Here is a 288,358-nt window from a genome sequence, read left to right as displayed (position 1 = left end):
GATCAATTCATTGGTTAGAATTATGTGGCTTTGGTGGGAAGAATAGAAAATGTTGTATGTTAGTTATTAGCAATTTTTCAGTCAGATTATGAAAAATAATTCCTGGTCTTCTACAATATCTTAATTTTAAAATCAATGTATTACTAAACCAGCCAATGTAGTGTACATGAAAGGGATTATTTTTAAGTATCAAGAATGTCTAAGTCTGTATGTTTAAACACTGAGCTAGACATACACCCTGCCATTGGAAGTGCAGTGCGACAGAACTTCCAGCTGCTGCTCTGTCTGGACTCCCATCCGTCCCAAATCCTGGGTACGGGGTCATTTACATTAAGGGTGCAGGTGCCCACATCATTTACAGCGCTCCCTGGGTGACTGTCCTGTGTGGCAGAGGGACCATTCCAGTCAAAGAACACACTCTTCCCCCCACCTTTTAGCCAGGAGAGCGAGAGCTGGACACTTGGCAGATCCAGATCCCCCTCACCCATCCCCAAGTTACACTAACCTTCTAAAGTTAGTGGCGTGTCGCAGTTCCTGCAATATACATATAGCTTCCTTAAACTAACAACCAGTCAGTCCACCTACCATTCTTACTTACACAAACATATACATGGATACATATTACAGGAAACTCTTTTTTATCCGGCACCGACGGGACCGGCGTGGTGCCGGTTTATCAAAAAGTCCGGATTACAGAGATATAGTAAAAGGTACGAGAGCTCCGTACACAGCAACAAATCCAGGCTTCCCTGTTGCTTAGCAACAGGTGCAGGAACCCCGGTTACACAGCCACAGATCCAGGAACGACCACTAATATGAAGTAAAACTTGCCTGAACCTACTCCTGAATTTTGCCGGTTAACAGGGATTTCCGGTTATTTAGGTGCCGGTAAATCGAGAGTTTTCTGTAACCAGAGGTCACACTTTTGCTAGGGAAGGGAGGAGGGAGAAGTAGGAAAGCCAGTTACCAGAGGTCCCTCCTACACACTTCTTGGTGCTCAGATACATCGGAGCAGATCTCTGGTTCAACCTATTGGTCAGACAATGGAGAATAACTGGTCCCACCTGATCAATAGAGGGCAACAGTCCATGTGGTTTATAAAGTGCATCAGCGAAGAGAGGTATATAAATGTGTTTAACTGCAGACAAAACAAACCTAGCACTAACCTGGTGTGGAGCTCCAGCTGGTATTGAAGACCACATCACCGAGGTACTGCACAATGGCCCAGCCCTGGACACCATGTTCCTGATAAAGCCTCTTACGCAGAGCCCTGTCCAGGTACCAGCTTTGGTCATGAATGGGATCGTGGTCTGGAGGGTTTTCTTGGTCTTGCTCTTCTGCCACCTGAAATGTTGGACACAGTCTTGTTTGTATCTAGGTTGCCATCTTGGATTATTTACTACACTTTTATTTGTTGAATCAGCTGGCGCAAAGAATCCTCCTAACAGTTCCAATTGCCAGATTGAGATCTAGTGAAGGGTAATCTGGTCACTGACTCGATATTTTATTTATTCTGTTTAATCCAAGATGTCTGCCTTATCACTAATGTGGCTGATTCTTAACTGCCCTCTGAAGTGGCCTAGCAAGCTACTCAGTGGGGCAACCAGAGCTAGGCTGCTGGCCTTACCAGCAACACCCACATCCCCAAGATTGATTTTAAGTGCACACAAGAGAGTAATCAAGGGATTACAGGGAAAACCGAAGCAATGGCCAAAATACCAGAAAATCTAATGTATGTTCTTCCTAAAACATGCGCGCCAGAGGAAATTTCACCAGAACAATCCAAACACAAGCCAGTTACAGAGCACCTCGTAACTCAGCTCTGAATGCGAGCACTGAACTACTGGGCTTGAATTAAATCAACCTTCAACTGAAGCCGCAGAGTAGGGCAAGACCATAAGGGATTTATAGATAAGGACTAAAATTCTGAAGGCAGTGTGCTGAGGGATGGGGAATCAGTAAAGACAGAGCAAATAGGTGACTGGGGCTTAGTGCAGATAGGATGTAGGCAGTGAAACTTTGGATGAAATGGAGTTGGTGCAAGGTGGATGTCGGATTGCTGGCAAGGAGAGAAGTTAAACATGGAAAGGTGAGTAATACTGCGGAGTGAAAGTCAGTGGAAATATTGTGATGGGGAGGAATGGAAGCCCTGAATCTATATTGTGATGGGGTGGTATCACAGAGGAGAGGTGGTGGAGAATAATTGAAGGGTCAACCATGTCAAAAATTGCAGAGAGAACAAGGAGGACGAGAAGAGGTGAAGTGCCATGGTTGCAGTCACACAGAAGACCACAGTCAGGGCAGTCATGGCTATGTGCGCAGGATGGAAGCCAGACAGATGTAAGGAATACAAAAAGGGGAATGATGGAGCAGCCAGTCATGAAGTTGGGTGACAATGACACGGTCAAGAGCCTTAGAGATAGGAGATAGCACAGGGGACCAGAGTGGGCTTTTTAAGTCGTAGGTGACAGAAGCAGTTTTGAAGGGCAGTGGCAATATCAATGTCAGAGGAGAAGCGAGGGTAGTTGAGTGATTAGAGGGGGACGTAAGAGGAGATGTGTTTGACAAGTGTTGGAAGAGTGAGCGGGGGTGGGGGGGGGGGGTGGAGAAAAGAGGTAAGAGGGGCAAAAAAAGCAGAGAGTGCTATGGGAAGGAATTGAACAGATTGAAGACAAAGAAGTCTATGAGCTTCTCAGATTTTGCATGAGGCGAGGATGGAGGGGGCAAGAGCAAGAGGTCGAAGGGCAGGACTGAGGTGAAGGAGGAGGAGTTTTGGGTTGTCTTTGAGTAGGAGGAGAAGGATATGGTAGCCGAGAGGGAGAGGTGATGCAATTTGAGGTTGTCAAGCAAACTCTGGTGGTGGATGATCAAATGCCAAATTCGCTCAAGGTTGTGGCTCTCATTCTGGAGGTCACCAAGATTGGAGTGGCACCCCTTGGGGGGGAGGAAAGAGAGAGGGGGGGGTGAAGGGAGATCACCAAGATTGGAGTGGCACCCCTTGGGGGAGGGGGGGGGGGGGGGTGAAAGGAGGTCACCAAGACTGGAGTGGCACCACTTGGGGGGGGGGGGGGGGGGGGGGGGATGAAAGGAAAGAGAAGAAACAGCTGGAATAGGAAAAAGGTACATTGTGGGAAAGAGGTTGTTGAAGACAGAAAGAAGGCTGCTGTTTAGTACGTTGAGACAGGAAACAATGGAAAGCCATACAGAAACCAGAGGAGTTGGGGGTTGGAAAGGGTTCTGGTGAAGGGGTTTCTTTTTGCTTGGGATGGGGGATGAGGGCCGAAGGATTGCTGGCAGGCAGTAAGACGTAAATGGTGAAGGGTTAGAAAGGGATGATCGGAGATGACCACCTGAAACAGTATTGCCTCTCCCATCTCAGCTGCCACAACTTTTTACTTCAGATCATCTTGGAGAACAAGGACAGCCCAAAATTCCTCCTCTCCATCAGCGATCGAGATCTCAGAATAATTACACCTATGTATTCTGCCAACTCCCAACCTTCGCCCCCAGATTACCTTCTTCAGCAGATCTCTGATCTTCTCTGCATCTTTGGCGGAGTAAATGTGCCACAAGGCACCAGGCCTTTCATTGGATTCTGTGAAGCGTTTTATTGTTAACTCGTCCGTATCACCATCCTCCATGGTCTTCAGCATTTCTACCAAAATAAAATAAAAACAAAAATGACCGGTTAATCAAAGTGCTCCCTACTGGCAGGGACGGATTAAATCTTGTTGGAACAACGATTGTAGCCAACAGTAATGCAAAGCATTCATTTGAATTTTATTTAAACTACTTTCCCCTCCCAGCGGTGCGACTACACCCAAGGTACAGCTCGCACCAGCCCTCGAATATCTCACCCAAGTGGCCTAACAGGAGCGCAGATGATCAGCATCACCCGCAAGGGTGTTGCAAATGAGCTTGATCCTGCCTTCACCAAACATCTACACGCCTGCACTTCCCAAACGCACTCCTTGAATGTTGATCTGGAACAGAAGCCCTGGCTATTGTTTTCTCCACCCCCCCCCCCCCCCCCCCCGCCCCAGCCAGGAGCAGTCGAGGCTAACCAGTGTCCTTTACTAGTGCCTCAGCCGAGATCATTATCGCAGCACAAACCAGGATCAAACCTAGGACATTACTGGTCTGTGGCCTAGTATCAGACCATGTAGCATTCACCCACTGGTTCTGCCGGAATTGTTATAAAATTTTTTTTTTTTTTTTTTTTTTAAAAAAAAGCAAAATATCACAAAGCTGCCTAGAAAGACGAATCATTGGCCTGCTTACTAAACTGGTACACTTTCTGTAGAAACTGCTGTGGAATCTGGAGTTTGGATTCTGTTTAATGTCAGCTTAATGTTAGGCCTGGTTATTTTGGTGTAATGTTGTAGGATACAGAGGTTTACATAGGATATACGGCACAGAAACAGGCCATTCGGCCCAACCAGTCCATGCCAGTGTTTATGCTCCACTCGAGCCTCCTCATCTAACTCTATCCACATAACCCTCTATTCTCTTCTCCCTCATATGCTTATCCAGCCTCCACTTAAATGCATCGATACTATTCGCTTCAACCACTCCCTGTGGTAGCGAGTTCCACATTCTCACCACTCTCTGGGTAAAGAAGTTTCTCCTGAATTCTCCATTTGATTTCTTTTGTTTCTAAATGAGCTAGCTTCCTGCCACAGAATCAACGCTTTATGCTGAGCTATTTACGCCTTGAGAGCAGAATCGAGACGACCACTTTGGTGCAGTACTGAGGGACTGCTGCATTGTCAGAGCTGCTGACTTTCAGACGAGGCTTGGGCCAGTCTGACCCCTCAAGTCAACATAAAAGAAAAATTCTCATGGCACTATTAGAAGAACAGCACGGGAGTTCTTCTAGTGTCCTGGCCAAGTTATCCCTCGACCACCATCCATTGCTGTTTGTGGGATCTTGCTGTGCACAGATTGGCTGCTGTGTTTCCATACCTTACAACAGTGAATACACTTCAAAAGTACCTCATTGGCTGTGAAGCGCTTCGGGACGCCCCGCTGTTGTGAATGCGGTATTTAAACCCAAGTTCTTTCGTTATGTGGGGAAAACCTGGATCCTGAACAATCCCTACAGTAGCCAAAACCCGTGGTTTATCATATACTAGAATAAAGCATTTTTATTATTTTATGAAAGAAAGAAGCAAGAAAGAAAATAAATAAATAGAGAGAAAAGGACAGAGAGAAAAGGCAAGAAAAAAAAACTTGCATTTATGTAGAGCCTTTCATGGCCTCAGGGCATTCAATGAAGTACTTTTGAAGAGTCACTGTTCTAATGTAGGAAAATGCGGCAGCCAATTTGTGCACAGCAAGATCCCACAATCAGCAATCTGATAATGACCAGATTATATGCTTTTTTAGTGATGTTGATTGAGGGATAAATATTGGCCAGGACACCAGGGAGAACGCCCCTGCTCTTCTTCAAAATAGTGCCATGGGATCTTTCACATCCGCATGAGAGGGAAGGCGGGGCCTCGGTTTAACGTCTCATCCGAAAGACGGCACCTCCAACAGTGCAGCACTCTCTCAGTGCTGCACTGGAGTGTCAGCCTAGATTTTGTGCTCAAGTCCCTGGAGCGGGAATTGAACCCACAATCTTCTGACTTGGAGGCGAGGGTGCTACCAACTGAGCCACAGCCGACACCAAAAGAGCACGCGCAATCCCATGAAAGTAACATAGCAAAAGAACTTCAAGGCAAAGAATTGCTGTTTACCAATTCATTTAAAAAGATAACTTGTTTAGAGACTCACCCTCTTCATGGTTGGGCTGACCAGTGGGGATCCCTACGTACACCATAACGTTAGCAGCATCCGACACATCCAAGTGAAGGTTTGTCGTTCCAACCTTTCTATCCTCGGCTGATAATAATCCTAATGAACAGGGGAAACAGTTAACCATTTACAGCAAGAGTCTCCACTTCTACAAGTCCTTCCAAATATGATGCATATAGAAATTAGGAGCAGGAGTAGGCCACTCGGCCCTTTGAGCCTGCTCCGCCATTCAATAAGATCATGGCTGAACTGATTACTCCACATTCCCGCCTACCACCGATAACCTTTCACCCCCTTGCTCATCAAGAATCTACCTACCTCTGCCTTAAAAATATTCAAAGACTCTGCTTCCACCGCCCTCTGAGGAAGTGTGTTCCAAAGACTCACGACCCTCTGAGAAAAAATCTCATCTGTCTTAAATGGGCAGCCCCTTATTTTTAAACAGCGACCCCAGCTCTAGATTCTCCCACAAGAGGAAACATCCTCTCCACATCCACCCTGTCCAGACCCCTCAGGATCTTATATGTTTCAATCAAGTCACCTCTTACTCTTCTAAACTTCAGCGGATACAAGCCTAGCCTGTCCAACCTTTCCTCATAAGACAACCCGCCCATTCCAGGTATTAGTCTAGTAAACCTTCTCTGAACTGCTTCCAACGCATTTACATCCTTCCTTAAACAAGGAGACCAATACTGTACACAGTACTCCAGATGTGGTCTCACCAATGACCTGTATAACTGAAGCATAACCTCCCTACTTTTGTATTCAATTCCCCTCACAATAAACAATAACATTCTATTAGCTTTCCTAATTACTTGCTGTACCTGCATAGTAACCTTTTGCGATTGATGCACTAGGACACCCAGATCCCTCTGAAATCTCACCATTTAGATCTTTGAATATTTTTAAGGCAGAGGTCGATAGGTTCTTGGTAAGCAAGGGGGTGAAAAGTTATCGGGGGTTAGCAGGAATGTGGAGTAATCGGATCAGCCATTGTCTTATGGAATGGCGGAGCAGGCTCGAAGGGGCCGAGTGGCCTAATCCTGCTCCTAATTCGTATGTTCGTATGTATAATATGCTTCTTTTTTTATTCTTCCTGAAAAAATGGACTTCACATTTTCCCACATTATACTCCATTTGCCAGATCTTTGCCCACTCACTTAACCTATCTATATCCCTTTGTAGCCTCCTTATGTCCTCTTCACAATTTACTTTCCTACCTATCTTTGCATCATCAGCAAATTTAGCAACCTTGCCTTTGGTCCCTTCATCCAAGCCATTTATATAAATTGTAAAAAGTTGAGGCCCCAGCACTGATTCCCTGTGGCACACCACTCGTTACATCTTGCTAATCAGAAAATAACCCATTCATGCCTACTCTCGGTTTCCCGTTAGCTAGCCAATCTGCTATCCATGCCAATGGATAGAGGCTAGTGTCGGGAGCAGTGAGACCGGTGACCCAGTATTTAAACTCACTTTCATGGGCTTTCTTTACAGAGGTTTTCCAATCTCAGACTGGCGGGTGGCGTTCCAGTGCCACGTCACGATTCAAAACTTGATGCGGGCAGGAGGGAGCAGCTGATTGGGTGAGTACGGCCAGGGAGTATTTATACTATATAGTTTGACCGTTAAGGTTCATAGTTTATAAAGTTTAGAAGGTCTTAATTTTTTGTGGTTATAGTTTCTAGTGCTAGTAACCAAGGGCCCTTGAGTATATCATTTAATTGTAGTGTAATTGGTGGTATTGATTTGATTTAAGTTGATTTATATTAATTGAAGGGTAAGTCATGGCAGGACAGCTTGGTGCCATGGTATGCTCCTCCTGCACTATGTGGGAAATCAGGGACACTTCCTGTGTCTCTGACGACCATGTGTGCGGGAAGTGTATCCAGCTGCAACAACTGGCAGACCGCATTGCAGCGCTGGAGCTGCAAATGGATACATACTGGAGCATTCGCGATGCTGAGGAAGTCGTGGATAGCACGTTTAGGGAGTTGGTCACACCGCAGGTAAAGGCTGCACAGGCAGGAAGGGAATGGGTGACCGCCAGGCAGAGTAGTAGGCGCAGGCAGGTAGCGCAGAGGTCCCCTGTGGCCATCCCCCTCTCAAACAGATATACCACTCTGGATATTGTTGGGGGGGGGGGGGGGGGGGATGGCTTATTGGGGGAAAGACAGCAGCAGCCAACTTCCTGGCACCGTGGGTGCTTCTGCTGCACAGGACAGGAGGAAAAAGAGTGGGAGAGCTATAGTAATAGGGGATTCTATTGTAAGGGGAATAGATAGGCGTTTCTGCGGCCGCAAACAAGACTCCAGGATGGTATGTTGCCTCCCTGGTGCAAGGGTCAAGGGTGTCTTGGAGCGGCTGCCGAGCATTCTGGAGGGGCAGGGTGAGCAGCCAGTTCTCGTGGTGCATATAGGTACCAACGATATAGGTAAAAACCGGGACGAGCTCCTAAAAGCTGAATATAGGGAGTTAGGTAAATTAAAAAATAGGACCACAAAGGTAGTAATCTCAGAATTGCTTCCAGTGCCACATGCTAGTCAGAGTAGAAATAGAAAGGATATTTCAGACGAATACGTGGCTAGAGGAATGGTGCAAGGGGGAGGGATTCAAATTCCTGGGACATTGGAACCGGTTCTGGGGGAGGTGGAACCAGTACAAACTGGATGGTTTGCACCTGGGCAGGACCAGGACCAATGTCCTGGGGGGGGGGGGGGGGAGTGTTTGCTAGTGCTGTTGGGGAGGGTTTAACTAAAACGGCAGGGGGTTGGGAACCTGTGCAGGGAGACAGAGGAATGGGAAACAAGGATAGAAGCAGAAAGGCAAAAGTGGCAGGCAGAGAAGTCAAGGGTTTAAATCAAACATGGCCACAGTAAATAATAGTTCCAAAAGGTCTAAGAGTGTTAAAAAAACAAGCCTGAAGGCTTTGTGTCTTAATGCGAAGAGCATTTGTAATGAGGTGGATGAATTAGCTGCGCAAATATATATATATATATATATATATATATATATATAATTGGCATTACGGAAACATGGCTCCAGGGTGACCAAGGCTGGGAACTCAACATCCAGGGGTATTCAATATTCAGGAAAGACATGCAAAAAGGAAAAGGAGGTGGTGTAGCATTGCTGGTTAAAGAGGAGATTAACACAATAGTAAGGAAGGATATTAGCTCTGATGATGTGGAATCTGTATGAGTAGAGCTGAGAAATACCAAGGGGCAGAAAACATTAGTGGGAGTTGTATACAGACCCCCAAACAGTAATGCAGAGGTTGGGGATGGCTTTAAACGGGAAATTAGAGACGCGTGCAATAAGGGCACAGCAGTTATCATGGGTGACTTTAATCTACATATAGATTGGGCTAACCAAATTAGTAACAATACTGTGGACGAGGAATTCCTGGAGTGTATACGGGATGGTTTCCTGGACCAATATGTCGAGGAACCAACTAGAGATCAGGCCATCTTAGACTGGGTATTATGGAATGAGAAAGGATTAATTAGCAATCTTGTTGTGCGAGGCCCCTTGGGGCGGAGCGATCATAATATGATCGAATTCTTCATTAAGATGGAGAGTGAAGTATTTGACTCAGAGACTAGGGTCCTGAATTTAAATAAAGGAAACTACGATGGTATGAGGCGCGAGTTGGGTAGGATTGATTGGGGAATGTTACTTAAAGGGTTGACGCAATGGCAAACATTTAAAGATTGCATGGATGAACTACAGAATTTGTTCATCCCTGTTTGGCATAAAAACAAAAAAGGTGACTCAACCGTGGCTAGCATAAGATCCAAGGAGAGGACATATAAATTGGCCAGAAAAAGCAGCAAACCTGAGGATTGGGAGCAGTTTAGGATTTAGCAAAGGAGGACAAAGGGATTAATTAAGAGGGGGAAAATAGAATGAGAGTAAGCTTGTAGGGAACATAAAAACTAATTGTAAAAGCTTCTATAGGTATGTGAAGAGAAAAAGATTGGTGAAGTCAAGCGTAGGTCCCTTGAAGTCAGAATTAGGGGAATTTATAATGGGGAACAAAGAAATGGCCGACCAATTAAATACATACATTGGTTCTGTCTTCACAAAGGAGGACACAAATAACCTCCCAGAGATGTCGGGGCGCATTAGGTCTTATGAGAGGGAGGAACTGAATGAAATCAGTATTTGTAGGGAAATGGTGCTAGGAAAATTGATGGGATTGAAGGCCGATAAATCCCCAGGGCCTGATAATCTACATCCTAGGGTATTTAAGGAATTGGCCCTAGAAATAGTAGATGCATTGCTGGTCATCTTCCAAAATTCGAGAGATTCTGGAACAGTTCCCATGGATTGGAGGGTAGCTAACGTTTCCCCACTATTCAAAAAAGGTGGTAGAGAGAAAACGGGGAATTATAGACCGGTAAGCCTGAAGTCGGTAGTGGGGAAATTGCTAGAGTCCATTATAAAAGATGTAATAGCAGAGCACTTGGAAAACAGTGACAGGATCGGACAAAGTCAACATGGATTTATAAAAGGTAAACCGTGCTCGACTAATCTACTGGAATTTTTTTTGAGGATGTAACTGGTAGAATAGATAAGGGAGAACCAGTGGATGTGGTGTATTTGGACTTTCAGAAGGCTTTCGATAAGGCCCCGCATAAGAGATTAGCATGTAAAGTTAAAGTACACAGGATTGGGGGCAAGGTACTGAGTTGGATAGAGAACTGGCTGGCAGACAGGAAGCAAAGAGTTGGAATAAACGGGTCTTTTTCCGAGTGGCAGGCAGTGACTAGTGGGGTACCGCAGGGATCGGTGCTAGGACCCCAGCTATTCACAATATATATTAATGATCTAGACGAGGGAACTAGATATAATATCTCCAAGTTTGCAGATGACACAGAGCTGGGTGGGCGCGTGTGCTGTGAGGAGGATGCCGAGAAACTCCAGTATGATTTGGACAGGTTGGGTGATTGGGCAGATGTATGGCAGATACAGTATAATGTGGATAAATGCGAGGTTATCCACTTTGGTGGCAAAAACAGGAAGGCAGATTATCTGAACGGCAATAGATTGGGAGAAGGGGAAGTGCAACAAGACCTGGGTGTCCTTGTGCACCAGTCGCTGAAGGTAAGCATGCTGGTGCAGCAGGCGGTTAAGAAGGCAAATGGTATGTTGGCCTTCATAGTGAGAGGATTCGAGTGCAGGAGCAAGGATGTCTTGCTGCAGTTGTACAGGGCCTTGGTGAGACCACACCTTGAGTATTGTGTGCAGTTTTGGTCGCCTTATCTGAGGAAGGATGTTCTTGCCATGGAGGGAGTGCAGCGAAGATTCACCAGACTGATACCTGGGATGGCAAGAATGACGTATGGAGAGAGATTGGGTCGATTGGGCTTGTATTCACTGGAGTTTAGAAGAATGAGGGGATCTCATTGAAACTTATAAAATTCTAACAGGACTAGATGCAGGAAGGATGTTCCCGATGGCAGGGGAGTCCAGAACCAGGGGTCACAGCCTAAAGATAAGGTGTAAGCCATTTAGGACAGAGATGAAGGGGGAATTTCTTCACCCAGAGAGTGGTGAACCTGTGGAATTCTATACCACAGAAGGCAGTTGAGGCCAATTCATTAAATATATTCAAGAAGGAGTTAGCTATATTTCTTAAGGCTAAAGGGATCAAGGGATATGGGGAGAAGGCAGGGACAGGGTACTGAGTTTGGATGATCAGCCAGGATCTCATTGAATGGCGGAGCAGGCTCGAGGGGCCGAATGGCCTACTCCTGCTCCTATCTTCTATGTTGCTACGTTTCAATATGTTACCCCCTACACCATGAGCTTTTATTTTCCGCAATAACCTTTGATGTGGCACCTTCTTTGAATGCCTTCTGGAAATCTAAGTACAGTACATCCACCGGTTCCCCTTTATCCACAGCACATGTTAATCCCTCAAAGAACTCCAATAAATGGTTAAGCATGATTTCCCTTGCACAAAACCATGTAGACTCTGCCTGATTACTTTGAACTTTTCTAAGTGCCCTGCTATAACATCTTTATTAATAGCTTCTAACATCTTCCCTATGACAGATGTTAAGCTAACTGGCCTGTAGTTTCCTGCTTTCTGTTTCTGAATGGAAATCACAGATCACTTACCATAAGCATTATACATTTTTGGACCTAAATCAGGTCTAACAAAAAAGTCTGGCAGTCTGGAGGCTAGGTTCAGCTTGCCATCTCGCTTGGTATATTCAGGCAGGGGTAGATTATTCATCAGATCATCAAATCTATAGGAAAAATGCACAGTACAGTAGAAGACCATTTGTTAATTTGGAAGTATATCGCTGTTCCTTCATCGTCGCTGGATCAAATTCCTGGAACTCCCTACCCGACAGCACTGTGGGAGTTCCTTCACCACACAGATTGCAGCGAGTTCAAGAAGGCCACCCAACACCACCTTCTCAAGGGCAATGAGGGATGCCCATATCCACAGAATGAATTATAAAAATCTCTAAATAAATTCTCGGTATTATACAATATATCAAACTTAAATGTTAATGTGCCTGCAGTGCAGCATAACCAGTTCTTTGACAACCGCATCTTTAGCCGAGTAGATCACGTACCTAGAAAGCATCATGTCTCTGAAATCCTCTCCTGGAGGCCAGTCCTTTAACTTCAAAGCCATCGGCTCCCTCTCTTTTGTTGCAAGGCGTCCTTAAAATGGGGGGGGGGGGGGGGGGGGGTGGAAGTTACAGTTAAACCTCACAATAATGATCTCTCAACTGTGGAAAATAGTTCGTTTCTCCTTGTGTTATGACCCAACAATCTTCATTGATATTTAACTTTAATGAAGTATCTGAACATTTATAAGAACGTTAAGAACATAAGAACTAAGAGCAGAGTCGGCCATACAGCCCCTCGAGCCTGCTCTGCCGTTCAATAAGACCACCAATAAGATCATGGCTGATCATCAACCTCAACTCCACTTTCCCGCCCGATCTCCATATCCCTTGATTCCCTAGAGTCCAAAAATCTATCTCAGCCTTGAATATACTCAATGACTCAGCATTCACAGCCCCCTGGGGCAGAGAATTCCAAAGATTCACAACCCTCTGAGTGAAGAAATTCCTCCTCATCTCAGTTTGCTGTATGACTGCACTTCTTTCCAATGGGGAGCAAGGGAGCATACAATAGATGCTGTAAATATTAAGCAGCAACAATTTATCTAACACCTTCAATGCAAAGAAACATCCCAAGGCACCTCGCAAATAGGTGCAAGGAAAACTGGAATAAATGCCATGATCCTATTGAATGGCGGAGCAGGCCCGAGGGGCCGTATGGCCTACTCCTGCTCCTACTTATGTTCTTATGCCAGGAAGGATGAGAGTCCAGTTCTGGTGGCGGGTTGCACCAGACACATTAAACCAATCTTTCTCTTTCAGATAGTGATGACCTGTTGTTCACTTCTAGCATTTTCTGTTTCCTTCTTGCCAATTTACTTGCATCACACAATTCACAGTATCTGCACACAGAAAATGCTTGCTGGAAACAAAGATAATAATTTTAATCACCAGGGATTCACAATGTGATCAACTCCCTCACGCTTGTCATAAACGTCATCACCACCTGCTTCTGGTCAAGTACCTTCCACTAATTACTCCAATTATACAACTAACTGTCTGAAGCAAATACTTCTGGATTCTTCTGTGAAGTGCAGATTAGGAGTGATCTTCATGGCTCAAATACAGCAAGGACTACGTGTGGTGACATATGCCAGGTCCAGTTTGAGGGGACAGGTGTTTGGTGGACAAGGTTACCCTACCTGAACAAATGTACTATATTTCTGGATTAAACAGCAGAAGAGGACTAATCTTCGTGCTGGTTTGCTTTGGCTCCAGATGGTTGTATATGGCAGGAGAGGGCATAAAGTGACGTGGCATATCAGAACAGCACAACGCTGCAAGCTTTTCTCATACTCCCAACTATAAGAACATATAAATAGGAGGAGTAGGCCATTCGGCCCCTAGAGCCTGCTCCGCCATTCAATAAGATCATGGCTGATCATCTACCTCAACTCCACTTTCCTGCACTATCCCCATACCCCTCGATTCCCTTAATATCCAAAAATCTAGCGATCTCTGTCTTAAATATACTCTACGACTGAGCCTCCACAGCCCTCTGGGGTAGAGAATTCCAAAGATTTACCACCCTCTGAGTGAAGAAATTTCTCATCTCAGTCCTAAATGGCTGACCTCTTATTCTGAGACTGTGATCCCTGGTTCTGGGAAGGCAGATTATTATCTGAACGGCAATAGATTGGGAAAAGGGGAAGTGCAAGAGACCTGGGTGTCCTTGTGCACCAGTCGCTGAAGGTAAGCATGCAGGTGCAGCAGGCGGTTAAAAAGGCAAATGGTATGTCGGCCTTCATAGCGAGAGGATTCAAGTACAGGAGTAAGGATGTCTTGCTGCAGTTGTACAGGGCCTTGGTGAGACCACACCTTGAATAGTGTGCGCAGTTTTGGTCGCCTTAAGTGAGGAAGGATGTTCTTGCCATGGAGGGAGTGCAGCGAAGATTCACCAGACTGATACTTGGGATGGCAGGAATGACGTATGAAGAGAGATTGGGTCGACTGGGCTTGTATTCGCTGGAGTTTAGAAGAATGAGAGGGGATCTCATTGAAACTTATAAAATTCTAACAGGACTAGACAGACTAGATGCAGGAAGGATGTTCCCGATGGCAGGGGAGTCCAGAACCAGGGGTCACAGTCTAAGGATAAGGGGTAAGCCATTTAGGACTGAGATGAGGAGGAATTTCTTCACCTAGAGAATGGTGAACCTGTGGAATTCTCTACCACAGAAGGCAGTTGAGGCCAATTCATTAAATATATTCAAGAAAAGGAGTTAGATATATTTCTTACGGCTAAAGGGATCAAGGGATATGGGGAGAAAGCAGGGATGGGGTACTGAATTTGGATGATCAGCCATGATCTCATTAAATGGCGGAACAGGCTTGAGGGGCCGAATGGCCTATTCCTGCTCCTATCTTCTATGTAGACTCCTCAGCCAGGGGAACCATCCTCCCTGCACCTACCCTGTCAAGCCCAGTAAGAATTTTGTATGTTTCAATGAGCTCACCTCTCATTCTTCTAAACTCTAGAGAATATAGGTCTAGTCTACTTAATCTGTCCTCATAGGACAATCCCCCCATCCCAGGAATCAGTCTGGTGAACCTTCGTTGCACTCCCTCTATGGCAAGTATATCCTTCCTTAGGTAAGGAGACCAAAACTGTACACAATACTCCAGGTGTGGTCTCATCAGGGTCCTATATAATTGCAGTAAGACGTCTTTACTCAAATCCTCTTGCAATAAAGCCCAACATACCATTTGCTTTCCTAATTACTTGCTGTACCTGCATGTTAACTTTCAGTGTCACATACAGTATTAGTATGTTGTAGCAAGGTACCTTAATTATCCGCACCACAGCGCAATAATACTGAATTAAATTGGACTACCCATAGCAACAAGACAGACACAGTAATTACTGGAGAATATACATGCACAATCAAAATAGAATTAATTTTCACAAGATTATCTACTCACTGCACAACCCTTGGGACTGATCACATGCCGCTAAACATATATTCTGGGTAAATCTCTTTCAATAATCTTTAATTTCTCAAGGCTAAAGGGACCAAGGGGTATGGGGAGAAAGCAGGGACCAGGTACTGAATTTGGATGATCAGCCATGATTGCATTGCATGGCGGAGCAGGCTCGAGGGGCCGAATGGCCTACTCCTGCTCCTATCTTCTATGTTTCTATGCAATTCTCTTCCTTCATCTATCTGGCCTGCTTGGCATCTCCCCATGACAGAGCAGAAGGTTTGTTCTCCTCTGTGGAATTGAGCACCAGTGTGCCAATGCTCAGCGAAGCTGCTCTGCCACATGAACCATTTTTCTGACCAAGCTGGCAAAGATCCCTCTACCTGACTAAGCTTTACATCACTTTGAACGGTGGTGTCAACTGTGGCATCACTATTGCCTCGGAGTCAGAAGGTCGTAGGTTCAAGTCCAAAATCCAGAGACTTCAGCTCATAAGCCAACAGTCCAGTGCAGTACTGAGGGAGTGCTGCATTGCCGTCTTTCGGATGAGACCTTAAACTGAGGCCCCACCTGTCCTCTCAGTTGGAGGCAAAAGATCCCATGGCACTATTTCGAAGAAGAGCTGAAGAATTCTTCCCGATATCCTGACCGATATTTATCCCTCAATCAAAATCACTAAAAAAAAAAAAATGATCTGGTCATTTTATTGCTGTTTGTGGGACCTTGCTGTGCACAAAGTGGCTGCCGCATTTCCCTACATTACAACAGTGACTACACTTCAAAAGTACATCATTGGCTGTAAAGCGCTTTGGGATGTCCCGAGGCCGTGAAAGGCGCTATATAAAACGGACGTGCTTTGTCAACACCACTTACGTGAAAGGTCTTCAAATCCATCCCAAAAGTCTCGGATTTTTGCACCAGCGATAATCGTGTTGGTTCTGCAGTCAACCAGGTCGGCATCCTGCTCTCCAAACTCTTTCCCAAATGCTTCTGGCTTCCAGAGTTCTTCACGTAGCTTTGTGTGGACACCAGATACAATTACCGGCTAAAGAAAGAAAACAAAAAAATCAAACTGTTGCTAAAAAGGAATCCAAGTGTGCCATGAAGAATGGAGCAGTCAACAGAGGAAGTAATACAAGATAAGTTCACTGTTACAACAACAACTTGCATTTATATAGCATCTTTAACATAGCAAAATGTCCCAAGGCGCTTCACAGGAGCGATTATCAGACACATTTTGACACCGAGCTACATATGAGGACAGCTGATCAAAACTTTGGCCAAAGAGGTCTTCAAAGGAGAGTGGGGTGGCACGTGATTAGGTGCGAATAATCCAACTGATCAAAACATTAGACAAGCAATATTAAACACACACCCAGTCAGGAAGCAGGATGGATGGTAGAACTACCTTTTAGAAAGTATTCGGATAGATCAAACATAGGGTTAATGAGTTTCCGGTGATGCAACAGTAAGGTAGAATTGCTCAACTAAAAACCAATTGATCTCATTGTGTGGGCTATTGGTCAGAGGAAGTAGGATGGATTAAGATCTGCAGGCAATCCTCAGGAGTGTGAACGATAATGAAGTGAATTTGCACATGATTGAGTAACGTGACAATACAAGAAACAGGTGATGAGCCTCTGCACCCGGCTGAAAGGAGACAGGATATAAACTGGGAGAAAGAGAGCGCTTGTGGTAGAGAGTAGAACGACGCCAGGAAGAGGCATAGGTTACGACTCTACCCAGAGGGGCAGTTAATACCGATTTGCTTATTGCTCTGTACTAAAATGATTGTATTTACTTTACTTATTCCACATCAATAAAGTCAACACACAATCAATATGGCGTCTCCCTCGGATGCTTGCACACCCCTCTTGCATTGTTAAAACTTTCTCCGCAAGGTGTTCCAGTCTCCACACTTACATGCCCTTGCTTCCAGCACTCTCTGAAAATATTCCAATTGTTCTTGTTGCTCGGATCTTGCAAGCACAGCAAACGCCCACCGCAGTACCAGGTATGAGGGGTATCAGAGCCAAAGATCACCACCCTCCCAGGCGCAGCCTTTGCGAGCTCTCTGGTATCACACGCTTTGCTCGGTGTCTTCGATCCATCACTGGGGGGTTTGCTTTGCACCAGGGAGGCAAAGATGTCATCGAGGAGGTTCGAGGTGCTCTTTGATCCTGTATCAGACTAATACAGAAACGTGGAAATGTTAAAATGCAACGCTCTTCGAGTTATTTTACAGGAGAGGAGAGTCAGTTCGAACAAGCCCCTCTCCGACAGCCGCGTAGGTGCTCTGCCGCAACATAAAGTTGCCCATAATTTAATACAGACCAGAACAATAGAGGCTTTAAGGATGGCTAGTGTGGGAACAGCATCACATTGGCACAGCAGACGCTCATTAATGGGTTGGATTAGAGTTTTTAAAACATATTTGTTCTCAGGATTTGGGTGTCGGCAGCAATGCCACGTTTATTGCTCATGTCTAGCTGCCTGGAGAATGTGGTGGTGGGCCGCCATCTTGAAGCAACTGCACTTCAACTCCGTTGCTTGCTAGACTACTTCGGAGGGCATCAAGAGTCAACCACGTAATGTGGGTTTGGAGTCACGTGTAGGCAGAGGTGGCTGGTTGCCTTCCTGAAAGATTATTAGTGAACCAGTTAGGTGCTTGTGACAATCCAGCAGCTTTCACAGGTTATTTTTCCGGCACTAATCCACAAATTCCCAAATTGATTGAACGCAATTTCACAATCTGCTATGGTGGAGTGTGAAGTGACTGCCTCTGGGTTTTAGTCCAGGACTAGTCCATAACCACTGCACTATCATACCCAAGGGAAAAGCGAATTTTACTCCACATTTGGTCAGTGTTATATTTAACTTGAAACTTTATGCCGAGGCGGTTTCCCCTGGCTGGAGTGTCTAGAACATGGGATCACAGTCTCAGGATAAGGGGTCGGCCATTTAGGACTGAGATGAGGAGAAATTTTTTCCACTCAGAGGGTTGTGAATCTTTGGAATTCTCTACCCCAGAGGGCTGTGGATGCTCAGTCGTTGAGTATATTCAAGGCTGAGACCGATAGAAAGTGGAGTTGAGGTCGAGGATTAGCCATAATCTTACTGAATGGCGAAGCAGGCTCGAGGGGCCGTATGACCTACTCCAGCTCCTGCTCAGATTTCTTATGTTCGATGCCATCACCAAGTATATTGTCAGGCGGTACCGAGGGAGCGCTGCACTAATCGAAGGCGCCTACTTTCCGATGGGACGCTAAACCGAGGCCTTGCCTCGTCTGTCCTCTCAGGTGAATGTAAAAGATCCCATGACACTATTTCAAAGAGCAGGGGAGTTCCCCACCCCGGGGTCCTGACCAACATTTATCCATCAACCAACATCACTAAAACACGTGATCTGGTCATGATCACATGGTGGGAGCTTGCTGTTCGCAGGTCGGCTGCTGCGTTCCCGACAGTGCAATAGTGACGACTCTTCAAAAAAAGTACTTCAGTGGCTGTAAAGCGCTTTGGGATGTCTCGAGGTCAGGAAAGGCGCTAAATACAGGAAACTTTTTTTTTATCCGGCACCGACAGGATGCCGGTTTATCAAAAAGTCCGGATTACAGAGGTATAGTAAAAAGGTACAAGCAACAAATCCAGGCTTCCCTGTTGCTTAGCAACAGGTGCAGGAACCCCGGCCACAAGATCCAGGCGTCCCTGTTGCTTAGCAACAGGTGCAGGAACCCAGGCCACAAGATCCAGGCGTCCCTGTTGCTTAGCAACAGGTGCAAGAACCCCGGTTACACAGCCACAGATCCAGGAACGGCCACTAATATGAAGTAAAACTTACCTGAACCTACTCCTGAATTTTGCCGGTTAACAGAGGTTTCTGGTTATTTAGGTGCCGGTAAATCGAGAGTTTCCTGTAAATGCAAGTCGTCCTTCACCAACACCCCACCCCCCCCCCCACCCCAGCCCTACTCCTTTCCAGATTCCTCGTTGCCCCTCTGACCACTCTTACCAGGTTTCTGAATTTTCTTTGAACTTTCATCCCAGTGATCTACACTATTTGACCATCAACTAGAAAAAAGACAAAGTTCATAGAACTGCGCTTAAGTGGAGTTTTAGTCCAACGGCTCACAGCAACAGATATACACAAAGTGATCATTTAGTGCAATTTGTTACATACTTAAAAAGAACAAGACACAAAAAAAAAAGACCATGGCCGACCTAACTGATGCCAGGTTGAACGAGGAACAAAGCGAGGCTCACCTTCCCCGAGCTGGAGGACAAGAGGTTTCTCAGTGAGCTGGTGGTGCTGCAGCTGCTGGGTGTGAGAGTCAACAGACTGTTGAAAGTTTGCAGGGACGCTGAAGGCTTCGACAGAGTGCTCAAGGAGTCAAACAAGCCGATGGGCTTCATCTCTTTAGTCAAGGAAGGCAGCTGTAGGCTTCCTGTAGGAAAAATTCAGGGGAAAACAGTTAAGATAACCAAGGAAAGAGAGAGAGAGTCAGGGTTATGGTAATGTGGCAGAATTTTGAATCCATTCCTTCCGTGAATGGAGGTTTTAAACTTTAGACCCAGAAAATTTGCACCAATTAAACACAAACTCTGGAATGAAATGGGAAAATACACAATCGGAAAACAAAACAAACAGGTTGATGTTTCAGTGTGCAGGGTTCGGACAAAGTTTCTACCCAAAATATTAACCTGATTATTCTCTTTTTAGATTTACTTACAGATATGGTAAAATGGAGATTTACTGGAGAGCACTGAAGATATATCCACAGGTGATGATTCTCCTCTCCAGCATCTCTCTCATTTATCTGCTCCTCAAGGTGGATGGTTCAAGAGCTGGGGAGCAGAACGCCTGGCCTACTTGTTGGCAGCATGGAGTACTTCCACATCAAGTATAGTACACTCAGGATCAGCTCCGATGGACGGGTCACATCGTCCGCATGCCCGATACGAGACTCCCAAAACAAGCGCTTTACTCGGAGCTCAGACACGGCAAGTGAGCCCCAGGTGGGCAGAGGAAACGCTTCAAGGACACCCTCAAAGCCTCCTTGAAAAAATGCAACATCCCCACCGACACCTGGGAGTCCCTGGCCCAAGAGCGCACAAAGTGGAGGAGAAGCATCCGGGAAGGCACCGAACACCTCGAGTCTCTTCGCCGGGAGCAAGCAGAAGCCAAGCGCAAGCAGCACACATCAACCCAAGCACCCCACCCACCCGCCCCTTCAACCACCGTCAGCCCCACCTGTGACAGAGACTGTAGGCCCCACATTGGACTCAGTCTCCCGAGAACTAATTTTTAGTGTGGAAGCAAGTCATCCTCGGTTCCGAGGGACTGCCTGAGAAGACACTCAGGATTCACAGCTTCCTCTATTCTGCCCCAATCCTCTGCCTCTATTCCAATCCAAGTAGAGCACTCCCAATTGCACCAGTCTGCATTTTGCACTTCCCAAACCAGCCAGTCTTACCGGGTCTCCGTCAAACCAAGACTTGAGGCTGGTTTTGTGCTGCACTCACTAGGAAATGGATCAAGACTGGTCCAATTAATTTCACATCAGACCTGTACAGCCAGCAACTTTCAATCGGTCTGATTAATTTCACTAGGATTTTGAATCCACAGTGCAGTAACCCAAAGCAGCACCCACCCAGTCTCCACTAAAGCTTCAACAGCATACAACAAATACCTTTTCAAAAAAAAAATCAGAAGCTTCGTAAAGGTACAAGGCCCACATTGGAGGACACCATCAAGGTAAATCATGAGGCAGAGTTTAGGTGCTGCCAAATTTTGTTTTAAAAGTCTGTAGAAGGAAGAAAAACTGATGGGGAGGTAAGCAGTTTCACATTTTAGGGGGTCCTGGGAAAGAATGCGAGTAGAAGAACGGAAGTAGGGATTCCTTATAGACAGTGACCCAGTGCTGAACATAGTCCCGGATTTTGTGGTCAGCGGCGAAGGGATGGCACTGACTGCTGACTCGAAGAAAGCTGCCCACAAAGATCTGTGGCGATTTCCTCTATTCCAATGTCAGTTTCAATCTGGCGCCAGCTATGGGGATCTGTGGCGTCCAGGAACAGTGAAGTCAACAAGCAGGCTGAGCAGCCAATCAGATGGACAGCAAACCAGGAAGTAAAAAGCACTGATTATCATTCACTTTTTAATCACTTTACAGAAAATGAAATAAAGATTGGGACATACATATGGGGGTAATGTAGAAGCTGAAATATTATAACTAAACTTTAAAAAAAATAAAAATTATTTTAAAAATCTATGAAATTTTTACCATGGAATGGAAGGAATGACACTCGAAACTTATAAAATCTGTTTTCCAGGGCCAGAGAGGTTGTTCAGCTGTAATTATGACTTAGTATGCCATTAAAAAATTCAGTTAAACCTCATTCAACAAAGTTTAATTTTTTAATGGTTTTACAGCGAGAATAGTGCATATAAAGTAGAAGTTCACATCAATTTACTGATTCTGTGTTGACTGAATCAGCGAAGACCGCAACAACGCACCCTCTGGAGCACGGTATCAGTGGCAGCAACTTCCGGGTATCTGCGTTTAACTGCACATGTGCGGACGCCAGAAGTTGCTGTCAGTTTTACACAGTAACGAAAGCGAGCACTGACAGTTTCGCCATCATTACAACCGCAAATTCCGGGCCATAACGATCAGAAGTCTTCTCAACAGTTCCTGCAGCAATATCTCGCTCCTACCACAAGAGAGTCCCGGTGAGCAATGAAAATTCCCAGTAGCCAAAGTATGATACAGTATCTGATTTTTCACCTCTCCAAAGTTGTAATGTCAATGTTTTTCTCGCGGTCCATGAAACACCCAACAGCAATTCGAAGGCAGCAATCTAATCAAGCTATTTACACGACACAGTCATTAAAAAAAAAGCCAAGAGCAAAGCTCAGGCACTTTTATAATAGTTTTTCTGAAACGCGTGATTACCATCTTATAAATCATTCCAGGGCTTTTAGTAGGAGGCATCGCACATTTTATGGGGCATTTCATTTAGTTTTCGTACAGTCAGCACTGGCTCTTACTGCCAGCATTGGCTAGATTATTGAGGCAGGACGATGTTCACATTGAATTAATGTAAGTGCTGTGTCATTACTGTGAGCTTATCAAAAGTAAATTTGCAATGATTACGGAGAACATTTTATAGCTACTGTATACATTTTTTTTTTAAAGTTCTTTCCCACCTCGGCCTTTCGATCTCAAACCTTAGGCCATGGATCACATAACTCAAAATGTAGGAATAGAATTCCGTCAGTTATTTAAAAAAACATTTTTTTAATTAAAAAAAGGCCATTTACCGCTCAGGGAATTAAGCAACAACACAAGAACATAAGAAATAGGAGCAGGAGTAGGCCATTCGAGCCTGCTCCGCCATTCAGTGAGATCATGGCTGATCTTCTGCCTCAACTCCATTCACCAGCCTTATCGCCATATCCCTTGATGCCATTACTAATCAGAAATCTATCGACTTCTGTTTTGAATATACCTAATGACTGAGCCTCCATAGCCCTCGGAGGTAGAGAATTCCAAAGATTCACCACCCTGTGTGTGAAGAAATTTCTTCTCATCTCAGTCCTGAATGGCCTACCCTTTATCCTGAGGCCCCTGGGTCTAGACTCCCCAGCCAAGGGAAACATTCTCCCAGCATCCACCCTATCAAGCCCTGTAATAATTTTGTATGTTTCAATGAGATCCCCTCTCATTCTTCTGAATTCAAGAGAATACAGGCCTAGTTTACTCAATCTCTTCTCATACGACAGTCCCGCCATCCCAGGAATCAATCTCGTAAACCTTCGTGGCACTCCCTCTATGGCAAGTATATCCTTCCTTAGGTAAGGAGACCAAAATTGTACACAGTACTCCAGGTGTGGTCTCACCTGGAGTAACTGGAGTAAGACTTCTTTACTCCTGTACTCAAATCCTCTTGCAATGAAGGCCAGCATACCATTTGCCTTCTTAATGGCTTGCTGCACCTGCACATTCACTTTCAGTGACTCATGTACAAGGACACCCAGGTCCCTTTGAGCATCTGCATTCCCCAATCTTTCACCATTTAGGAAATACTCTGCCTTTCTGTTTTTTCTACCAAAGTGGATAACTTCACATTGATCCACATTATAATCCATCTGCCATGTTCTCGCCCACTCACTGAGCCTGTCGAGATCCCCTTGAAGCCTCTTCACATCCTCTTCGCAACTGACACTGCCACCTAGCTTTGTGTCATCAGCAAATTTGGAAATGTTACATTTAGTCCCCTCATCCAAATCATTGATATAGATTGTGAATAGCTGGGGCCCAAGCACTGATCCTTGCGGTACCCCACTAGTCACAGCCTGCCAACCTGAAAAAGACCCGTTTATTCCTACTCTTTGTTTTCTGTGTTAACCAATTCTCAATCCATGCTAGTATATTACCCCCAATTCCATGTGCCCTCATTTTGTTCACCAACCTCTTGTGTGGGATTTTATTGAAGGCCTTCTGAAAATCCAAATACACCACCTTCCCCTTTGTCTACTCCACTGGTTACATCCTCAAAGAACTCCAATAGGTTTGTCAAATAGGGCTTCCCTTTCACAAATCCATGTTGACTCTTGCCCAATCTTACTACAGGAAACTCTTTGGTATCCGGCACCGACGGGACCAGGATGGTGCCGGTTGATTAAAAATTTCGGATGACGGAGAGGGTTATCTACCGGGCTATTTTTAACAAACAAAAATTAAAAAATCAAAAAATGTGCAGTATACAGTAATTGGGTCCTCACCTACAGAATGTTGTGTTAAATGGATGGTGGAAGATGCTTGATTAAGTTGACAGCGCCAAGAAGCCGAGTAGTGGCAGTTTGGAGAACTACCCCCACTGACTAACTCGGCCACCGCGGGAGACTCGGACTCAGCAACATTTCCGGTTATTGAGGTGTTGTTTTCGGAGTATGAATTTTGCCGGATAGAGAATTCCAGATATTTAGGTGCCGTTTAAACGAAAGTTTCCTGTATTAGTTTCCAAGTGCCCAGTTATTACACCCTTTATAATAGATTCCAGCATTTTCCCAACTACTGATGTGAGGCTAACAGGTCTGTAGTTCCCCGTTTTCTCTCTCCCTCCTTTCTTAAATAGCGGGATTACATTTGCTATCCTCCAATCTGCAGGAACCGTTCCAGAATCTATAGAATTTTGGAAGATGACAACCAATGCGTCCACTATCCCAATGGCCACCTCTTTCAAAACCCTAGGATGTAGGTCATCTGGTCCTTGAGATTTATCGACTTTTAGTCCTATTAATTTTGCTAGTACTTTTTTTTTACTAATAATTTCTTTAAGCTCCTCATTCTCGCCACACCCTTGGTTTTCTCGTATTTCTGGGAGGTTTTTTGTGTCTTCCTCCATGAAGACAGAAACAAAGTATTTATTTAATTTCTCTGCCATTTCCTCATTCCCCATTATAAATTCTCCCGTCTCTGACTGTAAAGGACCTACATTTACCTTCGCCAGTCTTTTCCTTTTCACATATCCATAGAAGCTTTTACAATCCGTTTTTATATTTTTCGCTAGTTTGTGCTCATATTCCATTTTCCCTTTTTTTTTTTTAAATCAATTTCTTGGTCCCCCTTTGCTGATTTCTAAAAAGATCCCAATCCTCATGCTGACTGCTTTTTCTGGCAACTTTATAAGCTTCCTCCTTTGACTTAATACTAGCTTTAATTAATTTTGTTAGCCATGATTGGATCACTTTTCCTTTTGGGTTTTTATGCCCTAGAGGAATATATGTTTGTTGCAAATTATGCATTATTTCCTTGAATGTTAGCCATTGTATGTCCACCTTCATACCTTTTAGTGTAGTCTCCCAATCTACCATGGCCAACATGTCCTTCATACCCTTGTAGTTTCCTCTGTTTAGATTGAAGACCTTGGTTTCAGATTGGACTACATCACTCTCAAACTTAATGTAAAATTCAATCATATTATCACTTGTCCCTAAAGGCCCCTTTACCACAAGATTATTGATTAGTCCTTTCTCATTACACAGTACCAGATCCAGAATACTGGGGGTTTCAGTGGGGATTCATAGCACCAGTCTCAACAACAACAAATTGTATATTTATATAGCACCTTTAATGTAGTAAAACGTCCCAAGGCATTTCACAGGAGTGTTATCAAACAAATTTGTGACACCAAGCCACGTAAGGTGAAATTAGGGCAGGAGAGAGGTAGGTTTTAAGGAGAAAAGAGAGGTAGAGAGCCAGAGAGGTTTAGGCAGGGAACTCCAGAGCTTGGGGCCTCGGTAGCTGAAGGCACAGCCACCAATGGTGGAGCGATTAAAACCAGGGATGCTCAAGAGGGCAGAATTTGAGGAGCGCAGGTATCTCTGGGGGGGTGGGGATGGGGGGGGAAAAGAGGGAGAGAGGGGCACGCTGGAGGAGATTGCAGAGATAGGGAGGGGGCGAGGCCATGGAGGGATTTAAAAATCGAGGCGTTGCTTAACTGGGAGCCAATGTAGGTCAGAGAGCACAGGGGTGATGGGTCAACGGGGCTTGGTGCGAGTTACGACACGGACAGCAGAGTTTTGGATGGCATCAAATTTAGGTAGGGTAGAACGTGGGAGGCCAGCCAGGAGTGCGTTGGAATAGTCAAGTCTCCTGCATAAAACACATTACCCTGCGAGCACCCAGAGAAAAGCCTAGGAAAATTAGCAGTGGCACAGACTATAGTTCATAATCTATAATGTTATAGGTTTCAGTTTATTCATGATTAAGCACATCTTAGAAGGATCAGTGCAGGTAAACAGGGTTACCTTTACAGTCTTCCTTGCCTTTGGGATCGGTCAAGCCCACCATCCAGTTGAAGGGAAAGTCCTCCTTCTTCCTCAGGGTTGCAGCAGCAGAGGCGAGAGTTGCGTTACTGCTGGTGCTCATCACACTTGACGTGGAGTTGCCTTCAGAGGCTGGTGGTTTGTTACAGGTCGATGCCTCACTGGAAACCGCACCGTTATTTAGTTTCTGGAATACAAATAAATGACATTCGCAAATTAAATATAATGCATTCACAGCTTAATACATCTGGAATACTCTTTCAAAACACTGGATGTGGGAAAGGGGAGAACCACAAGGACTTCAGCACTATACAGGAGAGGAGAGTAAGTTAAACTAACACTGAAAACTGCAACATCTAAGTCTCATTAGCTTTTCATCAAATTTAACTTGAGCATCTCACTCTAAATTAGCACTCTATCTTTAATAATAGATAGCAAGCAAGCTAGAGAAGGCGAACGAGAAATAAAGCCAGCAAGCAAGAGAGATAGGTGAGAGGGTTGTCCTATGAGGAGAGATTGAGTAGACTGGGCCTATACTCTCTGGAGTTTAGAAGAATGAGAGGTGATCTCATTAAAACATACAAGATTCTGAGGGTGACTGACAGGATAGATACGGAGAGGTTGTTTCCCCTTGCTGGAGAATCTAGAACTTGGGGGCATAGTCTCAGGATAAGGGGTCGGCCATTTAAGACCGAGAGAAGGAGGAATTTCTTCACACAGAGGGTTATGAATCTTTGGAATTCTCTGCCCCAAAGGGCTGTGGATGTGGAATCATTGAGTGTATTCAAGGCTGAGACGTTAGAGGAATCAAGGGATATGGGGATTGGTCGGGAAAGTGGAGTTGAGGTCGAAGATCAGCCATGATCTTATTGTAAGAAGTCACACAACACCAGGTTATAGTCCAACAGCTTTATTTGAAATCACAAGCTTTCGGAGCGCTGCTCCTTCTTCAGGTGAAGTGGAGAAATGCATAAAGACACAGCTTATATAGCCAGAGAATCATGTCAGGTGTTTACAGGTAACCTTTCCAACTGCCATTTATCACACCTCGGCAGAGGCAATCACAACAGTCAAAGGTGTGAATGGTGTCCAAACAGGTCAGTCAGGGAAACATTACATCAAAGAACAATGAGGTGGGGTCACAAGGGGTCAAATATTGCAGATGCTGGGGTCTGTATGAAAAACAAAGAAAGACAAAAAACATTTTTTTTTGGCTGGAAATCACAGCAGGTCCGGCCGCATCTGTGTAGAGAGAACAAGCCAATGTCGACTCGAGTCTGGATGACCCTGCATCAGGTGGGGTTACATGTAGCGTGACATGAACCCAAGATCTCGGTTGAGGCCGTCCTCATGGGTGCGGAACTTGGCTATCAGTTTCTGCTCGACGATTTTGCGTTGTCGTGTGTCTCGAAGGCCACCTTGGAGAATGCTTACCCGAAGATCGGAGGCTGAATGTCCTTGACTGCTGAAGTGTTCCCCGACTGGGAGGGAACACTCCTGCCTGGTGATTGTTGCGCGGTGTCCGTTCATCCGTTGTCGCAGTGTCTGCATGGTCTCGCCGCTGTACCATGCTCCGGGGCATCCTTTCCTGCAACGTATGAGGTAGACAACGTTGGCCGAGTCACATGAGTATGTACCATGTACCTGGTGGGTGGTGTCCTCACGTGTGATGATGGTATCTGTGTTGATGATCTGGCATGTCTTGCAGAGGTTGCTGTGGCAGGGTTGTGTGGTGTCGTGGTCGCTGTTCTCCTGAAGGCTGGGTAATTTGCTGCGAACGATGGTCTGTTTGAGGTTAGGCGGCTGTTTGAAAGCGAGTAGTGGAGGCGTGGGGATGGCCTTAGCGAGGTGTTCGTCGTCATCGATGACATGTTGAAGGCTGCGAAGAACATGGCGTAGTTTCTCCGCTCCGGGGAAGTACTGGACGACGAAGGGTACTCTGTTGGTTGTGTCCCGTGTTTGTCTTCTGAGGAGGTCTATGCGATTTTTCGCTGTGGCCCGTCAGAACTGTCGATCGACGAGTCGAGCGTCATATCCCGTTCTTACAAGGGCGTCTTTCAGTGTCTATAGGTGTCCATCGCGTTCCTCCTCGTCTGAGCAGATCCTGTGTATTCGCAGGGCTTGTCCATAGGGGATGGCTTCTTTAACGTGGTTAGGGTGGAAGCTGGAGAAGTGAAGGAGAAGTGAAGCATCGTGAGGTTGTCCGTGGGCTTGCGGTAGAGTGAAGTGCTGAGGTGTCCGTCTTTGATGGAGTTTCGTGTGTCCAGAAATGAGACTGATTCTGAGGAGTAGTCCATGGTGAGTTTGATGGTGGGATGGAACTTGTTGATGTTATCGTGTAGTCTTTTCAGTGATTCTTCGCCGTGGGTCCATAGGAAGAAAATGTCGTCGATGTATCTGGTGTATAGCGTTGGTTGGAGATCCTGTGCAGCGAAGAAGTCTTGCTCGAACTTGTGCATGAAGATGTTTGCGTATTGGGGTGCGAATTTGGTCCCCATGGCTGTTCCGTGTGTTTGGGTAAAGAACTGGTTGTCGAAGGTGAAGACATTGTGGTCAAGGATGAAGCGGATGAGTTGTAGGATGGCGTCTGGAGATTGGCTGTTGTTGGTGTTGAGTACTGAGGCTGTCGCAGCGATGCCGTCATCGTGGGGGATACTGGTGTAGAGTGCCGAGACGTCCATCGTGGCGAGCAGTGTTCCTGGTTCAACTGGTCCGTGGGTGCTGAGCTTCTGTAAGAAGTCTGTAGTGTCGCGACAGAAGCTGGGGGTTCCCTGTACGATGGGTTTCAGGATGCCCTCGACATATCCAGAGAGGTTCTCACACAGGGTTCCGTTGCCTGATGCGATAGGACGTCCAGGTGTGTTGGCTTTGTGTATCTTTGGGAGGCAGTAGAAGTCTCCCACGCGGGGAGTACGTGGGATGAGAGCATGTAGGATGCTTTGAAGGTCTGGATCGAAGGTTTTGATCAGTCTGTTGAGTTGGCGGGTGTGTTCTTTGGTCGGATCTGCAGGTAACTGTCTGTAGTGTTCCTGGTTGTCCAGTTGTCGGTATACTTCTTTGCAATAGTCCGTTCTGTTCTGTATGACGATGGCACCTCCTTTGTCTGCTGGTTTGATGACGATGTTGCGGTTGGTCTTGAGAGCGTGGATGGCGTTGCGTTGTGCTCGGGTGACATTCTGGACTGTCTTGTGAGTGCGGCTGATGAATCTGGCGTTGATGCATCTCCTGACAGCTTGAGCATACATGTCAAGCTTAGGGCAGCGACCCTCCGGAGGGGTCCAATTTGACTCTTTCTTCTTCGGTTGCTGCACTGCGGATCCCTCGGTCTGCTGTTCCGGATCATTGATTGTCTCATTGGGTTCGCTGCTGACATCTTGGGATTTGTGGAAGAATTCCCGGAGCCTCATTCTCCTGATGAATTCCTCTGTGTCTGCCGCGAGACCGATGGGGTCCATTTTGGTGGTGGGGCAGAAATTGAGCCCTCGGCTGAGAACTTCAATTTCGTCTGGTTGAAGGGTGTGGTCGGACAGGTTGACGATGGATTTCCCTGTGGTTTCAACCGTGGTACCGGGGGAGGCTTGGTTGCTGCTGCTGGTGATGCCAAGTTTCTCAAGCTTCCTGTTCTTGGTGTGCATGTAGGTAGCGTAGTTCCGTTGCCTTGTTTGTTTGGCGGTGTCTCGTAGCTGGTCTGCTGCATCCTGAGCACAGGCTGAGAACATGGACTCCATCTCGGTTTCGAGGTTGCGGCGTCTGCTGTAGAGCTGGCGTACGAGATGGTTGAGGAGTGTGCGAGAGGTACGACGGCAGAGTCTCTCAGCGTAGTCTGTGTTGTAGGTCGACTTGAGTGGGTTAGTGATCTGTAGTCCTTTCGGGATCTTGTCTGCTTTCTTGCATCTCTGTAGAAACTTGATGTCTGTGTCGATATGCGCGATCTTCTTGGAGATCCTCTCCACTTTGAGCCGGCAGTTTGTGGTGTCGATAGTAGCCATCCCACCATCAAACTCACCATGGACTACTCCTCAGAATCAGTCTCATTCCTGGACACACGAATCTCCATCAAAGACGGACACCTCAGCACTTCACTCTACCGCAAGCCCACGGACAACCTCACGATGCTTCACTTCTCCTTCACTTCTCCAGCTTCCACCCTAACCACGTTAAAGAAGCCATCCCCTATGGACAAGCCCTGCGAATACACAGGATCTGCTCAGACGAGGAGGAACGCGATGGACACCTATAGACACTGAAAGACGCCCTTGTAAGAACGGGATATGACGCTCGACTCGTCGATCGACAGTTCCGACGGGCCACAGCGAAAAATCGCATAGACCTCCTCAGAAGACAAACACGGGACACAACCAACAGAGTACCCTTCGTCGTCCAGTACTTCCCCGGAGCGGAGAAACTACGCCATGTTCTTCGCAGCCTTCAACATGTCATCGATGACGACGAACACCTCGCTAAGGCCATCCCCACGCCTCCACTACTCGCTTTCAAACAGCCGCCTAACCTCAAACAGACCATCGTTCGCAGCAAATTACCCAGCCTTCAGGAGAACAGCGACCACGACACCACACAACCCTGCCACAGCAACCTCTGCAAGACATGCCAGATCATCAACACAGATACCATCATCACACGTGAGGACACCACCCACCAGGTACATGGTACATACTCATGTGACTCGGCCAACGTTGTCTACCTCATACGTTGCAGGAAAGGATGCCCCGGAGCATGGTACAGCGGCGAGACCATGCAGACACTGCGACAACGGATGAACAGACACCGCGCAACAATCACCAGGCAGGAGTGTTCCCTCCCAGTCGGGGAACACTTCAGCAGTCAAGGACATTCAGCCTCCGATCTTCGGGTAAGCATTTTCCAAGGTGGCCTTCGAGACACACAACGCAAAATCGTCGAGCAGAAACTGATAGCCAAGTTCCGCACCCATGAGGACGGCCTCAACCGAGATCTTGGGTTCATGTCACGCTACATGTAACCCCACCTGATGCAGGGTCATCCAGACTCGAGTCGGCATTGGCTTGTTCTCTCTACACAGATGCGGCCGGACCTGCTGTGATTTCCAGCCAAAAAAAAATGTTTTTTGTCTTTTTTTGTTTTTCATACAGACCCCAGCATCTGCAATATTTGACCCCTTGTGACCCCACCTCATTGTTCTTTGATGTAATGTTTCCCTGACTGACCTGTTTGGACACCATTCACACCTTTGACTGCTGTGATTATCTCTCTGCCGAGGTGTGATAAATGGCAGTTGGAAAGGTTACCTGTAAACATCTGACATGATTCTCTGACTATATAAGCTGTGTCTTTATGCATTTCTCCACTTCACCTGAAGGAGCAGCGCTCCGAAAGCTTGTGATTTCAAATAAAGCTGTTGGACTATAACCTGGTGTTGTGTGACTTCTTACATTTGTCCACCCCAGTCCAACTCCGGCATCTCCACACCATGATCTTATTGAATGGTGGAGCAGGTTCGAGGGGCCGTAAAGGGGCCCCGCTGTTCCTAATTCGTACAGCAAACAAGAAATAAAGCTGGCAAGTGAGAGCAAGAGGGATAGATAAAAAATTGAACAGTATGTGCTACCCCTCATCTACCAGCGTAACCAGCACAACAATACATTTAAAACCATGAAGGCACTGCACTGTCCCACGTGGCTACAGGAGAAATTATGGCAATTGTATTTGGCTGAGGAATAAAGATAGACCAAGATCTGATGACTGCACTGTCATGCTGCAGATGTTGCAACTTCACCCCTCCCCTCCTCCAAGTGAGAGTCATCCTGCGGGGATGAGAGTGGGGAAGATGAGATTGCAGTGACTCTAAAGACAGCAACAGTGGCACTGCATGAATCTCAGTCATCGCATTTCTGATCAGCAAGATTGACAAGACCTTTATTTAACAAATCAATGACATTATAAAAAAGTAACCACCCTATGGTATGAAGCTCCTAGATAAAAGTTCCTTTTGGTACTTCTCTCAAGTGTCAGCCATGGTTCAAGGTAAGCACATTCGCTTCGGAGTCAGAAGGTCGCGGGTTCAAGTCCCACTCCAGAGACTGGAGCACAAAAATCTAGGCTGACACTCCAGTGCAGTGCTGAGAGTGCCTTCGGTGCACTGTTGTAGGTGCCGTCTGTTGGAAAGAGAGTTGTGTACTTTTGAACGGTAGTCACTGTTGTAATGTTGGAAACGTGGCAGCTAATATGTGCACAGCAAGCTCCCAAAGACAGCCATGTGATAATGACCAGATAATCTGGTTTTGGTGATGTTGATTGAGGGATAAATATTGGCCAGGACGCTGGGGAGAACGCCCCGGCTCTTCTTCAAAATAGTGCCATGGGATCTTTTACGTCCACCTGAGGGACAGACGTTTAACGTCTCATCCGAAAGACAACACCTCTGGCAGTGCAGCACTCCCTCAGCACTGCACTGGAGTGTCAGCCTGGATTTTTGTGCTCAAGTCTCTGGAGTGGGACTTGAACCCACAACCGTCTAATTCAGAGGCGAGGGTGCTACCCACTGAGCCACGGCTGAAGGTCCAACAACCTGAGGATGGATCAACATAAGTATGGAAAAAAAATTGTAGCCATCTTCAAAAAAAAAAAGTCCACGCATTGTACTTGCATAATACTTGCATGTATTCGTCGGATGAAACTTCAAATAATTTAGCATGTTCTGTACCTGAGCTGCCTCACTGGCCACGGGAGGCTTAAACAAAGACTTGTTCTTCCTCGCTGTACAAGGACAGTTGGCTTTTATACCCCATTTTCCTCTTGCAGAGTGTACAATGTTTCCAATCTGATATAGGGCTGAAACGAAAGAAAAAAAGCACAAGAATTAAGCAGAAGGTAATGTGAATGGATCCGCACAGCGGCGTCACTAGAACAACCCTAGTGCAACATCTTTGTATTAAGTGGGCACAAGAGTAGATTCAATTGTTGCTAAGTTGTTTCGGGTGCATATACAACGGTAGCCGAATGCCCACAAGCAGGAGCCAAGCAACATAAATAGGCTGGAACCTAGATAGCAGCTGGGAGTGGTGGCTGCGGTATTACTGCACACTTCAATCATGGACAAGTGAATTAAAGCTGTATTCATAGAACCATAGAAATTTACGGCACAGGAGGAGGCCATTCACTTGACAGGAGGAAGTGAGGTTTGGGATTAGGTGACAAATGAGTTGCTGCAAAATAATCGGAAATCCACTGCCAGTTTGCACAATGGTTAGGGAATCTAAAATTCCTCCATGTAGCTGGAGCTGGATATACTGACGTAAAAACACACACACACGCAGTTAACAATGGGCCGTATTTTCCGACCCTTTTAGGTGCGTACGAGGTGTGTACGCGCCCGTAGGAGTCGCGCAAGTGCCGGGTTTAGGCAGGCGAAGCGCATGCGCTAAAACCCGGAACTTGCGATCTGTCAACAGATCCTCCGCATCACCGGGATATGGACCTCTGCGGGTGGAGAGTTGCGCTATTTGCCCAGCTTCCGCCTGCTGAAAGGCCGTGGAATTCTTACGCCTGGCAAAAGCAGGCGACAGGCCCGCTTTTACCAGCATAAGAGTTTAAAAAAAATAGAAAAATAAAATGTTATCTCTCACTTCTACATTAACAGCCCTGTCCAATAAGGTAAGTTTATTTTTAGCCCTGTTAAAACATATAATTTTTTTGGTTTTGTTTAAAATATTTAAATGCCATTTTAATTAATTTAATTATATAATTAAAAAATAATTACTTCCTGTGTTCGTGTATTTTTTAAGTCATCCCATTCATACTTATGACAGTTCCGTACATACGGAACTGTCAAAAGAATGGGGATTCCCTTCTTTCATTGGTTGGGCTAGCCCACGTGATCCCAAGGGCGTTTGCGAACCACATGCGCCCCTGGGATACGTGGGCCTCTCCGCATTTCTACCAGGAGAGGCCCAAGAGCGCGAGTGTCCGTGGATCCCGGACCACCAGGTAAATGTGTAGAAAATTTGATGATCGGAGGCATCCGCCCGCGGGAACCCTCCGATCGCAACTTCAGGCCCATTGTTATTGGGAACACTTAATATTTCCATTATAGCTCTTTCCCATTAATTCCAATTATATTTCAGTGCAGGGCTTCAACCAGGTACAACACAAAGGCTGAACGACGCACTGCAGGCACGATAACATGAGCCGACTTTTTGTGAAGTTACCGCTGCTACTTCAGAATCTACTTCTGGGAACAAATGAGTCACTCGGTGCTCGGAGTGGCGGGGTATGGTGAAGGAAACGCAAATCTTGGATGATTGACTTTTCAGAGGCTGGCGGGGGGGGGGGGGGGGGGGGGAATCATTAGAATTCATCAACAAAACATCAGAGCGTGCGACGGTCAAACCCTCATGATCTACCGAGCAATGTCAACTGCAATCAAAGAAAGGGAAATTTTCAACGAGGGCACCCGTTCCCAAGTCACATTAACCTTGCAAGAGCATCGTGACCGAGTGACTTTTCTACAAAAACAAAATCAATCAATCTTCATAATTATGTAAACCTGTTGATCAAACACATGCTTACCTGAACCAGGAATAATCTGTGTAGGCATCAGCTTCTCTGGTTCATGAACATGGCCGTTAGCACATTTCAACCAAGAAAATATCTCCTCTTTGCTATCTGTGCGTCAAGGAGGTAGGGGGAAGATGGAAAAGATTAAGAAGCACTACAGTCAACTACAGAAAATCAAAATACGTCATTAGCAACGTTCCCCCTAATTTTAAATTTGGGTGCACGGTCCCTTTAACGGACAAAGTTTAGCGCATGCACATAATTTCACATTGGAAAAGCTGGTCCCGGGCTGCGCGGGACCGACAGACAGCTACGCATTGGTTGCTCGTTCTAGTTCTCCAGTGGCATAAACGCACACATATATATATATATATCCATCCATACACAACCACCCACCGCCCCCGGTTAATTATTCACTAAATGCACACAATGACTTGCGTGAAAGATTGGCAGAAGGGAATCAGTAGCAGTCCCAAAATGCAAAACTGCTAGGCAGTGATGTCAGAGCAGTGACACTCATACAGCCCATTACAACAGCGACCTCACTTCATTGGCGGTAAAGCGCTTTGGGACACCAGAGGTCGTGAAAGACGCTATATAAATAAATGCAAGTCTTTCATGGACCATTTGGGACCCACACCTTCCGACCTGATCAGATCTGCTGCCCCAAGCATCTCTTGGGACCTCTGCCCAGCTCAGCTGCGGGTGGAGCTGGGATATGGCACTCGACTCTCTGCTTTTCTCAAGTTCCAACTAAACCAGAGGAATGTTATTAGGAGTCGGGGCAATCCCAGCAGCCAGAGGACAAATAAACTTATCGTATGGGGAAAATGGTGGGCACGGACACAGACACACATTCCAGCACTGTGGCACAGCGGGTTGGAACAGTCCAGACAGCAACACTCAAACAAGCCCTCACTGCTCGAGACCGTGGCCATAGACATGATGAAGAATACTGCACAGGTACATAAACTAGTAGAAGGTTTGATCTATTTGAAGACTACGACCCAGTTCAGCTCCCCCAGCTTACCTTGCTGTGCATTGGTTTTTTTCATCTTGTAGCAGTCCAGGCACACCCCGAAGCCACACTTGGGACACACCCAGTGGATGTTGAAGAGCGTTGTCTCGCAGGCATCGCACATTTCTCGAATACCTCGGACCGCTCGCTTCCAGGCAATCTTTTCTAAAAGGAGGGGACAGACAAATTAAAACTACAAGATCCTTTTCCCTCCTAGTTATTACTCTTTCAACAACTTGCATTTATCTAGCACCTTTAATGCTGTAAAACATCCCAAGGCACTTCACAGGAGCGATTATCAAACAAAATTTGACACCAAGCCGCGTAAGATGATATTAGGGCAGATGGTCAAACAGGTAGGTTTTAAGGAGCGCCTTAAAAAGGTAGAGGGGTTTAGGGAGGGAATTCCAGAGCTTAGGGCCTCGGCAGCTGAAGGCACGGCTGCCAATGGTGGAGCAATTAAAATCGTGGATGCACAAGAGGCCAGAATTGGAAGAGCGCAGAGATCTCGGGGGATTGTGGGGCTGAAGGAGGTTACAGAGATAGGGAGCGGCGAGGTCATGGATGGATTTGAAGAATTTTGAAAATCGAGGCGTTGCTTAACCAGGTCAGCGAGCACAGGGCTGTTGGGTGAAAGGGACTTGCAGCGAGTTAGGACATGGGCAGCAGAGTTTTGGATGACCTTAAGTTTATGGAGGGCATAGAGAAGATTTATGAGGATGTTGCCAGGACTGGAGAATTTTAGCTATGTGAAAAGATTGGATAGGCTGGGATTGTTTCCTTTGGAACAGTGGAGGCTGAGGGGAGACTTAATTGTATAAAATTATGAGGGCCCTAGATAAGAGTGGATAGGAGGGACCCATTTCCCTTAGCAGAGGTCAATAACCAGGGGGCATAGATTTAATGTCATGGGTAGAAGGATCAGAAGGGAGCGGAGGAAAACGTTTTTCACCCAGAGGGTGGTGGGGGTCTGGAACTCACTGCCTGAAAGGGTGGTAGAGGCAGAAACCCTAAGCACATTTAAACAGGCACCTCAAAGCACTGGAGAGGTACCACCAATGCTGCCTCCGCAAGATCCTGCAAACCCATTGGAAGGATAGGCACACCAATGTCAGTGTTCTCGCTCAGGCCAACATCCCCAGCATCGAAGCTTTGACTACACTCGATCAGCTCCGTTGGACGGGTCACATCGTCCGCACGCCCGACACGAGACTCCCAAAACAAACGCTCTACTCGGAGCTCCAACACGGCAAGAGAGCCCCAGGTGGGCAGAGGAAACGCTTCAAGGACACCCTCAAAGCCTCCTTGAAAAAGTGCAATATCCCCACTGACGCCTGGGAATGCCTGGCCCAAGACCGCACAAAGTGGAGGAGAAGCATCCAGGAAGGCGTCGAACACCTCGAGTCTCTTCGCCAGGAGCAAGCGGAAGCCAAGCACCCCACCCACCCGCCCCTTCAACCACCGTCTGCCCCACCTGTGACAGAGACTGCAGGTCCCGCATTGGACTCATCAGTCACCTGAGAACCCATTTTTAATGTGGAAGCAAGTCATCCTCGGTTCTGAGGGACTGCCTAAGAAGAGAATAGAAGATTTAAAAAGTACTTGGATATGGATACGGATACGGACCAAGAGCTGGAAAGTGGGATAGGCTGGAGACACGATGGGCCGAATGGCCGCCTTCTGTGCCCTAAATTTCTATGATTCTAAGATGGGAGGCCGGCCAGGGGTGCGGTGCAATAGTCAAGTCTAGAGGAAACAAAGGCATGGATGAGGGTTTCAGCAGCAGATGAGCTGAGGCAGGAGCGGAGTCAGGTGTTGTTAGAGGTGGAAGTAGGCGGTCTTAGTGATGGCACAGATATGTGGTCGGAAGCTCATCTCGGGGTCAAATATGACACCAAGGTTGGTTCAGGCTCAGACTGTTGCCAGGGAGAGGTTTGGAGTCGGTGTTCGTGGCGGGGACCAAAGACAATGGCTTTGGTCTTCCCAATATTTAATTGGAGGAAGTTTCTGCTCATCTAGTACTGGATGTCGGACAAGCAGTCTAACAATTTAAAGACAGTGGACAGCGATTGAAAGGAGCTCTTCTAGAACATGCCACTTTTTAAAAGCCAAACCAAAGACCGCACACCTCACAAAGGTGGCGACCCGGAAAGTGACCTTCTCGCAGTTAATTAGGTTTAACTGCAGTTCAACAGAAATCACTCAATCATTTAAGAACAGGGACAAATGGAGGCAGCAATTTAATTTTGATCCAATTCCATTTTGTTACAGTTAGTGAAACAAGATGTTGGAATCGGCCTACCTCCTTTCAAATCTAAAACACCCAAGCCGATTCCAATAATACAAAATTACTGTTTTTCTCCAAGTTTTGAATTCTCACTCGGCAATACCCTTTTGGCCTTTATTGTGCACACTCCTTTCCACACAGGACATCACTGAGGTTCAGGAATCCCAATAGATAAAGTCTTGTTTGTTTGTTTTGAAAGTGAAGAAGCAGCGTTTATGGTCACTTTACACAAGTTTCCAGAACATTTTAAAAAGGATGATTGTGGGACTCGGGGCTTAACGTCACAAGTGACTCACAAAACTGAACCTTTCTTCATCCGAATCAGATCTGGAGAGAAAAACGTGATCCAGGACTTTAAAAAAATGCTTCATTATTGAAAGACACAAATAAATTTTAGATTTGGAGTGCAGACCTAAATGAAAGGAGTACAGAATTAACAAGCCTCAGGCAACAATACGGATCAGCCATGATCTAATTGAATGGCAGCACAGGTTTGAGGGGCTGACTGGCTTCCTCCTGTTCCCATGTTCTTCCACATTTCCTAGTCAATGATTTGGATATAGGCCTAGTGGTGTAAAAATTTGCAGATGTAACCAAAATAGTACGTATATTTAATTATTTAGGACACCAAAGGAAACTGAAAAAAGACTAGAAAGATGGGAGAAATTAGCTAAAAAGTGGCAGATGGAATTCAGTGTCAAGTAAGAGAGTGAGCGGATGTATTTCTAGTTTTAAAAAGTGTAGAATACAAGAACCAAGTAATGATATATAGGATATGGGTACAGGGTGGGTAAATGTGATTAGTCTACATAAAACCTTAATACAGGAAACTTTGCGCTATCTGGAGGTGAACCGGTGAACCATCCGGCAAGCTGGAGCCACCGGCAAAAATCAGGAGCCGTTTTTTATTATTTTTGTTGTTTTCTTTGCTTTATTTGAACAGTCAAGCTCTGCAAGGTCTGTAGCTATAGCAACAGCTTTAGCTAGAGGCTTGCAGCCACACCCGAGTGTTTAGAAGCTGTTGCTAAGCAACAGTGTTTGCTGTCACTTTCAACATTAACTCTGGAGTATCCGGCAGTTTTGAGGGAACGGCAGCAGCTCGATCCCGTGGGTGCCGGATAGCACAAAGTTTCCTGTAAGACCCCTCAGCACTGGGCTCCATTTTACAGGCAAGATGTTGAAGTTTTAGAGAGGGTACAACCAACGCTCCCACGGCCACACAGCGGTCTGGAGGTCCCACGCCTGGCTTTTACATGGAAGAAACTGCACATGTGCGAAAATTTGAATGGGCGGCGCAGCCAGTTAAAGGGACCGGGCACGAAAAAAAAAGTTAGAGGGAACATTGGGTACAACACAAGCTTCAATTCACTGCTTAAAACCGGTTATATCTCCAACTTCATCGACCTGAAACGTTAACTCTGTTTCTCTCTCCACAGATGCTGCCTGACCTGCTGAGTATTTCCAGCACTTTCGGTTTTTATTACACTAAGGCGCTGCCTGGTATGAGAACATTTAAAAAAAGAGAGCAAGAGAAAATTCTTCACTCACTCAGTGAGTTGCAAGGCTGCAGAATGCACTTGCACGCTTAGTGCTCGAGGCAGAAACTATGCAACATTCAAGATTAGATTTGACAGGTGGATGAAGAGAAAGGGGGATTTAAGAGAAATGCAGGGTGGGTACATGACTGATACGGCTATGCTGTTGGGGGCGGAACCATTCACACAGGATGGTTCCGCCAAGTAGCCGTTTCAGTCTTGTAACCTCCATGCATTTCTATTAAATGAGATTTTCATTCCCCATAATAAAAATCCACGTGCCCTCTTAAAGCAAGATTGCCAATATGGTGCCAAATTATCAATAGTTTTCTGTTGCGAATATAGAAAGGTTGGAGTTAAAAAGACAGTAAACAATGTTAGAAATACTTACTGCAGGGTTCCACTAACTTCAGTGCTTCCTTTTCAGACAAAACCAATTGGCAAAAGTGGTCTCCAATATTAGCCAGAATATACTTGGAAGTGTCCAGATCCAAACCCTCAACGTTAGCATCGGAAGGCATCCACAAGTGCAAGGCTTCTGGGTCGCACTGGTTTGGAGAAAGGAATCCTTCCGCTCGCAGTACTCCGTGTTTGTTAAAATGCAACCTAGAATGACAAGTTATTGAGATTTACAGAGTTGCCAAGTTGCAACAATAAGAAATACAGTTTACAATGCGAGCCTTCAACCAGACCTTTTGTCGGAAGAATACAATCTTTGCAAATGTTCAAGCAAATCATAGAATCATACAGCACCGAAGGAGGCCATTCGGCCCACCGTGCCGATGCCGGATCTCTGAAAGGGCTCTCCAATTAGTCCCACACCCTGCTCTTTCCCCATAGCCCGGCAACTTTTTCCTTTAAGTATACATCCAATTCCAGTTTGAAAGTTACTGCTGAATCTGCTGCCACCACCTTTGCAGGCAGCATGTTCCAGATTACAACTCACTTGAGTAAAAACATTTCTCATTTATCCTCAATTTATTTTAAAATCAAATTTTAAACATAGAAACACCAAAACTGAATATTGAAAAAAAATGATGTTGAATTAGGAGACCATCATTTATACTTCTAAAACTGAGTCCATAGATGGCTTTAGAAGCCAAAAGTGATGATTGAAGATATTTAGATTTTAAAGCCTTGGTTTGTGGGCTGGTGGGGGGGGGGGGGGAAGGGAAGGAGGCAGGGAGAGGTCATGCTTCTAAACAGGAACAGTACCCACTCACCACAGGTTACCTTCTACTGGAAGCAGCCCACCCACCAACAGGAGTCCGGCCAATTTAAATGGGTCCAAGACTACCATTGGAGCCTCTCTTAAAAGCCGTGACTTGGTTCTAACAGGACCTTACCCAAGTGGTCATTCTTCATGTGGACAGGCTATTTGCAAGGCCGGGGGGGGGGGGGGGGGGGGGGGGGGGGGCTGCGGAGGACAATATCCACTCAGCTGTGATGCCTCCCACCATCAAGGTCTGTACATACAGGGATCGGTGGACAGTGACCAGGAGCCAATTATGGTACCCACGACCTCCCCAGCTAGGATCAGATGATGCAAGAGACCAGGGAGTGAACCTGGGACCTTCCTGCCCTGAATTCCCTCCCTAAACATCTCCGCCTCTCTTTCCTCCTTTAAGATGCACCTTAAAACCTACCTCTGACCACCTGCCCTAATATCTCCTTATGTGGCTTGGAGTCAAAGTTTGTTTGATAACGCTCCTGTGAAGCACCTTGGGACGTTTTATTACATTGAAGACCCTAGATAAATGCTAGTTATTCTTCTTGTTGTAGGCAACTTGTTTTCCCTCATCAGGCGGCTAAACAAGACATCCATAGTTATTATGGTGGGAATGATTCTATCTGTGCGAGACCAGCAGGAGATGACACTCAAGACAGGGTAGTTGCTTTGGTTGACAGGGCTGCTGGCAAATGCCTGAATGGGGAAGGAGTCGGGGCACTGCTTTATAAGCAGTTAAAGGCGCTAGATAAATGCAAGTTGTTTTTGTTGTATGGCTCAATGCCAAGTTGTCGGACGTGCTGATGTACAGCTAGCCTTGCAGTGAGAAAACCACTTGGTCTGGGTTAGAAAGGGAAGATAGATTATGAAAGTAAACTAGCAAAAAATATAAAAACAGACAGCAAGAGTTTCTAGTTATATAAAAAGAAAAAGGGTGGCTAAAGTGAATGTTGGTCCCTTAGAGGACGAGACCGGGAAATGAGTGGTGGGGAACATGGAGATGGCAAAAACGCTGAACAAATATTTTGTATCAGTCTTTACAGTAGAGGACACTAAAAATATCCCAACACTGGACAAACAGGGGGCTATTGGGGGGGGGGGGGGGGGGGGGGGGGGCGGGGGAAGAGGAGCTAAACACGATTAAAATCACTAAGGAGATGGTACTCGGTAAGATAATGGGACTAAAGGCGGATAAATCCCCCGGACCTGATGGTTTACATCCTAGGGTCTTGAGAGAAGTAGCGGTAGGGATTGTGGATGCATTAGTGGTAATTTTCCAAAACTCCCTGGATTCAGGAAAGGTCCCAGCAGATTGGAAAACTGCTAATGTAACACCCTTATTTAAAAAGGGAAGTAGACAAAAGGCTGGAAACTATAGACCAGTTAGCCTGACATCTGTGGTTGGTAAAATGTTGGAGTCCATTATTAAGGAAGCAGTAACAGGACATTTGGATAAGCATAATTTAATCGGACAGAGTCAGCATGGTTTTATGAAGGGGAAGTCATGTTTGACAAATTTGCTCGAATTCTTTGAGGACGTAACAAACAGAGTGGATAAAGGGGAACCAGTGGATGTGGTGTATTTGGACTTCCAAAAGGCATTTGACAAGGTGCCACATAAAAGATTACTGCACAAGATAAAAAATCACGGGATTGGGGGTAATATACTGGCATGGGTGGAAGGCTGGCTATCTAACAGAAAACAGAGTTGGGATAAATGGTTCATTCTCGGGTTGGCAATCAGTGACTAGTGGTGTTCCGCAGGGGTCAGTGCGGTCAGATCGGACAAAGTCAACATGGATTTACAAAAGGTAAATCATGCTTGACTAATCTACTGGAATTTTTTGAGGATGTAACTGGTAAAATAGATAAGGGAGAACCAGTGGATGTGGTGTATTTGGACTTTCAGAAGGCTTTCGATAAGGTCCCACATAAGAGATTAGCGTGCAAAATTAAGGCACATGGGATTGGGGGCAAGGTATTGAATTGGATAGAGAACTGGCTGGCGGACAGAAAGCAAAGAGTTGGAATAAACGGGTCGTTTTCCGAGTGGCAGGCGGTGACTAGTGGGGTACCGCAAGGATCGGTCCTAGGACCCCAGCTGTTCACAATATATATTAATGATCTGGACGAGGGAATTGGATGTAATATCTCCAAATTTGCAGACGACACAAAGCTGGGTGGGGAGGGTATGCTGTGAGGAGGATGTCGTGAAACTCCAGTACGATTTGCACAGGTTGGGTGATTGGGCAGAAACATGGCAAATGCACTATAATGTGGATAAATGTGAGTTGGATATATTTCTTAAGGCTAAAGGGATCAAGGGATATGGGGAGAAGGCAGGGACAGGGTACTGAATTTGGATGACAGCCATGATCTCATTGAATGGCGGAGCAGGCTCGAAGGGCCGAATGGCCTACTCCTGCTCCTATCTTCTATGTTTCTATGACCCCAACTCTTTACAATCTATATTAACGATTTGGAGGAAGGGACCGAGTGCAACATATCCAAGTTTGCCGACAATACAAAGATGGGAGGGAAAGCAGTGAGTGAGGAGGACATAAAAAACCTGCAAAAGGACATAGACAGGCTAAGTGAGTGGGCAGAAATTTGGCAGATGGAATATAATGTTGGAAAGTGTGAGGTTATGCACTTTGGCAGAAAAAAATCAAAGAGCAAGTTATTATCTAAAGGGAGAGAAACTGCAAAGTGCTACAGTACAAAGGGATCTGGGGGTCCTGGTGCATGAAACACAGAAGGTTAGTATGCAGGTACAGCAGGTGATCAGGAAGGCCAATGGAATCTTGGCTTTTATTGCAAGGGAGATGGAGTATAAAAGCAGGGAAGTCTTGCTTCAGTTATACAGGGTACTGGTGAGGCCACACCTGGAATACTGCGTACAGTTTTGGTTTCCATATTTAAAAAAGATATACTTGCTCTCGAGGCAGTTCAGAGAAGGTTCACTCGGTTGATTCTGGAAATGAGGGGGTTGACTTATGAGGAAAGGTTGAGTAGGTTGGGCCTCTACTCATTGGAGTTCAGAAGAATGAGAGGCGATCTTATCAAAACATATAAGATTGTGAGGGGGCTCGGGTGGATGCGGGGAGGATGTTTCCACTGATGGGTGAGAGTAGAACTAGGGGGCATAATCTTAGAATAAGGGGCTGCCCTTTCAAAACTGAGATGAGGAGAAATTTCTTCACTCAGAGGGTAGTAAATCTATGGAATTTGCTACCCCAGAGAGCTGTGGAAGCTGCAACAGTTAAATAAATTTAAAACGGAGAGACAGTTACCTAGCTGATAAGGGAATTAGGGGTTACGGGGACGCGGGCAGGGAAGTGGACTGAGTCTAGGTTCGGATCAGCCATGATCCTACTGAATGGCGGAGAAGGCCCGAGGGGCCGTATGGCCTACTCCTGCTCCTACTACTTATGTTCTTAATGGGTTAATACAAGGAAGCAATAAATGCAGAGAGATTATACGTCTTTAGGTTCATTAGAAAAGCCAATACTCACTTTCTGAAGTGGAAGAACCTGCAGAAGACAGTGGAGTCGCCCTCATCTCTGTACCGGTGGTGGCTGGCCAGGCGACACTCTCTGCACTTGTGCAGGTGGGGAGCAACGCTAATGCAGGAGCCGTCTTGCAGAAAGGACTCGCCGCTCTGTTGCAGAGCCCGGACTTTATGAGCATCATTCAGCACCGACTGGGAGACCACTGGCTATAAAACACAGCAACATCCATGAGCACAGCAGTCCTGTTAACATCCAGTAAACATACAAGAACTTGCAGGATTTCACTGCCACTGTGAACCGGAAGTGGTTTTATGCACCCAAGCAGCCTTCCAGCCAAATAGCGAATGTTAATGCTCCTTCTGGCCCCGTGGAAATTGTCCCGGCTGATCCCCGACACTACGTTGCCGAAGCCCCGGGTCACCTCCACCCACGCCACCGCTGCCCCATCCCTGTCAAAATCAGAAAAGGCCAGCTCGTCCTCCCCGGAGAAGCCGCTGGGGTCCCCTGCCCGTCACCCCATCAGCAAGCTGCCCGTCAGAGCCCCAAATGTGCAGGCAACTCGCCGTGAATATTAAAATGAGGCCCAACCATTCACATGAACGCAAGAATTAGGAGCAGGACTAGGCCTTACTGTCCCTCGAGCCTGCTCCGCCATGGCGTGAGCTTCGAACCTCAACTCCTGCCTGATCCCCATATCTCTCGATTCCCTAGAGGCCAAAAATCTATCTTTTAAAAAATTTTTATTCGTTCATGGGATGTAGGCATCGTGATTTATTGCCCATCCCTAACTGCCCTCGAGAAGGTGGTGGTGAGCCACCTTATACAACGGAGTGGCTTGCTGGGCCATTTCAGAGGGCAGTTAACCACATTGCTGTGGGTCTGGAGTCACACATAGGCCAGACCAGGGTAAGGTCAGCAGATTTCCTTCCCTGAAGGACATTAGTGAACCAGATGGGTTATCATCACGAATCCGGTAGTTTCATGGTCACCATTACTGATACTAGCTTTTTATTCCAGATTTTAAAAAAAAATTTAATTAACTGAATTTAAATTCCCCATCATGGTGGGATTTGAACTCATGGTCCCCACATCATTAGTCCAGGCCTCCGGCTTACTTGTCCAGTAACATAACCACTATGCTATCGTACCCGATCTATCTCAGCCTTGAATATACTCAACGATTCAGCATCCACCGCCCTCTGGGTAGAGAATTCAAAACATTCACCACCCTCCGAGTGAAGAAATTCCTCCTCATCTCAGTCCGAAATGGCCGGTCCCTTATCCTGAGACCCCTGGTTCTAGACACTCAGCATCTACCCTGTCAATCCCCCCTCAGAATCTTATATATTTCAATCGGATACGAACTATGTTTCAATGAGATAGAAACAGTTCAGTCTGGCATCTCGAGTAAACTGCCCACTGCCTACCTGATTCCCAGGAGTGCTGCCTGAAAGGATTTAAAAGTCAAACCAGAGCAAGGGCTACATGATAAAAGTCAGGGAAGATCAGCCAACAAGGACACCAGGCTCACCCGATGGCTCAGTGAAGTATCGGACTGAGCCGCACGAACCCGGAACCTCCCAGCTCTCAACTCCGCCAGCGTTATGCGAGCCGACTGCAGCTGGGTGGCGGGAGGATGCTACCCTTAGCCTCGGGAGCACTCGATTACTGATGGGAAGGAAAAGAAACACCAGGGCTCCTCACAGCCAGCGATTTTGGTTTTAAACTGTGCCTCTAATAAGGACAATCAGGTTTGGCTGCAATACTGCCGACAAAGTGATAGCTTGTCATGGTCTAGACCAGGGGTTTCAAACTTGTGTGTGTGGGGAACCACTTCCAAACAGACATCATCAGGGATCCCCTGCAAATCAGCTGCCCAAATGAAACCAATTGCCATCATTGTAGAAAAAGTATTTTTATTTTTTGCTCCTCCATTAATATACAGCAGCGTGCTGGCTAACAAATATATAAAAACACAGAAAGCCGATCTTCTGGCCCAGTTAGGGTCCAGAGATCCCAGTTGGAGCTGTACGCCTGAGGAAAGGGTACCCGAGTGAGGTACCAGAATTCTGGAGTAAAAAGGCCAAAAGCTTGATTCAAATGCACAGGGCAGCTAACACACGGAAGTGAAAGACAGCTTAATGTTGGCATTGGGTCCTTAATCAGGATTGAAAACTTGGAAAACGTTCACCTATTTTTCCCCACTTATGCTGTGCATTTCAGATATCCAGCATTCACAAACTTATCTAAAACTTATTTTACCAAATAAAAATCGCTCACCTCTGTCTCTTCTCCCTTTGAAAGGAGTATTTCTCAGCGGGTGCTCTCCTTCCCCTTTACGTCTCGGACCAAGAGCCCAGGTCTTGTGCAATGACGGGTTCCTCAAACCTTTTGGAGTCGGGGAGTCGAGTCCCAGCTCTGAACTCACTCCCGACGAGCAGCTCAACTCACTCGTCGTACTTTCTGTGTCACTTTCATTTCTGTCGATGCGTAGTTGAGAACCCGCCTGTAAAGCCTTGCAGTTATTTGCCTCCACGTGCTCGGAGAGGTTTAAAGACGTAGCAGCACGCTGACCACATGCGCCGGCGGAAAGGCCGCTGGATAGGTTAAACGTTTGTGATAAATGGGACTGAATAGCATGCGGCGCACCCGCCTTAATGTCTGTAGTGAGAAGCGAGGCCTCGCAGTCAGCAGGATTGGTCGTCAGAATGCTTGCAACGTTCTCTTGATTAAGAGATTTCCTTTTCTCACATCTTTCCGGCAGTCCGCTTCTTGAAGTCTGAAACAGTGCTGCCGCTTGCGGAGACGTCACAGGACCGGCGGTACAGTTACTGGAAAATCCTGGCCACGACGCCCACTTGTTAAAACCACCAGTGTCTGAATAGCTTCCCTCTGAAGGAGGTTTATGCTGCCCGTCCAAAAATAACTGCGACGTATTCGATTCTGGGAAGATGGAGTTAGCATTGCCGTTGCTTACTGGAGTACGCTGCCTTTCACTCAGCACTTCTCCCATTCTCTGCTGCTCAACAGTCCTAAAAAGCAAAACCGACTGTGAAATATCCTCCCAACGTGTTCGGCTGATGAAACTCGACAGACTGTGCCCTATAGCACGATTGCGTTCATGGGGCTTCAATGATTATTTACACAATTTCAGTTCCCTCGTAAGAGAGAAAGAGAGAAAAAAAGAGGGAGGGGGAAAAAAAAGGGAATTAAAGAGAGAAAGAGAGTGTTTAAAGATCGTGATATACTAGTGGCGCTAGCTGGAGATCGATCCCCGTTTGGAGTGATGGTGAGCGGGCCCATCCGTTTTGTGCCATCTTTGCACAGCTCCTTCGAGAGAGAAAACTGCTTACATGCAAGTCCGCTCACTTACATCTGAATGGCAGGTAAAAATCAATATTAAAGACATTAAAACAAATTGAAACATGAAGTTCCATCAAGTTTCCAGGTGATTTTATACAAAGAGTCCCTTTAGAACTGATTATACTGCCGCTGTGAAGGCATCAGACCATCTTTCACTATCCCCTCTAACTGTCCCCTCTCTGACCCCTAACGATCAGTCCTTAGCAAAGGCCTGAGCTTCATCCCCTTACGCCCCCACCTCAATGAATTGAGAGCTCGGCACGACGCTGAGCTCTTTTTCCGTCGTCTCCGTGCCCACTTCTTTGGCCAGGAGCCTCCCCCTCCCCCCACAGCTGACCCTTTCTCCCGTTTTCAGAATTCTCGTTCTACCTGGACCCCTCCCTCTGGCCTCTTGCCCTCTCTAGATCTTTTCATTGCGAACTGCCGGCGTGACATCGGCCATCTCAATTTCTCTGCTCCCCTCATTCACTCCAACCTACCTCCCTCTGAACTTGCAGCACTCCATTCTCTCAGATCCAACCCCAACATTGTCATTAAACCTGCTGACAAGGGTGGTGTTGTTGTTGTTTGGCAAACCGACCTCTACCTAGCGGAAGCTGAACGCCAACTCTCCAACACCTCCTCCTACCTCTGCCTGGACCCTGATTCTACTACCGAACATCAAGCCACCGTTTCCAAGACTGTCACTGACCTCATCTCCTCTGGAGATCTTCCCTCCACGGCCGCCAACCTCATAGCTCCCCAACCCCGCACAGCCCGCTTCTACCTCCTTCCCAAGATCCACAAACAGGACTGCCCTGGTAGACCCATCATTTCAGCCTGTTCTTGCCCCACAGAACTGATTTCTTCCTGTCCCGACTATTTTTTCTCCTTGTCCATTCTCTTCCTACCTACATCCGCGACTCTTCCGACACCCTCCGCCACTTTAACAGTTTCCAGGCCCCAACCATCTCCCTTTCACCATGGACATCCAATCCCTCTATACCTACATCCCCCAGCAGGACGGACTGAGGGCGCTCCACTTCTTCCTTGAAAAGAGGCCCAACTAGTCCCCATCCACCACCACCCTCCTCCACCTGGCTGAACTTGTTCTCACATTGAACAACTTCTCCTTTGGCTCTATTCACTTTCTGCAAATTAAAGGTGTTGCTATGGGAACTTGCATGGTCCTAGCTATGCTTGCCTTTTCGTGGGATATGTGGAACATTTTTTGTTCCAGTCCTACTCAGGTCCCCTCCCTCACCTCTTTTTCTGGTACATTGATGACTGTATTGGTGCCGTTTCCTGCTCTCGCCCTGAACTAGAAAATTTCATTCACTTTGCTTCCAATTTCCACCCTTCCCTCATCTTCACATGGTCCATCTTCAACTTTTCCCTTCCCTTCCTCAACTGCTCTGTCTCCATTTATGGGGATAGGCTATTGACAAACATTCACTACAAGCCCACTGACTCCAACAACTACCTGGACTACACTTCCTCCCACCCCGCTTCCTGCAAGGACTCTATTCCATTCTCCCCTTTTCTCTGTCGCCACCTTCCATACTAATGCTTCCGATATGTCTTCCTTTTTCCTCAACCGAGGATTCCCCTCTGCCATGGTTGACACGGCCCTCGACCGTGTCCATTCGATTTCCTGCACTTCTGTTCACCCCTTCCCCTCCCTCCCAGAACCACAATAGGGTTCCCCTTGTCCTCACCTTTCAGCCCACCAGCCTCCACATTCAACGGATCATCCTCTGCCATTTCCGCCACCTCCAACATGATCCCACCACCAAACACATCTCCCCTCCCCCTTCAGCATTTCGAAGGGACCGCTCCTCCGCGACACCGTGGTCCACTCCTCTATCACCCCCAACACCCTTCCCCCGGCACCTTCCCATGCAAGCGCAGGAAATACAACACCTGCCCTTTCACCTCATCCCTTCCCACTGTCCAGGGCCCCAAACATTCCTTCCAGGTGAAACAGCGATTTACTTGTACTTCTTGCAATCTAGTATACTGTATTCACTGCTCACGATGCGGTCTCCTCTACATTGGGGAGACCAAACGCAGATTGGGTGACCGCTTTGCGGAACATCTCTGTTCAGTCCGTAAGCGCGACCCCGAGCTTCTGGTCGCCTGTCATTTTAATTCTCCCCTCCACTCCCACTCTGATCTCTCCATCCTTGGCCTCTTACACTGTTCCAACGAAGCTCAGCGTAAACTCGAGGAACAGCACCTCATCTTTCGATTAAGCACTTTACAGCCTTCTGGACTCAACAGAGTTCAACAATTTCAGACTACAGGAAACTCTCTTTACCGGCACCTAAATAACCGGAAATCTCTCTTAACTGGCAAAATTCAGGAGTAGGTTCAGGTAAGTTTTACTTTATAATAGTGGCCGTGTAACCGGGGTTCCTGGATCTGTGGCCGTGTACGGGGCTCTCGTACCGTAGTAAGTATACCGCTCTGTAATCCGGACTTTATCAACCAGCACCACGCTGGTCCAGTCGGTGCCGGAAAAAAGAGAGTTTCCTGTATAACCTCTGCCCCCATTTTTCACATGGCAGCTGTTGATGATTTTGCCATTCCCATTTACACCTCATCTAGACTCATTTTTTGTTTCTTTACTTGTCCCATTACCATCTCCTTTTGCTTTGTACAATCAGACCTTTTGTCAATTAATCACTCCTGCCTTCCACCCATCACAGACCTTCCCTTTTGTTCTTAAATCTCTCGCATCTCTAACGAGGGGTCATCGACCTGAAACGTTAACTGTTTCTCTCTCCACAGACGCTGCCTGACCTGCTGAGTATTTCCAGCATTTTCTGTTTTTATTTCAGGCTAACTTTTAGAGACTCGAGTTGAGAAGGGTCACTCCCAAGTTAACCACCACATCTTGCATCACTGCGAAACCGCAAACATTTATGCCTCACCGGACAGCGCAGTGTGTTACTGGGAGAATAGGTTTAAACAGACCACTTACCCTTGGGGCACCACTGCAGTGATGGCTGGAGGGGAATTCGCAGGCGGAGGGGTTGTCTGTCTTGAGTCTTTACTCCCAGGAGTTGTGGCAGCGCTGCCCAGCAACACGTTACCCAGAGCGGAGTGAACAAACTGAGCTGCGCGGATCGTTTTACAAGCCTATAGCAGGAACAAGGCAATGGGTCAGCGTTAACCTGGCGACGGCTGCAGGTAACAAGGCACAACCTCACCAATTTGGATGTTACACTGAGAAAACAGGACCTTCAACATCACGAGCAAGTCTGCCTATTTACAGAGCACCCAACGGAAATGGGGAAAATAAAACCTCATGCATCATTCTTAGAAATGATACATAAACCTTGAAAAATATGCCAGCTGCTTTGACCCCATTAGCTACATCCTGGCCGTTTTAGATTTGATTACGTTATTTCCTCCAAACCCCCAATCTCCAAAAAAAACACACCTGCTGACATCCCAGAAACAGTGTTGCTGAACAAAATGTGACTGGTTACAAATCTGGGTTTTGTATTTTTCAATTTGCCTATTTGAGAGATCGGTAATGCACACTGTCCTTAAACTAGGTCAATATTTACTCATCACCATACATATTTCAAATTAGCTAACAGACCCCCACTATACAAATTAAACTTAAAAAAAACCCACAATTAATATACAAGAACGACAGACAGAAAAAGCCCAGCTGACCCACTGAGCCTGTGCCATACGGTCAGGGTGCAATCTGAACATCGTAACCCCCCCACCCCCCCCAACGATAATTTTAGTTCCATCTATCATCCCAGCTTGAAAATGACTGCAAATGAAATTAGCCCATCAAATTTCCCTCTCTGTTAATTAATTAAAAAATGGGCCAAATCCTCCATTAAAATAGTGGTGGTGGGTGGGGGGTGGGGGGAGATTCTGGCACGAGCATGTTTGACAACATCAACCTCACTAACTTTCAGATTCCAGTCTCTGGGTTAAGGATGTAGATGGAGCAATAGCGATCCTTACATCGGTCCTCAGGGAGGAGCCTACAGAAGTTCAAGATGCACAGCAAAGTGCTATTTTAAAGCGCATCTTCCTTTTTCTGCCTGGGAACCATGGCCAGACTACGGGTTGGTAGCAACAGACAGCCCCAGCACACCCAGTGTTGAAAACAGCAACTGTGGCCAAGGAGCAGTTCTTCCAACAAAGAAAAAAGAGATGCCTAAATAAGCACATGCATTTCACAACCATTTTATCGCCAGTTAGGTAAATGAGTTACACAGAACGTACCCCACGGAAACAGGCCATTCGGCCAACAGGTCCATGCTGGTGGTTATGGCTTATGCTCCACACGAGCCTCCGCTCAACTCCTTTTCATCTAACCCATCAACATATCCTTCTATTCCCTTCTCCCTCATGTGGTTATCTAGCTTCCCTTAAATGGAGCTATGCTATTCACCTCAACTCTCCTTGTGGTAGCGAGTTCCACACACTAACCACTCTCTGGGTAAAAAAGTTTCTCCTGAATTCGCCGTTAGATTTATTGGTGACCATCTTATATTGATAGCCCCTAGTTTTGGTCTCCCCCACAAGTGGAAACATCTCCACCTCTACCCATCAAATCCCTGAGCCTTCTCTTTTCTAGAGAAAAAAAAGAGTCCCAGCCTGTTCAGCCTTTCACGATGCATCCTGCCAGTTCTATCATCCTTAGAAATCGTTTTCTGCACCTGCTCCAGAGCCTCTATCTCCTTTTTAATGATATGGAGACCAGAACTGTGCACAGCATAATACTCCTATTGCCCAATTAACTCGTCACACAATTCAGCTCTTCCCTTGTCCATGATCAGGCGCAACGCAAAATGTCAATATGCAAACTAAAGACCACTAAACAGAACAGGAAGTGAAAGAAGCCTTACTTCAAAAGAAGAGCAAGTAGTTGTTTCTTTATTTGACTGCTTCATGGAAAGTTCACATTTCTGAAGGCCCGAGAAAACAGGCTCTGCACCCTGTGACGGAGCAGCGTCTCGATGGGGTGTCCAAAGGTTCGTCCCGGGCTGGAATTTGTCCTCCACCACCAAGGTTCTTCCATTATCAGTCGCCCGAGTCGAGAAAACGAGGTTAAAACTGTTCCAAGTGGCATCAAACCCAAACAAAGGCTTTGGTTTTTGAGCATCTGTGATCTTCATGTCGTCAGGAACTTCCTTTGCAAGAAGTCCGTTTGCATGACAAGTTCTGGATTCTAGGAACTGCTGCATTTTCTCATTGTGTTGTCCGGTTAGTTTTCCTGGGTCGGAGAGGGGCGATTGCTCACTACTGCGTTGGGCCTCACTTCCCTCAGTCGCTTCAGGAACGGGCTCTTTCCTGCCGCTCTCGGCCAATGTAACACACTTTGTTCTTTTTACTCCACCGTCGTCTTGGCCGTCAGCAGACTTTCTTTTTGTACAGTGTGCTTTCGTGGATTTATCTGCATTTTAACATATCTGAAGTTAGTGCCTTTCACGTATAACGCAATAGTGTAATGTTTTTCACCGACAATGTCCCGCCAATTAAGGTCACTTCGTTCTTTGTTTCCTGCCAATTTCCCAGCCCAGTTTACATAATGGCAACTGCCATTATAGATGTGGATATGAGAATTTATAATGGAATACAAGAGCAGCAGCAGAATGGATGACCTTAAAATGAAGAATGAATGAGGTATGCACACCCTGCTCCAATTATTCCCCACCTTCTAATACAGCTTCCCCTGAAAACTACACTTGGTTTTGACTCCCCAGGTCCAATTTTAACTGCCGCTCACCAGGCCTTTACACAGCAATAGCAACCTAAAAATATGGTCACTTATCGACTTGTTTATACTGGTACTCACTGACGTAAGAAAACTACTAGACACTTGGTCTAAGCGTTAAACAAAGCTTTAATCAACTGTTATACAACATGGAGGTCTAGTTGTGTCCTTCACTAGTTCCTGTTAAGAATGTCCTGCGCAAGCTGGGCCCGTGCCCGAGTATTTATACTCTCCCTGGACAGCGCCACCCGTAGGCCGCTCAGTATTATTTCATAAGTCTTTCTTTCATGAATGACTGATTCATGTCACTCACCATGGGTAGGGTCCCGAGAAATGTGTTCCTCACACCCCCATTCAGTCAAGAGGCCAATTTTAAACAACAATTTGGATTTAAAATAGAGCCTTTAACATAGTAAAATGTCCCAAGGCGTTTCATAGGAGCATTATCAAAAAACAATTGCCTTGCAAATCGGGGTCCTATTACATACACAGAACCCCGCATCAAATTTTGAGGTACAAATGGGTGGAGCATGCAAGACAGATGTTCCGCCCATTTGTACTGGCGCAGCCTAACCAGCAGTTCTTAAAGGGCCGCTCAAAAACAGCCCAATAGATATTTTAAACAATTTTTGTATGGGGGGGTGGTGGGGCTCAGAAAAGCGAGGAGTAGGAATGCTCAACTTGGCGCCATAAAAATACTTCAGGCTCCTGCCGGCCCTCCTTCCCTCCGCCTGTCAACCAGCTCCACATAGGAGCCAGTCAATTCCCCACACTCTTCAACCAGGGAGTGGCCTTAGAGCACATGACAGCATGCAAATAAGGCCAAGGCCTCAAAATGGCTTGGGTCTCAGGGCAGTTATAATGGGCGGGCGACAGGTGCATTACACCCATCCATCGTATGTGGTGTCAGCCAGTGGCTCGCCTGAGTCAGAAGGTTGTGGGTTCAATCCCACTCGAGACTTGAGCACAAAAATCTAGGCTGACTCTCCAGTGCAGTACTGAGGGAATGCTGCACTGTCGGAGGTGCAGTCTTTCGGATGAGATGTTAAACCAAAGCCCCGTCTGCTCTCTCAGGTGGACGCAAAGGTTCCCATGGCACTATTTCAAAGAAGAGCAGGGGAGTTATCCCCGTTGTCCTGGCCAATATTTATTGGGAAAATATATTACAGGGTAAGACTGTAGAAAAGCAGTGGCAAACATTTAAGGAGATATTTCATAACTCTCAGCAAAGATAGAGTCTTTCTTTTTCACTGGAATTTAAGAGAAGGATGAATCATCCATGGCTAAGGAAGTAAAAGATGGTATCAAATTGAAAACAAAAGCATACAATGTTGTGAAGAATAGTGGAAGGCCAGAAATTTTTAAAAAGCAGCAAAGGATGACTAAAAAAGAGAAGATAGCTTATGAGAGTAAGCTAGCAAGAAATATAAAAACAGCAAGAGCTTCTACAGGTATATAAAAAGAAAGAGTAGCTAAAGTAAACATTGGTCCTCTAGGGGATGAGTCTGGGGAATTAATAATGTGACACAAGGAAATGGTGGAGACCTTGAACAAATATTTTGCATCGGTCTTCATGGTAGAAGACACTAAAAGCATCCCAATAATGGATAATCAAGGGGCTATTGGGGTGGGGGGGGGGGGGGGACTTAAAACAATCACTATCACTAGAGAGAAAGCACTAGGCAAACTAATGGGACTAAAGGTGGACAAGTCCCCTGGACCCGATGGCCTGCATCCTAGAGTCTTAAAAAAGGTGGCTGCAGAGATAGTGGATGCATTGGTTGTAATCTACCAAAATTCCCTGGATTCTGGAGGTGTCCCAGCGGACTGGAAAACCGCAAATGTAACGCCCCTATTTAAGAAAGGAGGGAGACAGAAAGCAGGCAACTATAGACCAGTTAGCCTAACATCGATCATTGGGAAAATGCTGGAGTCTATCATTAAGGAAGTGATAGCAGGACATTTAGAAAATCATAATACAGGAAACTCTTTTTTATCCGGCACCAACGGGGTGCCGATTTATCAAAAAGTCCGGATTACAGGGAGTTATAGTTAAAAGGTACGAGAGCTCTGTACACAGCAACAAATCCAGGCTTCCCTGCTGCTTAGCAACAGCTGCAGGAACCCCGGCCACAGACCAAGCGTCCCTGTTGCTTAGCAACAAGTGCAGAAACCCCCGATTACACAGCCACTAATATGAAGAAAAACTTAACTGAACCTACTCCTGAATTTTGCCGGTTAACCGAGATTTCCGGTTGTTTGGGTGCCGGTAAATCGAGAGTTTCTTGTATAGTCAAGCAGAGTCAGCATGGTTTTATGAAAGGGAATTCATGTTTGACAAATTTGCTAGAGTTCTTTGAGGATGTAACGAGCAGGGTGGATAAAGGGGAACCAGTAGATGTCATGTATTTGGATTTCCAGAAGGCATTCGATAAGGTGCCACATAAAAGGCTACTACACAAGATAAGAGCTCACGGGGTTGGGGGTAATATATTAGCATGGAGAGAGGATTGGCTAACTAACAGAAAACAGAGTCGGGATAAATGGGCCATTTTCAGGTTGGCAAACTGTAACTAGTGGGGTGCTGTAGGGATCAGTGCTGGGACCTCAACTATTTACAATCTATATTAATGACTTGGATGAAGGGACGCAGTGTAATGTAGCCAAATTTGCTGATGATACAAAGATAGGTAGGAAAGCAAATTGTGTGGAGGATGCAAAGAATCTCCAAAGGGATATTGATAGGCTAAGTGAATGGGCAAAAATCTGGCAGATGGAGTTTAATGTGGGAAAATGCGAGGTTATCCACTTTGGTAGGAAAAATAAAAAAGCAAATTATTAAATGGGGAGAGATTACAAAATGCTGAGGTGCAGAGGGATCTGGGGGTCCTTGTACATGAATCACAAAAAGTTAGCATGCAGTTACAGCAAGTAATTAGGAAGGCAAATGGAGTGTTGGCCTTTATTGCAAAGGGAATGGAGTATAAAAGTAGGGAAGTCCTGTTACAACTGTACAGGGTGTTGGTGAGATCACACCTGGAGTACTGCGTACAGTTTTGGTCTCCTTATTTAAAGGAAGGATATACTTACATTGGAAGCAGTTCAGAGAAGGTTCATGAGGTTGATTCCGGAGATGAAGGGGTTACCTTATGAAGAAAAGGTTGGGCCTATACTCATTGGAGTTTAGAAGAACAAGAGGGGATCTTATTGAAACATAAGATTCTGAAGGGGCTTGACAGGATAGATGCAGAGAGGATGTTTCCCCTCGTGGGGGAATCTAGAACTAGGGGGCATAACTTCAGAATAAGGGGGCATCCTTTTAAATCGGAAATGAGGAGGAATTTCTTCTCTCAGAGGGTCGTGAATCTTTGGAATTCTCTTCCCCAGAGAGCTGTGGAGGCTGGGTCATTGAATATATTTAAGATGTGGAGATGCCGGTGTTGGACTGGGGTGGACAAATGTAAGAAGTCACACAGCACCAGGTTATAGTCCAACAGCTTTATTTGAAATCACAAGCTTTCGGAGCGCTGCTCCTTCGTCAGCTGAAGTGGAGAGATGCATATAGACACAGCATAGTCAGAGAATACTGCCAGATGATTACAGGTAATCTTTCTAACTGCCCTTTATCACACCTCGGCAGAGAGATAATCACAGCAATCAAAGGTGTGAATGGTGACCAAACAGGTCAGTCAGGAAAACATTACATCAAAGAACAATGAGGTGGGTTCACAAGAGATCAAATGTTGCAGATGCTGGGGTCTGTATGAAAAACAAAAAAAAACAATTTTTTTTTTGCTGGAAATCACAGCAGGTCCGGCCGCATCTGTGTAGAGAGAACAAGCCAACGACGACTCGAGTCTGGATGGCTCTATGTCAGGTGGGGTTACATGTAGCGTGACATGAACCCAAGATCCCGGTTGAGGCCGTCCTCATGAGTGCGGAACTTGGCCATCAGTTTCTGCGCGACGATTTTGCGTTGTCATGTGTCTCGAAGGCCGCCTTGGAGAATGCTTACCCGAAGATCGGAGGCTGAATGTCACCACCCACCAGGTACATGGTACATACTCATGTGACTCGGCCAACGTTGTCTACCTCATACGTTGCAAGAAAGGATGCCCCAGAGCATGGTACATCGGCGAGACCATGCAGACACTGCGACAACGGATGAACGGACACCGCACAACAATCGCCAGACAGGGGTGTTCCCTCCAAGTCGGGGAACACTTCAGCAGTCAAGGACATTCAGCCTCCGATCTTCGGGTAAGCATTCTCCAAGGCAGCCTTCGAGACACATGACGATTTTGCGTTGTCGAGCAGAAACTGATAGCCAAGTTCCGCACTCATGAGGACGGCCTCAACCGGGATCTTGGGTTCATGTCACGCTACATGTAACCCCACCTGATGTAGAGCCATCCAGACTCGAGTCGTCGTTGGCTTGTTCTCTCTACACAGATGCGGCTGGACCTGCTGTGATTTCCAGCAAAAAAAAAATTGTGTGTTTGTTTTTCATACAGACCCCAGCATCTGCAACATTTGACCCCTTGTGACCCCACCTCATTGTTCTTTGATGTAATGTTTTCCTGACTGACCTGTTTGGACACCATTCACACCTTTGATTGCTGTGATTATATCTCTGCCGAGGTGTGATAAAGGGCAGTTAGAAAGATTACCTGTAATCATCTGGCAGTATTCTCCGACTATATATGCTGTGCCTATATGCAACTCTCCACTTCACCTGACGAAGGAGCAGCGCTCCGAAAGCTTGTGATTTCAAATAAAGCTGTTGGACTATAACCGAATATATTTAAGGTGGAGATAGACAGATTTTTGAATGATAAGGGAGTCGAGGGTTATGGGGAGCGGGCAGGGAAATGGAGTTGAGGCCAAGATCAGATCAGCCATGATCTTATTGAATGGCGGAGCAGACTCGAGGGGCCAAATGACCTACCCCTGCTCCTACGTCTTATGTTCTATATTCTTATCCCTCAATCAACATCACTAAAAGCAGATTATCTGGTCATTATCACATTGATGTTTGTGGCAGCTTGCTGTGTGCAAATTGGCTGCCACATTTCCTACATTACAACAGTGACTACACTTTAAAAGTACTTCACTGGCTGTAAAGCGCGTTAGGACATCCGGAGGACGTGAAAGGCGCTTTATGAATGCAAGTCTTTCTTTTGTCTTTAAAGTGAAAACCCAGCCTTTGTGCAAAGCCACACGAGATTGGTAAGTTTTGAGACCATCCAACACACTTTAAAGGTAGCAAAAGTATTTTTTTTTATATAAAAAAGGCAGTCATTTCACACACAGACCAATTACAGGATGTTTTCTGCTGTGGAGGGAAGCTGGCGATTAGCTGGAGCCAGAAATTTACAGGTGACCGCTGATTGCTAGCTTCTCAACAGTGATTAACCTTGGACCTGCTCAGACCACTTTCTCCAGAGAGAATCTCTTAGCACTGACCTACAAGAGACAGGCCAGGTTAGCAGCTAATCACCACAACTGCGCCCGTACCCCAAATAATCCATGAATACCACCACACGAGATCAGTTAGTAACATAAAAAAGTGTGATCCTCACCAACTTCAATTTCGTCGTTGGTCAGTGCCTCAATATCTTCGTCATGAAGGAAAGCCATGTGAATGAGAGCAGGGTCAACGATTTGCTTCTCTGGAAACTGCAACAGTCAACAACAAAAAACAATGCTACTTAAATACTCCAGAGAAAGCTCTCAAAGCAGACTATCCACTGGAAGAGCAATAAATACTGTCAAAGGATTTTATATTTAGGATCTGGCTCAGATTTGGAGGTCAGGAGCTTGGAATCAACACTTCAAATAAAAATAAAAAGGTACGGTTGTACAAATTCAGACACAAAAGATAGTACTGGTTCACAAAGGAATACAGTTACAGAGGTTAGCTTAAACACAAAAAGCGTGCAACCATTGAGTTTAGCTCATGAATACAATTCATGCAACTCTTTCCAGGGGTAGTCCTTTGGCTCAATTTTAATCGCACACCATTAAAAACCTATAATTACAAGAATCTAAACAAAATCATCCCATTATTAGATTTCTCTGACAGCACCTCCCAAAGCCACAACTTCTACCGCCTAGAAGGACAAGGGCAGTAGGCAGGTGGGAACACCACCACCTCCCAAGTTCCCCTACAATTCACACACCATCCTGACTTGGAAATATATCGCCGTTCCTTCATCGTCACGAGTCAAAATCCTGGAACCACCTCCCTAACGGCACTGAGGGAAGTACCTTCACCACATGGACTGCAGCGGAGCAATGCGGCTCACCACCACCACCTTCTCAAAGGGCAATTAGGGATGGGCAATAAATGCTGGCCTCGCCAGCGATGCCCACATCCCAGGAACGAATTTAAAGAAAGATACAATTGCCACTCCAGGTGAACATCCAATGTGTTACCAAGTGTTAAAGAGTGCAACACAGTTTAATGGACACTAAAGCTCATCATTAATCAAGGAGTTAAAAGCCCAAATCAGCTTGTTTTTATTTCAAATCCCATCATCTTCAGTGGAAGGACAAAACTGATGCACTAGAAGAGTACACCGTTAGTTAGTGCCAAAAAACTTTCTTTACCTGCTCACTTTTGACCTGCACTAATCGCGTTGCGGAATTGTGATGAGTCACTGTGGCTGGGCACCAATGGGTGGAAGATTTCAAGTCATACACCTTAACCTTATAGCCAGCCAGGTTGCTCGTACCTGATAAACAGAGGAACATAGGTTGAAAGTAAGCATTGTAAATCCTTCAGTTTATGGATGCCAATGATTCATTGAGGTCCAGAGTACCGCTTTGTACAGCCACTGATGAGATCAAATTTGCATTCTGAAAACAAGTGGCTCTTTCCATTTGAAATCAAGATTATTTTAACACCATCGTTATCTGAATGGGTTAACAACGACGAGAATAAATGGCGATTACAAAGACTAGGCTACACGCAGGTCAACTGATGCCTGCCTTGTCTAGCTTTTACTGTGCTCGGGTCAAATGCAGAAAAGATGTGGGTCGGTACTCTTAGCCTTTGAGTCATGAAAAGCACAGATTAATAAATTATAAAAACAAAAAACCCAGAAAATGCTGGTGTTACAAGTTCGGGTCTACTGTCGACACCTTCTCCGGCTCAGTGGCATTAGTCACTTCCATAAGCGGTCTACGGGAGTTCATTCACACTGACCTATATCCACTTGTACAACAACATAACCCATGGATGTAACAATAGCATCCCCTTCTGATCTGAACGGGATAATCACCTCTTTCACATGAGTTTCTTCAATCTCTGCAAAGGCAGACCAAGTAAACACGTGGGAGATACAAGGTTGGATGCGAATCATTAAGCTGCTTTATTTCACAGCACGTGAGCACACAAAGCAACAGTTATGCTGAAATAAATTTCAATCAATGCAACTTGACTTCACATAATAATACAAAATAATGAACACACTAAGTACAGCTACATTACCTTACTTGACTTACAGAATAACTCCACTACATTCAGCCCAGAGAGTAACCTTTCCCTGCAGTGTCGGCCGTGGTTCAGTGGGTAGCACCCTCGCCTCTGAGTCAGAAGGTTGTGGGTAAAAGTCCCGCTCAAGAGACAGGAGCACAAAAATCTAGGCTGACACTCCAGTACAGTGCTGAGGGAGTGCTGCACTGTCGGAGGTGCCGTCTTTCGGATGAGACGTTAAACCGAGGCCCCGTCTGCTCTCTCAGGCGGACGTAAAAGATCCCACGGCACTATTTCGAAAAGGAGCAGGGTGTCCTGGCCAATATTTATCCCGCAATCAACATCACTAAAACAGATTATCTGGTCATTATCACATTGCTCTGTGTGGGAGCTTGCTGTGTGTAAATTGGCTGCCGCGTTTCCTACATTACAACAGTGACTGCACTTCTAAAGTACTTCACTGGCTGTAAAGTGCTTTGGGACGTCCGGTAGTCGTGAAAGGTACAAATGCAAAGTCTTTTTCTTTTCAGTCCCGACATTTCCTTGTCAACCTAACTCCAGTATCCGGTTGTAGTCAAACTGACTATCGACCCACCCAAGAATAGGTTCCACCAGCCTAAGTTGTCATCGAGCCTTGCTGACATGAATCTTCTTAGGCAGTCCCTCGGAACCGAGGATGACTTGCTTCCACATTAAAAATGAGTTCGCAGGTGACTGATGAGTCCAATGCGGGACCTACAGTCTCTGTCACAGGTGGGGCAGACGGTGCTTGAAGGGGGCGGGTGGGGTGCTTGGGTTGATGTGCGCTCCTTGCGCTGCCCTTCCGCTTGCTCCCAGCGAAGAGACTCGAGGTGTTCGGCGCCTTCCCAGCTGCTTCTCCTCCACTTTGTGTGGTCTTGGGCCAGGGATTCCCAGGTGTCGATGGGGATGTTACACTTTTTCCAAGGAGGCTTTGAGGGTGTCCTTGAAGGGTTTCCTCTGCCCACCTGGGGCTCTCTTGCCGTGCCGGAGCTCTGAGTAGAGCACTTGTTTTGGGAGTCTCGTATCGGGCATGCGGACAATGTGACCTGTCCATCAGAGCTGATTAAGCGTCGTCAAAGCTTCGATGCTGGTGATGTTGGCCTGAGCAAGAACACTGATGTTGGTGCGCCTATCCTGCCAATGGATTTGCAGGATCTTGCGGAGGCAGCGTTGGTGGTCTATGAATAGAGCTGTCACAGCAGCAGGGTGTGAACGATCAGTAGAATGCTAAACTAACTTTTATTGACTCCAGCACACTGTTAAAGATGCCCATCCTAATCCTGATCTAATCTTCCAACTGCACTGCCCTGTGAAGTTAATTCCTTGAGCATTAAGTTTAGGTCAACATAAGAACATAAGAAATAGGAGCAGGAGTAGGCCAATCGGCCCCTCGAGCCTGCTCCATCATTCAATAAGATCATGGCTGATCTGATCCTAACCTCAAATCTTCTATCACTCTCCATCCCACCCGAACCCATGTGATCTCCCAGGAGAGGCGAAAAACCAGATAAAAAACCCAATGACCAATTTGGGAGAAAAAATCTGGGAAATTCCTCTCCGACCCATCTAGGCGATCGAAATTCGTCCAGGAGATCACTCTGTCCCTATATTTTCTACAGTACTTACCATCTGTAAAGGCGATCTCCACCCCAGCCAGGAACAGGAATAAAACCATCACCTGAAATCTAACAGAATTAGAACACAAGAAGTAGGAGCAGAACCAAGCTACACGGCCCCTGGGCCCACTCCACTACCCACAGGGCTATGACCATTCCGAACCTAGACTCATGTCCAATTGCCCGCTCCCCGTAACCCTTAATTCCCTTTACTTCTAGGAAACTATCTATTTCTGTTTTAAATTTATTTAATGATGTAGCTTCCACAGCTTTCTGGGGCAGCAAATTCCACAAACCTACCACCCTCTGAGTGAAGAAGTTTCTCCTATCTCAGTTTTGAAAGAGCAGCCCCTTATTCTAAGATTATGCCCCCTAGTTCTAGTTTCACCCATCATTGGGAACATCCTCACCGCATCCACCCGACCAATCCCCTTCACAATCTTATATGTTTCAACAAGATCGCCTCTCATTCTTCTGAACTCCAATGAGTAGAGTCCCAATCTACTCAACCTCTCCTCATATGACCACCCCCTCACCCCCGGGATTAACCGAGTGAACCTTCTTTGTACTGACGCGAGAGCAAGTATGTCTTTTCTTAAATATGGACACCAAAACTGTATGCAGTATTCCAGGTGCGGTCTCACCAATACCTTGTATAACTGCAGCAATACCTCCCTGTTTTTATATTCTACCCCCCTAGCAATAAAAGCCAACATTCCATTGGCCTTCTTAATCACTTGCTGCACCTGCATACTAACTTTTTGAGTTTCGTGCACCAGGACACCCAGATCCCTTTGTACTACAGTACTTTCCAGTTTCTTGCCATTAAGATAACTTGCTCTATGATTTTTCCTGCCAAAGTGCATAACCTCATACTTTCCAGTATTGTATTCCATCTGCCAAATCTCTGCCCACTTACTTAGTCTGTCTATGTCACTTTGCAGGTTTTTTATGTCCTCCTCACTCACTACTTTCCCTCCCATCTTTGTATCATCTGCAAACTTTGATATGTTACTCGGTCCCCTCCTCCAAATCGTTAATATAGATTGTAAAGAGTTGGGGACCCGGCACTGACCCCTGCGGAACACCACTAGTTACTGATTGCCAGTCTGAGAATGAACCATTTATCCCAACTCTCTGCTTTCTGTTAGAGAGCCAATCCTCCACCCACGCCAGAATATTACCCCCAAACCCGTGATTTTTTATCTTGAGCAATAATCTTTTGTGTGGCACCTTGTCAAATGCCTTTTGGAAGTCTAAATACACTACATCCACTGGTTCCCCTTTATCCACCCTATATGTTACTTCCTCAAAGAACTCCAGCAAATTTGTCAAACATGACTTCCCCTTCATGAAACCATGCTGAGTTTGTCCTATTAAATTACGTTTATCCAAATGTCCCATTACTGTCTCCTTAATAATGGACTCGAACATTTTACCAACCACAGATGTTAGGCTAACAGGTCTATAGTTTCCAGCCTTCTGCCTACTACCCTTTTTAAATAAGGGTGTTACGGTGGCATAGTGGTTAGCACTGTTGCCTCACAGCGCCAGGGACCCGGGTTCAAATCCGGCCTCGGGTGACTGTCTGTGTGGAGTTTGCACATTCTCCCCGTGTTTGCGTGGGTTTCCTCCGGGTGCTCCAGTTTCCTCCCACAGTCCAAAGATGTGCGGGTTAGGTTGATTGGCTACGATAAATTGACCCTTAGCGTTAGGGGGATTAAATACGTGGGGTTACGGGGATAGAGTGGGATATGTGTTGGTGTAGGGGTTACGGGGATCGGGTGGGATATGTGTCGGTGCAGGCTCGATGGGCCGAAATGGCCTCTATCTGCACTGTGGGGTTTCTGTGATTAGCAATTTTCCAATCTGCCGGGACCTTTGCCGAGTCCAGGGAGTTTTGGAAAATGATTACCAATGCATCCACAATCCCTAACGCCACTTCCCTCAAGACCCTAGGATGTAAGTCATCAGGTCCAGGGGATTTATCCGCCTTGAGTCCCATTATTTTACCAAGTACCACTTCCTTAGTGATTTTAATCGTATTTAGCTCCTCCCCCCCTAGAGCCCCCTGTTTGTCCAGTGTTGGGATATTCTTCGTGTCCTCTACCGTAAAGACTGTTTTGAAGAAGGGTTCGACCCGAAACGTCAACTCAAATTTCTCTCCACGGATGTTGCCTGACCTGCTGAGTTTTTCCAGCATTTTCTGTTGTTATTTCGGATTTCCAACATCTGCAGTATTTTGCTATCCACAACTGATGATGGTTTGAATGATGACTACCAACCAAAACACCAACTTAATCGTTCTCTTCCCGATGCCGAGTGACCGGCTGTGCATTTTCTGTTTCTTATTTCAGATTTCCAACCTTCAACATTTTCTCTCAGTATCGGTTTCCAATTAGGATTCCTGATGGCTCACTTACACCCCCAATTTGCCGAGAGCAATAAGGGTCACTTCCATTTCAAAGAAAATCTTAATTACAATGAACCCAAGGAAAACAGACGACAATACAAACATGTTTACAAAATCACCAACAAGTAAACCTTTCATAATTTGTGGGGAAAAAAATGAATCCCACAATCATTACATCTTATACACTTAATGGCACAGTTTTAAAGTGTGTGCAGGGACAGAGGGACCTGGGAGTTAATGTGCATAGGTCCCTGAAGGTGGCGGAAGGTGGTTAACAAAGCATATGGGATCTTGAGCTTCATAAATAGGGGTATTGAGTACAAAAGTAGAGAAAGTTATGCTGAATCTTTATAAAGCGCTGGTTAGGCCACAGCTGGAGTATTGCGTCCAGTTCTGGTCACCACACTTTAGGAAAGATGTGAAGGCCCTTGAGAGGGTGCAGAGCAGATTTACCAGAATGGTTCCAGGGAGGAGGGATCATAGCTACAAGGACAGGTTGGAAAAGCTGGATTTGTTTTCATTAGAGCAAAGGAGGTTGAGGGGTGATTTGATAGAGGTGTACAAAATTATGACAGGTTTGGATAGGCTAGACGGGGAAAGGCTGTTCCTATAGTTGATGGTACAAGGACTAGGGGACACAGATTTAAGGTTTCGGGCAAGAGATACAGGGGAACGTGAGGAAAAACTTGTGGTGAGGACCTGGAACTCACTGCCGACGGAAGTGGTGGAAGCGGAGACACTCAATGTTTTCAAGGGGAGACTGGATAGGCACTTGAAGGAAACAAACTTGCAAGGCTACGGGGATAGAGCGGGGGAATGGGACTGACTCGATTGCTCTGCAGAGAGTCGGCACAGACTCGACGGGCCGAATGGCCTCCTTCTGTGCCATTATGACTCTATGACATCTCTAGTTAACAACAGTGGGAGACTTACCATAGAGGAACAGTTCTTGGGTTGATTTCTTAATGAACCAGGTCTTAATCTTGGCACATATCTCTTTGTTATCCCGGAGACGTTTTTCCCAGCAATCCATATTCATCTATTCAGCAATATTGACAATGTGATTTTTATTTTTAAATTTAAAAAATATATATAAAAACAAACATTGCACATTTCAATTCTGATTTACAAACTTCAATATACTGCAAAGGGATTTTTATTGGGGAGGTGGAGGAAGAACACAGAAATTGGCACTCAGTCACTGAATAGCCTTAGCAGGTTTTCAAAATCACAGCTGTAATCCTCCATTTGTGTAAAGGATGTTGCTGTGGGACTAATTTCAGAAAGGAATGGTGGATATTACAATTGGGCATTATCATTTACGTAGAGAGCTAAATTAATATGTTCTAGTCTTAAAAATAGAAATCACAGCACATAATGAGCAGTGCTTGCTTAGCAGAGAGTAGCAAAATGTTCCTTTTTATATAAAAAAGTGTCGACATGCTGACTCACGCTGCCACCCTTCTGTACCTCATTCGCCATCTGTGAATGACAGTGAGCATCAGTAGGTCATTCAGTTTTTGGGTGGTGTCACAGCCGAGCCTGATCCTACGCGGACATGATGTCCGCACACAAGCTGGACGGGATTGAGTGTGGCAAAGCCAGCTCAATATTCAGCTGTGCCACACAGGGCAATAGAGGCCAATTCATTAAATATATTCAAGAAGGAGTTGGATATATTTCTTAAGGCTAAAGGGATATGGGGAGAAAGCAGGGACAGGGTACTGAATTTGGATGATCAGCCATGATCGCATTAAATGGCGGAGCAGGCTCGAGGGGCCGAATGGCCTACTCCTGCTCCTATCTTCTATGTTTCTATGTAACCTATCAACGATACAACCCATGACTGCAGCATTACCTACCGCCAACTTTCTGGTCTGCAGGACTCCAATGCACACTGGGTGTTGCATTTAGAAACTGAGGCACTGTACGGACTCATTCAACATGTTTTTAAAAAAATATAAAATACACTTTCATGACACCACCATAAAACCGGGCATATTTCAGAGCGCAGCGTGGGGGATTAGGAGAGAACATCACAGCCTACTATATATGGGTTGGGGTGGGGGGGGGGGGGGGGGGGGAAGGGAAGAAAAGTCACAGCCCAGCTCTATGCAAGGGAAAGGTGTCACAGCGATATCACTGGAGCCACCGTACAATTGGTAGATCAATTTAGTTCCCATTTTTAAAGAAAAGGTTTATGTGGGATAAAGTCTCAAATTGAGGCAATGGCTGTAACCCACAGATCATCATCACAGCCTCTAAACACAGGGAGGACGAGAAGCAGAACGAACAAAAACACTGCATGCTCTTCATCAGCTCAGCGTGATTAATTCAAATACGCAAAATAGTTGCACCAGTTAAGTGTGAAAAATCTCTCAGCCGCTTAGGGGTGAAATGATGGCCGGGGGTGACAGGAAGAAGCAATGAAAAATGTCATGCTGGGGCAGTCAAATGCATTAGCACGAATTCCTCTCTGATATTTTACATACATCTGTTAACCCATTTACCTCTAAATTGCCAAGTTCAGTTTTTATATAAAACACAAGGGTCCTTTATGAAATGGGCAGTGTTAAGAACATCATTGACAGGAGCAGGAGTCGGCCATTCGAGCCTGCTCCGCCATTCAATAAGATCATGGCTGATCTTCGACCTCAACTCCACTTTCCTGCACTATCCCCATATCCCTTAATATCCAAAAATCTAGCGATCTCGGTCTTGAATATGCTCAACGGCTGAGCCTCCACAGCCCTCTGGGGTAGAGAATTTCAAAGATTCACCACCCTCTGAGTGAAATTTTTTTTCCTCATCTCAGTCCTAAATGGCCGACCCCTTATTCTGAGACTGTGACCCCTGGTTCTAGACTCTCCAGCCAGGGGAAACATCCTCCCTGCATCTACCCTGTCAGGCCATGTAAGAATGTTGTATGTTTTGAAGAGATCACCTCTCATTCTTCTAAACTCTAGCGAATATAGGCTTAGTCTGCTCAATCTATCTTCATAGGGCAACCCTCTCATCTATCTCTCTCGCTTGCTGGCTTTATTTCTCGTTCGCTCATCTATTCTGCTGGTTACCTCAAAAAACTCCAACCGATTTGTCAAACATGATTTCCCTTTCATAAGTCCGTGTTGACTCTGCCCAATCATATTATTACTTTCCAAGTGCCCTGTTACCACGTCCTTAATAATAGATTCTAGCATTTTCTACTGATGTCAGGCCAGCTGGTCTGTAATTCCCCGTTTTTTTCTCTCCCTCCTTTCTTAAATAGTGGGGTTACATTTGCGCGTTGACCCTATCCTTTCTGGCTCGGACCCATAGCACAACACTGGTCCCACCAATCTCAAATCGGGGATCCTATTCGGTGTTGGCTAGTTTTGGCAAATTTAGCCAAACAAAATCAAGACTCTCTCCCCTCTTCACCACCACCACCACCCCGCTCCCCCTCACTGAAAGGGACAAAACCACTAATATTTGTAAAGGCCTATCCAAACAAACAAAAGTCGACAAACTAAATCAAAATGGTGCAATCGGGGAGGGGGGGGGGGGGGGGGGGGGGGGGTAGAATGAAAATTGCATGAGGCGCACAGCAGTCATGGGTTTAGTCACGAGGATGGCACGGGTGGTGTTGGTGCAATCAATGCAATCCTCTGAAGTTGGGCCTGTGACACATTACTGGGCAGAGCAGGAGCCTTAATCTTCAACGGTTTCATTTAATAGCACCTTCAACTTTGGGGGGGGGGGGGGGGAAAGGGGTCAGAAACTTATGGGCTCGAGCCCCAGACCCAAGGACTCTTCCCATGCAGGAGCCACAAAGTGCTACATTACCATGGATGCCATCCTTTGGGTAAGACATTAAAATTAAGTTCTGCTTTGTGTTCGCTAAATGGCGAGAAGACAGTAGAGTTAGTTATCAAATGAGACAAAGAACCTCCTTCATCCAACCTATCCAAGTGGAATCAGTTACCTTTAATGGTTGAAGAGGGATTTCTTTCTGCAGAAACATTCGGTACTTGTCCGCAAGAAATTCCACAGGAGTCACCGATCCAAAACCAACTTTGTCCATCAGGCATTTAAATGTCTGAAACACAATCACCACAACAAAAGGTTATTTTCAGATGGGTAGGCACAAGGTGTAAATGTATTTAAACTACATACAGGAACAGCCTCTGCACTAATTTGGGTGTGAGGCAGAGGAGAGCGTCATTTCTCACTTGGGAAGTGAAGCTAGGACATCGTCACTTGGCAGCTGTAACCATCTCATGGTTCCGTTGAAATCAATATCATAAAAGTCGGAATTTAAATTGTTGGTCAAAAAAGGATACTTGTGGCACAGTGGCTGAAACTTCACACATCTGGGACCTGCTACAGATCCAAACCAGATCTCAGAACGAAAAACTCGCGAGTCAGCTGAAAGAATCCCAAGTGAAATAAGCAAAACTGGCGGTCAATTCACAGGGCAAAATTAACCAAATTTTTAGGTACAAATGGCTCAGGTTCTCACCCACAGAGGCCCACATCCTAACACCCCCCCCCAATTCATCCTTGCATCACTCCGCTAGCCTGAAAGAACCGACTTTGTCCTCACCTTCAAATTACGCCACAGCATTGTCTATCCCTACAGCCACAATCTCCTCCAGCCCTTCTGCACCCTTAGAAAACATAGAAGATAGGAGCAGGAGTAGGCCATTCGGCCCCTCGAGCCTGCTCCGCCATTCAATGAGATCATGGCTGATCATCCAAACTCAGTACCCTGTCCCTGCTTTCTCCCATATCCCTTGATCCCTTTAGCCTTAAGAAATATATCTAACTCCTTCTTGAATATATTTAATGAACTGGCCTCGACTGCCTTCTGTGGTAGAGAATTCCACAGGTTCACCACTCTCTGGGTGAAGAAATTCCTCCTCATCTCCATCCTAAATGGCTTACCCCTTATCTTTAGACTGTGACCCCTGGTTCTGGACTCCCCCGCCATCGGGAACATCCTTCCTGCATCTAGTCTGTCTAGTCCTGTTAGAATTTTATAAGTTTCAATGAGATCCCCTCTCAATCTTCTAAACTCCAGCGAGTAGAAGCCTAATCGACCCAATCTCTCCTCATATGTCATTCCTGCCATCCCAGGTATCAGTCTGGTGAATCTTCGCTGCACTCCCTCCATGGCAAGAACATCCTTCCTCAGATAAGGCGACCAAAACTGCACACAATACTCAAAATGTGGTCTCACCTTCATTCCTCACTCCCTCCGGCAGCTATTCCTTCAGTCACGAGAAATCAAAAACTTTCTAAAAAAAGACCCCTCTCTGGCCATGCCTCTGCCTGCCACCAAAACTGAACTGCAATGATGATACAGATACATTAAAAAACCAAACCAAACCAAAGATCCTCCATACCAGTACAGGCCACTGCACACCATCTGTAGTTTCTCTTGGCGATTTCCTTTCAGCCAGAACTAATTGGTGTTCGATCAGGAAGACCCTCAGCTCCTCGTCATGAAGCTTCATCCACCGACACCAACTTTCATCAAATTCTAAAAAGACCTGAAGCAAGGGAAGAGAGGGATAAATTAATATAATCAATTAAACCATCTTTATCTAAAGAATCGGAGTGATTTGAACGCAACGCTCACAAGGTGCTGCGGGTTTGTAGATCATAACCCTTACCACTTATCTGAAAGTTGTTCTCACGTCACAAAAGGGAGATGGGAGGAAGAATACACTAAAATATTGACCCGAATTTTGCGGTCAGCGGCAAAGTGACTGTGCTCGCCACTGACCTTGACGAAAGCTGCCCACAAAGATCTAGCGATCTCGGTGGCGTGAATTTCACCTCGCCCGACGTCGGTTTGAATCTGGCGCCAAATCAAGTGAATCTGAACTTCCAGCAACAGTGAAGTCATCAAGCTGGCTAAGCAGCCAATCACACTGAAGAACTTTCGGACAGCAAACCAGGAAGTAAAATGCAGATTATAATTTACTTTTTATAAATTTTACAGAGAGCAAAATAAAGATTGGGCATACACGTAGGATTAGGGTAGAAGCTGAAACATCAAACAAACTTTTTAAAAAAATTAAAAACCATGTAATTCTTATCATATTAATGGCAAATTTGACATGCCACAAATATAAAATTAGTTTTTCAGGGCGAGAACGGTTGTTCAGCAGTCAGTATGCCATTAAAAACCCAGTCACACCTCTTAACAAGGCTTAACCTTTTCAGGAACAACAGAAAATGCTGGAAAAACTCAGCAGGCCAGGCAGCATCCGTAGAGAAAGAAACAGAGTTAACGTTTCAGGTCGAAGACCTTTCATCAGTGCTGACGAAAGGTCATCGACCTGAAACGTTAACTGTTTCTCTCTCCACGGATGCTGCCCTGGCCTGCTGAGTTTTCCACCGTTTTCTGTTGTTATTTCAGATTTCCAGCATCCGCAGTATTTTGCTATTGTATGAACCTTTTCAGGGTTTTTTTTTTTTAATAAAAACAGCGATATTCCAGTGTAACATGGTAAGTTTGTGTCAGGAACTACATTTCAGTGTGATTTGAATTGATTGTGGGGGAGTTCCACAGCGTGTGAAGATGCTTAGAATCACGGACAGCAACTTCCGGATTTCCGCGTTTATCTGTGCATGCACCGATTCCAGAAGTTGTTGTTGCTTTCAGGAGGAGTAATGACGGCGAATGCTGACAGTTTTGCCATCATTACCGCCACAAGGTCTGGGCCAATATGTCTTACGATAGGCGTCACAAAAAATAAAAGCATCAGTATTTTGGTAGACTGACATTTGGGTAGCTTTATTACTGTAAATATTAGCAGCACTTTGCATAAGCTAAGAACTAGTACTGTACATTCAAAAGGTCTACTCAATTTCCTAGACCTACTGGCACCAAGAGTTAGCTGGGAGCAAAATAACAGGTTTAGTGAAGAGTGTTTGATCATCGATAGAATGTTTGCTTATATGTCCGACAGGAAGCAGCAATTTAAAAAATCATTTATACTACGTAACATTAGCCCAAGTTATACACAGAACAGCTAACTCCACCCACTGATCGGTTTTCCCCACAATTTATTTTCCTCCTCGCCTAATAAGAGATTAGTATTTACGAATCACTGATCATGTCTCCAAAGTCTCGACCCGCTTTGCAATCAACTCATACATAACTGCAACCTGAGGGCTTATTAGGATGAATACCGTGCAGCCCTGCCCAGAGGTTCTCTCGCCCTTTATCTTAGTTGGCCTGTTGCAAAGAATTTTTGGAATTTACACCAGTCAGAAAGCTGACTTCAAATTTGTAACCAGTTTTGTGCCTTTGCAACAGAAGCACGCTCCAAAAAAAAAGTTGCAATGATCATGTGTGTGTGTTTTACTTCTTGGCGTGGGGGAGGAAAAATGCGCTGATTGCAATTATGAACTTTCTTGTTGGCAATTGAAGCCCATGAATTTTAGCTATACACTATTAACATAATCCAGAATGGCAACAAAAAAAACAAAAATCGCTGAAGCATCTTTGAATTTAAATTGCTACATCTCTACAACTTGCAATCATCTTTCAAACACAGTTTAGCGAAATAATTCCGCAATCTGGCACTCCCGCCATCAATGAAAACTAAAAAAAACACATCAGATTTTAGAAAAATGTAAAACCACAATGTTTATGAGGCTGCTCATTCACACCCACGTGCTTAATTCAGACAAAGCCTCATATCTCCTCGAGCTGGGTGTTGACGACAGTAAGGGGGAGGGGTATAGGGGCCTCTGACAAGGAGAGGGTTCGGAGTGCTTGACATGTTAGTTTAGGGGCTCTACAAGTTTAAATGCCACAAGTTTGCTGCTGTCGCAAAACCAAAAGGTGATTCTCTCAACGGAAGTGTAAATCAGTTGCCAAGGTCCGAAACCTACTCCAACACACAGCTCTGGTCCATTCCAGCATCAGGTTGGGCCCCAACAACAGGTTCAGTCTGCAATGACGCTATAATTGCAGAGTTGGTGCAAAGCAAAATCATTTCACACCAACACTCCAGTATAAATGCGCACTTGGATTTCAGCACAGACTAAAAACAGCTTATGCACACTACTTCCCTCACCTTTGCCAACTGATATCAGAAATAAGTGACTGAAATAAGTCACTGGAGTTCAAAGTTTCAAAGAATGATATTTGTAAAGATTTTATAAGAAACACACACACAACCACACACACACACAACTGTGGAATTCTCCTGTAACCAACTGGGAATTATTACTCACTAAATACATAGATATAATAACAATTATTCATCCTTTAGCAAGGATATGAACATGGAACAATCTGCCTGATGGCTGCACAACATTCATCAGTGAAGAGAGAATTTCAGAGATAAAAACCTTTGAGGAATTCAACACATATAAAAGAAAAAAAAAACACTGACCTAATAGAGGTCTTTAAAATGATGAAAGGTTTTGATAGAGTAGACACGGAGAAAGTGTTTCCACTTGTGGGGAAGAGCAAAACTATAGACCATCAATATAAGATGGTCACCAAGAAAGCCAATAGGGAATTCAGAAGAATGTGGAACTCGCCACCACAGGGAGTGGTTGAAGCGAATGGATTAGATGCATTTAAGGGGAAGCTGGATAAGCATATAAGGGAGAAGGGAATAGTGGGTTATGCTGATAGAGTTAGATGAGGAAAGATGGGAGGAGGCTCAAGTGAAGCATAAACGCCGGCATGGATTGGTTGGGCCGAATGGCCCGTTTCTACGCTGGATATTCCATGTAATCTATGTAAAACTGGAGGAAGAAACTTTGAGGCCTTCAAGGAGGAGATAGTAATACAGGAAACTCTTTTTTTATCCGGCACCGACAGGACCGGCGTGGTGCCGGTTGATCAAAAAGTCCGGATTAGAGAGGTATACTTACCAAGGTACGAGAGCCCCGTACACGGCCACAGGTGCAGGAGCCCCGGTTACGTGGCCACAGGTGCAGGAACCCCGGTTACACGGCCACAGATCCAGGAGTCCCTGTTGCACGGCCACAGGTGCAGGAACCCCGGTTACACGGCCACTTATAGTAAAATTACCTGAACCTACTCCTGAATTTTGCCGGTTAAGAGAGATTTCCGGATATTTAGGTGCCGGTAAAAAGTGTTTCCTGTACTAGAAAAGGAAAGGCATCCAAAGCTAGAACTCATGCCTAAAGAAATTGAGATTACAATGAAACAGAAAAGGGAGGGTTATGATAATGTCAGGTTAATAATACAGTAGAGAATCAAACTTAATACAGAAAGTGCAGTGGAGAACTGAAAAACAAACTGACAGGGTCAAAGAGAATGCATGAGAAAGGTTTAGCAGGTAACAGAAAAGGGAACCCTAAAGTGTTTTATAAACAGATATAGAGTGAAAAGATAATCAAAGGAAAGGTGTGGCCAATTAAGAATGGAAAAGGAAATCTTCACGTGGAAGTAGTTGGGCCTGGCTGAGGTAATAAATGAGGACTTTTTTTTATTCATTCACGGGATATGGGCATCACTGGCAAGACCAGTATTTATTGCCCATCCCTAATCTCCCTCGAGAAGGTGGTGGCGAGCCTAGGGTTCCGGAAATTTTCCACGGGAAGTTTAGCTTGGGAATTTTGCCCAAAAAAGCACATGCTAGCATAATATTGTTTTTTTTGTATTTCTTTCTTTTTTTCCCTCCCACAGGTCCTCTCTTAAAATTACTAACAGAGATGGAATCTTAATTATTAAGGAATTTCTTAATCAATATATGTTTATCTTCTTACTTGGCTTGTTTTAATAATTACAAGTTTTGTGTGTGACTGTGAACAAATGTGTCCTGATTGGTTGGATGAGTGGATGAGCGATTAGCTCCCTCTATTTGTAATATTTGCATATCGAATTGTGATTGGCCTGCAGGCATCTGTAAGACTGCTATAGTTTTTTTAAGATCCAGGTTAGGGGTCCTGAGGGAAGTCATTTTGTTTTCTGCTGATGTTGTGATGATGCAGTAAGTAAATCAGACTTTATACCAAATAAACCAGTTACTTGTTGAACTCTGTTGTCCTTCAATTTAAAATATACAAAATAATACACTATTGGTGATGTAGCGTCGTGTGTGTACAGGTCATGCTTCAATCACATGGAGCATCAGCAAAAATGTACTCACCCTGTTGCAATCGTGCCGATCGACCGCAGTTCGACACAGAGATGAATGCCCTTTATTTCTCTGCATAGAACAATGCCACGTTTACCGTTGGATGTGTGGAAGCATTTTACCCCAGGCATTAAAGATGGAAAGACTGTGTACATGTGCAAACACTGTAGAAAGCCATATGTAAAGAATGCCACAAAGATGCAGCAGCATTTATCCAAATGCAACAACTTCACTCAAAGCTCACAGCAGTCAGCCCAGAGTTCCTCTGCTTCCATTCAAGAAGATGATGGTTCTCATTCAGCATCAGGCTCCTTATCAGCAGCAACTCCTGGCCCACTTGGAAAGTTCTTTGATACAATGGATAACCATAGCCAGAAGAATGCAGACGAGTGCCTTGCTCGAGCTGTATATGCAACAGGCTCACCCCTCATGCTCACAGCCAATGTGTACTGGAAGAGATTTTTCAATGTTATTCGCCCTGCATACTGACCTCCCACCAGACATGCTTTGTCTACTTATTTGCTGGAGGCTGAGTATAACAGAGTCCAAGGAAAGCTCAAAGAAACAATAGCGATCGCAGACTGTGTTGCAGTTATCTCAGATGGGTGGTCAAATGTACGAGGGGAGGGCATCATAAACTACATCGTCTCCACTCCTCTCCCAGTGTTCTTCAAGAGCACAGACACGAAGGACAACAGACACATACATTGCTGATGAGCTGAAAGCAGTCATCAACGATCTTGGATCACAAAAGGTCTTTGCAGTAGTTACTGGCAATGCTGCGAATATGAAGGCTGCTTGGGCTCAAGTGGAGGAGGCCTACCCTCATATTATGTCTATTGGGTGCGCAGCTCATGGGCTTAACCTGCTCCTCAAGGACATCATGGGTTTGAGAACCATAGAAGCACTGTACAAGAGAGCCAAGCAAGTTGTTAAGTACATCAGGGGAAAACAGGTAGTTGCAGCAACCTACAACTCCAAGCAAATGACAAAGAACAAGAACACCACACTGAAGCTGCCCAACAACACTAGATGGGGCGGCGTCATAATGTACAACAGCCTTCTGGAGGGTAAGGAGTCGCTGCAAGAAATGGCAATATCCCAGTCTGGGGATATGGAAACCACCATCAAGAAAATACTGCTGGATGATGTGTTTTGGGAGAGTGGTTAGCAGCCTTAAACTACTCTCACCAGTAGCATCTGCAATTGCTCAGATTGAAGGAGATGACGCTGTCTTGTCAGATGTTCTCAGGCTTTTTACTGATTTAAAAGAACAAATCAGCATTGCCCTACCCACATCCCTGCTGCTCAAAGCAGAGGAGAAGGCAATTGTTCAATTCATACAGACGCGTCAAGAATTTTGTGTCAAGCCGATTCATGCTGCAGCATACATGCTGGACCCAAAGCATGTTGGGAGACCAATACTTTCTGGAGAACAGATCAACAGCGCTTACAGTGTGATTTCTACCCTCTCACACCATCTCAATCTGGACTCTGGGAAGTCTGGCAAAGTTCTCTACCAAGCAAGGTCTTTGGAATGGGGATGAGATATGGGAATCATGCAAGCATATCAGTGCACATACCTGGTGGAAGGGACTTTGTGCATCTGAGGCCCTGTCACCTATTGCATCGGTGATACTCCAAATCCCACCTTCATCAGCGGCCTCTGAACGAAACTGGTCACTTTTTGGGAAAACGCATACAAAGGTGCGCAACAGGCTGACTAACAAGAGAGAGTGGAGAAACTGGTGGCTATCCGGGCGAACCTACAACTTATTGAGCCAGATACAGAAGTGTCCACCACACAGCTAGACACTGACACAGAGGAGGAAATGGACACGTCAAATCATGTCTGACTAACTTGATTGAGTTCTTCGATGAAATGACAAAGAAGCTTGATGAAGGCAGTGCACTGATGTGTATATGGACTTTCAAAAAGGTCCCGATAAAGCGCCACATATTTGACTTGTTAGCAAAAATGAAGCACTCGGGATTAAAGGGACAGTGGCAGCGTGGATACAAAGTTGGCTGCGAGATAGAAGGCAGTGTTTTAGTGAACGGCTGTTTTTCAGACTGGAGAGAATTACACAGTAGTGTTCCCCAGGAGTCGGTATTAGGGCCACTGCTCTTTGATATATTAATGACCTGGACTTGGGTGCAGGGGACATAATTTCAAAGTTTGCAGCGGACACAAAACTTGGAAATGTAGTAGAGTGAGGAGGATAGTAGCAGATTTCAGGAGGACGTAAGACAGATTGGTGAAATGGGCAGACACATGGCAGATGAAATTGAATGCAGAGAAGTGTGAAGTGACAACATTTTGAAGGAAAAATGACCAGATGCAATATAAACTAAATGGTACAAAGTTAAAGGGGGTGCAGGAACAGAGAGACCTGGGTATTCACATACACAACTCTTTGAAGGTGGCAGGACAAGTTAATAAAGCCGTTAAAAAAAACATACTGGATCCCTGGCATATAAATAGAGGCGTAGAGTACAAAAGTAGCAGGTTCCATCAATGAGTTCCTAACCTCAGCTACCCTGAGGGGAGTCAAGCAGCTCCTGGGAACGTGAAGAAGAAAAACAAGATCATTTTGGAAGACTATATCAGGCCTGTCAGCAGCACTGGCGTTAGTCTGGGGGAAAGTTGCCCTTAACCACAAGGGTCCAGGAACCAGAAATTGGGCAATTAAACTATAGGCAACATACAAAAGGGAGTATTAGTCTTGTGCCTCACACTGGGATTCTGATATTTTTATAGCCTTTTTTTTTTAAACCAATGACTCACTCAATGGGAAGACTACAACTTCATCATCTCTCCAGAATTCCCTCAAGTGCCTGTACTTCACTCACCACCTCTAAAAAAAATCTCCTTCAATTCCATCTCTTCAGCCAAGCTTTTTTTTTTTTTAAATTCGTTCACGGGATGGGGGCGTCGCTGGTGAGCTGCCTTCTTGAACCGCTGCAGTAGCGGTTTGGTATAACCGAGTGTCTTGTTATGCCATTACAGAGGGCAGTTAAGAGTCAACCACATTGCTGTGGGTCTGGAGTCACATATAGGCCAAACCGGATAAGGACAGCAGATTTCCTTTCCTAAAAAGGACATTAGTAAACCAGATAGGTTTTTACAACCATCTGGTAGTTTCATAAGAACATAAGAAGTAGGAGCAGGAGTAGGCCATGCAGCCCCTCGGGCCTGCTCCGCCATTCAATAGGATTATGGCTGATCTGAACCTAGACTCACGTCCACTTCCCTGCCCGCTCCCCGTAACCCCTAATTCCTTTATCAGCTAGGAAACTGTCTATCTCCGTTTAAAATTTATTTAGTGTTGCAGCTTCCACAGCTCTGAGGTAGCAAATTCTATAGATTTACTACCCTCTGAGTGAAGAAGTTTCTCCTCATCTCAGTTTTGAAAGGGCAGCCCCTTATTCTAAGACTATGCCCCCTAGTTCTAGTCTCACCCATCAGTGGAAACATCCTCCCCGCATCCACCCGATCAAGCCCACTCACAATCTTATATGTTTCGATAAGATCGCCTCTCATTCTTCTGAATTCCAATGAGTAGAGGCCCAACCTACTCAACCTTTCCTCATAAGTCAACCCCCTCATCTCCGGAATCAACCAAGTGAACCTTCTCGAAACTGCCTCAAGAGCAAGTATATCTTTTCTTAAATATGGAAACCATCTCTGTCCTAAATGGTTTACCCCTTATCCTTAGACTGTGACCCCTGGTTCTGGACTCCCCGACCATCAGGAACATCCTTCCTGCATCTAGCCTGTCCAGTCCTGTCAGAATGTTAAGTTTCAATGAGATCCCCTCTCATTCTTCTAAACTCAAACGAGTATAAGCCCAATCGACCCAATCTCTCTTCATACATCATTCCTGCCATCCCAGGTATCAGCCTGGTGAATCTTCGCTGCACTCCCTCCGTGGCAAGAACATCCTTCCTCAGATAAGGCGACCAAAACTGCACACAATACTCAAGATGTGGTCTCACCAAGGCCCTGTACAACTGCAGCAAGACATCCTTGTTCCTGTACTCAAACCCTCTCGCTACGAAGGCCAACATACCATTTGCCTTCTTAACCACCTGCTGCACCTGCATGCTTACTTTCAGCGACTGGTGCACAAGGACACCCAGGTCTCGTTGCACTTCCCCTTCTCTCAATCTATTGCCGTTCAGATAATATTCTGCCTTCCTGTTTTTGCCACCAAAGTGGATAACCTCACATTTATCCACATTATACTGCATCTGCCATGCATCTTCCCAATCACCCAACCTGTCCAAATCATACTGGAGTTTCTCGGCATCCTCCTCACAGCACACACGCCCACCCAGCTTTGTGTTGTCTGCAAACTTGGAGATATTACATCTAGTTCCCGCGTCTAGGTCATTAATATATATGTGAATAGCTGGGGTCCAAGGACCGATCCCTGCGGTACCCCACTAGTCACTGCCTGCCACTTGGAAAAAGACCCGTTTATTCCAACTCTTTGCTTTCTGTCTGCCAACCAGTTCTCTATCCAAGTCAATACCTTGCCCCCAATCCCATGTGCCTTAACTTTACATGCTAATCTCTTATGCGGGACCTTATCGAAAGCCTTTTGAAAGTCCAAATACACCACATCCACTGGTTCTGCCTTATCTATTTTACCAGTTACATCCTCAAAAAATTCCAGTAGATTAGTCAAGCACGATTTACCCTTTGTAAATCCATGGTGACTGTCTGATCCTGTCACTGTTTTCCAACTGCTCTGCTATTACATCTTTTATAATGGACTCTAGCATTTTCCCCGCTGCCAATGTCAGGCTTACCAGTCTATAATTCCCCGTTTTCTCTCTACCACCTTTTATGAACAGTGGGGTAACATTAGCTACCCTCCAATCCATGGGTACTGTTCCAGAGTCTATCGAATGTTGGAAGATGATCAGCAATGCATCTACTATTTCTAGGGCCACTTCCTTAAGTACCCTAGGATGTAGATTATCAGGCCCTGGGGATTTATCGGCCTTCAATCCCTTCAATTTCCCTAACACCATTTCCCTACAAATACCGATTTCCTTCAGTTCCTCCCTTTCATCAGACCCTATGTTCCCCGACATCGCTGGGAGGTTATTTATATCCTCCTTTGTGAAGACAGAACCAAAATATGTATTTAAAATTGGTCTGCCATTTCTTTGTTTCCCATTATAAATTCCCCTGATTCTGACTGCAAGGGACCTACGCTTGACTTCACCAATCTTTTTCTCTTGCACGCTAACTCGTGTTTCCTGTAAGAAGACAACTAAATCTCTCTGAACACCAACATTTAATAGTTTCTCACCATTTGAAAAAGTATTTCCACAACTCTCAATGCCCTCAGAGAAACTATAGGAATGGACAATAAATGTGGCCTTGTCAGTGTTGTCCACATCCCAAGAGGTTCATTGTACGCCCCTGGATGAGCTCAGTTAAATCAGCACTGACTGGGGATTCAACCCTGAAACCTTCTTGGCTTGTGAAGCTCAACACCATAACAGGCAGCCACTTTACCCAATAAGCCACTGGTACTGGCTGCTACTAGTTTACAAATCAAGATTTTGTTGCTAAAATAGATGCCAAACGCTGTAAAGCCAAACTGAACTCTCTGGGCGCTCTGTATTTCACTGTCCAGAGTTTCAAGGTTGAACAGCTGTGAAAGCAGGTTTTGCAACAATCTTATTTGTTGACAGGAGACCAAAATTAAACTTGACAAACATCTGTATGTTTAGTGAACCCACCAAGAGACAGATGTTACGATGTTGTAGTTTGAATTCCCCCCCCCCCCCACCACCACAACTACACTGAGAAGCGATAACTTTGCTCAAGCAGAAAGCTGCACAGTTCCCGAAAACACTAGCTTTTTACCTCCAGGTAACACTAAGCAAATCTGAAGCTTTGCGTGGCCGGCCCTTTGGCCTCTTCTGCAAATCCTAGGTCAGCTCATCCCGATCTTCAGCTTCTCTTTCATGGTCATCATTACTGATACTAGCTTGTTATTCCAGATTTATTTAGTTAACTGAATTTAAATTCCCCCGCTGCCATGGTGGGATTTGAACTCATGTCTCCAGATCATTAGTCCAGGCCTCTGGATTACTCGGCCAGTAACACAACCACTATGCTACCCTACCCCTGGTCATCATCTCTCCTATATAGATCCCATAAAAGCTTGGCATCATTACTTTCTTTGCTGTGAAGCAACTTCTACATTAAAAAAGGTGCTACATACGTCCATGCACATTTTTGTATTCCTGGTTACCTATTAATCCCTAAATATTTCTATCGTACAACTATTAAATATTTCCCAAAACATTTCCTGCCTTTTTTTCCTCAGTTCTGTAGAAGGGTTTCGACCCGAAACGTTGACTGTTTCTCTCTCCACGGATGTTGCCTGGCCTGCTGAGTTTTTTCAGCGTTTTCTGTTGTTGTTAAATATTTCCATCTTGCCTTGCTGTGAATCATACCAGATTAGTTGATCGCAGTAATTCTAGGGGCTAATTTTAAATTAGGAATGAAAGAGTGGGAAAGTGATCTGAGATATTATCACGTTTTATGATATCTGCACTCCTCAGTTAAGTTACTTCCTCCTGGGTTTTCGTTTACAGCAGAGCAGGGTCGCTTTTATATTGGCGTTGGTTTAGTTTCAGTTCCTAGTTTGCGGCTCCTTTATCCCTGAAATCAATGAAAGACAGTAGGTGCAGCTCCTCAATGGGGTGAGCGTTGGTCCCCCCGCTGCCCAATGCACGCTAACCGAATTGCTGTCGGCTTTGCTTTCCTCTTCCAACTACATTTCGATAAAACACTAGCGAATACCCCAACAGGCTAGAAGATGCAAATTTATAACGGGAAGCGATCGAAAGCAAAGCAGCACAGCACCGACACCAGTGGAAAAAGGGGGGTGGGCGGGGAAAGGAAGTTATTCTTCATTTTATTAACAGAAAAAAAAAAATTTTTTGCTTATGAACAACTTTATAATAATCAAACACCTTTTTAAAAAAAGTTACAGCCTGTTGATTCAAATCTATGGTTCATATCACCAAATTAAACTGAGGGCATATTAACTAAATTCACTAATATTCACCCACACGCACTCCCAATATTTTTTCAAACGTCGATCAAATCGATTATTGAACATTAACCATCTTAAAATGTATTTTCCCGAACTGCATTTTTTTTTTATTTAAAAAGATGGGGCTTTTTTTTTGCAATGTCAAAATGCCTTTCACCCACCTCCCAACAATAACTTTTTTTTAAAAATACCAAATTCATAACTGCGCTTGCACTCACCAACAAATCGGGGCTTGCCAAATCTTTGTGGGAAACGGCTCTGATGATGCCCGCCCTCCAGTCCCATTCGGACATTCGCCCCAGCTCGAGCGCCTGGGTGAAGCCGGACAGGACGCAGAGAAAGCGCTTGCCCACCAGGTCTAAGGGTGCACCTGCTTCCTGCTGCTGCTGCAGGGCTCGCTGCTCCAGGGCTCGCTGCTCCCGCTGTTGCTGCGACTCGAACAGGGACATGTTTCAACATTCGATCTTTCGAACACCCAGCTCCGGGCCACGTTCCACTCGCCCGCGATACATTCGCAACTCGTGCCCCCCACAGACAAAACTGCAACATTCCCTTCCCCGTCGCTGATTGGACGCCCCGCCGCCCAGAAGCGGAGGCGAACGCCAAGATTGGCTGCGCCCCATGTCAATCATACTCCTTCCCTCCCCCCTCTCCTCGCGTGGGAGCCGGCTTTTCATAGCCGTCCGCGCGGCAGCAACTAGCTCGACCTGCGACGCGCGTTTAAAAAGCTCCAGCCCCCGCAGTGCAAACGGCTGCTTTCGACAGCGGCGTTGCACGCACCGTTAGCCAATCGGTAAAAGCGACCTTTAGGCCGTTAAAGTTTTTCCAAGTTATTCCTGTCAGCGCGTGCAGGCGGCATGCGACAATGTTTTGGTGGGGAGTGAGCAGGGTCATCTACGTGCCGTTCTCTGCGTAGACATCGAGGGGGTTGGGGGTGGGAGGAGATGAGAGGCAGCGCTCCCTTTTGCCGCCCTCTGCAGTCCAGAGTGCAGAATGCAACCATTAGAGGCGTTGCACCAACTAAAAAAACTTCCCATTCCAACCGTGGCAAAATTTACTCCTTATCTTAGGACACTGACTCATGCTTACAATAGCAAAATACTGCAGATGCTGGAAATCTGAAATAACAACAGAAAGTGCTGGAAACACTCGGCAGGTCAGGCGGCATCTGTTGTGTCAGTACCTTTCTACCTAGACACAATTTAGGACTCAGAGATTCAAACATGAAGTGCTTTATTGGAAGGAAAGGAAGTTCTGGCAAGTTCCGAACAAAGAGAGCTAAACTTAACCGAGAGAATACCCAACCATTTATCTCCTGTGACAGCGCCACCACAGGTGGGAGGAGAACACACAATACATAACATTTCCTCCCCTCTTAAATGGAAGTTCCACATTATTCCTCAATAGCTAAGTTACTTTCAATACACTCAACTAACCTAGGGTAGAGGTACGATAGCAAAATACTGCAGATGTTGGAAATCCGAAATAACAACAGAAAATGCTGGAAAAACTCAGCAGGTCAGGCAACATCCGTGGAGAGAAATTTGAGTTGACGTTTCGGGTTTGACCCTTCTTCAAAACTGGAGAGAAAAGGAACTAGATCGAAGGCAGGGCTGCGATCGGACAAAAGAATAAAAGAACCAAAAGAAGTAAAAGAGATTAGAAGCTAGACGAGATGGTAATAGGCTGGGATTAGGTGTAAAGTGTACTGGCAGGGCAGAAGATAGCTGCCAGGTGTGAGAGAGAAACAAAAGGAAAGGGGGGGGGAGGAAAGGAGTGGAAAAATGTAAGTAAAAATGAAATAGGGGCCGAGATTATGATCTGAAATTGTTGAACTCGATATTGAGACCGGAAGGCTGCAGAGTGCCTAATCGGAAGATGAGGTGCTGTTCCTCGAGTTTACGTTGAGCTTCCGTGGAACAGTACAAGAGGCCAAGGACGGTGAGGTCCGAGTGGGAATGGAGCGGTGAATTGAAATGACAGGCGACCGGAAGCTCGGGGTCACCCTTACGGACTGAACGGTCGCCTGTCATTTCAATTCACCGCTCCATTCCCACTCGGACCTCACCGTCCTTGGCCTCTTGTACTGTTCCACGGAAGCTCAACGTAAACTCGAGGAACAGCACCTCATCTTCCGATTAGGCACTCTGCAGCCTTCCGGTCTCAATATCGAGTTCAACAATTTCAGATCATAATCTCGGCCCCTATTTCATTTTTACTTACATTTTTCCACTCCTTTCCTCCCCCCCCCTTTCTTTTTGTTTCTCTCTCACACCTGGCAGCTATCTTCTGCCCTGCCAGTACACTTTACACCTAATCCCAGCCTATTACCATCTCGTCTAGCTTCTAATCTCTTTTACTTCTTTTGGTTCTTTTATTCTTTTGTCCGATCGCAGCCCTGCCTTCGATCTAGTTCCTTTTCTCTCCAGTTTTGAAGAAGGGTCAAACCCGAAACGTCAACTCAAATTTCTCTCCACGGATGTTGCCTGACCTGCTGAGTTTTTCCAGCATTTTCTGTTGTTATCTAGGGTAGAGGTAGACTGCCTCAAACTCTGACTTTACCCTGGGGTTTATTCTGCCACAGTCTTGTGGGTAAGTCACTAAGCCTACAGGTCCAAGCGTCTTGGAGGCCGCCGCTCTCTGACAGGATACCGGTGGTCATCGCTGGCTTCCACAGCAGTAGGAATTGACACAGGCCTGGATGGAGAAGGTGCCTGTGTCAGTTGAAAGTCAGGAGTTTGCACAGGTGGAACAGTCTCTTTGACTTCCTGTGTTGGAGAAGAGCACTGTGGCAAAGGATGCTGGTTTGCGGTATCTTCCGGAAACAGTTCAGGCCAACCAGCCGTTGGAGCCTCTGTGGCTGTCTCTGCTCCTAGCAACAGTTGATCTGTGTGTCTTCTCCAGACGACGTCCTCAGCAGTCTCAACCGTGTAAGACACAGGGCCCGTCTGCGCGATCACCGTAGCAGGAACCCATTTCGGTCCAGTGTTGTAGTTTCAAGCTAGGACGTGCTCTCCCAGATGAAACCGTCTCTCCTTGGCTCTTTTCTCTCTCTTTTCAACTTGAGCTTGTTGTTGACGATGGACAACCTGCTCTGCCCTTGGAGGTTTGAGTAAGTCAAAACTTGTCCGCAACTGCCTCTTCATCATAAGCGAAGCGGGGGAAGTTTTGATTGTGGCATGCGGCTCGTTCCTGTAGGACAACAGGAAGCTGTTCAGACGTTGGTGGACTGAGCCCTGACCTTGCGATGCCTTCAAGGCGTGCTTCAAAGTTTGCACGAACCTTTCTGCCTGGCTGTTAGTAGAGGGATGATAGAGCGCAGACCTGATGTGTTGGACACCATTCACATGCAGGAAGGTTGCAAACTCCTGTGATACAAATTGTGAACCATTGTCACTTACGAGTTGTTCCGGTGAGCCATAACGGCTGAACATCTCACCAAGTTTCTCAATTGTTTTCTCTGCCGTGGTAGACCTCATCACAGCGACCTCCGGCCACTTGCTACGAGCGTCCACAACCACCATAAACATCTTCCCTTCGAAAGGACCGGCGAAGTCCACATGTACTCGCTGCCACACTTCTGCAAGCCAATCCCAGGGGTGTAGGGTTGCCAGCTGTGGAACATTCCGGACCCTTTGACATGGGGAACATGTTTTGGCTTTCTCCTCAATATTCCCATCGAGACCTGGCCACCAGAAGTAGCTTCTTGCCATTTCCTTCATCCGAACCATCCCACTGTGGCCTGTATGAAGTTGTTGCAGTATAGGTTCCCTCAGAGGTGGCGGAATGATGACACGGCGTCCCCAAAGAAGACAACCTGCCTGGACAGAGAGCTCATTTCTTTTTGAAACGTAAGGTTTCAAACTAGGAGAATCTCCTATCGCTCTCCCTCGAATGATATCGTCCATTACCTCAGACAGGACTGGATCGTTGCGGGTGTACCTTCGCACCTGAACTGCAGTGACAGGTGCTCCCTCCACTTGTTTAAAGTAGAAGATGTCTATCTGATGAGGCTCTGGGGGAGTAACAGGCAAGGGTAGCCTCGAGAGACCGTCTGCGTTGCCGTGCAAGTCTGATTTGCGATATTTGATGTCGTATGTGTGTCCTGACAACAGTAAAGCCCACCTTTGCATCCTGCTTGCAGCGAGAGACGGAATTCCGGTGTGGGGCCCGAAGATTGAAGTCAATGGACGGTGGTCTGTCAGGAGTGTGAACCTTCTCCCAAACAGGTACTGATGAAATTTTCGAATTCCAAAAACGATTCCCAAGGCCTCGCGCGCGATCTGCGCATAGTTCCTCTCGGCCTTGTTCAAGGTGCGTGATGCGAAGGCGATAGGTTTCTCTTCACCCGAAGGCATGATGTGGGATATGACTGCTCCCACATCATATGGTGATGCATCACATGCTAGCTGCACGGGTAGCTTTGGGTCAAAGTGTGTCAGGACCTCCAAATTCAGCAATGCTTTCTTTGCTTGGGCGAAAGCTTCGTTGCACAGTTCAGTCCATTTCCATGTTTTGCCTTGACATAGCAACTGATGTAACGGCTTCAGCAATGTTGCTAAGTCTGGAATAAACTTCCCATAGTAGTTAAGTAGCCCCAGAAATGAACATAACTGGCTCACATTCTGGGGTGCTGGGGCCTCCACGATCGCCTTGACCTTTGGCGGCGCCTTATGCAGGCCAGTAGCGTCAATCACATGCCCCAGGTACTCAACTGAAGACTGAAAGAATTCACATTTGTCTTTACGAACTCTGAGTCCGTATTCTTTCAGTCGTTGTAGTGTCGCATCCAAGTTCAGAAGATGATCCTCATTTGTCCCAGTGACAAGGATGTCGTCCAGGTAGCACTGGACTCCTGGCAGTCCACTCAAAATCTGATCCATTGCCCTTTGGAATAGAGCAGGGGCCGACGTAATTCCAAACGGAAGGCGGCAGTACCTGTATAGCCCCTTGTGTGTCACAATTGTCAGCAGTTCCTTTGATTTGTCATCGACATGCATTTGTAGATAAGCCTGGCATAAGTCTATTTTGCTGAAATTTTGCCCTCCGGCCAGGCCTGTAAAAAGATCATCAATGAGGGGAAGAGGGTACTGTTCCACAGACAGCACCGGGTTAATAGTCACTTTAAAATCCCCGCAGATTCGAACAGATCCATCCTTTTTCAGGACAGGAACAATGGGTGTGGCCCATTTGCTCACACTCACAGGCTCCAGGACTCCATTCTCGACTAAGGCCTCCAAGTTAGCCTCAACTTTTGGCCTAATTGCATAGGGTACAGGTCGGGCTTTGTGAAACTTCGGCTTGCTGTCAGGTTTAATGTCCAGTCTCACGCTGATCTTTTTCATGCTCCCAAGTTCCCCATTGAAGAGTTCTGCATGTTTGTTTAACACTGCAGTCAGACCTGACTCCCCTTTTGACATCATGCGGACTGCAGGCCAGTCCAGCGTGATTTTCTCTAGCCACGCACGTCCCAGTAGCGATGGGTAATTTCCCTTTACCACATATAGTGGCAGTTTTGCAGTCTGTCCGTTCAATTTAACTGTCACCTCAATGACGCCTCTCATGGCCACAGGTTCGCCAGTATACGTCTTTAGCACAATGTTTGTTGGCTGAAGGGTAAGATGCTTTAGCATTTTGTTGTAGACAGTGTCTGAAACAAGGGACACAGCCGCGCCTATGTCCACCTCCATCCGCACTGATTGTCCCTCCACCAGTGGTGACACCCAGTAGCCATTTGAACCACCTGCAATCGGCAGTATATGCACCTCTTCCTCCTCAGAGGTGTCGCTCCCCTCTGTTTTGCTTGTTCCATCATACTGCACTGAATGAACACTCTTTTTCCTCTCTTGTCCAAATACAGACCTTTTGCTTCCATGCTTCCCAGCTCTGTCTGTTCTTTTTTTACCTCTACAGGCGCGTTCAATGTGACCCTTTTTGCCACAATTTCGGCATTCCAGCTCCGTACACCAGCAGTCATTAGCGTGATGGCCCGTTTTCCCACAACGGTAACATGTGCCGTTCCGCGCACCTTTAGGCTCAGACGACACCTTGTGAACTCTCCCTGTTGAACTCAACTGGTGAGCCTCCTTTTCCGCCATCTCCATGGAGACACTAACTTCAATGGCCTTTTCAAGAGTAAGGTTGTCCTCAGTAAGAAGGCGCTTCAGTGTGGCTGCATTTTGCAGACCACACACAAGTCTGTCTCTAATGGTGTCATTCAGCACCTCCTTGAACTGGCAGTGTTCCGACAACCTTTTTAAAGCAGCAATAAACATCGTCACTGATTCCCCCTCCTCTTGATTCCGTTTGTGAAATCTAAATCTCTCAGCAATAACCAGAGGTTTTGGTGAAAAATGTGCTCCAAGAATTTCCACTAGTTGCTTATATGTTTTAGTTCCTGGCTTATCTGGCCGCACGAGGCTGCAAAGTAAATTGAAAGTCTTCGGCCCGATTACACTCAAAAAGGTAGGCACGACCTTTTCATTTGCCACTGCATTCGCCAATACAAAATAGTCAAAACGTTCTGTATATGCGCTCCATTGCTCCACATTTTCATCAAAATCACCGATGTTTCCTAATATAGTAGCCATCTCACGTTTCAAATTAAATTTTCTGTTTACTCACTGCACCCGTAACGTACGCAGATTCATCCGCTCCTCGTTGCCACTTGTTGTGTCGGTACCTTTCTACCTAGACACAATTTAGGACTTAGAACTCAGAGATTCAAACATGAAGTGCTTTATTAGAAGGAAAGGAAGTTCTGGCAAGTTCCGAACAAAGAGAGCTAAACTTAACCGAGAGAATACCCAACCATTTATCTCCTGTGACAGCGCCACCACAGGTGGGAGGAGAACACACAATACATAACAGCATCGAGGAGATTTCCACCCTTCCCTCAACTTCACATGGTCCATCTCCGACTCTTCCCTTCTCTTCCTCGACTTCTCTGTCTCTATTTCTGGGGATAAGCTATCGACCAACATCCACTTTAAGCCCACTGACTCCCACAGCTACCTGAACTACACTTCCTCCCACCCCACTTCCTGTAAGGACTCTATTCCATTCTCCCAGTTTCTCCGTCTCCGCTGCATTTGTTCTGACGATGCCACCTTCCATACTAGTGCTTCCGGTATGTCTTCCTTTTTCCTCAACCGAGGATTCCCCTCTAGCATGGTTGACATGGCCCTCGACTGTGTCCGTTCCATTTCTTGCATGTCTGCTCTCACCCCTTCCCCCCCCTCCCAGAGCCACAATATGGTTCCCCTTGTCCTCACCTTTCACCCCACCAGTCTCCACATTCAACGGATCATCCTGTGCCATTTCCGCCACCTCCGGCGTGATCCCACCACCAAACACATCTTCCCCTACCCCCCCCCCCACCTTTCAGCATTCTGAAGGGACCGCTCCCTCCGTGACACCCTGGTCCACTCCTCAATCACCCCCAACACCCCATCCCCTTCGCCCGGCACCTTCCCGTGCAAGCGCAGGAGATGCAACACCTGCCCTTTTACCTCCTCCCTTCCCACTGTCCAGGGCCCCAAACACCCCTTCCAGGTGAAACAGTGATTTACTTGTGCCTCTTACAATTTAGTATACTGTATTCGCTGCTCATGATGCGGTCTCCTCTACATTGGGGAGACCAAACACAGATTGGGTGACTGCTTTGCGGAACACCTCCATTCAGTCCGCAAGCGTGACCCTGAGCTTCCGGTCGCCTGTCACTTTAATTCACCGCTCCACTCCCCTCTGATCTCTCCGTCCTTGGCCTCTTACATTGTTCCAACGAAGCTCAACGTAAGCTCGAGGAACAGCACCTCATCTTTCTATTGGGCGCTTTACAGCCTTCTGGACTCAACATCAAGTTCAACAATTTCAGACTATAAATTGGGCCCTGTATTTCTTTCATTTTTTATTCTTTTGTTTCCTCACATGGTAGCTGTTAATGTTGCTGCCATCATCATCCACACATCATCTAGAGCCATCTTTTGTTTCTTACCTTGCCCTATTACCTCTCCTTTTGCCTTGCACCATCATCCCTTTTGTCATTCAATCTCTCCTGTCTTCCATCCTATCACAGACATTCCCTTTGTTCTTTCCTCCCTTCCTCCCTGCCCCTGCTTAAAAATCTCTCTTCCCTAACCTTTTCCAGTTCTGACGAAGGGTTCAACCCAAAATGTTGACTCTGTTTCTCTCTTTCGATGCTGCCTGACCTGCTGAGTGTTCCCAGCACTTTCTGTTGACTCATGGTTACAGTTCCACAACTCCTTTTCCAAAACTCCCCACTCAAGAGGGTTGTGAATCTTTGGCATTCTCAACCCCAGGGGGCTGTGAATGCTCAGTCGTTGAGTATATTCAAGGCTGAGATCGAAAGATTTTTGGACTCCAGAGGAATTAAGGGATATGGGGATAGGGCAGGAAAGTGGAGTTGAGGTCGAAGATCAGCCATGAACTTATTGAATGGCTGAGCAAGCTCGAGGGGCCATATAAGAACATAAGAAATAGGAGCAGGAGTAGGCCATTCGGCCCTTCGAGCCTGCTCCACCATTCAATGAGATCATGGCTGATTTTCTGCCTCAACTCCATTCACCGGCCCTATTGCCATATCCCTTGATGCCCTTACTAGTCAGAATTCTATCGACTTCTGTTTTGAATATACCCAATGACTGAGCCTCCACAGCCCTCTGGGATAGAGAATTCCAAAGATTCACCACCCTCTGAGTGAAAAAATGTCTTCTCATCTCAGTCCTGAATGGCCTACCCTTTATCCTGAGGCTGTGACCCCTGGGTTTAGACTCCCCAGCCAAGGGAAACATTCTCCCAGCATCCACCCTATCAAGCCCTGTAATAATTTTGTATGCTTCAATGAGATCCCCTTTCATTCTTCTGAATTCAAGAGAATACAGGCCTAGTTTACTCAATCTCTTCCCATACGACAGTCCCGCCATCCCAGGAATCAATCTCATGAACCTTCGTTGCACTCCCTCTAAATCCTTCCTTAGGTAAGGAGACCAAAATTGTACACAGTACTCCGGGTGTGGTCTCACCAAGGCCCTATATAATTGGAGTGAGAGTTCTTTACTCCTGTACTCAAATCCTCTTGTAACGAAGGCCAGCATACCATTTGCCTTCCTAATGGCTTGCTGCACCTGCACATTCACTTTCAGTGACTCATGTACAAGGACACCCAGGTCCCTTTCAACATCTGCATTCCCCATGGCCTACTCCTGCTCCTAATTCTTATGTTCTTTTTGAAATCACGAAGGGTTTAGATAGAGTAAATAAAGAGAAACTGTTTCCAGTGGCTGAAGGGTCGATAACCAGAGGGCACAGATTTAAGGTGATTGGCAAAAGAACCAGAGGTGACATGAGGGAAAACATTTTATGCAATGGGTGGTTAGGATTTGGAATGCACTGTCTGATGGGGTGATGGATACAGAGTCAATAGTAGCTTTCAAAAGGGAATTGGATAAATACTTGAAGGGGGAAAAAATTGCAGGGATATGGGGAAAGAGCGGGGGAGTGGGACTAACTGGATTGCTCTTCGAAAGACTCAATGGGCCAAATGATTCTATGATTTATTTACCGTGTCAAAGCCATTCTGCAAGAGCTGTCATCATTAGAGATATGTTAGGAGGTGGTTATGTGATCAGAAAATGTCAGAACAATTGCAAACACATTTAAACATATGGAGCTATGTTTATTTTTAAGGTTGAGCTACATAAAATGTTTAAAGCAAGACTTCTTAATAGGTTTTCTGTCTTGTATGAGACTTAACACTGAATATTGTCAAGCAACTCCATTACGATGTGGGGGTATCACAGCTCAGATCAATTCTGTCCTCACAGAACATCCATTTACTACAGGTCACTGAATAATGTTTTTTAGTCTATCTTAGGGTCAAAAGAAGGTCAATTATGCCCCTACTGCTGCCAATTTTGAAGTGCTCAAAGAAAAAAAGACTTGCATTTATATAGCGCCTTTCACGACCTCAGGATGTCCCAAAGCGCTTTACAGCCAATGAGTACTTTTGAAGTGTAGTCACTGTTGTAATGTAGGAAACACGGCAGCCAATTTGCGCACAGCAAGCTCCCACAAACAGCAATGAGATAATGACCTGATGATCTGTTTTAGTGATGTTGAGGTGAAGAGGTCAATACTAAAGTCGTCAAAGAAACTGAACAATTTCATCTAAAACTCCACATTGATGTGATAATTTTGTAAAATATGTTAAGTAATTTTTGTTATCCTTCTGATTAAGTTGAATTACTAAAATGATTAAATATTCTAACCTATAGTTGGTCCAAGGAGTGCAGCATATTGTTATACTAATGCACAAAAACCTAGGCTGAGACTTCGGTGCAGTGCTGAGGGAGTGCTGCACTGTCGGAGGTGCCATCTTTCGGATGAGACGTTAAACCGAGGTCCCGTCTGCTCTCTCGGGTGGATGTAAAAGATCCCATGACACCAATGTTCCCTTTAAGTTGTGTGGCCGCGCAGCGCTCCAGGGGTCCCACGTAGCCCTCCAGGGGTCCCACATAGCCCTCCAGGGGTCCCGCGCATCACTCCAGGGGTCCTGCGCAGTACTCCAGGGGTCCCGCGCAGCGCTCCAGGGGTCCCACGTAGCCCTCCAGGGGTCCCGCGCAGCGCTCCAGGGGTCCCACGTAGTCCTCCAGGGGTCCCGCGCATCGCTCCAGGGGCCTCGCGCCGCATTCCAGGGGTCCTGCGCAGTACTCCAGGGGTCCCGGGCTGCACTCCAGGGGTCCTGCGCAGCGCTCTAGGGGTCCCGCATAGCGCTTCAGGGGTCCCGGGCTGCACTCCAGGGGTCCTGCGCAGCGCTCTAGGGGTCCCGCGTAGCGCTCCAGGGGTCCTGCGCCGCACTCCAGGGGTCTTGCGCAGTGCTCCAGGGGTCTCGTGCAGCGCTCCAGGGGCCTCGCGCAGCCCTCCAGGGATCCCATGTAGCCCTCCAGGGGTCCTGCACATCGCTCCAGGGGTCTCGCGCAGCGCTCCAGGGATCCCGCGCAGCCCTCCAGGGATCCCACGCAGCCCTCCAGGGGTACCTCGCAGCACTCCAGGGGTCCTGCGCAGTGCCTCGGGGGTCCCGCGCTGCGCTCCAGGGGTCCTGCGCAGCGCTCCAGGGGTCCCGCGTAGCCCTCCAGGGGTCTTGCGCAGCGCTCCAGGGGTCTCACGCAGCACTCCAGGGGTCTCGTGCAGCGCTCCAGGGGCCTCGCGCAGCCCTCCAGGGATCCCGCGCAGCGCTCCAGGGGTCCCGCGCAGCGCTCCAGGGGTCCCGCGCAGTGCTCCAGGGGTCCCGCGCAGCCGGTGAGCCGGCTTTTAAATTGAAAAAAACACGCATGCAGGGACTGTTGAATGGGTCGTGCAGCCTGTTAAAGGGGCCGCGCTGCCTAAAAAAATGACAAAGAAGAGCAGGGGGATTATCCCTGGTGTCCTGGCCAATATTTATCCCTCACCCAACATCAATTGTACAATTTTATTTTTTAATGTATTTGCTCTCGGGAAGTGGGCAATACATCCTCATTGGGTGAAAGGCTACCTTCTTGTTTCATAACAAGGTCACTTCAGAGGGCATTAATAGTAAACCACATAGTGCGGAACTGGAGTCACATGTAGACCATGAGTGTGAGAGGCAGAAGGCAATTTGACTTTGTGGGACATCACAAATGAGCATGATCCTGTCCTTACCGAACATCAGCGTACACATGCTTTCAGCAACGATTGGTCAATCGTGATTTGGGCAGGAGTTTTAGATAATCCTCTATTCCTTAGCTCAAGCACTCTGAAGCCAGTTATAGCATGCGACTGTTATCCTGACTGAGATCAGCCAGCAGCACCGGATTAAACCTGGGATCTTCCTGATCTATGTGGTCCAGAGTCACATATACCCACCGAACTGTTGAGGAGAGAAGTATTATTTTGCTGTATTTAAGCTTTTGGAGGATATGAAGATCAAGAGAGGAAAGTTAAAAGAAGCAATGGCCATATTCAATCAAATATAGAGATGAGAGAGAGAAGTAGAGGTGAGAGAAGGATAACCAATCAGATAAAAGATTGTTTCTCACATCCTGTTTACGAATGCAAGGGAGGTGGTGTTCGAAGATCCTTCCAAGTATGGGAGCAATAATCAAGGGATTTATAGAAGGTTAAGATTTCTTTATCGAAAAATAAATGCTTTGCGTGAGTGAAGGAACTTGGAGGCAGCTATTGCAATGCAGGTCATCTGATGTCAAAAGAGGTAGTGAGGCCAAGAAAGTCAATAGATGAAGGACTAAGGTTGCAACCATCAAAAGTAGGAGGTAGTAGCTGTGGTTCAACTTGAGGGACATGAAGAAACTGTGTCATTTTCATTGGCCCATTGAAAGATATGGAGGACATCAAGATTTTGCACTGCCAGAGGAGTGAAGGCTGCATGCACTGAGGACGTGTGATCTGAGCGTAAAGTCTGTGACAAGACCAGAGTTTTAGAACATAAGAACAATAGGAGCAGGAGTAGGCCATTCGGCCCCTCGAGCCTGTTCTGCCATTCAATAAGATCATAGCTGATCATCTACCTCAACTCCACTTTCCTGCACTATCCCCATTTCCCTTGATTCCATTAATATCCAAAAATCTATCGATCTCTGTCTTGAATATACTCAACGACTGAGCCTCCACAGCCCTCTGGGGTAGAGAATTCCAAAGATTCACCATCCACTGAGGGAAGAAATTTCTCCTCATCTCAGTCCTAAATGGCCGACCCCTTATTCTTATAAGACTGTGATCCTTGGTTCTAGACTCCCCAGCTAGGGGAAACATCCTCCCTGCATCTACCCTGTCAAGCCCTGTAAGAGTTTTGTATGTTTCAATGAGATCACCTCTCATGCTTCTAAACTCTAGAGAATATAGGTCTAGTCTACTCAAACTCTCCTCATAGGACAACCCCCCCATCCCAGGAATCAGTCTGGTGAATCTGACATTCACCAGACATTGCATAGAAAAAAAAATCAGGCTTTATTTCACACAAATATTTTAAACATGGGTAGAGTTAAAATGGAAGCTGCTTTTCTTGATGAATTTCAAAATTCAGATTAGTCAGGTTGACCATGGGAAGACTGGCCAGATATACATTATGTAAATGAATGAGAATGTGCTCCATGGTATGCATAGAGTCATAGTCATAGAGTCATAGCGGCACAGAAGGAGGCCATTCGGCCCATCAAGTCTTCGCCAGCTCTCTGCAGAGCAATCCAGTCAGTCCCATTCCCCTGCTCGATCCCCGGAGCCCTGCAAGTTTATTTCCCTCAAGTGCCTATCCAGTCTCCCCTTGAAAACATTGAGGCCTCGATTTTCCTGGAGCCGTCAGGCGGGGTTTCAGGCGTGTGGGGGGGGGAAATCGCAAAATTAGGGGGCTGCGACCCCCCCTCCGCCTGATTCCCCGCCCCGTCCGACTTTTGCCCCGGCGTTTCAAAGCGACCCGAATCAGTCCCGCCCACATCAGGCGGGACTGGTCGTCGGGAGCCTAATCAGCAATAATTGGCATCTATAATGCCATTTTAAGGGGCCCTTGCGATTTTCAGCCTTTCCCCACGTAAACCACGCCTGGTGGGAACACCGCTGATGAAACCTGGCGTGAACAATGTCTGCTTGCTTACTTTCAGCTGCAGGTCAATCAGGGAAGAAGAGATTTAATCATACAGCATTTGTAGGTTGCAGGACCTTGTTGTTTCAGGCTTGGGGCAACGTGTTCAAGGCTTAGGCACAGCTGTGGATGGTTGGAGGCTCACACACTTCTCCAGTGTGAGCTCCTGGGAAGCTCCTCTCACCACCCTCACTCAGCGGAGGCATCTGCCAGAAGCATGGGAGGCCTTTTTCTCCTTCCCTTCTTGGCATTAGAGGATCTCCAACAGCAGAGGAGGTTGCAGCAGATCCAGCAACAGCAGCAGCAGGAGCGACAGGCGGCGGCTCACCCACCTGAGGCTACACAGGCCAGAAGGGGCCAGCGCATGTAAGGCCGTCGGCGCAGGAGATACCTCCCAAACAGGGTCTACAGACACAGGGTCAGCTACCTCAACATGACTGAGCAGCAGTGCCAAAGGCGGCTCTGACTTTCACGAGAGGTAGTAACTGACATCTGCGCAATGCTGCAGCAAGACCTGGAGCCCAGAGCACCAGCTCGACACTCCTTACCAGTGGCCATCAAAGTCACCACCGCACTCAACTTTTTTGCCTCAGGCTCCTTCCAGGGATCAGCAGCAGACATCAGCGGCATCTCCCAGGCTGCCGCACACACTTGCATCACTCAGGTAACTGATGACCTCTTTGCCCTCGCGCACAATCACATCTATTTCACCCGGGATCGCGCAAGTGTGAGGGCGCGAGCGCTGCAGACTTTCCAAGGGTGCAGGGCGTCATTGACTGCACACATGTGGCCCTTAGGGTGCCCCATCGCAATCCAGGAGTTTTTGTCAACCGCAAGGGCTTCCACTCCCTTACATGATCTGACATGATTCTCTGACTATATAAGCTATGTCTTTATGCATTTCTCCACTTCACCTGAAGAAGGAGCAGCGCTCCGAAAGCTTGTGATTTCAAATAAAGCTGTTGGACTATAACCTGGTGTTGTGTGACTCCTTAACGACCACAAGAAGGAGATTTTGCATGTTTGTGCCAAGTACCCTGGCAGCTGCCATGACTCCCTCATACTGCGCCAGTCTACTGTGCCTCCGCTATTCAGTCCGCCAAACGAACTTTAGGGATGGCTACTTGGAGACAAGGGATATCCCCTGCGGACTTGGCTAATGACGCCGCTGAGGAGACCAGCCAACGAAGCTGAGGAGCGCTACAACTCCAGCCACATTTCCACCAGATGCATTATCGAGCAAACCATTGGATTGCTGAAGATGCGCTTCAGATGCCTCGATAGATCAGGTGGAGCCCTACAGTACTCAGCAGCCAGGGTCTCCAAAATCGCCGTGGTTTGCTGTGTGCTTCACAACATGGCACAGCGTCGTGGCTTGCAGATTCCGCAGGACCAAGAGGCTCCTCACAGAGCCGCCTCGGATGAGGATGATGCTGAGGAGGAGGAGGAGGCCGGAAACGAGCATCCTGCAGAGGCCCATCAACCAGCGGCATCAGTACTCGAGAACATTGCTGGCCGGAATGCAAGGAACACACTCATCCTGGCCAGATTTGCTTATCCTGGTACATCAAACACTGTAGCCTCGCTGCTTCTTACCTGACCATGGACAGTGGCCCATCCCTGAGCATTTCTACCTATTTGACCAGCTTGCTGACCTCTGCAAGTAATCCTCACAGCCTCAATGTAAAATCCCCACTCGCCAAATGACAGACGCCACAACTGCAGCAGTTGCCATCAGATTTTTTATGTACAAGAAACTGATGGCATTAAAACTATATACAAAACTTTTCACCCAAGTGTCTACCCTTGTGATTAGTGGTGCTTTATTTTTCTCTTACGCGTGCTCCTACGTAGTGGTACCCCTGTGGCTTCAGCAGATGTGGAGGCCCCTTGCTCACTTTCCTGCTGCTCCTGTCTCGACACCTTTGGCGGGCGTCCACTGGGGTGGCGAGCCTGTGAGGGCTGTCTGCTACTTCTGCGGCTGCGCAGGGCTTGAGACTCCTATCTCACTTGGGTGTGGACTCCGGCAGGGCTCTGACCGAGTGCTCTGCAGTGGCATGGAAGTGTGAGCGCGTGGAGAGGAGCCCCCACTTCCTTGAGGTGTGCCAACAACCCCCCTCTCATGGGTCAGCTCCCCCTCAGCGCCTGCAAGTGGCTGGAGAGCACCTTGCTGCACATCAGGGGGGCCATGGGGACCCGTCTCAGCACTGAAAGTCCTGCTCAGAGGGACTTCCATGAAGGTCTGGTTTTGGTGCTCAATAGATGCCCATTGCTCCTCAAGAGGTGTCATTCTATTCTGAGCACTCACCATGTTTTCCATACCCTGGCGACTAAGCTCCTCCATGGCCGTAGCCCTCCTCTTCTCGGCCGTAGCCCTCCTCTCCTCGGCCGCAGCCCTCAGCTCCTCGGCTGCAGCCCTCCTCTCCTCGGCAGTAGCCAGCCTTACCACGGAGGTAGCCATCCTTTCCGTGGTGATGCGTTCATGCGCCAATGACTCCAATAAGGCTCTGCTCATGTTCGCCATGGACTCCTCCATTCGCTCCACACTCGCAGCGACCCTGGAGACAAAACCTGCCAGAGACTCCTGCATCTGTGCATAGAGATCCATCACCTCTTCTCTTGCGGATGGACCCAGAGGCATAGGGTCGACATGCAGCTGAGCTGAGCTGGCAGAGACCTGCGCCCTCCGACGAGGACTCTCCACTGCTGTCCCTGTCTCCACAATTTGCTGATGCTCACTTGTGAGCTGTGAAACACCTGGTGACAACACTACTCTATGTCCCGAAGGCCCCCCCGAGGTGTGAGTGTCTGTGCTGGTGCTGGGTGCGCTTACTTCTGCTGACGCTGTGCCCTCAGAGGTTGGAGTTTTCTCTGAGGAGTCTGGCTGCACAGCCTCTTCCTCCTCGACAGTGGGGACAGGGGCTCTGGATGGTCCTGTGGGGGAGTAAAGGAAAGAGTTAGAGATCTGATGCCAAGGCTACATGCACATTGGATTTTGCAAATGCTCATAAGTCCAAATGATGTAGCTTCAGAATCATATCAGCGACTCATGCTATGTCAATGAGAGAGATGGGATACTATTCTGTCACCAGCTTGCGGGCTTGCTCCTGTCTCTCCTTCCCCAGCTTCCGCAGTCACGTCAGCCCTGACAATCTCCATCACTCCTTCCTCCCAGGGGGTCAGGTGGGCGATTGAGGGCGGGCCTCCTCCAGTCCTGGCTCGCTCTCTCCTGTTGTGAGCTCTCTTTTCCTGCAATGAGGGAGACAAGTGGAGTTTGAGTGAGAGTGCAGGAGTGAGTGTAGAGATTGCATAGCATAGATACTTAGAAGGAGACAAAGATGGCGTGTGGCTGCAAGACCAAGGGCCCTCCCTGTGTGTTGTCAGTTGTGTTCCAAGCATCAGAGTGAGAGGCAGTGTGAGGGCTGCATGGTGGAATAGTTCTGTGAATGTGAGTCTAGAGAGAGAGGGAATGGGTATGGGTGCATGGATGTGACTGTGAAGTGGGATGTGGAGGAAGAGAGTGCTGAAGCTGAGTGCTGGTGGGGAAAGGCAATGGGGATCAGGTTGAGGGTGATGGGAACTTCATACTTACTTTTCCTGTACGGTGAAGGTCATGGAATCGCTTCCTGCACTGCATCCAGGTTCTTCGCGTGACTCCCTGAGAGTTCACCTCGGCTGCCACCTCCATCCAAGCAGTCCTGGTCTCATTGGGAGGCCTCTTCCTCCCTGAGCTAGGGAAGAGGACCTCCCTGTGGGCCCTAACCCCATCCACTAATGTCTGCAGTGAGGTTTCGTCAAATTTGGCGGCAACTCAGTGTCTGCCACTGGCAGCAGCTGGTGCAGGCTCCTCTGCCATTCTGGACGGCTCGTTGGGAAGCCTGCAGAGGTTGAAAAGCTTGCTGGAGACTTTAAAAGCACCACGAATGATGATATCATACTGTGGGGCTTTCTGACTGGAAATAGTCAATTAGCAAGGGTGCCCACACGCTGGAAATTAATTGGCCAATTGTGCGAAAATTGCATCCAACTGACTGACCCATTTAGATTCGTGTTGGAACCCGACATTCGGGGAACCCGACAATTCCCCCCACCTGCGGGAAAATCGGCCCCTGAGTGTTTGTCTCTGCTTCCACCACTTCCGTCGGCAGTGAATTCCAGGTCCTCACCACTCGCTGCGTAAAAAAGTTTTTCCTCCCATCAACCCTGTATCTCTTGCTTAAATCTTAGTCTCCTAGTCCTTGTACCTTCAACTAGTGGTTCCCCGTCTAGCCTATCCAAACCCGTCATAATCTTGTACACCTCTATCAAATCACCCCTCAACCTCCTTTGCTCTAATGAAAACAAATCCAGCTTCTCCAACCTATCCTTGTAGCTAAGATCGCCCATCCCCGGAACCATTCTGGTAAATCTCCTCTGCACCCTCAAAGGGCCCTCACATCCTTCCTAAAGTGTGGTGATCAGAACTGGACACAATACTCCAGTTGTGGCCTAACCAGTGCTTTATAACCACCTGTGAACCACAAAGATTAAGGGGGGAAAATTTGGTTGCTTTGCGCCTCCCATTAGCACCCTCTTAGGGCGCTAATGGGGCGCAAAGTAACTAGCGCCCGGGCGCGGCTCCACCAACGCCTCCCGCGAAATTCAGCGGGAGGTTAGCGGCGGTGTTAACCGTTAGCGCCCTGTGGCACTGCGCCACTGACGATGATGTCATAGCCGTGCGCAGCACCCCGACCGCGATCTTCAGGAACACCCCCTGACTTACCGCCAGATGCTATGTCCGACGGGGTCAGGGGGGCCTACCTGCAGCCGGGGTGGCGCTATTTAATGGCGAGGTGCCAGGCGGCCACTTTTGTTGCTGGCTGCCTCCGCTGCCATCCCCGGCCTCCGGACCCACCCCGCCCCCCACCCCCCCACGGAGTGCCGGCTGCGCTCCATGAGCCCGACACTTCTCTTTTCCCCCTACAAGCTTGGACAACCCCCACAATAAGCAGATTTCAGGGGAGAGAGGTTGGGTTGGCAATTTGGCAAATTTCAATTTATAGAATTAAAACATAATCCAATCCTTGGTACAAGGCAGCAAAAAGGGCAAGCAGGAAAATGGAAAGTTGAAACAGTGAGGGCTAAATAGGTAAATACAGTCAAGTACAGTGACATGAAGGAAATAAATACACAGGGAAAAAAATGACTTCAGGCGACAGCAACATGCAGGTCCCAACACAAGAGAAAAACACAACACAAAAAGTGAGAACCAGAAAAAGGTTAATGCAACAAATCAAACTCAAATCAGGGCACAATTGTTAATATACTTGCAGGAGGTGGTTTCAAGTTGGACAAGGATGACAGAAAGTACAATGTTGTTGATGATCTCCTGCAACACCCATACTGGAGACCCAGGAGGCAGCAATTAAGCTACAAGGAGTTTTCTCTACTGGACTCTCATGGCAGTAAGAAGTCTTCTCGTTCAATTTTTAAATGTTTGATGTTTAGGGTGTATCAAAGTTTCTACAGTTAAAGTTGCACCTTTGTTTAAAAGAATTTTTTCCCCCCCAAGTTCATCAGTTTGTTTTGACAGGATTTTTATTTTTAGTATCTTACTGCTTCAGCTTTGCTTACATTGTTAGCTTTATACAGTGCACCTGCGATTGCACAGTATTATCCTTGTGAGACTTTTCACTCCACTGAGGGTTTGGCTGCGACGGTTTTTTTTGTTTTTCTCTTCAGTTTTCCTTAGCTAAACGGTATTATTTTATGGATTCTGCGGTGGATAGGGGTAATAGTACAGCGGGGTAATTAAGAAGGCATGTTACATTAGTATATTAAGATATACATCAAGTTGTAAAGGTATTAAAAAATTGCGTTAAGATACAGTGGGGTAGATTTTGGTCTGGGCCTGTTTCCAGCCCAGAAGCGGCGCTGAGAGACTGACACGCGCCCGAGTATCGATGGAAACTGGTCCTCGGGCCTCATCAGCGTAGTCGGTGCAAACTGTCGCCGCTGATCGTGAGCCCCACAAGCTGCTCGCCAGAGCGCACAGGTCAATGTCAGGCCGCCTGCCTCACCAGCAGCAGCCCTCAGGTCGTTCCCGCGAGGGGAGATTGGAGCAGGCTACAAGTGGGAGGGCTGATTGCAGAGCTCTGCTGCTCCTCAGGCACAGGGCCACTGAAGAATCCTGCATGAAGCAGGCCCGAAGTCTGCCCCGTTCATCACCGACTAATTTCTGGGTGGGTGTCCTTCAATAGGCTCCTAATTTACCTATTTAAAAAAAGGACCTCTTGAATTTAACAGTGGGTCCAACACCTGTACAGTTTGGGCATACCGCTTTGCGGAACACCTCCGTTCAGTCCGTAAGGGTGACCCTGAGCTTCCGGTCGCCTGTCATTTCAATTCACCACTCCATTCCCACTCCGACCTCACCGTCTGCGGCCTCTTGCATTGTTCCACGGAAGCCCAGCGTAAGCTTGAGAAACAACACCTCATCTTCCGATTAGGCACTTTACAGCCTTCGGGACTCAATATCGAGTTCAACAATTTCAGATCATAACCTTGGCCCCTATTATATTTTCATACTTTTTATCCACACTTTTGGTTTGTGCCTTTTCCTTTTTTTTCTCTCTCCCACATGGCAGCTGTCTTTCACTCTGCCAGCGCATTTCACACTTCATCTAGAGCCATTGTCTGTTTCTTTACCTGTCCTTTTACCATCTCGTCTCACCTTGAATATCTCTTAATGTCTCTTCTTTCATCCCCTCCCCCATTTCCCAGCCCCCAAACTGCCTTTTAATTGTTATGTATTGTGTGTTCTCCTCCCACCTGCTGGTGGCGCTGTCACAGCAGATAAATGGTTGGGTTTGTTCTCTTGGTTGGGTTTTTGTTCTCTTTGTTCTGTACTCTCCAGAACCTTCCTTTTTAATAAAGAAACCGCATGTTTGAATCTCTGGGTTCTGAGACTAATTGTGTCTAGGTAGAAAGGTACAGACACAACAAAGTGGCGACGAGGACGTCTGAACTTACGTGGCTCTGCTGTGCGGAAGGGGAGGAAAAGCAGTGAGTAAATCGGGAAGGACATTTATTCAACTGTGAAACGATCTGTGAATTGAAGCACTAAATAACCGATAATGATTTTAGTTGAGTTCAACATTGGAAGGATCCTTAGTGAATGATATTTAGGAGCCTGAGAGAAGGAAAATGGCTGGAATTATCGGTAACATTGGACCATTTGATGAGAATGTCGAACAATGGAGCTCATACACAGAACAATTTGAATACTTCACACAAGCAAATGACATTGGAGGGAACAAAGTAGTACCTACATTGTTAAGTGTGATGGGACCAAAGACTTTCAATCTTTTGCGTACATTAGTGCATCCAGATAAACCAGGGACTAAACAATATAGTGAAATTGTGGAGATACTAAAATGGCATTTTTCACCCAAACCCCTAGTTATAGCTGAGAGGTTTAGGTTCCACAGGCGTAACCAGGAAGAAGGAGAAACAGTGACCATGATTGTAGCTGCACTAAAAAGACTATCAGAGCACTGTGAGTTTAATGACATGCTAAATGATACTATAAGAGACAGGCTAGTGTGTGGTATGAGAACTGAAGCCATGCAGAAGAGACTATTAACGGAGAGTAATCTGACTCTACAAAAGGCCATTGAAATCAGTATTTCCATGGAATTGGCAGCTAAGGAAGCTCAACAGTTTAGTGCAACAGAAAAAGTGCACAAAGTAAGAACAGAGAGCCAAGGGCCATGCTTCCGTTGTGGCAAAACGGGGCATCTTGCATCTGCATGTTGGTGTGTGGACATGGATTGCCACAGCTGTGGTAAAAAGGGACATATTCAGCGCGCATGCAGAAATAAAAAGGACATAGAGAAAACGTCAAAGACGGAAGGAAGAAAAAAAACAGTCAGACAAAAGACAAAGAAGCATGTCCTCTCTGTAGAACAGGACAAAACAGAGGGGAGCGACATCTCTGAGGAGGAAGAGGTGCACATACTGACGGTTGCAGGTGGTCCAAATGGCTACTGGGTGTCACCACTGGTGGAGGGACAATCAGTGCGGATGGAGGTGGACACAGGCGCGGCTGTGTCCCTTGTTTCAGACACTGTCTACAACAAAATGCTAAAGTATCTTACCCTTCAGCCAACAAACATTGTGCTAAAGACGTATACCGGCGAACCTGTGGCCATGAGAGGCGCCATTGAGGTGACAGTTAAATTGAATGGACAGACTGCGAAATTGCCACTATATGTGGTAAAGGGAAATTACCCATCTCTACTGGGACGTGCGTGGCTAGAGAAAATCACGCTGGACTGGCCTGCAGTCCGCATGATGTCAAAAGGGGAGTCAGGTCTGACTGCAGTTTTAAACAAACATGCAGAACTCTTCAATGGTGAACTGGGGAGCATGAAAAAGATCAGCGTGAGACTGAACATTAAACCTGACAGCAAGCCGAAGTTTCACAAAGCCCGACCTGTACCCTATGCAATTAGGCCAAAAGTTGAGGCTAACTTGGAGGCCTTAGTCGAGAATGGAGCCCTGGAGCCTGTGAGCGTGAGCAAATGGGCCACACCCATTGTTCCTATCCTGAAAAAGGATGGATCTATTCGAATCTGCGGGGATTTTAAAGTGACTATTAACCCGGTGCTGTCTGTGGAACAGTACCCCCTTCCCCTCATTGGTGATCTTTTTACGGGCCTGGCCAGAGGGCAAACGTTCAGCAAAATAGACTTATCTACAAATGCATGTCGATGACAAATCAAAGGAGTTGCTGACAATTGTGACACACAAGGGGCTATACAGGTACTGCCGCCTTCCGTTTGGAATTACGTCGGCCCCTGCTCTATTCCAAAGGGCAATGGATCAGATTTTGAGTGGACTGCCAGGAGTCCAGTGCTACCTGGACGACATCCTTGTCACTGGGACAAATGAGGAGGATCATCTTCTGAACTTGGATGCGACACTACAGCGACTGAAAGAGTACGGATTCAGAGTTCGTAAGGACAAATGTGAATTCTTTCAGTCTTCAGTTGAGTACCTGGGGCATGTGATTGACGCTACTGGCCTGCATAAGGCGCCGTCAAAGGTCAAGGCGATCGTGGAGGCCCCAGCACCCCAGAATGTGAGCCAGTTACGTTCATTCCTGGGGCTACTTAACTACTATGGAAAGTTTATTCCAGACTTAGCAACATTGCTGAAGCCGTTACATCAGTTGCTATGTCAAGGCAAAACATGGAAATGGACTGAACTGTGCAACGAAGCTTTCGTCCAAGCAAAGAAAGCATTGCTGAAGTCGGAGGTCCTGACACACTTCGACCCAAAGCTACCCGTGCAGCTAGCATGTGATGCATCACCATATGATGTGGGAGCAGTCATATCCCACATCATGCCTTCTGGTGAAGAGAAACCTATCGCCTTCGCATCACGCACCTTGAACAAGGCTGAGAGTAACTATGCACAGATTGAGCGCGAGGCCTTGGGAATCGTTTTTGGATTTCGAAAATTTCATCAGTACCTGTTTGGGAGAAGGTCCACACTCCTGACGGACCACCGTCCATTGACTTCAACCTTCGGGCCCCACACCGGAATTCCGTCTCTTGCTGCAAGCAGGATGCAAAGGTGGGCTTTACTGTTATCAGGACACACATACGACATCAAATATCGCAAATCAGACTTGCACGGCAATGCAGACGGTCTCTCGAGGCTGCCCTTGCCTGTTACTCCCCCAGAGCCTCGTCAGATAGACATCTTCTACTTTAGACAAGTGGAGGGAGCACCTGTCACTGCAGTTCAGGTGCGAAGGTACACCCGCAACGATCCAGTCCTGTCTGAGGTAATGGACGATGTCATTCGAGGGAGAGCGATAGGAGATTCTCCTAGTTTGAAACCTTACGTTTCAAAAAGAAATGAGCTCTCCGTCCAGGCAGGTTGTCTTCTCTGGGGACGCCGTGTCATCATTCTGCCACCTCTGAGGGAACCTGTACTGCAACAACTTCATACAGGCCACAGTGGGATGGTTCGGATGAAGGAAATGGCAAGAAGCTACTTCTGGTGGCCAGGTCTCGACAGAAATATTGAGGAGAAAGCCAAAACATGTTCCCCATGTCAAAGGGTCCGGAATGTTCCACAGCTGGCAACCCTACACCCCTGGGATTGGCCTGAAGAAGTGTGGCAGCGAGTACATGTGGACTTCGCCGGTCCTTTCGAAGAGAAGATGTTTATGGTGGTTGTGGACGCTCGTAGCAAGTGGCCGGAGGTCGCTGTGATGAGGTCTACCATGGCAGAGAAAACAATTGAGAAACTTGGTGAGATGTTCAGCCGTTATGGCTCACTGGAACAACTCGTAAGTGACAACGGTCCACAATTTGTATCACAGGAGTTTGCAACCTTCCTGCAAGTGAATGGCGTCCAACACATCAGGTCTGCGCCCTATCATCCCTCTACTATTGGCCTGGCAGAAAGGTTCGTGCAAACTTTGAAGCACGCCTTGAAGGCATCACAAGGTCAGGGCTCAATCCACCAACGTCTGAACAGCTTTCTGTTGCCCTACAGGAACGAGCCACATGCCACAACCAAAACTTCCCCGCTTCGCTCATGATGAAGAGGCAGTTGCGGACAAGTTTTGACTTACTCAAACCTCCAAGGGCAGAGCAGGTTGTCCAACGTCAACAACAAGCTCAAGTTGAAAGGAGAGAGAAAAGAGCCAAGGAGAGACGGTTTCATCCTGGAGAGCACGTCCTAGCTCGAAACTACAACACTGGACCGAAATGGGTTCCTGCTACGGTGATCGCGCAGACGGGCCCTGTGTCTTACACGGTTGAGACTGCTGAGGACGTCGTCTGGAGAAGACACACAGATCAACTGTTGCTAGGAGCAGAGACAGCCACAGAGGCTCCAACGGCTGTTTGGCCTGAACTGTTTCCGGAAGATACCGCAAACCAGCATCCTTTGCCACAGTGCTCTTCTCCAACACAGGAAGTCAAAGAGACTGTTCCACCTGTGCAAACTCCTGACTTTCGACTGACACAGGCACCTCCTCTATCTAGGCCTGTATCAATGCCTACTGCTGTGGAAGCCAACGATGACCGCCGGTATCCTGTCAGAGAGCGGCGGCCTCCAAGACACTTGGATCTGTAGGCTTAGTGACTTACTCACAAGACTGGGGCAGAATAAACCCCAGGGTAAAGTCAGGGTTTGAGGCAGTCTACCTCTACCCTTGGTTAGTTGAGTGCATTGAAAGTAACTTACCTGTTGAGGAATAATGTGGACATTTCATTTAAGAGGGGAGGAATATGTTATGTATTGTGTGTTCTCCTCCCACCTGTTAGTGGTGCTGTCACAGCAGATAAATGGTTGGGTTTGTTCTCTTGGTTGGGTTTTTGTTCTCTTTGTTCTGTACTCTCCAGAACCTTCCTTTTTAATAAAGGAACCGCATGTTTGAATCTCTGGGTTCTGAGACTAATTGTGTCTAGGTAGAAAGGTACAGACACAACATTAATCTGTTTCATTTCCTGCCTTTTTTTCTCAGTTCTGAAGAAGGGTTTCGACCTGAAACGTTGACTCTATTTCTCTCTCCACGGATGTTGCCTGGCCTGCTGAGTTTTTCCAGGGTCTTCTGTTGTTATTTCGGATTTCCAGCATCCGCAGTATTTTGCTATCAGATTGGGCATAGGCTGTCCCATTACTAAATCGGTATGCTGTTGCATGCCCACTTCTCGGGCATACAACAGCTGTTAAATACCCCATTAAAAGTTAGACCTTGTTGGATTAGATGTAACTGGGGTTTTAACAACATACTGACTGCTAAAGAAGCATTATGGCCCTGAGAAACTAATTTTAATTTTGTGGAGTATCAAATTTATCCATTTTAAGTTAAAAAATTACAATTTTTCAGAAACTTTAAAATTAAAATTAAAGAAAAAGTGTTCATCTTTATTTCAGGTTTACCTTTTCCCCATGCGAGAGCCTCAATCTTTGCTTTGCTCTCTATAACATTTTTTACAAAGTCAGAATAAAAGGAGCTTGTCCACGTCCTGGTTCCCTCCCGGTCTGTGAGAAGTCTGCATTGTGATTGGCTGCTTAGACAGCTTGTTGACATCACAGCAGCTCGCACTCGGGATTCCCCCACTATTCTACACTGATCTTTATGCGTCGAGAAAGGCAAACTTCTCACCAGAGAGGTCGCAAGGTCTTTGTGGGCAGCCTATTCGGGGCCAGCGGTGAAAACCTTTGCTTTGCCGCTGACTGCAAATTCTGGCCCATTATGTTTCTATACTGAGATTCAGTAAGAACATAAGAAATAGGAGCAGGAATAGGCCACTTAACCCCTCGAGCCTGCTCCGCCATTCAATAAGATCATGGCTGATCTTGGGCTCAAAGCCACTTCCCAGCCCGTTCCCCATATCCCTTCACTCCCTTATCTTGCAAAAATCTGTCTATCTCCACCTTAAATGTATTTAATGACCCAGCCTCCACGGCTCTCTGGGCAGAGAATTCCACAGATTTACGACCCTCTGAGAGAAGAAATTCCTCCTCATCTCAGTTCTAAAAGGGCAACCCTTTATTCTGAAACTATGCCCCCGCATTCTAGATTTCCCCACGAGGGGAAACATCCTCCCTGCATCTACCTCATCGAGCCGCTCAGTATCTTATACGTTTCAATAAGATCACCTCTCATTCTTCTAAATTCCAATGAGTATAGGCCCAGCCTGCTCAACCTTTCCTCATAAGTCAACCCCCTCATCTCTGGAATTAACCTAGTGAATCATCTCTGAACTGCCTCCAATGCAAGTATATCCTTGGCCATTAATCTAGCAAACACTAGATTCTTCTACATTGGTGCTTCTTTAGTTCAGATTAAGGGAGAGCTGTGCCTGTGTGCTGACTCCTGCATTTACATGGCGAAAAAAGGACTCCCTTATCCCAGTGACACACAAACTGCTTAGTTCGGATACTGTCCTCTGCAATGCAAACTAAACAAGTGCTGATGTCAAAAATCACCTACAGTTAAGTCTGGGCAAAAAGCACACAAGAACTGGAGAGGGATAGGTAGGAGGGCAATGATCTGAATGTGCTGCGAAACATTTACAGTTGTCAGCAGTGACGAATTGAGATAGGTGTACTGTTTCAAAGGCTAATCAAAGAGCTATGAATGGCAGGATAGCGACGAGTTCAGGTGCTCAGGGAACTTGGTAATTGGGAAAGGTTTATTAACAAGTGGCTGGCATGTAACCCAGTAGGAGCTGTTATAAATCTCATCATTCATCAAGAAACTACTCGTGAAATAACGCTGGACGGCCAGCTGGTGGCGCCGTCCAAGGAGTATAAATACTCGGGCGTCGGCCCCAGCTTTCCAGGGACATTTTGTAAGACAAGGAACTAGTGAAGTACAACTAGACCTCCATGTTCTGAAACAAGTTGATTAAAGCCTTGCTTTATGCTCAAACCAAGTGCGTAGTGAGTTTTATTACATCAGGAGCCACATCTGAGGATGAGGGAGGCAACGCAGAAGGAACATGCTGGGGGTGAAACAATGGTAAGAGTGGCCAGGGCACTGACAAGGGAAACAATGGATGAGAAAAAGATGGGGGAAGGAGGGTGACACTGAAAATTGTCCCAAAAAACAGATTCCAAGTCCTGATTTGTACAAAAAGGGCCGATAAGTAAGTGTCATGGCAGATGATACGGCTAGATCAGGGGACCAAAAGAGAAGACTTAAAGAAAGTATCGTAGTGGGAGAGTTTATGCTTTTAAGAGCAGACAGGTTAATGTAAACAGAATGGTGTGCTGACAACCTGGAGTCAGAACTGTTCACATTGAAGAGAGTCTGGGGAGCTACTTGGGAACAATGTAAACAGTAGTAACTGCGTCAGCTGTGGCTCAGTTGGTAGCACTCTTGCCTCCGAGTCAGAAGGTTGTGGGTTCATAGTCCCACTCCAGGGACTTGAGCACAAAAATCTAGGCTGATACTCCAGTGCAGTGCTGAGTGAGTGCTGCACTGTCAGAGGTGCCGTCTTTCGGATGAGACATTAAACCGAGGCCCCGTCTGCTCTCTCAGGTGGATGCAAAAGATCCCATGGCACTATTTCGAAGAAGAACAGGGGAGTTATCCCCGGTGGGCTGGTCAATATTTATCCCTCAATCAACATCACTAAAAAACTGATTATCTGGTCATAATCACATTGCTGTTTGTGGGAGCTTGCTGTGAACAAGTTGGCTGCCACGTTTCTTACATTTACAACAGTGACTACACTTCAAAAAGTACTTCATTGGCTGTAAAGTGCTTTGGGACATCCGGTGGTCGTGAAAGGCGCTATAGAAATGTAAGTCTCTCTCTAGAACAGAGGTAAATCATATAGAAAGATGTCACATTGTGACCCTTAAAGATATACATCGGACAAGGTAGCAAATTGATAGAGGGAATGAGAGGTAGTGTTCTGGAACACACTCTAGCGCTAGGCAGAGGGGCTGTGACTAACAGGAAAATTAAGTTAAAAATAGGCTAGCTGAACAGGGCAGGAGATAGAAAGAAAAACTGGTCAATAACTGGGATTGCTTTTGAAATAAAGAGTGTTGGCACAGCAGTGACAGGCTGCATCTAAAGAAGACCCCCAAGAGGCTTGTGAATGATGTAAAAATACCTATTGGGCACCATTTAGAATAGACAAGAGAGGGAGAGGATAGGATGGAGACTTGATCATGCAGACAGATTGAGTAATGGAAGTGTTCGGGACAAGGCATGGCCTCGCCCCTTCCTATCTCTGTAATCTTCTTCAGCCTTACAACCCCCCCACCCCCGAGATATCTGCGCTCCTCTAATTCTGCCCTCTTGAGCATCCCTGATTATAATTGCTCAACCTTTGGTGGCCGTGCCTTCTGTTGCCTCGGCCCTAAGCTCTGGAACTCCCTCCCTAAACCTCTCTTTCCTCCTTTAAGATGCTCCTTAAAACCTACCTCTTTGACCAAGCTTTTGGTTACCTGCCCTAATTAATCCTTATGTAGCTCGGTGTCAAATTTTTTGTCTTAAAATATTCCTGTGCAGCACCTTGGGACATTTTACTACGTTAAAGGCACTATATAAATACAAGTTGTTGTTGTTGTTGAACATAGCTTGCAAAGGTACATTGTATTCAGGATAGATTTCACAGAATCACAGAAACCCCACAGTGCAGATAGAGGCCATTTCGGCCCATCGAGCCTGCACCGACACATATCCCACCCGATCCCCGTAACCCCTACACCAACACATATCCCACCCTATCCTTGTAACCCCACGTATTTAATCCCCCTAACACTAAGGGTCAATTTATCATAGCCAATCAACCTAACCTGCACATCTTTGGACTGTGGGAGGAAACCAGAGCACCCGGAGAAAACCCACGCAAACACGGGGAGAATGTGCAAACTCCACACAGACAGTCGCCCGAGGCCGGATTCGAACCCGGGTCTCTGGCGCTGTGAGGCAACAGTGCTAACCACTATGCCACCGTGCCATTGTGTCTGTGCCAGCCGAAAAAGTGCTATCCAGCCTAATCCCACTTTCCAGCTCTTGGTCCGTAGCTTTGTAGGTTATGGCGCTTTGTGCACATCCAAGTACTTTTTAAATGTGATAAGGGTTTCTGCCTCTACCACCCTTTCAGGCAGTGAGTTCCAGACCCCCCAGCTCCCTCTGGGTGAAGTAAGTTATGCTTGAACTGTATAAAACACTAGTTAGGCTGCAGCTAGAGTACTGCGTGCAGTTCTGGTCACCACATTACAGGAAGGATGTGATTGGACTGGAGAGGATACAAAGGATTTGGGGAGGGGAAGAAGGCAAAGTGGTTGCTTTATATGTAAAAAAAACTGCTGGGCATTATGGTAGTGCAGCCAGCACTGCAGAAATACCATGGTATGAAATTCTTCCTAGATTTGTTCAGCAAGGTAGCAAGTCAGGTAGATAAGGTGGTTAAGAAGGCATACGGGATACTCTCCTTTATTAGCCGAGGCATAGAATATAAGAGCAGGGCGGCTATGCTTGAACTGTATAAAACACTAGTTAGGCTGCAGCTAGAATACTGCGTGCAGTTCTGGTCACCACATTACAGGAAGGATGTGATTGCACTGGAGAGGATACAGAGGAGATTTATGAGGATGTTGCCAGGATGGGCGAATTTTAGCTATGAGGAAAGATTGGATAGGCTGGGGTTGTTTTCTTTGGAACAGAGGAGGCTGAGGGGAGACCTAATTGAGGTATAATAAAATTATGAGGGGCCTAGATAGAGTGGATAGGAAGGACCTATTTACCTTAGCAGAGAGGTCAATAACCAGGGGGCATAGATTTAAAGTAATTGGGAGAAGGAATAGAGGGGAGTTGAGGAGAACTTACTTCACCCAGAGGGAGCGGGGGGGTCTGGAACTCACTGCCTGAAAGGGTGGTAGAGGCAGAAACCCTTATCACATTTAAAAAGTACCTGGATGTGCACAAAGCGCCATAACCTACAAAGCTACGGACCAAGAGCTGGAAAGTGGGATTAGGCTGGATAGCACTTTTTCGGCCGGCACAGACACAATGGGCCAAATGACCTCCTTCTGTGTCCTAAATTTTGATGATTCTAAGAAAAGGGCCAGGCAACATCTGAGGTTTTGCTAGAGACCACTAGGCCAAAAAACCTACCACTTCACAAAAATATTGGAAGGGTGAGTGAGAAGAGAATGCTGTACTGATGTGGAACTTCAACCAGACCAATATAAATGACAAACTGGGTCTCCGAGTCAGTACTGGCATAAGGGAGATGAATTTGGCAGTGCAAATACCAGGACCAAGCTCGTGGATGCTGGTCCGCTGGAATCCAAATTAGTTTGCTATTTCACCAACATGATAGGAAATTTGTGCTTCTCGACAATCACAATCCCTTGCTTAAAATCCCAAGTCCAAAGATATCTGATCTCCCCTTTGGCAGCTAAGATACAGCAAGGGCCTGCGATGTATGTTTACCACGGCGACAAAGTACAAAGCATACCGTAGGAAAAATTACCATTATAAATCGCAGTACCGAATTCTGGGAAAACCAAAAACTTTATACTGGAATTCTGGGCGAGCAGCCAAAGGTCTCAGAGAAGCTGAGATAGAGAGACAGTACAGACAGGCACTGAACGTAAGTAAACTACTAGGCACTTGGTCTTAGCGTTAAACATGGCTTTAATCAACCGTTTTTCAACATGGAGATCTAGTTGTGTCCTTCACTAGATCCTGTTAAAGAATGGCCTGAGCAAGCTGGGCCCAGGCCCGAGTATTTATACTCTCCCTGGACAGCGCCACCAGCAGGCCGCCCAGTATTATTTCATAAGTCATTTCCACATGAATGACAAGATTCATGTCAGGTACCAAGGCCGGAATTTTTACGTTTGGACACAACGGGGGTGGGTGGGGGGATGGTGGTGGTAGAGCGCGAGAAATGCGGAAGTCCGGGTTTCCCCGCATGCTCTGGAGTTTTGACTCCACAGCGTGCGTGTGATGTTACAGTCAAGTTCCCCGGCCCGGAAGTCAGCCTGATTGGCAGGCTGGGAATACTGGAGAAGAGGCCGCAACCACAGGTAAGTGCAAGGCCCGACCCCAGGGGGGGGTCTGATCCCTGAGGGGGCGGGTCTGATTCCCAGCCCCAGAGAGTGGGTCTGATCAGGGGGGAGGGGGGGGGAGGTTGGGGGGCCGGGGGAGCAGGATTGCTTCCCCGAGGTTGTCCTCGCCTTGTTGCAGCTGCCGGGAATCCAGAGGCCGGGGCAGCCCAGGTTAAATCCGAGGCTTCCAGCCTCATTATAATACTTAAAGCACCAACCCGCCTTCTGGGAGCGGGTTGGCTGCCCGCTCCCACCCTCCCCGTCCCACCTCCGTTAAAACTGGAAGTGGGCGTGTTGGAGGCGGGTTTGGGTCGCAATTAAGGTTTTTAACTCTTTAACCTCCCACTTGACCCCAATCCACCTGTTTTTTGGGGTTAAAATCCCCCCCAAATGCTTCTAATTAAGCTTGGAGCTAAATATGTCAAGATTGTGTTAAAACAATCAAGATTGCAAACTTAATAGGCCAATAGCTGGATCGCGGTATACAACTGTAAACTAAACAGCAACGATTTTAAGAAGACATTGTCGAAGGTGGCTTTCTTGCTGTAATTTAGGGGCTGGAAGAGTTAAAGTACATGGCACATGACTGCTAGGCCTCGTGTTCATCAAGATACTTAAAAGAACATGTCTGTTCCTTTAACTAACACCTTGGAAAGGAAATGTGACAGAATGTATCACCATAGGTTGGTCACTGATAGCTTTGACCTCTTAAATTTTTTTAAAAATTCGTTTATGGGATGTGGGCGTCGCTGGCAAAGCCAGCATTTATTGCCCATCCCTAATTGCCCTTGAGAAGGTGGTGGTGAGCCGCCTTCTTGAACTGCTGTAGTCCGTGTGGTGAAGGTGCTCCCACAGTGCTGTTAGGGAGGGAGTTCCAGGATTTTGACCCAGCGACGATGAAGGATCGGCGATATACTTCCAAGTCAGGGTGGTGTGTGACTTGTAGGAGAACTTGGAGGTGGTGGTGTTCCCATGCGCCTGCTGCCCTTGTCCTTCTAGGTGGAAGAGGTCGCGGATTTGGGAGGTGCTGCCGAAGAAGCCTTGGCGAGTTGCTGCAGTGCATCTTGTAGATGGTACACACTGCAGCCACGGTACGCCGGTGGTGGAGGGAATGAATGTTTAAGGTGGTGGATGGGGTGCGAATCAAGCGGGCCGCTTTATCCTGGATGGTGTCGAGCTTCTTGAATGTTGTTGGAGCTGCACTCATCCAGGCAAGTGGAGAGCATTCCATCACACAAATGAAATTCACTTTGTTAAATTAAAAATATAAAAGGTCACACTTAGTACACCTACAGGGAGCATTTTTAGAGAAGATTAGCTAAGCTCGGATGAGAAGATGATGACCAAAGAAAGAAGGCAACGTCCATGGGTGGCAACTGGTGGTATGTATGTGTTGCTAAAGGTGAATCTGAGAATCCCAGTGGGAGGCAAAACCGGCCAGTATTAACAAAACTGAGCCGAGGAAGGATAACGTTGTATGCCTGTGCTCGTTCACAGAGGGATAGCTTGAACATTTCAAGCTGGGAATATGCCAGCGATCTATTGAGTACAAACTGGAAGTTGTAAGGTAATCTTGGGCATTGAAAATAACCCTGTTATACTGTCATAAAACTACTGCTGAATTATTGCGATACACTGAATGTGCTGTTGAGCCTATGATGACCCAATACCTGTCAGTTAATAATATAGGACAAAGTGCTTTGTAATTCTCTCTGCTTAACCTTGTGATGGTATTAAGTTGCATTAACATAGATACCGTTGAACAAAGTATTATTAAGTAATGTATCTTTCTGTCTGACTCCATCTTTGAGGACTCTGGCAAGAAGAAGTTTATTCATTTAACTTAGTGTTGCACTGCATTCTGGTTCTGATATTAATTAAACGCAAGCAAATGCTATAACTTGGACTGGTTAGCACAAAACGGTCAAACAATGAGCTAATGTATGCATCTTATTAACCTCAGGCATGAATGACAGAGTCCCATCCAATTCTCTCATGCATAGATTTTAAAGAAAAGGGAGCAAGGATATACAGATTAACTATTGGAAACTCAGATAATATATTCCTTGCATGTTGGACATGATTTAGCATTCAGACATCTTACAATACAAATGCTAAGTTATAATCATTCTTGCTGTAATATCTCAAAAATAAAACCAATTTATTGTATCAGATTTCCTTTTATAGATAATCTGCATAAAATATTGTAGTTGCAATTGAAAGGCACAATGCTGTTAAGGGTTTAGAATTTACTATGTCTGGTTGGCCTGTAAGTATCGATCTAAGCCTGATTACACACTGTATCAGGTGAAATGAACTTGTCTTACCGGGGATTACACGTGACCATTTCTGATACCAAGACTGTCTGAGCTACACGACAAGAACACAAGAAACATCACAACATAATTAAAGCAGAAGTGTTAACAAGGAGGATATTAAAGCCAGCAAAGAGGGGAAAAACCTGCAAAATGTGTCAGTCAAACAGAAATACTCATGCCGTGGCATTGCTTTATGCTTAAGAAATGGCCATGTAAACTCTGACACGTAGATTTTGCTGAAAGACTGGCAGGTGTACTTCTATTGCTATTAATGCTTATTCCAGATGGCCTAAAGTGTTTTCCATGCCAGTGACATTCATGACATTTCCTAAGATCTTACCAGATGAGTCATTTAGTAAATACACTGCCCAACATGGAACTGGGTCATGCAGACTAGAACGTCCGAGATTCAGACCTCAGTTTGCATAAAGTTAGCCCATCTCAACCGGGGGTCTCGGTGCCACAAGATTTTGAAGAGGTGACTAAAGTAGTGGGCAGGGGAATGTCTATGGATGTTATTTATATGGACTTCAAGAAGGCATTTAATAAAGTCCCTCATAAGAGACTATTTAGCTAAAATTGAAGCGCTTGGAATTTAAGGCAAGTTATTGATCTGGTTTGGAAATTGGCTGAGCAGTAAAAGACAGAGAGTAGGGATAATGGGCAGGAACTCTAATTGGCAGGATGTGACTAGTGGTGTCCTGCAAGGATCTGTGTTGGGGCCGCAACTATTCACCATATTTATTAACGACTTAGATGATGGGACAGAAAGCCACATATCCAAGTTTGTCGATGGCACAAAGATGGGCAGCATTGTAGACAGTGTAGATGGAAACATAAAATTACAAAGAGATATTACTAGATTAAGTGAATGAGCAAAACTGTGGCAAATGGATTTCAATGTAGGCAAATGTGAGGTCATCCACTTTGGACCTAAAAATACTAGAACAGGGTACTTTCTAAATGGTGAAAAGCTAGAAACAGTCGAGGTCCAAAGAGACTTGGGGGTCCGTGTACATAGATCATTAAAATGTCATTGACAGGTACAGAAAATAATCAAAAAGGCTAATGGGATGCTGGCCTTTATATCTAGAGGACTAGAATACAAGGGGGTAGAAGTTATGCTGCAGCTGTACAAAGCCCTGGTTAGACCACACCTAGAGTACTGTGAGCAGTTCTGGGCACCATACCTTAGGAAGGATATATTGGCCTCGGAGGGAGTGCAGCATAGATTTGCCAGAACGATACCTGGACTCCAAGGGTTAAATTATGTGGCGAGATTACACAAACTAGGGTTGTATTCCCTGGAATTTAGGTTAGGTTTTCACATTTTTAAGGGGAACTGATAAGGTAGATAGAGAGTAACTATTTCCGCTGGTTGAGGATTCTTGGACTAGGGGGCACAGTCTAAAAATTAGAGCCAGGCCTTTCAGGAGTGAAATTAGGAAACACTTCTACACACAAAGGGTGGTAGAAGTTTGGAACTTTCTTCCGCAAACAGCAATTGATGCTAGATCAATTGTTAATTTTAAATCAGAGATTTATGTTAACCAGAGGTATTAAGGGATATGGGCCAAAGGCGGGTATGTGGAGTTAGGTTACTACAGGTCACAGGTCGGCCATGATATCATTTAAATAGCAGAACAGGCTCAAGGGGCGAAATGGCCTACTCCTGTTCCTATGGTGCAAGCAGCCCTAAGTCCAAGACTGAGATCGATAGATTTTTGTTAGGTATCAAGGGATATGGAGCTACGGTGGATAAATGGAGTTGAGTTCAGCCACAATCTAATTGAATGTTAAGCAGGCTCACTGGGCTGAATTGCCTAAGTTGTTAAGTTGGGGTGAATGGAATGAATCATTCAGGGTTCCCACTCCTGATGGCTATTCGTGACACTTGCTGAAAGCTGCACACGTATGGATGTCAGATGAATATAGGATTGGCCTCATCAGCTGGGATGCCTCCTACAAATGAATAGTCTGCTGACACACTCTAGGTTCACAGATAAAGAATGGTCACTTGGTGCGAGGTACGAAAGAGGTTCTGGGCCGCTGTAAGTTTAAGCCACCAGGGGAATGAGGAGATGAGGGTAGCAAATGGGAGAAACACTGAAAAATCGAAGATGGAACATTATGACAACAGCAGTAGTTTGCAACAAGAAATGCTGTTATAGAAGAGAACCCTGCCACATTGCACCCAATGTAATGGTGGACGTGTCTGCTTCAAACAGGCAGGCATTTCTTTTAACATTTTTTTGGCAAGCCAGGCTCCACGGGAGGCGCTCTGTGCCACCCACCAGAATCTGTAAACCCAAGACGGAGGTGATCATACATAATTTTGGTAGATGATTAATGCAGATGCAGGCTCATCTCCAAGGATGCTGGGCAACAGACTCAGAGGCATCACTAAGGCATGTACAGTACTAAGCTACGTGAATGTCTGACAAACCACAATGCAGGATGTTTCCTCGGAAACACCTAATCATGGTATACCGTACTTTCAGTGCCACTGCGTGAAAGAAGGAATGCAGGGTGATCTTCAGAAAGTGTAGACTGTTTGGCTGCATCTGCAAAGATGACATCAACCATTTCTGCAGGCCTTGACACAAGTACCTGACAATAATCATTGAGAAGGTCTTCATGGAATCCAGGTCAGTAGAGAAACAGATGCAGAGCTGTGCCAGCTTGCAAGAACAGCTGCAGTCACCATGCAGCATATGGCCGGCACATCCAGTGACAGTAATGATCAACAAGTAGCACAAACTAGTTGGGCCAAATGGCCTGCTTCTGTGCTGTATATTCTATGTAATTGTGGCATGAAACATAGTTCCACCTCCTTACAGGCACGCTGACCTACGCAGATGATTCCATGGAGTGACACTGAGAGCAACTTTCCTTGCAACCACCTCATACACCACCTCCATTTCAGCAGCATACAAACAAGGGAATGGGTGCTAGGCTGCTCCATGACGTGCCTGCAGATTGATGTCTTCACTTGGGTTTCCTTTCCCTTCATTATTGAGAAACTAATGGGACTAAAAGCCGACAAATCCCTTGGACCTGATGGCCTACATCCTAGAGTTCTAAAAGAGGTGGCTGCAGAGATAGTGGATGCATTGGTTTTGATCTTCCAAAATCCCCTAGATTCTAGAATGGTCCCAGCAGAATGGAAGGTAGCAAATGTAACCCTGTTATTCAAGAAAGGAGGGAGAGAGAAAATAGGAAACTACAGGCCAGTTAGCCTGACATCAGTTGTTGGGAAAATGCTGGAATCCATTATTAAGGAAGTGGTAACAGGGCATTTAGAAAATCATAATATGATTAGGCAGAGTCAACATGGTTTTATGAAAGGGAAATCATGTTTAACAAATTTATTAGAGTTTTTTGAGGATGTAACTAGCAGGGTGGATAAAGGGGAGCCAATGGACGTAGTATATTTAGATTTCCAAAAAGCATTCGATAAGGAGCCACATAAAAGGCTGTTGTGCAAGATAAGGGCACATGGGGTTGGGGGTAATATAGTAGCATGGATAGATTGGTTAATGGACAGAAAACAGAGAGTAGGGATAAATGGGTTATTTTCAGGTTGGTAGGCTGTGAGTAGTGGGGTGCCGCAATGATCAATGCTTGGGCCTCAGCTATTTACAATTTACATTAATGACTTGGATGTAGTGTATCCTAGTTTGCTGGCAATACAAAGCTAGGTGAAACAGTAAGCTGTGAGGAGGACACAAAGAGCCTGCAAAGGGATATAGACAGGTTAAGTGAGTGGGCAATAAGGTGACAGATAGAGTGGGGAAATGTGAGGTTATTCACTTTGGGGTAGGAAGAATAGAAAAACAAACTTTTTTAAATGGTGAGAAACTATTAAATGTTGGTATTCAGAGAGATTTAGGTGTCCTCGTACAGGAAACACAGAGAGTTAGCAGGCAGGTACAGCAAGCAATTAGGGAGGCAAATGGCATGCCGGCCTTTATTGCAAGGGGTTTGGAGTATAAGAGTAAGGAAGTCTTGCTGCAATTGTACAGGGCTTTGGTGAGACCACACCTGGAGTACTGTGCACAGTTTTGGTCTCCTTATCTGAGGAAAGATATTCTTGCCTTGGAGGCGGTGCAACAAAGGTTCACTAGATTGATTCCTGGGATAAGAGGGTTGTCCTATGAGGAAAGATTGAGTGGATTTGGCCTATACTCTCTGGAGTTTAGAAGAATGAGAGATGATCTCATTGAAACATATAAGATCCTGAGGAGGATTGACAGGGTAGATGCTGAGAGGTTGTTTCCCCTGGCTGGAGAGTCTAGAACTAGGGGGCATAGTCTCAGGATAAGGGGTCAGCCATTTAAGACTGAGATGAGGAGGAAATTCTTCACTCAGTGGGTTGTGACTCTTTGGCATTCTCTACCCCAGAGAGCTGTGCATGCTGAGTCGTTGAGTATATTCAGGGCTGAGATAGATAGATTTTTGGACACTAGGGGAATCAAGGGGTATGGAGATCAGGCGGGAAAATGGAATTGAGGCCGAAGATCAGCGATTACCTTATTGAATGGCAGAGCAGGCTTGAGGGGCCGTATGGCCTACTCCTGCTCCTAATTCTTATGTTGCCTCCCTCCTTTTAGTCCATTGTTTGTACTTCCTTGGAAAAGATTGATAATGAGTTGAGGATCTAGAAATTGCTTTATGCTGGCTAGCGCGAACTGGCTGCAGTGAACATTCCCCGTGCCGGAATAGGTAGGCCTGAGGCACATCCGATATTGGGCATCGCGCCTCATTTACACGAGACCGGTTAGCTGCGGATGCCACAAAGCTCGCCAGTGAAGAGGATTTCAGCTTCAGGTGACCGGAAGACGGAGTGAGGCTATTGGCAAGGGGCCGAGCTGGGGTCGGCAATAATCTTTGGCACTGCAGTGGAGCCAGCAGGAGCCATGCTAAGAAGACTGAGATCAAACAGCACACTTCCACTTCCGACAATCCGACGCTTCAACAAAAAACCTTTTTTCTTCCTTTCCGATGTCAAGGATCGCAAGCTTCATCAACTCTTGGACACCAACGCCCCTCCGGAACCTTCTTCCCCTTCACTTTCCTCTGACCCCACTTCTCCCAATCTCACCCCCTGCCGTGTTTTCACTATCCCCTCTGACTTTCCACTCTCTGACCCCGAATGATCAGTCCTCAGCAAAGGCCTGAGCTTCATCCCCTGACGCCCCCACCTCAATGAATTTCGAGCTCGGCACGATGTTGAGCTCTTTTTCCGCCACCTTCATCTCCGTGCCCACTTCTTTGGCCAGGAGTCTTCCCCCCGCACGACTGACCCTTTCTCCCGCTTGCAGAATTCCCATTCTACCTGGACCCCTCCCCCTGGCCTCTTACCCTCTCTAGATCTTTTCATCGCTAGCTGCCGCCGTGACATCGGCCGTCTCCATTTCTCTGCCACCCTCAGTCACTCCCGCCTACCTCCCTCTGAACTTGCATCACTCCATTCTCTTAGATCCAACCCTGACATTGTCATTAAACCCGCTGACAAGGGTGGTGCTGTCATTGTTTGGCGAACTGACCTCTACCTAGCAGAAGCTGAACGCCAACTCTCTGACACCTCCTACCTCCATCTGGACCATGACCCCACTACCGAACATCAAACCACCGTTTCCAAGACTGTCACTGACCTCATCTCCTCTGGAGATCTTCCCCCTGCGGCCACCAACCTCATAGTTCCCCAACCCCGCACAGCTCGCTTCTACCTCCTTCCCAAGATCCACAAACAAGACTGCCCTGGTAGACCCATCGTTTCAGCCTGTTCTTGCCCCACGGAACTTATCTCTTCCTATCTCAACTCTATCTTTTCTCCCCTTGTCCAGTCTCTTCCCACCTACATCTGCGACTCTTCGGACGCCCTCCGCCACTTTAACAGTTTCCAGTTTCCTGGCCCCAACCGCTTCCTTTTCACCATGGATGTACAATCCCTCTACACCTCCAACCCCCACCAGGGTGGCCTGAGGGCGCTCCGCTTCTTCCTTGAACAGAGGCCCGACCAGTCCCCATCCACCACCACCCTCCTCCGCCTGGCTGAACTTGTTCTCACATTGAACAACTTCTCCTTTAACTGCACTCATTTCCTCCAAATCAAAGGTGTTGCTATGGGTACCCGCATGGGTGCTAGCTATGCCTGCCTTTTCGTGGGATACGTGGAACACTCTTTGTTCCAGTCCTACTCAGGTCCCCTCTGTGGTAAACCACTGTTTGTATTCCACTGTGTACATGCCTGGACATGCCTCGGCTGACTCCTCCCACAAGTCCTAGTATAAAGGTGACTGCTCCCCAGCCCCTTGGTATTCTGGACCGGTCGACCACTCGAGGCAGACCTTCATTCTTTTGTTAATAAAAGCCTTTAGTTACTCTCTTAACTCTCAGTCTTTTATGAGTAATTGATAGCGCATCAATTTTATTAACAAAATTTTTATAATGGAGAAGATCCTCACACCAGCATGCCTGGACTTAGATCATCGGGAGGCGGACTCATCCACCAAGTTTACTCACTGGCTTAAGTGTTTTGAAAAATTCCTGACCGCCTCCGCAGCAATCAAATTGGACGAGGACAAACTGGATGTCCTGACCTCCAAAGTGAACCACCGAGTGTACTCGGTCATCCAAGACGCGACCTCGTACGCGGACGCTATCAAGCTCCTCAAGGACCAGTACACGCGCCCAGTGAACGAAGTGTACGCCAGGCACCTTCTGGGGAGTCGTAAACAACAACCTGGGGAATCGACCGTGGAATACTTTCAGGCACTGTCTGTGCTTGGCCGGGCCTGTGGTTGTAAGGATGTAAAGGCCGCCGTGTACACAGAGGAACTTATCCGGGACGCTTTTGTAGCGGGCCACAGATCCAATTACACCCGACGGCGACTGTTGGAGCAGAGTGACCTCGACCTCAACAAGGCCTCTGAACTCGCACTATCACTGGATGCAGCCTACCGGGGCATGGATACCTACTCCTCTGCACCGTGGACGCCGCGGGGAATGACAGCCTGGGACACGGTAGGACCGTCTCATAGCGCCGTGCCACCCCAGCCACACCCCAGCAACGGCCCAACTACCGCAGCAGTGTCCCAAGGCCAGACAGCAGTGCCCCAAGGCCAGAAATGCTACTTCTGTGGCCAGGCAAAACACCCCAGAGCGCGCTGCCCGGCGAAAAACGCGATCTGCTCGGGCTGCGGGAAGAAGGGACACTACGCTAACGTCTGCAGGGCCAAAGCCACCCCGAACCCCAGCAGCGCCGCGTGTGGGCCATGCGGGCCGCCATCTTGGGCCTCCCCGGCAATGTGCGAACCACCGGTACAGCAGCCATTTTGGACGCCTCCAGCCACATGGGGATCATGGACGCCGCCATCTTGGACGACAGCTGGAACGCAGCAGGCCCCCAACACCGCCTCATCTGATACCCGCAGCGACACACCGACCCCTACGCTGGCATCCGTTACACTGGACCAAGCGAGACCGCACCAGTTGGCCAGCTCCACAATGGACATTAAGGTAAATGGCCACGATACAATCTGCCTTTTTGACTCTGGGAGCACGGAGAGCTTCATCCACCCCGACACAGTGCGGCGTTGCTCTCTCCCAGTCCTGCCTGCGCAACAGCGGATTTCTATGGCCTCCGAGTCCCAGTCGGCGGACATCGGCGGCTACCGCGTAGTGACACTCGTAGTAGACGGGACCGTGTACGATCATTTTAAACTTCTGGTCCTGCCCGACCTCTGCGCTGCCGTCCTGCTGGGGTTAGATTTTCAGTGCCACCTTAAAAGTGTTACGATGGCGTACGGTGGACCCCTACCCCCACTCACAGTCCGCAGCCAGCAGCTCCCAAATTGCCCGCCGCGCACCAGGTGCAACCTCTCCACACTCAGAGTCACCCCCCCCCCACTGTTTGCTAACCTCACCCCCGACTGTAAGCCCATCGCCACAAATAGCAGGCGATACAGTGCCGGGGACAGGGTTTTCATTAAAACCGAAGTGGAGCGGCTCCTGAAGGAAGGGATTATTGAGGGCAGCACCAGCCCCTGGCGAGCCCAGGTTGTGGTCGTTAAGACCGGCGAGAAGCAGCACCTGGTCATCGACTACAGCCAGACAATAAATCGCTACACCCTGCTGGACGCCTACCCACTCCCCCGCATAGCTGATATGGTCAACCAGATCGCGCAGTACCGCGTCTTCTCGACCATTGACCTGAAATCAGCGTACCACCAGCTCCCTATCCGCCCTGAGGACCGCCAGTATACTGCCTTTGAGGCAAACGGCCGCCTCTATCACTTCCTTAGGGTTCCCTTTGGCGTCACCAACGGGGTCTCCGTCTTCCAAAGGGAGATGGACCGGATGGTAGATCAAAATGCGTTGCAGGCCACTTTCCCATATCTGGACAATGTGACCATCTGCGGCCATGACTTGCAGGACCATGACGCAAACCTCGAAAAATTCCTCCGCACCGCCCAACTCCTGAACCTGACATATAACAAGGAGAAGTGCATATTCCGCACAAACCGCCTCGCCATCCTTGGCTGTGTTGTGGAACACGGAGTCATCGGCCCTGACCCCGACCGGATGCGTCCCCTTATGGAACTCCCACTGCCCCACTGCCTCAAGGCCCTGAAGAGGTGCCTAGGGTTTTTCTCCTATTATGCCCAGTGGGTCCCCTACTATGCGGACAAGGCCCATCCGCTGATCAAGTCCACCTCTTTTCCCTTGACGGCAGAGGCCCGCTTAGCCTTCCACCGTATCAAGGAAGACATTGCCAAAGCCACCATGCACGCAGTGGACGAATCCATCCCCTTCCAGGTGGAAAGCGACGCGTCCGACTTTGCCCTGGCCGCTACCCTCAATCAGGCGGGGAGACCCGTGGCCTTCTTTTCACGAACCCTCCAAGGCCCGGAGACCAGACACTCCGCTGTTGAAAAGGAGGCCCAGGCAATTGTGGAGGCTGTGCGTCATTGGAGGCACTACCTGGCCGGAAAACGATTTACCCTGCTCACTGACCAACGTTCAGTTGCTTTCATGTTTAACAACAAGCAGAGGGGCAAAATCAAAAATGACAAGATCTTGAGGTGGAGAATCGAACTTTCCACCTACAATTACGAGATCTTGTACCGGCCCGGGAAGCTCAATGAACCACCGGATGCGCTATCGCGTGGCACCTGCGCCAGCGCGCAGATCGATAGACTGCGGGCCCTCCACAATGACCTCTGCCACCCGGGGTTCACCAGGTTCTTCCACTTCATCAAGGCCCGCAACCTGCCTTACTCTATTGAGGAGGTCAGGACCATGACCAGGAACTGCCAAGTCTGCGCTGAGTGCAAACCGCACTTTTATAGACCAGACAGGGCCCACCTGATAAAAGCCACTCGCCCCTTCGAGCGCCTGAGCGTTGATTTTAAAGGGCCTCTCCCCTCCTCCGACCGCAATGTGTACTTCCTCAATATTATCGATGAGTACTCCCGTTTCCCGTTCGCCATCCCCTGCCCGGACATGACCAGTGCCACGGTCATTAAATGTCTGAACGACCTCTTCACCCTGTTCGGTTTCCCCAGCTATATCCATAGCGACCGGGGCTCATCGTTTATGAGCGACGAACTCCGTCAGTACCTGCTAACTAGGGGTATTGCCACAAGCAGGACCACCAGTTACAACCCCCGGGGGAACGGACAGGTGGAAAGAGAAAATGCGACAGTTTGGAAGGCCGCCCTGCTAGCCTTAAAGTCTAGGGGCCTTCCAACCTCCCGCTGGCAGGATGTGCTCCCCGATGTGCTCCACTCTATTTGGTCACTGCTCTGCACTGCCACTAACGCCACCCCTCATGAGAAAATGTTTGTCTTCCCAAGGAAGTCCACATCGGGGACATCGCTACCGCCATGGCTGACGTCCCCAGGGCCGGTCCTACTGAGAAGGCACGTGAGGACCCATAAAATGGACCCCCTGGTCGAGAGGGTCGACCTCCTCCACGCCAACCCCCAGTATGCTTACATTGCATACCCGGACGGGCGGGAGGACACAGCCTCCATAAGAGACCTTGCACCCTCGGGGGCCGCAGTAACCCACTACTCACTACCACCCCCCCCCACGATCCGATATCCAGCCCCAGCAGACGGCAGGCCTGGGCCCAGCGACCCGCTCGACACCTACGAGGACGACACGCCTGTGCCACAGCCTACGCGGGACTCGACGCCGGAAGCTCCACTACCCCTGCCGTCGCCACGCCGATCACAGCGGCAGACAAGACCTCCGGAGAGACTCCAATACACTAACTTTTAATACACTTCACCCCGCCGGACTCAATTTTAAACAAGGGGTGAATGTGGTAAACCACTGTTTGTATTCCACTGTGTACATGCCTGGACATGCCTCGGCTGACTCCTCCCACAAGTCCTAGTATAAAGGTGACTGCTCCCCAGCCCCTTGGTATTCTGGACCGGTCGACCACTCGAGGCAGACCTTCATTCTTTTGTTAATAAAAGCCTTTAGTTACTCTCTTAACTCTCAGTCTTTTATGAGTAATTGATAGCGCATCACCCTCCCTCACCTCTTTTTCCGATACATTGATGACTGTATCGGTGCCGTTTCCTGCTCTCGCCCCGAACTAGACAATTTCATTCACTTTGCCTCCAAATTCCACCCTTCCCTCACCTTCACATGGTCCATCTCTGACTCTTCCCTTCCCTTCCTCGACTTAACCTATCTCCAGAGATGGAGATGGAGATCGACCAATATTCACTACAAGCCACTGACTCCCACAGCTACCTGGACTACACTTCCTCCCACCCTGCCTCCTGTAAGGACTCTATTCCATTCTCCCAGTTTCTCCGTCTCCGCCATATCTGCTCCAACAATGCCACCTTCCACACCAGTGCTTCCAACATGTCTTCCTTTTTCCGCAACCGAGGATTCCCCTCTACCGTGGTTGACACGGCCCTCGACCGTGTCTGTTCTATCTCCCGCACTTCTGCCCTCACCCCTGCCCCTCCCTCCCGGAACCACGATAGGGTTCCCCTTGTCCTCACCTTTCACCCCACCAGCCTCCACATCCAACGGATCATCCTCCGCCATTTCCGCTACCTCCAAAGTGATCCCACCACCAAACGCATCTTCCCCTCCCCTCCCCTTTTAGCATTCCGTAGGGACCGCTCCCTCTGCGACACCCTAGTCTGTTGGCAACTGATGTAACGGCTTCAGCAATGTTGCTAAGTCTTAGTCCACTCCTCTATCACCTCCAACAGCCCTTCCCCTTCGCCTGGCACCTTCCCGTGCAAACGCAGGAGATGTAACACCTGCCCCTATACCTCCCCCCTTCCCACTGTCCAGGGCCCCAAACACCCCTTCCAGGTGAAACAGCGATTTACTTGTATTTCTTGCAATCTAGTATACTGTATTCGCTGCTCACGATGTGGTCTCCTCTATATTGGGGAGACCAAACGCAGATTGGGTAACCGCTTTGCGGAACACCTCCGTTCAGTCCGTAAGGGTGACCCCGAGCTTCCGGTCGCCTGTCATTTTAATTCACCACTCCATTTCCACTCGGACCTCACCGTCCTTGGCCTCTTGCATTGTTCCACGGAAGCTCAACGTAAACTCGAGGAACAGCACCTCATCTTCCGATTAGGCACTTTGCAGCCTTCCGGACTCAATATCGAGTTCAACAATTTCAGATCATAACCTCGGCCCCTATTACATTTTAACTTTTTTTTTTCACCCCTTTCTTTTGGATCTTCCCTTCCCCCCCCTTTTCCTTTTTTTTTCTCTCTCCCACACGGCAGCTGTCTCCCATCCTGCCAGTACACTTCACACCTAATCTAGAGCCGTCTTTTGTCTCCACTAGTCCTATCACCATCTCGTCTGGTTTTGAATACCTCTTAATGTCTCTTTTACTTCTTTTACTTCTTTTGTTCTATCGCAGCCCTGCCTTCGATCTATTTTATTTCCTTTCCAGTTTGAAAAAGGGTTAGACCCGAAACGTCACTCTAATTTCTCTCCACGGATGTTGCCTGGCCTGCTGAGTTTTTCCAGCATTTTCTGTTGTTATTTTGGATTTCCAGCATCTGCAGTATTTTGCTATCACACTTCCACTTGAGTTTGTCTAAAGCCCGAATAGCTATTATAGCATGAACTATACCGAAAGCAGAAAATGTAGGTTAGTACCTCAAAACAAGGAAGTCTTAGCTTCACAAAATTTTAAAAAAGACCAAAATACAAGACAATACATATTGTAATAATGTGCTACTTTCAATGTCTAAACAATGTGGAACTTAAAAAAGCAAAACTGTCAAGTACAAATGAGTGAAATTGGGCTCTGTAACGCCCTTTTTTTTGGGCGCTACGAGGCCTCTTAAAGTACAAAAATGGCGTCCGCAACACGCATGCACACTTCCGATGGGAAGTGCACCGGACACCATATTTAAAAGGGTTAGCGCGCCCACAGCTAACCCCCACCGACAGCATGGAGATCCTGACACCAATCAGAGTGCAACACTGATTTGACACCTGCGCTGCCATTTTGAAGCTCCGCGCTGCAGCCTTACGCCCTATCTTAACCTCGCACAACTGAAAATGACATTAAATGGCATGAAGGACCCCCCCCCCACCCCCGTCCCTCATATTGGCATCCTGCCTGCGTTTCAATCAGAGGGCGCAGATTAATCGCGCATCCCGATCCCCGCGCCCGTTTTCAGGGGTTATCCAATTTAACCCCCTTTGCCTTTGAAAGTTCTACCAAGGCTTTACATTGCATTGGTCACGTCAGACTTGACTGCGTTCAGTTCTGGTCAACATGCCACAAACAACATGCACACGCCCTGGAGCAGGCGCAGAGACGCACAGCAACACTGATCTCCAGGCATGAGATGAGCTATGAGACAAAAAACAATCAAGCTCAAAATTTCCTCCAAGAATTTTAAATCAACAAAGATTAAGTTTGCTAAAAGCAGCAGCTGTAACACAGCATAACCTCTCAGGAGGCACTTATGATGAGTAATACCTGGCCAGAGAAGCTGTCCATATTATTGCCACTCAGTCACGCAGGCAAGTCTCTTCAGCCTACGCAGTTACAGTTTCATTGTTGCTAGAGTGCTTACAGTGTCTTTGCTTTGCAGTTGAATTCAAAACGATTCGATTCACATTTTGCAGTATCCTTCTAGTATTAGCAGGAGGTATTAGCTCACTTTATTTTTAGGGTCACCTTGACAAACCGAACATAAAGCAAATCCATCTGTTTGATTTTTTTAAAAAGCTTTTACAACACACATAACAACCCTTCTCCGGCTCTAAACTTGACCTTTCGACACATGCAGCAATAGGTCCACTGAGTGCCACAAATCAGGGAGGTGGTGTGGGCCAAAAGAGGGCCCAGGCTGTGTTTTGAGCACCATCTTTTCAGTGCTTCATCCCCTCAGCTGGGTATGAGGTCGTAGTGGGAACGGTTAAGTGTGTCTATCTCTTTATATCTCCATCCATCGGATTTCAAAGACTCAGTAACAAACTTTACTACTCATTAACTATTTATACGAATTTCCCCAAAGTGACTACCTTTGCGTCTTGTTGAATAAGTTGAGTTAGATATGAGCACCTAGCACCCATCACTGAGGAGGCTTAGACCTACTTACGTAGAAGATACAACACAGAAACAGGCTGTTCAGCCCAACGAGTCCACGTCGATGTTTATCTTCCACACGAGCAATAGTCCTAATCTCATGTGCCCGCCCTATTCCAGTATCTCTTTATTCCCTTTTCCTTCAACCACCTAGCTCACCTATTCTTAAATGTTGACATGTTCCCTGCATCAATCACCAACATCGGTAGTACATTCCGCAGCCTCATAACCCTCTGTGTAAAAAAAAAAGTTTATTTTGCTCGCGGTCCTAAATCTCTTACATTTAATTTTATATCTGTGTCCCCTCGTTCTAGACCCCTTAATCTCTGGAAACAGCCTGTTTCTATCTACTCTGTCTCATAATTTTAAACACCTCCATCGAATCACCCTATAATCTCTCAGTTCTAACGAAAAGAGCCCCAAATTTTCATGTCTTTCTTTGTGTTTGCTCAGACCAGGCAGAATCCTCGTGACTCTGCGCTGTCTTGTGAACCTGAACTCCCAATCTCTCGGTTCTTCCGCATCACCCAACCCTTCCCCCATTCAAAGTATAATTATTACTTTTTTTTAAAACCAAAATGTACCACCTCACATTTACTGACATTAAATTCCATCTGACACTTTTCTGCCCATTCCACATTCTTATCCGTATCCCCTTGCGACTTCCTTTAGTCCCAAGAATTATATACTGTGCCTCCTATTTTAGTATCATCTGGAAATTTGGACACCACTCCCTTTGGCCCTATATTCAAATCATTGATGTATGCAGAAATGGTCCCAGAACAGAACCCAGTGGGACACCACCACCCACTTCCAGCCACTCTGAGAAACTACAATAACTACATCCTGTGCCACACTGAGTCCTGCTTCCCACATAACCACTGCCTTTGTCTACTTCCATCGGCTTACTGTAACCCAACACCACTAAATTCACTTCTGAATCCCCCAATGCCTTGCCCCGACCTACCTTTGCAACTTTCCTCTGCAGGAGTAGTTGAGGCAAATAGCATAGATGTATTTAAGGGGAAGCTGGATAAACACATGAGGGAGAAGGGAATGGAAGGATTTATGACGGGGTGAGATGAAGAAGGGTGGAAGGAGGCTCATGTGGAGCATAAACACCAGCATAGACCTGTTGGGCCGAATGGCCTGTTTCTGTGCTGGATATATTATTTTATGTAATACCCCTAACTTCTGCTTTCTGTTTCCTCCCTTCTAACCAGTTTTTAATCCATTTTGCCACACTCTCCCTAATTCCACACCCTTTAATCTTCTCCAGTAGTGTGTGGTATCTTGTCAAAGGCTTCCTGAAAGTGCTTCCACCCATCTCCTGGTCAATGAACCAGATTGGGAAATAATGGCCCAGAAATTCAGCTCTCCACGGGTGAGTACGCATGGGGTACTCACCCGTAGGCCGAATGGAAATGCGGGTTTCCTGCATGCACTGCGCATGCGCGGGAAACCGGCACTTCCGACCCTCTGAACGAAGGGGTTCAGAGGTCAAATGCGCGCGCAGGGGAGGCTGCGTGTGCGCTTTGAACTTAAGTTTTTTTTGCAGGTTTTCACGCGAGGTTAAGCCTGTAGGATTTACACATTTAAAAAGCAGGCATAAGGCCTGCTTTTTACAAGGTAAGTGGTCAATTAATTAAAATTAAAACATTTTTTCCACAGGTTTATTATTTTTAAATATCTTAAAGCAAGGTAAGTTTATTATTAGCCCTGTTTTTTTTATAAAATAATTTTTTTCAAAAATTTAAATTATTGGGCCAGAAATTCGCGGCCAGAAGCGTGAGTACGGTCGGGGTACTCACGCATTTGGCCGTTGGAAATGCCGGCCTTCAGCAGGAACAGCGCATGCGGGGAACGCCGGCATTTCCAGACCCGAGGTCTATTCACAGCGCGTGCGACTGCACAGGCAGCGCTTGCGCAGTGAACTTTGTGGATTTCAATGATGGATTCAGTGAGGGTAAGTCCTTAGAAGTTACACTTGAAAAAAGCAAGTGTAAAGTTGTTCATTGGCTGCGGAGGAAGATATATTTTATCGTGGAGCTTCTGAAATGCAATATTTTTGTTTGGGAAAGGGAGGGAAGTTATTTTAAGAAATTTTAAGTAAGTTTTAAAGTTAAAATTTTTTTTTTTTAAAGGGTTTTCAGAACGGTAGGTAGAAGGAGCAATTGTGGCTGTGTGAATGGAATGTGAGAATGAGTTATGTATGTATGTCCACATATATTCCTTTACGTATATGTATGTATGTTTTATATTCCTTTACTAATGTGTATGAATGTATGTTTTTAATTATGATTTTCCAATAAGTTACTTTCTCTGAAAGTCATAATTAAATAATACATTCATACACATAAGTAAAGGAATATATACATAACACGCAAAGGAATATATACAGACATACATACTTTCAGAAGCTCCACGATAATAAATATCTTCCTCCTGCAGCCTCTGGAGCAACTGTACCCATGCTTTTTTCATGTGTAAGTTGTAATGGCTTGACCTCACTGAAAGCACTAATGAAAGCGGCGAATTATACTGCGCACGCGCTGCCTGTGCAGTCGCACGCGTTCTGCCTCTGAACCCCTTCGTTCAGAGGACAGGAAATGCCGGTTTTCCCCACATGCACTGTGCATGCTGAAAACCGGCATTTCATCCGGCCAGATGCGTAAGTACCCCGACCGTACTCGCGCATTTGGAAGGGAATTACTGGGCCAACATTTTACATGTCAATAAAATGAAAAATTTAACAATTGCACGACTTGCCCCCTCGCATCTGCGACTGAGGGTCCAAGGAGGTGCATTGCGCAAGAGGTCATCATCGTACGTATCCTCACACTGTTCCCTTTGGGGAACTGTATGAAGTGGTGGAAGGATTTATGGCCGTGATTAACGCTCATTCCGTGACCGTAACCATCTTTGAACCAGCCATTAGGGTGGTTAGTCCTATGGCAGGAGGGTTTTACGGGCTCCCACAACCCATCTGAGGGGGGGGGGCCACCAACACCCACGGACGCAAGTATCCCGCTGGATGTCCACCCAGAATTTAAAGTTGGAGCTCCGACTCCACTTGCCGGGACTGTCTGGAGTGGGGTTCAAAACCCTACTCCTTCTGGCCCAGCGGCGGGGATGCTTACTGCTACGCAAAAGGCCCACTCCGCACAAAAGGTGACACCCATACGTTTCCTGCGCCTTTTCCCTCCCCGTGACTGGAGCCCTATGCTGCCATTTCACGTTGCTAATCGGATTGGGCCTTTGTCATAGCGGTAGGATCCCCGCCGCTGGGCCAGATCAGGGTAGGGTTTCGAACCCCGCTCCAGACAGTCCCGGCAAGTGGAGTCGGAGCTCCGGCTCTAAATTCTGGGTTGACATCCAGTGGGATATTTGCGTCCGTGGGTGTGGGTGGCCCCCCCTCCTTGTATAGCTTGTGGGAGCCCGTAAAACCCTCCTGCCATAGGACTAACCGCCCTAATGGCTGGTTCAAAGATGGTTACGGTCACGGAATGAGCGTTAATCATGGCCATAAATCCTTCCACCACTTCATACAGTTCCCCAAAGGGAACAGTGTGAAGACACGTATGACAACGACATTGCTAAATAAATAAATGGAATTAAAAAAATTCTTTTAGGGCTTTTAAAAGTCTTTAAATTGCTTTAATTCTCTTTAAAACTACTTCAGATTACTCAAAATAATGTAAACATTTGAAAAAGTTTATAAAAGTTACCAAAATCTTCATAAAACTTCCAAAAACCTATTTAAACTGCTGCTTTGCATGTAAAAATGCTTAGCAGCTTGGCAGAAACATTGGGGGTGTGTCCAGTGAAACTGAGACCTCAAGGGGCGTGTCTCACTTGCACTGCACGCTCCTGGCTTCGCGCTGGCTGCACTCCTGGGCGGCGTGACGTCATACGCTGCCCGGGATTCTTCTTTTTCAAACATCAAGACCAGGCGTCCCTGGAGCTGATCGGCAGTAGCGCGGGGTAAGTGCATATACGGGGCTTGCACGCGCGGCAAACCCCGTTCACCAATTTCTGGCCCATTGTTTAAAATAGTTATTTAATGTAATTTGTAGTTTGTTGAAAAAGTGTGATTTTTAAAAAAAATTATTTGCAGGTTTAATGCTATTTTGAGGCCCGTAGTATTCATAAGTTTAGACAGGTCTTCCTGTCAATCTTATGAATGGGCTTTTCCCTCCTCCGATTGGCTGCCCATAGCTCACGTGATCCCAGGGGACGCATCGCACTAACTACGCCCCTGGGACACGCAAGCACAGCGCGCCGGCAGCTGGGCCAGGCCCCGGAGCGGAATTCCACAGGGCCCTACAGCTCAACTGCCGGCGCGCAAGGTAAGTGCAGGTCGGGGGCTTACACCCGCGAGAAGCCCCTGACCCGAATTTCTGGGCCATTGTATCTCCACCAATAGCTCCCTCTGCAGGCGTGTTACTTGAGGTCTTCCTTCGCTGCAATCTATACATCATACATGATGATTTATTGTTAAATTACATCAATTTTCAACACGATTACTCATTTGCAATGCATTATGGATTTGGATTATGCCACCGTTTTAGTATTCTGTTCCTGGTCAAAGCTTTTAAAGCTTTGCTTATTACATGCAATATTAACAAGGGCTGTAAATTATTTCGTAATTTATTAAAAAATTAACCTCGTCCTCGATGCTGGGATGATGTGGAGCTATAAATAGGTAGCTTCAATGCTGGGGTAATAAATAAACACGCTGCCTTGAGCCAGCAGCCTGCAGAATGTAATGAAATGAATAAAAGATTACCGAAGACGAAGAAAGCAACAGTAACAGCTTCGGCAGCAATGACCTCTCCAGGTGGAAAACAAATCTCCTGTCACCGAGAGCAACTTGGGAGTTACTTGTCACTAAAATGATGAGAAACAAGGAAAACTGCTTGGGACTGACAATCAGCATCCAGAAACGAGCAAAAATGGTGTGCAGACTTTGCCTACTGTTTGAATGCTCAACCCAATGCAAAGAAGGAGGTGAAAAAAATGAAAAGCAAAAGCAAAGGTTGCAGAAACTGATAGAATCTCCCATTCGACTTAGGCCGCTTCTTCTCCCTTAGTAGTTCATGGATTTTGAAGTCAATGTGCTGAGAGACGGGTGGAGGTCAGCGAGGTCAGATGTTAGGTGAGACGGACTTAGGGCAGGATTTTCCCTGAGGAGGCGGGATGGCGGCGGGAGAGCTGGTTGGCGGGTTCCGGTCCCGCTCCTGTCTGCAGCCGCTCTCTGAAAATGATTTTTTTTTTAATTCATTCACGGGATGTGGACATCACTGGCAAGGCCTGTATTTAATGCCTGTCCTTAATTGCCGTAATTTTCCATAGATGGGCCTTGTTAAGCCCGCCCTGCGAGGATCCCGGCCAATTGAAGGAAGCAGGTCTGATGATGTCATTCGATGACGTGTCATCAGCCGGTTTCCTTAAAGGGACCACGGCCACATTGATTTTGACAGTTGTGCTATCAGAGTTCTATAGCATTGAGGTAATGCAAACACCAACAAGCACTGCACAGAGGTGCATGGCTGCACCCAGGCTCACACATGACTCCCTCCATATGCTTATGGAGGGAGTCAGAGCACGCAGGGGAGTTCTCTTCCCTTCTCATGGGCGGAAGAGACCACCCCAGGACACCAACGCAGCCTGGTTGCACATTGCACAGGAGGGCAAAAACAGAGATATCATCAGGAGGACCAGGCCACAGTGGCACAAACCTTTCAATTATCTCAGTAGATCACGAAACATTACTGCAAAGCTACACTCAACCACATCCTGCTGTGCCACTCATCACATCCCCATCACTCTGCCTTCCCTACCCTACTCCTGCACATCCTTACTCACACCAACATAACTTGTACTGCAGCAACTTGCCAAGGCTTCTTCGGCAGCACCTCCCAAACCAGCAACCTCTACCACCTAGAAGGACAAGGGCAGCAGGAGCATGGGAACACCATCACCTCCAAGTTCCCTTCCAAATCACACACCATCCTGACTTGGAAGTATATCGCCGATCCTTCATCGTCGCTGGGTCAAAATCCTGGAACTCGCTCCCTAACAGCACTGTGGGAGTACCATCACCACTCGGACTGCAGCGGTTCAAGAAGGCTGCTCACCATCACCTTCTCAAGGGCAATTAGGCATGGGCAATAAATGCTGGCCTTGCCAGCGACACCCAGATGCCATGAACGAATTTTAAAAAACCTCCACCCATCCCTCTATACCTACATTATCACTTCCCCAGCTCACTAGCCACCCCTTATACTCACCCTCATCCTAGTCCAAATCATACCAACTAACTGCACACAAGCCTAGGCACTTGGGTGTTTTATGCAATGTTCATGTAAATTTTCTGTTAATGTGTTGTCAAACATTGAAATCTTTATTTTCAACACTTTGCCTTATTAGACAGATCTGTGTTCACCTTTGGCAGTGTCTTAGTGAGTTGCAGTGAATGGTGAGACATAACGGTATCCTCCGCAGTGGTGATGGGTGTGAAAGAAACGGCTTGGGCATTGTAGGAATGTATTATGGTGTTGGTGTGGGGTGGTGCCAACCTGGCGCATCATGTGGCAGCCAGGGTGTACAGCGTCAAGTGAAGTAAATCTGACCATGGTGATGCCATTGCTGGCCTCCTGGCCAGCAATATGGTCGGGTGCTGATGCCCTGTGTCCTGTGCAGCATCAGGTGATTGTGCAGAAGGTTGGTGTTGTTGTTGGTGATGTTGGCGTGCCTGGTGACGTTGGTGTTGGGGCTGATCATGGAGGGATTCAGAGGACCAAGGTGAGATTTTTTCAAGGGCACCTATGTTGCTGGAATAGATGGCAGCTGGATTTGAGATGGGAGACGTGATCTGTCAATGGTGAGAAGAGCTTGCTCCAAGGAGGTGACAGTGCATATAGAGTTAAGACCACACACTAACAGCCTCCAGGCAGATCAAATATGTCATCCAAATCCTGACATTTGAACGTGGACAGATGTGAGAGTTCAGCTTTTCTCCTGCAGTTGCAGCTGTGAACTATGTAGTTTGCTGCTACTCCCAACATACTTACCTGACATGATCTCCGAACGTCGTGAAACCCGTTTAAAATGCCGGAAAATAGGAAAAGGCTGTCCAAAAAGCAATTAACAAGCACTTAACAAGGAGCTAAGTGTTTTAAATCCCTCACCCGCCGCTTGGTGTCAGGTCTGTTCTGAGATCGCAGACCCGACACTCTTGAAACTTACACGGAGGCGGGATCGCGGCGGGTTGACAATCCGCCGTCAATCATTTTGAATTTAACAGCTGACCCGCCTCCGAACCCGCCCACTGAGCATCAGCAAAATCGTGGTCTTAGTGTGGGATAGGGTAGTACAACAACTTGCATTTATATAGCGCCTTTAACATAGTAAAATGCCCAAGGCTGTTCACAACAGCGTTATCAAACAAAATTTGACACCGAGCCACATATGGGAATATTAGGACAGGTGACCAAACGCTTTTAGAATCATAGAATGATACAGCATAGAAGGAGGCCATTTGGCCCATCATGCCTGGACCGGCTCTTTGAAAGAGCTATCCAATTAGTCCCACTCTCCTGCCCTTTCCCCATAGCCCTGCGAATGTTTCCCTAGCTTGGTCAAAGAGGTAGGTTTTAAGGAGCATCTTAAAGGAGGAGAGAGAGGTAGAGAGGTTTAGGGAGGGAATTCCAGAGCTTAGGGCCTAGGCAGCTGAAGGCAGGCCGCCAATGGTATGGTGTTGAAAATCAGGGATGCACAAGAGGCCAGAATTGGAGGAACGCAGCAATCTCAGGGGATTGTACAGCTTGACACAGAGTTCTCGGTGAGCTGGGATTAAAACCAAGTATAGAGAATGTAAATTGGAACACCACTTCAAGCTGAACTGTTAACGGTAGGGCAAAGCAGCACAGGCTCAAACTTCAGAAAGACAAATATAACACCAATGTTAGGAGGTTTGTCACATGAAGAATGATCAAAGTATGAGTACGTTAGTGGTAAAACTCCTAAAATCATTTCAGAGACAATTGGACGGTGTGATTAGGAAAGTAGTTTCTTCCTAGATGAATGAGCCAAATGGCTTTCCTGGTCTATATCTTTTTTTTAATTCATTCCTGGGACGTGGACGTTGTTGGCAATTATTTATTGCCTATCCATATTTGCCCTCGAGAAGGTGGTGGTACACCACCTTCTTGAATACAACTGAGTAGCTTGCTAGGCCATTTCAGAGGGCAGTTAAGAGTCAACCACATTGCTGTGGTTCTGGAGTCACATATGGGCCAGATCCTGAAGGACATCAGTGAACCAGATGGGTTTTTATAACAATCCAGTAGTTTCATGGTCACCATTACTGATACTAGCTTTATAATTCCAGATTTATTTAATTAATTGAATTTAAATTCCTCAGTGGTGGGATTTGCACTTATATCTCTGGATCATTAGTCCAGCTCTCTGGATTACAACTCCAGTAACATAACCACCATACCACCGTTCTCTTGTAATCCTCTGCTGTGCACTGTTGCAGATTGTATCTACAGGACCCGCAGCTGACAGAGAGAGATTAGAACAAAGAAAAAAATGAATAGAGGAAAAACCAGAGAGAGAAGTACCAGAAAAATGGTAAAGCAGCCATGATCAGTAAAAAGGAAAGCAACAACAGAAAGAAAATACACTCCAGAGAAAAAAATCAAAGCTAAGAAAAAAAGGAAAGAGAAAATCAAAGCCAAGTGAGAACAATGTAAGGTAAGTTTCAAATCTTACTTTTCCTACGCTATGTATTTTTCCTATCGATCCATGGTAATTTTTTGATGTATAAACACTTTGGATTGAAGTACTTGGCATTCTCACCCTGTGAGTATATGCAAGGAAAATATAGGAAAAATGCATATCCCATAGGAAACATCTGATCATGATCTCAGAATATTAACCTGTAAAGTTGTTAAAATTCCACAGATCATATTATTATTAAATTCAACTTTGATCAGCCAAGTCAAAGAAGATGGCAGGTCACCGTTAACTCTGTTTCTCTCTCCACCGATGCTGCCTGACCTGCAGAGTGTTTCCAGCATTTTCTGTTTTTATTCCCGTTTAGATAAAACTACTTTGTTTTATCTAAAGTAAGTGCAGAGAGTGTTGAATGTGTCGGAACAGATTGGCCAGGGAGGGCAGTGGAGGCAGCTAGTGTGGAAAAATGTAAAGGAAAACTGGATAGCTATTTGAGGGAGTGGGCGATTAAGAAGTATTAGTCTTTGGGACTGACCAGATGGACTGCAGAGTCTTTTCTCCCAGTCACTACAAACCCCTGTGAGAAAAAAGGAGTTAATTTCTGTGAGAAATAAGAACTGCTGTGAATCCCCACAGATCAGGCCATCTTAGACTGGGTATTATGTAATGAGAAAGGATTAATTAGCAATCTTGTTGTGCGAGGCCCCTTGGGGAGGAGCAAACATAATATAATAGAATTCTTCAATAAGATGGAGAGTGAAGTAGTTGATTCAGAGACTTGGGTACCGAATTTAAATAAAGGAAACTATGAAGGTATGAGGCACGAGTTGGCTAGGATGGATTGGGGAATGTTACTTAAAGGGTTGACGGTGAATAGGCAATGGCAAACATTTAAAGATCGCATGGATGAACTACAGAATTTGTTCATCCCTGTTTGGCATAAAAGTAAAACAAAAAAGGTGACTCAACATTGGCTAACAAGGGAAATTAGGGATAGCATACGATCCAAGGAGAGGACATATAAATTGACCAGAAAAAGCAGCAAACCTGAGGATTGGAAGCAGTTTAGGATTCAGCAAAGGAGGACAAAGGGATTAATTAAGAGGGGGAAAATAGAGTATGAGAGTAAGCTTTCAGGGAACATAAAAACTGACTGTAAAAGCTTCCATAGATATGTGAAGAGAAAAAGATTGGTAGGTCACTTGCAGTCAGAATCAGGGAAATTTATAATGGGGAACAAAGACATGGCAGACCAATTAAATACATACTTTGGTTCTGTCTTCACAAAGGAGGACACAAATAAACTCCCAGAGATGTCGGGGAACATAGGGTCTAATGAGAGGGAGGAATTGAATGAAATCAGTATTTGTAGGGAAATGGTGTTAGGGAAATTGATGGGATTGAAGGCCGATAAATCCCCAGGGTCTGATAATCTACATCCTAGGGTACTTAAGGAAGTGGCCCTAGAAATAGTAGATGCATTGCTGGTCATCTTCCAAAATTCTATAGACTCTGGAACAGTTCCCATGGATTGGAGGGTAGCTAATGTAACCCCACTATTTAAAAAAGGTGGTAGAGAAAAAACAGGGAATTACAGACCGGTAAGCCTGACATCGGTATTGGGGAAAATGCTAGAGTCCATTATAAAAGATGTAATAGCAGAGCACTTGGAAAACAGTGACAGGATCGGACAAAGTCAACATGGATTTACAAAAGGTAAATCATGCTTGACTAATCTACTGGAATTTTTTGAGGATGTAACTGGTAGAATAGATAATGGAGAACCAGTGGATGTGGTGTATTTGGACTTTCAGAAGGCTTTCGATAAGATCCCGCATAAGAGACTAGCGTGCAAAGTTAAAGCACATGGGATTGGGGGTAAGGTACTGACTTGGATAGAGAACTGGTTGGCAGACAGGAAGCAAAGAGTTGGAATAAATGGGTCTTTTTCCAAGTGGAAGGTTGTGACTAGTGGGGTACTGCAGGGATCGGTGCTAGGACCCCAGTTATTCACAATATATATTAATGATCTAGATGAGGGAACTAGATGTAATATCTCCAAGTTTGCAGACAACACAAAGCTGGGTGGGCGTGTGTGCTGTGAGGAGGATGCCGAGAAACTCCAGTACGATTTGGACAGGTTGGGTGATTGGGCAGATGCATGGCAGATGCAGTATAATGTGTATAAATGCTATGTTATCCACTTTGGTGGCAAAAACAGGAAGGCAGATTATTATCTGAACGGCAATAGATTGGGAAAAGGGGAAGTGCAATGAGACTTGGGTGTCCTTGTGCAGCAGTCGCTGAAGGTAAGTATGCAGGTGCAGCAGACGGTTAAGAAGGCAAATGGTATGCTGGCCTTCATAGCGAGAGGATTTGAGTACAGGAGCAAGGATGTCTTGCTGCAGTTGTACAGGGCCTTGGTGAGACCACACCTTGAGTATTGTGTGCAGTTTTGGTCGCCTTATATGAGGAAGGATGTTCTTGCCATGGAGGGAGTGCAGCGAAGATTCACCAGACTGATACCTGGGATGGTAGGAATGACGTATGAAGAGAGATTGGGTCGATTAGGCTTATATTTGCAAGAGTTTAGAAGAATGAGAGGGGATCTCATTGAAACTTATAAAATTCTAACAGGACTAGACAGACTAGATGCAGGAAGGCTGTTCCCGATGGCGGGGGAGTGCAGAACCAGGGTCACAGTCTAAGGATAAGGGGTAAGCCATTTAGGACTGAGATGAGGAGGAATTTCCTCACCCAGAGAGTGGTGAACCTGTGAAATTCTCTACCACAGAAGACAGTTGAGGCCAATTCATTAAATATATTCAAGAAGGAGTTAGATATATTTCTTAAGGCTAAAGGGATCAAGGGATATGGGGAGAAAGCAGGGACAGGGTACTGAATTTGGATGATCAGCCATGATCTCGTTGAATGGCGGAGCAGGCTCGAGGGGCCGAATGGCCTACTCCTGCTCCTATGTTCTATGTTTATGTAAACAGATATTGCGATAAGCGTCTGCAGGAAATGAGGCCATCACAGTGAATGAAAAGGTAGCAATGAGGAAAAGGTCATTCATCCAGCTTGCACTATAGAATAGGTCCATGTTCAGATCCTCCTAGCTCAAGCCCTCTACAAATTAGGAATCTGTACCTTTCCCCTTTTGACTACTTCAGTTGAGTCCACCTTTATTGTGCTAGGATGCATTACACGTTCCTTAAATCCTAGTGAAAACACTGCAGATACCATTGGACACAGCGCAGCTTTCTGATTAATGCAGGGTGCCCAGACGCCATTGTACCGTTGCTCTATTGATTTATTTCCCTTGATGAAAGAGTCCATGTACACAAACCATTAAAAGCCAGTAGACAGGTACAAAAAGCAATCAAAAAGGCTAATGCCTCAACAGGGCTGGAATGCAAAGGGAAGGAAGTTATGCTTTCGTTGTATAGAGCCTTGGTCAGACCCCACCTGGGGTATGGTGTTCAGTTCTGGACGCCTCACCGCTGGAAGGTGATATTGGCTTTGGAGAGGGTGCAGTGCAGATTCAAATTATGAGGATAGGTCGCATAAACATAGCTTGTATTCTCTTGAAGATTGAGGGGTGATCTGATCGAGGTATTTGAGAAAAGAAAGACTTTCACGACCGCCTGACATCTCAAAGCGCTTAACAGCCAATGAAGTACTTTTTTGAAGCATAGTCACTGTTGTAATATGGGAAACACGGCAGCCAATTTGCACACAGTAAGATCTCACAAACAGCAATGTGATCATGAGCAGTTAATCTGTTTTTGTTATGTTGTTTGAGGGATAAATATTGGCCTGACCACCAGGAATAACTCCCCTGCTCTTCTTCGAAATAGTGCCATGGGATCTTTAACATCCACTTCAGAGAGGAGACAGGGCCTCAGTTTAATGTCTCATCCGAAAGACGGCACTTTCTGACAGTGCAGCACTCCATCAGCACTGCACTGGAGTGGAGTGTCAGCCTAGCTTTATGCGCTCAAGTTCCTTTGGAGGGGGATTTGAACCCACAACCTTCGGGACACAGAGGCAAGTGTGCTACCCACTGAGCCACAGCTGACACTCCAAGGACAGAGAAACTATATCTCCTGGTTGGGGAACCAAGAACAAGGGGGCATAATCTTAAAATTAGAGCTAGGCCGTTCAGGAGTGAAATCAGGAAACTCCTTTTCAGATAAAGGGTTGTAGAAATCTGGAATTGTGTCCCCCAAAAGTCAGTGGATACTGGGACAATTGGAGCTTACAAGCCTGAGATTGATAGATTTTTGTTAGGTAAGGGTATCAGGGGATAGGGAGCTAAGGTGGATAGATCGAGTTGAGGTACCGATCAGCCATGATCTAATTGAATAGCAGAGCAGGCTCGAGAGGCTGAATGGTCTATTACTGTTCCCACGTTTCTAACAACATTCCACTTAATTTCTGAAAATTAAATCTGGTCAGAATTTGTACCTTCCATTTTTTTTATTCTGATGTTCTCCTTTTCTGCAAAATAAAAACAATGACGAGATTACGGTACATCTCTGAGTGCAATGAATCTATTAGCGCAGCTGGTCTCTGCGAGAGGTCACACAGCAGCAGCAAATAGAGAAACTGGAAACTGACAAATGGAGCATTGCTGCAAATCACAATAAATCACAGCATTGCAATGTATTATGGAGAATCCCTGTGGGAAATGAAGACCAAACAGCAAATTGATTTGAGCGCTGCAGACGACACAAGGGTCTGCATTGAATCTCTGTGAGGAACTAAAGTAGTGTTCCAGTAAAATGATAGCGGAAAACAGGAGCAGTATATCAAGACGTGTAATAATCAAGAACACTGCAACAAAATTCCTCTGAGATATGGGAGCATCACAATGAACTAAGGTATAAGAATATAACATTAAATCACTGTAACAAACAACATAAAATAAAGCTCTGAAATGGTGGTGTGTTCACTTCCTGTGAGGAATGAAATCACCTCAGTGAATCACTGTGAGGAGCAAAGTGACTGTATCTCATTGTTATGAGAACCCATGATGTGGCGGGGTGGGGGCGGGCAGAGGCGGGTGGTGGTGTAACGTGAAACAACAGCATCATGTTTACACTCCTCTGAGAAAGAACAAGGTGGTGACACATCCTCATAAGCAGCTAGGTCATTGCATAGAAACATAGAAGATAGGAGCAGGAGTAGGCCATTCGGCCCCTCGAGCCTGTTCCGCCATTCAACGAGATCATGGCTGATCATTCAAATTCAGTACCCCGTTCCTGCCTTCTCCCCATATCCCTTGATACCTTTAGCCTTAAGAAATATATCCAACTCCTTCTTGAATATATTTAATGAATTGGCCTCTACTGCCTTCTGTGGTAGAGAATTCCACAGGTTCACCACTCTCTGGGTGAAGAAATTCTTCCTCATCTCTGTCCTAAATGGCTTACCCCTTATCCTTAGACTGTGACCCCTGGTTCTGGACTCACCGACCATCGGGAACATCCTTCCTGCATCTAGTCTGTCTAGTCCTGTTAGAATTTTATAAGTTTCAATGAGATCCCCTCTCATTCTTCTAAACTCCAGTGAGTATAAGCCCAATCGACCCAATCTCTCCTCATACGTCATTCCTGCCATCCCAGGTATCAGTCTGGTGAATCTTCGCTGCACTCCCTCCATGGCAAGAACATCCTTCCTCAGATAAGACGACCAAAACTGCACACAATACTCAAGGTGTGGTCTCACCAAGGCCCTGTACAACTGCAGCAAGGCATCCTTGTTCCTGTACTCGAGTCCTCTCGCTACGAAGGCCAACATACCATTTGCCTTCTTAACCGCCTGCTGCACCTGCACGCTTACCTTCAGCGACTGGTGCACAAGGACACCCAGGTCTCATTGCACTTCCCCTTCTCCCAATCTATTGCCGTTCAGATAATAATCTGCCTTCCTGTGAACACCTCCAAGAAATGAAAGCATCACAGAGAAATAGTTGACAAGAAATGGGAAACCAGAGCATTCTGGGTCAATTCTAGCAAAAGAAAAGATGAAAGCTTTACAGAGAATAGATACAGATAAAAAGAATATTACAGGGAATCTCAGTTAAATGATTCCCCCCAAGCCAAATGGAAACAACAACAACGTGTATTTATATAGCGCCTTTAACATAGTAAAACGTCCCAAGGCGCTGCACAGGAGTATTTTAAGACAACAAATTTGACACCGATCCACATAAGGATAAATTAGGATAGGTGACCAAAAGCTTGGTTAAAGAGGTAGGTTTTAAGGAGCATCTTAAAGGAGGAAAGAGGGGTAGAGAGGCAGAGAGCTTCAATATGGATTACAAAGATTCAGTATGGATCTGGAGACATAGCCCCCTCGTGGGAATTTCAACCTTCATCTCAGCTCCCCTTGCCCACTCGCCTCTGAATTCATTGACCTCCTGTCGTCCCTAAGCCTGTCCCTCGAAATGAAAACCCGATTTCCAGTATTGTCAGTGTGTAATGTGTATATACTAGCGCTATAATGTTAGACATATTACAAAGCACTGGTACCAAGCAACCCATTGTTCAGCAAATAAAAATACAGTTTAGAAACTATAAATATTTACTGGCAAACTGAGAGGGATATTTTTCATTAACTATTCACTTTAAACTGCTGTGTTAACAATTACAGAATTATAAACCATATAGGTTCGTAAATAAAATTTCCACAGCTTATGTGAGTTTACCTTCTTAAACAATTTACATCTATCAATGCACTACAGTGTAGACCAAGTAAATGAGAGTTGTGTCTCCTTCTTCTCACTTTGATTACCAGGAACCATACACAGCCCAACAAAGTGAGGGAGCTGTAATTTAATTGTGATGGATCCACCAACTGAGATCTGACTGCAAAAGAGAACTACAACTTCGAGAATAAGACTTGGAACTCTCTGGACTGAAAAAAACCAGCAAGAAACTGACTGCAATGGGGACAGGGGCTTTAACCATTATTCACTGCATCATTCATTCTAACCTATTATTTCCCAAGGCCTCAAAACAGTGGCACCCCTGACATCTCTTAGTTTTCCCTTTCTCCTGCAACTTTTAGGCTTTTAAAACTCACACAAGGCTGACACCTAACCACTATTTCATGACTTATCTTACCTTCGCTCCTACTTTGTTTTAACCTTGCTGTTATGCCCAACTTTCCATTCTTGGCCCCCTCCTATTTCTCAGTTTTCACGACCAGATTCAACTCCATGACCAATGCTATGCTGTCCAACTGCATCAAGTTGTAAACTTGCAAGCTAACAGTAAAAGATTTTTTTATAAATATATCAAGAGAAAGAGATGGTAGGGGGGAACGTGGGCCCATTAAAGACAGATGCAGGTGATACTATAATGGATAATAAGGAAATGGCAGACTTGTTAAATTGATATTTTACATAGAAACATAGAAGATAGGAGCAGGAGTAGGCCATTCGGCCCCTCGAGCCTGCTCCGCCATTCAATGAGATCATGGCTGATCATCCAAATTCAGTACCCTGTCCCTGCCTTCTCCCCATATCCCTTGATCCCTTTAGCCTTAAGAAATATATCTAACTCCTTCTTGAATATATTTAATGAATTGGCCCCCTCTTGATTTGTATCTGTTTTCACATTAGCGGTAGAATACAAAATACCAGTGATACAAGGGACCTAAAAAAAAGTAATGAGGAGGAACTTAATGCATTTAATACAAGTTTTTTTTTAAAGTTAATGGAGAAAATAATGGGACTTGAGATAAACAAATCTCCTGAACCTGATGGTTTCCACCCCAAGGTATTAAAAGAAACAGGTAGAAAAATTGTAGATGCATTAGTCATAATTTTCCAACACTTTAGATTCAGGAAAGGGAGGGAGGGAGAAACCAGGAAACTACAGACCTGTCAGCTTAATGTCAGTTGTAGGGAAGTTACTGGAATCTATAATCAGGGATATAACTAAGCATTTAAACAAATATGAGCTGACTAAAGAGAGTCAGCATGGATTTATGAAGGGTAGGGCATGTCTGACTAATCTAGTTGAATTTTTTGAGGAGGTCACTAACCTGGTGGAGAGGGGACTATCTATAGGTGCTGTCCCTATGGACTTCCAGAAAGTATTTGATAAGGATCAGCACAAGAGCTTATTAGCAAAAATTAAAGCACACGGAATTTGAGGTGACCATGTGACATGGGTTACAAACATACATACAAACATACGAATTAGGAGCAGGAGTAGACCACTCGGCCCTTCGAGCCTGCTCCGCCATTCAATAAGATCATGGCTGATCCAATTATTCCACATTCCCGCCTACCCCTGATAACTTTTCACCACCTTGCTTACCAAGAATCTATCTAGCTCTGCCTTAAAAATATTCAAAGATTCTGCTTCCACTGCCCACTGAGGAAGAGTTGCAAAGACTCACGACCCTCTGTGAGAAAAAATTTCTCCTCATCTCTGTCTTAAATGGGCAACCCCTTATTTTTAAACAGTGACCCCTAGCTCTCGATTCTTCCACAAGAGGAAACATCCTCTTCACATCCACCCTGTCCAGATCCCTCAGGATCTTATATGTTTCAATCAAGTCACCTCTTACTCTTCTGAACTCCAGTGGATACAAGCCTAGCCTGTCCAACCTTTCCTCATAAAACAACCCGCCCATTCCAGGTATTAGTCTAGTAAACCTTCTCTGAACTGCTTCCAACGCATTTACATCCTTCCTTAAATAAGGAGACCAATACTGTACACAGTACTCCAGATGTGGTCTCACCAATGACCTTTTTGTATTAAATTCCCCTTGCAATAAACGATAACATTCTATTAGCTTTCCTAATTACTTGCTGTACCTGCATAGTAACCTTTTGCGATTCATGCACTAGCACACACAGATCCCTCTGCATCTCAGAGCTCTGCAATCTCTCACCATTTAGATAATATGCTTTTTTATTCTTCCTGCCAAAATGGACAACTTCACATTTTCCCACATTATACTCCATTTGCCAGTTCTTTGCCCACTCACTTAACCTATCTATATCCCTTTGTAGCCTCCTTATGTCCTCTTCGCAATTTACTTTCCTACCTATCTTTGTGTCATCAGCAAATTTAGCAACCATACCTTCGGTCCCTTCATCCAAGTCATTTATATAAATTGTAAAAAGTTGAGGCCCCAGCACTGATCCCTATGGCACACCACTCGTTACATCTTGCCAATCAGAAAATGACCCATTTATGCCTACTCTCTGTTTCCTGTTAGCTAGCCAATCTTCTATCCATGCCAATATATTACCTCCTACACCATGAGCTTTTATTTTCCACAATAACCTTTGATGTGGTACCTTATCAAGAGCCTTCTGGAAATCCAAGTACAGTACATCCACCGGTTCACCTTTATCCACAGCACATGTTACTTCCTCAAAGAACTCCAATAAATTGGTTAAACATGATTTCCCTTGCACAAAACCATGTTGACTCTGCCTGATTACTTTGAACATTTCTAAGTGCCCTGCTATAACGTCTTTAATAATAACTTCTAAAATCTTCCCTATGACAGATGTTAAGCTAACTAGCCTGTAGTTTCCTGCTTTCTGTCTCCTCCCTTTTTGAATAAAGGAGTTACATTTGCTATTTTCTAATCTAATGGAACCTTCCCCGAATCTAGGGAATTTTGGAAAATTAAAACCAACGCATCAACTATCTCACTAGCCACTTCTTTTAAGACACTGGGATGAAGTCCATCAGGACCCGAGGACTTGTCAGCCCGCAGCCCCAACAATTTGCTCAGTACCACTTCCCTGGTGATTATAATTTTCTTGAGTTCCTCCCTCCCTTCCATTTCCTGATTTACAGCTATTTCTGGGATGTTACTTGTATCCTCTATAGCGAAGACCGATGCAAAATACCTGTTCAATTCAACTGCCATCTCCTTATTTTCCATTATTAATTCCCCAGACTCACTTTTTATAGGACCAACACTCACTTTGTTAACTCTTTTCTTTTTAAAATATCTATAGAAACTCTTACAATCTGTTTTTATATTTCTAGCTAGCTTTCTCTCGTACTCTAATTTTTCTCTCATTACAGTAATCTTTTAGTCATTCTTTGCTGTTTTTTATATTCTGTCCAATCTTCTGACCTGCCACCCATCTTTGCACAATTATATGCTTTTTCTTTAAGTTTAATACTATCTTTAACTTTTTTAGTTAACCACGGATGGTGGGTCCTCCCCTTGGAATTTTCCTTTCTTGTTGGAATGTATATATTCTGTGTATTTTGAAATATCCCCTTAAATGTCTGCCACTGCAACTCTATTGACCTATCCCTTAACCTAATTTGCCAGTTCACTTTAGCTAGCTCTGCTTTTATGCTCTCATAATTGCCCTTATTTAAGTTTAAAATACTAGTCTTGGACCCACTCTTCTCTCTCTCAAACTGAATGTAAAATTCAATCACATTATGATCACTGCTACCTAGGGCCGCCTTCACTATGAGGTTATTAATTAATCCTATCTCATTGCACAATACCAGGCCTGCTCTCTGGTTGGCTCCAGAACGTGCTGTTGTAAGAAACTATCCCGAAAACATTCCACGAACTCTTCATCTATGCTACCTTTGCCCATCTGTTTTTTCCAGTCTATATGCAGATTAAAATCCCCCATGATTATTGCCGTACCCTTCTAACAAGCTCCCATTATTTCTTCCTTTAGACTCCATCCTACCATGTGGTTACTGTTAGGGGGCCTGTACACCACTCCCACAAGTGACTTCTTGCCTTTATTATTTCTCATCTCTACCCAAACCGCTATACATCCTGGTTTCCTGAACTTAGGTCATCCCTCTCTATTGTGCTAATACTATCATTAATTAACAGAGCCACCCCTCCCACCTTTTCCCACCTTCCTGTCCTTCCTAAATGTCATGTACCCTTCAATATTCAGGTCCCAATCTATGTCATCCTGCAGCCATGTTTCTGTAATGGCTATCAGATCATATTTATTTATTTCTATTTGCGCTATCCGTTCATCTGTTTTGTTTCGCATGCTACATGCATTCAGATGCAGAGCCTTTAGTTTTGTCCTTTTATTATTTTTGTAACCTCTAGTATTTGGTAATTGGTTGTGAGGTAACAGACAGAGAGTAGGGATAAAGTGAATGTACTCTGGCGGGATGTGACAAGTGGTATTCCCCAGAGATCGATATTGGGGCCTCAGCTTTTCACCATCTGAGTGTCCATATACACAAATCACTAAAAGCTAGTGCATAGGTATAAGAAATAAATCAAGCAGGCTAATGGAATAGAAACATAGAAGATAGGAGCAGGAGTAGGCCATTCAGCCCTTCGAGCCTGCTCCGCCATTCAACGAGATCATGGCTGATCATCCAAACCCTAGCACCCGGTCCCTACACTGACAGCCATCCCACCCAAGCCCTATCCCCGTAACCCTGTAACCCCACGTATTTAATCCCCCCTAACACTAAGGGCCAATTTTTATCATGGCCAATCAACCTAACCCGCACATCTTTGGACTGTGGGAGGAAACCGGAGCACCCGGAGAAAACCCACGCAAACACGGGGAGAATGTGCAAACTCCACACAGACAGTCACCCGAGGCCGGATTTGAACCCGGGTCCCTGACGCTGTGAGGCAACAGTGCTAACCACTATGCCACCGTGCTGCCTTTCTCTCAATGGAGCCAGAATACAAAAGGGAGGAACTTATGCTTCAGTTGTACAGAGCCTTGGTCAGACCCCTTCTGGGAGTACTGTGTTCAGTTTTTGCACCGCACCTCAGCAGGGATATATTGACCTTGGAGGGGGTACAGCACAGATTCACCAGAATGATACCAGGCTGAAAGGATTACATTATGTGGACAGGTTGCATAAACTTGGCTTTTATTTCCTTGAATTTATAAGGTTGTGGGGTGATCTAATTGAGGTATTTAAAATGATTAAAGGATTTGATAGGGTAGATACCGAGAAACTATTTATTCTGGTCAGGGAATCTAGAACATGGGGGCACAGCCTTAAAATTAGAGTTTGGCTTTTCAGGAGTGTAATGAGGAAGCACTTTTTCACACAAAGGGTGGAGTAAATCTGGAATTATCTCCCCAAAAGCCTGTGGATGCTAGGACGATGGACATTTTCAGACTGAGCTTGATGAATCTTTATTAGTTAAGGGTAGCATGGGATCTGGAACAAAGGCAGGTAAATGGAGTTGAGTTATGGATCAGCCATGATCTAATTGAACAGCGAAATAGGTTCAAGGGGCTGAATGGCCTACTCCTGTTTCTATAACCCTAAGACCAGCGCTTTCTGCAACTCAACATTGGTGAAAGGAAAGCCAAGCTGTTCTGCTCTCGGTAGAAACATTGCACCGTAGCCACGGTTCTCTATTCCTTCCTGTTTGCTCACTGAGGTTGTGTAGGGGGTTTTGCTACTTGCTTTGGCCAGTCGGTTATGTCTCCAGCTGCCTTATCTCTGAGCGGTTCGAATCGCTCACCCCTTAGTTCTGATCCCTGGGCTTATTGGCAGATAGCGATATAGACAAACGAGCAGACCAGTGGTTTGGTACAAAGAAAACCAAAATTTATTAACAGAGAAAATAAGATAACAATACTATACAAAAGGATGATATGAATGCAGTACACTTACACTTAACAGGGGAGGAGAAACGGCACATTGAGGGAAAATGGCTAAAATGACAATGCAGCAATCCCCTTAACTCCCACCCTCTACACCTAGCTAGATTATCTTGCGATGGGTCAGAAGTATAATGCTCATCGGTCTGAGATGTTGAAAGAAAGCCTTGCCCCCTTGCCCTGTTGCCTGCTGATGTCACGTGGTCCCGCTGTTGCACAGACTTCACCGTCCAGGTAGAGATACCCCAGTAATTAAAAGGTCTCTGACAGGGTATCCTACCTCTCTGGACGGGCTCTCCTTCGATGGTCTTCTTCCTTGGTTGATGGCGAGGCAGGGCACAGGAGGCGAGGCGAGAGAGAGAGAATGGCTTCTCGAGGGTCTAGTTATACCCCCCCCCGGTAGCCCTTATCTCTATGCTCAATCAGCTCATTCTTTTGTCTGATTTGAGCAGGCTGGAATTAAACAAAAGGTATCGATCTTGGCCCATCGACTTGGATGGCCGGTAATCGGTTCCTGCCGGTTCTGTAACTGCTCTCCTTTGTCCAAGAGGTTCTTTGATGGGGGCCAGCCCCGTCTCGACGGCCCCGCTAATTATTTTGATTGTTTGAGCAAACACCTTGATGGCCTTTATGCGTAGGTTTGATTGTAATTGGGTTTGTCCCCAATGCATATGTAAAAGTCTTGTCTGGTTTCGTGATCTCCTTGCTGCAGACATTGAAATGCACAAGCTGTTAGCTTGCCAGGGTCGGAATTGAAACTGACAGGCTTTCGGTCACGAGGTCTGACCACAGCCATTTTGTTGTGCCCTGGATTTTAAAACTCAGTCTGACCAGGGTTTCTTTTAAAAAACCAAATAAATCTTTGGGGGTAGGGGGGAGATGTATGAAATTTTTGAATCCTTCAGTCCCCCCTAGGATACTGAAACTTGCTTGAAGTGTCCAACCAAGGTGAGCAAAATTTCTGACCCCCCACAAATAACCTTCCCCTGTATTTACCTATCCATAATCCCTCAGCCCACATTTCCCGTACTTAGAGAAAACGCGGTGTATGACAGGCATCTACAGATGGCAAATACGATTCGTTACAAACAATCCAAGTGTGGAGGGGGTCCAACACCCCTGCACCACTTGGTACATTACAAAATTTTATCCTGTAGTATCAAACAGTCACAACCTTTATTAAAATAACACAATGAAATGAAGAAACAATTTTTATTAAAAATAACAAACAACGACCATCACGTTTAAGTGATGCGACGCAAAACTCAAACGGGTGTCTCTTCTTCCACCCGGGCATAATGTTCCTTCCACACCTTTTTAGTTTTAAACTCTAATCTGGCACCCTTTCTCCTACACTGGATGCACACCAGGTAGAGAACTATCCCTAACTGACACACCACCAGGATGTGGGATGCCATACGGATCCAGGATAGGACCTCTATATTTTCAAAAACGTCCCACCAGGGTGGGGTCGTAATATCTAAAATGTCGGCCCCTATCTGGACAGTCTTCTGTTCCAGGGTATAGAAGTGTTTTTGTGACACTAAAACGGCTTTCAGCAATTTGGTGAGGTGTTTTGGGAGAGGGGGAATCTGATAACCGAAATGTGCAACATATTTCTGCAGGTGGGTGAAATTCTCTTTCACAGTGAGGTGAACAGTGGAGGGTTCAGGAATGGGGACAATTCGTAGTTGTGCCACTTGAACTTCTGCCTCGGGTTTGAAACAGGATAAGGGGTAAGCCATTTAGGACTGAAATGAGAAGGAATTTCTTCACCCAGAGAGTGGTGAACCTGTGGAATTCTCTGCCACAGAGGGCGGTGGAGGCCAGTTCATTAAGTATATTCAAGAAAGAGTTGGATATATTTCTTAAGGCTAAAGGGATCAAGGGATATGGGGAGAAGGCAGGGACAGGGTACTGAATTTGGATGATCAGCCATGATCTCATTGAATGGCGGAGTAGGTTCGAGGGGCCGAATGGCCTACTCCTGCTCCTATCTTCTATGTTTCTATGAAACTGCTGTCACTCACCGCACACCAGCTATGCTGTCCGTACTGGTAGTGAGGCGCTCCTGTGGTGACGCAATATGTCCCACCTCCTATATATGCTACCTGGGGGGGAACATGGCCTTGTGCCATTGCCTCCATGGTGCAATTTATAGATTTCGCGCCAGCAGCTCTGAACCCGCACTGTGGTTTGGAATAGGCATTCAAGTGCTGGGGACACAGGATTATGTGTGCTCCCCGGCTACGGCACCCCGAGAGGTCAGTGCCCGTCATAGCATGCTCCCACTTTATGACATAGGGCGGGACCGCTGTAAAACGAATGTGTGCACCCCCCTGAATGACTCCAATGTTCTCCACCCTGTACACCGGCGCGGGTCGGGCCCTCCCGCCCATGACCGGCATTCTCACTACTATTCCCATGATGGTGTGGTTGGACCGCCCACAGTCCACTGGGACTGGATAGGCCTCCGAAGCTAGCCGGAGCTTGCACGGGCTTAATGCATTCTCAAAAGGGTGGAGGGCTGCGAGGTGTTTGTTGCTGATCCAGCAGGGGACTAAACCTTGCTTTAAATCCTCCAGATTGCTGCGGCCCTCGCCCAGCAACCATGCCCCATACAGCACGCACACTTCACGCTGGAGCTGCGAATGGACTCACTCTGGAGCATACGCGATGCTGAGGATGTTGTGGATAGCACATTCAGTGAGTTGGTCACACCGCAGGTAAAGGCTAGCTCAGACAGTAAATGGGTGACCAAAAGGCAGGGTAAAGGCAGGAAGGTAGTGCAGGAGTCACCTGCGGTCATCTCCCTCCAAAACAGGTTTACCGTTTTGGGTACTGTTGGGGGAGATGACTTATCAGGGGAAGGCACCAGCAGCCAGGTTCAGGGCACCATGACTGGCTCTGCTGCACAGAAGGGCGGGAAAAAGAGGGATAGGGCTATAGTGATAGGGGATTCAATTGTAAGGGGGATAGATAGGAGTTTCTGTGGCCGAGACCGAGACTCCAAGATGGTATGTTGCCTCCCTGGTGCAAGGGTCAAGGATGTCTCGGAGCGGGTGCAGAGCATTCTGAAGGGGGAGGGGGATCAGCCAGTTGTCGTGGTACATGTAGGTACCAACGATGTAGGTAAAAAGAGGGAGGAGGTCCTACAAGCTGAATTTAGGGAGTTAGGAGCTAAATTGAAAAGTAGGACCTCAAAGGTAGTAATCTCTGGATTGCTACCAGTGCCACGAGCTAATAAGTTTAGAGAGAGTAAGATAGATAAGCTAAATACGTGGCTTGAGCAGTGGTGCAAGGGAGAGGGATTTAAATTCTTGAGGCATTGGAACCAGTTCTTGGGGAGGAGTGACCTGTACCAAGGGGACGGTCTACACCTGAACTGTGAGGGAGCCGATGTCCTCGGGGTAATATTTTCTAGGGCGGTTCGGGAGGATTTAAACTAATTTGGCAGGGGGATGGGAACCTAGGTAGTGGAAAAGAGGGAAGTCATATGAAGTCAGAAATAGATGGTAGAAAGGTGAGAAGCAATAAGCAAAGGAGAGAAACACAAAGGGCCAAACTAATTCATAATGAGAGTGTGAAAAAAGCAAGCCTGAAGGCTTTGTATCTTAATGCTAGAAGCATTAGGAACAAGGTGGATGAATTAGTTGCGGAAATAGAGGTAAACAAGTATGATTTGATTGGGATTACAGAAACGTGGCTGCAGGGTGGGCAAGGCTGGGAACTTAACATCCAGGGATATACAATATTTAGGAAGGATCGGCAAAAAGGTAGGGGAGGTGGGGTAGCATTGCTGGTAAAGGAGGGGATTAATGCAATGGAAAGGAAGGATATTAACTCGGATGAAACGGAATCTGTATGGGTAGAAATGAGAAATAGCAAGGGGAGGAAAACGTTAGTGGGTGTGATATATAGGCCTCCAAATAGTAATATGGAGGTGAGGGAAGGCATAAAAAGGGAAATTAGAGAAGCGTGCGATAAGAGCACAGCTGTCATCATGGGTGACTTTAATTTACATATTGATTGGACTACCCAAATTAGTAAAAATTCTGAGGAGGAGGAATTCCTGGAATGTTTTCGGGACGGTTATCTGGACCAATATGTCGAGGAGCCGACTCGAGATCAGGCCATTTTAGACTGGGTATTGTGCAATGAGAAGGGACTTATCAGCAATCTTCTTGTACGAGGCCCCTTGGGTCAGAGCGATCATAACATGATCGAGCTCTCAGTCGAGATGGAGAGTGAGGAAATTGAATCAGAGACTAAGGTCCAGAACTTAAATAAAGGGAATTACGAGGGTATGAGACGGGAATTGGGTAAGATTGATTGGGTGGTGTTTCTGGGGGGATTGACAGTGGATAGACAATGGCAAGCATTCAAAGATAGAATGGAAGAATTCCAGAACATGTTTATACCGGTTTGGCATAAAAATAAACCTAAAAAGGTGACTCAACCGTGGATAACGAGGGAAATTAGGGACAGCATAAAATCAAAAAAAAGGGCATATCAACTGGCAAAAAAAAGCACCAGACCGGAAGATTGGGGGCAGTACAGGATACAGCAAAAGAGGACAAAGGGATTAATCAGGAAGGGGAAAATAGAATACGAAAGTAAACTTGCAGCAAACATAAAGACAGACTGCAAAAGCTTTTATCGGTATATCAGGAGGAAAAGACTGGTAAAATCCCAAGTCGGTTCCTTGCAGTCCGATTCGGGAGAATATATAATGGAGAATAAGGAAATGGCAGACCAATTAAACTCATACTTTGGTTCTGTATTCACAAAGGAGGACACAAATAACCTCCCAGGAATATCGGCAAACATAGGGACTAATGAGAGGGAGGAGCTGACAGAAATTAGTATCTCTAGGGATATGGCGTTGGGTAAGTTGAGGGGACTAAAGGCCGACAAATCCCCGGGGCCTGATAAACTACATCCTAGGGTACTTAAGGAGGTGGCCCTGGAGATAGCAGATGCTCTAAGGATCATCTTCCGGAACTCCATTGACTCGGGAACAGTACCCGTGGATTGGAGGGTAGCTAATGTTACCCCAATATTTAAAAAGGGGTGTAGAGAGAAAGCAGGGAATTATAGACCAGTAAGCCTTACATCGGTTGTGGGCAAAATGCTAGAGTCCATTATTAAGGATAAAATAGCGGAGCACTTGACAAATGGGGAAAGGATCGGACAGAGTCAACATGGATTTACAAAGGGTAAATCGTGTTTGACTAATCTGCTGGAATTTTTTGAGGAAGTAACTGGTAAAATAGATGGGGGAGAGCCAGTGGATGTGGTGTACCTTGACTTCCAGAAAGCCTTCGATAAGGTTCCACACAAAAGATTATCATGCAAAATTAAGGCTCATGGAATTGGGGGCAAAGTATTAACGTGGATAGAGAACTGGCTGGCGGATAGAAAACAGAGAGTTGGAATAAACGGCTCGTTTTCGGAGTGGCAGGCAGTGACCAGCGGGGTGCCGCAAGGATCTGTCCTGGGACCCCAGCTGTTCACAATATATATAAATGATCTGGATCAGGGAATTGGATGCAATATTTCCAAATTCGCTGACGACACTAAACTAGGAGGAGGGGTGGGCTCTGATGAGGATGTCAGGAGGCTACAGTGCGATTTGGACAGGTTGGGGGAATGGGCGGATACGTGGCAGATGCACTACAATGTGGATAAATGCGAGGTTATCCACTTTGGGGGTAAAAACAGGAGGGTAGATTATTATCTAAATGGCAATAGATTGGGAGATGGGGAAGTGCAGAGGGACCTGGGTGTTCTTGTGCACCAGTCACTGAAGGAGAGCATGCAGGTGCAACAGGCGATTAAGAAGGCAAATGGTATGTTGGCCTTCATATCAAGGGGGTTCGAGTATAGGAATAGGGATACCTTACTACAGCTGTACAAGGTGCTGGTGAGACCGCATCTGGAGTATTGTGTACAGTTTTGGTCGCCCCATCTGCGGAAGGATGTTCTTGCCATGGAAAGAGTGCAACGGCGATTCACCAGGCTGATACCTGGAATGGCGGGAATGACCTACGAAGAGAGATTAAATAGTTTGGGCTTGTACTCACTGGAGTTTAGAAGATTGAGAGGGGATCTCATCGAAACATATAAAATTATGGCAGGCCTGGACAGGCTGAATTCAGAGAGAATGTTTCCAATGGCCGGGGAGCACAGAACCAGGGGCCACAGTCTAAAAATAGCGGGCAAATCATTTAAAACAGAGATGAGGAAGAATTTCTTCACTCAAAGAGTGGTGAGCCTGTGGAATTCCCTGCCACAGAGGGCTGTGAAGGCTAATTCAATAAATATTTTCAAGAGAGAATTGGATATATTTCTGAAGGCTAAGGGGATTAAGGGTTACGGAGAAAAGGCGGGGACGGGGTACTGAACTGGTAAGATCAGCTATGATCTCAGACGAAGATCAGCCATGATCTCATTGAATGGCGGAGCAGGCTCGAAGGGCCGAATGGCCTACTCCTGTTCCTATCTCTATGTTTTTTTTTTTTTTTCATTCTGCGCAGCTTGGTCAGAAGCGTTTCTATCCTCCCTAATGAGAGCATTAACCGTTTTGGCATGTTTCTCCAGCTCCGCTATGATCTCCTTTAAGTGGAGTGCCATGGCCTGGTCCTCAAGCAACTCGGAACCCACCACTTCATTCTCATCGATTAATATTTTCTTTAATTGCGTTTTTAAACCATTAATCTGGGTCTGCAGCTCGATGTCATCTAAGCTGTCGATGACAGAAGGCCCCGTGTTAAAACCAGTTAAAACTTCGTTAAAAGCACCCCTTCTTTGTCTCCCAATCCCGTCCAAAAGCTCGTGGGCGTATAGTCTGGTTCTGTCAACGTCTGAAAAATCAAACTCATAAAATTTACGGAACATATCTTTTAAGAGAGCTTGATACAACTGCGCGGTCTCTGTGGGGTACCACGCGGGTAGGTGTACCTCGGTGAGGTTTAAAATCACGGAGGCTACCGCGTAGTGCACCCCTTGATACAGCACCTGGTCTGTAGGTACTAGCACCAAGCCGTTCCCTGGTCCCTTGGTGGTGGCGGGGCATCCCTCTACTATCATCCGTGACGTCGCGGTCATGGGCAGGGGCTGTCGGGGGCGGGTTACTAGTTCAGTGGCATTAACTGAAATTGGGGAGTATGGGATCGCGCATGCGTCCAGGCGAGACTCCCAGTCCATCCCCCTCCCATTATCTTGCCACTGGCTGCGGAAAATGATGGAAATGCCTGTGGGGCAGGCCTTCTCTGATCCCCACATACAGACATAGATCCCCTAATCCGGTTCCCACCATTTATCCCAGCACACACTTAACCCCCCGTGGGTCCCTGTGATAGTCCGGTGAGTGTTGTTCCCCAACCGATCCAACTCAACTCTGGGGTTCCCCATGCCTTTACTTAGTTTCCTGAGCCACCACCACCTATCCAGGGGAACATGTCCCTTGCATGTTAAACATATCCTTTTGCCCACGGTGACGCTAATCTTGGGAGTGACGATCCGTATCCTGGGGCACAGGAGGGAGGCCTCCCCGTAGGTGAACCCGGTCTGGCTGGAGTACTGGGACGAATTGGATCCCAGCCACCCCGGCCACGTCCCCTCGTGGAAGTAAGCGGTTGTCTCCTCCGCCTCCCGTACGCCGCCACCGTCAACCACCACCGGCGCCCTGTTCCCCGAGCACCCGAAGATGTGGTGGTCCTCGACGTCCCCTCTCCTACCGATGCTCAGCCCGAGCAGGGCGAGCAGGATTACGCCTCCGTACATTCCAAAATTTCCTGCAACAGACATAAAGGCATCTAGCCAGGTCCCCTGGAGACTCGCTGGCTCGGGTGACATATGGTCGGGTCCCGCGACCTCGACTCACATGGACAATACCCTGAGACGGCTTCATACTTAAATCGAAACTAACTGTTCCTTACTTAGAATTAAATTAAAATAGCCTAACTTAACACTATAAACTTAAACTACTAAAACAATATACATCTGCCGCCCGTCTCCGAGCGGCCAGCCTAATTCCTGTCTGGGCTGTTGCAGGCTGCTCCCTGCGGCGTGGCTGCACTGACCTGCACTTCCGGTCCCTTGCAGTCTGTAGCTGCTAGCTGGGGACCTTTGTCTTCCAACTTCTCTTTAACTCGGGAGGTTGCCCTTTCAAACTGGGGAGCCGGCGACCATGCCTTCCTAGGCTGGGGTGTCCGAGGGGACCTCCTAGGAAGTGCTACTGGTGGGGCTACGCTGGTGAGCGGACCTTTTGCTCGGACCGCATTCCTCGCTGGCTGGGGATCTTCCCCCTGGGGTCCCTCCCCTCCCAAACCTGAACTGGGGACCGGTAATCTCCCGCCGCCGGCTGCCGGTGGCTGAGGATCTCCACCTCCAGGTTCAAAACCTGGGTCGGGGGCGGGGCCATCTGGCTCGGGCTCCTCCTCCTCGGAATCCCAAAGGAGGGGGGAGTGGTCTGAACAAGGTGCTGGGGGACTCCTCCCTTGACGCACGCGACTGCGCCTGCGCGTGCAGCCTGTGTGTGCGCGCCCGCTGCGGACTGAGGATTTCTAACCTCGGGTTGGATCCCAGCTGCCTGCTTCTTCGCCTCCGGCTTAAACAGCTTACACTGGTTGATATGGAACCATTTTGTGCACCGGGGCAATTTCACTGCATATACCATGGGGCTGGCTTTATCTACTATGCTATAGGGTCCCATGTACAATGGCTCTAAACTCCCCACTCGGGCGTAATTCCTAACCATTACCTGGTCCCCTATCTCCTATTGGTGACTTTTGTTAGGCTCGAGCAGCAACCGGTTATTCCGGTGCTGCTTCCCCATGCTACCTGCTGCCTGCTCGTAAATCTGCTTCAGGCGCTCGAGGAGTGTTCGGGCGAATTTATCCCGATTTACCTCCCGAAGCTGCCCTTCGGTAAGAACTGGGGCTAGGACATGGGTGGGGGTCCGCATAACCCTGCCAGTCATTAACTCGTATGGGGAATACCCTGTACTTTTGGACTGGCTGGCCCGGATCCCCATGAGGACTAGAGGCAGGACCTCCGCCCATTTTTGGGGCGAGTCCACTGTCTCTTTCCTCAGCTTTTCTTTTACGGTGCGGTTCATGCGCTCCACAATCCCTGAGGACTGTGAGCTACGTGGCACTTCCACTTGATGCCGAGCAGCATAAGGGTGTTCTGCATGACTTGGCCGGTGAAGTGGCTTCCCTGGTCGGACTCCACAAACTGGGGTAGTCCCCACCGCGAGAACACCTCCCGTACCAAGATCCTTGCAGTGCCCAGTGCTGTGGCTGTTCTACAGGGGAAGGCTTCTACCCACTTGGAAAACACGTCCACCAGGACGAGGCAGTATTTGTAGCCTATCTGGGCGGTGGGCAGGGGCCCGATGTAGTCGATCTAGATCGACTGCCATGGCCCCTCCACCCTCCTAACGCGTCCCATGGGCACCTTCTTTCTGTGGGGGTCAGGGTTGTTTGCAGCGCACACAAGGCAGCTAGCACAGAACTCGCGGACGTCTTCCCGGAGACCATCCCGCCTGTTCCACCCGTTGCCAGGTGGTCTCAGGCCCGGGGTGTCGCGCTCCCGGACCCTCATGGGCCAGTTGAAGGAACACCCTCTGGTGCTGCTGGGGTACTACCCACTGTTCTTCTTTGAACAGCATGCCTTCCCTTATGGAGAGGGCCGCTGCGCCGTAAGGGCCTTCTATGCTCCTACCCTCGCTCACTGCGCTGATGGCGGTTTTCAGGACAGGGTCCTGGGCTTGGACCGTTTTAAGATCCGGGGCTAATGCTACTCCTAAGCTCCTCTGGGTCCCATCCCTGCCTCTAACTGCCGACACGGGCCCGGACCCATCGGGGTCCCAGAAAGTGCCGGTGCGGGCACCCTCCTTGGCCAGCGTGTCAGCTTGCTGGTTACCCTGGCCGCGGGGTTCTGTGGAGGAGTGGGCCTTCACTTTGTGGATGAAGATCTCGCCTTCCTCCCCCATGGCTGCCAGGATTTTCTCCAGCAGGGGTATACCCACGGCGAGACCAAATGGCCAGGTATTCCGTGCACGAATTGCAAGTGAACATGCTGTCCGAGCAAATCGTGTACGGGGTAGGGAAGATTTCGGGGTGGGCCACGACGTACACCACCGCGGACAGCTCCGCCTGCTGGGCGCTCATGGTACTGGGGAGCTTGATCGCCAGGGCAATGTTTGCCGTTGGGTCATAAACTCCACACTCCGTGAGTCGTTCGCCAGCAGATACCATGCTGGAACCGTCTACATAGATCTCGCGGCCTGTGGGATGCATCCCGGCCCGTAAACCTATGTTCACTTCCCATACCCCTTCTATGGAACACCGATGGGCTGTTCCAGGATATACCATATTGGCCGCAAGCTTTGGCTCGCAAAGGCCCCTCACCTTCAGATCCATCTGCGAGAGGAGGAGGGTCCAGCGCGCAATGCGGGCACTGCTGACTGTCCCATCTTTAATCCTCCCATTCAGAAGCATCTGGGTGGGTGTGTGATGTGTGAGGAGGGTGATGGGAGAGGTGCCTGTGAAGATCAAGGATCTTTTCACAGCCCAATACGTGACCAAAAGGTGCCATTCGCAAATTGAGTAGCTCCTCTCCACATCAGTGAGTACTCTGGAGGAGTAGACCATGGGTCTTAGCCTGCCGTGCCGCTCCTGGAGCAGCACAGCACTGAGACTATCCCCGCTGGCCGCTACCTCCAAGAAGAACTCCTTCCCCCCATCGATGGCTCCCAGGGCTGTTGCGGTCTGCAGGTACCCCTTGAGCTGGACAAATGCTGCCTGACACCCCTCATCCCAACACCACTCCACTCCCTTGTGTAGGAGTCGGAACAGAGGGGCTGCTGTGGCTGCATAGTCTTCAATTAAGTCGCTGCAGTACCCCGTTAACCCTAGGAACGACCTCACACCTCTCACTGTGTTACTCTGACCTCAAACCCGGTGACCCTCCCGCAGTCGTGTTTGTGCGTGGCTTGCACGAATGCCTGGAATTCCCTCGGGACACCATCGACCATGAGCCCGAGGTTGTAACCCTCTTTCGGCTTCACAGTAAACAGGGTTCCCTTCCCTTCCTTTCCTGGGATGACTACCACACCGCCCTCCTTACCTGTGTCGGCACCCCAGAGGCAATGATTGCGGAGATCCACGAGGATCCCGTGGCCCACGATAAAGTCGGCCCCTAGGATCCCTTTGCCTCCCTCCGCTTCCCACCTCGCCAGGACGCACGTCCACTTGGTCTGGAGCGTGCCCAGCCGGATTGAGAGCGGCTTGGAGAACGCTCCCGCCTGTTCCTTGCCTGTGAATCCCGATAGGATGTATGGAACCCCACTAGACAGAGGTGAGGTGGCGGGGTTAGCTGCGTGGATCACGGTGCACGATGCTCCCGTATCCAGCAGATAAGTCCCTTTAACCTTCTCTACCTCCATCTGCACGAGCGGTCTCTTCCATCCGTCATACCGGAGATCACACAGGTGGACAGGCTGCGTGGGCTCCAGTCATTGCGGGGAGTCAGATGGGGCTGAGGGAACTACAACACCGGTGGTGGCAGCTATTTTCCCCTGGCTGGCCAGGAGGAGGGATCGTAGGGAGTGTATCGACTCCAGGAGTGGCTCGATCGCAGCGGGAGGGATACCTGGCCCTGCCTTTTGGGCTGGGGCTGATGAATTCTTCCCCTTATTCTCCTTCCAGGGATTCTTACAATCCTTTCGCCAGTGGCCGTCCTTCCCGCACCCGTAACAGTTCAGCTTATTCTGGGAGGGACGGTTTCCCTCCTGGTGCCACTCTTTCTTATTCTGGCCCCCAGGCTTAACCTCATGGACTTTCCCCTTGGGTTGGGGCATCTCGATACCCCTTATATTTTTTAATGCTATCGTGAGCTGGTGGATAACCATTTCCTCAGTGGTCTGGGGGCTACGGGGGTCAAACCAGGCCGCAGCCTGGGCTCGGATTTGGGGCAGGCAGTTTGTCATTAGACAACGGAGCCAGTGGGCCAATTGGTCTTGGTCCATCAACGTTTGTGCCAGCGTTCCTGGGCACGCCCTCCAGTAGACTGGCAACAGCCTGTCTGCGAACACCTGCGGGGACTCCCCTGGGAGCTGTACCGTTCTTTCTACACGGGCGAACGGGCTGCCGTCATTCATACCCATGGCCTCCAATATCTCATCCCTTAAGTCATCGTATCCCTTCTGCCCCTTCTTACATTCATCTGATAGGGTCTGGAGGAGTTTACCCACCAGAGAAAACAGCAGCATCTTGGCTTGCTCTGCATCATCACAGTCATTAACGCAAGCTGCCTGTTCTATTTCTCTAAAATGCAGTGAGGGGTCTCCCTTTTCGGAGAGCTTGGGGATGTGACTAACCATGGCCCTGAGTTGCTGGGTGCCATGCGGTACCACAAACTGGTTTTGGACAGCTCCTTGCTCGTCGTCATCGCCGGGCGGGCTGTAGCTCCGTTGTTGGAGGGGGTACACCGGCCCTGGTCCCGGCCTATCTAGCGGGGGCTGCTGTACCTCCCCTACCACTTCATCTTCCACCCCCCTATGCTGCCAGACCTCCTGAAACCTCGGAGCTATGGGTGGTGGCTGTGAAACCTCTGGTTCCCTTGCTGGCTCATCTCTTTGCGCTGCCTGTGGGACCGTTCTGCTTGGGTTGCCGGTAAAGTCCAACTGGCCTGCCTTTGGGCTGATAAGGCATATCATCCCCTTAGCCCTCGCTAAAGCCATACTCAAGGTTTCTATCTCTTCCCTACAGGGGCCATGATCTGCTTCCTCAAAGCCTCGGTCGCAAGCCAGCCTATATGCTGCCTTTACTTCTTTAACCTTCTCCTCCTGTTCTTTTATCCCTTGGGTTAGGCGGGCAATTGTGTCCTGTAACCTTATCTCACTACCTCTTGCCTCTCTGACCTGGAACTCCAAACACTCCACCTTGTACCTTGCGCTACCTTTGATTTCGGCAGTCTGGCATTCCAGGTGCTCTATTTTTGCTCTTGTATTATTCTTAACTTCAGCGACCCGGCTCTCCAGGCGCTCTATTTTTGCCTGGTGTTCTTTTGCCGTCTGCACTCTTTCTTGGTTTAGCGCCTGAAGCGCAACTATCAATTTCTCCTCTGCTAAAGCCTTATCCTGTATCTCTATCTCCTTGTCCTGGATTTCTTGGGCCGATTTTTTAAGCTTGGCAGCCTGTGCTGCTACAACTCCGTCCAACAGTAGGACCTGTTTCTTGTAGCACATAAGCCACACTGCTTTCTCTATTGACCCCTTATGTTGTTTACTGGCCATCCACTGGGCGGCTGCATCTATGGGACGCTCAGCCTGTAATAGGGTGAGTATCCACTTCTTGGTGATATTCACCTTTCTAAACACATAATCGGACAACCTTTCTTCCATTATGGCTTTTTCGTCCGCACCACTGTCTGCTATATCGCACACTGCTGCCGGAGTCCTGCCGCGGTCGCCATTCTGTAGGGGGTTTTGCTACTTGCTTTGGCCAGTCGGTTATGTCTCCGGCTGCCTTATCTCTGAGCGGTTCAAATCGCTCACCCCTTAGTTCTGATCCCCGGGATTATTGGCAGATTGCGATATAGACAAACGAGCAAACCAGTGGTTTGGTACAAAGAAAACCAACATTTATTAACAGAGAAAATAAGATAACAATACTATACAAAAGGATGATATGAATGCAGTACACTTACACTTAACAGGGGAGGAGAAATGGCACATCGAGGGAAAATGGCTAAAATGACAATGCAGCAATCCCCTTAACTCCCACCCTCTACACCTAGCTGGATTATCTTGCGATGGGTCAGAAGTATAATGCTCACCGGTCTGAGATTTTGAAAGAAAGCCTTGCCCCTTTGCCCTGTTGCCTGCTGATGTCACGTGGTCCCGCTGTTGCACAGACTTCACCGTCCAGGTAGAGATACCCCAGTAATTAAAAGGTCTCTGACAGGGTATCCTACCTCTCTGGACGGGCTCTCCTTCGATGGTCTTCTTCCTTGGTTGATGGCGAGGCAGGACGCAGGAGGCGAGAGAGAGCGAATGGCTTCTCGAGAGGCTAGTTATACCCCCCTCGGTAGCCCTTATCTCTACGCTCAATCAGCTCATTCTTTTGTCTGATTTGAGCGGGCTGGAATTAAACAAAAGGTATCGATCTTGGCCCATCGACTTGGATGGCCGGTAATCGGTTCCTGCCGGTTCTGCAACTGCTCTCCTTTGTCCAACAGGTTCTTTGATGGGGGCCAGCCCCGTCTCGATGGCCCCGCTGATTATTTTGATTGTTTGAGCAAACACCTTGATGGCCTTTATGCGTAGGTCTGATTGTAATTGGGTTTGTCCCCAATGCATATGCAAAAGTCTTGTCTGGTTTCGTGATCTCCTTGCTGCAGACATTGAAATGCACAAGCTGTTAGCTTGCCAGGGTCCGAATTGAAACTGACCGGCTTTCAGTCACGAGGTCTGACCGCAGCCATTTTGTTGTGCCCTGGATTTTAAAACTCAGTCTGACCAGGGTTTCTTTTAAAAAACCAAATAAATCTTCGGGGCGGGGGGGAGGTGGGAGATGTATGAAATTTTCGAATCCTTCAGTTGAAACTGATAGTGCTCACCCTAGGTATCCTGATTGATTGTCAGCACAACTTCAAACTCCACAAAAAAAATCAAATATTGCGGATGCTGGAAATGTGAAATAAAAACAGAAAATGCTAGGAACACTCAGCAGGTCTGACAGCAGTGGTGGAGAGAGGAACAACAGTTAACATTTCGGGTAGAACCTTTGATCAGAACGGGGAGATATTACAGATGAACAGCTTATAAGAAGGGAAAGGGGGGGAAAAACGTACATCGGAAAAGAAAAATAATGAACTGTAAAGTGAATAGGAGGAGAACAGGAAATGCTAAATGACAGAAGTGAAAGCAGCAAAAGACAAAAGGAAGCACGATGACAGCAATTAGAGAAATAAAAGTCACGTGCAAGTCCCAGAAAATGTGTGAATAGTTAGCGCAGGATAGGTAACTGGAGGGGGGAGCATGGAAAACTGGCAAAGTGGAGCCGTGTCCAGTGACCCAGGAGTCTGGTGGAAGAAGAAGGCGGGTCGAGACCTGGAGGTGCAGACCACCTCACCGGCAATGTACCAGATGGGGGAATCCCCATCCCAAGCACCAACCCGCTCCCTCCCCCATCTCCGGCAGCACTGGTAGAATGGGTGCGTCATAACGACGAGCGCTGGATACAGCCCTCAAGGTGTGGTTTGACCAAAGCATTGTACAATTTGTCACAACCTCCGCTGATTTATAGATTATACGGTTTTGACCATGTAGTTCACCATTATATTGACTTTGCTGATTGCTGCTCTGCTTTGATTGGACACATTGAGCCTACTAAGACCTCCTAGTTCCATTTGATTTCATTTGCCATTAAACCATTTCACCCAGTTTTAACCCTTGAACTACTGTTGCCGTGATAACTCCTTTCGGCGAGCCTCTGCAACTGCATGATGACAGCGAGTTATCAAATTCGGTATTTGTGAAGAGGAAGTGAAAAAAAATGTCTAAATCTCACCTTGTCACTTTAATGTTCAGTTGCTTCATTGGCTGAGAAAACAGCCTTTTGAAAAGGATTTTAGCCAGTCAAGTCCAATTTTAGTATTGTGGGTCCAGGCTTCAGAATGGAGCCAGGCCGGTAGTACATAAGAACATAAGAAATAGGAGCAGGAGTAGGCCATTCGGCCTCTCGAGCCTGCTCCACCATTCAATAAGATCATGGCTGATCTTCTACCTCATCTCCACTTTCCCGCACTATCCCCATATCCCTTGATATCCAAAAATCTATCGATCTCTGTCTTGAATATACCCAATGACTGAGCCTCCACAGCCCTCTGGGGTAGAGAATTCCAAAGATTCACCACCCTCTGAGTGAAGAAATTTCTCCTCATCTCAGTCCTAAATGGCCGACCCCTTATTCTGAGACTGTGACTCCTGGTTTTAGACTCTCCAGCCAGGGGAAGCATCCTCCCTGCATCTACCCTGTCAAGATCTTGTATGTTTCAATGAGATCACCTCTCACTCTTCTAAACTCGAGAGAATATAGGCCTAGCCTGCTCAATCTCTCCTCATAGGACAATCCCCCCATCCCAGGAACCAGCCATAGAAACATAGAAACATAGAAGATAGGAGCAGGAGTAGGCCACTCGGCCCTTCAAGCCCGCTCCGCCATTCAACGGGATCATGGCTGATCATCCAAACCCTAGCACCCTGTCCCTACACCGACAGCCATCCCACCCAAGCCCTATACCCGTAACCCTGTAACCCCACGTATTTAATCCCCCCTAACACTAAGGGCCAATTTTTATCATCGCCAATCAACCTAACCCGCACATCTTTGGACTGTGGGAGGAAACCGGAGCACCCGGAGAAAACCCACGCAAACGCGGGGAGAATGTGCAAACTCCACACAGACAGTCACCCGAGGCCGGATTTGAACCCGGGTCCCTGTGAGGCAACAGTGCTAACCACTATGCCACCGTGCTGCCTGGTGAACCTTCATTGCACTCCATCAATGGCAAGTATATCCTTCCTTAGTGTCACAGATAAACAGGTAAATTTAAGTTATAAAAGTAAAATAACACTGAATTAAATAAAAAATTAAATCGTAAATATAGAAAAAAGACTACAGAATAGGGAAAAAAGAGGCAGTGCTTTTTTAAAAATGTTTATGTTACTGTAGTAGGATTACATTAATATTACTGTAATAAATCATCTCAGTAGCATAATCACTAATATAAGAGGATTTTACAGTGTCTGAGCTGAAATCCCTCAAGAAAAATGATCAGGCGAGGGAGCTGCCAGGTATTGCTACCAATCTAGGGATTAATGTGGTTTTCAAAGTGCCTTCCTTGGTTTATTATCCCACTGGAGGTTTCAATTTTATTTTTGGTGAATAAAACTCAACAAACAGGTGCACTGAAAGGTCTGGTGTATGCAGATAAGACCTTAAATATGTGAAAGCTACTTGGCAGTGAGCCCTAGTGACCTTCTTGAGCAATCCTCTGCCACTGACACATGTTTCCCCTGTGCACACACTGGGTAGAAATGGCAAAAGTAATAGACTGAATTGTATTTCATGAACATTGTGGCAAATATTAGGTTATTTTCCGTAAGATCTGGTGAGTTCTTCTCAGACTGAGGTTACTCACATTTATTTTTTATTTGTTCTCAGAATGTTTATTGCCCATTCCTATTTGCAAGTGATTATTTGGCTTTTACAACTGACAAGCTTGCCATGTGTCAGTGTCACTTGTAGGTGTGGCAGGTTTCCCTTCCCTGAAAGACATTAGGGAGCCAGTTGGAGTTTTACAGCAATCACCAACTTTTAGGATCATTTTTCATGTGTCAGACCCACAAAAGTAATTTCAATTCCATACCATGCCATGGTGGGATTTGAACTCAAAGCATCTAGGCTGCTAAAACAAAATCAATGGAAAAGCTCTTAACTTCTTCCAGTTCTGATGAAAGGTCATTGACCTGACCTGGAGAAAATAAAAGCTAGTGTTTGACATGAATCTTGTCATTCATGTGGAAATGACTTATGAAGTAATACTGGGCGGCCTGCTGGTGACGCTGTCCAGGGAGAGTATAAATACTCGGGCATGGGCCCAGCTTGCTCAGGACATTCTTTAACAGGAACTAGTGAAGGACACAACTAGATCTCCATGTTGAAAAACAGTTGATTAAAGCCTTGTTTAATATTCAGACCAAGTGCCTAGTAGTTTTCTTACATCAGTGTTACTGCCCCGATCTCTGCCAAGTTCCTCCTGGTGGGAGTACAGGTGCGGATATCAGATGGAGACAAGATCACGCTTAGCTGTGATGCCCCCATGACTAAATAGGCTTTGATGCTCATTATCAATGATGGCACATGAATAATGGTCACTTGGTCATGGAACTACATCCCAGCCAAGAGTTAATGTCTTCAGGAGGGGGGAGGAGGTTTATGTATCCTGTGACTTGCTTCTCCTCTGGCTCAGTTGGTAAATGTAGTGCCCAGTGTGGATTAGAGCCACTCAGACCAGGAACGTTTAAGGTCTGTGCTGAATTACCTGATCTCAATTGACACAGCAGGCGGATTGGCTCCAGCACCCCAGCCTAGAGAGGGAAAATGATCAACCGGGGTTCTTGTGCCTGATTGCTGTCCCATGACCTGCTCAGAAATGTGTATATGTGGATGCTTCCCATGAACAAATGGCCTTCTGACCACTTACTGTCTTGGCTCGCACACAAAAACTGGTCACTTGGGTGAGGGGAATGCTGGAGGGTGCCTGGAGCACTATAACAGCGCCTTCAAAACAGAAAATTGGGAGGACAAAAATACAAGAAATCCTATGGGTTATAATAGAACCTTACAGAGCAGAAGGAGGCCCTTCAACCCATCATGCCTGTGCAGTCTCTTTGAACGAGCTATCCGATTAGTCCCACTCCCCTGCTCTTTCCCCCATAGCCCTAGGTTCTCTTGTACTAATCACTAGCCAAACTGATAAAAGTGCATTTCTGATGAAGTGTTAAAAACCCCAAACACCCCTTTGCAGCTGCTGATTAACCTGCGGTGTGTTACCAACATTTTCTATTTTGGAAAAGGTAACAGCTGGGGTGACGTCACAGGACAAACCTTCATTTGTGGGCAGCACTGGCAAAGTAGTCACGGGTTGCCAGGGCTTTTACACCAGGGGATAGGGTGAAGTTGAATTAACGTGATGTGATGGAGAAGGCTTAATTACAACTTCAGGGAGTTTGGATTGAGTGTACCTGACAATTCCAGCTGGAAAGCGACAATTTAATTAAGTAGCAAAGAAAAGAAAAAAACTGCAAAGCTGCTGCTGGTGAGTTAACTGAGAGATGACAATGTGTTTGGATGAATTGTCTGCGGCTGTTTTAAAACCACATTTAGGCATTGATTCGGACAGCCGTTTATTATGCCGTCAGAGGCAACCCGACTTTACCAGCAAGTTTTCAAGACATCCGGATGGAGATTTTCGGTTCGGGCACAAAAAATGCAGGCACGGCGTGGGTGGTGAGGCCACAGCACCTGAACAAGGCCTGAGTCCGGAGGCACGAACCATGTTCAGGTTCCAGCCTCATTTAAAATAATCCGGCGAGCTGTGGGCACCAGACAGGGTGCTCCGCTTTGGATCTCAGATAAAACGATCGGCTTTCGCAAGGATCTGGCCGGCAGGTAGGGTCTGTTGGCGGGGAGGGGCTGTTCCCGGTGGGAGGGGAAGGGTGAGAATGGTCCGGCAGTGGGCCGAAAGATTTTTGTGGAGCTAAGAGGATTGTGAATGCACCTTCTAGCCCCAGAATTTTGAAAAAAAAGAGAAATGTATCTTTTCAGAGTGTCTTCCATTGGTTCCCTTGAGGCCCACTGGCTAATCCGCCCAACAACTAGAAAGTGTGGGACACGCATGCCCTTTGAACTAGAAATGGAACGGACACGGTCATAGAAACATAGAAGATAGGAGCAGGAGTAGGCCATTCGGCCCCTCGAGCCTGCTCTGCCATTCAATGCGATCATGGCTGATCATCCAAATTCAGTACCCTGTCCCTGCTTTCTCCCCATATCCCTTGATCCCCTTAGCCTTAAGAAATATATCTAACTCCTTCTTGAATATATTTAATGAATTGGCCTCAACTGTCTTCTGTGGTAGAGAATTCCACAGGTTCACCACTCTCTGGGTGAAGAAATTCCTCCTCATCTCAGTCCTAAATGGCTTACCCTTTATCCTTAGACTGTGACCCCTGGTTCTGGACTCTCCCGCCATCGGGAACATCCTTCCTGCATCTAGTCTGTCTAGTCCTGTTAGAATGAGATTAACCTTAGTTGTGGTCATGATGGTAAAACAGAAAGAACCAGGAGTGATAGTTTCTTTGGCAAGCTCATCAACATTAGAGTTAGAGGAGAAAACTGAGCCATCAAAGTCAGCTTTCTCTTTAGGACAGGGAGCAACTGGACCATCAGCGTGAAAGAAAAGAGGAAAGACGAGTTCACAGTTTTAAGAAATATCTCTGGGAGTTTGTATGCAAAATTGCAGCACCCGGGCAATGACGGCAATTGTGGTAAGTGTGGAGATTCACGCTTACCCACTTTTGACTAATGCAAAAGAAGGATGACAGATATGTCACTTTTCAAAAAGGCCGATTGACACTTTATTTATTCAAATTAATCACGGTTAATGTTCCGAACATACAAAAATGATGGGCATGAAAAGACCAGCTGGTCCATCAAGCCTGCCCCACACTCACGATGCCTGGAGCATCATGACTAGACACTTCTTACCCCCGCCCCTGTCCCCCACCCGCCCCTGCAGCCACGTAATCTCCTGGGAGAGGCAAAAGAACAGAAACAGCAGGGTCAAAGAGGGGAAAAACAACCCTGAAAAATTCCTTTCCGACCCCCTTAGCTGATTGTTTTTTATTCATTCATGGGATGTGGGCGTCGCTGGCCAGGCTACCATTTATTGCCCATTCCTAATTGCCCTTGAGAAGGTGGTGGTGAGCCACCTTCTTGAACCGCTGCAGTCTGTGAGGTGAAGGTACTCCCACAGTGCTGTTAGGGAGGGAGTTCCAGGATTTTGACCCAGCGACGATGAAGGAACAGCGATATATTTCCAAGTCAGGATGGTGTGTGACTTGGAGGGGAACTTGCAGCTGGTGGTGTTCCCATGCACCTGCTGCCCTTGTCCTTCTAGGTGGAAGAGGTCGCGGGCTTGGGAGGTGCTGCCAGAAAAGCCTTGTCGAGTTGCTGCAGTGCATCTTGTAGATGGTACACACTGCAGCCATGGTATGCCGGTGGTGGAGGGAGTGAATGTTTATGGTGGTGGATGGGGTTCCAATCAAGCGGGCTGCTTTGTCCTGGATGGTGGAGGAATTTCTTCACCCAGAGAGTGGTGAACCTGTGGAATTCTCTACCACAGAATGCAGTTGAAGCCAATTCATTAAATATATTCAAGAAGGAGTTAGATATATTTCTTAAGGCTAAAGGCATCAAGGGATATGGGGAGAAAGCAGGGACAGGGTACTGAATTTGGATGATCAGCCATGATCTCATTAAATGGCGGAGCAGGCTCGAGGGGCCGAATGGCCTACTATTGCTCCTATCTTCTATGTTCCTATGTTTCTATGTGTTGAGCTTCTTAAGTATTGCTGGAGCTGCACTCATCCAGGCAAGTGGAGAGTATTCCATCACACTCCTTATTTGTGCCTTGTAGATGGTGGAAGCAGTGCAGGAGATCACATGGACCATGAGTATGTTAACTGTAAACCACTTACCTTTTATATGATGCGATCTCTGCCCCAGCCAGAAATTGGTCCAGCTCCATCTTAAAGACATGCTGAGCATCAGCACTCACGGAACGAGCAAGCAATGCATTCCAGAGGCTTGCTACTCTCTGAGAAAATAAGAACTGCCTCACATCGAGCCTACTCCTACTTTTGAGTAGTTTAAACACGTGTCCCCTGCTCCTCACCAATCGGTCAAACTGAAATAATCTATCAATGGACATGCAATCCAGTCCTTTCATTCTTTTATATCATAGAATGATACAGCACAGAAGGAGGCTATTCGGCCCATCATGCCTGTGCAATATATCTATGTTTTTATACATCATCTGCCTCATTAGAAGTAACAGTGATGAAGCACATAGTGCTCTTGAAGTGTGTAGAAATTAATGATTTATTCCAGTTTAGCACACTCCTCAGAAAGGAATAAAAACACAATGTACCAGTTTATTCACCTGTGACAGTTTGCCTAATATGGTGTGCATTAAGGCCACAACTAGGCTCTGAGCGACCCCATAGATTACATAGGATATACAGCACAGAAACAGGCCATTCGGCCCAACCAGTCCATGCCGGCGTTTATGCTCCTCTCGAGCCTCCACCAGTCTTTCCTCATCTAACTCTATCAGCATAACCCTCTATTCCCTTCTCCCTCATATGCTTGTCTAGCCTCCCTTTAAATGCATCTATACTATTCACTTCAACCACTCCCTGTGGTAGCGAGTTCCATATTCTCACCACTCTCTGGGTAAAGAAGTTGCTTCTGAATTCCCTATTTGATTTCTTGGTGACTATCTTATATTGATGGCCTCCACCCATCTTATATTGATGGGTGGACATTAAAGATCCCAGGGCACTGTTAGAAGAAGAGCAGGGGAGTTCTCCCCGGTGTCCTGGCCAATATTTATCCTTCAATCAACATAATAAAAACAGATTATCTGGTCATTATCACATTGCTGTTTGTGGGAGCTTGCTGTGTGCAAATTGGCTGCCGCATTTCCCACATTACAACAGTGACAGTGTCAAAGGAAAGGTTGAGTAGGTTGGGCCTCTACTCATTGGAGTTCAGAAGAATGAGAGGTGATCTTATCGAAACATATAAGATTGTGAGGGGGCTTGATTAGGTGGATGCGGGGAGGATGTTTCCACTGATGGGTGAGACTAGAACTAGGGGGCATAATCTTAGAATAAGGGGCTGCGCTTTCAAAACTGAGATGAGGAGAAACTTCTTCACTCAGAGGGTAGTAAATCTATGGAATTTGCTACCCCAGAGAGCTGTGGAAGCTGCAACATTAAATAAATTTAAAATGTAGACAGTTTCCTAGTAGATAAGGGAATTAGGGGTTACGGGGAGAGGGCAGGGAAGTGGACGTGAGTCTAGATTCGGATCAGCCATGATCCTATTGAATGGCGGAGCAGGCCCGAGGGGCCGTATGGCCTACTCCTGCTCCTACTTCTTATGTTCTTATGTACTTCAAAAGTACTTCATTGGCTGTAAAGAAGGTGGTCGTGAAAGGTGCTATATAAATGCAAGTCTTTCTTTTTCTCTAGTTTTGCTCTTCTCCACAAGTGGAAACACTCTCTCTTGTGTCTACTCTATCAAAACCCTTCATAATTTTAAAGACCTCTATGAGGTCACCTCTCCGCCTTCTCTTTTCAAGAGTAAAGAGACCCAGGCTGTCCAGCCTTTCCTGATAGGTATAACCTCGCATTTCTGGGATCATCCTTGCAAACCTTTTTTTGCGTGCTCTCCAGTGCCTCTGCCTCTGACTGTCCCCTTTCCATGACTCTCTGGTACAGTACACGTTGCCCTGTACAGGGGAGACACTGTTAAACAATAGTCATTACCCCTCTCTTTATTATTATTATCCCTTCTCTGAACACTTGGACTTGACTGTGCGGTGACGAAGCAGACAAATGGTTGAGCCCTGGTTCCGTTACAGTGGAGACTCCTCCCTCTCTCACAGACAAACAACCCCCTTCCAACCGCCATGGTCTCATGGATCATCTCTAGATTAGTCGTGTGAGTATTGCAGGATTTCAAGGTGGTTTTTAAAATATATATATTTTAGTGCTTATTTATTTTCCATCTGTGAATGTGCGATAGCGGAGCTGCAACAATCCGTTTGCAACCCCCCCCCCCCCCCCCATGTACTGTACCATAGCTGGTTAGGTAAAGGCGACACGGTGCGGCTCGGCTCCCTTTTATTTACAAATACTGTACCCAACCTCCAAAAGCTCAAATCTCCTCCCCTCCTGCCCCCTTCTCTAAAAGAAGGGAAGAATCCTTTGTGTGGTTTGGATGTGTCAGCCTGTGCGGTATTTGTCACATTTCTATATATAATTATAGAGAATTAACAACGTGCTCTTATTTTCCCTATAAACCAGTTAAAAGAGTTAAACATCACTGCATAGAGTCTGCCCCAAAAAATATTTTCGTAAAAATGGTCATGTTTTGTGAGATTCGACTTGCTATGTGTGTGTGGGGGTGCGTCGCAGTCAGCTGGAGACAGACAGCACGGGGAAGGTGTTCCTGATGCGGGTCACTAAGCTGTACCAGTCATTAATTCCGCGAGTTTTGAGATTTCTTGATTTGCAATGTGAATCTTGATCAGGAGTGGGCGGGTATTTGAGAGCGGGTCGATTTGGTCTCGGTATCTGGCAGACGGTGAGCGCTGTCGAGGTGAAACTGAAATGACTACTCTCTTAAAATAATATACAGACAAGCTCATATGGGGGGAGCTTCCTTCTCCTTTCCCTCCCTCCCTCCCCCTTTCCCTCCCTCCCTCCCTCCCCAATCTTACAGTCAGGATCACACCGAGTTGCACTCGCTGCATTGAACGGTTTTATAATTAGCCTGACAACTGATCGAGTTTCACTGGAGTGTTGGGCTATGCCACCCGGGTCAAAACAGCAGCTGTTGAGACGGGCTTGTTGTTCAGGTTTGCATCCAGTAATATACCTACACGGATAGGTTGGAGATGAAGAGGGAACAATCTCACTGTGGGTAAAAAAAAAAAATCGGACCTCTTTTGAGATCCGCACTCGTCCAACAAAGAGACTGGTGAATTCCAGTCGCTCGCTGGGTATTCCTGATCTCACCCAGTCAAGTCTTTGCGCTTTGTTTTGGGGCCGATTTATTTATTTTGCAAACAAGCGATTGGGAAACACAATCCGTGCAATAAAACGGGTTGCATGCAGACAGTGAGACTGATCTAAACCGGAGTTGTTATTGAGGGAGGGACCGCTCAGCTGGCCCGCCGGTCCTGGGTGTTTTCATGTTAAAGGACAGCAACAAATTGCCACTCGGCACTTGCAGCGTGAGCATTCGTCACAAACAGGGCTGCCGGTTTGAGGCTTTCACTGAACAAAATAGACAGAATCACAGAATGCGGCGTCCAGAGCATCGGGAAAAATCCCAGTATCCAGTGATGGTTCTGGCCAGAGGTCATCAACCTGAAACCTTAACCCAACCCTCCTCTCCCCACGGGTGATGCCTGACCTGCTGAGTGTTTCCAGCGTTTTCTCATGTATTTCTGGTTTCCAGCATCTGCATTTTGTACTAAAAATGGAATTGGAAGTGTTTAGTCATAATAAACTAGTGTCCCTCCTCATAAATGCAAACCAACACGCTCAAGATCGCAGTACGTTACTGTTAAAAAAAAAGCCCTGTTGGCACAGCCCATACACACCAGGCTAATACAGCCTAAACCCACCAGGCACTGACACAGCCCAAACCCACAAGGCCCTGATACAGCCCAAACCCACCAGATCCTGACACAGCCTAAACCCACCAGATCCTGACACAGCCCAAACCCACCAGACCCTGACACAGCCTAAACCCACCAGGCCCTGGCACAGCCTAAACCCACCAGATCCTGACACAGCCCAAACCCACCAGGCCCTGACACTGGCCAAACCCACCAGGCCCTGACGCAGCCTAAACCCACCAGGCCCTGACACAGCCTAAACCCACCAGATCCTGACACAGCCTAAACCCACCAGATCCTGACACAGCCCAAACCCACCAGGCCCTGACACAGCCTAAACCCACCAGGCCCTGACACAGCCCAAACCCACCAGATCCTGACACAGCCTAAACCCACCAGGCCCTGACACAGCCTAAACCCACCAGGCCCTGACTCAGCCCAAACCCACCAGGCCCTGATACAGCCCAAACCCACCAGGCCCTGACACAGCCCAAACCCACCAGGCCCTGACATAGCCCAAACCCACCAGGCCCTGACACTGGCCAAACCCACCAGGCCCTGACACAGCCCAAACCCACCAGGCCCTGGCACAGTTCAAACCCACCAGGCCCTGACACAGCCCAAACCCACCAGGCCCTGACACAGCTCAAACCCACCAGGCCCTGATACAGTTCAAACCCACCAGGCCCTGACACAGCCCAAACCCACCAGGCCCTGACACAGCTTAAACCCACCAGGCCCTGACACTGGCCAAACACACCCTGACACATCAGGCCCAGGCAAACGGTCCCTAGCTGAAATCAGTCTCCAGGGTGGTTCACAGTTCTAGACACTCAGTAAAACACATTTGCTGCCCCAAGATACAATTTAAAAGGGAATTGGAAAAAATATTTGAACAAAAAGCAATTAAAAGGGTATGGGACTAAGTGGGTAGCTGCCTCGGAGAGCGGGCATTGGTGAGATTGGCTGAATGGCATCCTTCTGTGCGGTGTGTCTATTGATCCACTGTGTCAGCCAATTAGTAGTAGACAGGGCGGGGCTTAGGGCAGGACTCACAGCAAACAAGTGTAATTTACAGCAAACAAAGCTAGAGCAAAGCAAACAAAGTTTATTTACAGAGTCTATTTAAAAAAGAGTCTCCAGGAACCGCAGCAAACAGAACTCATGGCGAAAAACTGCAGCAACGTCTCCCAATAAAAGCAGGGGGTTTCTCCAGCAAAATGCAACGAGTGAAGGATAGTTACGTACAAATTATGCGCGTCAAATCAATCCCAGACACTGGCAGCAGTGCGGTCTCCAGGCGTGATTGAAGGGGAAATTGAAGGGGAAATGACCCAATCACCTCCATTCTGGCCGGGAATAGTGGCGTCACTATATGCTGACCCTTCTGTGGTGTAAAATTCTCTGATTCTATACTGCGCTGTGTACAATGAATGAAAGGAAATACAATCAGATCATTCAGGGATACCCGGAAGAGCTCGCAGTGCAGTGGCTGTTGCTAGGCACGCTTGTGTTTGTAAGAAAAGTGAATCACAATATAAAAAATTTTTTTTTTTAAACTGCCAAAATTAATTTCCCCCATACATGCTTTTTTTTCTCAAACCAATAAAGGGTGTGGGATGGAGAGCGTGCCGGGCTCGCTGTGTGACGGGAGTGAAGGTTTCACTCACCTTCTGATTGTTCCTGCATTTCTGCTGATTCAGGGCCTGGCCAGCCCTTGGCAACTAGTCCCTGCTCACTGAGCCAAATACTGGCAAATCCATCATTCAACAAAAAAAGTCACCCAGAGCACCTTGGTAATTAAAAAAAAAAAATATCCTTTCAGGAATATTCTGTCTCTAAAAATAAGAGATGCAGACACGAAAGACCCGGGGGTGGTGGGGTTGGGGGCTGGGTTTTTCCAGGACAATCACAGCTAGACTAAATTTATTGATCGTCTATCCCTGGCAGTAGACATGAATACCAAATACAGTAAAGCGCGGACCAGGATCCTGCGTGTGTGCGTCAAGAACAGGGCGTTGAGTTAAAGCCGACCACCCACGCTGCTGGGTATTTCCAGATAAAGTGCCAAAGGAGGACCGACCTTTCACTGACAGCCCAGTGTTGTTCTGCCAGTGTTTTACTAGGAAGCGGATCTATATTGTTTAAATGTTCGGTCCCCCACCCCACCCCACCCAAGTTCAGTAAAGCAAGACTAACACCCAGACAGGACATTGTCAGCCAGTGAGTGAGACTGCAGCTCCCCGGCCCCCGTTTCTCTGCAGCGAGTTGAGGTGCAGTGTGGTCTGAGACACGGACACTCAGCCCCTGGACGCTCTCTCCCTGCCCCTGGTCTGCAGGGGCGTTGGCTGCAGCCTAGTCGCTGCATGGGCCACAGCGTCCGGGAGAGGTGAGGATCGATACACTCAGAAGGGTGGAAGGCTGGAAGTCCATAATAGCCTGGGATCGATGAGAGCACAGCCAGCTGACCTTATCTGCACCACTCCTGAAAGCGAGCCTTAAAGTAAAGACTTGCATTTCTATAGCGCCTTTCACGACCACCCAAAGCGCTTTACAGCCAATGAAGTACTTTTTGAAGTGTAGTCACTGTTGTAATGTAGGAAACACGGCAGCCAATTTGCACACAGCAAGCTCCCACAAAAAGCAATGTGATAATTACCAGATAATCTGCTTTGGTGACATTGATTGAGGGATAAATATTGACCAGGACTCCCCTGCTTTTCTACGAAATAGTGCTATTGGATCTTTTACGTCCACCTGAGAGAATAGACAGGGCTTGGTTTAACGTCTCATCCGAAAGACGGCACCTCCGATAGTGCAGCGCTCCCTCAGTACTGCACTGGAGTGTCAGCCTGGATTTTTGTGCTCAAGTCTCTGGAGTGGGACTTGAACCCCACAACCTCCTGACTCAGAGTAAAGTACTCAGTCTTAAAGTACTGGGCTTGAGATTTGTTTCTAACATGCCCACTCTTTGTTCAGCTAAACCAGTTACCTTGGATAGCTGCCCCCACCCCACCCCCCGCCGCCCCCCCCCCGCACTCACGTAGGTGTTGCACTGGATTCAAAGGGGGAGAAATTCGTGCTCACCTGCAAAGTTGCCGATGTCACTGGTAACTGGAGTTAACAGCCGCAGAAAATGGCCGCAACACTAACAGAGCAAAATTGGTCTGGGGGGCATGGAGATTGGTGGCGCAGAGCTTACCTTCCATGCAACGCCATCCCGGTAGTGTTGCTGGGGGCAACCGAGATGAAGTTCCTGTCCAGGCCCCGCGTTGCAGCTTCCCACAGTCCCTGGAACCGAGGCTGTGGAGCTCGCAAGCAATTGTGGGTAATGAAGAGGTCTGAGAATTAAAGGGGCCATGCACACTGACGCAGTACAAATTAAAATGAAGTGTGAAACAGTGCAGGTTTCAGCCCTTTTTGCCTTTTAAAAAGAAGCCCCTAATGTGAATACTCAGCTCTTAAAGCTGAATTACTTTCCTAACCTCAACAAATGGAAAAAGTGCCTCAGCACTAATGCAAATGGCTCAGCAAGCCAGGGAAGGGGCACCCAGGGTTTCGCACGCAGCACTCCAGCTTTGTGCAGGGGCTCATCCAAAACTTGGCTGCCTGTGTCCGAACTTGCACCAAGTTGCATTCACCCATCACCCCTATTCTTGCTGACCTACATTGGCTCCTGGATAAGCAATGCCTCAATTTCAGAATTCTCATCCTTGTTTTCAAATCCCTCCATGGCCTCACCCCTACCTATCTCTGTAATCTTCTCCAGCCCCACAACCCCCAAGATATCTGCACTCCTCTAATTCTGCCCTCTGGAGCATCCCAATTACAATTGCTCAACCATTGGTGGTCGTGCCTTCAGCTGCCTGGGCCCTAAGCTCTGGAATTCCCTCCCTAAACCTCTCCGCCTCTCTACCTCTCTTTCCTCCTTTAAGACACTCCTTAAAACCTACCTAATTTCTCCTTATGTGGATCGGTGTCAAATTTTTTGACTTGAAATACTCCTATGAAGCGCCTTGGGACATTTTACTACGTTAAAAGCGCTATATAAATACAAGTTGTTGTTGTTGTTGCAAGACAGGCCCTCTACCCACAAGGGCCAGGAGGCCCTCCAGAAAGGACGATGTGGGACCATATCACCGAGGCCGTCACTGCCAGCAGTGTTGCCCCCACCATCTGGCTCCAGTGCCCAAAGAAGCTTCATGACCTCAGACCACTGGTCAAGGTCAGTGAAAGCATCTTCAAAAGCCATCTCCTACCAACTGCACCAGTAGCGTCACACACTGCTCAATGCACGACCCCCAATCACTCACCGACCAACAATCTGCACCAATGACGAGGCACATCGCCCGTTCCCAGCCTCACCGCGCCCCCTTGGAGACGACGGTGCGGGCCATTCTTGGCAGGGGCATGGCTGAGCCCTTGGCCAGCGGCGGGGCTGAAAGGATACAAGATGCTGGTATCATTATACGTTATCCTCCTTCTGGCATGCACCTGCTTTCCCGCCCTCCCGTCACCACAACTCCACTCTTGTGCCTTCCTCATTTCACACATCCAAGAAATGCATCTGCCCAGCCAGCGGGTGACTAAGAAGAGGGAGTGGAGAGTGAAGAAGAACAAGAAGAAGAAGATTGATTTGACACTCCCAACCAGCAGCTCCTCAAGGTCAGCGCTAGGGTTGAAGTTCGCGTTGGTGACGTTAAGTTGCCGTTGCACGCTGATTGACGTCACCACGCCACCATTTTTTCTTTCCGGGCGCTACCAGTTACCGGCAGCGCAAAGGGGGACATGAATATGGCGGCCGTCACAGGACCCACCACCAGCTGGCGAAAGAGCGGCAGCCGCCATTATATCGCCATTTCATGCCGCTACAGAGTGGCAGGAAGTAGATGAATTTCTAGCCCAAAGAATTTAATTCGGTGGCTGTTCCCTCTCCCAAGGCCCGATTCCCTGGCGTGGACCTTACCTGCCAGGTAGGTCCCTTGTTCCATTCCTGGTGTGACACCGTGCTGAGCTATCAGATATCAGACTGGCCACCATTTGGGATCATAGAAATATAGAAACATAGAAGATAGGAGCAGGAGTAGGCCATTTGGCCCCTCGAGCCTGCTCTGCCATTCAATGCGATCATGGCTGATCATCCAAATTCATTACCCTGTCCCTGCTTTCGCCCCATATCCCTTGATCCCTTTAGCCTTAAGAAATATATCCAACTCCTTCTTGAATATATTTAATGAATTGGCCTCTACTGCCTTCTGTGGTAGAGAATTCCACAGGTTCACCACTCTCTGGGTGAAGAAATTCCTCCTCATTTCTGTCCTAAATGGCTTACCTCTTATCCTTAGACTGTGACCCCTGGTTCTGGACTCCCCGACCATCGGGAACATCCTTCCTGCATCTAGTCTGTCCAGTCCTGTCAGAATTTTATAAGTTTCAATGAGATCCCCTCTCATTCTTCTAAACTCCAGCGAGTATAAGCCCAATCGACCCAATCTCTCCTCATACGTCATTCCTGCCATCCCAGGTATCAGCCTGGTGAATCTTCGCTGGACTCCCTCCATGGCAAGAACATCCTTCCTCAGATAAGGTGACCAAAACTGCACACAATACTCAAGATGTGGTCTCACCAAGGCCCTGTAGCAAGACATCCTTGTTCCTGTACTCAAACCCTCTCGCTACGAAGGCCAACATACCATTTGCCTTCTTAACCGCCTGCTGCACCTGCATGCTTACCTTCAACGACAGGTGCACAAGGACACCCAGGTCTTGTTGCACTTCCCCTTCTCCCAATCTATTGCCATTCAGATAATAATCTGCCTTCCTGTTTTTAACACCAAAGTGGATAACCTCGCATTTATCCACATTATATTGCATCTGCAATGCTTCTGCCCAATCACCCAACCTGTCCAAATCATACTGGAGTTTCTCGGCATCCTCTTCACAGCACACACGCCCACCCAGCTTTGTGTCGTCTGCAAACTTCCCTTGTCTAGATCATTAATATATATTGTGAATATCTGGGGTCAAAGGACCGATCCCTGCCGTACCCCATTAGTCACTGCCTGCCACTCGGAAAAAGACCCGTTTATTCCAACTCTTTGCTTTCTGTCTGCCAACCAGTTCTCTTTCCAAGTCAATACCTTGCCCCCAATCCCATGTGCCTTAACTTTACACGCTAATCTCTTATGCGGGACCTTATCGAAAGCCTTTTGAAAGTCCAAATACACCACATCCACTGGTTCTCCCTTATCTATTTTACCAGTTACATCCTTAAAAAATTCCAGTAGATTATTCAAGCACGATTTACCTTTTGTAAATCCATGTTGACTTTGTCTGATCCTGTCACTGTTTTCCAAGTGCTCTGCTATTACATCTTTTATAATGGACTCTAGCATTTTCCCCACTACCGATGTCAGGCTTACCGGTCTGTAATTCCCCGTTTTCTCTCTACCACCTACAGTTGACCTCAGTGTCTTTCGAGCAATAAGGGAAAAAGTCAGCCAGGGTTCCTATACCTAATTGCTATCCAGTGGACGTGTTTAAGCAGTATGGGAAAAAAGAGGGAGCATGTGTTAAACGTAGGAACATTAGGAACAGGAGCAGGCCATTCCGCCCCTTGACCCTGCTCCGCCATTCAATTAGATCATGGCTGATCTTCACCTCAAATCCATTTACTTGCCTTTGATCTATATCTTATCTAACAAAATCTGTCTATCTCAGTCTTGAAATTTTCAATTGTCCCTGCATCCACAGACTTTTGGGGAGAGAGTTCCAAATTTTACTACCCTTTGTATGAAAAAGTGCTTCCTGATTTCACTCCTGAACAGCCTAGCTCTAATTTTAAGATCATGTCCCCTTGTTCTTGATTCTTCCCACCCAAGGAAATCAGTTTCTCTGTATCTACCCTATCAAATCCTTTTAACATCTTAAATACCGAGATCAGATCACGCCTCAATTTAAAAAAAATTCAGTCATGGCAAGGCCAGCATTTATTGCCCATCCCTAAACTCCGATCAATCCATTCAGTCTCCTATGCTCAAGGGAATACAAGCCTAGTCTATGCAACCTTTCCTCTCAATTTAACCCTGTAAGCCCTGATATCATTCTGGTGAACCTGCGCTGCACCCCTTCCAAGGCCAATGTATCCTTCCTCAGGCGCAGTGCCCAAAACTGAATGCAGTACTCCAAATGGGGTCTGACCAAAGCTGTATACAACTGAAGCATAGCTTCCATCCTTTTGTGTTCCAGGCCCCTTGAGATAAAGGCCAACATTCCATTAGCCTTTTTGATTACTTTTTGTACCTGCCTACTTGCTTTTAATGATTTGTGTATATGGACTCCCAGATCTCTTTGCTGCTCTTCAGTTTCTAGATCCTCACGATTTAGATACTGATTTCACAACAGGCCCGACACCAAGCACTTAACTCCTTGTTAAGTGCTTGTTAACTGCAATTTTGAGAGCACTTTGCAATTTTCCAATGTTTGATTCGGGTTTCCACGACGTTCGGAGACCACGGAGGCTGCTGATTTCACGATTTAGGGACTGTCTTGAGGCTGTAAGTGTCTGTCGTTAACTCTATATCCACTGTTACCTGCATTGCTGGACATAAAAGGCGCCCTCACACTTCACTGTGCCACCTCAAATTGGGATCACACAAATGGCAATAATGTCAAATGTGTAGGACGTGCGGAATTACCCCTCGCCCCGTCCAACAGGTTATAGAGTTCGGACTTGAGACTTATGAGAAATTACACCAGACACACGGGTTCTGCCTTTAACCTTTTATTGTTCCTCAGACAGATTCAAAACCCCAATCACTAATCGAGCTGTTCACCAATAATGTTACAAGAAATCATACATACAGCCACCCACAGATGATCAGTCCAGCGTTGATTGTAGGCCACGCCCTTTCGACTGCAGCTCTTCGCCTTTCGACTGCAGCTGTTCGTGTTCAGATGATCAGCCAGGCCCCTCCTTCTGACTGCAGTGCCGATATTTTTCGTCACTGGTTTTTATACAGTTTTCCTTGCCTTTTTCAGTAAATCAATCATTCAGAGGTTGTGAGATGTTCCTTTAATGTTCGACCAAAGTTGTTTGAGCTGTCAAACTTTCACACTCACACATCCTGTGTGGCTATCCGTTAGCTGCCTTTATCAAAGCCCAAAGTTGTTCATTCACTCATAAAAGTTTACAAAAGTGGCAGCTAACCACTTGGTCACATTTCACGTGTTACGTTGCCTCCTGTATTTCAGAACGTCAAAGGTTTGACTCCCCTTTAGCCACCAAAAGTCATTCTACAACCTTGTAGCCTGTTTTGTTGTAGACACAAAGGGCTGGATTTTATCAATGGGGACGTGATGGAGGCGGGACTCCCACTTTTTGGTTGTAATCCTGCCTCCATCGATTTGTGGCCAACCCACGCGATTTTCCCTTGATTGACCTTGTTGAGCCCGCCCAGCGGGCTCAGCAGGCCAATTAAGGGACACCCGGTTACAGGTGACATCAGGGATTGACATTTCATCTGTCAAGAGCTTTTGACAGATGAAATATCAGCGTTTGACAGCTCTGTGAAGCTCTCAAACACTGACAATCTGTCTTCTAACTTGAGTCCTTCTCCACAGACTCAGTTAGAAATCTCTCCAGAACAGAAAGCAGAATGCTGCAACTTTTGACAGCTCGCGGCCATTCTGCTTTCTGTGCCAGTAAGATGAGGGACTCCCGAGACCTGAAGGAAGGAAGGTAAGTAAAACTTATTTAAACACTTCCCACACACCAAACACACTTACTTCTGCACTCATGCACCCATCACTCACCTGAACACCGGACATCTTGAACCCTCCAAGCCTTTCAGCCCAACGGTCCACCTCGCTAACTTGGCGTGTTTTGGAGCCGTCAGGCAGCCCACACTTCAGGGATTAAGCCAAAAACTGCCTGTTAGCTACCTGTTAACAGGCAGTTAATTGGCACTAATCCCCTTCCCGCCTCGGGGAGGCGGCTCCCAGCACAGGTCGGGTACCCGCCTCCTGGGAAACGGGCATGGAGGCGGGTTGGGGGCGGGAAGGGTTCGTGCCCCCCGATTCTGCAATTTTCCCCCCACTCCCACCTCCAAACCCGCCTCCACGGGGCTTGGAAATTCGAGGCCAAAGTCTGCAAATCTAAGGGGGTTTGTTTATCCCTGTTGTCTATGACTACTGGCTGCAGTCACAACCATTTGTTCTGTCAGTATCTGCTTATCCGAAACACAGCTCTTGAAATATCTCCATCACAAAGCAGCTTCCAAATCCAACAGTTTCTTGTGAAAGCTCACCAAATGTTTGCTGCCTTTATCAAAGCACATTCCATGTCCACTTATCAGTGAAAGACAGACTGTTACATTCACAAACTTTATTTCACTTTGAAAAACCTTTTGGCCTGGCAAAGCATTTCAATATATACCAAAATTAAAAATTAAGGGTCTGTGTAAGCCTACAAATATTCATGCAAGATTAATTTATTCCAACATAATAAAAGAACAGAAACTTACCATTGAATTCTATCAGAACACCCAAGTGAGTACCCTTGTGATTATTTATGTGTCGGCTTTCTCTTACGCATGCTTCTACGTTGTGCTCCCCCTGTGGCTTCAGCAGATGTAGCGACCGCCTGCTCACCTCCCTGCTGCGACTGCTTAGACACCTTTGGCGGTCATCCTCTGGGTTTTGGAGCCTGTGAGGGCCCCACCAAAGTCTGCTGCTCCTGCGGCTGTGCAAGGGCAGACTCTGCCATCACTGTCCGGGGAGACATCTGGGGCTCTGACCGAGGGGTTGGCAAAGGGGGTGGTAGTTTGAGCGCTTGGAGAGGAGCCCCCACTTGCATGTCGCTTCCCACCATCATCCCGCTCATGGGCCACCCAAACTTCTCTGCTAGCAAGTAGCTGGAGAGCACCTTGCTGCACATCAGTGAGGCCATGATGACCTGTCTCTATACTAACAGTCCTGATAACGGGGGTCATCCATGTACCTCTGGTTCCTCTCCATGATAGATGCCCATCTATCCTCCATAGCTGACCATCTATTTAGAAGAGTCACCATGTTCATTTGAGTCTGGCGATTTATGTCCTCCATGGAGGTTGCCATCCTTTCCATGGCAGGACCTACATTTGCCATTGTGTGCACCATGGCATTGCTCATGTTTGAGATGGACTCCTCCATTCTCTGCACACCACTGTCACCATGGTTGCAAACCCAGTCAGAGCCTCCTGCACTTGGACCTGAAACTCCAGCACCGCTCTCTTTCTGGATGGCCCCTGAGGCTCAGCGTCTACATGCAGCTGAGCAGAGCTAGGAGCATCCTGCGGCTTCTGACGAGGACTCTCCACTGCTGTCCCTGTCTCCATGATCTGCTCTTGCTCACCCGGGTGTTGTGATACACCAGGTGACAACATTACTCTATCTCGTGAAAGACTCACCGTGGTGTGCGTCACTGCGCTGGTGCTGGGAGAGATCATTTCTGCTGACACTGCTCCCTCAGAGGAGGCAGCATCTTCTGAGGAGTCCTCCTGCTCTTCCTCCTGGGCAGTAGGGAGGGGGGGCTCTTGATGGCCCTGTGGGAGAGTAAAGACATGAATTTGACATGTGATATATAGATTGCAGACACATCCCATTGTGCATCTGATGAGCATTCCATTTCTAATCACATCAGATGCCATATGTGTCACTCATGAAAGCCAAATAAGATGGATGGAGAAGCATTCTGTCACCAGGTTGTTCAACTGAGCCCGTCTCTCCGTCCCCCACTTCGAGCTGTTCCCCTGATCCCACAATTTCCAGAGTGGCCTCCTCAGCGTTGGACAGCTGTGATAAGGATGGTTGTCCTCCTCCTGTTCTCTCCCTCTCCCTCTTATTGTGGGCCCTCTTTTCTTGCAATGAGGGAAAGAAGTGGTGTTTCAGTGAGAGTGATGGAATGAGTGTAAAGAATGGATAGGATAGATGTTTAGAGGGAGACTGTGAAGGAGTGGGTTCCCATAACGAAGTTCCCTCCTTTTGAGTTGTTAGTTGTTGTCAGTGCAAAATCTTGAGGGTGGGTGTGAGGGGTGCATAATAAGATGGGGAAGTGAATCTGTGCACAGTGAGAGAGGGATTGGGGTTGATGCAAGGGATGTTAGGTTGAGTTAGGATGTGCAGGAGTAGGGTTGGCAATGCAGAGTGATGGGGATGTGATGACAGGCACAGCAGAATTAAGGTACGTGAGCTTTTATACTCACTTTTCCAGAATGCAGGAGATCATTGAACCTTTTCCTGCATTGGACCCAGGTGTGTCTAGACAAGGACCTGGCATTGACCTCCTCAGCTATTCGCAGCCAGGCTGCCTTTGTCTGCTGAGGAGGTTTCCTTATTCCATCAGATGGGTACAGGACCTCCCGACATCCTCTGACTCCCTCCATAAGAACATGGAGGGAGTCCTCGTTGAAGCGGGGAGCAGCCTTTTGTTTCTCTGCAGACATCGTGGTGAGAAGCAGCATTCAGAAGCACCAGAAACCACCTGAGATTGAATGGGGAAACGGCCCCTTAAATGCACCGGCTGCAAAGGCGTCAACATCTCAGCTGAACAGACTCGCACCTTGTGATCAGGGCGAGTAACCCACACGGCGGGCTGAACTAGGCCAATCAACGAAAAATTGTGTCAGCAGGCCGGCAGGACCCGGCAGTGGGACGAGAACCCGCCCACTACTGTTTCCGACGCAAACCCGCCTCCAGGAAGAAAATCACGGCCAAAGAGTGAGACCCTCCCATACATACAAAATGCAAAATCCCCAAAATATAACCCCCATACACAATAAAATGAGATTTCCCACATACAAAAAGCTGGACCCCAAAATATGAGTACTACCTAAATAACCCCATCTTCTCTTCTTATGCCTTCCTTTCTCCACATCCTACTTCTCCTGCCTCCCATCCTTCTCCCCTTAAGCTTGAGTAAAAAGCTAGTTATTGTGGAAGCTTGATAAGAATGGCCCAGCATTTATTACCCTCATCCATATCCTTTCTACATCAGATATTCTGGAATTGTTAAGTCAACTCTGGATGTGGATTTCAGTGCCAATCAGCATATCCCTGTGCCAGCATTAAAAACTTGGAATATTAAGTTCTTTAAAGTTTCTGGATGCAGAGGACTAGTAAAAGATTATTTGTAATTGGTGCAAAGAGGCTGCATCCTGATTGATTAAAATCCACCAGTTAGACAGCAGCTTTTTCTAGTCCGCCAGGCGTAGAAAGTTTAAAGAGCTGAAGGCAAAATCAGCTTTGAAAAAAGGAAGTGGAAGGATCTGTACACACTGGTTGGTAGGATCTCTACACATTGGTTGGAAGGATCTCTACACACTGGTTGGTAGGATCTCTACACATTGGTTGGAAGGATCTCTACACATTGGTTGGAAGGATCTCTACACACTGGTTGGTAGGATCTCTACACACTGGTTGGAAGGATCTCTACACACTGGTTGGTAGGATCTCTACACACTGGTTGGTAGGATCTCTACACATTGGTTGGAAGGATCTCTACACACTGGTTGGTAGGATCTCTACACATTGGTTGGAAGGATCTCTACACATTGGTTGGAAGGATCTCTACACACTGGTTGGTAGGATCTCTACACACTGGTTGGAAGGACCTCTACACATTGGTTGGAAGGATCTCTACACATTGGTTGGTAGGATCTGTACACACTGGTTGGAAGGATCTCTACACACTGGTTGGTAGGATCTCTACACACTGGTTGGTAGGATCTGTACACACTGGTTGGTAGGATCTCTACACACTGGTTGGTAGGATCTCTACACATTGGTTGGAAGGATCTCTACACACTGGTTGGAAGGATCTCTACACACTGGTTGGTAGGATCTCTACACACTGGTTGGTAGGATCTGTACACACTGGTTGGTAGGATCTCTACACACTGGTTGGTAGGATCTGTACACACTGGTTGGAAGGATCTCTACACAGTGGTTGGAAGGATCTCTACACACTGGTTGGTAGGATCTGTACACACTGGTTGGAAGGATCTCTACACACTGGTTGGTAGGATCTGTACACACTGGTTGGTAGGATCTCTACACACTGGTTGGAAGGATCTCTACACACTGGTTGGTAGGATCTGTACACACTGGTTGGAAGGATCTCTACACACTGGTTGGAAGGATCTCTACGCGCTGGTTGGAAGGAGCTCTACACACTGGTTGGAAGGATCTCTACACACTGGTTGGTAGGATCTCTACACACTGGTTGGAAGGATCTCTACACACTGGTTGGAAGGAGCTCTACACACTGGTTGGTGGCAGCTCAATATTCCGGGGTACAGAATCTTCAGGCGAGACAGAGGGGGAGGTATAAGAGGAGGGGGTGTCGCAATATTAATTAAGGAGTCAATTACTGCAGTAAGGAGGGATGATATATTAGCAGGGTCCTCCAATGAGGCCATATGGGTGGAGCTTAAAAACAAAAAGGGGGCAAGCACTTTGCTGGGAGTGTACTATAGGCCTCCAAACAGTCAGGGGGAGATAGAGGAACAGATATGTAGGCAAATCTCAGAGAAATGTGCAAATAATAGGGTAATAATAATGGGGGATTTCAACTTCCCCAATATTAACTGGGATAGTCAGAGTGTGAAAGGCTCAGAGGGTGTAGAATTCTTAAAGTGCATCCAGGAGAGCTTTTTGAGCCAGCATGTAGAAAGTCCTACAAGAGAGGGGGCGGTACTGGACCTAATTCTAGGGAATGTGGCCGGCCAAGTGGAAAAAGTGCTAGTAGGTGAGCACTTTGGTGATAGTGACCATAATATGGTAAGATTTAAGGTGGCCATGGAAAAGGACAGGGATGGGCCGGAAATAAAGGTTCTAAATTGGGGGAAGGCCGATTTTAATAGGATAAGGCAGGATCTGGCCAAAATGGACTGGGATCAGCTACTTGTAGGAAAATCCGCATCGGAGCAATGGGAGGCTTTCAGAAGGGAGATTGAGATCATACAATGGCAACATGTTCCCGTAAAGGTCAAGGGTGGTTCCAAAAACCACAGGGAACCTTGGATGTCAGGGGATATACGGGAATGGATTAGGAAAAAAAGGAGGGCTTTTGGTAGATACAAAAGGCTAAAGACGGAGGAAGCCCTAGAGGAGTACAAAAAGTGCAGGGGGATACTTAAAAAAGAAATTAGGAGATCAAGGAGGGGCCATGAAATAACACTGGCAAGCAAAATAAAGGAAAATCCGAAGATGTTTTATAAGTATATTAAGGGTAAGAGGATAACTAGGGAAAAAATAGGGCCCATTAGGGACAAAAGTGGCAATCTGTGTGTGGAGCCGGAAGATGTAGGAGGGGTTCTGAATGAATTTTTTGCGTCTGTTTTCACTATGGAGAAGGACGATGTAGACATAGAAATAGGGCGGGGGGACTGTGATATGCTCGAACATATTAACATCGAGCGGGGGGAGGTATTGGCGGTTTTAGCTGGCCTAAAAATGGATAAATCCCCAGGCCCGGATGAAATGTATCCCAGGCTGCTGTGTGAGGCAAAGGAGGAGATTGCGGGGGCTCTAACACATATATTCAGGACCTCTCTGGCCACAGGGGATGTGCCAGAGGACTGGAGAACCGCTAATGTAGTACCATTATTCAAGAAGGGTAGTAGGGAAAAACCGGGGAACTACAGGCCAGTGAGCCTAACATCAGTGGTAGGAAAATTATTGGAAAAAATCCTGAGGGACAAAATTTGTCTCCACTTGGAGAGGCAAGGATTAATCAGGGATAGTCAACATGGCTTTGCCAAGGGAAGATCATGTCTGACTAATTTGATTGAATTTTTTGAGGGGGTGACTAGGTGTGTGGATGAGGGTAACGCAGTGGATGTGGTATACATGGATTTCAGTAAGGCCTTCGATAAAGTCCCGCACAGGAGACTGGTCAAGAAGGTAAGAGCCCATGGAATCCAGGGTGCCTTGGCACATTGGATACAAAACTGGCTTAGTGGCAGAAGGCAGAGGGTGATGGTCGAAGGTTGTTTTTGTGACTGGAAGCCTGTGGCCAGTGGGGTACCACAGGGATCGGTGCTGGGTCCCTTGCTGTTTGTGGTCTACATTAATGACTTGGATATGAATGTAAAGGGTATGATCAGTAAGTTCGCGGATGATACAAAAATTGGTAGGGTGGTAAATAGCGAGGAGGGTAGCCTCAGTCTGCAGGACGATATAGATGGGTTGGTCAGATGGGCGGAACAGTGGCAAATGGAATTTAACCCGGAAAAGTGCGAGGTGATGCACTTTGGGGGGACTAACAAGGCAAAGGAATACACAATGAATGGAAAGACCCTAGGCAAGACGGAGGGTCAGAGGGATCTGGGTGTGCAAGTACACAGATCCCTGAAGGCGGCGGAACAGGTGGATAAGGTGGTAAAAAAGGCATATGGGATACTTGCCTTCATTAGCCGAGGCATTGAATATAAGAGCAAGGAGGTTATGATGGAGCTGTATAAAACACTGGTTAGGCCACAGCTGGAATATTGTGTGCAGTTCTGGTCGCCACACTACAGGAAGGATGTGATCGCGTTAGAGAGGGTGCAGAGGAGGTTCACCAGGATGTTACCAGGGCTGGAGCGCTTCAGCTATGAAGAGAGACTGGGCAGGTTGGGTTTGTTTTCCTTGGAGCTGAGGAGGCTGAGGGGGGACATGATTGAGGTGTACAAAATTATGAGGGGCATAGATAGGATGGATGCTGAGGAGCTTTTTCCCTTAGTAGAGGGGTCGATAACTAGGGGGCATAGATTCAAGGTAAAGGGCGGGAGGTTTAGAGGGGATTTGAGAAAGAACTTTTTCACCCAGAGGGTGGTTGGAGTCTGGAACTCACTGCCTGAAAGGGTTGTGGAGGCAGAAACCCTCACAACATTTAAGAAGCATTTGGATGTGCACTTGAAATGCCATAGCATACAAGGCTACGGGCCAAATGCTGGAATATGGGATTAGATTAGACAGGGCTTGATGGCCGGCGCGGACACGATGGGCCGAAGGGCCTCTATCCGTGCTGTATTACTCTATGACTCTATGACTCTATGACTCTACACACTGGTTGGAAGGATCTCTACACACTGGTTGGAAGGATCTCTACACACTGGTTGGAAGGATCTCTACACACTGGTTGGTAGGATCTCTACACACTGGTTGGAAGGATCTCTACACACTGGTTGGAAGGATCTCTACACACTGGTTGGAAGGATCTCTACACACTGGTTGGTAGGATCTCTACACACTGGTTGGAAGGATCTCTACACACTGGTTGGAAGGATCTCTACACACTGGTTGGAAGGATCTCTACACACTGGTTGGAAGGACCTCTACACATTGGTTGGAAGGATCTCTACACATTGGTTGGAAGGATCTCTACACACTGGTTGGAAGGATCTCTACACACTGGTTGGTAGGATCTCTACACACTGGTTGGTAGGATCTGTACACACTGGTTGGTAGGATCTCTACACACTGGTTGGTAGGATCTCTACACATTGGTTGGAAGGATCTCTACACACTGGTTGGAAGGATCTCTACACACTGGTTGGTAGGATCTCTACACACTGGTTGGTAGGATCTGTACACACTGGTTGGTAGGATCTCTACACACTGGTTGGAAGGATCTCTACACACTGGTTGGAAGGATCTCTACACACTGGTTGGTAGGATCTGTACACACTGGTTGGAAGGATCTCTACACACTGGTTGGTAGGATCTGTACACACTGGTTGGTAGGATCTCTACACACTGGTTGGTAGGATCTCTACACACTGGTTGGAAGGATCTCTACACACTGGTTGGAAGGATCTCTACACACTGGTTGGAAGGATCTCTACCCACTGGTTGGTAGGAGCTCTACACACTGGTTGGAAGGATCTCTACACACTGGTTGGAAGGATCTCTACACACTGGTTGGAAGGATCTCTACACACTGGTTGGAAGGATCTCTACACACTGGTTGGAAGGATCTCTACACACTGGTTGGTAGGAGCTCTACACACTGGTTGGAAGGATCTCTACACACTGGTTGGAAGGATCTCTACACACTGGTTGGAAGGATCTCTACACACTGGTTGGAAGGATCTCTACACACTGGTTGGAAGGATCTCTACACACTGGTTGGTAGGATCTCTACACACTGGTTGGTAGGATCTCTACACACTGGTTGGAAGGATCTCTACACACTGGTTGGAAGGATCTCTACACACTGGTTGGTAGGATCTCTACACACTGGTTGGAAGGATCTCTACACACTGGTTGGAAGGATCTCTACACACTGGTTGGAAGGATCTCTACACACTGGTTGGAAGGATCTCTACACACTGGTTGGAAGGAGCTCTACACATAGGTTGGAAGGATCTCTACACACTGGTTGGAAGGATCTCTACACACTGGTTGGAAGGATCTCTACACACTGGTTGGTAGGATCTCTACACACTGGTTGGAAGGATCTCTACACACTGGTTGGTAGGATCTCTACACACTGGTTGGAAGGATCTCTACACACTGGTTGGAAGGATCTCTACACACTGGTTGGTAGGATCTCTACACACTGGTTGGAAGGATCTCTACACACTGGTTGGAAGGATCTCTACACACTGGTTGGTAGGATCTCTACACACTGGTTGGAAGGATCTCTACACACTGGTTGGAAGGATCTCTACACACTGGTTGGAAGGATCTCTACACACTGGTTGGTAGGATCTCTACACACTGTTTGGTAGGATCTGTACACACTGGTTGGTAGGATCTCTACACACTGTTTGGTAGGATCTCTACACACTGGTTGGAAGGATCTCTACACACTGGTTGGAAGGATCTCGACACACTGGTTGGAAGGATCTCTACACACTAGTTGGAAGGATCTCTACACACTGGTTGGAAGGATCTCTACATACTGGTTGGAAGGATCTCTACACACTGGTTGGAAGGAGCTCTACACACTGGTTGGAAGGATCTCTAAGAACTGGTTGGAAGGAGCTCTACACACTGGTTGGAAGGAGCTCTACCCACTGGTTGGAAGGAGCTCTACACACTGGTTGGAAGGAGCTCTACACACTGGTTGGAAGGATCTCTACACACTGGTTGGAAGGAGCTCTACACACTGGTTGGAAGGATCTCTACACACTGGTTGGAAGGAGCTCTACACACTGGTTGGTAGGATCTCTACACACTGGTTGGTAGGATCTCTACACACTGGTTGGAAGGAGCTCTACACACTGGTTGGAAGGATCTCTACACACTGGTTGGAAGGATCTCTACACACTGGTTGGTAGGATCTCTACACACTGGTTGGAAGGATCTCTACACACTGGTTGGAAGGAGCTCTACACACTGGTTGGTAGGATCTCTACACACTGGTTGGAAGGATCTCTACACACTGGTTGGTAGGATCTCTACACACTGGTTGGAAGGATCTCTACACACTGGTTGGTAGGATCTCTACACACTGGTTGGTAGGATCTCTACACACTGGTTGGAAGGATCTCTACACACTGGTTGGAAGGATCTTTACACACTGGTTGGAAGTATCTCTACACACTGGTTGGAAGGATCTCTACACACTGGTTGGAAGGATCTCTACACACTGGTTGGTAGGATCTCTACACACTGGTTGGTAGGATCTCTACACACTGGTTGGAAGGATCTCTACACACTGGTTGGAAGGAGCTCTACACACTGGTTGGAAGGATCTCTACACACTGGTTGGAAGGATCTCTACACACTGGTTGGAAGGATCTCTACACACTGGTTGGAAGGAGCTCTACACACTGGTTGGAAGGATCTCTACACACTGGTTGGAAGGATCGCTACACACTGGTTGGAAGGATCTCTACACACTGGTTGGTAGGATCTCTACACACTGGTTGGTAGGATCTCTACACACTGGTTGGAAGGATCTCTACACACTGGTTGGAAGGAGCTCTACACACTGGTTGGAAGGATCTCTACACACTGGTTGGAAGGATCTCTACACACTGGTTGGAAGGATCTGTACACACTGGTTGGAAGGATCTGTACACACTGGTTGGAAGGAGCTCTACACACTGGTTGGAAGGATCTGTACACACTGGTTGGAAGGAGCTCTACACACTGGTTGGAAGGATCTGTACACACTGGTTGGAAGGAGCTCTACACAGTGGTTGGAAGGATCTCTACACACTGGTTGGAAGGATCTCTACACACTGGTTGGTAGGATCTCTACACACTGGTTGGAAGGATCTCTACACACTGGTTGGTAGGATCTCTACACACTGGTTGGAAGGATCTCTACACACTGGTTGGTAGGATCTCTACACACTGGTTGGAAGGATCTCTACACACGTTGGAAGGATCTCTACACACTGGTTGGTAGGATCTCTATACACAGTGTTGCAGAAGTACTTGATGGTTAAAGAGACTGAAGACTAACAAACCCCCTGGACCAGGGACAAAATCTGTCGAGTGCTGGCTTTCATTAAGAAGGAATGATTGGGCACTGGTGAGGCTCTACATGACTGGCAACAAGCAGACATAATACCCACTGGCCAATCTCTCATGGCATTGCTTGGGAACAGTAGAGATTACAATGTTGTGAAAGAATTGCTGAGGTCTGAGAGGGGTACACATAGCTACTGAAAATATTTGAAAAGAGGCTTGTGTGCGATGTGCTCAGAGACAGTGAAGTAAGTGATTTTGATTGTTTCCTGAAAATCAAATAAATAATGTTTTTCTTACCAATGGCAGGTAGAAAAGTAATTGTGTTCCCTTCACATACCACAGTCACATGATGTAGTTGCATAAATAAGCAACTCGCTGAATATAGTTGTATCATTTTTCCTGTCATAGTTGCCTCAAATTAAGCTCAAAAGTTAATGCTTTACCTCGTTTTGATATCCAAATATTTAAAAAATTCACATTTATCTTCACAGTCTGGTTCAAGGGTGTAAGATGTTGGGAGAGGACAGAGCTTACAAACAGCAGATCCTGGCAGACATTGCCTCAAATCCTCAACTCTGCCGTCATCAGCCCTCTCCTCAAAAAAAAACTTGATCCCTCCGTCCTTGCAAACTACTGCCCCATCTCCAACCTCCCTTTCCTCTCCAAAGTCCTTGAACGTATTGTCGCCTCCCAAATCTGTGCCCATCTTTCCCGCAATTCCATGTTTGAATCCCTCCAATCAGGTTTCTGCCCTTACCACAGTACCGAAACGGCTCTCATCAAAGTCACAAACGACATCCTTTGTGACTGTGACAAAGGTAAACTATCCCTCCTCGTCTTGACTTGTCTGCAGCCTTTGACACAGTTGGCCACTCCATCCTTCTCCAACGCCTCTCCACCGTCGTCCAGCTGGGTGGGACTGCACTCGCCTGATTCCATTCTTATCTATCTAATCGTAGCCAGAGAATCACCTGCAATGACTTCTCTTCCCGCTCCCGCATCGTTACCTCTGGTGTCCCCCAAGGATCTATCCTTGGCCCCCTCCTATTTCTCATCTACATGTTGCCCCTTGGCGACATCATCCGAAAACACAGCGTCAGTTTCCACATGTACGCTGACGACACCACGGTTTCTATTATCTGACATCCAGTTCTGGATGAGCAGAAATGTTCTCCAATTAAATATTGGGAAGACAGAAGCCATTGTTTTCGGTCCCTGCCACAAACTGCGTTCCCTAGCCACTGACTCCATCCCTCTCCCTAACATCTGTCTGAGGCTGAACTACACTGTTCGCAACCTTGGTGTCATGTTTGACCCTGAAATGAGCTTCCGACCACATATCTGCAGCATAACTAAAACCGCCTAGTTCCGCCTCTGTAACATCGCCCTTCTCCACCCTTGCCTCAGCTCATCTGCTGCTGAAAACCCTCATCCATGCCTTTGTTACCTCTAGACTTGACTATTCCAATGCACTCCTGGCTGGCCTCCCACATTCCACCCTACATAAACTTGAGGTGATTCAAAACTCAGCTGCCTGTGTCCTAACTCGCACTAAGTCCCATTCACCCATCACCCCTACACTCGCTGACCTACATTGGCTCCTGGTTCAGCAATGCCTGGATTTCAAAATTCTCATCCACGTTTTCAAATCCCTCCATGGCCTCGCTCCTCCCTATCTCTGTAATCTCCTTCAGCCCCACTATATCTGCGTTCCTCTAATTCAGCCCTGTTGAGCATCTAAGTATCAGCTGTGGCTCAGTGGGTAGCACACTCGCCTCTGAGTTAGAAGGCTGTGGGTTCAAGTCCCACTCTAGGGACTTGAACACATAAAGCTAGGCTAACTCGCCAGTGCAGTACTGAGGGAGTGCTGCACTGTTGGCGGTGCCGTCTTTCGGATGAGATGTTATACCGAGGCCCCGTCTGCTCTCTCAGGTGGATGTAAAAGATCCCATGGCACTATTTCAAAGAAGAGCTGGGGAGTTATCCCTGGCCAATATTTATCCCTCAACCAACATAACCAATAAAACAGATTTTCTGATCATTATCATGTTGCTGTTTGTGGGACCTTGCTGTGTGCAAATTGGCTGCCGCATTTCCCACACTACAACAGTGACTCCACTTCAAAAAAAAAGTACTTCATTGGCTGTAAAGCGCTCTGAGACATCCGGTGGTTGTGAAAGGTGCTATATAAATGCAAGTCTTCCTTCCTATCCCTGATTATAATTGCTCAACCATTGGTGGCCGTGCCTTCTGCTGCCTAGGTGCTAAGCTCTGGAATTCCTTGCCTAAACCTCTCCAACTCTCTTTCCTCCTTTTAAGACGCTCCTTAAAACCTACCTCTTTGACCAAGCTTTTGGTCACCTGCCCTAATTTCTCCTTATGTGGCTCGGTGTCAAATTCTTTGTTTTATAACATTCCTGTGAAGCGCCTTGGGACGTTTTACTATGTTAAAGGCGCTACATAAATACAAGTTGTTGTTGTTGTGAATGTCTAGAGTTGCTATCAATCATAAAAAAGATTCTTGTAGATTAGGTGCTTTCCCTCCCCCACCCCGACTCAAAAATGGATGACTAGACACTGAAGGGAGACAGCCTTCATCTGAATTCTGGACATTGTAGTGCACAGATTGGTTGCAGAGAGTGTGACTCGTGCATTCTGGAGGTTTTATCCAGATTGTTTGCACAGTCACAACTGCCACATTCTGAGAGTTGTGGTTTGCTATGTTCATTCAGCAAATGGAATGTTTGGATATTTAGCCAGAGGAATGGAATACAAGTCCACAGAGGTTACGCTGTAGCTTTATAGTGCAGTGATCAAGGCGTATGTGGTGGAGAGAGCTTACATCTGCACCGAGTGACTGCTCCTCCTCGGTGATTTCAACCTCCATCTCAACTCATCGTGCCCTCTCTCCTCTGAGTTCACTACCCTGCTATCCTCCCTTAATCTCTCCCTCCATATAAACTCCACTACCCTTATTCACGGCGACCCCCTCAACCTTGCCATCTCACGTGGCCTTCCTACTCCCACCGTGTCAATCACAGATAAGGCCATCTCTGACAACTTCCTTGTATCCCTCTCCACTCACATCTTCCTTCCCCGCTCCCAACCCCACTTCCTTTTGTGTCTACTCCTAGAAAAAACTCTTCCCCAAGTCACTTACAATGGCACTTTCAAATTCCCAACTGTCTAGCCTTTGACCTTCCATTCACCATGACATTTCTGTAGCTACCAATCTGCTCAATCACACCCTCACCCCCACCCTTTGATGCTCTTGTCCCCACTAAAAGCATTACTCTCTCACCCTGGTCATTCCCCCTCCTACGGCCCTCATCGCCGCTTTCTTAAATCCAAGGCAGACAACTGGTTTAACCATTTATCACCGGATCTGGCTGGGACCACATAAAGATCCTGCTCTCCTCTTCCAAAACTGCTCACTATTCCAGGATCATCCTAGAATGCAAAGGTAACCCCTGGCTTCTCTTCTCCCCTACAAACCGTCTTCTTAAACCCCTCTCCCCAGTCTCCTCCACCCTCACCTCCTACAATAAGTGCGAGGGGCTTATGAGCTTCTTTGTCACTAAGATTGAGACCATCTGTTCAGCTGCCTCTGCTGCTTCCCTCCCTTCCCCTAGCCCACCTGGCCAAACTTTCCCTAAGGTTCCCCCCTGCCCTAGCCCTGAACTCGCATCTTTGTCTAGTTTCTCTCCTATCTCCCCTCATGCCCTCTCCCAGCTCATCTTGTCCATGAGACCCAGCTCCTTGACCCTATTCCCACCAAACTTCTGACCACCCAACTTCTCTTCCTGACCCCATGTTAGTAGATATTGTTAACGTTCTCTCTCCTCAGGTACTGTCCCCCTCTCTGTCAAATCTGCCATTATCACCCCTCCTCAAAAGATCCACCCTTAACTCCTCTGTCCTTGCAAACTATCACCCCATCTCCAACCTCCCTTTCCTCTCCAAAGTCCTTGAATGTGTTGTCGCCTCCTAAATCCGTGTCCATCTTTCCCACAACTCCATGTTTGAACCGTTCCAATCGGGTTTCTGTCCCTGCCACAACACTGAAACGGCCCTTATCAAAGTCACAAATGACATCCTATGTGACTGTGACAAAGGTAAACTATCCCCCCTCATTCTTCTTGACCTGTCTGCAGCCTTTGACATGATTGACCACATCATTCTACTCCCAATGCCTCTCCTTCGCCGTCCAGCTGAATGGGACTGCCCTCGCCTGGTACCATTCTTATCTATCCAGTCATAGCCAGCGAATCACCTGCAATGAATTCTCTTCCCACTCCCGCACCATTACCTCTGGAATCCCCCTAGGATCTTTACTTGGCCCCTCCTGTTTCTCATCTAAATGCTGCCCTTCTGTGACATCATCTGAAAACACAACGTCAGGTTCCACATGTAAGTTGATGACACCCAACTCTACCTTCGCACCACCTCTCTCGACCCCTCCACTGTCTCTGATTTGTTATGCTGCTTGTCCGAGCAGAAATTTTGTCCAACTAAATATTGGGATGACCGAAGCCATTATCTTTGGTCCCCTCACCAAACTCTGTTCCCTAGCCATTGACTAGTAAACTGACCCAAGGTGCTTCACAGGAGCGTTATCAAATAAAATTTGACACCAAGCCACATAAGGAGATATCAGGACAGATGACCAAAAGCTTGGTCAAAGAGGTAGGTTTTAAGGAGTGACTTAAAGGAGGAGAGAGAGAGGTGGAGAGAGTTAGGGAGGAAATTCCAGAACCTAGGGCCCAGGCAGCTGAAGACACGGCCGCTAGTGGTGGAGTGATTAAAACCATGAATGTGCAAGAAGCCAGAATTGGAGGAGCAAATAAATCGCGGAGGATTGTAGGGCTGGAGGAGAGGTGAGGCCATGGAGGGATTTGAAAACAAGGATGATAATTTTAAAATTGAGGGGTTGCTGGACCGGGAGCCAGTGTAGGTCAGCGAGCACAGGGGCGATGGGTGAACGGGACTTGGTGTGAGTTAGGATATGGGCAGCAGAGTTTTGGATGATTTCAAATTTATGGAGGGTGGAAGATGGGAGGCCAGCCTGGAGAAGATGCACCGACCTGCTCATACAGCTCTGTCCCCTCAGCCCTGACTGCAGCTTGCTGAGGAGAGGGTGGCCCTCACTCTCAAAAATGGCAACCCTCCTTGGCATCACCTCCCTCAGCATGACCTCTAAGGCTTTTCAGGAAAGGAAGCTCCCCCCTCCCCACCACCTTGCCCCCCCTGGAATGATCAGGCCCATGGCTCATCTCAGCACAATGATGAACAGAAGAAACAGAATTCCACAATGCTTAGCCAACAAGAAATGCAGGACACATGCTACTTTGAGGAGCTGTATCTGCTCATCTACGCTTCTGCCCAGGAAATCCTGCACCCCATGGATCTGTGGCTCTAATGCCTGACACCGCTGGGAATGCACTGCCAGTATGTAAATGGCGTGACAGTGGAAAGGCCAGGGAAGTCCCCTCTGTTCAGTGGCAATACGGTGAGGCACCGTCAAACCGCTAAGAGTGGAATTTCATCCCAGAAGTTATTAGTAGATTGTTTAGCTTGAGGAAGAAGGCAAATGAGCTGCTGGGTTGCATTAGCACATGACAGAGTGCATATTAAAAGAGGTTGTATTGTTGCTGTGTAAGGTATTTGTTAAGTCTGTGGGTTGTATTGCAAATAATACACAGACTCCAAGATTAACAAATAAAACAGGTCTTTACTATTCAGAGGTTCGGGCGAATCTGCCCTAGTTAACGTATCACAACCCTTGTATACTGGTGTGGTCACTATCGGTATTACAGTATACATGAGCCAACAAATAGTGCCACCCTAAAGTAGTGCTCTTAAAGGCGAACGGTTACATTCTATAGTTCCCTTAAAGGTAAACGGTTACATACACAACACTCCTCCCTTTTTAGCTTATTACTTACAGAATCCCCTTTAAACATACAATCTTCAACTTCATATAAACAGTTTACAGATATACTCTCGATGGAGTCAACATCATATAACAATTTACAGATATACTCTCGATGGAGTCAACGTCATATAACTTCATGTTTAACATAACATAATAACATATATAACTTCATGTCAAAACAGATCACAGATTCAGTCTCTGCGGAAAACAGTTCACATTGCTGAAGTGACTCATTCAATAGTCCTTCCATGGATTTCTGCACTTTGGGAGTCGAAGTTACAAGCTGGTCAGGCCAGGACATTGCAATATTCGGTGTAGTCCACCAGGTCATGGTAATATTCGGTGTCGTCCTGATCTAGGCCAACGAGAGGGTCGTCTATTTCCTCCATACCCAGCTGGACGTTAGCCAGCTCTTGTTCCAAATCCAGACATCTTTCCTGAAGAGACTTTTTCATGTGTACCTCTTCATCCAGCTTTTTCTGGGCTTTCAGCAAGTCGTTTACTAATGACCTCATTTGTGATTTTAATACTTCAACTTCCTTTGGAGATTGATTGATCGGACTATTCAATCCCTCTACCGGAGCAGCTGTTTCAGCGGTCTGTTGTTCTACATTGACGTGAGTCAGCGTACTTTTGGTATCCAAGGGTTGCTCTGCTGCCATCTTCTCAGTCTGTGTTACAACCTCAGCTATTTCCATAACCCTTGAGAGCTCCAACCCCCTCTCCTCTTCCACCACTAATGTTTCATCTATGGATGGAATCTTTACCGATGAGGCAGCCTTGGCCTGGAGCTCATCAAACATTTCCTGCAGCCTTTGGACTTCTTGCTCATGTTCAACCTTTAGCCGTTCATATGCTTCTACTGAAACTAGCTTTTCGGGGGTTGCCGAGTTAATCCCCTCCAGAATTGTAGCCTGGGCCTGTCCATACTGTTCTTTCAACTTCTCACACTCTGCTTGTAAGGAGTCGCAAAGAAGGACTGGAATAAAATCCTGGCTTCCTGAAGATTCCTCTGCAATTGGTTTTTTTGCAATTTCCTGTTGGAGTTCAGCCAAGGCTGCTATGCTATCTGCCTCTCGAAGTCTCACTGCCAGCAATTCTTCTTTATTCTTGCAGTCTATCTCAGCCATTTCCCGTTTACTCTCATTTAACTGAGTGAGTAGCCCCTTATTCTGGGCTGAGAGATATTGCACCTTCTCATGTAGACCATAGCACTCCTTCTCTGCTCGACATAGCTGATTTCTGCTGATTTGGTTCTGTATTTCAAGTTCCAACATCCTTTGCTTAGCTTCTTTCAGTTTCGCCTCAATAATCCCCTCTCGCAACATGTCCACATTATTCACATCAGGTAAAGAAGCGTTTCTCTTTTCCATGTCCAAGATTTGTTTCTGCATCTCCTTAAGAGCACACTGCGATTCAACTTCTCTTAACCTTGCCTGCACTAGCTCCGTCTCTAATTGCAGAACAAAATCCTCAGTGTAGTGTGGTTTGCCCTTCTGCTGTATCTCTAGATCATGCAAGTATTCTAACTCCTGAACATCATAAGGGAGATGTGATCGGTAATTGGTCACGATGGCTCTATGGTCGCTCTCTGCTTGAGCCAGTAGGTTCTGTTGTCTTTCCAGACTCTCCCATTCGGTGTCATAGAACTTTTTCATTGTTTTCATCTCTTGTACGAGGCGGTAACTTAATTGTTCTAATTGTTGTTGTACTTTGAAATAACGCTGAGTTCTAGCCCGGTGTTCCTCCGTAATGCATATGTCTGTAACTTGAACAGACTCAGAATTCTCTGTCTTTATGCACGCCATCGATTTTCCGTCCGTGAGTTCATGTTAACCTTGTTTTTCATACGTAAGCTGGACTTATCGTCTTCCGGCTCGGAGTCTGAGCTGCTTGTCTGCACCGAGTCCTCACTCGTCATTGCTTGTAGGTAGTGCCATTCCATGTCTATTTTCTTGATCCATTCCCGTCCTAGAAGTGGTGGTCCTCCCTCAGGTAGTACGTACAAATTCATTCTTGGGTGTACTTTACCCCTATCTCTCACCTTGACTCTTATTTTCCCCATGGGGTATACGTTATGCCCCGTGTATGTCTGTAATACGAACTTGGTATTTCTTAAGGGTATGTGAGAGAATAGCCGGTGGTAGTCCTTTTGGTTGATGACTGATACAGCTGATCCCGTGTCCAGCTCCATTCGTACTTGGACTCCAGCTATTTTTAGTGTGACCCAGATCGTCTGTAGATCAGTCACTTTACCCACATTGTGGATTCTCAGACTATCCAACTCCTGGCTGTTTGGGTCTGAGTCTGAATTTTGTTCGTCTGAACTCTTTTCAGCCACCTGATGCACCTTGTTGTACTTTTCTTGTGGTGGTGGCTTCCTTTGCTTGTTGGTCTTCTTTCCGGACCTGCATACCCTCGCGATGTGACCCAGTTTGCCACATTTCCTGCACTCTTGGTTCTTAAACCAGCACTGATTCTGGTCGTGCGTTGTCTTTCCACAACGGTAGCATTTGGAATTGCTTGCAGTAATTTGGTCCACCCCGAGTGCCGCCGCCTTTTTCTGCATTTCCGCCGTTCCTTTCGCTGCGGCTTCGTGCGATGAAGCTATGAGGACAGCCCTGTCCAGTGTGAGGTCGTTTTCTTCCAGAAGTCGCTTCTGCGTTCCTTCTTTGGCCAAGCCGCATACGAACTTGTCCCGCAGCACCTCTGTCAACTTTCCTCCAAACTGGCAGTATTTCGCTAGCTTACGCAGTTCGACTAAGTATTCTGCATTGCTTTCAACTTGCCTCTGGGTTCTGGCGTAAAATTTAAATCGTTCAGCCAGCATCAACGGTGTGGGGTTCAAGTGATCCTTCAGCACTGCTACGATCTCTTCGAAGGTCTGGTCCACTGGTTTAACTGGTGCTATTAGATGTTTCAAAAGCCCGTATGTTTTTGCTCCCATCGAATTTAACAAAGTTATTGCCTTGTCGTCATCCTCAATTTCGTTGGCTACGCAATATATTTCTATGCGTTCCACATACGTGGCCCAGTCTTCTATTTCAGCATTAAAATCATTAATATTTCCTCGCTTAGGCATCGTCTTCTCTTTTCGAGAACAGTACAAGTATTTCTTTACTTATTATTAATTTTCTTCTCTTCTTGAGAACACCACAAGTATTGCTTTACTTATTCTTATTTTTCCTCTCTTCTTGAGAACAACACAAGTATTGCTTTACTTATTCTTATTTTTCCTCTCTTCTTGAGAACACACCAGCCTTTCTGAAAATTCTAATTAATTTTCTAAGATGGCGGTTTCCCGCTTCTGTCTTCTTCCCCAGCGGTTTTCCCGCGAAAAATGGCGGCTTTCCCGCGCTTCTCGCTCTCCCCGCCCACTTCAATGGCGGTTTTCCCGCGCTTGACGGTCTTCACCTGACCCCCGACGCTGTCTTTCAGCCCGAGTGCGGCCCTTATCTCCGCCGCGATCGATGGTCCGCGCTGTTCACCGCGGCTCTCGCGCCTTCAGTGTCTGCCGACTCTGCCCTACCAGCCCGAGTGCGGCCCTTATCAGGGATTGCGATCGATGGCCCGGCTGCGCCCCTCACTTCAAAGCGGCCCGGCCCTTATCAGTGGATGCGATCGATGGCCCGCGCTGCGCCTCTCGCCCGAAGCGGCTCTCGGCCCTTATCGCTGGTGCGATCGCTGGCTCGCGAAGCGCCTCCCGCTCAAAGCGGCTCTTGCTCGCTCCCTCTCGGGCTCTGGCTCACCCGCTCGCGCGGCTCTTGCTCGCTCCCTCTCGGGCTCTCGCTCAGCGGATTCAAACGCCTCTCCCCGACCTCCCGCAGTCCGGCCCTTTCCTCCCCGGCTGCGGCTGATTCTTCGCGGGTTATTTAGTTATTTATTTATTTATCGCCACCGCGCCTTGTGATCCCGGTCGCTGTCCGGCCTTTTTCACCCCCTCGACTGTGGTGGTCACTGCCCTTATCCTCCGGATATTTTCCACACTTTCCCCTACTCACAGTCATTGCGGTCGCCGGTTGCTTTCTTTTGTTAGTTGATCGACGCACTCCGCACCGTGGTAAAAGGGTAGTTGTGCCTGTTGCTGATGAACTTTCGTTGCTAGTCTGCTTCCTGTCTGTTGCTGCAGCCTCGTGTGTTCTTCCAGCAGCACGACGAAGGCGGTTGCCTCACTTCGACGCTCCTTAGTAGCTTAGGAAGTACTGTTGCCGCAGGGTACGATCGTCCTCGTCGCCATTGTTAAGTCTGTGGGTTGTATTGCAAATAATACACAGACTCCAAGATTAACAAATAAAACAGGTCTTTACTATTCAGAGGTTCGGGCGAATCTGCCCTAGTTAACGTATCACAACCCTTATATACTGGTGTGGTCACTATCGGTATTACAGTATACATGAGCCAACAAATAGTGCCACCCTAAAGTAGTGCTCTTAAAGGCGAACGGTTACATTCTATAGTTCCCTTAAAGGTAAACGGTTACATACACAACAGTATTGGTCACACCCTATCTGGACTACCCTCTGAGGTCCTGGTTACCTCATCGCATCAAGGTTATTATTGCCCTTGAAATGATACAGAGACAAGCATGAAAAAAAAGGATTGCCTATCAACAATATATGTCACAAGGAAAGGTTAAGGAAATTGGACTTGTTTTATTTGGAAAAGAGGTGACCTATTGGAAGTTTTCATTTTAGCAGATTTGAAATGGTTTTCAGGAGCGATGGTAGAATCCTGACATACAATTTCGTTCAATTTATTATCCCAGTGTTTGCTTTTAGCTGTTTATTTTAATTGTTTAATTTAAGAAATTCTACAGTAATGCTACATCCAAAAGAGTAACAACAGTGAACAAACTGGAAGCCCTGACAAAAACCAAGTAAAAAAACACAATAAACCTGTCTATGTAGCCTTGGCAAACTGGCGTATCCAAATAAAGATATCAAACACCTGTAGCGTGTTACATGGAACAAAGGGAAAGAGGAAACTCTAAGAAGGATGATAAAGGGCCCACAGAAAAGTCACAACGCCTCAATGATAGGGGGTGCAGTTACCCCTCTACTGCCCTGACCCCTACCTCCAAGGAGTAGAGCAAGAACCCATCAGAAAAGAAGAAATCAAAGCAAAACCAACTCAAAAAGGAAAAAAATGCTTGACTCAGATTCAACAACATTTGTTGTATAAATAAATTCTACCCAAGTGTAGGTTGTGATTACAACAACATACAGGATAAGTGTCACTGGTACATTTTCTTTGTGTCCATCCTGACAATTCTGAAAGGAGATTTACGTTCATCTAAAAATAATATCCAGGATCCATATCACTTTAACCCCATTCATGGTTACCTCAGCATCTAAACCATAAGTTAGAGTACATTTACAGGACTAATAGCCCACAGAGTTATTTTAATGTACTGGGGAAACCCCTTGAAGTGGCTTTATGGCAGAACATGATACTGGACAACACCAGAATAGAACAGGTGACATACGGTACCAAAAGGGAAAGTCTGAAACAAGGGATTGAATTAGTCCAATAGAAAATATAACTTGTGTAAGTCAGGGTAGCAGTTAAAGAAAGATTTACATTTATATAGCACCTTTCACAACCTCAGGACGTCCCAAAGCGCTATACAGCTAATTAAGTACTTTTGAAGTGTAGTCACTGTTGTAATGTAGGAAAAGCGGCAGCCAATTTGCACACAGCAAGGTCCCACAAACAGCAATGTGCTAATGACCAGGTAATCTGTTTTTGTTATGTTGATTGAGGGATAAATATTGGCCAGGACACCAGGGATAACTCCCCTGCTCTTCTTCGAAATAGTGTCTTGAGATCTTTTCTGTCCACCTGAGAGAGCAGATGGGGCCTCAGTTTAATGTTTCATCTGAAAGACGGCACCTCAGACAGTGCAGCACTCCCTCAGTACTAGCCCTGGAGTGTCAGCCTGGATTTTTGTGCTCAAGTCTCTGGATTGGGATTTGAACCCACAACCTCCTGACTCTGAGGTGAAAGTGCTACCCACTGAGCTGACACTGTTGCATTATGAACTGCTCAGTCTAGTTGGATTTAGAAGGGATCATTTGAAGGGCAGGCAATTGTTTCTGCCTTCTGCCATATGTATTGTTTCCTTTACCATATTGCTGGGATGCCTGCCTTAGGGCGTTTACTCCAAGGTTTTGCCTTACAATGTGTCTCTGTGTTACACAGAACACTGACCTTAAACTGGATTTTCAGTCTGCTTACACAGTCAAAAATAATGCAGAGACACAAAGAGGAAAGGGAAAAAAAGAAAGAATAATATGTCAGTGTTCTATGTAACTTAGAGACACATTGTAAGGCAACCACGTTCAATGCAGACAGATGTGGGCTTTCCGGATCCTTTACTTATTTTATTGCTGACTTTAGCTCGAGCGTTTGATTTATAACTCTTACGCACAATGCTGGTAATAAAGGAGAAACTAGGCTCAAAGGTTGATGTAATTTTTGTCTGATTATGCTCCTGTGAAGCGCCTTGGGATATCTTACTATGTTAAAGGCGCTATATAAATGCAAGTTGTTGATTACAGCTAGTGGGAAAGATTGAACAGGTTGGGGCTTTTTTCTTTAGAAAAGAGAAGACTCCGAGGAGACTTTAAAATTGCGAATGGGTTGGACAGGGTAGATGTGGAGAGAACATTTCCACTTGTGGAAGAATCCAAAACTAGGGACCATAAATACAAAGATAGTTACTAATAAATCCAATAGGAGAATAAGGAGAAATTTCTTTACCCAGAGAGTGGTTAAAATGTGAAACTCACCACCACAGGAGGTGGTTGAGGCAAATAGCTTAGATACTTTCAAAAGGGAAGTAAACGAGTACATGAGAAAAAAGTGAATAGAAGGACTCGCTGAAAGGCTGAGATGAGGCAGGTGGAATGGGAGGAGACTCGTGTGGAGTACAAACACCAGCACAGACCTAGTTGGGCCAAATGGCCTGTTTCTGTGCTGACGTTCTATCTAATTCTGTGTAATTGCTTCATTTACAGTGGTTAGCGGGAGACTTGCTCTGGGCCGCTATGTATTAGTGACTTTGGGGATGAAAATTCCAATCCAGCCCTGGGCGCATCTCTGGAGTAAATGGGGTGTCCAAAAAATGGGGTGGAACTCAGTTCCTTGTGGATTCTGCCTCGTTTAGAGAAGGACAGGAAATTCCGTTGGGGGCGGTGGGTGGGGTTGGAATGGGTGGCTCTTCCATCCGCAACTCCCCTCCACCCCACCCCCTCCACCCCCCACCTCCCCCACCCCCTCCCCCTCCACCCCACCCCCTCCCCCTCCCCCTCCACCCCTCCCCCTCCCCCTCCACCCCACCCTCCACCCCTCCACCCTACCCCTCAACCCCCTCCACCCCCTCCCCTTCCACCCCACCTACCCCCTCACCCCCACCCCCTCCCCCTCCACCCCCACCTCCCCCACCCCCTCCCCTCCACCCCACTCAACCCCCTCCACCCCTCCCCCTCCACCCCACCCTCCACCCCTCCACCCCACCCCTCAACCCCCTCCACCCCACTCAACCCCCTCCACCCCTCCCCCTCTCCCCCACTCAACCCCCTCCACCCCTCCCCCTCCACCCCACTCAGCCCCCTCCACCCCTCCCCCTCCCCCTCCACCCCACCCCTCAACCCCCTCCACCCCACCCACCCCAACCCCTCCCCCTCCACCCCCCACCTCCCCCAACCTCTCCCCCTCCACCCCACTCAACCCCCTCCACCCCACCCCCTCCACCCTACCCCCTCCCCCTCCACCCCCCCAACCCCCTCCCCCTCCCCCTCCACCCCACTCAACTCCCTCCACCCCTCCCCCTCCCCCTCCACCCCACCCTCCATCCCACCCCTCAACCCCCTCCACCCCACCCCACCCCATGACATGGCTGGGGGAGTTCATGGACTTCACTGGGAAAATATGTCAGTATGACTCCTGATAGGCACAACAGAACCTACACCATTCCATTATAAGATGATGGTGCCACTCTGACTTTCTAGGCTCTGTCGGAGTGGGCACTGCTGATTTGCCCTAACAGCCCTCCCCGAGCCCGTTGATGACCCTGTCTTTTCAATTTGGGAAGGAAGCTACAGCAACAACAACAACTTGAATGTATAGCATCTTTAACGTAGTAAAATGTCCCAAGACACTTCACAGGAGCATTAACAGGCAAAACAAAATTGACACCGAGCCAAAGAAGGAGACATTAGGACAGGTGACCAAAGCTTGGTCAAAGGTAGGGCAGTGAACGCTGGCAGGCTGCAGTTGAGGTAGCTAATTCAACACAAACCTTAAAATGAGCCTATGACCTTCTATGGCTCAGTTACAGATTGCCTTTACCAGCTGAGCCATTGGGAAAGCCTCTTGTAGTGTCCGTGTGTTGATAAAGACACTGAAGACAGGAGTTGGTTCATAGGTATTTACTAAGCAAAGTCTGGGGGGGGGTTCTAACGGATATACACAATACACAGGCTTATATAGCCCGAGTGGCAATCACCGGCACCACAGCACACCTGGGGCTCTTAAAGGCACATACACTAGAATTCCTCCCCTTTTAGCTAACCAGTACATCATATTTTAAGTAATTATTAATTTACATGTTATAAGCAAAATAATATACATTGCTGTAGTTAATTAATTATAAGTCAGTCTCTCAGGAGGCTTCCTGACTCGGTCCGGATAACGCCTCGGTGGTGTAGTAGTTTTTGGTGGTGTAGTAGGTTCTTCTGGCAAGGCTGATTCGACTTGAATGCCAGTGTCGGGTTCATCGGGTTCCAGTATCACCGGATCGGAGGTAGATATGGGTATCTCTACTTCATCGTTAGATGTATAGAGTTGTGGTGTAGGTTGTCCCTTTTCGGATGACTTTATGATTTGGTCAGCATGGCGCCATATTATGCTTTCTCTGATGTCCACGGTATACATCAGTGGTCCTAGTCGTGTGCAAATAGTTCCAGGCTGCCATTTCTCGGTACGGTAGTCCCGAGCCAAAACTTGTTGACCTATCTGGAAGGTTCTAGTTGGCCTTTCATTCATGCCTTGAAACTGCCGGTTCTCCACGTCCCTTCTGATGTTGGGCTTGACCAAATCCAGCCGGCATCTTAGGTTTCTATTGAAGAACATCATGGCGGGAGTTTGGTTGGTAACCATATGTGTTGCATTCCTGTATGCGAATAAGAAGTTATCCACCTTGTGCTGAAGTTTTATGTCTTCATTACCCATGGCCTTTATGGCCTTCTTGAAGGTCTGGACAAACCTTTCAGCCAATCCATTGGTGGCGGGATGGTATGGGGCGGACGTGTAGTGCTTAACCCCATTGTTTTTTAAGAACTTTCTGAATTCTTCGGACACAAATTGCGGTCCATTATCAGAACAGATCTGTTCCGGCAGCCCATTCCTGGCAAATATGGTCCTTAATACTGTGATGGTTTTTTCCGTGGTGGCGGAGAACATCTTTATTACCTCCGGCCACTTGGAGTGTGCATCAACCGCGATTAAGAACATTGAGTCCATAAATGGACCAGCAAAGTCGATGTGTACCCTTTGCCAGGGAGATGAGGGCCACTCCCATGGATGTAGAGGGGCTTGTGGTGGAGCGTTTTGGACCTTCTGGCATCCTAGGCAGCTCTTGGTCATTTCTTCGATGTCTCCATCGATACCTGGCCACCATACAAACGCCCTGGCTAGGTTCTTCATTTTCACTCCACCCAGATGCCCCTCGTGAAGCTCCTTTAGCACTTTATCCTGGAGTTTGGGTGGAATCACCACTCTGGATCCACACATCAAGGTTCCTCGGCACACTGACAGCTGTTCTCTTCTTTGCGAGAATGCTGGCAACAGTGGTTCGCCATGTGCTGGCCATCCCTTCACTGTTAAATCGTAGACCCGTGAAAGAGTCGGGTCATTTCTCGTTTCCCTTTCAATGGCAGAATTTGTTACTGGTAGACATTCCACTATGGTAGAGTGGAACATCTCCATTGGGCCTACTGTAGGTGCCTCTTCTACCGTTGGCAACGGTAGGCACGATAAACCGTCAGCATTCCCATGCTGTTTTGACCCTTTGTATTCTATGTTGTATTGGTGTGCCCCTAGAAAAAGGGACCACCTCTGTAGCCTTTGCGCTGTCATAATGGGAACACCCTTTTTAGGGTTGAATATGGAGATGAGGGGTTGATGGTCAGTCAACAAGGTAAATTTTTGTCCGTGTAGGTAATGGTTGAATTCCTTTACTCCCCATACCAGGCTGAGTGCTTCCCTGTCGATTTGGGCATAGTTACGCTCAGCTGCGTTCAATGAGCGTGACGCAAAAGCTATCGGCCGTTCTGAGCCATCAGGGAATTTAGGCGATAATGCTGCTCCTATGCCGTAAGGGGATGCATCGCACGCCAGTCTGATTGGCAGTGATGGGTTGTAATGAGCCAAAACTTCTTTGGATGTGATTAAGTCTTTGAATTTATGGAAGGCACTTTTGCAGTCTTCGTTCCATTTCCAAATTACTCCTGTTTGTAGCAGTTCATTAAGAGGGTGTAGAAGAGTTGATAAGTTCGGTAAAAATTTATGATAGTAATTTATTAATCCCAGGAACGACCTTAATTGTGAAACATTTTCAGGTGCTGGGGCTTTTATGACCGCCTCAGTTTTTTCAGGTGACTTATGCAACCCTTCCTTATTTATTATGTGGCCACAATATGATATTTGATTTCGGAAAAATTCGCACTTGGGGCGATTTGCTCGTAGGCCCCGTTCTCTCAGCCTAGTGAGCACCTGCTCTAAATTGGCAAGGTGCTCGTTGTCGTTTTCTCCTGTTAAAAGGATGTCGTCTAGGTAGCATTGAGTCCCCGGAATCCCTTGGAGGACTTGCTCCATAGCTCTTTGCCAGATAGCTGGAGCGGATGCTACTCCGAAAACCAGTCGCTTGTACTGGTACAGACCTTTGTGTGTATTTATCGTGAGATATTTTTTAGAGGCCTCTTCAACCTCCATCTGTAGATATGCCTGTGCCAAGTCAATTTTGGTGAAACGTTTCCCTCCGGATAGTGAGGCGAAAATATCTTCTATCCTCGGAAGAGGATACTGTACCGTGTGAAGGACCGGGTTTACAGTCACCTTGAAGTCTCCACAGATGCGAATTTTTCTCTGTTCTTCAGATTTATCATTCTTCAATGCTTTCTTCATGACTGGGATGATGGGTGTTGCCCACTCGCTCCAATCTATTTTAGATAATACGCCTGCCTTTTCCAAATTCTCCAGCTCTGCCTCGACTGCTGGACGAATTGCATATGGCACCAGTCTTGCCTTAAAAAACTTGGGAATTGCTGCATCTTCCACTTTTATTGAGGCGGTGATGCCTTTCAAGGTTCCTAGTTTCTCTTGAAACACTTCCTTGGCGTTGGCCAAGATGTCTTTTAATCATTCAGGTATGATGTCATCATCATTTTTTTCCTTACTGGTCACCGTCAGTGCCTGAATGGAGTGCCAGTCTAAATGTATTTTTCTGATCCATTCACGTCCCAACAGCGGTGGACCACCATCTTGTAGAACGTATAAATACAACTTCTGTATTTCCTTGCCGTTGTATACAACAGGCACCCTTATTTTTCCTTTGGGGTATACTTTCTGCCCCGTATATGTTTTCAAGATAATGGATGTGTCTTTTAAAGGTATATGCGGAAATAGCCGCTCGTAATCCCGTCGATTTATGACGGTCAGAGCTGATCCTGTATCTAGCTCCATTTTAACTGGGGACCCTGCTATTGTGAGGGTAACCCAAATGGTCTGGTAATCTTCTTTGGCAATTACATTATGTAATTTGAGAGAGCTTAGTCTCTTGTTCCCGGAGTCGCTATCGCTCTTCTGGTCTTCGGAGCTACTGTCCGTCATCATTTGTACCTTTCTGTGCTTTTCCTTATTGATTCTTTTCCTGTTAGTGGATTTTTTGTTTTCAGATCGGCACACACGTGGAATGTGTCCCATCTTTCCACATCGCCTGCATGCTTTTTCCTTGAACCAGCAGTCCCTCTGGTCATGGGTGGATCTGCCGCAGCGATAACATCTCTCGAAACCCCGTGTCATTTCATGGGTGCCGAAGTCCTGTGGCCTTTGCTGTATCTCTGCAGCTCCTATTGCACTGAAAGCCTTGTCCAGTGTTAAATTTTTCTCAGAAGATAGCTTTTTTTGTGTTTCTACACTTAGGGGATCGCAGACGAATTTGTCTCGCAGAGAATCTGCCAGTCCTGCCTCGAATTGGCAGTGTAGGGTATCAACAATCGCCTTAAAATTCTTGTCCATTGGTTCGGCTGGAGTGATTAAGTTTCGTAACAGCTTGTATGTCTTTGCGCCCATTAGATCCAGAAGTACTGAAGCTTTTTTTTCATCTTCTATTCCATTTGCGGTGCAATATACCTCCACTCTTTCCACATATGTGGTCCAATCCTCTATCTCGTTATCAAAAACATCAATAACATCAAAACAAGCGCTTCCCGCGCTTTTCTTTCTTTTCTGTAGAAAAGATATGGCGCTTCCCGCGCTTTCCCGCCGCTGCTGCCGATGACAACGCTGTTTAGTGCGGTTTCCGTTTGTTTTATTTTTTAATTTATTGTTGGAGACTCGTTCCCGCTGGAGTTTCTCTCCAGGTCTGAACGCTGACCTGCTTGCCGCGCCGGCCGTCTCCCGAGTGCTCCCTCCCAGTACGTTATTGCTTGCCTCCGATTTCGCTGCCTGTCTCAGCTGTAGAGCCAGCTGCTGGAGCCCCAGCCTGACGCCCAGGAAGGATTAGCGCAGTACCTGCCACCAGCTTGGCCAGCTAGTGAAACCACAGCTTCTCTCACTTCCTTGAGTCTTCAGGACGCCCGAGAAATCGATGCCCTTGAGGTGCTGCCGAATTGCAGGTAAGTCCGTTTCCACTTCATCGCCACTGTAGTGTCCGTGTGTTGATAAAGACACTGAAGACAGGAGTTGGTTCATAGGTATTTACTAAGCAAAGTCTGGGGGGGGGTTCTAACGGATATACACAATACACAGGCTTATATAGCCCGAGTGGCAATCACCGGCACCACAGCACACCTGGGGCTCTTAAAGGCACATACACTACACCTCTCAGTTCCTTTTTAAAGCTCTTCCTCATGACATCAATTTCTATGAAATATATCATGGGGTTGGTTTTTTACAAAGGAACTGGGAGCTAGCTTGTTGTGTTCTCACTGATCTGAATTTTATGGTACTCCAGCTAATTAAAGGTAAAATGTTGAGTGTGTCAGGAAGACATCATGGCATTCAATGTTCCTTCATAGTAAAGAAAGGAAGAAGGTGCATTTATATAGCACCTTTCCATGTCCCCAGGGCTGTCTCAAAGCACTTTCTTTCTTTACCAACAATGCAGTCGTTGTTGTTATCAGGGCCAATGAATCAGCTAATTTGTGCACAGCGGGGTTCCATAAACAGAAACCGAGTCAATGACCAGTTCATCTGTTTTTGGTTGAAGGAGGAATGTTGACCAGGATAGTAGGAGGACTCAGTGCTTTTCTTTGAATAGTGCCGTGGGATCAATGTGTAACTGCACCACCTGGTGTGTTTCTGGGTCATACAGAGCCCTAAAGTAGGAGGTTTGATCAGCACTCTGTGTTAATTGTCCCTGATGCCAGCCGGTGTTTATGTTTATGTCCATATACCTTTAATAATCTTCAGTGCCCGAATCAGGTTCCCTCTAAGTTTCCAGCGATTCCAAATTCCAAGGCACCTTCAGAGCTCAATCTTCTCAGATCGAGGATTGTTCTTGTTGCCTCTTCTCTTCAACTTCTCCTGAGACACGTTGGGCCAGATTTTCAGTGTGCCGTGAGGCAGGCTTTCAGGCGTGCGGGGGGGCAAAAATCCCGAATTCGGGGGTCCAGACACCATCCCGCCCAAAACCCGCCTCCACGCAAGTTTCAGGGGAGGCAGGTACCCGCCCCGCACTGGGACCCGCCGACCCGAGGCGGGAAGGGATTAGTGCCAATTAACTGCCTGTTAACAGGTAGTTAACAGGCAGTTTTTAGCCTAATCCCTATTTTGAGTGGTGTCGTGTGGGATTCCCGACGGCTCCAAACCACGCCAGGTTAGCGCAGGCGGGCCGTCGGGTTGAAGGACTTGGAGGGGTCGCGATGTCGGTGTTCAGGTGAGTGATGGGTGCATGAATGCAAAGGTAAGTGTGTTTGGTGTGTCTAAAGTGTGTAAAGAAGTTTTACTTACCTGTACTTACCTTAACAGCCTTTCTTCCTCTAGGCGTCGGGAGTCCATCACTCAGCCGGAACTGAAAGCTGAATGGCTACGATCTGTCAAAAGTGACAGCCTTCAGCTTTCAGTGCCGGTGAGAGTTCTAACTGAGTCTGCGTAGAAGGACTCAGGTTAGAAGTCAGACTGTCAGTGTTTGACAGCTTCAAGCAGCTGTGAAACACTGATATTTCATCTGTCAAAAACTCTTGACAGGTGAAATTTCAGTCTGTGACGTCACCTGTTGCCGGGTGGCCCTTAATTGGCCTGCTGAGCCCGCTGGGCGAGCTCAACAAGGTCAATCAAGGGAAAATCGCGTCGATTGGCCAGACGTCGATGGAGGCAGGACTAAAACCCGAAGGTTGTAGTCCCGCCTCCTTCCCGACAGCTCAATGAAAATCCAGCCTGTTATCTTTCCTGGGGTGAGTGGACCAAAATTGGGCACAATACTCCAAAGAAAGTCAGCGGGAAGGGCGCTGCAATTGGCCCTCATTGCTCCTAGTAACCTGGGGACGAGGGGGTATCAGTTCAGGAATGCTAAACCCGATGACCCCCCTGCTAGGAAGTGTGCGTGTTGGGCGAGGCCAGCTTGAGAGCTGGGTGCGATGCCTTCTGCAGTCACGTAGGCCTCTGACAATGCCCAGACTCACACGTGAAGAAAACCACTCGGGTCAGGTCCCAGCAAGAGCCAGCTGGGGTGAAATTGAACCAGGGCGGGGTCGTAAGACAGGCGGCAGCGCATTTGTCCCATTCAATATTCAGTGCCATTAAATTAAATAGAACTGAATATCGGGGGTGTCGTATGACGGTCGGCAAAAGTGATGCCGCCAGATTTGCGCCACGACCACGTCCAATGTCAGCCCCGAGCACCTTCATGAGAGGAGGTTAAATACCCAGATAAACAATATTTAATGATTCCTGACAAAATAACCAGTAAAACTACCCAGAGGTAATTTATGCTGTCGAAGCCATCAACTATAAATGAAGTTCATAAGCAGTGTGTTAACAGATGTCCCTTCACTTATGTCATGTATTCGGTTTCCCACACGCAATCCATCATTCTGAAATAACAATAAAAAAATTATGAATAGCTCTAAATTTGGATTTGTGTAACTTAAACTTAACAATGCAGATCTCATCGTGTGCAGAGAAAAATGACCCCTGCTTGTGCAGGTCTAAAATTTCACGAGCTATTGCTGACATTTGGCACTGTACGCAACCTCAAATTCAGCAGACGATGAATAATTTAATGTGAAATCCTTATGACTCAGCAGAGCAGTGTGAGCTCCTTTTGTTCAGAAATTTGATTTGCAAAAGATTTGTTGCACTGCCCTCCATCCTCAGGCCGAGCTCCATCCTCAGGCCGAGCTCCACCATCAGACTGTGCTCCACCCTCAGACCGTGCTCCACCCTCAGGCCGAGTTCCACCCTCAGGCCGAGCTCCACCCTCAGGCCGAGCTCCACCCTCAGGCCGAGCTCCACCCTCAGGCCGAGCTCCATCCTCAGGCCAAGCTCCACCATCACACTGTGCTCCACCCTCAGCCCGCGCTCCACCCTCAGCCCGCGCGCCACCCTCAGACTGAGCTCCATGCTCAGGCCGAGCTCCACCCTCAGACCATGCTCCATCCTTAGACCGAGCTCCACCCTCAGGCTGAGCTCCACCCTCAGGCCGAGCTCCACTCTCAGACCATGCTCCATCCTCAGGCCGAGCTCCACCCTCAGGCCGAGCTCCACCCTCAGACTGAGCTCCATCCTCAGACCATGCTCCATCCTCAGGCCAAGCTCCACCCTCAGACTGAGCTCCATCCTCAGGCCGAGCTCCACCCTTAGACCATGCTCCATCCTCAGACTACATTACGTCAGGTCTGGGAGGAAAAAAGATGAAATTTACTTTAGTGCAGTAAATAGAAATCCAATATTACATAACTCTCCAGTGTTTATTGATTAGAAATAATTCGTTAGTATCACTGATATTAGTGGACGAATGCCTAATGGATTAATACCACAGCAACAAACAGCAATGTGATAATGACCAGATAATCTGCTTTAGTGATGTTTGAGGGATAAATAATTGTCCAGCCGGGAAAACTCCCTTGCTCTCATTCAAAATAGTGCCATGGGATCTTTTACATCCACCTGAATGGGCAGACAGGATCTCAGTTTAACGTCTCCTCCGAAAGACGGCACCTCCGACAGTGCAGCACTCCCTCAGTACTGCACTGGAGTGTCAGCCTGGATTTTTGTGCTCAAGTCTCTGGAGTGGGACAAGAACCCACAACCAATCTGACTCAGTAGGTGAGAGTGCTACCACACTGAGCCACAGCTAACACCTAGTCACAAGTGTCCCCCAGGCTAGGGAGAGGAATAGTCAACTAGGGTTCCCACTCCTGGTTGATATCCCTGCTGCAAAAAATACATCTATAGAAACATAGAAACATAGGAGCAGGAATAGGCCATTCGGCCCCTCGAGCCTGCTCTGCCATTCAATGAGATCATGGCTGATCATCCAAATTCAGTACCCTATCCCTGCTTTCTCCCCACATCCCTTGATCCCTTTAGCCTTAAGAAATATATCCAACTCTTTCTTGAATATATTTAATGAATTGGCCTCAACTGCCTTCTGTGGTAGAGAATTCCACAGGTTCACCACTCTCTGGGTGAAGAAATTCCTCCTCATTTCTGTCCTAAATGGCTTACCCCTTATCCTTATACTGTGACCCCTGGTTCTGGACTCCCCGACCATCAGGAACATCCTTCCTGCATCTAGTCTGTCCAGTCCTGTCAGAATTATATAAGTTTCAATGAGATCCCCTCTCATTCTTCTAAACTCCAGCGAGTATAAGCCCAATCGACCCAATCTCTCCTCATATGTCATTCCTGCCATCCCAGGTATCAGCCTGGTGAATCTTCGCTGCACTCCCTCCATGGCAAGAACATCCTTCCTCAGATAAGGCGACCAAAACTGCACACAATGCTCAAGATGTGGTCTCACCAAGGCCCTGTATAACTGCAGCAAGACATCCTTGTTCCTGTACTCAAACCCTCTTGCTACGAAGGCCAACATACCATTTGCCTTCTTAACCGCCTGCTGCACCTGCATGCTTACCTTCAGCGACTGGTGCACAAGGACACCCAGGTCTCATTGCACTTCCCCTTCTCCCAATCTATTGCCATTCAGATAATAATCTGCCTTCCTGTTTTTGACACCAAAGTGGATAACCTCGCATTTATCCACGTTATATTGCATCTGCCATGCTTCTGCCCAATCACCCAACCTGTCCAAATCATACTGGAGTTTCTTGGCATCCTCCTCACAGCACACACACCCACCCAGCTTTGTGTCGTCTATGTAGAGACTCGTTGAATAGCGGGCCCATACTTACTGTTGAGGCTGACATGTGAGGAATGACCACTTGTGCAAGGTTGTGGAGGTTGTGAAAACTTGTTTGTGAGGGCGGAAGGAAAGTGCTCTTATAATATATTCCAGTTTGTTTTATTGGTGGGATCTGTCACTAAGGCTGGGATTCTTCCCAGATAACCCTGCCAGTCAATATCCTAATGTTCCTAGCCGGACAAGTTGCATGAGTTCACCTTTTAAACTTGAGCATACCCACATGCATACTCGAAGACCGATTTTAATCCCCTGCGCCCGACGAGGACGGGATGTACGAAGGATTAAAATAAAATGGCGCCCTGCCCTCCGGCTTTATGCCGCACTTACACCGGACAATATTATAACTCCCGGGTTTCCGGAAGTGTGTGAGGCCCTCGCCGCAGACAGGTGAGAGCCTCGTTATGCAGAAGTCGTGGTCTGATGATGTCACTCAGACATCAATGCTATTTTAACTTTGTGTCGTAAAGTCAGTGCCTGGTGCAGGCGTTGCCAGGGAAACCCAGTGACAAGGTGCAGCAGGCCCAGAAGAATGTTTAAAAGGTAAGTATTTTTTTCTTGTGGGCCAGGAGGAGCAGGAATGATCCTCTGGGCCCCACAACGAGACCCAAGGCCCTGAGCCTCCTACCACACTTACCCAACCCCTACCTGCTGGCCTGACACCATTGACCCTGGGTTCAGGGGGGAGTCGGGCCTGGTATATTTAAATGAAGCCTGGGAGTTAAAATGGCCCAGGCCTCATGTCAGCAAGACAGGGCAATCCTGACACTCGGACCACTGACCCTACATCACTCTCAGTTAAAACCAGGCCTTTGGAGTCCCTAAGCTTTGGTTCTTAGGCCAATTGGGCCTAAGTTCTCCAGGTATCTCATCCTTGTTTTCAAATCCCTCCATGGCCGCATCCCGCCCTATCTCTGAAACTTCCTACATCCCTCCAAGATATCTGCGCTCCTCTAATTCTGGCCTCTTGTGCATCCCCGATTTTAATGACTCCACCACTGGCGACCATGCTTTCAGCTGCCTTGGCCCTAAGCTCTGGAATTCCCTCCCTAAACCTCTCCGCCTCTCTACCTCTCTTTCCTCCTTTAAGATGCTCCTTAAAACCTACCTCTTTGACCAAGCTTTTTGTCATCTGCCCTAATTATCTCCTTATGTGGCTCAATGTCAATTTTGTTTGATAACGCTCCTGTGAAGTGCTTTGGGATGTTTTACTACATTAAAGGCGCTATATAAATACAAGTTGTTGTTGTTGGTATTAGGGCAAGTAGGACGTATCACTATGGTAGGACGTATCACTATGGTAGGACGTATCACTATGGTAGGACGTATCACTATGGTCTGTGCACTCTATATCATGCAAACAGAAACTGCTTATGGTGCTCTCCCAGTAGTTTACATGAAGACCTAAGCACAGTGATGGGTTCCTATGCTGACAGACACCCAGCTGACTAAAACAAAAGAATAAAAAGGAGGTACTGATACCAAGATTCCTCTTTTAAATTGGCTCCAAGTAGTTGCTAAATGGTGACTAAACTTCAATCAATTGCCTTTAATCCAAAGTTACTTTTGTGATGTATGATGTACATTATTGTAATTGAAGTTCTCTTTTCCAGGCTGATTTTTGGCACACTTTATCCAGCGTATTCTTCTTACAAGGCTGTAAAAACAAAGAATGTCAAAGAATACGTAAGTGATCATAGTTATTATTGCTGCAATAATAGTTCCTGCAATAGTGGCCAGTATCCCTCCAGCAGTGTTGAAACCCTGAAAAAACTCTTCACAATTGTCAGTCTAGTGTGAATTTAATCACACGAGCTTATATCAGACTATAACCTCGGCCCCTGTATTTCTTTATATATTTTTTTCTCTTGTTTTCTCACATGGTAGCTGCCATCATCATTCACACCTCACCTAGAGTCTTTTGTTTCTTAACTTGTCCCATTACCTCTCCTTTTGCCTTGCACCATCATCCCTTTTGTCTTTTAATCTCTCCTGCCTTCCATCCTACCACAGGCCTTCCCTTTGTTCTTTCCTCCCCTCTTCCCTGCCGCTGCTTAAAAATTGCTCTCCTCTAACCTTTTCCAGTTCTGACGAAGGATCCCCGACTCGAAACATTGACTCTGTTTCTCTCTCCTCGATGCTGCCTGACCTGCTGAGTGTTTCCAGCATTTTCTGTTGTTATTTCAGATTTCAAGCATTCGCAGTATTTTGCTATTGTATTGTGTGAATTTAATCTTATTGATTCATTTTGGGACAATTCTTTTTGTTGTTTTATCTCCCATTTGCACTAATTTGAATCATAAATCATACTGCACAGAAGGAGGCTATTCGGCCCATCGTGCCTGTGCCGACTCTGTAAAAGCTATCCGATTATTCCCACTCCCCTGCTCTTTGCCCATAGCCCTGCATTTTTTTTTTTTTTTTTAAGTATACATCCAATTCCCTTTTGAAAGTTACTATTGAATCTGCTTCCACCACCCTTTCAGGCAGTGCATTCAAGATAACACCAACTTGCTGCATAAAAAAAATTCTCCTCGTCTCCCCACTGGTTCTTTCACCAATTACCTTAAATTAGTGTCCTCTGGTTACCAACCCTCCTGCCAGTGAAAATAGTTTCTGACATGAATCAGTCATTCATGAAAGAAAGACTTATGAAATAATACTGAGCGGCCTGTGGGTGGCGCTGTCCAGGGAGAGTATAAATACTCGGGCACGGGCCCAGCTTGTGCAGGACATTCTTAACAGGAACTAGTGAACGACACAGCTAGACCTCCATGTTGTAAAACAGTTGATTAAAGCTCTGTTTAACGCTTAGACCAAGCGCCTAGTAGTTTTCTTACGTCAGTTTCTATCAAAACCCCTTATAATTTCGAACACCTCTATTAAATCTCCTCTTAACCTCGTCTGCTCTAAGGAGAATGATCCCAACTTCTCTAGTCTCTCCACATAACTGGATTCCCTCATCACTTGATTACAATCTATTTGCAAGTTGAGAAACTTGAAGTGCTGAGGCCCAAAGTATAGGTGGCCACCTAAGGTTGAAAAGAGTAGGAGAAAAGGCAAGGTATGCTAAGCTTGGGTTTTACAAATCCATGGATTGTAAGAGAATGGAAAAACTGAGGGAAGTAAAATCCTGAGAAGAATGAACTGAGTTTACAATTAATCATCACATCATAAATCACTAGTTTGTTTCTAGTTGTTTCTCAAAGCCAATGGTTTAATGGGTGTATTGTTTGGTGTGGCACGGCCTCAGACACCTACCAGGAAGATCCCAGGTTCAATCCCTCATCTGTGCTGAGACGGCATGGCAGCAGTGGTTCTACAACTGGCCACTTCCCATTCCAATGCTGCCTCCGCAAGATCCTGCAAATCCATTGGCAGGATAGGCGCACCAACGTCAGTGTTCTCACTCAGGCCAACATCCCCAGCATCGAAGCTTTGACCACACTCGATCAGCTCCGATGGATGGGCCACATCATCCGCATGCCCGATACGAGACCCCCAAAGCAAGCGCTCTACTCAGAGCTCCAACACGGCAAGAGAGCCCTAGGTGGGCAGAGGAAACGCTTCAAGGACACCCTCAAAGCCTCCTTTAAAAAGTGCAACATCCCCACCAACACCTGGGAATCCCTGGCCCAAGACCGCACAAAGTGGAGGAGAAGCATCCGGGAAGGCGCCGAACACCTCGAGTCTCTTCGCCGGGAGCAAGCGGAAGCCAAGCGCAAACAGCGGAAGGAGCGCACGTCAACCCAAGCACCCCACCCACCCGCCCCTTCAACCACCGTCTGCCCCACCTGTGACCGAGACTGTAGGTCCCGCATTGGACTCATCAGTCACCTGAGAACTCATTTTTAATGTGTAAGCAAGTCATCCTCGGTTCCGAGGGACTGCCTAAGAAGAAGAAGAAGAAGACGACTGGTGTTATGTTCGCTGTTAAATGATTTTAAGTCCTATCTTCAACAGTTGTGTGAGGTTTTCTTGCTGGATGGGAACCAAAGAACGGGAACGGGAATCCAGTGGGACTCAGTTTGGAGATGGGGATTTGCAGGAGAGTCTGCCCGAGTCTAGCGGAGCAGCAATTAATTTAATGTTCAGTTTGGCTAGATTCGTGATAGTGCAGTGAGGAATGCTCTGTTTCATAAGAGGAGGAGAATAAACCTAAAAGAGTATTTTAAATATAAGCTAAGAGATCATTATAAGGCTCTGTGGATATTTTATTCAGAAAGGAATAGTATTTTATGTTCAGTTTTTAAAGTAGAATAGATTAATATATGTCACGGGAGACAAATTAAACTTCAGTTTTTGATGTTAATAAGTGGAAGGAATGACTGTGCAGAGTGGTGGAATGGTGGTGGGGTTGTTTAGTTAGGAAAAGGGTGATTTGTATGGTACAATAAAACAATCACGATGTTGTAAATGTTTTTAATATTGAATAAAGCCAATAAAAAAAATTAACTGGCCACCTCATTCCTGGGCTAAAGAAGTTGAAAAATCAGCCAGGGGTTCCCACATCTGATAACTCACCCGTGACTCCTGCTGAAAAGTGAGTGAATCAGGTGAGGATGGGATCAGTCTTAGCCGCGATGTTCCTCACGGTCCAAAGAAACCTGGCCAGCACTGACTGTCTGGGCTCACACATGATGAATTGTCATTTAGATGAGGTAATGGACTGGTTGGCACCTGTGGAAAAAGTGTGAGAGGAGCAGAGAAAATTGAAAGGAGAGAGAAAAAAGTTTAAAGAGAAAATAATGTCTCTCCAACCCTTGGGGAGGTTTTGATAGCATGGCTTCAGCTCTTCTGCTTTGCCTTTTAATGCCAGTGCCACAATTTGCTTTTAATATGTTTAAGCTCTAACCCTATCCTTTGACAGTATACGGTAACTTTTAGGGCTTCCTATAAAGGGTTTTGCACATAATCGTTGCCTTGAATATACCTGATATTTGGATACGGAGGCTTGCTTTACAATGGATTATCTGCAGTTGAAATGAATTGGGATTGGGAACAGTGGGAAATAGAATTTTTAAAAATCTGCCGCTTATTTCTGAATTGCATGAAGAGAAGGTTGACTATAGCTACCATTGAATCCAGTATATAAATCACAAATAACAACAGAAAATGTTGAAAGCACTCAGCTGACCAGGCAGCATCCGTGGAGAGAGAAACAGAGTTAACGTTTCGGGTCTGGGACCCTTCATCAGAACTGGAAAAGGCTGGAGATGTAACAGATATTAAGCAGGTGCAGAGGCAGGGAAAGGGGGAGGGGAGGGGAGGAAGGAACATTCTGTGCTAAGGTAGGAGACAGGAGAGATAACATTTTGCAAATGGGGATGGCAGAATCATAAACAGCCTGAAAAATGGGGGCAGGGGTTATAGTCTGAAATTGTTGAACTCAGTGTTGAGCCCAGAAGGCTGTAAAGTGCCTAATCGAAAGATGAGGTGCTGTTCCTCGAAATCACACCTGTGTATAAAACACTGTCCTATTACATGGCTGCTTTATAATTCCTATCAGTGTAGAAGAAACGATCCTGTGTTTAGAGAGAATGAATGAAAAAAACTTGCATACTGCAGTCCAATGGTAATTGGTGCACAGTGAATGTTTTAAACTGTAAATTGTCATCTATTTTCAATCATTGGAAGTTTCCCTTGAGTCTATTGAGAAGAATTGTGAGAATACACTTGAGCAGTTAATACACAGAGCTCCCCCTTGTTCCCTCTCAAGCTGCAGCTGTCCATTTCTACTGCAGTTAAAGAGTGACCAGAACTGTGGCCGTTGGTACAGGATAAACGGAAGAACAAAAAATTAGCTTCGATGGTGTGACTCTCCAACTGGGCTGGTGACGAATCTAAAAAAAAAACACTTCAAACCGTTTTACACAAAGTAATTTTCTGCTGAGCACATTTAAGCCATGGGATACCTGATTGATTTATATTTAAAATCAATTTGCGGCACAGTTTCTACTTTGTATTCATGTCTTTGGCAAGATGTAGCTGGATCAAATCATGCTTTATATTAAAAAATGAAAACAGAAAATGCTGGAAATACTCAGTGGATCAGGCAGCGTCTATGGAGAGAGAAACAGAGTTAACATTTCAGGTCGATGACCCTTCGTCAGAAGTATTTCCAGCATTTTCTGTTTTTATTTCAGATTTCAGATTTTTCTCCTTTTACTTCAGATCCACAGTATTTTGCTCACGTTTTATATTTGTCTTATTAAACCAGGTAAAATGGATGATGTACTGGATCATATTTGCACTGTTCACTACAGCAGAAACCTTCACAGATCTATTTCTTCCCTGGTAAGACACAGTGTTGTATTATTATTATTTAATGGTATCCCAGCACAGATTGTAAACTTCTATGAACTCATGTACTATTGGTGAAGTGTAGAACATAAGAACGTAAGAAATAGGAGCAGGAATAGGCCACTTGGCCCCTCGAGCCTGCTCCGTCATTCAATAAGATCATGGCTGATCTAGGGCTCGAAGCCACTTCCCAGCCCGCTCCCCATAACCCTTCACTCCCTTATCTTGCAAAAATTTGTCTATCTCCACTTTAAATGTATTTAATGACCCAGCCTCCACGGCTCTCTGGGGCAGAGAATTCCACAGATATACGACCCTCTGAGAGAAGAAATTCCTCCTCATCTCAGTTCTAAAAGGTCAACCCTTTATTCTGAAACTATGCCCCCAAGTTCTAGATTTCCCCACGAGGGGAAACATCCTCTCTGCATCTACCCTGTCGTGCCCCCTCAGTATCTTATATGTTTCAATAAGATCACCTCTCATTCTTCTAAATTCCAATGAGTATAGGCCCAATACTCTGCTCAGCGTATAGAGTACTAATAATAAAACCCCAGCACTAAATTTCCTTTTCTTCCGTCCACTGAATGATATTTTTTGTTATATAAAGCGATACATCCAACTCACAATGGCGGGATTCAGTCCATTTATAAAGTAGCATCTGAAATGCTGATAGACAGTAAGGTTCCTGGCTGGAAGGTTCCAGCAACAAGCCCACCCTGAATGAGACAAAAGCAAAAATCTTGATTCCCACCCCAATTCAGGACCTGCGTACCTTATTCCACTTTGCTGAGTAGAAACATCTGTTGAAGTCATTTTCATTCATTTTTGTTGTTTGATAAGGGTCATTCAGTTGTTCAAATTGTAACCTTTCCATGTCCGGGCTTCATAAAATATACTAACATGAGGTACACAAAGTGTTATATAGTATTAGATAGAATTTACAGCACAGAAACAGCCTATTCGGGACAACTGGTCTATGTCGGTGTTTATACTCCATACAATCCACCTCCCACCCAAGTGCTCAGTTGGTAGAACTCACGACTCTGAGTCAGAAGGTTGTGGGTTCAAGTCCTACCCCAGAGACTTGAGCACAAAAAACCTAGGCTGACACTGCAGTGCAGCACTGAGGGAGTGCTGCACTGTTGGAGGTGCCATCTTTGGATGAGATGTTAAACTGATGTTAAACTGTCTGCCCTCTCAAGTGGACATAAAAGATCCCATGGCAATATTGCGAAGAAGAGCAGGGGAGTTATCCCCGGTGTCCTGGGCAATATTTATCCCTCAATCAACATCTAAAACAGATAATCAGGTCATTATCGCATTGCTGTTTGTGGGAGATTGCTGTGTGCAAATTGGCTGCCTGGGTAGCCCTTGAATGCCCTCCAGTTACTGACTCACCGACCAATGGAAATAATTTTTCCCTATTTACTTTATCAAAACCTTTACCATTTTGAGTACATCCATTTTAAGTTCTCCACTTAACCTTCTCTTCTGTAACGATAAGAGTCCCAGTTTCCTTAGTCTGTTCTTATAACTAAAGCTTCTCATCCATAGTACTATCCTAGTGAATCTCTTCTGTACCCTCCCCATGGCCTTGATATCCTTACAAAAGTAGGCCACCCAAAACTGCGGCCTAACCAATGATTTGTATATGTTTAGCATTACCTCTTTGCTTTTGTATTTGATACCTCTATTTATAAAACACAGAATCTCATATGATTTTTTTTTTTACAGCCTTATCAACTTGTCTTCCCATATTTAAAGATTTGAGTATCTGAGTCTCTCTGCTCTTCAGGCCGATAAATCCCATGGGCTTGATAATCTACATCCTAGGGTACTTAAGGAAGTGGCCCTAGAAATAGTAGATGCATTGTTGGTCATCTTCCAAAATTCTATAGACTCTGGAACAGTTCCCATGGATTGGAGGGTAGCTAATGTAAACCCACTATTTAAAAAAGGTGGTAGAGAGAAAACGGGGAATTATAGACCGGTAAGCCTGACATCGGTAGTGGGGAAAATGCTAGAGTCCGTTATAAAAGATGTAATATCAGAGCACTTGGAAAACAGTGACAGGATCGGACAAAGTCAACATGGATTTACAAAAGGTAAATCATGCTTAACTAATCTACTGGAATTTTTTGAGGATGTAACTGGTAGAATAGATAAGGGAGAACTAGTGGATGTGGTGTATTTGGACTTTCAGAAGGCTTTCGATAAGGTCCCGCATAAGAGATTAGCGTACAAAGTTAAAGCACATGGGATTGGGGGTAAGGTACTGACTTGGATAGAGAACTGGTTGGCAGACAGGAAGAAAAGAGTTGGAATAAATGGGTCTTTTTCCGAGTGGCAGGCAGTGACTAGTGGGGTACCGCAGGGATTGGTGCTAGGACCCCAGCTATTCACAATACATATTAATGATCTAGACGAGGGAACTAGATGTAATATCTCCAAGTTTGCAGACGACACAAAGCTGGGTGGGCGTATGTGCTGTGAGGAGGATGCAGAGAAACTCCAGTATGATTTGGACAGGTTGGGTGATTGGGAAGATGCATGGTAGATGCAGTGTAATGTGGATAAATGCGAGGTTATCCACTTTGGTGGCAAAAACAGGAAGGCAGATTATTATCTGAATGGCAATAGATTGGGAGAAGGGGAAGTGCAACGAGACCTGGGTGTCCTTGTGCACCAGTCGCTGAAGGTAAGCGTGCAGGTGCAGCAGGTGGTTAAGAAGGCAAAAGAGAGGATTCGAGTACAGGAGCAAGGATGTTTTGCTGCAGTTGTACAGGGCCTTGGTGAGACCACACCTTGAGTATTGTGTGCAGTTTTGGTCGCCTTATCTGAGGAAAGATGTTCTTGCCATGGAGGGAGTGCAGCGAAGATTCACCAGACTGATACCTGGGATAGCAGGAATGACGTATGAAGAGAGATTGGGTCGATTAGGCTTATATTCGCTAGAGTTTAGAAGAATGAGAGGGGATCTCATTGAAACTTATAAAATTCTAACAGGACTAGACAGACTAGATACAGGAAGGATGTTCCCGATGGCGGGGGAGTCCAGGACCAGGGGTCACAGTCTAAGGATAAGGGGTAAGCCATTTAGGACTGAGATGAGGAGGAATTTCTTCACCCAGAGAGTGGTGAACCTATGGAATTCTCTATCACAGAAGGCTGTTGAGGCCAATTCATTAAATATATTCAAGAAGGCGTTAGGTATATTTCTTAAGGCTAAAGGGATCAAGGGATATGGGGAGAAAGCAGGGACAGGGTACTGAATTTGGATGATCAGCAATGATCTCATTAAATGGCGGAGCAGGCTCGAGGGGCTGAATGGCCTACTCCTGCTCCTATCTTCTATGTTTCTATGTTCCTGCTCCTTGTAAGGTTTTACCATTAAGTATATATTTCCTCTCCTTCCTGTTGAAATATGGCACCTAATGTTTCTCCGCATTAAATTTCATCTGACATCTATCTGCCCAGTCTAATGACCTATGTCCTTCTGAAGTCGCTTACAGTCCTCTTCACAGTTAATCATGTCCCCTACTTTCGTGCCATCTGCAAATGTTGATGTTGTTCCCCGATACCCAAGTCCAGATCATATATATATTAAGAAAAGCATAGTCCCAACTGACCCCGGGGCACGAGACTGTTTACACCCTTCCAGTCAAAAAAACATCCATCTACTGCTGCTCTGTGTTTTCTGTCCTTTAGCCAAATTCCCATCCATGCTGCCACCTTCCCTTTAATACGTGTGCTCTCATTTTATCAGCAGGACTTCTATGCAGCATCTTAGGCAGCAATCACTGCCTTTCCTTTATCAATACACTCTGTTATTTCCTCAAAAAACTCTGCTAAGTTTCTCAAGCAACTTTTTGAGGATGTAACTGGTAGAATAGATAAGGGAGAACCAGTGGATGTGGTGTATTTGGACTTTCAGAAGGCCTTTTACAAATCTGTGCTGGCTGGCCTTAATCAACCTATGCCTTTCCAAATGAGTTTTGGGTGGGCAGCTGACCGTCAGCATGTAGATTCTGACAGTGGGTGGATATTTTGCACGCGCCCTAACTCGTGTCCATCTGAAACCCACTCAGGGTTAAAACCCGCCCGTGGGGGTATGTGTGAGTGTGAGAGATCGGGTGAAGAACACTAGGGGGGCTGGCGAATAGTTAGTTTCTCCTGAGGATCATCTGTTTATCTTGTTCTGTCTTGTGATGTGAGGGTAGCTGGTCTGATTGTGTGTGGACTCTGACATGAATCAACTGAGTGGCCTGCGGGTAGCGCTGTCCAGGGAGAGTATAAATACTCGGGCACGGGCCCAGCTTGCTCAGGACATTCTTAACAGGAACTAGTGAAGGACACAACTAGATCTCCATGTTGTAAAACAGTTGATTAAAGCTTTGTTTAACATTTAGACCAAGTGCCTAGTAGTTTTCTTACGTCAGACTCTATTTCACAGAAGCTTCTTTTGTTTCCCTCCCCCCCGCCTCAGGTTTCCGTTTTATTATGAACTTAAAATCGCTTTTGTTATTTGGCTGCTCTCGCCTTACACGAAGGGCTCCAGCGTTCTCTACAGGAAGTTTGTGCACCCAACACTCTCTTCTAAAGAGCAGGTGAGAACGGTTTTAAAATATCTTCAACTTTCCAACGCACTTAGTTACAACAGTTATTAAGCGGGGATGTCTAAACGTTGTCTTTCTCTCTGAAAAATTCTATCAGCCTCCTAGGAAGAGGAGCAGGCCATTCAGCCCCTCGAGCCTGTTCCACCATTCAATTAGATCCTGGCTGATCTGTATCTTAACTCCATCCACCCGCCTTGGTTCTGTAACCCTTAAAGACCCTTACCTCACTAAAACCTATCAATCTCAGGTTTTGAAATTTTCAATTGAAATTTAGCCTCAACAGCTCTTTTTTAAGGTTATGCCCCCTTGTTCTGCCCACCAGAGGAAATAGTTTCTCTCTATCTACCCGGTCAAATCCTTTAATCATCTTCAACACCTCAATTAGACTCCGTGTGAGCAAGCCATGTCACGTGGGTCCTGGAATGAAAAACTCATGTTGCATAGCCCAGGGTTAACATTATTTTGCACAAACACTCTGCACTGCAATTCATGCAAAATTCCCACTGCACCTTCTATCAATTCAACCGTGGATTCATCACATCAGATCAGGCTGTTACAAGCTTATATACACAGCATAGAAAAGTGCCTGTAGCTCTCTCGGCTTCTCCAGTAGAGAAAGTCTTCAGTTGTTCAATGGCATAAACAGTCCTCTTCTCTTTCACACCACTGTGTACTGATATTCTTATACCACTGGGCCGCCTTGTATTAAACTCTAATTCTTGGCAGGCGACAAGCACCCTGCAAAGCAGACTCAGATTGACCGTCTGTCAATGTGGGCACAGGTGCAATGTTCTGATGTCTTGGTCTACTTGAAGGGTTTCTGTAAGATGCAGTATAAGTAGAATTCCCACTGCCTCGCCTATAAATTCAAACAAGAATAACAGCAGGCCAGACCAGATTGTTACAGTATTTATTCAAACTTAAATCATATACAGAGGATTAGGAACTAGGCAATACTATAAGCACAAGGTGATGTTATCATTGCTGTGGCTCAGTTAGTAGCACCCTTGCCTTCTGAATCATAGAAGGTTGTGGCTTCAGGTCCCACTCCAGAGACTTGAGCACAAAAATTCTAGGCCGACACTCCAGTGCAGTGCTGAGAGAGTGCAGCACTGTCGGAGGTGCCGTCTTACAGATGAGACGTTAAACCGAGGCCCCGTCTGCTCTCTCAGGTAGACATAAAAAATCCCATAGCACTACGTTCGAAGGAGAGCAGGGGAGTTATCCCCAGTGGCCTGGCCAATATTTATCCCTCAATCAATATCACTAAAAAAATAACAGATGATTTATGGTCATTATCGCATTGCTGTTTGTGGGAGCTTGCAAATTGGCTGCCGTGTTTCCTACATTACAATGGTGACTACACTTCAAAAAGTACTTCATTGGCTGCAAAACGCTTTGGGACATCCAGTGGTCGTGAAAGGCGCTCTATAAATGCAAGTCTTTCTTTCTTCTTTCGTTCTTTCATAAATATGTAGCATAGAAAAGTGCCCCTTTTTTCATAGTCTGTTTAGGCAGATTATAAAACTGAAAGCACAAAATGAAAACACTCATCTAGCCTTTTGCTTTTGCTTTCAGTCTTAAACTACACAGCAATGTTGCGAAGGTAAACAAGTGATCTTGTTGATAGATAGGATATGGGACTCAAAGCTCAGCTCCGCGCTGAGCAGAATGCCAAGGTTATGTACACCGTGGTTACTAGGTCTACATGTGTTTAGGCATCGGGTCAGAAGTCTTATTTTAGGCAGCCGCCGGGGGCCACCGGAAAAAAAAGGCCCCGACTAATTTAGCAGTGCCCGTGCAGATCGGGCACAGGCCGCTGCCCTGCTAAATTGGTTACGGTTTCGCCCATTTCAAAAAACAGACGCAACAATGTTGAATTTAGATCCCTGTGTCCTTCATTGTGGTGAACTGGTTAACTTTGCTACTTCTATGAGGTAGTACCTGTATTCAATTAGACACTGGCATATTGTTCTTATAAGGACGCGATCCTATTTAGTATCTATTCTCAACTCACTGGCACAAGGCCAGGTTAGGCAAGGTTAAAAGATGTCATAGATGTTCCAGATATCACTGTAACTTGTTGACAGTTGCTGAGAGTTAAACAGTTATGTGTACTGCCAAACCTAAAATTAGTCTGAAGAAGCATTAGCACAAGATTGTAAAGATGTTTGTTGAGAGCATTCACAGGAAAACTTATCGAATAAACAAGTCAATTTTTTCTGCAAAAACAGACAGGTTTTCACCCAGCACAGATACCGTGACCTGCCTGGAATTCGTGCAATTCCCATTGATACCACACCTGTGCCGAGCATTCAAGTCTAACTTAAAGTCCCCAGCCAGTGTGACTTGGATCGCTGCACCTGACTAACTGTAACATGCCATGTGTCTGTTGCAAACCCCTTGTGACTGAACTGAGTGGTATCATTAGCTGTGTTGCCAGGTAGCTTAATGACATTTTTATTTTGCTGCGTGATAGAGGAAAACACTGGAGAGCAACAAAATGCCGCTGATGGGGAAAACAGTTTCGCGTTCTTATTAATGACTTCAAAATAAAGCAGCCCACCCACTGCTTGGATCAGAGTACAGTGGGGCACCCCTTGAATTTCTATGTGAGATTTAGGGGTAGAGTTTCTGGGGAGGTCGCCCACTGTCATGTCATTTAATGCCGTTTCTCCGGGGTTTCTCTGGACCTTCCACTGAAGTTATGGCGGGGGATCGGGAGGACCCCTGTGCTAAATAATGGGGTCTCATTTTTCCATTTGGTGAATAGTTTGAGTCCTTGATTCTTTAAGTGTGAGTGGGTCGGGGCCTCAGTTCTTCCTGTGTGAGTGGGATGGGGCCTTGAATCTTCATGTGGTGAGTGATTTAAAATCTTGAATCTTTGTGTGGTGAGTGATTTAAAACCTTGAATCTTTGTGTGGTGAGTGATTTAAAACCTTGAATCTTTGTGTGGTGAGTGATTTAAAACCTTGAATCTTCATGTGGTGAGTGATTTAAAACCTTGAATCTTTGTGTGGTGAGTGATTTAAAACCTTGAATCTTCATTTGGTGAGTGATTTAAAACCTTGAATCTTTGTGTGGCGAGCAACTTGGAACCTTGATTCTTCCATGTGTGAGTGGGATGGGGCCTTGACTCCGATTTGGTGAGGGAGATGGTGCCTCAATTCTACGTGTGTGAATTGAATGGAGCCTCAAACGTTATGTTGGTTGGTGAGTGGGCTTCAAGGTTGGGAAATCAAAGAATTACTCTCCCGCACCTTCATGCAGAAAAGCTCCGGCAACAGGAACTGGTCTTGGTCAGAAACTGGTAGACTAGTACAAGATGCCTAAACTAAATATAAAAACATTTTTTGGAGAGGGAGAGCATAAGAGAATCGGAACTATTTATGTTCACGCTGATGCGCATCAATTATTTCAAAGGTTGCGGCCGTTTTCTCACACTTTCCTCATTTTCCTCGCAGGAGATTGATGAATATTTGAGCCAGGCCAAGGATCGGAGCTATGAAGCTGTGGTGCAGTTTGGAAGACGAGGACTGAATGTGGCGGCAACTGCTGCTGTCACAGCCGCTGCCAAGGTAACAGTCACAGCGCACTTACCTCACGAGTTTCCTCGCTATAAGACACTTGTGTTTGACTGATGGTCAACACAGTGGAGAGAGTGGAATTGGCATCATTTATCATGGAAGAATGGATAGAATGCAGTCCCTGAAACACCAGCGAAAATCCCGTAAACCACTTAATAAAAACAGAATGCTGCTGCAGATCTTTAAATACCTGCAGCTATGCTCCTAAGAATTATACAGTCATAGCGCAGGATTTTCATCGGGCAGTGAAGGCGGGATTGGAGGCGTGTGGGGGGTTAAAATCCTGAAATCGGGGGGCACGAACCCATCCCGCCCCCAACCCGCCTCCATGCCAGTTTCAAAGGAGACGGGTACCCGACCCATGCTGGGACCCGCCTCCCCGAGGCGGGAAGGGGATTAGTGCCAGTTAACTGCCTGTTAACAGGTAGTTAACAGGCAGTTTTTAGCCTAATCCCTATTTTTAATGTTGAAGTGTGGGATTCCCGATGGCTCCAAACCACGCCAAGTTAGAGGAGGCGGACCGTCGGGATGAAGGGCGTGGAGGGGTCGAGATGTCTGGTGTTCAGGTGAGTGATGGGTGCATGAGTGCAAAGGTAAGTGTGTTTGGTGTGTGTAAAGTGTTTAAATAAGTTTTACATACCTTTACAGCCTTCCTTCCTTCAGGTCTCGGGAGTCCCTCATCTCACCGGCACAGAAAGCTTTCTGTTCCGGGGAGATCTCTAAATCAGCCTGAGAGGAAGGAATTAACTTAGAGTACAGATTGTCAGTGTTTGACAGCTTCAAACAGCTGTGAAGCGCTGATATTTCATCTGTCAAAAGGTCTTGACAGATGAAATATCAATCTGTGACATCACCTGTTGCTAGGTGGCCCTTAATTAGCCTGCTGAGCCCACTGGGCGGGCTCAACAAGGTCAATCAAGTCAAAATCACGTGGGTTGGCCACAACTCAATGGAGGCGGGACTACAACCCCGAAAGTTGTAGTCCCGCCTCCTACCCGACTCCACAATGAAAATCCAGCCCATAGAGTCAGAACGGCACAGAAGGAGGCCATTCGGCCCATCGGCCTGCAGAGCAGGTTTGAGGGGCCGATTGGCCTACTCCTGCTCCTGTTTCTTTCTTATGTTCTTGTCAGTCCGCGCCAGCTCACTGCAGAGCAATCCAGTCAGTCCCATTCCCCCACTCACACCATTCCCCCGCTCACACCATTCCCCCGCTCACACCATTCCCCGCTCACACCATTCCCCCGCTCACACCATTCCCCCGCTCCCATTCACACCAACAAAAAAATGGCGGCGCGCATGGACGCAGCGGCTTTGTCTCTCCCGAGACTGAACGTTTTTACCCTCTTTCTGAGTCTCTTCTGGACTCTGCTAATACAGGAATTGAGGGCAGACCTACTGTACAGCCGGCAGACGCTCCTCGATATCGGGGCCGACTGCGTGCGGCTCACACTCGGCGCCGTCGATCTGCCTCCTGACATCGCCCGATCCCCGGGACCAGCGTGGCGTTCTCCCCCAGCCGGAAGTCGGTGCAGACCGCGCAGAGAACGCAAGCAGAAGCGGGGCAAGAGGGCCGGAATCCAAAATAGGCTGAAGAGGGCCCCACACAAACCCTCCCTCCCAAGTATTTTCCTGGCCAATGTCAGGTCACTGGAAAATAAAATGGATGAGATCAAACTTGATCTCTCCTCACAGAAAAGGACAAAGGAATGCTGTGCCATGATCTTCACAGAGACCTGGTTGAACAACGGCATCCCTGACACCACCATCCAGCTAGAAGGACGCACGGTCTTCCGCGCCGACAGAACTGCAGACTCCGGTAAGAGCAAGGGAGGCGGTTTGTGCATTTACACTAACAATGCCTGGTGCACTAACACGGTCATAATCGATAGATCCTGTTCGGCTGATTTGGAATTCCTCATGGTAAGGTGCAGACCCTTCTACCTGCCTCGGGAATTCACGGCTGTTATCATCACTGCGGTCTACATCCCACCACATGCTAATGCCAAACTAGCACTGAAGGACCTCTACAGGGCCATCAGCGTACAACAAACTGCGCACCCAGACGGAGCTTTTATCGTCGCGGGGGACTTCAATCACATAAACCTAAAAGCTGTATTCCCGAAATTCCACCAGAATGCTTCCTGCCCCACAAGAGGGGAGAACACACTGGACCAAGTCTACACGAGCATTGTAGATGCTTATAAGGCCATTCCCTGCCCCACCTTGGGAAGTCTGACCACCTCTCCCTGTTTCTAGCCCCGGCATACAAACCGCTCATCAAAAGAGTGAAAACATCAGTGAGATCAGTGAAAGTATGGCCAGAGGGGGCAGTCTCGGAGCTTCAGGATTGCTTCGAATGCACTGATTGGAGCATGTTTGCCCATAATGACATCGAGGAATACGCATCCACAGTGCTAATCTACATCAACAGTTGCGTCGAGGTCGTCACGACCCATAAAAATATCAGGACATACCCCAACCAGAAACCCTGGATGAATGGGGAGGTCTGCTCGCTGTTGAAAGCACGCGACGCAGCACTTAAATCTGGCGACGCGGCGGCTTACAGTGCAGCTAGGACCAACCTAAAAAAGGGTATCAGGACTGCCAAAAGGAAACAGACACTGCGGATTGAGGATCATTTCCACAACAACTCGGACCCCTGGCGCATGTGGCAAGGCATCCAGTCGATCACTGACTACAAGAGTAAAAACACCAGCCCCCCCGGTTAGCGATGCCTCCCTTCCGGAGGAGCTTAACAACTTCTACGCTCGCTTTGACAGGGACAACAGGGAGCCGGCTACCAAAGCCTTGCCACCCCCGGAAGACCAGGTGCTCACTCTGTCGACCTCCAACGTAAGGGGTGTTCTACACGGAGTGAACACACGTAAGGCTGCTGGACCTGATAGCATCCCTGGACGGGTACTCAAGGAATGTGCTGATCAGCTGGCTGATGTCTTTACCGCCATCTTCAATCTGTCATTGGCCCAGGCAGTAGTCCCTACATGCTTCAAGACCGCTACCATTATTCCTGTGCCAAAGCAAACGGCTGTGACGTGTCTGAACGACTATCGACCTGTCGCACTCACACCCATCATAATGAAGTGTTGAGAGAGACTGGTCCTGGCTCACATCAAAGCCAGTGTTCCCGCCTCTCTTGACCAACACCAGTTTGCCTATCGTGCAAACAGATCAACGGAGGATGCAATCACAACTGCTCTACACTCTGCACTGAATCACTTAGACGGTAAAGAGACCTACATTAGAATGCTGTTCATAGACTACAGCTCAGCATTCAACACTATCGTCCCCAACAAGCTGGCCACCAAACTCCACACTCTTGGCCTGAACACTTCCCTCTGCAACTGGACCCTGGACTTCCTAACAAACAGACACCAGTCTGTCAAATTAGGTAACCACACCTCCCCCCCCACTGACCCTGAACACGGGGGCCCCACAAGGATGTGTGCTGAGCCCCCTCCTCTACTCCCTCTTCACCCACGACTGTGTGGCTGTTCATGGTTCCAACACCATCATCAAGTTTGCGGATGATACCACGGTGGTAGGCCAGATCACCAACAACGATGAGTCAGCCTACAGGGAGGAGGTCCAGCATCTCGTGAAGTGGTGCGCCGATAACAACCTGGCCCTTAACATCAAGAAAACCAAGGAAATCATTGTGGACTTCAGGAAGTCTAAAGGCGGAAGTCACACCCCCATCCACATCCATGGGGCTGTGGTGGAAAGGGTGGACAGCTTTAAGTTCCTTGGAGTCCACATCACGGAAGACCTCTCCGGGTCCCTCAATACCTCCTCTCTGGTGAAGAAGGCCCAGCAGCGCCTATATTTCCTAAGGAGGCTGAAGGGATGTAACCTGTCACCCCTGATCCTCTCTAACTTTTACCGCTGCACAATAGAGAGCATCCTGACGAACTGTATCACAGTATGGTATGGCAGCTGTAGCTCCTATGACCGGAAAGCCCTGCAGCGGGTAGTCAAAACTGCCCAACGCATTACCGGCACCCGGCTACCGACCATAGAGCACATATACCAGAAACGCTGTTTACGGAGGTCACTGACCATCATCAAAGACCCTACCCACCCCAGCCACAGTTTGTTCGCCCCCCTGCCATCTGGGAGACGCTACAGATGCATTCGCACCCGAACGACCAGATTTAGGAACAGCTTCTTTCCCAGGGCTGTCATCCTACTGAACTCCACAAATAAACTCTAAAGCCTGCACATCTGCCAATGCACTTTATTATGTTTATGTTAATGTATTACAAGCCAAATGAATGTTGAATGTTTAAATGTCTTAATCTAAATGTACACTCTCGGGAGCCGCAAGCCTACATTTCGTTGTACTGCACTTGTGCACTATCAATGACAATAAAGTTGATTATTATTATTATTATCATCCCCGTAGCCCTGCAAGTTTATTTCCCTCAAGTGCCTATCCAGTCTCCCCTTGAAAACATTGAGTGTCTCCACTTCCACCACTTCCGTCGGCAGCGAATTCCAGGTCCTCACCACTCGCTGTGCAAAAAAGTCTTTCCTCACATCCCCCCTGTATCTCTTGCCCAATACCTTAAATCTGTGTCCCCTAGTCCTTGTACCATCAACTAGTGGGAACAGCCTTTCCCCGTCTAGCCTATCCAAACCCGTCATAATCTTGTACACCTCTATCAAACATCAGCCATAAATGTGCAAGTTCCCAGTCCCTGCCCATTGAAGGTGAGAAAATATATTTTGAGGCTGAACTAGAAGTTAAAGCATAAATAAATGGAAATACGTGAATTGTCAGGCTGAAATCCTGCTTCCATCCCAGTAACACCACCATTTGGAAATCTTACCCTCCTATCCTCAAAAAAGAGGTTGGATGGATTGGAGAGGATATAGAGAAGGACGGGGCTGATTTTGATGCTAGGTGGAAGAAACTCAATTTGTTTTCATTGGAGAAAATAAATTTGAGAGGTGATGCGTTTCAAGTCTTTAAAATAAGGAAAGTAGTGGATGATGCAGATGAAATCAAAGCAGATGAAAATGGGGATGTATAATGGCCGGCTGAATCGATATCACCCAAGCCCAAACTTACCTCCAGTGATTCTATATCCTCATTTGTATCATTCAGTCCTTTCACCTTTTTAAAGACTTGAAGGGCTGGATTTTCATTGAGGAGGCGGGTAGGAGGCGGGACTACAACTTTCGGGGTTGTAGTCCCGCCTCCATCGAGTTCTAGCCAACCCACGCGATTTAGACTTGATTGACCTTGTACAGCCCGCCCTGCGGGCTCAGCAGGCCAATTAAGGGCCACCCGGCAACAGGTGACGTCACAGATTGACATTTCATCTGTCAAGATCTTTTGACAGATGAAATATCAGCGTTTCACAGCTGTTTGAAGCTGTCAAACACTGACAATCTGTACTCCAGGTTAATTCCTTCCTCTCAGGATGATTTAGAGATCTCCCCGGAACAGAAAGCAGAGGCTGCAGATTTTGACAGCTGGCGGCCATTCTGCTTTCTGTGCCGGTGAGATGAGGGACTCCTGAGACCTGAAGGAAGGAAGGCTGTAAAGGTTAGTAGAACTTCTTCAAACACTTTACACAGACCAAACACACTTACCTCTGCACTCATGCACCCATCACTCACCTGAACACTGGACATCTCGACCCCTCCAAGCCCTTCATCCTGACAGCCCGCCTCGCTAACTTGCCGTGGTTTGGAGCCATCGGGAATCCCACATTTCAACAATAAAAATAGGGATTAGGCTAAAAACTGCCTGTTAACTACCTGTTAACAGGCAGTTAATTGGCACTAATCCCCTTCCCGCCTCAAGGAGGCGGGTCCCAGTGCGGGGTGGGTACCCGCCTCCTTTGAAACTGGCATGGAGGCGAGTTGGGGGCAGGATGGGGTTGGGACCCCCGATTTCGGGATTTTAAACCCCCACACGCCTCCAATCCCGACTCCACGGCCCAATGAAAATCCTGCCCGAATAGTTAAACCGCTGACAAGGTGAGCTATTTGCTGATTTGTTCTTTCTCAGAGAGATTGATGCGTGGAACGGAGATCCACCGGAATTGGTGCTAATTAGCTGAGCTCCTTTTGAAAGAGAGATGGCATTGCAGGTTATGGGGATAGATTTAGGCTTAGGCGATGGAAACTCGCATGTTATTCAGTACCTGTCCAGAATATGTGAAGGAAGTTTGGGTTTGGCAATTTTTTGGAAGTTTTACCTGCATAAACTGGCTTGCCCAGGAATTTTGGATTGGATTAGACGGAATAGTGTAGTGACAGTATAGTTCTGTAGAAGGGGTCGGCCATTTAGGACTGAGGTGAGGAGAAATTTCTTCACTCAGAGGGTGGTGAATCTTTGCAATTCTCTACCCCAGAGGGCTGTGGAGGCTCAGTCATTGAGCATATTCAAGACAGAGATCGATAGATTTTTGAATATTAAGGGAATCAAGGGATATGGGGAGGAAAGTGGAGATGAGGTAGAAGATCAGCCATGATCTTATTGAATGGCGGAGCAGGTTCGAAGGGCCGAATGGCCTACTCCTGCTCCTATTTCTTATGTTCTGCAATGGTACATTGAAGGGGTTAGGCTTGCTGGGCCAAGCGACCTTGTCAAATTCCATGGTTCTTGTATTCTTAATCTGATATAACAGAAATGAAATTTGATTTATGCAGTAACCATAAACCAATGATGTTCATCATCGGTCTCTTTCTGTCAGGGCTCACTCATACAGTCATAGTTCCCATTCATAAATTGCCTCGACAGGATAACACTTGGGCAGAAAAGCTCTGAGCTCCAATTGCTTGAGCTGGGCTAAGTAGCGAATGGCTCTGCTTCATCAGTTCAATGTTAATGTTACGTGGGCGGAATGATCCCATCCTGGGGCCTGGAAATTAATTAGAAAGCAATAAAAATCAAAGACTGCAACTTAATCCTGCTCACTAAATGAGCTGTTGGCATTATTGATTAAAAAAATAATAATTGGCCCTGAGATTCTGCCATCAGCATTCTCTAATTTGATTAATTTGATAATTAAAAGAAAAAATATTGAATATGGATTTGAAACGCAAAGGCTTTGCTGCCAGTGGGCCAGTTTGAGTCTGGGTGGGGTGTAGCTGGACAATCCCGATCAGCTGCAGTATACCCGGGCAACACGTGACAGATGGGATAGGCTCATTATCACATCCACCATTCCCGCTGATCTGAAAGAATGTGGCACGAGCTGCATTAGTGCCGCACTGGATTAATCACTTTTCTAAAAAAAAAGTATAAAAATGAATACATTTTAAAAAGTACCCTCGAAGGGATAAGGAATGTGACTGTTAGTAGATTCTGGGTGTCTGAAATTGATTTTGATTTTTAATTGTTAATTGCACTTTTTGATTTACAGCAGAAAGTGAAATGAAGTTCAAAAACTCAAAAGATAATCAATAAAGGTTGAGTCATAGAGTCATAGAGTCATAGAGTTTTACAGCACAGAAAGAGGCCCTTCGGCCCATCGTGTCTGCGCCGCCCATCCATCCCTGTCCAGTCTAATCCCATTTTCCAGCATTTGGTCCATAGCCTTGTATGCAATGGCATTTCAAGTGCTCATCCAAATGCTTCTTGAATGTTGTGAGGGTTCCTGCCTCCACCACCCTTTCAGGCATTGAGTTCCACATTCCAACCACCCTCTGGGTGAAAAAGTTCCTCCTCAAATCCCCTCTAAATCTCCTGCCCCTTACCCTGAATCTATGCCCCCTTGTTATTGACCCCCCCACTAAGGGGAAAAGTTCCTCTTTATCTACCCTATCTATGCCCCTCATTATTTTGTATACCTCAATCAGGTCCCCCCTCAGCCTTCTCTGCTCCAAGGAAAACAACTCCAGCCTGTCCAGCCTCTCTTCATAGCTGAGGCGCTCCATCCCAGGTAACATCCTGGTGAATCTTCTCTGCACCCTCTCCAAAGCAATCACATCCTTCCTATAGTGAGGCGACCAGAACTGCACACAGTACTCCAGCTGTGGCCTCACCAGCGTTTTGTACAGCTCCATCATAACCTCCCTGCTCTTATATTCTATGCCTCGGCTAATGAAGGCAAGTATCCCATATGCCTTTTTAACCACCTTATCTACCTGCTCCGCTGCCTTCAGAGATCTATGTACATGTACACCAAGGTCCCTCTGACCCTCTGTACTTCCTAGGGTCCTACCACTCATTGTGTATGCCCTTGCCTTATTTGTCCGTCCAAAATGCATCACCTCGCACTTTTCAGGGTTAAATTCCATTTGCCACTTTTCCGCCCATCTGACCAACCCGTTTATATCGTCCTGTAGCCGGAGGCAAGTCGCAATGTGTCAGCATGGAAAGCCAAGGGGCCGGAACTGAGGCACATCGTAGCACAGCAAAGGGGTACAATTATATACAGAAAACAGGGGGTGTGGAACAGTTACTCTCCCGACCACCACCCCCCTCCCCCCCCATGCTACAAACAGCTGAAGGTTCCCCTTATTAGGCATTGAACTTCCAGCAGTGGTGGGGGGGGGGGGGGGGGAGCAGGTGACAAAGGGGAATAACAGATGACTAAAAGGCCTAGAAATTCAGTTAGGGGCGCCCAGCTCGCCTGGGTGCCGGAATTACCGCTGCGCGCGGAGCCACTTGCGCCAGCGGGAAATTCACTTTCAGCGCCCCAAGTGGAAGCCGGCCGCTAAACAAGGGTTTCAGCGCCCCGCTTGGGGCGCTGAAACTGAATATCGGCGTGCAAAGTGCCACTGCGCCACCCGCTGCGGCACGGCAGCCTGCGGTACTGCAGGCCTTCCTCTCAGTCTTAAGGGGGAGGTGCCTGCAACCGCGCGATCCCCGCTCGCGAGTGCCAGCAAATGAGCCCGGCACCAAGGAGAAGTGCCGGGCTCTCTGGAAACAGCCGGCAATGCCGCGGGGGGGGGGGGGGTGGTGGTGTAGGAGGCCGGGGAAGGAGGTGCGGGCAGGCGGCCGCCGAAAAAGCGGCCGGCCGCACCTCCACCTTAACTCGCCCCAGTACCGGCACAGGTAGGCCCCGTGTACTGGTCGCTGTTTGCGGCCGGCGCGGGTGAGGCGGCAGCAACCAAATATGGCCAGCGGGGCGATAGCGGGGCACTGCACACAGCGATGACGTCATCGGTGGCGGCGCAGCGCTAATGGCTAACGCCGCCATTAGCGCCCCGCTAAATATCGCGGTAGGTTTGCACAGTGGCGCAAAAGCCCTCTTTGGGCGCAAACTGGTGGCGCAGGCCACTGAATTTCTAGGCCAAAGTGTTTATGTGAGAGAGTGAGACATAAAGAAAGACTTGCATTTATGTAGCGCCTTTCACGACCACTGGGTGTCCCAAAGCACTTTACAGCCAATGAAGTATTTTTTGAAGTGTAGTCACTGTTGCAATGTGGGAAAAGCGGCAGCCAATTTGCGCACAGCAAGCTCCCACAAACAGCAATGCGATATTGACCAGATAATCTGTTTTTAGTGATGTTGATTGAGGAATAAATATTGGCTCGGACACCGGGGATAACTCCCCTGCTCTTCTTAGAAATTGTGCTATAGGATCTTTTACGTCCACCTGAGAGAGCAGACGTCTCATCCCAAAGACGGCACCTCCAACAGTGCAGCACTCCCCCAGTACTGCACTGGAGTGTCAGCCTAGATTTTTGTGCTCAAGTCTCATGGAGTGGGACTGTGAACCCACAACCTTCTGACCCACCCAGAGGCGAGGGTGCTACCCACTGAGCCACAGCTGACACTTAGAGCGGGGAACATCAGCGGCATCATCAGGACTGTACCTACTGAATATCCAGAGTGTGCACCTATCTTAGGGTTTCCAACTCTGGTTGGATGTATTCCTGGAGGTTTGATCACATGACCTCCTCACTCCAATTGCCCCGCCCCCCCATGTTCCCCCCTCCCACCCACTGGCCACCCAACATGTCTATTCTCCTTCCCACGCCAATTGGAAAGCAAACAGACTCTTTGTTACCCGATTGGATGGTTCTCGGCTGTCAGTCAGACAGCAGTTTTATAACTAATAAACATGTGTTGAAAGAAAATGATTTTTTTTAATCCCTCTATGATTTTTCTCCTGGTGATTAATCTTCAATTCCTGGAGACTCCAGGACATGCCTAGAGGGTTGGCAGTACTAACCTACCTATACTTTTCAGACAACAGTCAAACTGAGTTGAACTAAACTCAAAGCAAAATACATGAATAACCAGAAACGCTTTCTGCTAAATTTCTAAAGCTTTGCCCCTGTATGTTTCTACATTGTTCCTATGATATTCCTTTTTCGTAGTTTCCACCTCCCGCCCTGTTATTTTGTGTTTTTTTTTATCAATCTGCTTTTAGGACCCCTCCTGCGACACGCATTCCTCGCTCAAGTTTAAGCACACACAACCTGATCCCAGGCCTTTGCAGATGCAACTCTGTAGGTCCCACTTCCGCCCTAGTCAGCCACTAAGCCTGACCATACGTCGGCTCACGTTGAAGGCCTGAGGTGGAGGAACTTCCAATTTAGGGACTCCCTGGCTCCGCCCCCTGCTACGCTGATTGACCATTTGGGGCAAGCAAAGGCTCTGTCCTCATTGTGGGAACGTAGAAAATTGAAACGAGCTGCCCTCTGGGGGTGGCTTCTTGCCTCTCCTGATAGCTGAAGCTCACTTTCTGGGATTGCTGGGAGGTTTCTAATTTGACTACCAATGGTATCTGATGTGCCTCAATAATTCCGAGACTCGAAGTTAGCAGAACAAAAACAAGGCTTTTATTAACTTAGAACGTAACACGTAAAAGAGAGTGATGTCTTCCTTCTGGAGGCTGAGGCCAGACTGAGCCAGCCTACAAACGGGGCCAGGTATGGGCGGAGCCCTACACACAGCACATTCCAGTATACAATACAGCACATTCCAGTACACAATACAATGAGGTCTGGGGGAAGGGAAATGACACTGAAACCGATCTCAGTCACAGGCAGTGATGATGATGAATATTTCAACACATTCACCCCTTCTATAGATTTAGTCTGTTCGGGGGTTTGATAGTCCTCTGCGACCGACGTGGCTGTTGCGGTGCCGCGGGTGTCAGCTGGGTGTCCCCGGTAGCCTCCTGGGCCTCTGCCGGGGGTGCCGCCAGGGTTGTTGAAGGGGTAGTTGGTGGGGGTGCCGTTGGTCGGTGTTCTTCCGGGGGTGATGAAAGAGTAGTGGGTGGGTAAGAGTTGCTGTGATCGTCGTTGCCGCTATTGCCGTGGTTGTTGTCGATGCCGGCTGGGGCGACGTCTTTTATGGACACGGTGTCCTCCCTTCCGTCGGCGTGCCGGACATATGCGTATTGGGGGTTGGCATGGAGTAGGTGTACTGGCTCCATGAGAGGGTCCGTCTTGTGGCCCCTCACATGCCTTCGCACGAGTACCGGACCTGGGGTGGAGAGCCATGACGGCATGGATACGCCCGAGGTGGATTTCCGGGGAAAGACAAACATTCGTTCATGAGGCGTGGTATTAGTGGCCGTACACAATCGCGACCATATCGAATGGAGCACATCCGAGAGGACTTCCTGCCAGCGGGAGATAGGGAGGCCCTTGGTCCTTAGAGCTAGAGTGACTGCTTTCCATACTGTCCCGTTCTCTCGCTCCACTTGGCCGTTACCCCGGGGGTTGTAGCTGGTGGTACGGCTCGTGGCGATCCCCTTGGACAGCATGTACTGGCGTAGCTCTTCACTCATGAAGGACGCCCCCCTATCCGTATGGATGTAGCTCGGCATACCGAACAGGCAGAACAGGCTGTTGAGGCATTTAATGACCGTGGCGCTGGTCATGTCTGGGCAGGGGAAGGCGAATGGGAACCGGGAGTATTTGTCCACAATGTTCAGGAAGTAAACATTGCGGTCGACGGACGGGAGGGGGCCCTTGAAATCTAAGCTGAGCCGCTCAAAGGGCCGTGTAGCTTTGATTAAGTGGGCTCTATCTGGGCGGTAGAACCGAGGCTTGCACTCAGCGCAAGTGCGGCAGTTCCTGGTCAGGGACCGAACTTCCTCAATCGAGTAGGGTAAGTTACGGGACTTTATGAAGTGGAACAGCCGCGTGACCCCTGGGTGGCAGAGGTCGTTGTGGAGGGTCTGTAGCCGATCCCCGGTGGCGCTGGCACACATCCCTTGTGAGAGGGCATCAGGGGATTCGTTAAGGGCCCCTGGCCGGTAAATGATGTCGTACTCGAAGGTGGAGAGCTCGATCCGCCACCTAAGAATCTTATCATTTTTAATCTTCCCCCTCTGTTTATTATTGAACATAAACGCTACCGACCGCTGGTCGGTAAGTAGGGTGAAGCGTTTGCCGGCTAGGTAGTGGCGCCAGTGGCGCACTGCCTCCACGATGGCTTGGGCCTCCTTTTCTACGGAGGAGTGTCTGATCTCGGGCCCTTGGAGGGTCCTCGAGAAGAAAGCTACGGGCCGCCCCGCCTGGTTGAGGGTGGCCGCCAAGGCGAAGTCAGACGCATCACTTTCCACTTGAAATGGAGTGTTCTTGTCCACTGCCTGTAGCGTGGCCCGCTCAATATCCTGCTTAATGCTTTTGAAGGCGGCGTGGGCCTCAGCAGAGAGCGGGAAAGAGGGTGCTTTCAAGAGGGGGCGGGCTTTGTCGGAGTAGTTGGGGACCCATTGGGAATAATAAGAAAATAACCCCAGGCACCTTTTCAGGGCTTTGGGAGTGTTGGGCAGGGGCAGCTCCCGTAGGGGGCGCAATCGGTCGGGGTCTGGTCCGATTTCCCCATTCTCCACCACGCTGCCTAGTATGCAGAGGTGCGTGGTGTTGTAAACGCACTTGTCCTCGTTGTAGGTGAGGTTGAGTTTTTGTGCGGTTTCCAGGAACCTCTCGAGGTTCGAGTCATGATCCTGCTGATTGTGGCCGCAGATGGTGACGTTGTCGAGGTAGGGGAAGGTTGCCTGCAAGTGGTGGTCATCGACCATGCGGTCCATCTCCCTCTGGAAGACCGAGACCCCATTCGTCACCCCAAAGGGGACTCTGAGGAATTGGTAGAGGCGTCCGTTCGCCTCGAAGGTGGTGTACGGGCGGTCCTCTGGTCTGATAGGGAGCTGGTGGTACGCTGACTTGAGGTCGATGGTGGAGAACACCCGGTATTGGGCGATTTGGTTCACCATTTCTGATATGCGGGGTAGCGGGTAGGCGTCTAGTAGGGTGTACCTGTTGATCGTTTGACTATAGTCGATCACCATCCGTTTCTTCTCGCTACCCCTTACCACTACCACTTGGGCGCGCCACAGGCTGTTGCTGCGTTCAATAATGCGCTCTTTCAGGAGCCTGTCTACCTCGGTCGCGATAAACCGCCTGTCCTCCCAGCTGTACCTCCTGCTTTTGGTCGCTATTGGCCGGCAGTTAGGGGTAAGGTTCGCGAATAGCGAAGGCAGCTTTACCTTCAGGGTAGCCAGACCGCACACTGTGAGGGGCGGCTGGGACCCACCGTACTTGAGCGTGATGCTTTGGTGGTTGCACTGGAAATCCAGGCCCAAGATCACGCTCGCACATAGGTTCTTCATGATTAATACTTTAAAATTATCATATACAGTTCCGTTAACGCACAATTGTACCGTGCAGTAACCCAGAATGGTCGATGTCTGGGTTTTGTCAGCCATAGAGATGGTACCCTGAGTAGGGACCACCTTTAGGGAGAGTTGTTGTGCCAGTTCTGGGTGGATAAAGCTCTCCGTGCTTCCACTGTCAATTAAGCATTTAACCCGGCACCCGTTTACCTCGATGTCCACCATTGATCTGGATAGCGGGTGCGGCCTGGTCTGGTCCACTGTGACCGATGCCACTGTAGGGCCCTGATCGAGACAAGATGGCGTCCACGCTGTCTGCTCACAAGATGGCGGACCCCACGAGGTCGGGCAAGATGGCGTCCAAGATGGCCGCTCCCACGGCGCACACGCGGCGGTGGCGGGTTTTCTGGTGGTTGGTTTTCCGGCGGGGTTCCCTCTGCACACCTTCCCGAAGTGCCCCTTCTTACCGCACTTAAAGCAGGTGGTGCCTTTCGCCGGGCACAGGTTTCTGGCGTGCTTTGGCTGCCCGCAGAAGTAGCAGTTGGGTCCCTGACGCGTCGCGGCTGTCGTAGGGCTTCTGGGGGGAGAGCGGGGCCCAGCCGGTGTTGGGCTGTCGGGCGGGGAAGATGCCTTCCAAGATGGCGGCGCCCTCGGTGCACACGTGGCGGCGTGGACGGCGCGGGCTGAAGAGTAGGCGTCCGAGTTTCTCTGGGCCACATCCAGGGATCGCGCGGTGTCCGCAGCCTGTTTCAGGTCCAACCCCGTTTTTTCCAGCAGACTTTGCCGGATGTAAGTGGAGCTGAGGCCTGTGATGAAGGCATCGCGAACAAGCTCGTCAGTGTACACTGCGGCTTTTACATCTCGGCACTTGCCGTCTTTGCCAAGCATTTTCAGGGTGCTTAGGAACTCCTCCACCGATTCCCCAGGTCGCTGTGCGCGGGTAGCGAGCAGGTGCCTAGCATACACCTCATTCGTAGGCTGCTGGTAATGTGCCTTTAAGATGTCGCAGGCGGCCAGGTACGTCTCGGCGTCTTGGACGAGGGGGTAAACCCGGTGGCTTACCCAATTCCGCAGAATTCCGAGTCTCATCCTCGCAGCGTCCGTAGCGTCTTTGACGGCTGCGGAATTGTCCAGGAAGAATTCCATACACTCAAACCAGTGTCCGAAGCGTGCTGATGCGTCCGGAGCATGTTGATCCAAATCCAAACGTTCGGGGTTCAGGAGTTGATCCATAGTGTTGAAAAATAAGTTAATAAAATTGAGGTGCCTCAATAATTCCGAGACTCGAAGTTAGCAGAACAAAAACAAGGCTTTTATTAACTTAGAACGTAACACGTAAAAGAGAGTGATGTCTTCCTTCTGGAGGCTGAGGCCAGACTGAGCCAGCCTACAAACGGGGCCAGGTATGGGCGGAGCCCTACACACAGCACATTCCAGCACATTCCAGTATACAATACAGCACATTCCAGTACACAATACAATGAGGTCTGGGGGAAGGGAAATGACACTGAAACCGATCTCAGTCACAGGCAGTGATGATGATGAATATTTCATCACAGTATCCGCCCCTACAGTTACGGGTGTATCTAGGCTGCCCACCCGCCAAAGAGGCCAGCTGGCGTATTGTGTCCAATTCTGAGCACCACACTTTAGGAAGGACGTGAAGGCTTTGGAGAGGGTACAGAAGAGATTTACTAGAATGGTTCCAGGGATGAGGGGTTACAGTTACGTGGATAGACTGGAGAAGCTGGGGTTGCTCTCCTTGTAGCAGAGAAGTCTAAGAGCAGATTTAATAGAGGTGTTTAAAATCATGACGGGTTTAGATAGAGTAAATAAAGAGAAACTGTTTCCAAAGGCTGAAGGGTCGATAACCAGAGGGCACAGAGTTAACCTGATTGGCAAAAGAACCAAAGGCGACGTGAGGAAAAACATTTTTACGCAACGAGTGGTTAGGATTTGGAATGCACTGCCTGATAGGGTGGTGAAAAAAGATTCAATAGTAGCCTTCAAAAGGGAAATGGATAAATACTTGAAGGAGAAAAAATTGCAGGATTATATGGGAAAGAGTGGGGGAGTGGGACTAACTGGATTGCTCTTCGGAAGAGCCAGCGCAGACTCGATGGGTCGAATGGGCTCCTTCTCTGCTGTACTATTCTATGATTCATTCTCCAACTCCAACTCCGGCAGGAGACCTCCCAAGAAATGGCGCAAATGGTGAAAAATAGCTGTTGAGGCCATCTTCCCGGGGGGGGGGGGGGGGGGTCGCGCGGTTACGGCAGGTGATTGGTAAAAGCCCTGCGGAATTTCAGGCCACCTGTATCCATGCAATAATGTGCCGTGTCCATCCACTCTCATGTTCTGATGAAACCTTTCCCATTCAGACAGACAGCATCTGATTCCAGGAGCTCATTTAATTTGGCTTTGTTGTGCTTTGTTGTTAAATATGGTGAAGTATTAGAGACCGTGTACCTGTGCCAGCTTTCACCGGATTTCCTTAACTGCTTTTTCTGCATTAGGTATCTCACCTTCTCAACCTAATCCTATATATGGAGATAACAGAGGGGAAGGTAATCCAGATTGCACAGCTATTAACCCTGCACTAGAGAACACCCTTTGATTAAGGTTCCTTGCATTTTAGCACTCGCTGGTTGCTGCCGTTTTGCCATTAAAACACAGGTGGATGTAACCCTAATTTGGGCTCTCGGAGACAAGTAACACTGATGTGATTTTGCAAGAACTGGACGATAGCGTCTAACCTTTGACCTCTGATATCCGCTGGAACGATGATGGCGTTACAGCTGACTACAGTTGCCATGAGCGAAGGAGGGGAATAAGTTAGCCAGGGTTCCCACTGTTTGAGGGTGCTCTGTTATTTTGGTGTGACAAAATGCTTTAATTACAAGTGCAACCAAAGTACACACAGTGGCTGCAGGAAAATTTGTGTGTAAATTGACCCTTTAAAAAATATATATATATTTGGGGAATATGATTGAATAAGAGCCTCAAGCCTAGAAATGACACTGTGAGCTATTAGTTTACCAGCTCTCAAAGTGCTTGTATGAAACTCCTTTGTCCACTATTGTAACAGAGGCATCAGCCCAATTATTTCAACTAGGTTATTCCCTCCAGTAAAATATTGGACAAAGTAACTATAAATGAAAGTATTAAGCAGACTCGGGGGTCCAGGTACATAGATATAGGGTGGGATATGTGTTGGTGTAGGGGTTACGGGGATCGGGTGGGATATGTGTCGGTGCAGGCTCGATGGGCCGAAATGGCCTCTATCTGCACTGTGAGGTTTCTGTGATTCTGTGATCATTAAAATGTCATGAACAGGTACAGAGAATAACAAAAAAGGCTAATGGAATGCTGACCTTTATGTCTAGAGGACTAGAATACCAGGGGGTAGGATTTATGCTACAGCTGTACAAAACCCTGGTTAGACCACACCTGGCGAACTGTGAGCAGTTCTGGGCACCACACCTTAGGAAGGATATATTGGCCTTGGAGGGAGTGCAGCGTAGGTTCACCAGAATGATACCTGGACTCCAAGGGTTAAATTATGAGGAGAGATTACTAGAGTTATATTCCCTGGAATTTAGAAGGTTAAGGGATGACTTGATCGAAATTTTCGAGATGTTAAGGGGAACAGACAGGGTAGATAGAGAGAAACTATTTCTGCTGGTTGGGGATTCTTGGACTAGGGGGCATAGTCTAAAAATTAGAGCCAGACCTTTCAGGAGTGAAATTAGGAAACACTTCTACACACAAGGGGTGGTAGAAGTTTGGAACTCTCTTCCGCAAACGGCAATTGATGCTGGATCAATTGTTAATTTTAAATCTGAGATTGATAGATTTTTGTTAGCCAATGATATTATGGGATATGGAGCAAAGCCGGGTATATGGAGTTAGGTCACAGATCAGCCATGATCTCATCGAATGGTGGAATAGGCTTGAGGGGCTCAATGGCCTCCTCCTGTTCCTATGTTCCTATTTGACATCAGTATCGGCAGTCGTCTCACGATGTACTGTTTTGGCTCTTGCTCCACAAGCACTCTGAATTCCAAGGTACGTTGGACCTTTTTGATCTCCTGCGGTTATGTTCTACTATATGCCTAGGAAAATGAGAGAGCTGGGAATGGGGAAACATTCGCTAGTTTTATGGCTGCTTGGGGAAAAGCTTGATCAACGGGATGCTGTTAAACTGCACAGAAATTGGAACCCTGCAGAACGAGCAATTTGTGTTTCGTAGATCATAGAAATCATAGATTGCTCATTCTGCAGGGTTCCAATTTCTGTGCAGTTTAACAGCACCCAGCTGTTTAATCACACCTGAGCTTCTTACAACCTGCGCCAACCAAATAATACCAATATTTCCTAACACGCTGAGTGTCGGTGCAGAGTGAATTAACTGAGCAGTGAGCTGCGTCTCATACAGAGCTCAATCAATGTGATCGCATGAGGTGTACTGACCGGACTGCATGTGTGCTTTTGTGAATTGTTGCACCCAGCGGCACTTTTTGTTGTGTATGTAATATGTATGTTGCTTTAGACCTATGGCCAGGGCAGCACTACTTTGTAGGGCGTAGTGATACCGTAGTACCACCCCTGGCCATAGGGGTATAAATAGTACTGTGGGCACTGATTTCCCCTCAGTTCCCGCCTGTTGGTATGAAGTAAAGACCTACGTTGAATCTTCCAAGCTGTCTCTTCATTATTGAATTAAGTATAGACACATACTTTACACTTTTGTGGCGAGAGTTGTTTGAGTTACAGTAACGCACACAGAGACTTCAAGTGCCCTGAACATATTTTTTGTGCCGTGGCACGGTCGCTTGTGAGTCACGTGCAAGCCACCAATATCTATCGGCACAAGGGGGGACCCAATGTTTTCTCAGTGCCTGAAACCTGAAATAGAAACAGAAGATGCTAGAAATGGACAGTGGGTTTGCCAGCAGCTGAAAGAGAAGGTCAGGTTGATTTTGGACGCGACACGTGAAATGGTTAACCCACCATTTTTCTTTAAGCCGCTGTTCACTTCCGTGGTGCTCTGACTTGATTTCACTTTCCACACACTGGTGAGACAGTGAAATGTAAAAGAAATGCTTCAAGGAGCTGCGCAGATTTCTTGTGGAAGATAGGCTAATATTTGGATTTTATCCTTAATGGGGGAAGAATTGCCTTGGTTGCGATGGAATCATAGAATCTTACAGCCCACCGTGCCTGTGCCAGCGAGCCAATTAGTCCGACTCCCCTGCTCTTTCCCCAGAGCCCTGCACATGTTTCCTTTTCGGATAAATATCCAATTCCTTTTTGAAAGTTACTATTGACTTTACTGAAGTCCCTCATCCCTGGTATCATTCTAGTAAATCTCCTCAGAACTCTCTCCAAGGCCTTGACATACTTCCTATGTGCCTTCAAAAGAAGCAGGTTTATTATGTTGCTTCTCATAGTGACGAGAATAATTCCGTCCCAGTATTCTTCCAAATGAAGAATGTATCATTAGACCTTAAAATATAAGTCTGGGTGTTAACCCTGCGATATTATTGGGTGAACAGTTAATGTGCTTGCGTCAAATTATTTTGCCTGCTATTTTATTTTAAACGGATTAACACCTCTATTATTTTATATTAAACATGTTAATGCCTCCTTTAAAATAGCTGACAAAATAGCTGACACAAACCATTAAGGACTGAAAATCCACACATCTTATCTAAAATACGACACCTCAGAGTGCTCTGTTAGTACTGCACCAAAACGTCAGCCTAGATAATGCACTCAAATCCTGCAGTGGTTCTTGATGACCTTCTGACGCAGAGATGAGAGTGCTGTTGACACAAGCCGGGGCCCCGACACTTACAGGGAGGCGGGGAGAGGATGGGGGAGCACGTCTGTGGCCGGGAAACCTAGAAAAACCCGGGAACGCAGAGGTCCTGCTGAATTTAAGAGCTGGACCTCTTTAGGGTTTAAATGAGGCCCGGGAGTTAAAATAGCCCGGGTTTCAGGTCCAGAGCAGTGGGTGAGTTCCAACTTACCTCGCTACCCATCTGCCTAAACTTCCCCCCACCCCGGAGTTAAAACTGGGGACGGTGTCTTCTGTTGTGTACTTTCTGAATCATCCTGCAATGACACAGGATGGTGTACTCTTTTGGGTATGAACAGTAAACAAAAACTGTAACTTAACAAAAATCAAATGAAACTTAACAAATTAAATTAAAAATTGGATTCCGGGGGTGATGATGCACTCCAGTCCCCGCGGCGCCCACCAGTGGCGGAAGGCCTCGAGCGGACACCGCGTGCTCCGTCTCCAGGGCCACCCGGGCGCGAACGTGGCTGCGGAACAGAGGCAGGCAGTCGGGCCGAACGACCGCCCGCTGCCTGGACCAGTTGGTGGCCACTTTGGACAGGCCCAGGAGCAGTCCCACGAGGAGGTTCCCCCTGACCTGCTCGCTCCCCACCCACCCAGCACCAGGTGACCAAAGATCAGGAGCGTGGGAACCGAAGTGCAGCCAAAAAATCGAGGAGTGGCCCCTTCAAATAATGGAAGAGGGGCCACAGGACGGTGTACTCTTCTGGTGGGTACAGTAACAAATTTGACTGTAAATAAAACAAACTTCAAATAAAACTTAAACAAATCAAATTAAAATTGTATTGTCCGGGTTGATGATGCACTCCAGTCCCCGCGGCGCCCACCGGTCGCGGCACAGGACGGTGTAATGTGGGAGAGCGACATGCAGAGATAGGTTTCCTGTCACTCCCGCAACTCAGGGAATGTAGAAAGGACTTTGGCCCTCTGCCGAGGTTTCTCAATTTAAAAAAAAACAAGTTGGTCAGGAGATGGGCACCAGTTTTTTTGGTGGTTCAGCATCTATGAAAACATAGGGAGCGATTTTCAATGACAACATAAATTGAGCATAGCTGGGGCTTGGGCGTCCGCTCTCCCTCCCCGATGTAGTCCATGCCATTTTCGTGGCCAGGCCTAATTTAAATGCAATCAGCAAGCTCCCAGTGTTAATTTCGCCCGCCCCCCAACCACCACCCCCCCCCCCCACACTATAGGCAGCTCGCCGAGATTGGGAGGGCTGAAAATCTGGCAGCGCTGCTGGTACTTAAATTCAGCCTACAGCCCCCTAAACAGGAGGTGCACTTTTTTGATGGTGCATAGCGCTAGCGATATTCTGCAGCAGCAGGCACCGTGACTTCAACCCGGAGCCCTGAAGCGTCCCTGCTGCAGCGGTGAAGGTGCTCATAGACTAAGTCAGCAGCAGGATAGAGGACCACCTCCTCTTTCACTAGCCACGGTAAAATTGCCTGAAGGTGCCCCCCTGAAGGTGCACTGCTAGACGCTCCTTAAGGCTTCAGAACCTTGTACAGTCACTACTGGCACTTTGAAATGATCTACGTAGCAATGTAATACAAGTAGAATGTCTCCTAAAACTTTCCAGTGAGCACAGCTGTTGCTCCCTTTAAATATCGCTGGAAACAGCCACCTCCATTTAAGAAGGAGATAGATAGATTTCTAGACACAAAAGGCATCAAGCGGTATGGGGAGAGAGCGGGAATATGGTATTAAGATAGAGGATCAGCCATGATCATATTGAATGGCGGAGCAGGTTCGAAGGGCCGAATGGCCTACTCCTGCTCCTATTTTTCTATGTTTCTATATTTCTCCTGACTTGCACCATCCATGGTTTATGGGCGGGACCAGGACCTGGTGGTAGGAACATCAGCAGAGACGGAAATGACCCCTGCCCATTTCCAGTGGGAGCTCTGCCCACCTAAATTGCCCGAAAATCGGAACGGGCGGGGCAAGCAGGGCTAAATTGGCAGTTTTGTCTCCCACACTATTTTGGTGCTGCTGCCGCCTCATTTTGAGGCGTTGATGGGGCGGCAGCGAGGCGAAAACCGCTCCCTCACAGGCCCACAAAGCTTACACAACATTTAGTGGCACCGAGGTACACTCTACTATTTTTCTGGTAATGATCCCCGTGTAACGGTCACACGTCATGTGGTAAAGAGAACATCCTTTGTTGTGCTGCAGGGACAAGGGGCTCTGTCGGAGAGGCTAAGAAGCTTCAGCATGCAGGATCTGACAACGATTCGAGGAGAAAATATTGACAGTCCCAGCGAACAGATAAGCAGCCCACAGACCCAAGCCCAGAGCACACCGCGGAACATCACGGAGACAGTCGACAACTCAGGTAAGCTTTGTTTCTAATAATAAAAATATAAGATGACCACTAATAAATCCAATAAGGAATTCAGGAGAAACTTCTTTACCCAGAGAGTGGTGAGAATGTGGAACTCGCCACCACAGGGAGTGGTTGAGATGAATAGCACTGCTCCATTTAAGGGGAAGCTGGATAAGCACATGAGGGAGAAAGGAATAAAAGGATATGTTGATGGGGTTACATAGAAACATAGAAGATAGGAGCAGTAGGCCATTCGGCCCCTCGAGCCTGCTCCGCCATTCAACGCGATCATGGCTGATCATCCAAACTCAGTACTCTGTCCCTGCCTTCTCCCATATCCCTTGATCCCTTTAGCCTTAAGAAATATATCTAACTCCTTCTTGAATATATTTAATGAATTAGCCTCAACTGCCTTTTGTGGTAGAGAATTCCATAGGTTCACCACTCTCTGGGTGAAGAAGTTCTGAAAGCTTGTGATTTCAAATAAAGCTGTTGGACTATAACCTGGTGTTGTGTGACTTCTTACATATAATTTTATACACCTCAATTAAATCTCCCCTCAGCCTCCTCTGTTCCAAAGAAAACAACCCCAGCCTATCCAATCTTTCCTCCTAGCTAAAATTCTCCAGTCCTGGCAACATCCTCATAAACCTCCTCTGTACCCTCTCTAGTGCAATCACATCCTTCCTGTAATGTGGTGACCAGAACTGTACGCAGTACTGTGGTCTAATTAGTGTTTTATACAGTTCAAGTGTAATCTCCTCTGTACCCCCTCTAGTGCATCATTGTTCATCAAAACCTACCAAAATCCTCATCGGTTTTTTTTTCTGAAGAAGATTGCCCTCAAGAGTTTGGATCCTGCTTCTGATTCTGTCAGCCCCTGTTGCTGCTCCTCACATGCGCCCTGTGACTCACCCCCTGCTGTCCTCTCAAGCTTACTCTGACACATCTGTTTAACATCTCATCCAAAGGACGCATCTCTGACAGTGCAGAACTCCCTCAGTATTTCACTGGGAGTGTCAGCCTAGATTATTTAAATTTGGTGACCTGTTGAATATTAAAATGGGCTGAGCTTGTGAATTTAAACAAGATGAGTTCTCCTCTCTCATTCCGCACCGTGTGTGCAATCTGGTCCCACCAGCACTACAGTGGGGCCACATAATTGGCAAAGTAGGAGTCCAGTTTACATTTTATAAATTTGGCCCATTCAAACCCTTGACAAAGGGGAAAACTTAACCACGTAACTGGGGTGACTTTCCCAAATGATGGTGCAATAGTCTTTTTTGAAATGGAGGGGGACAGATAGGAGTTTGCTTAGTACAAGGTTAGTGTATAACACGGTAGTACTTCCGGGAATAAATTTGAACTTTGTAATTGTTTACTTATATATCAGGATTTTGCCAGAAATTTGTCTAAAAGAAACTTGCATACACAGGTCTAATGGCCCTTGGATTTCAGTGGAGTTAGAGATCAGTTCAGGACAAGTTTACCGTGGAGGGGTGTGGTTCAATATGTCAATCCAATAATAACACAATAGGGCTATTCCAATTGCACGGACTCCTACTCCTACATTAAGCGTTATCTGCCGTGACATATGCTTTATTAACAGCTTCAATTGCTGTCGTCTGAGCAGCTCAGTTTGAAAACCCCAAAGATAATCCCTTTATCACTGATTTCAGTCTGTACTCTGAATCCCTCCCCCTAACCATTGCTGAAACACTAATTGACACTTCCATCATCTCCAGGATTGACTTCTCAAACACTCTGCTAACTACCTTTCCCACTTCTACCCTTCACAATCTTCAGCTAATCTGTGGTCCAAGCCCTCTCCTACACAGAGTCCTGCACACTCAACATCCATCCTTGCCAACCTCCTCCGGCTCACTGTTTCCCAGAAGATGACTTCAAGATCCTTGTTTTCTTCTGTGGAACTGTCCATGGTTTTTCTGCACACTAGCTGAATGATTTTCTCATGCATGAGTCCACGCTCAAACCCTCCACTCATGAGATTTTGGATTACTGTTTTACCTTCCATTCCCTCCGCTACACCCGCGGAGCTCCAATCATTCAGTCAACACCAATGTTCCCTTTCATTTTTTTTGGGTGCGGGGTCCCTTTAAGGGGCTGCACGGCCCATACAAAATACCGTGCATGCGCGGTTTTTCCTATTTAAAAGCCGGTGAGCCGGCTGCGCGGGAGCTTAAAGGGAACATTTGTCACCACTTCTTTCATTTGGAATTCTCTCCCAAAGTCACTTCACCTTGTGAACTCCACCCCTGCCTTCCTAAGCCTCCTAACAAATCCCTTTGGTCTCCCCACTAAAATCCTCCTTTGCAGCTTGATGTCCACTTCTCCACCTTATGAAATGCTCAGAGATGTTCCTTTGCTTGAAGAGCTATATAAATACAAGTTATTGTTGTTGTATCCGTTCACAATTTAAATAATCTCTCAGGTGCTCATTGCACCGTTCAGGTTTTGGCCTTCCTTTCCCCAAACGTTTATCCTTTACATGGGTACAGTAGTATAGTGGCTATGGTACTGGGCTGATAACCCAGATGGCTGTGAAGTCAAAGCTTATCATAATGGCCCAGAAATTCCGTTCGCAGGCCTCCCACGGGTGGAGGGCTGCGATCTGGAAAAAATCTGCACCTGGACCGGAGGGCTCCCGGGAGGTGCAGAGTTCCGTTCCTGGGCCTCTCCAAACTGTCGGTGTGCAGGGCCCACGTATCCCAGAGGCGCAGGCGGTTCGCAGCGTCCCTGGGATCACGTGGGCCATGGGGAGCCAATCAGAGAAGGGAATCTCCCTTCATACATTTGACAGGAAGACCTGTCAAATATATGAATAGAGATCACCCCCAAAACATAGTAAAACTTAAATACATTTTTTTTTTAAATCACTGACATAAATCGTGCCATTCATGTAGAAATGACTTATGAAATATACTGGGTGGCCTGCTGGTGGCGCTGTCCAGGGAGAGTATAAATACTCGGGCACGGGCCCAGCTTTGCCAGGGACATTTTGTAAACAGGAATTAGTGAAGGATAACTAGACTTCCATGTTGTGAAACAGTCGATTAAAGCCTTGTTTAATACTCTGACCAAGTGCCTAGTAGTTTTCTTACGTCAATCACATTTTTAAAATGACTTTAAATTACTATAAATTAAGTATTTTAAACAAAAATTTTATTTTTTGAAAAAAATAATTAAAGTTTTTAATGGGGCTAAAAATAAACGTACCTTTCTTTAAAGTATTTTTAAATGATAAATTAGTGGAATTTTTTTTTTTTTTACTTTTTTCAACTCTTATCCTGGTAAAAGCAGGCCTTACCAGGCGCAAGAATTGTAAGTGTTTTCTGCGGGCGGAGGGTCTCCAAAAAACGGAACTCTCCACCCGCAAAGGCCCTTCTCCCGGGCAGGCGGAGGATCTGTCAAGAGCTTTCTTGACAGATCGGAAATGCCGGTTTCCAGCACATGCGCAGTGCATGCCTAAAACCAGCAGTTCCGATGTCCCTACGGGTGAGTACACAGCGCATACACACCCGTAGGGACTGGAATTTCTGCCCCATTAAGTTGTGAGATTGAATTCAATAAACTTAGGAATTGTGGTCGAGCTGTTAAGTTGTTGTAAAAACACAACTAGTTCACTAATGTCCTTTTAGGGAAGGGAACCTACCCCTCTTACCCAATCTGGCCTACACACAACTCTAGTGCACACTGTATTCTTAATGCCCCCTGAAGTGGCCAAGCAAGCTGCTCAGTTGTACAAACAGTCACTCAGTCTTGCTGGTGTTGTCCACATGCTGAGAACTAATTAAACTAATTGTGTAGAGTTGTTCAATGTACCTTAACTTAGTCTGATACTAATATGGAGGGTGTTTCAATAAATAATAAGTGTATTTTATGCTGTTGAATTTCTCCACCTTTTCAGTTATATTACATATCCTGCCGGTCACAAGAAAGAAAGAAAGACTTGCATTTATATAGCGCCTTTCATGACCACTGGACGTCTCAAAGCGTTTTACAGTCAGTGAAGTACTTTATAAGTGGAGTCACTGTTGTAATGTGGGAAACGCGGCAGCCAATTTGAGCACAGCAAGCTCCCACAAACAGCAATGTGATAATGACCAGATAATCTGTTTTAGTGATGTTGTTTGAGGGATAAATATTGGCCAGGACACCAGGGATATCTCCCCTGCTCTTCTTCAAAATAGTGGCCATGGGATCTTTTTACATCCAACTGAGAGAGCAGACGGGGCCTCGGTTTAACGTCTCATCCGAAAGACGGCACCTCTGACAGTGCAGCACGTCCTCAGCACTGCATTGGAGTGTCAGCCTAGCTTTATGTGCTCAAGGCCCTGGAGTGGGTTCAAGTCCCTGGAGTGGGACTTGAGCCCGCAACCTTCTGACTCAGAGGCGAGTGTGCTACCCACTGAGCCACAGCTGACACCAAGCTTGTGTTGAGAGAAAGATTTGCTATTGTAAAGCATCTTATCGCATCTTTGAGAAACATCCCAAAGGGCTTCACGTACAATGAATTACTTTGAAAGTGCATTCACTATTGTTATGTAGGCAAAACTACATGTCAGCCATTTTGCATATACCAAGATCCCCACACACAGCAAGAAGATGAATGACCAGTTAATCTTTTCTTGAAGGGGAATGTTGGTCAAGACAAGATTTCACCTACAGTAGAATATTTTGTTACTCATAATTTCATGCTCTGTCTTGATTTATACTCCTTTGCTGATCTGCCGATTGTTTAATTTTGGTTGGTGTATGTTTTCCCATCGATATTCCTATTTTTTTTCCAGTTTTTAGAAATGGCATCATATTCAATATAATAACAGGTAAGTCATAACATGTTTGGACTGAGGCTGTGGAACTCATCGTGGGCTCATACTGTTTGTTTGAGTTGTTGATTGCGCTGACTAACCTGTTGGCTATAATAATATTGAAATTGGTTGGATTGAAGGATGGATTGCTATATTAAAGTCAAGATCACTAACATTGTCTCACATCCTTCCATCGCTGTTCTGTAGTTGTCTGGTAGAATAACTCTCATGATGGTTCAGTTGAAAAAAGCATTGCTCAGTGCAACACTAGGTTATGAGGACCAGGGAGGTTCTGGGCTTGATTCCTGATCTATACTGAGTTATCTGATTTGAACAGAGGCATCGATCAGTTGCTACATCTGACTTAACTGTCTCTGGGATTCCATTCCCTTCTCTACATACTCATAGAATAATACAGCACAGAAGGAGGCCATTCAGCCCATCGTGCCTATCGTGCCTTTGAAAATAAATAGCCAATTAGTCCCACTCCACCTGCCCTGCAGTGTTTTTTCTTTTCAAGTGTTTATCCAATTTCCTTTTGAAAGTTACTATTGAATCTGCTTCCACTACCCTTCAGGCAGTGCATTCCAGATCATAACAACTTGCTCTGTAAAAAGAACAAAGATGACACAAAGCTTGGAAGTATAGTGAACAGTGAGGAGGATAGTGATAGATATCAAGAGGACATAGATTGGCTGGTGGAATGGACGGACACGTGGCAGATGAAATTTAATGCAGAAAAGAGCAAAGTGATACATTTTGGTAGGAAGAACAAGGAGAGGCAATATAAACTAAAGGGTGCAATTCTAAAGTGGGTGCATGAACAGAAAGACCTGGGGGTATATGTGCACAAATCATTGAAGGTGGCAGGGCAGGTTGAGATAGCAGTTAGAAAAGCATATGGGATCCTGGGCTTCATGAATAGGGGCATAGAGTACAAAAGCAAAGAAGTTATGATGAGTCTTTATAAAACACTGGTCTGACCTCAACTGGAGTATTGTGTCCAATTCTGGGCACCGCACTTTAGGAAGGATGTGAAGGCCTTAGAGAAGGTGCAGAAATGATTTACAAGAGTGGTTCCAGGGATGATGGACTTCAGTTACATGGATAGACTGGAGAAGCTGGGGTTGTTCTCCTTAGAGCAGAGAAGGTTGAGAGGAGATTTGATAGAAGTGTTCAAAATCAGGAAGGGTCTGGACAGAGTAGATAGAGAGAAATTGTTCCCATTGGCAGAAGGGTCGAGAACCAGAGGACACATATTTAAGGTGATTGGCAGAAGAACCAAAGGCGACACGAGGAAAAACATTTTTATGCAGCAAGTGGTTAGGATCTGGAATGCACTGCCTGAAAGGGTGATGGAGGCAGATTCAATCATGGCTTTCAAAAGGGAGTTGGATAAGTACCTAAGGAAAAAAATTTGCTGGGCTACGGGGAAAGGGCAGAGGGAGTGGGACTAGCTGAAGTGCTCTTGCAGAGAGCTGCCACAGGCTCGATGGGCCGAATGGCCTCTTTCTGTGCTGTAACCATTCTATGATTCTAAGACTTGGATTTATATAATGCCTTTCATGTTCTCGTGACTTCCCAAAGTGCTTTACAGCCAATGAAGTACTTTTAAAGAGTAGTCACTGTTGTGATGTAGGAGAAACATTTCTCCTCATCTCCCCCTTATGTAAAATGGTCATGTGCGGACATCAAGTGAGGACGAGACTGAATATCCTCCATGGTCAGATAGCCTGCCAATGCTGACTGGTGTGGGGGTTACACATGAAAATAGCCACTTAGGCAACATACTAGAGAGTGGCTGATGCCGATGGAACTAAACCCCATCCACTGTATGTACCTGCAGGACAACAGGGGAGGAAATTGAAGGAACAAACAAAAAGCCAAGTGCTCCAGATAATAAAGTGGGACCTCTGCTGCTGGGCTGCCGGGCTGTTCGAGTTCTGTGAAGTGTAACTGGTCTTGGGGAAAACGGCCAAGAGCCTGTCATTAAGTCTGTGTCTTAAGGAAGAAGAATGGGCTTTGGCATCTTTTACAGAGAGAAACATTAGCGCCTCATGGCAGACTGATTTCCATACCAGCCAACCCTTGCCCAGGGAGGAGCTGCTATCTGTTCCCGGCAGGGCAGCTGGGTCACATTGACCTCTCTCTGTCTCTCATGTCAAGAGGCTCAACAATATAATTTACAAGAGCAGGTCAACCACTGCCTTCTGTCAGGGACTGAAAATAACTTATGACAAGTACCTTCTTTAAAAAAATGTGCATTTCAGTGAAGGAGAAGTCCTGATTTAGGCATACAAGCCACGTCCCATACTGCCAGAGAGGAGGTTTTTTTATAAATTGAGAATGTTAGTGAAAGGCTAACGCACAAACAAGGCTGAAAATAGTAGGCTGAGTCAACTTAGAACCATCATGAACCCTTCCTGTTAGCTGCAGAATTTTATATGGTTTAACCGATTCCATTTTTTGTAAAGAGTTCCAGAAATTCATGGCCTTTTCCAGAGTGTCTCAGGAGTCGCTCCCTTTTTTGTCGTTTCCCCTGTGAGTTTACAAGGAAATAAATTGGCAGTGGATTCCGTGGAAAGCGCAGGCACATTTTAGCTCATAAACAGAACTAAAAGGGAATGATTTGTAGCGAATCACAGCTACGTATAGAGATTGGAGGAGGGAAAGAAGCAGCTGAATTAAGAAAAGGGGCTTGAAAAGACGATGTCACGGAAAGCCAGTTATTGCTGAGTTAGCTGATTACAGCCAGGGCAGCAACTGAGGCATTATAATGGGCCTCAGCACCTGTAGGTTAGAAAGTAGGAAAACAGCCAGGGGTCCCACTCCTAATCACTATCCTTATGGTCAAAGGGGCATTTATTGGATGGGGACAGGATTGGGGCCAACTGTGGTGTGTCCCACACAGGTGAATACCTCGCTGTCACTCAGGCGTAGAGATTGGATTGTGCTTGAATTCGGGTACAAACTGAGCGGCAGCAACCACCTCTGCGCCAAAACCGATGCGCAAGAGGACCACGCTAAATTGGTCCTCTTGCGTCATCAGGGTGTGACTGCCAGGCTGGGGATGCCAGTCACGCCCCAGGAGGCAGTGCGCCGGTCCTGAAGAGGATGGAAGTCAGCCAGTGTGTACGCCAGCACTGCCACCGGGAAGGTGGGTTCAGATGAGGACTGAGTTGCGAGAAGGTGAGCGGTGGCAGGCAATGGTCTGCAGTTTCAAAGTGGAGCCAGGAGGAGCACTTTTTTTTAACTTGCGTTTATATGGCAGTCTCCAGCAGTCCCTTTAAGGACTGCTGGTTTGGCTGCTCTTTGCCCGAGAAAACCGACCGCGGCTCATGCTGCGGTGAGTTGCGATCGAATATGGATTGAATACGGCATTGGGCCCTGGATGCGCATTTGAAATGGGCCTAATGCTCTTTTCAGGTCAGCGTCCCGGACCACTGCGCCCTAACCAATTTGGCGAGCAGCGCTCATCTGGCACAAAATGAGTGCACGCACGACCCACGCCACATTGGAGTCTTCAACGCCCGTTTCTTGCCCGAAGAACCTCACTGTCCAGGCTTAGACAGGAAGACATTTACTACCTTGATAATCGACCAGTAATCTTTAACTAAACAAGCATGAACGAGCTTGAGTTTGAGTTAACAACGGCCCTCTGTCAAGGATTGAAAATAATTGTGAAAAAAGTATTTACTCTCTGACTGCATGCTGATGTGCGCCTGCATTATGGATACTAGCAAATGCTTGAGTTGCTGAAAATGACACTTGCATGGTGGCGTTCATTTATATTAATATATGGTTGTCAAATGAAATATCTCGATGAGCTAGCTTAGTCACTCTTTCCCATTAAAGACATTGGATTGAAGAATTACTTCTCAAACAGTTGAAAACAGTGATATTCGAAGGATGATCTCATTCCTTCTTAATTTGTATTGTCAGTTGCAGTTTGGATTAGACTCAAAATATACCGAAATCCAACCTCTGATTGTCAGTGTAATTGCTGCAGTTTGTGTGCTCTTCTTTCTTCAAGGGTGCCCACCACTGGGAGTAACCCAACGACTGACATTGTGGCCATGTGTTTCCTACAACACTTGCACCATCCTGTAAGATTAGGACCACAGGCTCACACAGATTACCCAACAGGGCTTTAGAAGTTGTAAGGCTTTTATTAAAGAGCTACAGTTTTAAAGCATAATCAGATATTACATATGGTTTAAGCCGAGTATAATAGACATACAACCCGTGACAGTAGAGAGCGATCTGCGACTCCCGAATCGGAATGCCACGACCGGATGGATGGGGAGGCAGTACGGTGGTCTCGGATTGGGTGGATTCCTGCAGTCTGCTGCAGTGGTCACTTCCGTTGGGTCATCTCTCAAGCTGTTGGAGGGATGAGGCCATCAGCCAACTCAGAGGCTAAACTTAACCAAGGTGTTAGGCCGTAGCCACCGCGGGGAAGCCTTCGCCCCTGACTGCCTGATTTCCTCTCTCGGTCGTCTATATTTATAGTTATTTCGGTGGGCTGGTAATCACCTGGTGTCAATCATTTGATTCCCCCATCCTATTGTCCAATTGTGAAGCGGGAAGGCATCCCTCACTGTCCCTTTCTGCATGGCTGACGAGGCCTCCCTCTTATCTTTCTGAGGAATGTTTTGTTATGTTTCTTTAAGGACATTTTATGACTTTTCGGCTCCATTTTTGTCTATTATCCCACCACCCTGTGATGTTTTGCATTTGACGATTCTATTACGTCCGTGAATGATTGAGACACGGACAGCAGGAGTTGAACAAAACAGGTCTTTACTGATGGAAGTCAATAGTGAAACTGAAAACAACAGAGGCTCACTAGCGCCTTTTATACAGGGGTGGTCATTGCCGGTACTGCAGTCTGAGACCAGTTATTCTCTTAAAGGCACATACATAACAATTCCTCCCCTTTTAGATAAACAGTACATAACATTCATTTAACAACTAAATGATAACTAATTACAATCACAATTACGGTTGCTAGATACATTGGTTAAGTTTAAGCAATTATAAGTTCAGTCTTTGAGGAGGCTTCCTGATTCTGTCTGGATAACGCCTCTTTGGGGTATCAGGTTCTTCTGGCAATGTTGAGTCGGGATCAATGTCATTGTTTGGTTCATCTGCTTCCAATATTACCGGTTCTGCGGTAGCTGCAATTGGAACGTCGATTTCATTACCAGGTGTATCAGATCGTGGTGTGGAGTTGACGTTTTCCAGTGACTCTAGAATCTGGTCAGCATGGCGTCTTACAATGCTCTCCCCAACGTCCACGGTATACATGAGAGGTCCTTGCCGTGTACAAATCGTTCCTGGCTGCCATTTCTCAGTGCGGTAGTCCCGGGCCAAAACTGGTTGACCTATCTTAAAACTCCTGGTCGGCCTTTCATTCATATTCTGAAACTGCCTGTTCTCCACATCTCTTCGGACGTTTGGCTTAACCAAATCCAAGCGGCATCGTAGTCTTCGATTGAAGAACATCATGGCTGGAGTTTGGTTGGTAACCGCATGTGTCGCATTCCGGTAGGCAAACAAGAAGTTGTCCACCTTGTGTTGTAGGGGTATATCTTCATTACACATTGCCTTGATGGCCTTCTTGAACGTTTGGACAAACCTCTCGGCCAATCCATTAGTGGCTGGATGATATGGGGCAGATGTGTAATGCTTAACACCATTGTTCTTTAAGAACCTCCGGAACTCTTCAGACACAAACTGTGGTCCATTGTCAGAGCAAATCTGTTCAGGCAGCCCATTTCTGGTGAATATGGTTCGTAAAACTGTGATAGTTTTTTCCGTGGTGGTTGAGGACATTTTTATTACCTCTGGCCACTTTGAATGTGCATCCACCGCAATTAAAAACATCGAGTCCATGAAGGGACCAGCAAAATCAATGTGCACCCTTTGCCATGGAGATGAGGGCCACTCCCATGGATGCAGAGGAGCTTGTGGTGGGGCGTTTTGGACCTTCTGGCATCCTGCACAGCTCTTGGTCATCTCTTCGATTTCTCTATCGATTCCCGGCCACCACACAAACGCTCTGGCTAAGTTCTTCATTTTTACCCCACCCAGATGACCCTCATAAAGCTCATTGAGCACTCTATCCGTCAACTTAGGTGGAATTACTACTCTGGAGCCACACATCAAGGTTCCTCTGCACACTGACAGCTGTTCTCTTCTCGGCGAGAATGCTGGCAGCAGTGGTTCGCCATGTGCTGGCCATCCCTTCACCGTTAAATCATAGACCCGTGATAGTGTCAGGTCATTCCGTGTTTCCTTTTCTATGTTTGCATTCGTCACAGGGAGACATTCGACTATGGTCGAGTGGAATAACTCCATTGGATCCACTGCAAGGTCTTCTTCTTCCACCGTCGGCAACGGTAGGCGTGACAATCCATCAGCATTTCCATGCTGTTCAGTTCCTTTGTACTCGATGTCATATTGGTGTGCCCCTAGGAAAAGGGACCACCTCTGCAGCCGTTGTGCTGTCATTATCGGTACGCCCTTCTGAGGGTTGAAAATGGAGACAAGAGGTTGATGATTGGTTAGTAGAGTAAATTTTTGACCGTGCAGGTAGTGATTGAACTTCTTCACCCCCCACACTAGGCTGAGGGCCTCTCTGTCAATCTGGGCGTAGTTACGCTCGGCAGAAGTTAACGAGCGTGACGCAAAAGCTATCGGCCTCTCTAAACCATCAAGGAATTTATGTGACAGTACCGCCCCAATGCCATAGGGAGACGCTTCACACGCCAGTCTGATCGGCAGTGCTGGGTTGTAGTGAGCCAATACTTCCCTTGAAGTGATTAAGTCCTTACTCTTCTGAAAGGCCCGCTTACAATCATCGCTCCATTTCCATGCTACCCCCGTTCGTAGCAGGGCGTTCAGTGGGTGCAGAATTGTCGACAAATTCGGCAAAAACTTATGGTAGTAATTCACCAATCCGAGGAATGACCTCAGTTGCGACACATTTTCAGGCGCTGGGGCCTTAACAACCGCTTCAATTTTGTCAGGGGATTTATGTAACCCCTCTTCATCAATCACGTGGCCACAATACGATATCTGTTTCTTAAAAAATTCGCACTTGGGGCGGTTGGCTCGCAGCCCATGTTCCCGTAGTCTAGTGAGCACCTGTTCTAGGTTGTTAAGGTGTTCACTGTCATCTTCACCTGTCACAAGGATGTCGTCCAAGTAACACTGAGTCCCCGGAATCCCTTGCAGGACTTGTTCCATTGCTCTTTGCCATATCGCCAGAGCTGATGCTACTCCGAATACCAATCGATAATACTGGTAAAGACCTTTGTGAGTGTTTATCGTGAGATATTTCCTAGAGGACTCTTCAACCTCCATCTGCAAATATGCTTGTGCTAGGTCAACTTTTGTAAAACGCTTCCCTCCAGACAGTGAGGCGAAGATGTCTTCTATCCTTGGAAGAGGATATTGTACTGTGTGAAGGACTGGGTTCACCGTCACCTTGAAATCCCCACAGATGCGAATCTTCCTTGGCTCCCCGGACTTATTGCTTAACGTTTTCTTCATGACAGGAATGATGGGTGTCGCCCACTCGTTCCAGTCGACCTTAGACAACACGCCTGCCTTCTCCAGATTCTCCAGCTCTGCCTCGACGGCTGGGCAAATTGCATATGGTACCGGTCTTGCTTTGAAAAACTTGGGAACTGCATTCTCTTCTATTTTTATCGAGGCGGTTACGCCTTTAAGCGTGCCCAGTTCTTGTTGAAATACCTCTTTGGCGTTAGCTAAGATTGTTGACAATCGTCCAGGAGTGACGTCTTCATCTTTTTTACCGTCCACCATCATTGTATGAATGGAGTGCCAATCTAAGTTTATCTTCCTGATCCATTCCCGTCCCAATAACGGTGGTCCACCATTTGGCAGTATGTAGAGATACAATTTCCGTATTTTCTTGCCGTTGTATTCGACAGGCACCCTTATTTTTCCTCTGGGGTATACTTTTTGCCCCGTATACGTCGTCAAGACGATGGATGTCTCTCTCAAGGGTATGTGTGAAAATAGCCGCTCGTCGTCTCATCGATTCATGACGGTTAGCGCTGATCCTGTATCCAATTCCATTTTAACTTGGGACCCTGCTATCGTGAGGGTGACCCAAATGGTTCGGTGATCCTCTTTTGCGATTACATTGTGAAGTACACTCAGGGATATACCTGTTTATACACTGTATGAATAGAACTGCGTTTATGTGGTAAACCATAAATGTATTTTGATGCTTTGGCAACATAAGATGTAACTTATCATGCCAATAAAGCGATTTGAATTGTGAATTGTGAATTGTGAAGTTTGAGACAGCTTAGTCTCCTGTTCCCGGATTCACTATCGCTCATCTGGTCTTCGGAACTACTGTCCGTCATCTTTTGTACTTTCTTGTACGGTTCCTTAGTAGCCTTTTTGTTGTTGCTGGTCTTCTTCCCAGACCTGCAAACTCGTGCAATGTGTCCCATCTTCCCGCATTGCCTGCATATTTTGTCTTTGGACCAGCAGTCCTTCTGGTCATGGTTAGTTCTGCCGCAGCGATAACATTTTGCAAATCCCCGTGTCATTTCGTGGGTGCCGTATTCCTGTGGTTTTTGTTGAATTTCTGCAGCTCCCCTGGCTGCTGCTTCATATGATACTGCCACGCTGAAAGCCTTATCTAGCGTCAGCTCTTTCTCTGAGAGTAACTTCTTCTGTGTTCCTTCACTCAGGAGTCCACAGACAAATTTGTCTCGTAGGGTATCTGCCAGTCCTGCTCCGAACTGGCAGTGCTTTGATAGCTTGCGTAGTTCCGTAAGGTACTCAGCATTGCTCTCATCTTTATGCTGAGTTCTCCTGTGGAATTTAAATCTTTCTGCTATGAACAGCGGTGCAGGGTTTAGGTGTTCCTGTAGGACAGCAACAATTTCGTTAAAACTCTTCGCCTTCGGTTTGGCTGGAGTAATCAGGTCCCGCAATAGGCCGTACATTCTAGCGCCCATTAAGTTTAGCAATATCGATGCCTTTTTCTCCTCCGCTATTTCGTTTGCCTCAAAATATACCTCGACTCTTTCCACATACGTGGTCCAGTCTTCTATTGTATTATCAAAAGCAGTGATACAGCCAGTCTTCGGCATCTTGCAAATCTAAAATGGCGCCTCCCGCGCTTTGCCTTCTTCCCTGATTTAACAAAATGGCACCTCCCGCGCTTTGCCTTCTTCCCCGCTGATTAAGATGGCGCCTCCCGCGCTTTGCCTTCTTCCCCGCTGTTGTTAGCGCTGCTTTCCGCGGTTCCCGTTGCAACCTGCAGCTCCTCGCGGTTTCTTGCGCGTTAATATTTCTTTTTTTTATTATTTTCCCGTCGTGGAACAACCCTGTGGGACTCTTGCCTCCCTCTTCGCGGGTCTATACGCAGCCCGGCTTCGTAGCACCGGCCGCGCCCTGTGTGCTCCACCCTCTCTCTCTCTTCTTCCCGACAATGCTGCTCGGCCCCGTTGCAAACCACCTGCTCGAGTTCGCGACCGCCGCAGCCCAGGAAGGATCAGTGCACTACCTGCCACCAGCCCGATTAGCTGAAGCACCGTCGACAGGAACCAGGCCCCGCTTCCTACAGCTTCTCCAGCAATCTTCAACTCCGCAACACAGGGGCAGATGCCCACGGTCGACGCCCGTTTCTACTGCCTCTTACTTTCTTTTCTTTCTGGCCTCGACCTCTGCTCACTTCGCTGTAGGAATGGATCCCAGGAGGTGGTGCAGACTGTAGGTAGGTTCGTATCTGCTCATCGCCAGTATTACGTCCGTGAATGATTGAGACACGGACAGCAGGAGTTGAACAAAACAGGTCTTTACTGATGGAAGTCAATAGTGAAACTGAAAACAACAGAGGCTCACTAGTGCCTTTTATACAGGGGTGGCCACTGCCGGTACTGCAGTCTGAGACCAGTTATTCTCTTAAAGGCACATACACAACAGATTCCCTTATCACTTCTATTTGTCTTTTGATGCTTGAAATTCGGCCTTGCTGGCATTTCTGCTATTTGTTCCCGGCTGCATGTTGTCAGTCTCTGCTCTAAGAATTAAAACCCATCTTTGAATCTAACAGCTATTTCTTACAATTCTCCCCGTTCCTTCCTGATGTACCTACAGCTTTCTCTCTCTTTTTTCCATGCCATCTTTCCAATTTCAATCCCAGCTTCCCTCCCATCCCATCTCAACCCACCACATGCTCCTAGTTTCACCTCGAGCACCTGCATATTCTGTACATCGCGTCTTTACTGATTCCACCCCCCAGCATCCACTCCATGCCTTAACTTTAAACAGAAGGCTTAGCTCTTGTATTAAAAATCTCTGCTGTGCTCGCACCAAGTCCCATTCGCCCATCACCCCTGTGCTCGCTGACCTACATTTGCTCCCGGTTAAGCAGCGCTTCGATTTCAAAATTCTCATCCTTGTTTTTAAATCCCTCCACGGCCTCGCCCCTCCCTATCTCTGTAGCCTCCTCCAGCCCCACAACCACCCGAGATATCTGCGCTCCTCTAATTCTGCCCTCTTGAGCATCCCTGATTATAATCACTCAGCCATTGGTGGCCGTGCCTTCTGTTACCTCGGCCCTAAGCTCTGGAATTCCCTGCCTAAACCTCTCCGCCTCGCTATCTCTCTCTCCTCCTTTAAGACGCTCCTTAAAACCTACCTCTTTGACCAAGCTTTTGGTCACCTGCCCTAATTTCTCCTTATGTGGCTCGGTGTCAAATTTTTTGTCTTTTAACACTCCTGTGGAGCACCTTGGGATGTTTTACTACATTAAAGGCGCTATATAAATACAAGTTGTTGCTGTTGTTAATACTCTGAGTGATATACATACATAGAGATCATTGAGCGTCTGTTAAATTATTAAAATTCAAGTTATTGTTTTTCAAGAACTGGTATCCCTTCTATCGGTGAGTATTAGTCTGATGTTAACAAATTTAAGGAATTATTCAACATACAGTTCACCTCTTTTGATTTTTAAACCAGCCTTTTAGTATTTATTTTTAAATGTGAGGAATTTTTACTTGAGATTTATCCATGGAAGGACGCCCCTTATCCCTCCCGTGATGCCTCAGTCAGTGGATCCAGTGAGTCGCTGAGACATACAGACTAGGAAGGGCCCAGAACCGGACCCTGGATTGTGCTGAGGTACCTGATCTCAGTCCGGGTGACATATAGGGCGCTACAATTGACTTTGGCACCCCAGGGTTAGGGAGGGGAGAATCAAGCCGGGTCGTTGCTACTGAGTGACCCCTGCTGATGTCTGGGCATCATGCAAACTTGGGCTAAGCACGCACAAATAGCCTACTGTCGAGGCTCACGCTTGAATAAAGATACCAGAAGGTGATCGGACTGCGTGAAACCATACCATACTCTAGCAAGGAGTCAATGCTTTCGAGGGTGCGGAATGTTTATCGTAATGTAACCATATCATGTTACATCTTTCCTTTCTTCTTCCGACTCTTTATCTCGTCTCTTCATTCTTCATCAACACTCTGGAACGCTTGTGTAAGTTCTACCAGTCTGCATGAACTGCCTTTAGTTAAATAAACAATTAAAGTAGCTTCCCAATAGCTATAATGATTATGTTCCTTCATTAGCTGAGTGTTATTTACTGTGTGTTGCTGCTGAACGGCATTAGTGCCACAGTCAGTCATTGTGGTAGCGCTACATTTATGAAATGCTAAAATAACTATTTAATTTTAATTCCCTTGCTCGTGGCACTGTGCTGCCAATATTATGAGGCAGGTAACCCAATACAGTTTCAAGCTATTTATCAGTGATTTTCTTAAAACAATTCTGGGAGCAATCAAGTTAATTGATGTTGCGTTAATCTGTTTGCAGACTGAACATCCCAGGTACAATTGGCTATGTCAAGAAATCACGCCCCAGATATATTCAGATTCCATTTTTTTCAACACTACCTCAATTTGTGCTGTGGAATAGATTTGCTGTGTCTTGCTGCTCTAGCCTGTGCTCGGTGTTGCCATTGATGCTTGGGCAAGCAGCATGGATTGAAGTCTTCTCTGCCTCTGTTGCAAACTGGCATTTTCACTCTGAGCAGAGTCACAGATTTACAATTGCAGCCAAGCCAGTGTTTGATTAGTATAAGTGTTTGGTTAGTCAGAGTATCTATCAATCTCTGACAGTAAGGTTATTGTGTTTGAACACATTTCTTGGCTGAATTATTTCCAGCAGCTGTAGTATCTCTCTTTTGTTGACTATTTTATGCCATTTGCCTCACATCCCTTTTAAAGCGATGGTGCCCCTTTTAATTTGCTCATATAAGCTGCAAAATAATGGCCCGGATTTTGTGGTCAGCGATGAAGTGGTGGCACTCGCCACTGACCTCGAACAAAGCTGCCCACAAAGATCTAACAATCTCTGTGGCACCGATTTCACCTCTCCGATGTTAATTTCATTCAGGCGCTAAGTCTAGGGGATCTCCAGCGTCCAGCAACAATAATATCATCAAGCTGGCTAAGCAGCCAATCACATTGAAGAATTCTCACAGAGAGCAAACCAGGAAGTAAAAAGCACTGATTTCCCTTCACTTTTTAATCATTTTACAAAGAGCGAAATAAAGATTGGGACATACACATGAGATTAAGGTAGAAGCTGAAATATTTTTTAAAAAATTATATTAAAAACTATGGAATTTTTGTCATAATGGAAACATTTGACAGTCCACAAATATTAAATTTGTTTTTCAGGTCCAGAAACATTGTTCAGCAGTAATTATGACGCTAACCGTCATTACAACCGCAAATTCCGGGCCGATATATCGACTCATTGTAAAGCACAATCATCTCTACAAGCAGTTTCATTAATAAAATAGACTGTCTAGTTTGTAGTGCAGGTGTTAAAGGAGAAGAGTATTTTGTTGAACTGTTGGATAATGCAAAATTACCTAATTTTTAATACCTATATAGCTACATATAACTGGTGTCTTGCATTCATCCACCATTATCAGACTTTTTTTGCCTGAGAAGATTAAGAAATAATCAAGGTGATTTTAGGTATCAGGAATCTAGGTTTTGAGAAAAGGTAAAGAAATCTGACTTTGAAAAAGAGCTTTAGAGGCGACTTAATTGAACTTGTCCACATGATGAAGGGGACAGACAAAGCTTCTGACCAGCATCCAGTGACTCTTGCTGGGAGTGTGCTTGTTTTCAACACTGGCTGAGCATGAGATAGAGCTTGGCTGTGATGCCCCAGAGAGCAAGTTGCCTGCCAGCAACCAGTGCCTGTGAGTCACGCATGGCTTGGCGATGTACTGGAGGGCAGCCATGACCCATAAACCACCATGGCCCAGTGCCTTCAAGAGATCAGAGAAGAAAAGGGAAGCAAATTACAAATACCTTTTGGAATTATTTTGCTGTAGTTTAGAAGCTAGCAAACCAAGAGATACATAAACTTTAATCCGGAGTCTTCAAGGAATGTTTCTGCTTCTTGACACATCTGCGAATTTCTTGCCTGGTTTGCACATGCTCTGTAAATTGCTGATTGGGTTGACATTGCCAAACGGGGATACTGACAGTCACTGACCAGTCTGCTACTAAGCTGTCTGAACGCACAGTGCACTTCATATGAGGATGGTGCAGGAAAGTGGAGATGAGGTAGAAGATCAGCCATGATCTTATTGAATGGCGGAGCAGGCTCAAAGGGCCAAATGGCCTACTCCTGCTCCTATTTCTTATGTTCTTATGTTCATCTCTGGAGACCATTGTCTGAATCCTGTTTAGTAAATGGGTAAGGGTTATCTCCCCTTGGCAGGCGTTAAAGATTTATATAAACAAAGATTATGGACAGTGTGGCCTAGAGTTTCCTCCACTATACTGATCTTAGTCAGGTGGAAACAGCATGGCAATTGGGTAGGGATGCTTACTTCTGCCTCCCTGACTCAACCTAAACCTTCCTACCTCCAACCCCAGCCGGTGCCCCTTCACTGCCCCGCCGCATGTAAGTGACAAGAGGGAAGCAGGGTCCAGCAACCCACCGATTTCCCTGCCTTCCTCGTGTGGCACTGCCAAGTCCTGGGGCCGAGAAGAGCGGGGTGGCAGTAGACCCTGGGCAATGGCAGCAATCTCACTGGGCAGCATGTTGGAGCAAGAGGGCTTAGTAGTGGGTTCCTTTCCTTCTCTTAAGGCCCCCTTACCTCTTTTTCAGAACCCTCGTTGCTCCTGGAGCATGCTGCTCAAATTTTAAAGATCAACCCTGAGGGATCTGCTTCCCATTTAACGACAGCATAGACAGCTTGCATTTATCTGGCATCTTTAAAGTCAAAAAGGTCCCTAACTGCTTCAGAGAGGGCATAATCAAAAAAAAAACAGTGGCTCCTGTTTCTCCTGGTGCTGCGGGTGAGTGTCCTGCTCCAGCTTTGGCTGCATGTCCCTCTTTGCAACTGCAGGCTCCCTCTCTTGGTGGTGGAGAAACTGCTGGGTGTCTGCCGTGGAGGAAGAAAACTTCGCCGGGGTCACGGTGAGGTCGGGGGTGGTGGGTGGAGATCCTGGTCTGACCCTCCTGCGGTGGGTTGAGGAAAATCCGGCCCTAGGGCTGTAAGATTAAAGACATTCATTGGGAGAACTCAGTCGCAAAGTGAGTTGGCTGCCTTTCAAAACTGAGGCCTGTGAATGAATCCAGCCTAAATCGATGGTGTGGGGAGTCTGCTTTCTTTACTGGGTGCGAGGGTCTTAAGTGCATTGAGTTTGGGAAGTTGCAAGACCATAGAACAACGTTTCCTGTAGTTCAGCAGAAATCAAACAACCTCATTCAGAGAAGCCACAACGATGATTGGAGTGGGAGATACAAATGAATGGCAGAAGGATTCCTATTTCTCACAAAAAAATAGCATCATTGTGGTGCAGTGAGGTACATTGGTGCAGTGGGTTTGTACTCTTTTGAAGTAGATACTTGGGGAACTTTATCCTGCATCTAACATGAGCTACATCCAACCCGAGACTGCTTACTGCACAGAAAAGTAAAATAAAAATCTCATCCCCATTATGAGCTCAACTTCTCCTGCATCTCAATTTGATCAAAATTGCATTTACCATAACACAGAATTTACAGCACAGAAACAGGCCATTCAGCCCAACTGATCTATGCCGAAATAACAACAGAAAATGCTGGAAAAACTCAGCAAGTCAGGCAACATCCGTGGAGAGAAATTTGAGTTGACGTTTCGGGTTTGACCCTTCTTCAAAACTGGGAGTTGAAGAAGGGTCAAACCCGAAACGTCAACTCAAATTTCTCTCCACGGATGTTGCCTGACTTGCTGAGTTTTTCCAGCATTTTCTGTTGTTATTTCGGATTTCCAACATCTGCAGTATTTTGCTATTGATCTATGCCGATGTTTATGCTCCACACGAGCCTCCTCCCGCCTTACTTCATCTCGTTCTATCATCATTTCCATCACCATAAAATAGGAATTGTCACGTTAAATTCCATCACAGCTTTTAACCAATTATAGAAGTTTTGTCTCCACTACCTTACCCAGAATGGCATTCCAGAGATTGGTCAGTTTTCATGTGAAGAGCTTGCAACTTTTGCGTTTCCAAGATAACACTAATAAGCGTGCTTTGCTTGTGTTGTTAGCAGCACACCCTTAAAGCCATGATTAAAGCAAGTAAATATTTTCTTTGTTTTATTTCTGTATTACTTTTCTTCACCTCTTAGCTGGTTAACTGGACATTAAAAGGTGATGAAGTCAATATTGATCAGGTTCCAAGGTCAGATGAAGATCAGTATAAGATTAAAACAGTAGAGGATTCTGATGATGAGATAACAGGACACGTGCTCAAACGTCCCCATAAACCACTTAGAAAAAAGATGCAACGTCCTGAGGTAAGTTACTGGACCTGCTAGCTGAGGTTGTCTCTCAAGTAAGTTAGAGAAGTGCACCGTCTGGTCAATCAAGGTCCATCTTTCAAGTGATTTCGTGGATAGCTTTTTTATGACAAGCAGTTTTTACCCACTAATTCAGCTTTGTATAGTAAACTGACCTCTGCCAAACTTACCTTTGACTTGGAGGTTTTGTCAAAATGATCCACTCTAAAGAAATTGGCAGTTCCTTGTCAAGTGAAATGAAAGCAAACCCCCACCGAACCCCCACCTCCCAGCCCCTCTCCCTTCCCAGGTGCAAATCAACTTCTTTAGTTGAGACCAGCTTGCCTGGTGTTACCTGAATTGATGGAATCAAGGAAATGCTTATCCTTAGGATTTTTCCAACCAACGTGGTTCAATTTAACATCAACTTCATAAATTACAATTAAAAGACAAACATTGGTTACTGTGCTCTACATTAAATCTGCCAGTGTAGCTGCTTAGAGTTCTGGTTCCAAAATGGCAGCATTAAGTCAGTAAAGCAGATTTTTTAGAAGAAATGCATATTTAAAAACAACCACATGGATTATTCGGGCAAAATCTGGTCATGAAAGACTAAAATGTTAGCGATTATAACCTGTTTAATTGCTGGAAACAATTGTGATACTGACCCAGAAGACATCTGACTGCAAGATTTACTCCTGTGTGGTGAATGACCACAAGTGTAGTTTAACAAGTTTCCAATCATCTAGGAAGACGCTGTTAAATTTGTCGTCTTTAGGTCAACTCCCTTTTCAAGGCAACATTTGTGGTTGGGTGAGTCATACTGGGTTACAGTTCTACAGGCACGAGACAGCCCTTCTGATACCTCACCCAAGTGACCAAACATGTGCTCAGCTGGTGAGTATTGGCAGACAGTCCGACTGATGGGAGGGATCACCATATCCGATCCCAATCTGAGCTCAACCGATATCCATATGTGTGCACTTTCTCTTGATCACTGGACGGTGATGAAGAGAACGAGCCCAGCCTTATATTTTCAGAATCCAAGCCGATTGTAGTGTGCCAGCTGAGACTAGCTAGCTCAGCACGGACTGGGGAATTGAACCTGAGACTTTCCTGGTCTTTATAACTCAGTCCCACATCGGGTTTGCCCGCTAAGGCATGAGCGGAATAACTGTTTATCCGTCGATAGGTTTAGTGGTTGATTGTACGGATATGTTTCTTTTTACAGGCAGAGCCAAGGCACCCTAAGCTGCCTCCCAGAAGGAGAAGTACCTCGACCTGTAATGGTGAATCCATGTGACGCTGAGGAGCCATCGGACTAGAGTCACCTGGATTTGACCTCCTGTTTATTGTCCTGCCTTCACGAGCCAAGCACCAAGTGACACACTGGGAACCGCAAAGAAACCACCGGCTGGAAAGTGCTTCACGTTTTCTGCAGATGCCTTTGGCGGCTATCTATAAGTATAATCTGCATCAAAACATGGTTTTTTTTCTTAGTTTGCTTTCAAAACTTACACGCAGTGGTGAAACAAAATTCAAAGTGATGCTGAAGTGATTGAAATGTTTGTAGATCCAGCACGTCTTCACTTTTGTGTAAGAACATTCCAGCACGTTCGTAGTACTCGACCATCTGAATTAGTTTCTTTGCTTTGAAACAATCTAGAAAAAAAATTCACAACTTTGAACGAGCTATTATTTATGAAAACAGGGATATCTGCTCTACTGTATGCAGGTATATCTGTTATACTGTATGCAGGTATATCTGTTATTCAGTATACAGGCATGTATATATTCTGTGTACAGGTATGTCTATTACACTGCGTACTGTTATGTGTTATGCTGTGCAGAGGTGTATCTGATGTACTGTACATAGGTATATCTGTTGTCTTGTGCACAGTATATATGATGTATTGTGCACTGCCATATCTGATATATTGTACACCAGTATATCTGTTGTCTTGTGCACAGTATATATGATGTATTGTGCACTGCCATATCTGATATATTGTACACAGGTATATCTGCTGTACAGTATACAGGTACATTTGATGTTTTGTGCACAGGCATATCTGTACTTTATACAGGTATATCTGTTGTACTGTATACAGGTATATCTATTGTACTGTATACAGGTATATCTGTTGTAATGTACACAGGTACATCTGTTGTAATGTATACAGGTATATCTGTTGTAATGTACACAGGTACATCTGTTGTAATGCATACAGGTATATCTGCAGTACAGTACACAGTTACATCTGTTGTAATGTACACAGGTACATCTGTTGTAATGTATACAGGTATATCTGTTGTAATCTACGTAGGTACGTTTGTTGTACAACTTGAAACTCATAAGCACATTGTGCACAAAGTTACAAGAACAACAAAACTGACCAGGCTATCAGGATCTTTTTCTTTTGAAGAGAAGAAATGTTCTGTGGCTCTTGCACTGTTGACGACAACAGTAGAGGTTTTATTTTTGCACCAAAATAAAAAGTGTAACAGCTTTTTTATGTTTATTTATGGAACGGTGGGATTTAACAAACATTCTGTGATTCCCTGCTCGCTGCTGTGTAATATTCAGCACAACAGAATCCATTCAGGAACCAAAAGGGTCGATCGACCTCCTCTCTCTACTTCTTGTAGCGGTTAGCCTTTGCAGCATTTGCTAAGTAGCATGTGGGGCCCATCATTTATGAAGAGGGTTACGTGCTCAAACGCTGATTTTTATTTTGAGATGGCGAGGGAGAAGTAAATTAAGAATGAAATAATATAGGACCATAGGAGACCATTCAATCCCTTGAGCCTGTCCTGCCATTCAGTTAGATCATGGCTGATCTGTACCTCAACTTCATTTATCTGCCTTTACTCCATATCCCTTAATACCCTTACCTAACAAAAATCCCTCAATCTCAGTTTTGAAATGTAATCTACTCCTTCCTTTGAAAATCAAGATCTGAGCTTGTAATCCTCATGGTTAAAATGTCAGTTTAGTTGAAGGGGCCCAGTGGGACATCATTGCACAAACAATAAATCAATGGAATAATGCAGGTCTGTCTGTATCTTCTTTTTAGGCGTTATATTTCTCATATATTTTTCTGAATATTAAGAATACTGCACAGATATTTTTGTTTTCAAATCAAAAAACAACCACGACAGAAGTTCCTGTGTGTCTCTAATGGTGAAAATAATTAAGTGTGATTACAGGAATATGGGTGAGCCAAATATGATCATCCTGCTGTAACCGTTTCCCTGTAATCGGACGTTTCTCTGTAAAGCTTAATGATGCTGTAATAAACTTATGTTAACAGCCCCTGTGAATGGCATCACTGGTGTCGACTGTTGCGGCGAAAGGAAATGTTGGAAGGAACTAAGTAATACCATTAAAACTACAGCCTGAAAATTACATCAGGCGCTAGTATTGTACAAACGTCCAACGTGTTCACACCAGACAGGTTAGCGCTTCTGTTAAAATAGCAGAGAGAGGAATTTGATACAAATATGTCAAATGTTTGTCCGCTAATATCACATAGCGTATAACAATTAACTTTAAATAAGTGATCCTGGAGACTTCTTGACTACTTAAGAAAATGTACTGTTTTTCTCCTTTACTTAAGACTTTCTCCTCCCTCTGCGACGTGCACCATTCAATGGGCAAACGTGGAGGAAGGGCAGCGGTCAGCCGTGGCTCAGGCGGTAGCACTCTCGCCTCCGCGTCAGAAGGTTGTGGGTTCAAGTCCCACTCCAGGGACTTGAGCACAAAATTTAGGCTGACACTCCAGTGGAGTACTGCACTGTCGGAGGTGCCGTTTTTCAGTTGAGATGTTAAATTGAGGCCTTGCCTGCCCTCTTGGATGGATGTAAAAGATCCCACAACACTATTTCAAAGGGGAGTTTTCCCTGGTGTCCTGGCCAATAATAATAACTCAACCAACCATCAGGATAAACAGATGTTCCAGTCCATTTGTGGGAGTTTGCTGTGTGCACAATTGGCTGCTACATTGCAACAGTGACTACACTTTAAAAGTACTTCATTGGCTGTAAAGTGCTTTGGGTCATGCAAAGCGCAAGTCTTTCTTTTTCCTGTTCTCGGGTCTGTGCTGCTTAGCTGGTGGTTCTGTAACTGCACAGGAAGTGTCTAGGTTAATCCGTGCTTCATGACAGTTCTCCTCGCAGCCTAGCTGACAACGGGAACTCACCGCGGTGGGGGGAGCCATGGCTGAGAGGACCCGCGCGCCCTCATGTTATTCTGCAGGGCACCGATTCCTCAGTGCAAAGCCTCACTAGGCCGTCCATTCTGCACCTTTCTAATGCTGGAGATTAGGAAGGGCAAATTATAGGGAATAACAGTGAGTGAGCCACAAGTTGCTTTTTATTTTATTTTGGTGCAAACATGTTGCTAAAGTCCTCCAGATGTTTGAATCTAGAAGGGACGCATGACTGATGAATTGGTCTTCCTTTGTGTATTACAGAAAGGGAGTGTATTTGAGAGTGTGCTTACTGTCACGGAATGGCATTAAGCTGTAGCAGGCGTACAGTATAGTTAATGTGAAAGCAGTTCCTGCTGGGGTGAGGCAGCAAATGCCCACAGCGGGCCTAAATTGGTATGGAAGACTGAAAGGTGCAGACAAAATAGGACGGTTTCAAGAATGTAATATGTCAGGGAACCAGGTTTAAAAGGGAAGGGAAGGGAAATTTCTAAAGAGACGGTATCCATTTTAGGTGTCAAAACTAGGCTTGGGGTAAATCCGGTTCTTTTTCAGCTTCACAGCTTCTGGAAACGGACTTAATGGTTCCATTTCCATCGAGAATAGCACAGGGATCCAAATTTGTGGCAGGCAAGGAGCCTGGTGCCCATGATTGGCAATGTGTGGGGATGCGGCAGTTTGAGATTACAATTAATGATGGTGTGTTTGGTACACTGTGGTCTGTGAAGCTTTGAACGTGGAAAGATGACCATCAAAGCTTCCCTACATTTAATAAACTTTGAAACAGCCCCAGTTTGACAATAAAAGTTCCTACACTTGGTGGTGCCATGACAAGTAGTTGTTATAACAAAATGGCTTGTGGAAAAAAAACAAAAAAAATAACTATTTAACCCTTTGCCTTTTATACGTTGCGTGTTTTCCACTCAAATTTTTTAATGTTCAAATCGTATGGGGCAAAAAGTTAATTCGTAGAGGTTTACACTAATGTCCTGGGGTTTCTTGTTTGGGGCTGTGTTTAGTTGATAGAACTTCCCTTTAATATGTGCACTGGTGTTTAACTAGTACTGCTTGCTTGTGTTTAATCGTGTGTACTTTAGTATTCCATTAGCTCGTTATTGCCTCATTAGTTAGCTTTTGGGCAGGTTGATGTCTTTCAAATGAGACGTTAAACCGAGGCTCCGTCTGCCCTCTCAGGTGGACGTATACGATCCCACAGCACTGTTTCAAAGTAGAGCCAGGGAGTTCTCCCCGGTGTCCTGGCCAATATTTACCCCTCAATCAACACCCAAAAGCAAATGATCTGGTCATTATCACATTGCTGTTTGTGGGAGCTTGCTGTGCGCAAATTGGCTGCCACATTTCCCACATCACAACAGCGACCACACTTCAAAAAAGTACTTCATTGGCTGTAAAGCGCTTTGGCACGTCCTGTGGGCGCAAAAGGCCTTGTTGCTGCACTCAGTGCCAAATCGGCAACTTGCTTCAAGTCTCTTCTGCAGCACGTTACATCTGATCCAGTACAAAAATCTTAAAGTCCTGTCACTCTTAACCCTGTACCGAACATCAGTTATTATTTGTGGATTATGAAAATGTTTCCTTACCTACAAATTTGAGGAGTGGTTTGCTGCTTCGCTGTAAAGTATAATTGGGAAGCCAAATATACTGAAAACAGATCTTTTTGTCGCTAATACAAAACGAAAATACTGCAGATGCTGGAAATCTGAAATAAAAAGAGAAAATGCTGGAGAAACTCAGCAGGTCAGGCAGCATCTGTGAAGAGAGAAACAGAGTTAACGTTTCAGGTCGATGACCTGCTGAGTATCTCCAGCATTTTCTCTTTTTGTTGCTAACTGTATGATATGAATGGATTCTAACATGGCTGCGCTTTTTCAGTTTGGGAAACCTGGGTGAAGGACTGAGGCCAAGGTTGAAAAGAGCAGGAGAGATGAGGTGAATCATAAAGCTGTGGTTCGGTGACTCGAAGCTTGGGTTTTTTGAGATGAGATGAAATTATAGTGTACTTGTCAAAATGGTTTTGTATTAATATGCTACAGTGCTGCTAATCCCCTTGGTGTTCAGTGAGCTTTTCCAATTAATGCTGCCGATACGATAGAACAATATGTCAACCAGTTTGAGCTGCGACAGGTGGTGGCTATTTAAAAACGGTGAAAGAAGCAGTGTTCCAAGGAGCAGGGGAACATAGGAACACAGGAACAGGAGGAGGCCATTCAGCCCCTCGAGCCTGTTACACCATTCGATGAGATCGTGGCTGATCTGCGATCTAACTCCATACACCCGCCTTTGGCCCACATCCCTTAATACCTTTGGCTAACAAAAAGCTATCAATCTCTGATTTAAAATTAACAATTGATCTAGCATCAATTGCCATTTGCGGAAGAGAGTTCCATACTTCTACCACCCTTTGTGTGTAGAAGTGTTTCCTAATTTCACTCCAGAAAGGTCTGGCTCTAATTTTTAGACTGTGCCCCCTCGTCCTAGAATCCCCAACCAGCGGAAATTAGTTTCTCTCTATCTACCCTATCAGTTCCCCTTAATATCCTGAAAACTTTGATCAGATCACCCCTTAACCTTCTAAACTCTAGGGAATACAACCCTAATTTGTGTAATAGCCTACTGTGACTATGTGACAGTATTGGGGGGGGGATCTTAATAACTAACTCAATATAGGGGCTCTCTTAATAACTAACTCAATATAGGGGCTCTCTTAATAACTAACTCAAAATAGGGGCTCTCTTAATAACTAACTCAATATTGTTGCTTTCTGAAATTGTTCATCTTTATTATGGTCTCCTTTTCTGTAACTTTCCACCCATGGTGAATGTCTGTTCAGTAGCGATAGTTCCTCCTCTGAAACAGTGATCTTAAACTGGTGGATATTAGCATAAGTGGCAGAATTATTCCTACAATAATAAGTCTTATCTGCTCCTTTTGGGGCAATGTAATAGTTCCTGACACATTTAGTCACTAACTATGCCATAGTGGTCGGGGTTTTCAGCTTCTGCACTCACCTGCCTGTGATTTTCCCCTCGTTTAATTTAATGGACAGGAATATTGTGGTCTGGTGAACACAGCAACAGAATATCCTGGAGAATAACTTTAGATGGCTTTTGAAGCTGAATGCATGCAAGTAGAGTTAGGTTTTGAAGGTATAATGTGCAAAAGGAACATGCATTTTAACCAGAAATGTCATAAAACTGCATCTTTGACACATAAGGATCATCTCCCACTAATGCAACCACAAAGTGTCTTACAGAATATTTGTAAAGCTTGAAACCTGCCTGAATGAATGGATTGGTATTCCTAATATGACTTGGGGCCTCTTAGGGCCTAACTTCCCTTTCTCCTGTAGCTCAGGGCCCTCAGCGGACATACTGGGGCCTAAATTCCTCAGCGCCCCAAACCGGCCGCGACTCCAACAGCGCTATCAATGGCATCCCGGAACGGAGAGATCCAAGGACCGAAGTAAATTCTTCCTCTGGCCTCATCAGAATAAATCAGGCAAGCTGCAGGCACCAATCAGACGCCCCGATGTAGCTCACCTGTCAGGGCCTTAAGAATTTCGGCTCTCTGTAAAGCCTAGGGGTAGGCCCAGGGTGGACGTGGGGATGGTGGGAAATGATTGGGAGAGGGGCGAGATCGAGGGCGGGCCCCAGATGCTTTATGAAGCCCAGTGGAGGACTCCTGCTCCATCCGACTCCACAAAAAACTACATTTTGGAAATTTTGGGGCCTTTTTTTTTGAGCGACCTCAGGCTGCCCCCAAGACCTGGAAATGCCAGTCGGATCTTATGAATTACAAGCTCCCAAATGGGCAAACAAATTTAACAATCCGGTTCTGAAATGAGCGCTGGAGCCTCATAGCAACATTGAAATGAGGTCTACACTCATTTCAGGAGGCCGTCGGGGCCACCTAAAAAAGCACCGACAAATTTAGTAGTAGCCCGAACTCCCATGCAGATCAGGCGTGGGCCTCTGCACTGATAATTGGTTATTGTTGCACCCGTTTTAGGCCCATATAATGGCCACAGAAATATTGAATTTAGACCCCACTGCTCACTATGTCTCTGCTTCTTGGTCCATTGGGATGTTGCTGGAAACAGGAACTCTATATAGATATTGGGATTGTGATAACAAGTTAGTAAGTAACCCTGACACCCTTCATGTAAAGCCACAATCACATTGAAGATACTGATATTAGATATATTTAATATTTTTTGAACACTTTGGGGGAAAAATTGGGTGGTGCCCCTTTTGGGGTGCTAATGTCACCGGGGCGCTAAAATTAGTGCCCCGAGAAAATTAGCGCCCCTCCGCCAGAAATTCAGTTGTAGCACCCCAAGGAGGAGGTGGAGCGCTACTGGAAGTGCTCCACCTCCTTCTTGGGGTGCTACAACTGACGATCGCGGCACTACGTGCAACAGCTTCACGCGTGTTGGCACGTAGCGCCGCTTCATTGCAGGCCTCCCCCCCTGATTAAAGGGGTGGGGCCTAGCGCTGCGTGCACTGGGGCCCTGCTAGACCACCGGGGAACGGGGCGCCGTGAAAACAGCCTGGCACTCAAGAGGAGTGCCGGGCTGAGCGATCGCAGCCGGCACCCTGAGAAAAAAGGGGAAGGGGGCAGGTGCTGGCAGTCGGCCCAAAGAAAATGGCCGCCTGACACTTGCCCCTTTTACTAGCGCCGCTGCTGCTGCAAAAACGCCCCCCTGACCCTGTCCGACGTATCGTCCGGCAATAGGTCAGGGGGCGCAAGCGAAGTTTGCGGCTGGGGCGTGAGCGGGGCGCTGTGCACGGCAATGACATCATCGCCGGAGGCACTGCGCTGCGTGGCGCTACCAGCTACCACTAACCTCCCGCTGAATTTCGCGGGAGGCATTAGCGGTGACGCGCCCGGACGCTAGGGGATTTGCGCCCAGTTAGTGCCCCCAGGGGGGCGCTAACGAGAGGCGCAAACCAACCCAATTTTTTCCCCCTTAATGTCTGTTTTAAGTTACAGTATTATAAACAATATAGTCAAAACTTTGAACAAACTTTATGAAGGGTATGGGGAAAAGAACAGGAATGTAGAACTCGAGCAGATAGCTCCAATGTAAATCAAGCAGTTGCATGGGCGTGATGAGCCAAAATGGCCTCCATCTGTGTTTAAATTTGTAAGATTTATTCCAAGTGCACGAGAATCAATCTAGTCAGTGTGAGGTTCAAAAGGATAACATACGATTTAAAACTATGATGTTAATGGGTAAGGATGGCAGGTTTCCTTCCCTACAGGAAATTAGTAAACCACTTGGATTTTTACCAACAATTCAACAACTTCATGATTACTTTTACTGGTTTTTATTCACTAGATTAAAAAAAAAACTGAATTCAAAGTCTCAAGCTGCCGGGGTGGGATTTGCACTCTCATTCTCTGGACATACCTTAATAATACATGAAACAAATACTGAACTCATTGATGCCAAGGCAGTCTTCAGGGGGGGTTTGTGTCAGTACCCAGCAACCTTGTACAGCTTTACAAGATCTGAAACAATACATGAAAGGACCAGGACCCCATGCCAGGCTGAACCATGACCAGAGTACAAGGGGGCACAGATTCAAACTGAATGTTAGGACAGATGTCAGGAAGCTTTTATTAGACAAAAAGTGCTCAACGCATAGAATGGACATTGCAATAGAGTAGTGCAGGCATTTAAGAAAGAGCTGGTTGGTGTGCTGGAAGGGACGTGAGGTTTTTTTTCCAGGTAGATGAGCTGAAGGGCCTTCCTCATTTACATCCATTTTGTGATCAAATAGGAAATGGGCCAGGATTCTTCATTATTCTGATTTCGATTTTTTTCAACTGTAGAAAACGATTTTGCGCTTCAGATTGCAAGTTGCTATTAATTAGTAAAATCAGACATAACTGTGCAATTTGCTGTCTGCTGTGTGAATCCTTTAACGTGTCAGGAGGATTCGTCTGGTCTTGAACGACAGCTGTAAATAAATACTGTTCCAAAACACACAGGGGGTAAGAAAGGAGATTTCAGAAGTTTGTCGATTTTTGCTGGCTCATCAAGGGTTGGACAGGTTCTTGCAAATCAGTTTAATTTAAAATTCACATTGTGTTCAGATCCCTCCATGGCCTCACCCCTTCACTATCTCTGTAACCTCCTCCAGCCCTCCAGGCTCTCCGTTCCTCTGACTCCAGCCTTTCGTGCATCCCGTCCCCCCACACCCCTTCGCCCCACCATTGGTGGCTGCGCCTTCAGTCACCTTCGCCCCATGCGCTGGAATTCCCTTCCTAAACCCCTCTGGCTTCTCCACCTCCCTTAACACCCTCCTTAAAAAGCATAAATTCCCTTTTGGATCAGCATCCATTTTCTTCTCCCTTTTCATCTCTGTGAATCACCTTGGGACATGTTTCCCTACGTTAAAGGCACTAAATAAATGCAAGTTGTTGTGACAAAATACAAAAACATCAGCGCTTTCATTGTATTGAGCAGAATTATTTTCCCCCAAAACATTTTTTTGTTTATATAAACTTGAATCTTATTACAGGTAATGATCTGGAATACACTGCCTGAAAGGGTGGTGGAAGCAGATTGAATAGTAACTTTGAAAAGGGAATTGGAAATATACTTGAAAAGGAAACATTTTGCAGGGCTACGGGGAAAGAGCGGGGGGCGGGGAGTGGGACTAATTGGATCGCTCTTTCAAAGAGCCGGCACAGGCACGATGGCTGAATGGCCTCCTCCTGCGCTGAAAGATTGTATGTGGTGCTTGACCCAGCTCCAGCGACATGGCTGTCTGCAGGCCTTAGCTACGGCACATTGCCAAGTTTCTGGCGGCCCCACAAGATTCGCGTCACCCAGTTTGTCGTATAAAAACAAGTACAGGAAACTTTCGATTTACCGGCACCTAAATAACCGGAAATCTCAGTTAACCAGCAAAATTCAGGAGTAGGTTCAGGTAAGTTTTACTTCATATTGTACTTGCCTTCCTCGATCTGTTGCTGTGCAAGGGTGTGGCTGCAGCTGTTGCTAAGCTACAGAGACGCTTGGAACTTGTGGCCATTGTTCTGAACCCATTGCTAAGCAACAGGGTTTGTTGCTTTATACGGAGCTCTCACCTCTCCGTATCTTTTACTATAGCTTTCTGTTATCCGGAATTTTTGATGAACCGGCACCACGTCGGTCCTGTCGGTGCCGGATAAAAAAAAGTTTCCTGTATATGGTTGTAACTATCACGTACGATTTACATCCTATTATTTGAAACATTTTGAGACTGTAGCTTCAATGGGGTTTCTGAGGGATACCGTCTCTTTTGTGAGTGCCAGCTTGATTCTAGTCTCAGACATTCTTCGTGTGCTGGGCTGGACAACAAAAAAACATTTAAATAGGTAGATAGGCTAGAGGCTCTACACTGGTGTTAAGTGTTGCGCACACGACTATTAACTAATTTTACCTTGCACTGTAGTAGTGGGCAACAGTATGGACGTGTGCTGCCTTACCTCCGAGTACTAAATCACTGTGCTAGCTTGTTCACGTATAGACACAATGAATGCGAATGTAAAAAGAATTTCATGTTTTTGTAATAATTATACTGACTTAACTGTAATGCAAACTGTGCTATACGACGCAGTTTGTGCAAATGTACAAGAATGATGTACATGTTGAAATATGTACTTGTACTTTATGAGTTTATCATCGGCATATATTTGTTTGCGAGATGCACTGGTTTTAATACCTGTAACAAATGATAGGCCTAATGAGGATAGATGGTGACTGTCTTAATTTCTACTGTTAGAATTTTTTTTCTTTCCTTCTGGTGCACAAGAATCTTTTCGTTTCCTTAAAGTTGCAGCAAATAACTGCAGATCTGGCAGGCCAGAGCACTTTACAGTTGTATTCATTCACGTTTGTGTTCCCTGACTACAACAGTTAACTGTATATAGAGAATTTGTTGTTGCTATTACACTGGTTGCATTCAGAGTGCTGCATGAATTACAGGATTGTTGTCTTATATACATTTGTCACAGAACTCTTGCCATTGTAATAAAAGACTGAAAGATTATAATGGGAGTGGCTTCAGTTTCATGTTTTAGACACACACACACAAAACACATTGAACAGCGGCGGTGGGGCAGTGCATTAGATCTCCGCTGCACCTCAGAGTAGACTGGTGGGATGCATTTTTCTTTTATTCGTTCCTGGGATCTGGGCATCGCTGGCAAGGACAGCATTTATTGCCCATCCCTAATCACCCTCGAGAAGGTGGTGGGGAGCTGCCTTCTTGAACCGCTGCAGTCCATGTGGTGAAGGTACTCCCACAGTGCTGTTAGGGAGGGAGTTCCAGGATTTTGACCCAGCGATGATGAAGGA

General features: G+C 46.7%; 2 protein-coding genes across 5 annotated transcripts in view; one reads left to right on the top strand and one right to left on the bottom strand.

Moving 5' to 3' along the window:
* Positions 1–82,827, bottom strand: part of LOC147123666 (lysine-specific demethylase 3A-like) — an 86,760-nt gene extending 3,933 nt beyond the window's left edge. Inside the window, 24 exon segments of the mRNA XM_085975495.1 lie at positions 1,167–1,190; positions 1,192–1,344; positions 3,516–3,655; positions 5,779–5,898; positions 11,929–12,059; positions 12,396–12,486; positions 16,248–16,419; positions 17,298–17,564; positions 19,638–19,819; positions 26,191–26,395; positions 32,909–33,036; positions 34,774–34,869; positions 35,792–35,944; positions 39,993–40,207; positions 44,345–44,543; positions 46,622–47,373; positions 50,670–50,827; positions 52,570–53,117; positions 59,021–59,117; positions 60,051–60,175; positions 65,902–66,007; positions 68,933–69,046; positions 70,356–70,502; positions 82,399–82,827. Coding sequence (XP_085831621.1) covers positions 1,167–1,190; positions 1,192–1,344; positions 3,516–3,655; positions 5,779–5,898; positions 11,929–12,059; positions 12,396–12,486; positions 16,248–16,419; positions 17,298–17,564; positions 19,638–19,819; positions 26,191–26,395; positions 32,909–33,036; positions 34,774–34,869; positions 35,792–35,944; positions 39,993–40,207; positions 44,345–44,543; positions 46,622–47,373; positions 50,670–50,827; positions 52,570–53,117; positions 59,021–59,117; positions 60,051–60,175; positions 65,902–66,007; positions 68,933–69,046; positions 70,356–70,502; positions 82,399–82,629 — 4,554 coding nt within the window. The 5' untranslated portion in view covers positions 82,630–82,827.
* A 91,162-nt stretch (positions 82,828–173,989) lies between these two features.
* On the top strand, positions 173,990–288,058 carry LOC147123665 (receptor expression-enhancing protein 1-like). 4 transcript variants are annotated; one of them, XR_015074982.1, is made up of 11 exons: positions 173,990–174,095; positions 220,430–220,502; positions 225,037–225,113; positions 229,606–229,726; positions 233,200–233,313; positions 249,402–249,452; positions 254,927–255,086; positions 259,889–259,924; positions 275,646–275,791; positions 277,005–277,649; positions 277,861–288,058. XR_015074982.1 is itself a non-coding variant. In XM_085975494.1 (10 exons), exons 1-10 carry the CDS (start codon positions 174,064–174,066, stop codon positions 277,074–277,076), a joined length of 882 nt encoding a protein of 293 aa, XP_085831620.1. In that variant the 5' UTR covers positions 174,049–174,063; the 3' UTR covers positions 277,077–288,058. The 4 variants fall into 4 exon arrangements, 1 of the variants encoding a protein (XP_085831620.1); XR_015074983.1 differs by lacking the exon at positions 249,402–249,452; XM_085975494.1 differs by having other exon boundaries at positions 174,049–174,095; positions 277,005–288,058.
* Positions 288,059–288,358: the final 300 nt, after the last annotated feature.

The sequence above is a fragment of the Somniosus microcephalus genome, chromosome 2, assembly GCF_052327205.1.
Source record: "Somniosus microcephalus isolate GS21.2 chromosome 2, FLI_Smic_1.0, whole genome shotgun sequence".
In the NCBI taxonomy this organism is placed as follows: domain Eukaryota; kingdom Metazoa; phylum Chordata; class Chondrichthyes; order Squaliformes; family Somniosidae; genus Somniosus; species Somniosus microcephalus.
Note: the sequence above shows the minus strand (reverse complement) of the source record. Positions and strands in the feature narration are given on the sequence as shown.

Coding starts and splice junctions, on each gene's coding strand:
- LOC147123665 (XM_085975494.1), top strand. CDS start 174,064: ATGGTCTCATGGATCATCTCTAGATTAGTCGT. Junction 225,114..229,605: donor ACAGATCTATTTCTTCCCTG/GTAAGACACAGT, acceptor CCCCCGCCTCAG/GTTTCCGTTTTATTATGAAC. Junction 259,925..275,645: donor CATATTCAATATAATAACAG/GTAAGTCATAAC, acceptor GGACATTAAAAG/GTGATGAAGTCAATATTGAT.